Genomic DNA, 288,358 nt, shown 5'->3' with positions numbered 1-288,358 from the left:
GCCTTGCTTTTGTTGTAAATATGGTTAAAACATTTTGCATGTATATGTTGTAACATTTCACACAATATTTAACCATCAAATATTGTGGCAGTTGTGGGTTTGTTTTTAACTGCACAACTGTGAAAGTTGAGAAATATTACTGAGCTGTGTGGTCATCATGAATATATTTCAACCCACTTTCAACCCAATTTGTCAAAATGACCCTCATTCCACTTTTCTTCCCCATTTTAATTAGTTGTAGCCAGTACTAGACACATTATACACCAAGGTTAGTCATAATACCTGTACATGTATTACATGCACCTAAGAAGAAATGTGAGATATTTATATCTGTGGATTAAGTGAGAATTACACAAATAATTAGCTCCATGTTTGATCAGTGTGTGCCTTTGCTGAAGTTTGGTAAAACCCTGGAGGCCACGTTAACCAACACAGCAGAGTAAACATGAGCAGCAGGTTTTAAAAGCTTGCTAAAGGTGTGGACTCGGAGACAAAACTGGAGAGACACTATCTGACATTGTGATCACATGATGAGAATTTGCAAGTCACTTTGAATGTTCAGATCATTTCCTGATTTACTTCATCTTTTGAACTATGTGTGTGTATACAGTACTGTGCAAAAGTATTGGGCCACCTTTAGAGTTGTTGTTTTAGCAATGCTAATGATCATGCAGGGAATACAGGAAGCATGTATGCATTTTTAAACAACAGAATTGAAAGATAAACAGCTTACCTACCCCTTACACCGAAACAATAGCATCACCCTGACTCTCTTAAAACTGGAGTGGAACCATAATTAATGATGTTGTGTTTGTCCTTCTATTTCATGTGGCAAAATATCTGCTGTGAAAAGGGTCTACTACACCAGCTTTATTCAAGACGTGCATACTGTATTAGTTAAACTTAAACTGGTGCTGCCCTGAGACTTTTGCACAGTAATATACAGTGCTTAACAATTTTATTAGACCACATGTCATAACAACAACAACATATAGAACAGAAATATTGTTTAAAACTTGTTTAAAACTAAAAAGGTTTGTGTTATTTATCTGGCAAATAACAAACTGAATTCACCTTTTTATTAAAATTATAAATTTGAGCCGGCTCACTGGGCTTCTTCTCTGAGAAGTCAGAAATGAATCAAGCATGACACATTTTTTCTGTTTAGGAGTGCAAGCAAATATAATTTGAAATATTAATCAAAAAACAATAATGTACTTTACTATTTTTTCTGGTTTTTTTTTCCTACAACAGTACATTTGAACATTCATGCATTAAAAGTATAATTATTATTAACCTTTTGGTTAAAGAGCTTCTACGTATTGGTGTATTAACCATTACAGAAACATAAAAACAACATCTTTATAATTACCAATGCTGGTAATTTAGGGCAGCTGTAGCTTTGGGTGGTGGTCTAATAAATGTATTAAGCACTGTATGATGTCTTCAACCACTGGGTCAACTCATTTCACTTTCAAGCATTTTAAGTGCAACTTGTTCTGAGCATTTATTTAGGTTTTGCTTAAATAAATAAAGAAAGCAATTATTTCATGAAAAAAGAAATTGGTGTTTCCCAAAGCTAAAAATTATCCAAAGAATATATTATATGTATTAAGTTTTACTGTTGTAGAGGAACAAAGAAACAAGATAACTTATTACTTTAAAAACAGACTCAAACAAATGTATTAATTTAAAAAAAAGTTAATTCATTATTGCAACCCTACTAACAATAGCTGTATTTTTTTTTTTTGACTGTGTGATAAGTTACCTCATTGTTTCATTCACATAAAGGTTATTTCTGCTCCCCTCTGGACAACTGAAGTGCTGGAGGAGCTTTTGTTCTGCACTGTTTGTTTGTTTGCTTCTGAATTGTTATCACATACAATGTAAATGTAAAAAAATAAATAAAAAACAAGACAAGTGAAATATGTTTTCCCAGGCTGAGAGCCATTTCTTTCTGGGATTGTCCTGTTAGTGTTTAGTGTTAGGGAAGCTGATGGCACAGATACAGCAAAGGTGCCTGGGGAACTATAAACACAAAATAAGCAGAAATCCTCTTTACCCTCATTGCTCTGGACCAACCAGGTGACAGCAAAGCATCTTTCCCACAACAAACTGCCTGTAACAGAAAACAAACCGCATCAGATGCGAAGATCCTCACTGCCACTAGCACGACAATTTCTGAGATCTCATAAAAAAGAATTCGAATTCTTCATGGTAACATAAGAGTGTTGGATTCTGGACTTTGGACACAGGTGATTTCTTACACACTGCACAATGCTTCAAGGAGTCTCAGAGATTGCTGCAGTGGTCGTCGGGCTGGTCGGGCTGATTGGAGCTGCGGCTACAACAGGGCTGCCCATGTGGAAGGTGACCGCTTTCATCGGAGAGAACATCATAGTGATGGAAACCCGCTGGGAAGGCCTCTGGATGAACTGCTACCGGCAGGCAAACATCAGGATGCAGTGTAAGGTGTACGACTCACTGCTCTACCTGCCCTCGGAGTTACAGGCGGCTAGGGGTCTGATGTGCTGTTCTGTGGCCTTGTCTGGACTGGGGCTCCTTGTGTCTCTGGCGGGAATGCGGTGCATTTCCTGGATTCAGGGTAATGAATGGGCTAAGACCATTATTCTGATGGTTGCAGGTGTTATGCAGTTTCTTGCGAGCATTTGTGTCTTCATCCCTGTGTCATGGACTGGCCATGTCATCATTAGAGATTTTTACAATCCATTGCTCATCGACGCCCAGAGGAGAGAGCTGGGAGAAGCACTCTACATCGGTTGGGTGACCGGCGCCATCCTTTTCGCCTCGGCCATGTTGTTCCTCTGCCGCCGCTTGCCATCAGACAAAGGCTCATTTGACGTGTACCACCCAGCTAACTTACTCAGTTACAAACCAAGACCAAGCAAGCAAAATATGATTGGGTATAATCCTATCTCAACTCTTTCAAGCCTCAAATCAACTCAGTACAATGGCTCAGTTGGACCACAACATGCAATGCCACTTCAAACTGTGCCTCAGATAATGACGAATGATGGCACGTTCATCCACCCTGCGGCCGTTGCCTATAACCCGGGTTTGCCAGAAAATGCCTCGCTGTTGTATCAAGGTAGCATGGCTCGTCATCCCTCCATGCAGAGTTCCAACCACGTGGGAAGCATGTATACTCCAGGAAACTCCTTGTACATCAGCCAAAACGCCACACCATATTCACTGTCAGCCAATCCCACTGCGTCCTACCAATCCAGCTTTTATCCGGTTCCACAAACTCCGATTTTCATTGGATATAAAAGATCAGTAGTTGGACCACAGTCTTACAGTGGGAGCAGTACTGTCGGTGGTGGTGTATACATCTGAAGTGGAATTTTGTGGATGATGAAATTTTGATAATGGATTAGTCAGTTTTTTTAGAGCTTTTCTTAAATTAATTGTAACAAGTTCTCTGATTTTTCAGCTTCTTATTTGTGACTATGTTCTGGTTCTCTGCTGCTCCATATGACAAAGAAATCATTAAAACTCAACCATTATCTGAAATGTTATGGTCCAAAGAATTAATCAAGAAAATAATCCACAGATTGAAGGCCTGATGCTTTTTATACTTTTATACGTATAACAGCATTTCTGAGTGAATTTAAACTTCTGTACATTAGTTAATGGGAAAAAAATGTAACATTCAATTATTTCTGCTGCTACTTCTTCCTAATATTTAAATTTTAATTGTGCAATGAATATATTTGTCACAGTGTCATGTAATTTGTAAGTGAAGTGCACTTACTTTCTGTTTCGAACATTGTAGCCTATTTTGTGTCTTTGTAACCGATTTAAATGAAGATATGTGGTCATTGTTGCTTATTTATTTTTATTGCTTATTGATTGTTGTTGCTTGATCATTAAAAAGGAAATTTGAGTAACTGTTTGTTACCAACAGGATCAGTTTGTAAGTTAACTCAGCAACTTTGGGATTGTGCGGTGAGATTCAGGTACTGTGGTGTTACTGTAATAGAGAAAGAACATCCAGAATTAGGTTTGAAAATATACTGATCTGCCTCATTATAAAAAAAAGTAAGTAATTATGTGTGTTGATTAGTAGTTTTTCAATTTTGTGGAGACATGAATGAGTAAAATAAATAAACAAAACTGATAATTTTCAAATGGAAATCACAATTTGATTTAATTAGCAATTTTTCATTGTTCTATAATCTATGCAAAACAAATTCTAATATATTCATGTTGGAATAGATACATTTAAGTTCTCCACCTACTGGTCCACCACAACTCAATATAAATCATCTTAAAATAGTATATCACACAAATAAACGTAACTATGTCAAAGAAATTATGGCGTGATAATTTTCCACAAATTGTTTAAACTTTCCATGGGGAAAAATTTAAAGTTAAAGGTAGAATTTAGCAATATTTATTGGTGAAATTTGGTGAAACCTCACCCTTGTATCTCTATAGCTTTCAGTTAGCATCAGAACTCAGACCACAAGTTTCCATTGTGGGCTAGTGATTGTACACAGGTTAAAAAATGAAGTATAGAATTTTATCTTCAATTTCTGTTAAATTAAAATATTCTTACCTAAGTTTTGAAGCGATGGGCCTTTAAAGCACGATGTAAATGACATGACACTACTATTGTATGGTTGTGAAACACATGACATGCCAAATCAGTAAAAATCAATTACCTGCGCTGTTTGTGGCCAATCAGTATATTTATCCATACAGAAATTCTAACTTTTGCCTGTGTGTGACAAACTCAGTCATGTCCTGGCAGCTTGAATTTCAAAGCAATGCTCACCCCAGCGATGGCCTGAACCAGTTGTCACTATCCACCACTAGATGACACCAGAGAACATGATGAGTGGCCCAAATCCTGGTGCAAACTTCCCTCCTCGCACAGCAGGCATCAGAGGAATAAATCCCTCCTTCCTTTCTTCCTTCCACTGCATTTAATTAGCTCAAGCTTTAATTAGAGAACATCCCAAATAGAGAATGAGTCCAAAATATGGAAATCTCATTTAACTACAATATATATGAAAACAAATTTTCATATAATTGAGTTTTCTGTAATCCATCCACACTTTTAAACAACATAATGGAAAATCTGTTTTTTTAACATAATCATAGTTTTATAAAATGTGTTTGATGTCAAATGGAAGGAAAGACAATCATCAGGCTAATGTATAGTTTTTTATAGCTAAAAAGTTGTGTTTCTGCAGATAATATTAATTCATTTGGCATAAAGTAAGTCAGAATTTTAATTAAGATTTGTTGGATTTTTGAATTTTTAAAGATTGAATCGTTTTCTGTGGGTGCTTCTTTGTGTGTTGTTGAGATCTAAACACCACTATACTGAGAATCGTGTGGAGCTGATACAGAGCTGCTGAATTAGCATTGGGTGAACTCATATGACAATGGTTTGAATACAATGGTCATTTGTTTTTTATACTAATCTCATAGGCAACACACCCATGCTGTGTCTGCTTGGTTAGGAAAAGCGGTTTGGAGCATTTTTAACTTATCAGTCACTGATCAGTGCAACAAAAGTTCGTTTTTTTTCATCCCCAACCACTGTTTCAAGGAAATCAGCAAAGTAGATTATGGTGATAATGTGAACACATTTCATTTTAATGTGTCATATACACACTTTGAGGTATAGTTAATCTTCAAGGGAGCATCAGTGACCAGTTTGAAGATTAGATTCGCGTTTCCATCAGGACCGCAGCAAAGATTTAATCATTCCTCGGTGTACAAAAGCAAAGACGTTGTCGAGGTCGAATGTTGCCAGATTTGAAGTTAATCTTCAGGACGTATCCATGTTTGCGGATCAGCAGCTTGGCTGTGCCCTCAATTGAGTGCCTGCATGGGAGGGATGCTCGTGAAGTGTCAAGTCGGCCAAAGGCAGCAAGAGAAAGGCCAGAAAAAGGTTTGATTTCATAATAAAAGCTTTTGTTTATGTGCCAGTAAATGAGTTTGAGTGTGCAGAAGTACACATAGTCTAGTTCCGCTGCCTCTTTTACAGTTTGTGTAACTGTGACCTAACCTTGACCCCCAACCTTAAAACCCATAATCACACGATACTGATCTGTTTGTAATCATTTATTTTGCCGACTTCTCGTTTGGTTTTATGTGATTTGGACAACATGAAGTTTTGCATGTGGTTACAGTCCACTAGACGTTACAGCACCAACGTCTAGTTCTGCCCCCTCTCTTGTAGATGGCTATTACTGAAAAAATGTGTGCCTTTATATAAATTACCATGATGAGGGTATGAGAATCATAAATTAGACATGGTAAGTTGAATATGGGAATTAGCTTTTTCCATTTAAGAAAAATATGCAGATCCTTTTTTCCAATTGATGCCAAATGGACTCTGAATGTTGCTTTTATTTTGAAAGATGCAACCAGAAATGCAGTTTTCATACTCTCGCCCGCTTGACAGCAGGAGCAGAGCGCACCATCCTCCTCCTCCTCCTCCTCTTCTTTCTCAGATGTAGCCTTCAATTTAAGTGTGCACTGAGAGAAAAAAACACGCAAAGAGTGATGTGTGGAGAGTGAATATGGGAGGCAAAACCTTACAGGCACATGGAGGATTTTTAATGGGAGGACTGGAGTTGCTTTGATGAGTGACAACTACAAGTGGAGTGTGTGTGTGTTCTTGGTTGGTTTGTATTGTTTTTTTCCTCATCACCATGTGTGAAGGATGGATGTGGGTCGGATGCCAATTTATTGTTCTTATGGATACGAGAACTGGCAAATTATCAGCATGAATTGAGAACCGAGGACAGAACAACTGATATCAATGTTAAATTTGACTCTGGAGGGAGGACCATGGCGAAGAAGAAGGGACTTTTATTCTCACTGCTGTACTTTATGGCAGAGTTTTGGCTCACTTCACAGCAAGTCCTGAGAATCGGTAAGAATTTCCTCAGATCACTCTGTTGTCAGCTCAGCTGCATGTTCACGTTTACAGTTTATTGTTATTAACCCTTCGATTAAGGTCATTTCCCATCTGGATTAATCACTCTTAATTCTCTCTGGTCCATTATCTGAAAGAAATAATCTGAATATTTGTGTGGCATTTCCGTGACATTTGATGTTTTAATCTTTAATTGTGCCGACTGAGCATTTCAATCCATTTAAAAGCCGAACAAATAACAATTCTACTTCATCACAGGCAGCCAGGATAATAAATGCAGAGATTATAGATATGGATGTCTTTTTATAGCAAAAGTGCAGCTCAGTTGCTGTAGGTACTGTACGTTTGAAGAGCCAGGATTTCCTGGCAGTATTAAATATAACTTACTATTTAATCACAGAGCATCTGGGGTAACGTGTTTATACACGTTAAAGTTTTATCTGATGTTTATTCAGACTGTAACTAATGATTATTCTCATAATCGAGGAATCTGTTGACTTTTTCCTCCATTAATTGATTAATTATTGTGTCCCTAAAATGCAGAAAATAGTGGAAAAGCACTAAATATTTTATTCATTCATTCATATTCAAGTACTAATGTGGTGTCACTATACACTATAAACTTAATTTATTAACTTGTAAGTTATTTTGAACTAACAAGGTATATGAAATTGTGTACATAAAACTTGTTAAGTTTAACTTGAATGATACTAATTCATGTGGCTGTTGCTAATTAAAATATTTTAATTTATTTGGTCTTCAGAGGTAAATATTGTCCTGATTGTCAGTTTCCACTGCTTTTATTTGCAGAGATCTTACTTTTATTGTTGTCCTCTTTTTCATGAGGCAGAGTCTGTCGTCTATGGTGTTTGCTCCACAAAATGTTGTTAAAAAGTGTTGTTCTGTTTTTCCCTAATTTAAATGTTTTAATGTTTTTTTTGTTGTTGTTTAGTAGAGCAAAGAAACCAGAAAAACAGTCAGATTTAAGAGGCTAAGAAAACAAAGAGTGTCTTTCAGTTATTAACAAAAACACTTAAACCGATTTAATCGATTATCAGATCAGTTGACGATTAATTTAGTGATGGATTAATGGATTAATGGTCGCAGGCCTACAATTTGTCCACAACTGTTTTGCATCAGAATCAGTTTGTGTTGACGATGCCAGCCTTTCTCTCTGTTGTTGACAGCTCAGGTCAGCTGCAGGTGATCTGATGATGAAGTTGGTCTACTGCTACATCTAAAGCTCACGCTGTGGGCACGACGACGTCTTTGGCACAGACAAATGAGAAATGGACACAGAGCAAAACGATGCAGAGTGGGGCTTTGTTATATCTGGCTGCTCACACTCAAAATGTATAATTGGTGTTAATTGGAGTTGTTGCATGTGTACGCTGATAGCCAATAACATCTATGAGCACAAAGTTCTCAGTGAAGCCTCCGAGAATTGACGAAACTCTTTCAACTTCACGCCACGGTTGAAATTACTGCCCTTCCTCTAATTTCTGATGTAACTTTGCAACAATGAGCCTGTGTTTGCTGACAAATTAATGATCTCTACTCGTCTCTTCTCTCTGTGGTTATCTCCCATTCCTTTCATGGTTTAGAAGATTGCATCACGAAGAAAGACTTTTTCATTATAATGCCCCAGGACGCCCTGCTCTGCTCAAAGCTCAGGGCCACTGTAATTTTCCAAATGTGCTCCACTTCTGCAGACTTAGACAATCAGACTTGTGGCGTTGCATAACTTTACAGACTAATAGGCTGGTGCCACCTCCCTGTTCTGACAATACCAATCTACACTGTTAATCTTCCTCAATCATCTATCAATCTCTAAGGCCGTCTAATCTTCCATGACCCCGCACACGTCGTAATCCTGCCCATATGGTGTGTGGCTTGGTACAATTAACATTTTCTCCGGCCTGGCAAGTGTTGGATTCAGATTGTATTCAGCTTTCACTTCTCATCCGTGTGTCGGTCATAATGGTAAATCTTCTACTGCAGTGTTTGTCAAACTTTTTATACCACCTGGACCACCTGAGAGAATTTTTTGTTATTTTCTACACACTACGGCCAAATTTCCTCAGCTCCATTCTGATCAAATACCATGATATATACAGTAGAACAATTTCTGAATTTCCTCCAAGCACCACCAGAGGAAGCTCATGTACCAGTGGTGCTACACATACCACACTTTGAGAACCATGGGTCTACACAGTATTTTTAACATGTAGAAGAGTATTTCTGAAGTACCACCAGAGGAAGCTGCCCCAGTTTGAGAACCATGGTTCCACTGCAAGCCTTTAAACAACTAACACTAATCTTCTACGTGCAGAAAGTCTCTTCCCAAAATGTGGGACTTGGGCAGCGACCAAATCTCATCATTTGGGAGAGCACAGATCTCGCAGTTTGTGGCTCGGCCTCTGCTTTATGCTGCTGTGTGTTAAGATTCCCGTTTCCCTCCCGTTCAACTGTTTTGGTGGAACCTGATTTTGTTTATTCATGACCGTGTGGTTTCCCAAAATTTCCAGATAACACCGGCTCTGATTAATGAGTCTAAATGTTTTGGTGGTGGCTCACATGCAGCAACTCTCCAAACAGAGAGCGCTCAGTGCTCCACATCAAACGGAGATAGTAGACTGGTTAGGACCTTCTTTATTCATTCACAGTCTGGCACGAGCCCAGGTTGGAGTGTTGCTAGCTGGTGGTGTTGTTGCGTTGTGGTGGGTTGTGGGGTCTCTCACTGGGAACCGAACCAGAGTGGGGAAAGGAGAGACGGCAAAACACTACGTCATTGTGTGCCTGCGCTTTAAAAGAGTTCCCTTCATGTGATAATTGCAGAGTCACAAAATCTGGATCTTAAAGATCGGCTTCTTCATGTTCACTTACTTACTTACTTATCCAGCTACATAAACCTTCATTTCTTTCTTCCTGTATGCACTGAAGAGGAGCAGCGGAAGTCTATAAAGAGCATAGCCAAAGGGTTTATCAGAAATTGCTTGCAGCACCAGCAGAAGCTTTTGTTTTTGTGACCTCGCAGCATGCATCACCCCACAGCATTGTCTGGCCTATTAAAGATTAGATGGAAGCTCAGTGATCCTGAAAATTATATTTGAAAGTAATTAATGGCAACTAACGCAACATATTTCTTATCCTTTGTCTATAGACTGCATTCATCGAAATTCTGTGATAAAAAAAAAGGGAAAAAAAGAAACACAGTGGAAAAACAAAATAAAAGGGAGGAAGCTTATTTCAATTTTTAATTGTGAGAATGGGATACGGATGGTTGAATATTTGGGTAGCTGCAGTGCAAAATAAGTGGACGACAACAAAAGCTTGTCTGTGGTTTCTGTTCTAACTCAACAGTTAGCCGCTTGCTAATAGACTGTTGAGTGAGTGCACTGATCCATGTGTCCTCAAACTATCGTATCTGCACTGTCGTATCTGCATGACTATCAGCATCAGTAGAAAAACAAATCATGTTTACAGTGTTTACCGTGGGAAAATGCTTTCAAGATGCACGGACTGAACCATGACCAATTTTTTGGAAATACTCGCAAAAATAGCAAAGACATTGTCCAAAATAAATGTTATCACTACAGTTACTGTGACATGATTCTCAGTCACAGTCTGAATGTGCTTCAGAAACAGAGCACTTTGACCCGTTACTGGTCATTGTAGGCATTGCAAGTGTGAAAATGATTTGATTTGCCATAATATAATATGACAGACACTAAAAATAAATTTGATAAAATATGTGATATCTAATAAACAACGTACAGGGCGTCTCACTTCAATTGTTTTTAATCAAAACAGATTATTTATGTTCCTTCATTGGCAAAAGAGACAAAATATTTTGATTTCAGTATCAACCGTTTCTTCAAATATTGTACTGTCGTCTTGCTAATGCACACATAATATGAGCATTGGCCTCTGAAATGGCACCTTTAAATGGGGCTAAAAAACACTGTAGTTTTGAAAGCTCTACCCTAAAGAAAGTGAGGACCTAGGGCTACAAATATGTCCAAAAATTATAATTTTGCTTTTAAGGTTAAAGGAATAATTCACTGATTTGCATTTAGCTTTGTACTACTAGGGAAACAACACAACCTCAGTTTCCCCTGAGTCGAGAAATATCTTCATTCTTTTTTTGTTACGTGCCCACCAGTGACACTTGGTCTGAGCCTTGGTCTGAGGAACAGCAACGCTAATTCCACACTTTTTAGACCCACTCAAAGAGGAACAGGACCTCATTCCCAGAATGTAAACAGTGGCCGCCATCTTTGCTAACCGTTACTCTAACAGAACCAAGTGTCACTGGTGGGAACATAACATAGAAAAGAATGAAGATATTTCTCAACTCAGGGAAAACTGAGGTTGGGAAGCCCACTTTTTCAAAAATACTCTCCCTATTCTGTAATACAAAGCTAAATGCAAATTGGTGAAGTATTCCTTTAATGCTACATCAGGAATTTAGTCATCAATTTTGAGTCAAAATCACTGCAAATTCAAGTAATATGTGACCTCAAATAGTTTTAAGAGCAACCAAAAAAATTGTTATTTAACTGTATAAATGCTTTTGCCATTTTATCCCCATAATTACTTCATTAGGATCTGCATAAATCTGGTTCTTACTATGTATATATTAAAAAATTATATAAAGCCAATATTACATAATGCAGACAGGTCTACATCATTAAAGTACAATGTTTTTTAAACGTTTTTAATATTGTACTACACTGTGATGAAAGTGGCTTACTTCCCACATATCAGAGACAATTCGGGGATTGTTTGTTGTGAAATTTGCTTTGACAATAGAATGGAAATCGGCCAATATTGCTCGGGACATCAATGTTGATCCAGTCTAATTGGGCCATGACTGTTGGAGCTTCGAGTTGAGACAAACTTAATTATTTTCCTGGCTTTTATGTGCATCACAGTGATTGGTGAGGTCTGTTAATTGAAAACGCGTGCGGAGATAAGACAATGATTTCCCTTCCTCAGTGTTCAACCACATGAATATACTATATAAATTAATTTGAAATAAATGTCACAGAAATTAAGTGGTGTGTTGCGGTTTCACTCCAGAAGTCTGGATGGTTCATGATGGTCACGAACGTGACATTAAGAGGAAAAAAAAGTTTTGGAAAACTAACCTTTTCCATTTCCAGAGCCGATTGATAGAACGAAACACCTTAAACAACAGGTGTCCACAACTCAACTCTCCAGAAACAGAGAAACTAATTTTACCTTTTAAAAAAAACAAGATCTAAAGTGGAAGTGAGAGAAATGTGGGCTTTCTTTCAGTGTGAGCTGTGCATGTCAAGTCCAATGCTGATTTTTTTTTCTGATATACAAGCTTGAACAAATAAACCTTTGTTTCTGCACCAGGGGTCACACTGAGATGTAAAAAGGATTTTTTATGTACTTTTATTAAGTTGCATTTATGAAATGGAACTGTGCTGTAATGAGTAATATCAGACTGAATTTAAAGCTACTGACAATTTATGGTTTATTTATTTATTACTCACATTACACAGATTGATCATCCAATAGGTCATGTTCAACCTTTTTTTCAATTCATATTATATAACAAATGTGCAAATGTGCACACATAAAATGCAGAGACAGAAGAAGTATTGTTATTGTTTTATTGTTTGTTCTTATGTCTATTTGGTCTTATGTTTTTTATATTTTATTTGTTTACTTATCTCTGATGTACAGCACTTTGTTTCAGCTGTTGTTGTTTTTAAAAGTGCTTTATAAATAAAGTTGGATTGGACTGGATTGTTCAGTAAATGCAAATTAACTGTTTGTTTGGGCTTCAACAAACAATTGTTTTCAAAATCAATTAATCCGTTGATTATTTTCTTGAATTACTGATTAGCTGTTTGGTCCATAAAACGTCAGGAAATCTTAAAAGATCTTTAAACTGTTCAGTTTTAATGATTTATTGTTGTATGGAGCAAAGCAACCAGAAAATATTCACATATGAGAAGTGGAAAAATCTGAGAACTGAATTGTTTTAATTATTTAAAAAACAATTAAACCTATTAAACTATAATATAAAAGTGGAAAATCAGCCAAATCAACATCATGTTTCGCTCATCAGTTGCACCGATTTCCCACGGATCAGCAGAATTGGCCGTAGAAAAAACCCCATATCTGTCAACCTCTAGTTAATTTGCTGGATTCTTATGAATACACCTTGTAGGCTTGTGCAGCACACGTGGCTTCATCAGAAACCCATTATGATGCTAGTGTGATTCGAGGTCAACTGCAAAAAAATGTAAATCAGATAATGTAAAGTAGCTGCAGCTATTTTTTGCCTCTTGCACAAATTGGACCGTCTCATTTTCCCCCGTCTTGTGCAAGAGAAACAAAATCCCAGATTGGAAACACTGCCATTATCCTGCCTTTTGAATTATTTTGCTGCTGAATCCTTAATTAAGCCTTTGACATTTGCACTTGAAGCAAATAAAAATGAAAAATCAAGAGAAGCCGCGCAGAGCTCGTGTTCATTTTTCTGTCTCATATGAAAAACTTTTTTGAGAGCGAGTCACATCAGAGACGCCGCAATGGAACAAATGACCTTAGTACATTTGAAAGAGGGTTGTTTTTGTTTTGCTGGTTGGTTTATTTCCGTGTGAATATTTCATATTCAGGTGGGCAGAAATGAGGACTTTAACAGGAACACAGCAGCTGCTATAGCTGAGGCTCGGTGACCATAATTAGGATTGGCACTTTCAAGCATGCTTTTAGTGACCAGGGAGTCCAGACAAAGCTCTCTCAGTTTCAGGGGTTTGAGGCTAAGCTACACCAAAGAAAAAGGTCATTCACAATCAAGGTCTCAGGAGAGGGGGGGGTTGGGGGGTTTAAAGACCTTTTCTCTCTTTAAATCAATCACAATTTTCTCTGGCAATTCTTTACAGACTTTTAGACAGTGTAATTACCTATTGTCCTGTATTAGCCTCAGTCCTGAGGTGAGGTCACTCGCAAATTATTACAACACTGAAAGTGTGTCTTAATGATTAGTGCTCATAGATGATACTGATATCAATTGATAATGATGAAAATTAGCTTAATTCCACTTTATTCTTGTTTGATACATTCGTCAATTCAATAAAGTTGGTTTTACATAAAATGTAAAAAAAATGCTTTTTATCCAAGGCGCTTGAGGAGTTTTACTTCTGTTGCGCCTGATGTTACTAGGCAACCAAAAGTGCAGAGAGGATTGACGTTGCACATTCAAATAAGAAAAACATAGAAAATGCTACCACTTTTCATTTACCTGAGCTTTGCTGTTCTACAAGGGAAACAAATACATGCTATTCTTTACATACTGAGTCAGAAACTTCATCTGATGATGGGAGGTAAACATTTATTTCAGCGTGGACAGAGACCACTTTGACCTACTTCTTTGGTCCGACTCTCAAAGAGCTCACTGCATTTCAAAGAGTTGATATATTTCTGTCTCAGTGTGACGTGGACTTGCACGTCACACTGGATGGCTCCCGCGCTCATTCGTGTACACAAATTGCCTCCAATTTGCCTTTCCATTGAAAATGATGAATTTGTGCAAACAAAACATGCTGAATGTGAACGCACCCTTAAACTACCAAACTCTTAAAACACATTTGTGCTGATGCATGTAACACCAAGCCATGACCAGCCATTTAAAAAAACATAACAAAAAGTACAATCAAAATTCAGCTTCTATAATGAGTAAATAAACCGACCATATTGTATCATCTCTGCTCATCTCTACTGAGCTTTTAAAGCATCTTTTGCTGTCTTGTTCAAGAAAATTGTATTTTACTCAAATCTTACATTTGTTTTTGGATAAACTAACTTTCAACAAACTGCTCAGAAGCGTCGCTTCCTGTCTGTCTCTTCTAGATGGCGGCTCGGGCTGCGTTTTTCTGTCCAAACCTGACTGAACACGTCTCAAACCCAACAATACGCGTCCTGTTTTGGTTTTTATTCAAGCCCTATAAACACCTAACACAGTTAGCAGAAAGTAACTACTAGCCCCATGAAGAAGTACAGATACACACAAGTCAAACACTATATGAGTTATCACCTTACGCTTATGAGTAGGAATGGGATGGGAATTGTTATAAATTGGTCTAAAATGACTGCATCGCACTGGTATCGATATTGGTAGATCCTCAAGTTTGTGATGATAGTATCAGCCACAAAAAATCGTCCCCATTACGACTTATGAGTATAATAAAATTTCAAACTCACCATTAACAACAATCCGTTGTTCTTTTTTTAGTATCTATTAGTATATTAGTATTTGTATCTATTAGCATAATCTAAACATTGTGGTTTATTTTGTGGAGGAAGAGGATAACATCTACTGTGGGTGGCTTCAACAGTCTGTGTATATAGCATAGAATAGAAGTTTTTTTTGTCATTGTACCATGTAGGTACAACGAAATTGAGGGCGCTCCTGCAGAACAATCACTAATCAGCTCCTAGTTATATTATCTATTTAAGCAAAGCAATAAAAAAAAACACAGCATTTGAATTCACCCTATTTTACTCTAACTTTCACTACAAGAACTAAAAAATGACCATATCCATTGACCGAACCTGACCTGTGCCCGAAACGAATCACTTCTGGATTTTTTGGGGCGGGTATCCACACTTTCGTCTGCTCTCGTGAATATCAATGTAGTGAGAATGGACACGTCCACCCTGAATGCATTATTGCAGAAATCCCATCACTGTGAGCTCAGCTGTTTTAAATGAGTGAAACCAACATGCAGAGGCATTTAACAGCAGGGACAAAGACACTGGATCTCACACGAGTCTGCAAACCCTTTGTGCAGGTGGTGACAATCCGATGACGGCGCAGTGTTTTTCTAGCCTTAATCCCAGTGTGTGTGGTTTTGTTTTGTAACATGCTAAGCTTTATGTAACTCAAATGTAAAACACTGTATGCACCAGCGCTCATGTCTCATAAACGGCCATGTTGTCAACCATGGCATGTTAGACCTAGAGCAGCGTAGTGGATTAAGAGCTGGATTGTTTTCAGAATGAGAACTGCCCTCCTCCTCTATGTGGCATTGACACACATCCATCTGAGAAATGTACAGTGTGGTCTCAATTCATTTTGAAAGCAACGGTCACAGTTTATCTCCCCTTCTTGCGTAGTTGGGAAATGATATGTTGGCTTATACGTCTGTCATTCCACTGTCAATCAAGGTTTATCCTTAGTATAACTATTTTCGATTTATCTCATAATTGTGGTGCGTTCAAGTTGTAGTTGGAAGTCATGGCCGCCACTCGCCTACATAACAAAAATAACTCTCTTTTACTGTTAATGCATAGAAATACTGCTGTACTCTTTATTGTTTTTGGTGGCTCTGTGTGTCTGTCTGTTTGCTTGTGTTTCTGCACTTGCCAATTTGACCAGCAGAGGCCGCCAGAGGCTTGCTGCGTGAATGGGGTGAAGTCTCTGATTGCCTTGTTGTGATTGGAGTGAAGCTGAGGAATTTTGACCAGAGTGTGTAGAAAATGAAAGCAATAACAATTAGAGTCACCTTATCTCTCGCTCCATCTTAATTCGAATGTCACTATCCCAGTGTGTGAAGTATACGTGAGGAAGAGGAGGATGATGAGAGAGCAAATGATCTTATTGGGAACAAATCTGCCTCCCGTGAAAAGTCCGTAGCTCTTTGCTCGGCCTTTTTACACCACTTCAAGAGCTCCATGTTTTACTTGGCATAAAACGTTTGAGAACCACCGGTGTATCGAGTATGGACTGGTATTGTTAGCAATGTTTTTGACCAACTCTGAGGTGACAACATAATTAGCATAATCACTTCGTTTATTGACCGCTGAAGCAATTAGTGATGAATATCAACATGCAAGTGATATTCATTTACTTGGGCTCTGGTGAAAAAACTGAGTTGAAAATTAAAAACTTGATTTATCATGGAAAATGATTAGGAGCTGTGGCCCTAAATGTGTAAACTTGGTTTTGTTATGCAAACACGATCCATTGGGCCACTTTCAGGTACTTGTTGCTACTTAAAATAATTATGAGGAGGCGGACATGATGAAGAAAGCCCCCTTGGCATGGCTGTTGATTATGTAAATGGAAAAAATGACGCTCAGTCTTATAATACACGTGAAAACCGTGCTTCTGTTTTTAAGTCCAGTGCAGCATCACATACGGACTCCTGTCGTGTAATACGAGGGCACAGCGGGGCACCGTCTATAAACAGGGGCGCGCCAGAGGTGACCGAAGCGCGCTTTGCATTTCAATTGTGGTTTTTATGACATTTACATACACGAGTTCATGTCACAAAAATAAGTGTCTTTGGTCACATTGCAAGAATCAACACGGCCAAGTCACAAAAAAAAAGGTCAGGCCTGAAATTATTATCCAACAGAATGTAGGTGGATAATGAGAGAGTGGTGCACTGAAAGACAGACACACTTAGTCCTTAACCTCTTTACCGTAAATTGCATACTGTTTGGGGGGCTTGTCTGTGTGATGCTATAAATTATGAGCTGGTGGGTAAACATTTAGGCACAATTTCATCAAAGGTGAATCGATGGAGCCATTTATCTGCTGAACCGGAGTGAAATACTGTTTTGTGCATTAGTGTAGTGAACACAATGTGGAACATGTTTTCTAACAGCACATTGATTCATACTTTTATAAAACCCTGCTCTGTCCGTTTTTCAGATTTATAACATGTAAATAAATTGAAGCTAAAGGTAAAGGTCGAGCTTCTCTCAGAGGGAGATTAAGTCATGTCTTATACACAGAAAACTGCATGGTAACCTAGAAACTACTACTACTCACCATTGTCTTTCTCCCCTCCTCTTCCTGCAGGTGGCATCTTTGAGACACTTGAAAATGAGCCCATAAGTGTTGAAGAGCTGGCCTTTAAATTTGCTGTAACAAACATAAACAGGAACCGGACCTTAATGCCAAACACCACATTGACCTATGACATCCAGAGAATAAACCTCTTTGACAGCTTCGAGGCCTCGAGAAGAGGTAAGAACCAAGTTGTGTGATTAATGGACTGATAAAAAGAGATTGTTCCCGTTGTGTTCACTTCTCTCCCCATTTCATGACTGCAGCCTGTGACCAGTTGGCGCTTGGCGTCGGGGCCGTCTTTGGTCCGTCTCACAGCTCGTCCGTCAGTGCGGTCCAGTCCATTTGCAACGCCCTGGAAGTCCCTCACATCCAGACACGCTGGAAACACCCGTCGGTGGACAACAGAGACAGCTTCTACATCAACCTCTACCCAGAGTATGCCTCCATAAGCCGCGCCGTGTTGGACATAGTGCAGTTCTACAAGTGGAAGACAGTCACTGTGGTCTACGAGGACGCAACTGGTGAGTGAGGATGAGGACGGGGTGATAGGAGACATATTACAAAGCATGAAAATACAAATAAATTGAATGCTGGCAAAGAAATGTTTACTCAACTGGAAAGACAAAACAAACCCCGGCTTCGCCTAAAAGATCACTGCACGCTTGAAAGACTCATTTCCACATCATCTGGTCTCTCTTCCTGAAATGAATTCAGAGCTGATTCCTCTTTGCTCCAGTGTTTCTGTTTCTTCTGTTTTCAATTTAGTTTCCTCTCAAAGCAATAAAACATTTCGGCTCAGTGTTGTTTATCAAAACTGCTCCCCGTCTACTCAAATGCCGTCTTTCCTGGACTGCGATTTGTCTTGTAATGTGTTCATTTTGTGTTTAATTAATTCATAAAAACTAAAGGAAATACATCAGTAGTGTTGGTGTGATGTGGTACTGAACGATTTGGAGACATTTATAAAAGGTCCAGTGGGTAACATGGGGGAGAACTTACTCACAGAAATGTAATATACTTCTCATAATTAGATGGACAGACAGACTTTATTAATCCCATACTGGGAAATTGCTAACATTTTGTATACAAAGTATGATTGTAAAAGAGTATACTCCTGTTAGATTAACACTTTACTGGTTTTCATAGACTTAATGAGAAGTTGGAACTGCTGAGTTCCAGGTCAACTCTTTCTTGCATGTTTTTGTATGAATTCAATTCAATTAAGAACCAAATCACAACATACAAAGCACGGTACATAGACAACATTATAGAGAGCAGAGAAACCCAACAATTCACGCAATGAGCAAGCACTAGGCATGAGTGGAGAATCTTTTTTCTCTGAAATCTCTGAGAGAAACAGATTCAAAGATGTGCAGCATCTGCCTAGACAGGTTGGGGTGAAAGGGAAAGGAGGGGAAAGAAAGGATAAGAGGGAGGTGAGGTAGAGACAGAAGAGAGAGACCAGGAGCAGATATAAGACGTTACTGAATCAGTGATGACGTGTTTATAGAACTGGTCAGAAGTTTAAACTGGAACTCCCTCCTCGAGTCAGATTTCCCAACACTGAAAGTCGGACATCCACTTACTGTCTTTGTTTTACACTGAGACAGTACTGTTCAATTTTAACTGCGAGCAGAATACTGTGTAGACAGTATTATTATCGACAGGTATTGCTAACACCGTTGAGCCAAAGTTACATTTGTGGTCGTGCTTTTTTCCCCCGATCTTTCGACTGGAATGCTGTCAACTCACATGTAAAGTCAGTCCTAGTTCAAAAAATCAGACTTCCAGTGTAAATGGAACGCGCCATGATCCTTTTGTATGTATTTTAGACAAGGTGCATGCTTTAAGGAGGCCACCATCTTGTATAGTAACATACTTTCTGGTATGTGAAGGCCACCATAGTTAAGGACGGGGTAGCAATCTGCAGTAATTCTAATACGGTGGACTATCAAAAATGATGAAACATTGACATGAAATAACATCACATTACCAGCTATTCTTAACACAACAATGAGAGCCTCGTGGTATTAACTGCTTCCAACATAAATGCATAAAAGCAGAACAAGCGTATTGCACTTTTGCAATCTGCTAATTGCACCATTTCAATCACCAGATTGTAATTTTGACTTGAAACTGATCAACTGCTGTAATCTGAATCCAGCAGAAGGTAAACTGGCACGTGAAATGGTATTAACTGATGCATGAGGAGAAAGCGAGCAGCCAACAACTACATCTCCCATGAGGCTTTGGCATAAGCTGCCCTACATAAAATAAAACCCCCACCACGCTGAACACCATGCATGAACGTCTGAATTAGGGATGTCTTGATATTGCTGCTTTGATACAGTGTGGCTCACGACGACAGTGAACTTGTCTATCTGGAGTTCTTGCCTGAGTTTACTGAACTATTTACAAGTTTGTGAATTAAAGGCGGTATCAACGTTTATTTTTTATTTATACAACAACCCATCCAGTTATTTCGGACAGTACCGCATGGATACAGAGGATCACATTACCTCAACATTAGTGTAAAAAAAACTATATGTAGGACTATGTCTTCAAATACATGGCAGGACCATAAAAGTACAGCACATAACAAGGTGTCTATAGTGTGTGCATCATGTTTCTGGGAGTTTCATGAAAGAAAAACAAGTGCATGATTTTATCAATTGAGTACTTTGTTGGTCCGTGAAATGTCATAAAATGTTGATCGCTGATTTACCAAAATTTACCAAAATTATTCAGATTTAATGATTTCTTTGTGATATGGAGCAAAGAAACCTGAAAATATTCACATTTAAGAAGCATAAAACTCAAACCAATTAATCGATGATCAAAATAGTTGACTTTTAATTTACTAATCGATACCTACTAAAGACTAAACAGCTGCAAAGACACCTGAACTGGCCATCATCCCCAACAACACGCAGGAGAAACCATGGTAACCACTGAACACCAGGATATGACGACCCCTTCACGCAGCAATTAGAACCTGTGTTATGTCTAGAATCTCTGCTTCATGTCTGTAAACCTTATCAGACATGAGTAAAATAAGGGATGAAGTTCACATGTCTTACTTTTGGATGAGGTTCTTCAGTTTGAAAAATCCAGTAACCTGCTCACACTCAAACAGACACATAACTGTCCTCATATCCGATGATAGAGCATCTTCTTATATTCTCAGTCTGGTTATGAGTTATATAATGTGATGGACAACTATAATCCCGTTGCTGAACATGTTTGGTCCACTGCAGCGTTCGATCTTTAACCGTTGTTTAACAGTCACTCACTCGCACCGCAAACCTCACAGAATATTTAACAAACTCCACGTACGGATTCCGCGTCATAAACTGTGACAATCCAACTGCAACCACGAAAGACAACTTCTGCACCTGCTCCGTGCACAATAATCCTTGCTAATCAACACGCTAGCTTAATACGAGTTTTTATTTTGAAAGAACTTACCGGAAATCGTGTTAGGTTGTAATGATGCTAACCTGGTGAGTTTGCGATTGCAGTGTTCCTTCATGACCGCTAGAGGGCAGTAAACTCAAAAGACAGGTAGATGAAACGTGTTTAAATATCAAATAAATAAACAAATAAACGTTGATTTAGTTTGTATTAAGATATCGTGCAGATTTGTATACTTTTAGCTGACCAACCGCACGCTATTTCTGTAATGTAGGCCACAACGGAATTAGACATTTAGCATGTTTGTTAATGATGCTAGCTACCGCAATCGTGACTTCCTTTGAAAAGTGACTGTCAGATAGTAGTTAATAATGTGTTTACTGCCCTCTAGCGGTCACATATGAGAACTGGTAAATTAATTAGTCAAGTTTGCGTTGTTGACAAGATATTAACTTAGCTTATTTCTGGTTTATATTTTCAAAATGCAATAAGCAAACAAAAATATATTAATAACAAACGGACTACTCTAAAAAAATCATAATCAAAAACGATCACATTTATTAAAAAATAAGTTAAGTCTGATTTTACGCATGACAGAAACAATTTGCATCACATTGCAAATCCTGCATTGAGCACAATTCTACACTATGTATAAATGCAACACTCATTTTTTTGCAAAAAATATGCCATTGAAACCGATTCCAACTGTAATTTTTGCTTTTGCCTTTGATATGGAACTATAGTTCTTATTTTCCTCCACCAGAGGAAGCTTGCCAACCACTGGTAGTACATGTACCACAGCTTGGGAACCATTACTCTAGACTATATACACCAGAATTATATATACACCCTAGTCTTGCATTACTGACATTTATCAGAGTGAGTTTTTCTTCTTCTAATTACGCTCTGACAGCAGTGAAACACTGACATTTTGGAAGTTGGGTGAACAGAATGATGAATGGGTTATTATAACTTTTGCTCTTTTGTTGACCCAAACAAAGTTTGTTTTTGTCAAAAACTTTAGAAATCTTTCAGCTACTGAGACAATACTGGATGCATTTTTGAAAACAGAGCATCTTAACATGCTCACAAATACGGTTCGAATGTGTTTATGTTGTGCGATTAATGCTGATCTTGTTCTTTTCACTGAAGGTCTGATTCGTTTGCAAGAGTTGATCAAAGCTCCGTCCAGGTACAGCATCAAAATCAAGATCCGGCAGCTGCCAACAGGAAGCAAAGACGCCCGTCCTCTTTTGAAAGAGATGAAGAAGGGGAAGGAGTTCTACGTCATCTTTGACTGCTCGTACCAAACATCAGCTGATGTTCTCAAGCAGGTGAATAACACCAGAGGTCACCATAGGTCAGGGGACAGGGGGAATATACACTAACTCTCTTTGGTTTTTTTAATACTTACTGCATGTGAAGACTTTTCCCTCCATTTCTTCACTGGTTTAATTTTCAAGATTAGTCAAATTCTATCCGCTTCTGAAAGCCTGTGTTCACTTCCAAATCCAAGCAGAGTCTGTTTCTGTGCCAGACACATTCTCATTTATAACCACAAGCTGCACAGAGAGAGTTTAATAGCGCACTGCACTAACATGGGCAAATTACCAAATCAGCACCAGATTTCACAAAATTGATGCACGGATGTGAAGTTAATTAAATGCAATAAGGAGCCCTGACATGTAAGTATAAATGTGGTTTGAGTGGCATTAGTGGGCGAGATCTTTTTTTTTCCTTCAAATGAAGAGGAACATTGTAAATCTCTACTCTTCCCTGTCTTGTCTGTTGATAGATCTTATCAATGGGGATGATGACCGAATATTACCACTTCTTCTTCACCACACTGGTAAGAAAAATCCTCCCTTCAGAATCTGTCGATGACATAATATGTGACATATAGTATTTGCACTGACACTTCTTCTTTGAAATGGACGGATGCTTAGTTTAGATCTCTGTGTGTGCACATAGTGATTATTACACAGATGAATTCAGATCATTTGTGTGTTTTTATTTTAATTATTATTATCATTATTCTTGTTATTATTATTATTATTATTATTATTATTATTAATAAAATACTGGCAGGTGTCTCCAGGGCCCTTGGCTTAATTCCATTTTGTTACATTCACTCCACAGTTTAAATCATGTCTCTCTTTACCCTTACTAAATGAGTCACATCTACTTTATGGGCCTGTTTAACTCTGTACTGATATTCTTTTTTTTTCTTTTCTCTTGTCTTTACAGGACCTGTTTTCCCTCGACCTGGAGCCGTACCGCTACAGTGGGGTCAACATGACGGGGTTCAGACTCCTCAACATCGGCAGCCCTCAGGTGGCCTCAGTGGTGGAGAGGTGGGCCATGGAGCGACTGCAGGCTCCCGCTAAAGCAGAGACAGGAATGATGGAGGGAATGATGACGGTGAGTTTACTTTTACCTTCCCACACGTATTCTTCATGTATATAGCTGCAGAGGCAGAATGTGACATGACTACAGCCAGGTCAACAAGTTACAGAGAGGCCATTACAGCTGTGACATCAGTGCTGTTGTCTTTTTGACCAACTTCCTGTTTGTTGCTGCCATTTCCTGCCCCTCCCTCCTCCTCTCACGTCAGTGTCAGTTTCTGCCCGTCCAAACTAATACGAAGCCCTAAACGCCAGGAAGTCTGGACGGTGGGAAAATCTGGAGTAGTTTCTGTAATTTCACAAAAAAACAAGTTATGTGTATGTCATTTGACATTAATGGCAGACACACATGGAGGCCTCAACTGAATCGCTGCTCATTCACTTTGAATGGGGCAGCATCATGTGTTGCTTCTCGCTACACTTGTTACATGCAGGAGACGTTGAAATGTTCCCCATTGCATGATGTTTTTGTTAGCGAGCCGAGTCCATACTAAACTCTGACGTCAACAGAGTGCCGCCCACTGATTGGTCAGAGAGACAGAGTCTGTGCTCCGGTCATGCACGAAGTACTGAACAAATCTTTTCAATGAACTGATTCTAATGATTCAGTTACACTGAAAATAACCATTTCATCCGTCACTAGTCACAACGTCACAGCAGTTTTGTGCAGCCGTGCTATGACGACCCCGCCTACGTTTATGAGATATTATGAAGTAAAGGAAAACGATGTGCGTCATACCCAGGCTAGAGTCGAGCTGTGCCAAGCCAAGTTGTGCTAGAACTCTATAGTGGAAAAGCACACCCAAACATTTCTCAACTCTCAACTCCTGCTTCCTGCAAAAATCCCAAAATGTAGATTATTCAGTCATTCATCTCTAAAACAAGTCAAAATCCATGGAAAATAATTCAAACTGATCGCAGATGCCACATTTTATTAACATATATTTGGCCAAACAAAGTCACTCACCAGCTACAAACATAATCACCAAGGCAGTTTACATTCAAATGTTTGAACCAGTGGCCTGATTTGGAGAAGCTGGAGAGGACCTTTAGATTTAATCACTCACATTTAAGTACAGCACACATCAATCCACCGAGGCACTTTCTGATTGTACACACAATCAAAAAGGTACTTTGTATAAAATTGCTCACAAATTTGTGCAGCACGGCTGATTGTGGTCGCCCCTTTGATTGTTCTCCATTTGGTTTCTAAAAGTAGAGCTATATGCTCTTATGGCGGCCTTTTGGAAACCATATGGCGCCGTTGCTGTACATGAACAGGCCTGATGTGATGTGGCGTGACATGTGATCCCCGGCTGATGGATGTTTCTCTTTCAGACCGAGGCGGCTCTGATGTACGACGCCGTCTACATGGTGGCTGCTGCCTCCCAACGCGCCTCCCAGATCACCGTCAGCTCCCTGCAGTGCCACAGACACAAACCCTGGCGCTTTGGATCACGCTTCATGAACATGCTCAAAGACGTGAGTTCAGTCTGTGAATGTGCGGCGCCCGCCCCTTGTCCTCCATCATTCCACATGTTTCTCAGTCTGCTGCCTCCATTTCATTTGCCTGAGTGCATAAGAAGAAACAACAGAGGATGAGGTCACCACTTTTGTGATGGTCGTCATATTGAAAATATTTTTTTCCTGCTGGAGGGTTCTTAGATAAGTGGATTGTCAAGTGGCTACTAATGACAGCTGAGATCTGCAGCTGTTCAAGGTCCAGTGTGTAGAATTTAGGTGAAATTATTGTTATTAAGCAGAAACTTAAGATGAAATAATTATGTTTACTTTTTATACAACCATCAGCTCTTCAGACCACCATGTTGTTACAGTAGCCCACAATGGACAAACTACATATCTTTTGAGTTACTTGAGTAAAAGTACAAGTACCTTACCAGAAAATGACTTTGTAGAAGTTACTTTTTTTTTATATACTATTATTAAGTAAAAAGTCTTAAAGTATATGACATTTACTGCACTTAAGAATCAAAGGAAATATTCTTATACAAAATGTACTTAAGTTTTAGAAGTAAAAGTAATAAAAAAACTGGTGGCTCAGTGGTATGGTGAGTTGTCTTTCAACCGGAAAGGCTGTGGGTTCAATTCCTGGCTCTGCAAGTCTGTATGTGTCCTTGAACAAGACACTTAACCCCATTTTTAAAGCATGTGAATGGGTGAATGTCAAAAACTATAGTATAAAGCAGCTCATCAAGACTTGGTAGTAATGAGTAACAAAGATAGTTAGAGTTAGGAAATCTGGTGGAGTAAACGTAAAAATTGCTAGAAATACAAATAAAGTAAAGTACATATAAGTCAATTTTGTACTTATGTACAGTAACAACATATTTATACTTGGTTACATTACAACACAATCACTGTGTATTCCAGTGTACCGCAGCCTTGGTTTTCTTTTAGAAGAGCTCAGCGTGATGTTGTGGTTGTTGTTGTTGTTGTTGTGCCGTGAGGGAATTTTAAATGTCCATTGGTAATAAGGGAGGTGTGTTAATCCCACAAAAGCTTGAATTTAATGTTTCCTCTTCAGTGTTCTTAACAGAAACAGAATTTCTGACGTTTGATGTTTGTGAGGATCGCAGGTGAAGATGAATTTGATGCCGCACAGAAAGCAGCTGTTGCCTGTTTGGTGGGAAATACATAAAAAACATAAACACAAGAGCAGCAGCACATGGTGCAAATAATTTACGTTAAATGGGTAAAAACATGGGAAAGAACTGATCAGACTCAAAACTAACCATTATTATCTGCAGTGCCCATGAGGTTGACATTGAATCCAAGGTTGATTGTCAGTTGTTCAGCCTGCGCTTGTTCTGGAGGTCATTGGAAAAAAATCCTCGGCAGTGAATCATCACTGTTTTTATAAATGTTCTCAGTTCCTTCCATATGTCTGCTGACATATGGAAGGAACTGAGGATTCATAAATCTCATTCTTATCCTTCATATCGTCTGGATTCTCCAATCTGAGGATATCCATGTCATCACTGTGTGGACAGTAATGAAACCAACACATGGTCGCGACAGAGACACTTTTGATTGGTGGGGATTTAAAAAAAAAAAAAAGAGAGAGAGACTTAGTGATGGGAATTAAATCTGGATTTAAGGGTCAAGCGGGTCTCACAGATGTGTGCAACACAACTGTGTGAAGCATTCTCTAGTCCAAGGTCAACTTCAACAACTGATTCCCAACAACGATTGTGGAGATTGTTTCATTAGAAAGTAAACAATCTTTAACTCCGGCTGATGTCGGTGTGAAAGTGAATATTGTGTTTGTGCATGTCAATGTTTCTGAGTATCCTTCAGAAACAATCCCTTTAATGAAAGTTGGTAAATCAAGGCAGAATTTTTACAGTGTTGTGTAAGTAACAATGGTGCAAGACAACATATGTTAAGTATGTCCTTAATCTAGTTTACTGATTGGGATTAGTCAACTTGACGGTAGGGTGACCTGCGAGTGGTAGCTCAGTGGTAGAAAGGGTTGTCTTTTTTGTCAAGGGTTTGATTCCCAGTTCCACTTGTCAACAGGTTGATGGGTATAAAAGCAGGTGAATGGGTATAAAAGAAAAAATGGGTGAATGGGTTTGAATTGGTGACTGGCAAAACTCTTGGATAAAGCAACTTTGGGTAGAAAAGTTTGTTATGAAGCTGAAAGATTATGAAAAAATAAAGTGTCTTTGAATACATGTGTAATTCATTTTTAACAAATGGAATTTCAGAGAAAATCGAGTTTGGAGTATTTGTGAAAGCCATCTCATCATGTGGCACGCAACTAAATAATTTATCCAATGCCAACCATTTTCTTTGATTTTCAAAGGGAAAAAGGTTAAACATGTCAAATTAATATAAATGGCAATGTAGTTTAATAACTGTTTTCTGATTTCTGAAGGTTGGGTGAAATGTCAGGATTTTTCTTGCATGTTCAAGCCCACCAAAAGATGATCATTTAGGGGCCTAATAATGTAATACAGGCTCCAGGAAACAAAATGAAAGTCACACAGGACACAAGTATTGACAACACTGAAGAGCAAAGTAAAAAACACACGAGAACATGAGTGAAAAAGGCTGGAAATGTTTGCAGGAAACAGACAAGACACTCTAAAGAGATACAGGTGTAACTTATCTACACACAGACAAACAAGCCACAATAGAAGGTAAGACTTACTGAAACAAGACACAAGCACAAATACAAAATAAAACAGGAAGTATGTTCAACAGAACAAAAATAACACACACAAATAAAAAGTCCAAATAAGTCTAGTAGTCAGTGACCAAAGGTAATTACATTAGGAACATGAAACACAGGTCTCTGCACAGCATTTCGGCATCTCTACTCTGAAAGAAACACCTCCTGTCCCGACACTCCACCACTTTTACTGCTACACATAATTGTCTGCAAGTTTCCCTTTGAGCTACTTTCTCCTAAAGGCCGCCAGCCAACTGTTATTTTTAAGAAGGACTATGCAGTTCATAACACAGATTACCATAAGTAACCCAGTTTTTCACTGATCATATGTTAATTATTGAGCGGCAGCTTTTGCTTTTGTTTACACAGCTGAGGTCTTTTCCTCAGCGTGTGATTAGATTAGATTTCGTTTGAATGTAATGAGGGAAGAGCGGAGGGAATTCTGGCATAACTCCACCCGCCTCCAATTAGTGCATATGTATAGGATGGCACAGCAGGAAAGTGCCAGACATTTGAGGTCCTGGATCTATAAACTCTGTTCGTAAGTTTCCCCTTTAACTACACTTTCAGGGCACTTTCGCAGCAATCATGCAATGAGCTTAATGTGTTTAATTAATCAATCAAAAATCAATCTTTCAAGTAAGGGTGCCAGATAGCTCAGTTGGGAGGAGGCTCCAAAAAATATCTTCTCAACTTTCTGCTGAGCTCACTTAATTATCAACTGCTTTCAAATCTCCCTCTGCTGCCAAACCACTGCTCTCCTCTCACACAGAGGTCATGCCTGTCTGCTATATTTACAGTATCATCCACTATGATGTTATACACTCAGAGACACTTAATACTTTCATTAAGAATATAGTCAAAAAAAAAGAAAGAATCTATTAGGATGCTCTTAGCGTTTGTCATTTTTGTTATTTTGTTCTGTTCTCCTTGACTTTGCGTTTATACAGTATGTGGTATTCAATGTTTTTTTTGTTTTCTGGTCTCTTTTTTACCACAGGCACAGTGGAACGGCTTGACCGGGCAAATAATTATAAATAAGACAGACGGCCTGCGGAAGGAGTTCGATTTAGATGTCATCAGTCTGAAGGAGGACGGCTTGGAGAAGGTGAACTATCTGACCCGTATCTATACAAGCTGTTAGAGTAAACACTGAAGTGGAGCTATGACAGGCAAACAAGGTCACTGCTATCAACTGTTGTTTGTTTTGGTTTATTCTATGGAAAATAACTTTGTGACATTGTTTTGAAAGTGCTATACAAAAACAGTGGTAATTGGGGTTTAAGGAATCTTTGGAACTGTTTGATCTTGGCGGAACTTGTATTGATTTTGAAGCTCACACGTTCATGAATGATACTTTTAAGGTCCAGTGAATAATGTTGAAGTGGGTAACCAGGAAAACAAACAAACAAAAAAAGTCACAGAGAGGCTGGCGTCCAGACTGAGTGACTTTAGAACATGTGTAGCACCCCCTTGCCACTTTGGGTATAAGTAGAGGTGACTACCTTGGGTTCTTTAAAGAAAGTGTTATCTCTCTCCACTGTGAGCAATAGCCAATAGAACAGTAAAACACATTTAGATTATGATCAATAAACCTCCATACACGTTCCCAGATAACCAACAGATGTAATCACCATAAGATACGAAAATGAATATTCACACTTGACTTAGAAGAATAACTAATTACTCATATTCATATTTAAATCAGATAGTCAAATAATCAAATCAATATTCTTCAGTTGTAAATGGTCAAATTAAAAGAAAACAGTGCTGTTCACTTGGGTTCCAAACATCTTGTTGGATTAACCAACAACAAACAAAAACACACTTCAAGTGCACGTTAAATTCCAAACTCAAAAAATGGTTAATTAAAACCTCATTAAATGAAAATAAACCCTATAGCCGGCAACATATTTATAAATACCAGTGTAGTTCGTAGCATGCCTGATGTGCAGCTTGCATACGTAGTAGCTAACCCAAAAGGCAGCTGCTTCACTCTCCTGAGTTAGAAGGCGGCAAAAAACGATGGCAACTCAGTTACCTGAGCAGAAAGTGCCAACAAAGCTCCTCTCTCCCGAATCACGTGCAGTGCCCCCTCACAGCAGATCTCCATGGTGCTCCAGCTTCATCTAGGTCACTCCGATGTGTCGCACTCCCCCAGCGAACAAACATCCCTTAGCATCCCAGAGTGCTAGCTTCTTGCTCGCCGTAGAGCTAGGCTAACGCAGGTGGCTAACTGTCTGGACTCCTCGTCGGATGACATTGTTCACAACAGTCCCTCCAGTGAACAGACATAGTTCCCGTTTTGTGTACTCCGATAATACAGTATGCAACTTGTATGAAACGTGTGGGTTACGTATTTCCATAGATAACTTGTATTATCTCGCTGTGTAAGCTGTGTCACGTCGAACTCTTTACTTGCTTGCGCTCTCTTGACACATGACCTCCAACTCGCTACTCATTGGCTCAGAAAATAAACAAATATAAATGTGAATTTCTTTCTCAGAATAATTCCCACGAACCCAGTTTGGTGACCAGGGGCACGGGAAAAATCGCAAAAGTGAAACAATTCAAAAATGTAAAAAGTTTAATATAAAAGAAAATAAATATAAATTTTAAATCCAGTAACACAATACAAGAAATTCAAAACATTTGAGTAGTTTTAATACTAAAGTAGTACCTTTTTAAACTCCTATTTTGTCAACTAGATTTTCCACAGGGCTACTCACTGAGATCAAAATTTCACCCCACTCTCCAAAAAAAACTAACGTAAACAAGTGCAGGTTTATCACAAATCAATGTCTCCAGATGGCCTACTTCTTTCAGCCCTTTGTTATCAACAGTAAACAAATAACACATAATTACAATTATTACTACAGATTTATTGTCAGAAATTTAATTGACCAATAGTAATTATGTTTGTATAAGTGTAGAATCTATTTAAAATTAGCCAGGGATTTCAGAGATGGGTCTTGCTTTACACACGCCACCGTCTCGCGTTGCCATGTTTCTACAGCAACCTGAATGGACAAACAAGTAAGTGTGTTTTTTGAAGCAGAAGCTCACTAACAAACAAAATGTTTTCTCTTCATTATTTCTGCAAGACAATCGCTGGCAACAACCGCCTGAATAAAGTGTGGAAAAAGGTCTGTACTTCAGCTGCTCTGGCAGACTAAAGGACTAATGATATGTAGTAGTTTTCATAAGAATGTACCCTGATTCTCTCTGATGTCTACCCTTTGTGATTAATACATTTTAGGTTCTGGTGGGAAAAAATAAATACTATTTCATAAGATATTGTGTTGTTTCCCTTGCCCTGCTGGAGAACAAAGGTGTGAGACCTTTGTTCTTCATTTGTATTTATTACTTTGGTTTCTTGTCCTTGTGTTGGTTCCCTTCTTTCCATGATTATTTACCCCTGACGATGTGAGGGTAACTCTGATTACTCTTATACAACTGCTTATTTAGTGTATGTTATTCGTTACAGATCGGCGTGTGGAACTCTCAAACAGGCCTTAATTTAACAGAAAACAACAAGGACTCATCCACAAATGTGACTGACTCGATGGCCAACAGAACCCTTATTGTCACAACTATTCTGGTATAAACTAAAACAAAATCATTATGAGAAAGTGTCCGTAATGCCTTGATAAAAATAATACAAATGTCTTTGTGTTTGCCCCCAGGAAAATCCTTATGTCATGTATAAGAAATCTGATAAACCGCTGTATGGAAATGATCGCTTTGAGGGCTACTGCCTGGACCTGCTCAAAGAGCTGTCCAACATTTTGGGCTTCTCCTACGAGGTTAAGCTGGTCTCAGACGGCAAATATGGAGCTCAGAATGACAAGGGGGAGTGGAACGGCATGGTGCGAGAACTCATTGATCATGTGAGTACAGATCAATCGATCTTACTGTGAGGAGAAAAAAGCAATTCCAGCCAGACTTTGACTTTGATATTTTTGCTCGGTGCCAGGTGGCTGACCTCGCTGTGGCTCCGCTCACCATCACGTATGTGAGGGAAAAGGTGATAGACTTCTCCAAGCCCTTTATGACACTGGGCATCAGCATCCTCTACCACAAACCCAACGGCACCAATCCAGGAGTGTTCTCCTTCCTCAACCCACTCTCTCCTGATATCTGGATGTATGTGTTGCTGGCCTGCCTCGGTGTCAGCTGTGTGCTGTTTGTCATTGCCAGGTAAAAAGACACACAGGGAAAAATGGAAGATTGTGGCTCAAAAATGTGAAGTGTTATGCCGAAAAGAGATGGTTTTCAGAATATCTTGATTGTAATGAGTGGCTACTTGAGATATTTTTGTCCAGGGACAGCTGCACCCTGGATATTTTTTCTTTTATAAAAAAAATCCCTGTAAATCTTAGAGATGGTTTCCAGTTTCTGAATTACTCAACAGCCATCCTCACTCTGTTTGAGCTTCAGCTGATTGTATTGCCCAATGCCCATGTCTAAGAGCACTGATTTGCTGCCATGTGATTGGCTGATTAGATACTTGCATTACCAAGCAGTTACCAGGTGTACCTAATAAAGTGGCATGTGAGTGTGACAATGTAATTTTAATCCGTATAGTTTTCTGACTGTGTCATTAGCTGATAATAAGTTTATTGTTCATCAAGATGCATATGTCAACCTTAAACTTTAGGAAAAAATGTAACAGTCCATGCATTGGCATTAAATCATGGCAAATTTGATACATATAAATTGCTTAATTTAACAATTTTTAGATTGAAACATTATATTCAAATTCAAAGTCAGATTCTCTCAGTTTATGTATAGAAGTTACATTTCAGTTTAAATGATCCAGGATGTAAACGTTTAGTTGGATTTATGAACCGTATTTGATTTGAATGAAATCCCACTGATTTTTTTCGTGTTTATATTATATTAAATATAATTAGAAAGATAATATATATGTACTTATCTTAACCATTTTTAATTGTGATTGTTGAATTCTTCACTATCAGGTTCACTCCCTATGAGTGGTACAATCCACACCCCTGCAATCCAGACTCGGACGTAGTGGAAAACAACTTCACGCTAATAAACAGTGTCTGGTTTGGAGTTGGAGCACTTATGCAGCAAGGTATGGCTTCTTTTATTCTAGAAAGATATGGATTACTACTATATTTATTATAGTTTTATTTTGGAAATCTTACAGACGTTTCCTTTTAATAGAGTCCAGTCATCTGTCTCCATGCTTGTGTGTTTATTGTGTTGATGTGCCCTTTGTTACTATGTTATAGGATCTGAACTGATGCCTAAGGCCCTCTCTACCAGGATAGTTGGTGGAATATGGTGGTTCTTTACGCTGATAATAATCTCCTCATACACTGCCAACCTGGCTGCCTTCCTCACTGTGGAGAGAATGGACTCGCCTATTGACTCTGCCGATGACTTGGCAAAGCAAACCAAAATAGAGTATGGTGCTGTAAGAGACGGCTCCACCATGACCTTTTTCAAGGTAACCTTGTAATCCCACTGTACAGTAAATGAAAGCGTAATTGTGCAACAATAGGGGAAGAGCTTTTGAGCCCAGTTTGCCTTAGATGTTTTCCCCTCGGGTAATTAGTCCTCAGTCATCACAGGAGAATGATGGCTTTGGTGAATGTGCTGTCTGAGTAGGGTTGAAAGGTTAGTAGTAATTGATGTGCAGCTTGTTGTTTTGTTTTATTTGCAGCACTTCATCTAACCCTAACCCACTTTTACCTCTTTACCACTTCTCTAAGCATACGCCACATGCGTGAAGGCCGTGTGTCTTCCACATTGTTGAAACGTTATGTTTTTAGATAAGATAGGTAATTGCATCACAATGTGTTAATAGCAGCTAATAGCAGGGGTAAACAAAAAAAGATTGAATCAGACTGACATGGGGAGCAGAAGATATCAAAGGTTGTGATCTCGGTATGAGTTTTGTATAACTTTGTTGACTGTTTTAAACTTCCATAAACCCTTGTCCTGATTTACCCCGTAAAATTGAAAAACTGTAAAATACTTCTGTACAATCATTTTGTACAACTGTGCCGTCATGCTGCTTTACCATGGCCAAAGGTGTATATTGTATATTACATAAATATACTGATAATATTTTCTCTAACAGCTTTATAGCCTTTTATATTTTTTTTATTTGCAGATTTAATATATTTCTTTTTTTATTGCTTGATCTATTATTTTTTCGTTGTATTTTGTCATTGGAACCTCTGACCCTTTTGCTGCTGAACCAAGTAAATTTCCCCAGGGTGGGATCAATAAATTCAAAGTTAGTGGAGACTGTAAACCAGCAAAGCACAAAACGGCATAAGGACTGTCTTCTCTCTCGGTTAAAGGTCCTCAGATTTAACATACCCTCCCATCTGAAACAAAGACGAGATTAACTCATTTCAAAATATTCAATACTAAAGCAGAAAAATAGGCAAACAGATACTAAAGTTATGTTTCATACAGCAGAGTTGTTATGTTATGTTCAGCTTTTCTTTTTGTATTTGTGTGCTACCTGTCTACATCAGGTTCACTGTTAGTTACTCTATGTCTGCTTTACTCTTATTTGGGTGTCCATTATGTAGTGATGTATTATTAACCTCACTTCCCAAAACCCTAACCAGGGAGACAGACTTCAAATTAACCATGGTTAGAAGTCCTATATACACTGAATCGGTTACAATTTAATGTGTACTTGTATTATTACTGTCAAACTAATTGATAAATCTAATTCAATCTAATTCGACAGAAATCAAAAATCTCGACCTATGAGAAAATGTGGGCCTTCATGAGCAGCAGGAAAAACACGGCCTTGGTGAAAAACAACCGGGAAGGGATTCAGAGGGTCCTCACCACAGACTACGCTCTTCTGATGGAGTCGACCAGCATCGAGTACATCAGCCAGCGCAACTGTAACCTCACACAGATCGGGGGCCTGATCGACTCGAAGGGCTACGGTGTAGGAACTCCAATCGGTAAGAGACATGAATAACATGAACTATGACCCCTACAGAACAACAAACCCACAGGTTACGTGGCTTGTAATGGCTGGGTTTTCTCCACTGTAGGCTCTCCGTACAGAGACAAGGTCACCATCGCCATCTTGCAGCTTCAGGAGGAAGGAAAGCTGCACATGATGAAGGAGAAGTGGTGGAGGGGGAACGGCTGCCCAGAGGAGGACAGCAAAGAGGCCAGCGCCCTGGGCGTGGAGAACATCGGTGGAATCTTTATCGTGCTCGCAGCCGGATTGGTCCTCTCCGTTTTTGTGGCAATTGGAGAATTCATTTACAAGTCCAGAAAAAACCTGGACATTGAGGAGGTGAGTGTCGGCCAGTGCGAATGGCACAACAAGTACTGACACGATTCAGTCTGAAACTGCTATGAACTGAATACACATTTGTGTTGTTGACGTCGTCATGGGACTACAGTGACCTGCTGGACCAGCGGTTAAGTTTCAAGTCTGAATGTGTCCAACTGCATTGTTACAATCAAAACAAATAACTTTTGAATGCGGAGTTTAGTATTTTCAGTAGTTTTGATGTAGAGCACAAAAAAGCGCATTTGAAATCCTTTTTATGACGATGGGTGGTTGTCGACTTCTGACATCATGGCACGTGACCATCTTGGCCTTTCTGTTTTTCGCAAAAAAAATATATGTATAACACTGTAACATTGTATTGTGTGGGGAAAAAAATGCCATCATGGCAAGATATTGTGGGAAAAGACAGTAAGTATGTTTTAAGTTTTACGATTTTCATATTTATAACGCACACAAACTGACAGCATTACTTCTTACCACTTTTGTTTGTACTCATTATTATTTCAACGCATCATTTGACAGTTTGTGTCTGGTTTGTTGATGAATGAGTTCTCCCTCTAAATTTTCATGTTTGATTCATTCTTTTTTTTTTCTTTTTTAAATGAAAACGTTCATGAACATGCGTGTATAAGTTGTGTCATGTTGAATCTGTTTCCGAATGATAAAGTTACATGGGAACATTACATTGTCTTCATTCCCTTTAATTCTGGTTTGCTGTTGGTTTAAATGCTGGCTTTTTTCTGCACACACAGCCTTTTTCTTGACTGCATCTTTGTGTATTTGCAAAAATATCTTTGCCCACATTTGTTCGTCACTGGTGTAAAGCAGTGTATCACTATTGGGGTCAACTAAAGCACAGAATGTAAAGCAATCAGTCGCTGAGCGGCGGATATTAAGAGATAGTCTCTGGACTCATTGTTAAGGACGTGGTCACTTAGGTCATCATCACACTGCAGCTGATGACATGTTCCGCAGGCTCAGCTGTAGCTTTGAGCTTCACTGAGTCATTTGTCTCTCTGCTTGTTTTCAGCTCTGATGAAGCTGCGCTCAGGCTTTGGCTTGTAAATAACATCTTCATTAGGCAGCGGATTATAAATACACATTACACGACTCGAATCCCGCAGATGTAATGAAAGTCGTCTTGTTTTGTTCTCCGCATTAAGGGGATTGTGTCACACACAAGGTGGCATGGCAGCATCGGCTCTAATATGATTATTGTTCATGTTCAGTTTATAGTCACAGTTTTGACAGTTTGCCTGTTGAGAATCACTTAGAAAATGGAAAAAAAAGGTGATTATGAGATTATGATTTTTGGGATACAATCGTGTGATTTGGTGCATCACACAAGCAGCATTGCTTCACAACACAAGCAAGGCTAATATGAGCTGCGGCAGTACAAACATTTACTTAGTGTTGCATTCAGTGTAAACACAGCACCACCAGGATATGCGTGCAAAACTTAAGCTTTAATTGATCCTAGCCACGATTTGAATGTGATAATTAAATTCAAACTGGTTGATCAAGTGTGACTGCACGCCAACAACATAAGGAGAGGAATTTACTAACAAATTCAAGGGTTTTATTGGCGTTCTTGCGTCAAATCAATCATAACTACATCAAATCAATAGGAAGCGATAGCCTATATCCATTTTTAGACTCCAGACAACATTACATTGCCCTACATTAATTTCCTGGACACTTACTCTAACCTTAACCCTAACCCTATCCTAAACCTAACCCTAACCATTTATGTCTTAATTTTAAAATGTAATAATTCACATTATGGGGACTTGCTTTTTGTCCCCATACGGAAGACAAATCCCCGTAATGTGACTGTGTTTAAACAGATGTAGGGTCCAGATGTAAGGTTTTTGCCTGACAAATCTAGGTATCTGCCCACTTTGACAAATCTGAGAAATATTTTCAAATTGAGATCAGTTTATAGTGTAGTGTCCCCCCCTCTATAGTTTTATTTTACCTAATACATAGTCTATGCTAGTGAGAAAGTTCAGGCTAAAAAAAGGGCAGGAAAACATAGGTTTTTCTATCATACAAAACAAAACCCAAGACAAATTATTAGAGTAAAAATTAAGGACATACACAAATCAATAAATCAATAAAACCACTAAGTTCAAATAGAATCTGATGAAAATTATATAAAATTAGGGTCAACAATCTACAACAGCATACATCAAACACATAAATAACCCAGTTAGTGACTTAGTTAATGTGCACTACTCAGTTGAGAAGAAAAGAGAGAATACACAGCACTGCACAGGGGCAGTCACCATTGACCATGACAGACACCATTCATCCAGAAATTGTCAATATTTTTTTTCTCTAGAGTAAAAAATTAAACAATTTCTGTCGCAATCTGTCACAGCATGACTGATTTGACAGATGTTGTCTTGACGTTTCCTTGTGCCTCTATAGTGTTACAAATGCATCACAAGGACTGCTCAGGCAAGGAAAACAAACAAAGTGTGAATGTAATCTGTCACTGTACAAACAGCTGTCAGACAATTTGACAGTTGCAGGCCAGGGTGCGAGCTATCGCTTGGTTCGACGTGTCCCCTGTGTTCTCTCATTTCTCTGGGAGATTACAGTATTATGGCCCTGATTTATATAATCCTGTCAATGGGATACAGCCCCTCTCTCACTGCACTGAACCCACCAACTCCCCCTAAATGAGGTCCATAGTGACTGCAGCATGTAATCAGTTACAGTAGCTCAACAGCTTATAAGACTTATGCTTCGTTGCAAGAAGGTCGTGGACCATATGCTGATATTGATTATGCAGAGCAAGTATTTTGCCTTTCTCTAGGATTTTGATCCTAGCTGAGAAAACTCCAGCACGATGCCCACTTCATAGTCATGGGGCGTTCAGGAGCACTGAACAGCGGCCACCGCGGTGCTGCTATTTTAACATAACATAAGGTACATGCATCATGCTGTGTTTACTGCAGTGTAAACCAACATTATCATGTTACAGATATTCATTTATGTTGTTGTGATGTATATCATGATGTTGCTGCCTGAGTGTCGTCCTAGAGTTTGTACATTTTATTAGCATAATATAAATATATGTGTATATATATGTTCCTCAAATGTATCAATTTTTCTCTAGCGAGCTAACTTCCAGATGTTTTCTAATCCCTGTTTTTCTGCCGCGCCTCCTGTTTCCTAATCCTCACTACCTAAATACTGTGGAGTCTGTCTGTGAAAGGATAATGCCTGGCATCATTAGAAAAGTAGGTAAAAGAGACATGAATATACTCTTTATATATAAAAAAAAACAACAAAAAAACAGCAACACATGTTGTGTAATAAAGAATCAAAATGCACTGGTGATTATATTGACAATAATCTGAGCCAATTCTTGTTGGTTAAGTTTTTAAGAGGATGTAAAAAGTATTTTTCAATCAGAGAAGAGAGATGTGGAGCAAAATTATAGAATTTTTGTTTTTGGGGGGGGTGAAATGAAAAATAGACTCTGACACTGAGGATATATCAAGACAGAGACAGAGTTCAAGGGGGCTTTGCATTAATCTCACGTTGTAATGACAGTTGAAGGTTTTGGTATTCTGATGAATTCTGATGAATTCCAGGATTGGGCTTAAACTGCTTTCATTTTGTTTGCTGGCCTTTAATCTTCTAACCCTGAATTCTTAATGAGAACTCTGAGCAGGTTTTTAATCTTGCATGAATGAGGCCGCGGATTACGGGCCTCCGACCTTGCCATGCCGCACAGCTGCTTCCTCCTCAAATCAAGTCTCTCGCCCTGTGTAGCTCGCAAAAGAGGATAATCTTACTTTTTGAGCCACAATGAGTCCAAAATCTCAACTGTGCATAAAAGACACAAACACTGGGGGAGACTCCTAATTTATTTTGGGAGGGGACTTCAGAAATGGGACGGATGTGTCACAAACCACATTGCCAGATCTGAATGATTAAAAAACTCACAAAGCGTTTATTAAATATTCTCAGCTCTGAGATGCTGGGGGCGTGTTCTCTGGAGGAGCTGAACCATAGCAACTGCCTTAACATCAGGGTTTGTATAGAATTTAAACATAAACACTTCCGTATTAAAATACTCAACTAACTGACATAATGAGCATTTTCACCATTTTGGTCACAGTTTGATAACATACTGTACAAAAACACAGAGCTAGTTTAGCTACAGTCCTGCCCTCGCTCTCCCCCTCTTTCTCCGTCAAAGTTATTGAATTCTGCCAGCATCACAACTAAATGCCTAACCCTTACCCTAAACCCAGGTATTAACCTTGAAAAAGCTCTTTAAAGATGTGAGGACCAGCCAAAATCTGTTTGGTTTATACGGTTTTTGGTTCTCACAAAGCCACAAATACAAGAACACACAGACACTACTACTACAGTGGGTACCAAAGCAGCTGAACATATATCACTGAGTTTGAATTTATTTATAATTCCAAATTCACAAAGCATCAGTCTAGATCGATCTTTGTTTTTCCTTTACATTTGTTAAACTGCAAGAATGTTGCAGCTTCTCCCTTCAATAATGTGTCTTAGAGTCATCTGATTTTTGCTTTTACTTCCTCTCTAATTTTAGTACAATTTTAAATTGACTTAATGATTATTAGTAGAATAATAAAAGTAGTAATAATAAAAAAATTATGAATCTACCCATTTAAACCTAATTCAGTGGCAGACATGGTATCTTTGGCTGCTTATCTGCTTCAAAGTTTGATGTAAGTTACAGTTGCTTTTTATCATTTCAAAATAGTCTGGACATTCTCTTCTGTCCTCTTGCATCAATAAGGCATTTTTCTCAGAGAACTGCCACTAACTGGATATTTTCTCATTTTGGACCAACCTCTGAAAACCCTTGGGATGGCCGTGCGTGAAAATCGTGGTAGCTCAGCAGTTACTAGCAGAAATACTAAGACTAGCCCAGCTGGCACAACAACCATGTCACGTTCAAAATCACATCTTGATGCTCAGTTTCAACTTCAGCAGGTTGAGTTGCCTGATTAGATATTTGCATTAGCAGACAGTTGAACAGATGTACCCAATAAAGTTGCTCATGAGTGCAGATGATTTAGTATGATAAAGTATCATAGTTCTATAACCCAACTCATTTTCTTTATAGAAACCTGAGTAGTTCTCAAACAGCTTCCTCTTTCAGCCCACTTTCTAACTTACTTTCAAATAAATCTTTTTAATGACTATAATAATTCTGTATTGTTGATTATATTATGGCCACAAAGGCTGACTGAACAGTCACATTTCACTTCACACAATTTCAAGCATTACTCTCACATTATGTGCCACAGAAATAGTCCACGCTGAGCTGCTGAGGTAAATAGAGATGGACTACCATCTACTGGCCAAACTGTTGTACTACACATCACAGCATAAAACATCGCTGCTTGGGAGCAGAATTCACACATTTACATGTTAACAAATGCTGTTTATTTAAAAGTGTAACCAGTGAAAGCACTTAATAATATCAACATGCACACAGACCGAAAGAGAAGAGAGTGATATCAGAATGAGCTCTTGGTTAATGTGCAACAGTGTTGGAGACAATATACAAAGACTGCCTTTATCTTTCTCTGTTTGTACTATATTACTGCATAAGGCACATTTTGCATCAAATACCACAATTAATCAAAATGTAACCATTATACAAATACTGAGGGAAGCACAGAAGTTATTTGTTCAAACTATACCTGTGTTAAGAGCTGTAACAATCCCTTTAACTCTGTTATAAAAAAAGTTCTCTTAGTGTTGTGCATATTTCCAAGTGGAATAAAACAGGATGTTTCAAAAATGATGTAGATGGACTACTAAAAGCAGAATGAAACATTCGTAATTTAATTTTGTAAGTTGGTGTGTACAGAGGAGAGTTAGGTGGGTATGCAAAGAGAATGAATTAAGCCATCAAAACATGGTCAGGTTATGTGTGTCCCTGAGAAAAATCAAACTTAAGTGTAATGAAATGTAATAATTTATAAATGGAAACATTTGGGATTTACCTGAAAGCTGTCTGCACCTTTATGAAAATGATGACAAATGCTGGATATTGTGTTAAGTACAGAGAAATGCATATTAAAAATATATACAGCACTGCCACAGGAGAATAAAACATAACTGAGCTGTTTCTTGTTATAACGACAAAGGTTTCTCATTATAACAGTTTTAACCTTAAATTTGGCTTATCTGATTGATTGTTTGCGGCACATCGGGGGAGTTGGAGCGTGAAGGTGGAGAGGCTGTGTATGCTCTGACTTATGCTCACTGCATATGTTTACAGTTTAATCGGATAACTTTGTAGCAGGGATAATTCAGACTACATCTGCCTGCTGAAGATGCCGACAACATGTCAACATGATTTATACTAGAGACGTGTATGAGTGTGTGTGACAAACCTGTGATTTATTAATATAATAACGGATAAAATGTTCTTTCAAAAATCATTAATATTCATTGCTGTTGTCATAAGGAATATAGTAAATGGTTTGTATTTAGACCACTCAAAGCTGCTTTACACTGCAGTTTCTTAAAGACGACTCGCTCGACCACTCACCTACCATCACCATATACACATATATACAGAATGCAGAACAATTATTTGTGAGTGAAAGGGAGATTAGGGGAATAACTTGGTAGAGACAGACAATTGCTTTTTAACAATTTATTCCTAATGATCCATTATCTGTCTTGACAGAATTGCCTGAACTTGTTAAAATGTTATTGTAAATGCACCCTTACCACCTGACCTGCAGGCTGTGGGTTTAACCTGCGCATCACATTCAGACTCCCTCCCTGCCTGATGTAAACATCCCAATGTCAGGGTCTAAGGATAGACAGTGTCACTAGCCGTACAGATTGTAAAGCTAGAGGCAAATAGTGTTGGTGATGTTGGGCTACATACTTAAAATTGTCTCGACAACAATCAATCAATTAATTAATTAAGCTTTTATAGTCAAAATGTATCTCATTATGACGAGAAAGCCAGAGAAAAATCGTGTTATAATGAAAAAACAATCTTGTCATAATGAAAACGTACGTTGTTATAACGAGAAATTATCTTGTTATCACGAGAAACAGATCCTTACACGTGTAGAAACACAACAAATTAAAATCTAATATTTCAATGTTACATTAATGGTTCAGTAGGTAATATTTAGGACAGTTTATTGGCAGAAACTGCATTAACTACCCATAAGTATGTCTGTATAAATGTGCAATATATTACATACACTTCCACAAAGGGTTGTACTTTCTGGAGGCGGCCATCTTGCACCATCATGTTTCTACGGCAGCCTGAAAGGACAAACCACTCAGAGTGTGCATTTCGCGTTTTGAAGTGGAAACCAACAATGCAAGTAAGCATGACATTCCTGTACTTTCTGTTATGTGAAGACGACTGTACTTCCATGACAGTGTAAAAGAGAGGAGGCTGAGTAGAGAAGTCATCCATTTGTTACAATCTGTGGTTTCATCATTACATGTCACACAGTCTTACACGCTGGACATCTATGGAACCTCTATTTGGCAGGAAATACACAGGAAAGCATGTCTATCCCAACAAGGGATTACAGTATATACCTAAAGGTTCACCCCCTGCATGTAGCTTTGTATTTAGAAATATCAAAGCAATTTCAGTCAAATTATTATAAGTTGCTGTTCATGTCCACACAAGTGTTGAGCAGAGATGCAGGAACAGGGCAATTTTGTGGAGAATGAGTCTGCTCTGTTTGTGCACCAGCCTCTGGCTCAGTGATCTGAACAGAGTCTGCAGGAGGCCCGCTCGGCGCACACTCTGAGGACCTACTTACCATTTCGATAGTGATCTGCGACTCCTCATGTTTAATGAGGGAAGAGGGAAAGTCGGGTGAAGAGGAGATCTTGGTAAGAAGCTGCAACTGGTCCTGATCAGACTCGATGCTAACACTCTTACATAACCCGCACAGACTCTCACGAATCTCCTCTAGGTTTTCCTCCAGCTCTGTTTGCTCCTGCAGCAGCCGCTCTTTCTCATTTTTCTGTGGAGAATGCCACAGTAAAGTACAGTCACTTCATGGAATCCTTATTAGTGAATAAGCCTTTTGTTTTCATGCAGTGAATAATGACCAAGGTTCAGTCCATGAAGATTAACAAAATACCTCATTTACCACAAACACAGATTTTATGTAGATAAAATGCATTATGGTATTTTAAAAGAAATACACAGTCAACTTCAGTTCTGTTGAAGAGCATGTCGTGAGTTTAACAAGAGCACATCTGTGCATAATCATCATCATTTTTCAATTTTTACTGCCATTTCTGCAACAGCTAACATTATTATGAATAGACAAACCAGACATTTCTAACAAATGTATGTTTGATAAATTAATTATTTAACATGCCTTTATTTTTTGTAAGTTATTAAATAAATCTTAAGTAAAACATAAGGAAAAAGGGTATCTGCATGGAAACTGTACTTCAATTACAGAGTAAATTGACACTTCTTTTTATGTTATATGTTCAAGAGTGAGACTGAGTCAAAAACTTGATTGAGCGTACAGGTCAGTAGAAGTTACAATGTACTATTTCAAAAAGTAATGTATGTATTTTAAGGCAACTTACTAATTTTTTGATTTCAAACTCGAGATGTTGTATCCCATCTAGTTTCCTCTTTCGGCAACGTTGTGCAGCCACCCGGTTTTTACTTCGTCGACGAACATCGTGGACAAACTCCAGCTGATCTTGAGTCAGGTGATGGTTTCTCAGAAGCTGCTGGAAGGCACTTCGGCTCAGTGCAGAGATTTGATCCACTGCGAACGGCAGCTGAATCTGTAGAGTAGAGAGTTTAGGAGTTATATTAGTTTTACTTCACATATTCAACTATCAAGAGTTAAACATCAGCTGTGTTTGACATTGACCTCTGCTGCTCTTCTGTTGTTAGCCTCAGTATCTCCATCTGTGTCCAGGTCTGAATCGTCAGCAGAGTTGAACGTGGAGGACATGCAGGGGCTCTTCTCCATCTGTGACAGACTGTTGGTGCGTTGAGTTAGGTCATCACCTGTACCAAGGTCCCGGAGGAAAGGGCAGTCTCCTACACTGGAGCTCAAGTCCAGCTGCTTTAGCCAATGAAAGTCAGCCGCTTTTGCTAAACTGTTTTGGTCCACGGGATCCAAGGGGAGTGGTTGACCCTGAGATGGACACAGGTCAGACCAAAATCCTTTGGCCAGATGTTCAGCCACCTCCCTCTCCACACTGCTCCTCTCCCCAAATCCCTCTTGATGGCTTAAAGCAGTAAGTGCAGAGTCTGAGATATCACCTGTCATTCTCTGTTCGAGGCCATCGTCCGTCTGCTCTAATAAATCACTACAATTTTCTGCCACAGTACTGTTGATTGGACATAAAGCAGGGTTGCCGTTGGATTCAGCACCAAGCGTCTCCACAGCCTGTTTAACATCTCTGCCTGCTGGCTCAATGAGTCCTGTAGGATTCATATCCCCTGGGGTTGACAGCTCGCAGGGTAAGCCACAGCTAAACACATCTCCTATCTCTAAAATGTCTTTTTCACAAAACCGAGATGGATGATCTGCTTTGTCAGTGTCTGGACATGGCAAAGACAACATGGGGCAAACTCCATTTGCTGTTAACTCCAGAGATAAGGGGGCCATTTGAGGCCCGCAGTTCTCCAAACAGAAGTGTTCTTCCTCACTTCTCTTCTGACCCTGTGCACTCTGAGGAGACTGTGTTGGGAAGTCTGTGTGCTCATCACCCTCTGAAGGCACTGAGCTGTGAGACTCAAATGATTTTGGTTGGCTGCTCTCTTCCCTGGAGATAAAACTAGTTGCAGGATCCCGACTCTGACAACAAGCTCCTCCACGCCTGACCTCCTGTGGTTTTTTGCCTTCAGCATACTTTGGCAGGAGGAAATCAAAGCAGGCTGACTCCAAATCACGAAATCCTAAAAACTCAGCACTGCTGTGAATGGCATGGATGTTTTCTTTGGTGAAGAGCAGCTTTGATGTGTAGGCAAACTGAAGCAAAGGTTCAAACCCCTCCACAGTCACCTGTATGGATGAAAAATATACAGGGAACTTTTGAGCCATTAAATAAACGCATGCAAGTACAAAATACTACTACACCAGTATCTTGTGCACATAACCAGGTCTCAAAATTAACACAGCTGTATTAATACTGCATTATTCAGTCAACATTTCGGTTAAACATGCTTCCTTATACTTTGCTTAATTAGCATGGTAATTTTATGTCTTAATATGACAAATTTCTTAAAGCACCTTTAACATGAAAGCCATTTTGTAGTCATTGCATTACTGTCAAAGGACTTCAGTCTAAATATTTCATGCTGACGAATGTTGAACAGTGCTTCCTTATTTCTTACTCAACAAATACTGAATTCAGCAGATATGTGTGCGACTGTAACCATCAACACATTCATGCATCAAAATCCTTCATCTTAAAAGCACGTCACTGACCTCTTCAGGCAAGGTGATGATGGGATTCTGTCCAGTGACACTGGTGACCCTGCTGTGAAAGTATTCACTGCAGGAGACCAAGACAGAGCAATGTGCCCGAAACATTCTGTCCTCCACCACCACTGTTACGTCACAGAGGACATCCTGCTGCCTTTGCTCATTCAGACACTGGAGAACATGGTCGCTGTGCACAGCAGACTGAAACGTGAACACTGACGTGCGAGGACCTTGGTGCGACATGGTTCTTATAAGCTCAGCCTGGTATGGGATGGAGAATCAAAATAGGCATATAAACACACATGTCATAATATACCACATTGTGGATTATAGTTATAATGATTAGTCACTGTTCAATTAGCCTACTGACGGAAAATAATCCTCATGATCCCTGTGTTCCTCCTGTTTATATATAAAGACTATGTTTTGATTACTCCAATATGATAGTAAACACTATCCTCAGGCTTTAGAAATTGAAAAGGTCACCTTGGACTTCTGATTTTGTACACCCAATGATTAATCAATATCAAAAACCTGAGATGAATCGATGATGCATTAATGTGTTTGTTGCTGCCCCATTGGTCCGCTTTGCAGTGTGAATGAACATTTCATTAGTGAAAAAACTTAAAACAAACAATAAAAAATTGCAACCTCTGCAAAGGAGGTTATGTTTTGTCCACATTTGTCTGTCTAAGAGCAGCATAACAACACTAACAAAAAAAGACTGAATATGATGAATTTTCTGGGGAAGTGGTTTACAGTCCTAAAATGAAATCTAAAAGGATTTAATGGTGAACTGAAAGCAGGATTGTATTATAACAAACATTGAAAGATGGGGAAGTTTGACATTTACCGCAAATAACTGCTACAAATGTAAAAATTGCTAACATATGTAACAGTGCCTTGAAATAAGTATTTTGTTACAGTATAGATTTTGAAATTGAAATACTGTAGAAAACTGAGCAGCTGGAGCTTAGTGCTTTTTAAGTTCTAATTTTCTTTAAAAAAACTTCACTTATATATGAAAAACACTCGTCTCCAAAAAACTTTGTGGACCAAGTGTTTGGAGGGGAGATGACGAGCACTATAATGTGTCAGCAGTGTGAAACGGTAAGCGTTGCTGTCAAAACATGAACATAACCTGCCACTGTCACATCACTGTGAGACTTACTGGTTCCTACTTTGTACTTTCTGTCTGTAGGTTTCTGTCGTCACAGAAATGTTTTTGGATCTCTTCCTGTTTCTAATGAGATAAGGTACTTAACCATTTCATTCGGTTACTTATTTGCATGATATATGACCTAATTGCATGTGCCCTCTTATGCCTACTTCGTACAGACATATAGAAAGAAGAACCAGAAAAAAGTAGTCCAGAAAACTAGCGGCATTATATATCAATGTTAATGTTCTGTGCACAGAGAGGCAACACATAAATCTGCTTTTGTTGTCTTAAAGAATTGTTCAGCAACTTTGTGACACATATCATAACATTAACCATTTCTGGCTATATCATTCAGCCTTATAATAACTGTTACTTATTGACTAGTAATTACAACTGAGCCTCATCAAACAAGGATATTAAGGTAAAGCCATATAAATACAAATATATATATATATTAATCAATAAAATTATTCTAATTGCACTTAACAAAACAGCTCATAAATCATTCATAGCATAAACATGTAATAGACAAAACGGCAATTTGAGGAGGTCATCTTTCTTCTGTCTTGTTGACGCACAGTTTAAACAAATAGCCTGACAAACAACCTAATTTAAGTAAACATATTCTTTACAAGTTTTAAACACATTGACATGTTATTACTAGTGACCAATTGCTATACCAGTCATATAACGTATGTGTGCGGAAGTAAAGCACAACAATGTGAGTTAAATGAGTGGCAGTTTAGTGACAAACATCGATTAATTAGTAATACGTAGGGGATAGATTAGTTACGGCAGCCCGGATGGATTAAACTTTTACTCAGCAAGTTTAAGAAAAATGCTGACTCATACTTCGCCAGCTTACCCAGCTTAGCTTGGTGGAAAAGCGTAACGAACAATATCAGAAGTTATAAAGGAAAACAGTAACGTTAACGAGTAATTACACTTACATTAATACATTAATGTTACATTTGAGCATTTTAGCACTAGCTCGGCCGCCTGGCCGTTAGCTGAACGACAGCAAGCTAGCTTCCCGTTACGGGTTACGCACAAATATTCACCAACCCCTACCTTTCGGACGGTAACGGTTTGATAAAAATGCCAAACGTGTACTGACCTGCCATGTTAGCTGAAAACTGAGTTAATTTATTTGCATACAGATGACTCAGGCCATCCGGAGACACACTTTTTCTCCTTGTCATGTGATAAGTAGGACCAGGAAAAGCTGTCAGCGTTAACTGCGCATGCTCAGAGCCAAAAGCGTCAGAAAAACACATCAGCAGAACAGGGTCTTTTGGGAGCATTCCCGTCTTTATTGTGTTAAAAAGCAACATATAAATATATTATTGAATAACTCAATTTCGATGTATATTCTGAAATTGGTAAATCAATTATCACAATATCTTCAATGTCAATCTCGACTTCCAGGCCCCACCTTGAGTGATAGACAAATACATCTGTTCTGTGTGGGACCTAAAATACTTATATAATAAAATTGTCAACATTGTCCAATGTTCCTTGTCCAAAATCAGTTTAAAGGTTCAGCGTGTAACACACAGGAGGGTGTAATTGCATAAATGCAATAAAATAATAATAAGTATATTTGTAAACAAAACATTTATTGAGGGGGTTTCTTAAAATAAGCCTTTCACATGTACTTTTGCGGAGGGCCTTGTTTAATAGAGGCTTCCATTTTGTTTCTATGGCAACCCAAACCATTATAATTAATAATAACAATAATAATAATAATGCAATAACAAACCATTATTGCCATGAAAATAAAAAAAAGAAAATCCTTTCCAATATGTGAAGGTCCACCATGATTCCCTGACACATGGAAAAGAGGAGTCTTCTGTTAGGTTAAAAGATGTAGTCACGTCTAATTCTTATACACTGGGCCTTCAATACCCCACCTTGTCCTATTACTACAAGTGTGAGATACATACAGCTGTTCTGTTTGGGACCTGGAAAACCATCAAACACAAAAGTGATGAAAATGTCAGCGTTGTCAAATGTTCATTGTGTATAATCAGTTTAATGTCATCACAGCCCAGTTTCAGTCACTGATAAAACAGGCGGTTGGTCGACATCCATGGAAGCTGAGGCAGCAGCGGGAGAGGGTTGGCTTGTTAAGATTTCCTGAGTAGTGAGGTATATTTTTATTAGAGGATCCTTTCATAGAAGAGGAGGTAGGCTTGACAACTCTGGACTTTGCTCTCGCTCACAGGCGTAACGCTGGTGTCGCTGATATGAAACCAGGATCCACTGGATGGATCTCTTCCTGCAGGCAAGTTATGAGTTAGTGGAGTCGTGTGAGGTATTAACACATGGAGGTCACCAAATACGTCAATGATTACATGAACCAGTGTGGGATCTGGACACTTGTTCTCACTGAAAACATGGTTGCCAGCAGGGACAGAAGAAAAAACACATTTTAGCCACTTAATAAAACACTCACGTCATACAATCTATGGTTGCTGAAGTCTTTAATAACCTCAGAATATGTTCTCCACTTTTTATCTAATTTACACATCCCGTTCAGAGTTACCATTCATTCACCACACTAAAATCAATTGAGAAAATCAAGTACTTTACATCAAGGCACACAGGAGTTGTTCATCTATGGCTGCATCCTGCATTAAGTCCTTATGTCTTATTTTGTGCCTTTGTTGTTTGAAATTCTTTGTTCAGATTTACCCAACAGACACAAATTTACCAAGAGAGGCAGCAGCAAGCCTGTCTTATGACAAGATAAAGCAGCAAACATATTGTTATATCTTAGACTTACGCATGTGTAGATTATATCAACCTGATCCTTTTAAACTGCTCTAAGTGGTTTTGTTGAGTGTATTTTTCTTCTGTCATAGTGGGCAGCCATGTTATCAGTGACAGCAGGTGTCTGGTTCCCAGACTGGTTCACAGAAATGGGAGCAAAGCTGGCAAAGTCAGTGTTGTGTCTATGCCCCATAAAACCATAACTCAAAATAACTTCCACTATCACCAAATAAGCAGTTATCCAAATGGTCTTCACATGAGTAGACCTACCTTCTACTGAAAGCCCATTGGTTGTGGATTTGGGGCACTCAGGTCGAACTTTCACGTAGGCTGTGTAGTGACCGGACCTCATTGTTCCACTGTGCTCCACAATACCATACAGACTGTACACAATCTGAGAGTCTCCTTCTGTCATGTTCTGTAAAGGTTGAAATGTTTTGTTAATGTTCAGACTAAAAAAATGGTATCCAAAATGATACATTTAGCCTTGTAAGAATGCTAGATAATAAAAGCTGATATTTACCTTGCATTTAACTCCACAAAAAGGAGCGAGATCCAGTATCAGGGGGAATTGGACATGTCTGTTCACCTTACAAATACTGTACCCAATCTATAAGAAACCGACAAGAAAATTAAATGCCATGGTTGCCACTTAATTGTCAGCAAAGATCAACGTTGTAATATACTGTAGAATATAACTCCTGTTACCTGTTGAAATCTCTTTAAATGAAGGGTAAGCACTGGTGGAGGAGAGGAGATCAACATTTGCTTCAAGGCATCTGTGTAGACGTTCTTCTTGGATCCTTAACAAAGCACAATTAAAGATGTCAAACTGTATTTATCCATAAAAGGCAAGTGAGTGAGGTTTCATATATAGTATATTATTAGCATATTAACAGTAGGGGAAATATGTACATGGAGAGCAATTGTACATACCTGCAGCTTTGTCTTTGTTCCCTTGTCGTTTAGTGCAGGTGACACACAGCAGGCTGTTGGTCTGTGTGAGTGTTTCCACCTCTGTGAACTGAAATAGACATGACTGTACTGAACACTCCTGTTTCTCTGGGGATGTTCTTGTGGCCAGAGCTTGGAAGGCCAATTCTGGATCCTGGTTTACTACAGTGTACTCTTTACTCTCCAGTGGCTCATCGTCAGTTTCCTCACTCTGTTCCACAGAGTCGGAATCCTCTATGAAGGCATTGTCAAGAGTTACTTTCTCCATCTCATTCACCAGCTGCGCCTCATCTTCTCCCTCCTGCTCCATGTCATTGTTTAAGAGGCTGTCCTTTGAGTCCTGCTCATTTGATAAGACTGTGAAACGGTTGTTGACGGTTTCTGAATTGACATCCTCCTCAATTTCTTTCTCACCCTGGTCAGTGTCCAGGTTCTGTGCACCCTGATTAGCAGCAACACTTGGTGAAGAGTTTCCTTCACTCGATAAGACTCCCTCATTCGTCTCACTTTCACCATTTTTCTCTACATCTGCATCTGCATCTGCATCTGCAGAAGGATCGGTCTGTTCATCCTCTGCATTGCTCGGAGATGCAAGAGTGTCCAGAGTGACCCTGCCCTCAAACTTCTGCTGCCTCTTTTGATGCTGCAAAAAGGAGAGGGATACTATTTAGTTTATTCCGCACATTTATTCAACACCCCTGCAAAACAGAGACAAGTGAATTCACTTTGAGTATATTCACTGAAATACCTTTGCTTGCTTCTTTGCCTGCTTCTTGGCTTTCTTCTGCTGGTACTTGCTACCTCCTCCAACAGGAGCGTCCTCATGTCCATTGGTCAGAGGGCTGTTTCTCCCATCCTGGCTTGACTCGCTAGTTTTCTGGACTACTTTTTTCTGGTTCTTCTTTCTATATGTCTGTCCGAAGTAGGCATAAGAGGGCACATGCAATTAGGTCATATATCATGCAAATAAGTAACCGAATGAAATGGTTAAGTACCTTACCTCATCAGAAACAGGAAGAGAGAGATCCAAAAACATTTCTGTGACGACAGAAACCTGTAAGTACAAAGTAGGAACCAGTAAGTCTCACACTGGTGTGACACTGGCAGGTTATGTTCATGTTTTGACAGCCACGCTTACCGTTTCACACTGCTGACACATTATAGTGCTTGTCATCTCCCCTCCAAACACTTGGTCCACAAAGTTTTTTGGAGACGAGTGTTTTTCATACTCTGAAATCAGAACTTTTAATCAGAAATCAACAAAACTTTCTTAACCTTACTACAACGGGTTTGATTCATACCTCAGCTACTCACCCTTAACTAATGTTTTCAGCTCTTCTCCCTCTGTGCTTTTCCTTGACTGTTTCAATGCCTCCATGATCCCTGAGCTCACTCTCTGAAGAGATAAACGCAATCTTTAGAGATGTGAAGAATACACATGAACTGTTTGACAAACATTTGCATCGAGGATGTTAGTGTTAATAACTATGCTCTTATAAAGCTTGTGGGGCTGACAGAAAATTACTCTTTAAAGAGTTTTCGTGTTTTAGTTCACTTTTTACCATATATTTACTGTCAAAGAACTTGAAATATCATACGTCTTACTAAGCATATATTTCTTGTGATGTTTTATTGATGTTACATATATATATTTTTTATCTGTTGCTGAAATTGTATTAATTTAATTCCTTATTTTCCATTTAAATTCTGAATGAGCAAAAGTAAAGTATCCAATTTCCCTCTGGAGACCAACAAAATATTTTGATTCTGATATAAAACATTTTCTGTACATTAATGACTTCAGCCTCGTTACACTAATCGACTTCAATCTGATAAATTATGAGCGTAGCTTTGCAAGAAAAAGGTAAATCTTTATGGGTTCTGAATAAGAAATAAATGTTAACGTTTGGGAATAAATTAGAGCATGAAAAACCTGTAGCCAGTGATTCTGAATAAGAAATCTTTATGTACAGCGCAAGGTATTTGCTGCTGTGCTATTCCACAGTTCAGATAATGAACTTCATAACCTGCAAAAAAACAACAACTGCATACACTGCTACATTATACATTTTAAGAGTAAATCCTTTATCAATGTGATTGATAGAGAATTTTTTTAAACTGACTTTGATCTCTTCGGCACGCATCCCATCCAGAAGGTAGCGCAGCAGCTCTTGGCTGTCTTGCTGCTGGAACCCTTTGAATCTGGCAGCTCTGTAGAAACGGAAATGAATGAATGACACTTAATGTAGTGATGAGAGTAGTGATGTTTTCCAAGTTACGCTCCCAATAGGAAGCCGTGCTTACTTTTTACAGACTTGTGTAAACAACTCCCGAGGTGTTACCACACCCTTCTTTGTTTCCTGGATCTCATTGAGTAGTTGACACATAGCCACAGTCAGAGATCCAGGGTGTTCTAAATGCACTACAACAGGCTCCTGCAATCAAAATTAAAATCCATGAGTAACAATTGTTGCATAACTGCATATTAGATACAATTATTTACTTTTTTTCAGTAAAGTATAAAAGCAACACACCAAATTTGAGGAGGCACCAGGATTAATGTCAATTTTCATGTTCTCTCCTGTCACTTTGTTGAGAGTTTGCCTTAGGAGCTGTGTTTGAGAGAGATTCTGAAAAAGACAATGGGAACAATGATATTAACTCAATATTATCTTTTAATACATTTTTACTAAAAAAAATAGTCACATATAAAAGGTCTAGTCCTACCTGAATGACTGCATTAAAGAAACATGTGTTTCCCAGGTTACTCAGCCCTTTTACTGAAACGCCATTTTTGTCTTCAGTTTTGCTGGAACTCTGTGATTTCCCGACACTCTCCTTCTTGGTGTTTTTCTTATGGTCGTTCTTGATTTCTTTGTTCTCCTTGTCCTCACTTTCATCTGCATTTACAGTCGCCATCTTTTGCTCAACTTCCATTGAGACGTCTTCCTCTTTCACTCCTAATAAAACATTTAAAAGGTAGACGTGTTATAGAAGTGTAATTCCCAACATTATATTTTCAATTTCAAAATTGTATACCTACTTTTCTGTGGTCTCTTAATAGAATCTGCAGTGGTCTGCTTTTTTAAATTGGTCACCAGCTGAGCCAAATGTCCAGTTTTGGAGTACTGGACTTCCTCATCACATATGTAGCACCTGCAGGGTTGATGATACATCAAAGCAAAGCAAACATATTTCTATTAAGACACAATGTGCACCGGTATCAGGAACTTGTCCGACCACAAGATCAAGTTATATGACATCTGGAATCTCGCTGTAGACCGATATGATAGAATGTGGCACAGAATAGACCAGGACAGGGGTTTAAAAAAAAAAAACACATGAAAAAAAACGACCTGTGAACTAACCAGGGAATAAGGGTTTGGGTCAGGGAGGTGAAAGAAAACCAAAAAGAAACTCCTATGGAACTTAAAAAGTCCTCTGCAGTGATTGTAGAGTCTGTTGGAAGTACAACCATCTCGGCAGCACTTACATAAATCAGACCTTCAGGGTAGAGTGTCTAGACACAGACCACTTAAAAAGCATATGGCAGTCCAGCTTGCCGTATGCCAAATTGCATTTTAAGCACTTTGAAAGCGTGAGGAAGAATATCCTCTAGGCTGATGAGAAACAAAAGTTAACCATGTGGGCAGAACTCCAAGCAATATACCTGGTGAACACCAGGCAGTGCTCACCTCATCACCTGGCTAAACCATCCCTACAGTGAAGCCTGGCAGTGACAGCAGTGTGATATGGAGGCACTTTTCATCAGTAATAACTAGGAGATAAGTCGGAATTGAAGGATAGACTAATGTAGTCAAATATAGTGAGATTATGTTTCAGAGTGCACCTTTTAACTTTTATCTTATCTATGACCTGAAGCGAAGAACATCTCCCTGGCTGTCTTTGAGAACTAAAGCCCAGTCAAAACCCTGACTTCTAAAGACTTGGACTCTTTTCAAGCCTAGTATCAACATCCACCCCGAGAGATCCAACCACAAAAAGGATAGCGTTAAGTACGACTGTTCACATCAGGCATTAAAATGAGTGACCACATGGGATTGGAGCACACATGCATAGGCTGTATGCAAAAACACATGGCATAATGTCTAATGAAGAGAACATATCATGTTTTTAACAAGTCTGATTGTACAGATGCATCTGATATCAATGTGTTTTTATGCATTTGTCTCCAAAGCATATCCAAATGTAGTTTTCATAACCCTGTTCAGACCTGATATTAATTAATTAACATTCATTCTCTGTGATCTGATCCTAGCCAGATAAAAGACCTAAGCAGCCCCAATGACTCCTCTGATCTGGACACAAAAACTACATTGGGAGGTGGTTTGAGGACGCATTCGTCCAAGTTACTGAGCTGTATGAATGCAATCCACCCTCAGGACAGGTAAAGGACCGCCTACTCAGCTGACGTGATTTGATTACCAGTTGTTTCACAGCATTATATCTCTAATCAGCACTCATACATAAATTCATTTATTTGCAGCCTCCGCCATAATATTAACACTGATTGCCATATAATTTTCTTTTTCTAATGGTTAAAACTTTTTTCAGCAGAAGAGATTTGATTCTCTCAGCTCCTCTCGTCTCTTTTTTCTCCAACTACATCACTTAGACACACACACAACCACACTGACGTACAATTCATGGTTGTTTTGATCTTGTCAACAGTCATGACGTCAGTGTGCCGTGTATTTAAATAAAGGGTGGGGAAGCCCAGATATGATGTTACGTGGTCAAAGGAGACATATTCCGGACACATTTTAATGCCAGGTGCAAACAGTTGTACTTAGTGTGACCCAGTTGTGATGGACTGATGTGACTACCAGGTCTGAACAGGGTATAATCATTCAGGAAAATCTGAGAAAATATGTTAATTCAGGCAAAATAGACCTGAATTAATACTTGAATACTTAAGTAAATAGGAGATGGTATTTTTTTAGTTTTTGTAATGATCTTGCAAAACCTCTGATAAGTTTTCCCTGTGTCCATTTGAAAAATTTACAAATAAATAAATATTAATATAAAATAAATATAATAACACAAGAGAGTTTGCAGGTAGTAGGTGACTACCATCATATGCTCCCACGTTGAAGGCATTTCATCAACACACTCACCATACACTCCAGTTGTCCATGCTAACCACCAGGCAATGTGGATCTGACCGCGGAGTCTCATAATGTTTGATCGCATGCTGATTCTCACTGTGTCTCCCACATCCCTAGTAGAGGACATTATTTAGTAAAAATGTCACTTAACACGTTCCTCTGAATAATAAACAGCAGAGCTGCACAATTAGCCACAAATGAATAAAAATCATGATATAACCATATTATATGTTACATGAAAAATATACAATGTGTGTCATAACAGCATTATTTTGAAATTCTGCAGTACTGCAAGAATTCACTAGCCCAAATGTCCCACTCTTAAGATGAGAAAACATGTTTTGCTTATTGACAGACTACAAACACATATCACAAAAATAATAAAATGATTAGCATTACCAATTTCTTTCTTTTTTTAACCATATTGTGCAGCTCTTATAAACAATTTGGAATAAACTCACCCTGTGGCCACATTTCAAGCACATCCATACGGTTGCTGTTTCGTATTCCTTCTCAGAGTCTTGTGGCAGGCTGTTGCTATCATTTTCTTCATGCTTACAGTCCTGGCAGCTAACCAATTCAATATTCCCACTGAGTTTCTTTAGAAGAGTTTGGTCTGTCCCCTTCTTTATATGCCTACAGGACGGACCTAACAAGATTTAAAAGGATAATATTAAAATAGAGAAAGTCTCCCACATGCCTTTCACAACTTGAATGAATTAGAATGATTATTTGCATAATTTACCTGTCAGGTCAAAGTCATCGTCCCCTGTGCTGCTCTTATCTTTCCCTCTTTTCTTTCCCATGTTCACCTGAAGCACAATTCAGGATAAATTGATTTGAGACACAGTAGACATTTGAGGTAATGTTAGCACTGGCTAATAGCTAAATCCGAATATAATGCTGCATGACACATTTAGGCACCAGGTCACCCAGTGTAAGACAAAATTAACGAGTTAATGTTGCGTTAAAAGAACGAAACTGACATCAGCTCACTCAACTTACTGTCACAAAAGAAAAAACAAAAACAAAAACCTTCGCGATGCTCAATACCGCTAACTTTGATAGGTTACATATTCTATGCCGGACATTCTTTACTTTATTTGTTGACTACACGAGTTAAATAAAAGTGTATAAAAATCGGGTTAATAACACGCAAAAAAAAACATCACAGCGATGACACATGCAGCCAACAGAGCAGAGGAACAAATCTGTGACGGACGGTGCCACTGTTTCTAGCGCTCGGTGCATCCGTTTCCTGTCTGGTCGCGTAAACCAGTCCGTGCTGAAACAATCATCGATTGCTTGGTTAACGTGGATGTGTGTGTCATTTGTTCTGCGGAAACGACACTTTTTAGACTTTGGACCGAAAATGTGTTTAAAGACTATTTCTTAAATGTGTAACACTAGTCGCACATTTTAAGAGTGACGCGCTACTGCCAGCATGTCTTACTTGGAATGGGCTGAGTCTCAGCTTGCAGAGATCGAGCTGTTGAGCAGCATGTTTCCCACCCGGGACGAGCTGGAGCTCACAGACCAGCTGGCTGTGGCCGAGCTTAGGGACTACGTTGAGGGCATAGCTTCAGCAGACAGCCCCCCTCCTCTCAGACCCCAGTTTCTCATCAAACAGAAATTGGACACCGCCACTGTTGGCATGGTAACATAACGAGACTGTCCTTGTATGATTTCTGTATAATTATTTCCCCCGACTTTATTTATGTATGTATGTATTTTCAGATGGACGTCATTCTGTCCTGTGCTTATCCATCTGAATATCCCAGTGTGTTACCAGAGATCACAGTCCGGTAAGCCTCTAAATCTATCCACATTATGATCATTATGAAAATAATATAGCAATTTCTCAAAACACAAGTTTAGAAATTGCTTTCACATCAATGCTTTCACATCAATATATATATATATATATATATATATATATATATATATATATATATATATATATATATATATACACATATATATAATTGGGTGTTATATCTGTGATATTACACCTCACAGTTTAATTTGGCTCTTTTGTTTAGTGGTGCAAATGTTAGCTTGGTGCTTCCTCATTTAGAAGTGTTTGATCTCAGCATGAGAACTTCTCTGAATTCCTCTTCTAGCTTTTCTTCTTTGTGCCATAGGTGTGCTGCTCTCAGCAGGGCCCAGCAGACACAGCTCCACACGGCTCTGAATGCCCACCTTACTGAAAACTGCCAGGGGGATGTGTGTGTGCTCTCTGCTGTGGACTGGGTGAAAGACAACCTGCAGCTCTTCATTAGCAAGAGTTCATCAGCAGCACCAGCTCTTAAGAAAGAGTCTAGTCCGCAGCTGGAAGAAGTGTTCAGTCGACTGTGGATCTATAGTCATCACATCTACAACAAGACAAAGAGGAAGAACATCTTGGAGTGGTCCAAGGAGCTGGGCCTGTCAGGATTCAGCATGCCAGGGAAACCTGGTGTTGTGTGTGTGGAGGGTCCTCAATCTGCCTGCGAAGAGTTCTGGTCCAGGTATCTTCTTCAAGTGTTTTTCACTTATAATAGCAAATAGGGCTGTGACGATTAATCGATAATTGTTCGATGACTAAATTAGTTGCTAACTGTTATGATAAAGTGTTTTTTTTAATAATTAAAACAAGCTCTCTGATGTTTTTTTCCTGCTCCACATAACAAAGAAATCAGTAAAACTAAATGATTTTGGTTTGTGGATAAAACAAGACATTTGAAAACATTATCGGATAACTGCAAACATGCCAAGATCCCTGAGCGCACTAATGACTAAAATAGTTGTATGAAGAACATTTAGCCTGGTGGATAACTTCTCTAAACTTTTCTTCCCATTTCACAGAGTGAAGGTGCTGACTTGGAAGAAGATCATGATTCGACACAGGGAGGATATTCCCCTTGACCGTCACCGTGACGACGACAGGACTGTGGACAGTATCGAGTCCCTGCGTAAATTCACAGGATTTGAAGAAGCCATGTTTGACCCCCACGGTAACCGAGGTAATCACATGGACCTTGGGCAGCTCTACCAGTTCTTAAATGAGAAAGGCTGCTGTGATGTCTTTCAGTTATATTTTGGCATTGAAGGGAGGTAGTGGGCAAGTAAATATGACATATTTCACCTTGTGCCTGGAAAAACTGTCTGATGTGTTCATTGCTCTTTTAGTTTGTTTTTATTTTTGTCCAACTCACAAACTGAAATACTTTAACAACCTGTTTGTGGAAGTATCTCTGCTGTAAACTGGGACCTCAAAATATAAAAGACAGACATTTCTATGATACCACACACTGATCTCTTTAGTTAATAGGCTTATTTTACCAAAAAAAGATGTTTATCTGAGCATTTTCTCAAGGACATCAGCTAAATTTGCAATTTTCAGACTGGATGAGCCACAGATCACATCTTGCTCTAGGTGCTTCTCTCCTCAAATGGCACCCCTGCGTATTACAGCCAGGCTATTAGAGGATTTTCAGGTCTGATACCACATTAATATTTGGACAACATAGTTGACAACATATGTTGAATATCTCTATATGGCATCTGTTGGTTTTCTCCTCATGAATGATGGATAACGCCATCATGAAAAAGAATTTTTCCAATTTTCTTGGAACTGTTATATTGTGAATAAAATGTGTATTTCAGTCAGCCAATTAAAACATGTGGTTATTGAACATGAATCCTATTTTTTATCCCCTTAAGACTGAGATGGAAATAAAAACTAAATCCACAGAGACTGTTATGTGCTTTTTTCCCCTCAGTGAGAGGTGTTATATTGAATATTCAATATATATGGAATTTATTGGCATTTCATATGTAATTGTACAGACACTAGGCCGACACTAAGGATCTTTACATTATACATTTACAGTATACTGTATATTTAAATGCTGTGGAAAAAGACAGTGCTTAAATGTAATATTTTAAAATACGGCTGATCTATGTACTGTAAATCTTCCTTATTCATATTTCTTTTTCAGTTAATACATAATTGTTTTAGCCATTTAGTAATTTCTATCAACATTTCCAGTTTTATATTAATTTTTATTCATTTTCTACAATGGGTACTTTACAAATCGGTAGAGAGAAACCTATCATTTCATTGTTTCTTTGTGCATTAATCAGACAATAACACTTTGGTTTCCTCATTTGCAACTCAAACTAAATTAAACAAGGGACATATTTGTTTATGTTTTTATCTGTGAGAAGTTACCGATTTAATATAACACTGGAAGTATTCCATTGAACAGTTCCCAGTTAGTTTGCTCGTGCTCCATATGTATGTATATTTATTTTTAATTGCGTCATTGGTGATGAAACAGTAGTCACATTGTGACACAAAATCTACAGCATGCAAAATGATTGTAAAGCTAATCCTCACAAGTTACAGGTATTGGACTGAATTTACATACAGACCTGTTTGGTGTGCATTCACCAGCAGAGGGCAGCATTAATCCAAGTGGGAAAATTAATTTATTATTTATTTGGGTCCTCCTTACACCGCTAAGAAGCAGCTACTCTTCTTTGGTTCCACTCAGAAACCCCATGAAGTATGTATGTATATGTATGTATATATATATATATATATATATATATATATATATATATATAAATATGTACATATATGTACATATACATATACTAGAAAGATACCATGTCTGTGATTAATTAACTAAAGGGATTCAAATGGTTTGCATCTGTGGCCTTGCATGTTTCACAACAGAAATAAACTGGCAACTTTTTTTTCTCCCCATTGATTTTAAATCAAATTTAGTTTAGTTTAGTTTAGATTTCAAGTGTTTATACCAGAGCTGAATAGACATCTGACCAAGTACTGAACATGTGGAGGGTTGCTAATTCTGTTTTGTGTTTGTTGTGAGTTCTTTTGTCCCTTCTGATGTGAAGTGTTTACCAAGGTTTCTCCACATGTTCCATTACACTTAACATGACTTGAGGATTAGAGGAAACATCATAGGACTTTTCTGTTTGTTTTATCCAGGGGAGCTCAACTCTCAGGTGTATCCAAAATCCTGTCCATCCCCAAGGACATAATACTGCAATTCAGAATGATCATCTCAATACATTCCCCTGTTCTCCATCTCTAAAGCTGAAAAACATTTGAATCCTATATAACGCAGGTCATATTTCAAGATTTCTTTACATATAATATGTGTTATATATCCTGATAACTGGATGAAACATCCATGATGTCAAAGATGTATTAAGGTCATAAAATGACCATGATGTGTCAACGGATATTAATTAAAAACATGTTAAATTCAAACACTGCCTTCTGTGGAAACAGTGTTACCTCCATTTCTTCACAGTGTTTATGTAATTTGCCGCCCACAGATGCTGTTTATGTTTTGAATGTATGTTTTGGCCTGCTGCGCCACCTACAGTCTACACTTCAGTAACCCTTCCAGTAACATTTTTGTCTCCTTAGATGCCAGTGGAGTTGTTTGAAAAGCGTGTAGTTATGGGTCGGAAATGTCGAATGTTATGTGACCTAAAAGGCCTCACTGTTGCTCTCAAAAAAGGCTTTGAGTGGGGGAAGAAGAAGGAAAAAATAAACGAGGGTCTGCTTTAAAGATGCTTTTGGAGGCGGCTGAAAGTGGAGATGAATCTTGAGATACGTGAAGATACTGATGTGGATCATTTTCTCTTTCTTTCTCTATGTCTCTCTCATACTATATTATTGCCTCACTGTGATAATTCACACATTCAATTTTAATAAACACCCGAGATTAACCGCATAAGTTTGATGTTAAAAATAAAGAGATGGTGAGAGTTATGTACTGTTAGTGTAAAAGTAAGCACAGCTCCTTATGTCTGTCTTTTGGAAACTGTCTGGCGGGGAAACCATGCCGCAAACCCCATTTATTCTACACCCAAACAAATTGTGTTTATTTCCTGTCAAAACAATTTGGAAATTATATAAAGTTATATTTTGCTTTAGTAGTTAAATTAGGGGTTACAGTTAGGGTGTCTTCCTTTGTTGTACGGTGGGCGGCAAACACAACTGTTGCAGAAGAAAGAGGAAGTAGCCGCGCTTTTGCACATGCAGAAAACAAATCTGCTTTCCAGTATGGATCAGGTAATGAAACTCAGGCTTCAATAATAATCACTCCATGTGTGGTTGAGATCATCAGGAAGTCAGTCAACGTGCCTCTTATTGAGCTGGTATACTCATACAGAGCCCCTCCCACCCCTGAAGTTAAACACCCCCTTCTATTCATTTCACATAACAACTTTGCGTCATTTCATAATTGCTTTATCAGAGCCATTCAGTGATTTATGAAAGGCCATATTCAAATGAATGTAAAGGCTAAACTGTAAAGGCCTTTTCAGTGTCAGCCAAATCGCAATTACTCCATGTATTTAAAAAAATGTGCACAGATTATTTTAAAGCTTCACTGAGTCATACAGTACATGTATATAGCAACTCAAATTAAAGGGTTTGAAACATGTCTCACTGCAAAACAATGTAGTCCTCTTTCTCTGTACTGTTGGACATCATAAACGTGCTCTCCCAACATCATCTGATTGGTGAGTTGCACTCATACTGTATATATTCTTTATTTAACCACGTTAAGGAGACTTGGCCAAAGAGCAAGCAGCAAAACAAATTCTAAAATGACAAACAAAGACAAATATCACACACTGTAAGTAAAATAAAGAAAACCAGAGAAAAGAATGAAAGAGGGTGAAATATCAGAGAACGATCATAAAGAACATTTGTATTGACCAGCTGTGCTTTTTTCCTCTGTCCTTTCCCCAAAGGGATCAATTGTGAAAATGTAAGTTTATGTATATTATTCAAAAAAAGAGAGAAAGAAACAGGGGCAGCATCATTCCAAGTTTACTTCTGACTCTAATGACCAGCAGTTGTATTGATATACTTGATCATTTTGGTTTCTTCACATATGGTGATGGAGAAAGCCAAGTGGCAACTTTTTAGCATAACTCATTTAGAGCGAGCTGCTCTCTCCAGAGATGCATTGCTCATATCCCTGGCAGTAAGTATATGGAGCTCTGGACGTCAAGCGACCGGGTTTGTTTACTCCGCCATGTTGGCAGAAACAGCTTCTACAAAACTGACCGGCGTCAGTGGTAGTTGACAAACTTGGGAGAATTATTATATCTTACAAAGCCCCAGCATAGCTTATGGAAGCAGCCAGAGCTGACATTATATACATTATGGGCATTATATAATGTATATTGGACATTATATACTGTTTGCTTGTCTCAGACTATTTTGGCATCCTGGCACACAACAGATGTCCACAATTTTCACTTCTTATGAATGTTGCCTGTTATAAAATAAAATGTTATAAAATGTGGATTTGCACAGTAGCAGCAGCTTCCTGCTAAAATGATTGTGGTTCCAAGTGTTGCATGACTGGATTATATGATGTTGTCAACTACCAGAGCTCTATAGAAACGCATGTTTCAGGTAGGTTCAATTGAGATCTGAAGTGAGGGAGTGTCGTTGACTGCAGCTACAGCGACAAATAATTACCGCAGCATCACGGATCAGGGACACCATAACGGGTCAAGTTTATTGTCACCATTGTTATTGCAAGTGACACACAGCGTCTGCATTCACCATTCTGACAAAGAGTGCAGCCGACGACAGCAGAACACAACAGAGAACCGTTTTTACTGTTTTATTTCCTTTGAACTCCAGCACTTCGTATTTGAAAGGCAATAATGGCTACAAGGTTAAAGTGGCAACTCTCGCTGCTTTTAATTTGATGTTATTTACATCTACATCAGATGAGCAGATATTTGTAGAGGACAAAAGTTAGAAAGCAATTAAAATGAACTTTGCATGCATGTACATATATATATATACATATATATGTATATATATATATATATATATATGTATATACATATATATATAAACTGTGTTGAATTCTTTGTATTCAAAAGTGTGTGAAGTCTATAATATGTGGACATCATCTTTCCCTAGTGAAGCTCTGAAGGAGCTGTACTGCAGTCAACCTCCCTGTCTGTCTGTTTTCCGCTAATATAGATGGTAATGCTCTTCAAGCTGAGAGTCACTGCTGAGTCATTATTTCATTTTGCAGTGGAGACCAAAAATGATGCGAATTGTCACCAACACTGTCCTTCAGCCTCGCTCGTAAATTTTTGTATTCAAGTGCGACGATTATCCTGCCCACTTGGACTTGCACCGCATCAATGTTGATGGCTCAGCAAATTGAGGTTCTGTTTGGGAGTATTTTAAAATTTTTTTGGTAATTTCCCCTTTCTCTCAACTGTTTCACAGCATTTAATTGTTTTATGACATATTAAGATGAACTGAAGATGGAAAAAGGAAGTGCCGATGATGTCCTTCACTAATTGTTGTTTGAAATGTTTGAAAATAGTGACTAAGAACATGTGAAAAAATAACAATTGTGGAGCAAAGAATTCTTGAGTAAAGAAACTGTTTTGATGAAGCACTGGAGCCATAGTTAGCGCAACTCATGCTTAACCCTTAGATGCACCCATCGTAAATTGCTATGGGAATAATACACAACCTTATATGGACATCTTGGGGCTGTGTGTTTATCACTTATTCAGGCAGAAGTCACAAAAAAGACTGATTATTATTTTACTTTTGTTCATAAAAACAAGCCAAGTGAACTTTGAACTGTGACATATTTCCAAGTTTGACAAATTCAATCTGATTTTAAACATTTTGAGTACGTTTTGCTCAGGTGTGTTTATATAGTTGGTAGAAATAGTAGCCATTTTTTTTGTCAGATTACATAGGTTGTGCTTAAAAAAGGATATAAGACACTCTATATTGCACATTCTTATAGACTCTGTATATACTGTACATTTTAGTAATGGAAAAAAGCACCCAAAATGCTCTGTGTTCTAAGGGTTAAATGCTGTAAAGTGCTGTAGATGTCTTTGTCCTGAAAATGTGTCTAATCTTGATGCAAAAACACACAGAAAATCTCTGACACTTTATTTTATAACTCCTTAAAGCAATCTTAATTGGCCAGATTTCAGTCTGGATTTCTTCTCAGGATTAAAACATTGCACATTGGTTGCAAAGTTCGCCTTCATCATCACATCATGTCAGATTTGAAAATCCTTTCAGGCTGGGGGCAGGTTTGAGATGAGGAAATGAAGTAAAGACGAGCAGACTCCTGCTGTGAGGCTGCAGTACCGATAGAGAAGGATGGAGACAGAGAGCAGGACTGTAGCCAAACCACCTCTGTGTTTATGTAGTTTATCGTAAGTCAGAGGAGAGGGAGAGAGGGTGAGATTCTTCATGGCTTTACTTTGATAGCTACTTTTGAGGGTGACTCTGCGGAGCTTAATCACAACATGACTGACATATCACACCATCAGCTTTTCTGCCCGAACATTTCTACCCACTGAAAACATTTATGGAATCTCCTGGTTCTCATTATGAAGCTCATCGTGCATATTGACTTTCCGTAGACGGATTAACAACCCACGTTTAATGCGATGGGGTATCGATCATGACCCAAATGTGAAGCCATGAATTAATGAGCCAGACTATACTGTATGATAATCAAAAACACACTGTTTTATTTGGAATATGTCTTCCTCGAGAGCAGTGCATGGTGTGTGGTTATTATCACTAAAGGCAGTTATAGATGCAAGCTCCTGGAATGGGTTCCACTTCAAAGAAAAATAAGAACTTATTCTGCTGTTTTTTGGTTGTTTGCCCTACTTGGCCCTGATTCACTATATTATCTCAGCACGATGGGAAAACCTTGAAAGACTCAAAGTAAACAGGATCCTCGGTTGATGCAGAGTAAACAGCTTAGTAAATGTCCACAAAAATAATGTGTTGTCCCTTGTTCTTGAAGCACATTTTGGAAACTCCTCCTGGGAATCATTTTTACATTAAAATTCATTCACACACAATTTACTGGTATTTTTTCTCTCTCATCATTTTAGACAATAACTCAATTCTGTAGGTCTCTCGGACTGGTGATGCATATAATTGAATTAGTTTTGAACGTCATGGTGAGGTATTTCCACAGAGGGATTTTCATCATGTTCTTATAGCGAGCACTCTGTCACAGAGCCAAGCTAATATAAACTGTATTGTTTTGAATTACTCGAAGCTGCAAACATTTAACACAAGGTTTTGGAGAGTATTACGGCGAGGAGTCGTAAAACTTGTGCTTGGAAATCTTCACAGTTGTGAGGGAAAGATGCACACCACAACGGCTACACATTTCTCTCTTACTAACTTTGACAACATTGGCCTAATAGAGAACAGAATTGTAGAACTAATCCACAATTCAAACTGTAGACAATTGTCTTGGATGAGTGTTCCTCCTCTGCAATTGGATTGGAAAAGTTTGGAGTTTAAATCTAGACTAAAAACATTTTTGTTTGAAATACTTATAACTAACTATAATTAAACAATTAACAGAAAGAGGGATAAAAGAGTGTCTGTACCCTATATCTCCTCCCTGGGTTCATCAGAACATATTGAGGATACAACACATGGGTGCAATCGGCTAAGATGATCCTTGCCTGTCGAATCGTAGCCAGCTCAAAGAAGCTCTTGCAGGTTAAAGAGGAGCCGGAGTTCTGGATATCTGTGCTTTTTTTTTGACAGTGAGATAACGAACCCAACTGGTGATGCCATAACTGAGAATTTATTCCATTGTTGCCCTGACATTTTCACAGACACCGACCACCCTGAGTCTGCGCAGAAAGTGTAGACGTTGATGGATTCTGGAGCAAACGCTGGCCACCTGTGTGCGCCATCTCAAATCGCTGCCCATGTGGGCCCCCAGATATTTCAAGGATTCCACCTGGCATTCATCACCCACAGGCTCTAACAGCATTTCAACAGTCTTACTTGTGTTGAGATAGATGTGCATCACACCAGTCCACAAAGTCATCTACAGCAGCTGGATGAATCTTTAGCCCTCCCCCTGAGCAGCGGCATCACGTTGTATATTATTTGATTTCTTTTTTTTAATTATAATTATTAACTATTTGAAGACTTTAACCCTTTAACACCTTACCCTCAAAATGTCCGGACTTTGTTGTTGTTGTTGTTGTTTATTTTAACCATAAAACAACCAGAAAATGTCCTTTGAGTAAGTGCTTTTGCCAATTTTTACAGAATAATTTTCAATATCTGGCAGTTATTAACAATTTACTGCATGCTAAAATACTGTTTTTAACAATTTAAAATGAAGAAAACCAAAAAGCTTTATTTAGAAACCCCCCCACTGTACTTGTACACGGACACCAAATATAAAATTTGAACAGTATAAACCATATTTAAAATAATGTTTGCTTGAGTCTTTGCTCTAAATTTGGCCCCCTCTCTGGTGACAAAGACGCTGATTCGCCGGCTTTCTGCAACAGTACTTGTGAAATTACCATAATAACCACATGTTGGCTTTGACGTGCAACTTCTCAGCTTTCAGAAACCGCTGTGGAATTGCACTAATTCAAAAGTGCGGTTGCGCAAACGTGTCATCATGTTTTCTGTACAGCACCATAACTATATATGAGAAGTACGTCATAAAGAAAACTGCTTTAGGGTTAAGAGGTCTGTTTAAATTCACATGAGCAAATGCATTCAAAATGCATTTAACACGTTTACAATTTACTGTTTAAAAATTCCATTAGCATCTTTACAAAGAAAAAAAAAACAACTGATAAAATAATTTGTTGAATGCGCCTCTGGGCTTCACACTCACCTTTATCTCCTATTTTCTGATTGGTGAGTTGAGACAATGCCGAATGTAATCAGGAAGCAGTGTTGTTGTGAGCCTGCTAAATGTGGATAACAGTAAAGTGCTGCTGAATAAAGATATCCGTCTCCACTCTGCTGTTTATTTTCATGCAGAGTGATTCAGCCGCCACACGTTGAACCCTCACGTTGCAGAATGTGACCTAACACAGCTCGCCGTGCACACATTCTTTGTATTGTATTTTGTAAGATGCTATCTAAACACCATAAAACATGCACATGGGCATATCAAATTTTAAATGCATTAATGCAGTGGATTGAATATATATGATGAGTGTGTTGAGTTCAGCTTTAATTTTGATGGTAAATCTATTAAAATGTCTAGACTTTGGCGACAGAACTTGGTTTCCAAGCATATTATCTAGGTCATTTGGTATGTATATCTTGATTATCAAAGCAATTAAACACACAGTAAGTCATGTTATGTGGGAACTTGGCCCGGCAGCTCTTTGGGATTCTGGCCCTCCTCTCCCTATGACCCCTCAAGGTGAACTGTTGTATGGCTGTACATTCTATGAATACTAAACATGGCTGAATTAAACATTTTCTCTCTTCTCACTACTATTTAATCAGTTGTCTTACTGAGCTGTCTGTCTGGGGTAATCCCTGAGGCTCACTATCACACTGACTGCAAAGACAACTAACACGCTGCCCTGGAAGTATTCACGCCTTAGCTTTTCCACTGGTCCTTCCCCTCTTTTTTTATTCATTGTTTTGCAACTCCAAGGTTTGTTTTAAAATCAATTATTTTTTAATTCAAGCCATGAAGGTTATGAAAAATGGCCATGATGGGTCACAAGAGATTGAGGACACACGGTTAAGTGTAAACTGTATTCATAAAATAAGATTTCTTTTGTGTGCTGGAATCTCTGTTGATGTTTTGGTCTGTTGTGCCACCCACTGCCAAGCACCCACTGTTGCCTCTTTACCACTGTAGCGCGGCACAGCTCGGCACGGAACAGCACAGCACGGCTTGACTTGTTTACTCGTTTTGTTTTTTTAGCAATAGTACCTGGTGCTTTTTAGTACCTGCTCTAGTGAGGTTCCAAGTGAGCTGAGCTGATACTAAATGGGACCAATGACAGACTGCCGGCCACTGATTGGTCATAAGAGCGACGTCCGCCAAAGGAATTAAACCGAACAATGCCGAACTGTAGATCAGTTTAAAAGACATAAAATCATGTGTTAATCTCCATCTTTTAGCAAAGAAATCCGCCGACCGTGCGCCGATTCACGACCTGTTCAACCATGATTTCAAATCATTGTGATTTTACAGAGGTAAATGCCGTAAAAACTCAACACGAAAATAGTGTAAAACAATAAATATATTGTGCACTGAGGTGAAGTGGTTTAAAATCACTGTCTTGAGCTTTTCAGGTTTAGTGAGAGAGAGTCAATGCTTAAGAAATCCATTGTGCTGTTTGCTGCACAACAGCTAAAGGCAGATTTCTTTCCAGCTTAGAATAAACCTGTGAGTCATGAAGCGTAGAAGACAATTAGTAGAGCGAGATCGGCAGTGGACTGTGGTCCAGGTCAGCAGCGACAGATGGAATCATATCTAGAGGGGTGGATGTCCAATAACAAATTTATGTCAGAAAAGACCGAAACGACTGTGTTTTACACAGAATGCATCTGCAAGTGTCACAGGGATCTGTGTTAAGAAACACCAGGTCTATGCATTACATCACTATAAGATTGAAAAAGACAGTTTCACCTTTACCTTTCGTACAATTAATAAAGACAGTCTTTTTCTGCATCCCTGCAGTTTTGTGATGGACATTTGAAATATAATACTTAGATTTAAAGCATATACAGTATATATACACTCAAAGTTGGTGCAGATATGGTGCAGATGGAACACCAACTTTGCTGTCTGGCAGCCTGGAATCCAGAAACTCGCTCGCACAGATAACGGCTGCCTGCAGGGACGGAGGGGAAAAACTGATTTTAGCCAATCAACAAACGGCTCACCTTATAAAAATATATACCTGCTTCAATTTATGATATCTTAATAATAGGTTTGCAACTTTTTCCTTCCCTGTTTGACTGCCCTTACTGACTGGAAACTGAAAACTAAAAAACTGAACTGCTGACTTCCTCCAGCCCCAAAGTCCAAAGAGAAAATCTATGATTTTAAACCACAGCACACAGAAGTCGTTGATCCAGCACTCCTTTGTCCCCATGATGGACTTTGGTGTGGAGAAGACTCTCTAACAACAAGATGAAGCATTATTCTTAAGATATTGTAGAATTAAGCAGATGTCGATTTTATTAGATGACCCATTGGATAAGTGGCTAAATTCTGTTTTTCCTTCTGTCCCTGCTGGCAGCCACGTTTCCAGCGCCTGGGTCCAGACTCGTTCTTTGGAAATAGCAACGTATTTGGCAGCGCACTTGGCAAAGTCGGTGTTGATAATGTGTCGATATCTCAAGACTGCTACACTAAATCTTGATGAGCTTGAACTATACAGTTTCTAAATTTCATACAAAACAGTCTGAAGGTCTTCGCATTGGATATTTTCAGCTTTGATATCATGGAATCCTTCTGGAAGGAAATAACAACAAGCAAATGGATCAAACCCCATATGAAGTAGTGTCCAAAAGTGTCGTCATTAATGGAGTTACTCTCTTCACCAGTGATTTCAGCGTTTCTGTGAAACAGGGAAGTTTGAATAGTGTAATTCATAGGACAGGGGGTTATGGTACAAGCACTATTAATAGGTGTGGGTCCTGATACACATCATTAGGTAAAATGGCCTGCAGCAAATAAGGTTAATTATTAAAAGCTAGGCAAGATGGACAGATATATCTCAGTTATTATATTTGACACGAGCAGGTGAGGAATCTGTGGTTTTATACTCTGTAAAATGTACTCTCGCAGGAATTTGTTGCATCTGACTGTTAGGGGGTGAATTAATCAAATAACTAAATAAACTATAACTGGATATACCTTCCACACATTTGTCTCTGAGTTGCCTGAATGTAGATCAATGGCATTTGGTCTCCAGAAGGCTTTGTTTTCCTGCTTGTGGTTAGATATTTACCACACATAATGCCTTGTAAAATATTGATGTTATTGATATATCAGATGTATTCAAATCAGAGATTTATTTACGCATGTATGTCCATTATATATATATGAAAAAATAGAAGAAGTATTTTCCTGTGTAATTTGTTTTTATGGACTGTTGGTCATACAAATTGTGTTTTATTGTGTATCCTAATAGACAGTTTGAAATGAATCATGTAAACCATCTGGTGCAGGTCAGCTGTACTGCTGCGCTACACTCCCACACGAAGCATTGCCGCATTTTCTTGACTGACAACATTGTTTTGGCTTAAGATTACTGTGTTTTAAAACAATCTCACTTTTGAACTTCATTTAAAATAATTCAAATCAGATCATCTGAGCACATATCATTCAAATTAGCTGACTTATAATGCGCTTGTGTAACATTAAGAAATAATAGGGCTTATCATGATCAACAAACACAAAGAGAGTTTTTTTTAAAAGGAAGGTGATCACTGAGGTATAAAAGTATAGTGAGCGCAAACAACAGGCATGCAGCACGTCGAGCATGTGCATATGTTGCTGGTGCTATTTTAAACCAGGGGTAATTAAAGCTGTGCCATTCTCTGCCTTTATCATAGATACTGAAAAAAAAGAAAAAAAAAACTGCACTCAGAAGGAGAGGACTTCGATGATAATGAGGCTGATGCCGACACCTGATGTCCACCCACATCCTCACATCTGGCTTCCTGCAGGGACGGCAGTTTTGATATGAAGCTTTAGGCTTATAGCGTTTCTCTTTGCATTGAAGTGGGTCCTGTTTGAAGAGGACACGTCTCCAATAGGAGATATTGGAAAAAAATAATGTTATAATAATGGTTATTATATCCATTATATAAAGTTACCTCAAGCGGTGGGAGGGTGGGCTATGGACAATCCCATTAACATTTGCAGCAGATCCAAGTAAACGGTGGGTTAGGGTTATATTTATTCCTGTGACGTGCAATATTTCTCTGTCCATTGTATATAATGTCCATAACTTTTTCTTTACATAATGCACATAGACCTTTCTTTAATCCCTTGCTTCTTTTTGTGTTGTCTAATTTTGCTCTCTGCACACATCTGTCTTAAGTGTTTTTTTTTGCTGCTATAACAAGTGAAATTCCCCTTTATAGGATAAATAAATGGGATAATAAAAATGTTTTTTTGTTTTTTTTTGGACTTTTGCACATTTTGTATCTAAATACAATGGAGGTTGAATTGTGTTTCAGTGTTGTTGTTGTTTTGTTATTAGTAGATTTGTTTGTTTATTATCATTCAATTAATTTGGTTTTGTGGTATTGTTGATATTCTGAGTTATTCAATGAATGAATTGTGTGTGTGTTTGTTTTGTACAGCATACATAATTTCCAGTGTTGCCAGTAGATATGCACATCAGCTGGAAACAGAAGTCGTCTCTATACATTGGGGAAGTTTGGTTTTAAGGCTTCCTGCCAAAAGTCCTTTTGCATGTGGTGGTTCATATTGATGATGAAAATGATTTAAAAAAAAAGCGCCTTTTTGTTGCCTAATCAAATCAAAAAGTGAAGCCAGGACGCTCCTGTGCCAGTATCTTGTCAGAAGAGCCCAGAAGATAAACTTCTCCCCACAGTGTCCTCCCCACTAGCATAAAAGGAAACTAGCAATTAAAAGGCTCACAGAACTTTAATAGACACAGCGGCTACAAAAACACAATTGAACGGGGGAAAAGTAAGATTGTCACATGACAATCTCAAAGGATAAACACTAATAAAAGGCAGCACTGTCTTTTCACTCTAAATAAAATTTAATCACTGTCATCAAACTCATACTATGATTTCGTATAGCCGTCATTTTATTGGAGAAACATCAGTCTCCCACTCACTAATATTCCAACTTTAATTAAGTCTCTAGTGAGTTCCTTGGAAGAATCTCAAGTGCTCGGATCCGAACAGATGGCATGATATTTACAGCATACCTTATGCCACAGGTACTAGCTTTTCCCCCCAAATGACTTCCCAAGACAAGGCTCCCCTTTATGTATTCTCCTGGGTCTGCACGATTCAAAATTCAGCCAAACAATACGGCAAAGTTTGTTTTAATTAGATCTAAAAATACAATACGGAATAAATCAAGTGGCAGACAGATAATCCCAGGGCGGGCTATTTAAAGATGAACCGCAGAGAATGTGATTCAGGGTGGATGAACGAGTTTAAAATACAGTGGGAAGCCCGGTTTTAGTCATCAATCCACGGGCCTGCATGTGGCCTGATTTTGAACGGCGATGCCACCGCCTCACAAGGCGGGAGCCCTCATGCAGCAAACAAGGGAATTGTATCTGACTGTACACATTCATCCAGACTAATGGCATGGTGATGCATCCAGGGGGATACACAAGCTCATGTGCTTTGTTCCACATCATTTGACTCGTCCTAACTTCGACTCAGCCCTGTCGCGGGTGTAAGTGTGAGTGATCTGTTTAATCTGATCAAATACAATTAGGCAGAACACATCTCAGGATAACATCAACTTCAGCTTCCTGATTCAGCTCCGATACAGATGGGGCGTGAACGTCGCAGATGGAAGTCAAAAAGGTGCGACACAAAACACAGCAGTGGTCCCGCAGAGACATTTCTGGTCCAGATGATGTTACTGTAACTGTTTAACCCATTCACCAGGATCACATGTTGCATCATCTTCCTGGAAACCACTGGTTCTGTTTTTTTGTCCAAGCACACAGAGTAAGCTGAAGTGTATACTGACTGTTAACGTTACATCAGGAAGCAATAACTCCTAGCCCCATGAACACACACACAAGTCACACACCTTCAGTTATCACCAACACTTATGAGTATAATGAAACTTCAGACTTGCCATTCTTTATTAACTCTTGTTTACCAGAAACACTAGTCCTTTCTTTACTATATATATATACACATCTATTGATTAAATGTTTACACCATATTTTCAATGCCACAATAAAAAAGGGTTATTATTTAAATCTAACTTACTTTACTCTACTAAAGGAACTTGAAATGACCATGTCAGTTGAAGTGACCAAACCCGACCTGAGCCCGAGAATCAACGCTCATGTGTGAGCTCACACGTTATATTGACAGCATCTTAAAAATGCACACTCAAAAACCATGCATCTTCCATTTTGTGTGAGTGTAACTGAAAATTAGAGAGACTTTAATCACTGTCACAGAAATGTTTTGTCGTCATTATTTCACAAGTGAAGTCATTTTAACCCTTAGAACACAGTCTGCTTGTTAGGAACGGTGAATACACTGCTTGGACACAAATGCACGAGACAGGAGGCACGATGAAAGATTCAAGGGTCTTTATTGTCCTCTTGAACAGACAAACACAATTTAAAAAATCACTTTTTCCTAGAAGCTGAATTCACAAAACAATACTTGGCACTAGAGCTACTAAGCAAAAACCAAAACAGACTTGAACACTGACGTTATCTCTGGAAGCATAAACAGCACACTGGCACATGAAAAAGGAACTGGGGAACTATATAGGGAAGAGGGAATCAAGGGCAGGTGCGAGTGATTACTTAAGGATCACCAGGTGAAGTGCATTAGGGGAGATGTGTCAAGACAAATGAAGAAACCGTGCAAACACCAAAAATGACATGAACTTAACGTGATTTTAAACCTAAACTAACACAAGAACTGAACTAAGCAAGACAAATTCACTAACAGATCTGACGCTTTGTGACACTGCTTTTACACTGCTGTGAAAATGTACAGTATATACAGAGGCTATAAGAATGTGCAATATAGAGTGTCTATATCCTTTTTTCAGCACAACCTAGGCAATCTGATGAAAAAGGGATTTCATTTTCACCAACTATATAAACACACCTGAGCAAAAAGTACTAAAAATGTTTAGAATTGGATTGAATGTGTGAAATTTGGAAATACGCCACAGTTCAAGTTCACTTGGCTCATTTCTATGAAGAAAACAAAAGACTTTGTGATTTCTGCACAGTTATTGCTACTTTATATCACTACTAAAAATATGATCTGAATCAGAAATTTGCAAATAATGACAAGCATAATTGTGATTAAAACAGCCTGAATATATGTAATTTCATGTTGAGTGTAATACATTTAATATAGCAATGATTACAACCGAATGTCTTATTTCTATTATAAAAATATTGCCGGCAAATACATTTAGTCTTATATTCTGTTATTCCATCACCTCCCACAGTGGTGGGCGGGCTGGGGGGCCACATGTAATCAATTGGAGGGCCACATGTGGCCCCCGAGCCACCAGTTTGACACAGACAATGGAAAGGAAGGTAGCAGTGATCTGTTTCTCCATGCAACGATTTGATGACAGTGGACCAAGTACACTAAAGGTGACTATTTTAAAAAAAGTCATGTCATAATCTCTGAGTGAGGCCAGCAGGGGTTGAAAGTAGTGTGTTAGTCAGTTTTCATCCATCCATTTTCTTCCGCTTTATCCTTCACATGAGGGTGTGCCAATCTTAGCTGATGTAGGGCGATAGTTAAGGTACAAACTGTTCAGGGTGCACCTCGCCTATTGCCCATCATCCATCACACAGGGACACATATAGAGACAAATAACCATTCACTCTTACTCTCACACCTACAGTCAATTTTGAGCATCCAATTTACCTAATCCCCATTATTGCATGTTTTTGGACTGTGGGAGAACCCAGTGCCTGACCTTTTCACCACAAATGCCACCATGCTCTCCATAGAAGAAGGAGAATATCAATGTGAAGAATATTGGAGTTTTAAGTGGAAAATCTCCCTTTAAACCGTTGTCCAATGGACAGACGTGTATTAGTTGTGGGTGAATAACAAAATATGTAAGTGTAAGCCAATTAACTACTTCACTGGGCAGCTGAAAACTGTTATAGGTATTGTGGAAGACAGTGGACTGATAGAAATCATCCAATAGCATCGGGAAACACATCTTACACATCTTGTCATGAATAACCACACACAATGATTGTGTTCGACATACACTTAATAGCCTTGATCGCTCTTTAATGTGGCCTGATAAATGCATTTACACTCAGAACAGAAGTTAAATCAGAGAATCTGCAACTAAACATAAAGATATTACGATTAAACTGCAGTATCTGAAATCAAACAATAATTCTACAATAATTCTGTGATTTCTACGTGTGAACATCAGTTATGACAAGCTTCGGTGGTAAGATGAAAATATGCTATTAGAGCAAATCATGCGATTAATTTGTTAATTTTTTTCTTGACAGCTCACGTTGATTTGTATGGAACAGTTTCCCCAAAAATGTCACATTCAAACATGTGAATGTGTTTACAAGGAAAGTCATACAAAGGTTTCATGGTTTGCAGAAAAGTACACTCACAGGAGACCAGACTGGAATGTAAGAACACACTGAGCTAATGGGTATTTTGACAAAAATTCAGGAGTGTATCTGCAGTAGTAGTTGGCCCTCACTGTGATATTTTGTCCTGCAATGGTTTCTTTTTCGATGGAACAGCAGTGTTGAAAAATATGTTGTTATTATTTGGCCCGATTCTCCATTAGAATGAGCTGTCAATCAAAGACTAAAAGCTATTAACACAAACAGCGCAACCTCATGGCTTCTGAGGGCAACAATAACACACTCCAAACATAAAGTTCTGAAAATGAAAAGGAGGATATATATGAAAATAGTGAATTTCATCTTCCACTGTCTGCTCTTTGCACTTCATCTTTGGGCGCAGAGCGGTGACAACAAGTCAACTCTTCCAAAAAAAATATTTATCCTGGCTGGGAGGCAATATGAGAGATGACACAATATTATTGTGACCCAAACATGTGGATTTCATTTCACCACCTGTGGATATTGGTGCTTATTGTTGTCAGTGTCACTGATATCCTATTCAAATTGTAATTACAATTACAGTTACAATCGAGAGAGGCCAAACATCTCTTCATCACTTATCTTAAACAGACGCCATCCGCTTTGCAATCCCTCTCCATTTTAGAAATCCTTTTACATCCTCGGCAAATCGCCCAGTGAATTACACAGGGCAATTTATATGCTTGGATAGTGAAAATAAGTGGAATTACAGTTATTTCTGCATAACACACCATGCTGTTAATCCAAAAGAGCACCGCTATTTGTGTCAGGGTTGGAGGGCTTTTCATGCACAGTCTGGCTAAGGCTCCTCCAGTTGTCACTAATCTACAGCAGAACTGTGGGATGAAAGAAGAGGGGAGAGAAAAAAAGAAGCAGACTATGTTGACAACACTTGGGTCCAAATTTAAGAACTTTTTTCTGTCTGGGTTTATTTTTGAGACGAGAAAAAAAAGAGGCAAAGCATCACGCTGAGGTGTATTTAAAACGATATTACCTAACCAACGTCTGTTACATTGTCAGATGAGTTCACACAATGCTGATTAAGCCTATGAATCAGCTCCATGTGACTCTGTGTTTCTCAGTAGAAGGCTCCGGGCACCATGTGACGCCACTGTGGTTTTTGACCCGTCAGAGCTCATTGTACACAGAGATTGAGCAATATATCACAAAACTGAATATATCTGACCCTTATGATGCCACTGGGTGCTTTACCCAAGTATGGAAGTAGCCCGGCATCTTCAAATCTCTGATAAACGCTCTCTCTCTTCATACCTGATATGAAGTGATCGCTAAACAAGCCGTTGCCTGTGGATTCCATCACTCTGTCTTCTAGAAACTCATCTTTGACTCTCATTTTATGGCAGTGATCGACCTCTGCAGTTTCTCAGGATCCTCAAAGGTTTTGGTATTCTGTATCTACCATCTTCACATTTTTATGAAAAACAACCTGTTGCCTGAGTTGCCTGACACGTTGCCTGGTGTAGACACGCCTGCTAAAATTGTGTTGTTTTATGTTGATGATTGTAGCATGATGTCAGCTACTGGAGCTCTACAGGAAGTAGTCAGACAGAGGCGACAACAACATTGCACTAGTAAGGCAACTGGAGTGAGAATGAAAATACGAAGGGGCTCCCAAATCAATTCTACTGCTCAAAAATGATGACATCTGATGGGATAAAAGTATCATGTCCCCGTCTGCCCCCCGCGCTGCTGCAGCTTTAAACATACAAACGATCCATCAGCCAGGTCTGATAGTTTTGCTTTTCAGATGAAGGATGTAGCATACAAATAATGTGACCACAATAATCTTGATAAAAATCCTAAAAACAATGACAAAAATTACAAAAAAATTGCACACTGTAACTTTAATTGTTCAGACGTGGAAGTACAACTTCAAGGACTCTTAGCTCATCACTGTAAAATCAGCATTGTGCTATAAACCTAGCGTGTAAAAATGTAATGATTATTTTTAAAGATATCCATTTGTCCCCTGCAGGTTTTTGTCAGAAACTTCTGTTCTGCTATGATAAGAGCTTATTGTGAGCTGGAGGACTGATATGGACGCTGCCTACAGGCTACAGTGGGGGATCAGTTTCTTCACTTTAGTAAGACTTACTTACAAGGCCTCCTCAGAGGTCACGCTGCGGTTGTTACATTGCCCACGGTGCAGTTCTCACATTTCTGGGGTAAAGAGAAAATCTATTTTCCAACTCTCCGTCTTACGACTGCACATGAATGTCCCCTCCGCCCGTCCTCAATATCCAATTACCAAATTATGATGGATTCTTAGCATTATTTTCTGCCAGGCATTATTCAAGACAGTCTATCTCAATTTACATAGCCTAACGAAGCACTGAGCTTTTAATAACACGAAAGGAAAGGAGTGTGATAGTGGGAGCTGATGTTTATTTGAACTGGCTGCGCTTCTTGGTGGTAATGGTGATGAAGTGAGCGTCTGGAGCCGTCCGTGTGAGTGAAGAGGAAGAGGAAAAGGGAGGAACCGTGCGAAGGAGGCAGGTGGTTGTGCCGGACAGCGCGCTGATAATGGCGACATTAGTCTGCTGGGAAGCGACGTTATGCTCAAGGTCAATGGCAGCTGAAGAATGGAGGATCATAATGATTCCAGGCCTCGTGTCCTGGAACCAGATCTCCCTTCAAGGATGCTGAGATATTTAATATACGCTCAGTAATCTGTCGAGGGCTGTTATAGCCATCCTCACATTTTCCAGAAGTTCATCTGCGTCACTGAAGCGGATAATGGGCCATAAAAGATTATTATTATTATTATTGTTATTATTATTTTGTTTCTCTGAATTGGTAGGGTTAATTCTCCAGATCACTACTGCATACACGATACTGCAATATACATTTAATTAAATGCAGGTTTAATAGGGTTTAGTGATTGTAATGCTAATGCTAATTCGCAGGCCATTACACTTCATGTGTGTGCATTTGGCCTTAGACAGCTAATAGCCTATAATAAACATTTGGACTCCGTGTCATAGTTTCTGATACATTCACAGTATTTTCATGCCACAAATTGATTTTACACAGAATATCCCATTGTAATGATCATCTATAAGAAACTAGACAATTAGGTTTCTGGAAAGTGTTTATCTTGCTGGTGTATTCTACAGTGAAGAAAAGTGTGTTGTTGACTCAACTGTCCTGTTGAAATATGTGGCCGTACAGGGACATAAATGTGCTTTACTCCAGTGTCAGTGTAAAGAAAACAAGATGTCAGAAAAAAACAATGTGGGTGTGATATGTAAAACTCACTTTTTAAAAAAAGGCAAACTATCCTGACCCAACTATCAATATAAATCATTTGAAACATGTAAACAGAAATATTAACTATAAGCTTCTGCAAAATTTGTTTGGGGACCCCAACAAACTCTTTCATGACCCGTCTGTGGCTCACGACCCAGTCTTTGGGCATCAGTGAAAGACTGATTGAGCTATTAATTCTCCACTTCATGTTTTCCCCAACATTAAAAATACTTTATTTTAGCTATTTTTAGGACTTTGGTGTCCTTGTTGTTGTTTTTTTTTTTGACTTGTGCTAAAACAATATATTCTTAAATGCTTCACCACTTTTATTGCGAGCTGCAGTAATAAAGCTGGATATTGGATGTGAAGACTTTAATGATGACGACTGCCTCCAGGAGCTGCACATCTGTTTGCATCCATGCAGCGTGTCAGGTGTTTGGTAGAACGATGCAAGTTCTGACTTTGACTATGATCTTTCTAATAGACAATGCAGCATATATTGATTATATAAAGAATAACAACCAGTAGCTATGTCTACTAGTGCAATTTTTCTTCAAACTGAATAAAATCAGTCTGATGGACATACAAGTAAGTAAAACCACCATGATGTGGTAGCAAGCATTTAATCAGAATGAATCATTTTGACACATCTGATTGTCCGGAAGTCGTAGAACAATAAGAAGCCTCACTTCCACCTATTTTTTAAACCAACACCATTTTTTATCCCCATCGTGTTGTTCAAACAAAACTTTAGTTTCTTATGCTCTCTGTAATAAAGCGACAGGCTCAGCAGTTCATATTTCTCCTGTGCTCCATAAACAGTTGGCGAGGGCAGGAGGACATTTACATAAAACCCAAGCACATTTCATTTACTGCCCCCACAATCTTTTAAAGTCTCTCATAAGAAATCTGTGTCGGCTCCAGACCAGGTTTTTGCTCCTGCCATGTTTCTATTGCTCTCAGAATGTACAGTATTGTAAGACTGGTAAGTATTTTTATTCCAATCATAATTCAGACAGAAAAGTGTCAAAATAACAATTCCAATTCCTTTAAACTCATTGCATCATTTTTGACATGACCCTAACCCAATTTTCTTTCTCTATTGTGCACATACGGTTGCTGGTGTTTGTTCTGTTGTCCCAAAGTGCTGAAAACCAATAAACAAATGTTTAAACAAAGTGATGAGTTATTTAAACGTGCGTGTGTACCTTTTAATCCGACGTGTGGCATTCAGCATAACTGATATGTGAAAAGAAGATTAATTCTCCCTGACATTATTTGTTTTATCTGTTTTGTGTGCACTCTGGACTCTGAATCCATTACTATGAGAAGGTGTGGAAGTGCATGTATGGATTTCATGGTTCATCAAATACGTAGCATGAAGTATTTTGTCTCCGCCTTTACATTGTAAATCATTGTAACTCCTTCCCCCACATTTTGCAACAATACAAATGCGTCATCTGCATCTTTTCAATAACCACTTTACTCTTTTCTCAATTTATTGCCCCTTTTATTACATGCACGCCAATGAATGCATCCCATTTGAATTTTTCCTTGTTAGATGCTCTTACTATTTTCTTTTTGTTCCTATTACCTAAGCTCCCCACAGGGAATACTAAAAGTTTTATCTCCCAATTAAAACAATCAGCCGCATCTCCACCATCCTTCAACATGTGGCACAAAGTGCTTCGCCTCCAGTATTTCTCACCTGATGTCCGTCCTCTGTCTCGTTTGATAGAATGGGGCACCAGCAGCCTGCTGTGCTCACATCTGTGGGTAGTATTTTTTATGAAGCCACTTCAAGCATATTGAACTGAGCTCCAGTGAGACAGGAGACATTCAGAGAGACATGATTCTTCCCTTTGTCACTCTGTATTAATGCACATATTATGAACAGGGGGTAAAGCGCCTCAGGCAGTCCTCTTAAGGAGCTCTGTGACTCTTTTTTAATCATTCTACCCGTTAGTTAGCATGTATTATTAATACTAAAGAGTGGAAAATAGTCATCGTTTCATGGTATAACAGATACAGTGCAGTGTTCGTTGTGTTGCCCATCAAGAGGAGGCTTCTAAACAAGTTTATGTGGACTTATAGCACATTGAGACATTATAGAAACGGCGACCCACTTTTAATTCTTTTTAAACATAATTCAATTTGTTTGGTACTTTTTATGTGTAACAATGCCAATAATTATATTTCAAAATGTATGATTTCACAAAATGTATGTTGTAAAAATGTATTTTTGCATATTATTTTTACTTTCTCTTGTCATATGTAATTATTTAACTATTTAATTATTATTAAATTATTTAACTCTCAACCAGAGTATGTATTTTGGCTTGTGTGACCTCAGTGACCTCAGCAGTTACATATGTTCCAGCAAACATTGACCCTCACATGGCATAGGCTTTACAAAATGCATTTTTGGTCTCCTTATGTGTTGTCAAGGCAAAGATATGAATCATATTATATCACATTTTTAGTAGTGATATAAAGTAGCAATAATTGTGCAGAAGTCACAAAATTAGACCGTTTTTCTTTTCTTTTTGTTCGTAAAAAACAGCCAAGCGAACATTGAATTGGGACGTATTTCCAAATTTCACAATTTTTTTTCATAAGATTGCCTCAGTTGTGCTGAAAAAAGGCTATAAGACACTCTTGCACATTCTTATAGCCTCTGTATATACTGTTTAAACGTAGTCATGGAAGCTATGTCTACCACATGTGAGCACAAACCCGATCATGACAAAAAGCTCATTTTCAAGTTGTTCATATTTTAATCTGTACTTTTTTCTTCTCTCTTTTTCTTTTTTGTACAGTGGCATAGTTGAAAATTGAATACTCAATACTGAGGGGAAAAAAAAGCAAAACCTCACACATCCCCCATAAAAAGCAAATTAATTACAGCGATTAAAACTTTGTACAAAATGAGTTATTTATATAGCATCATATTGAACAAACAAAATAACATGTATGAGCATTGGCAATGAGGTTCAATGTCTTTGATACAGTGGCTATTTACAGTGAGGGGATGTCTGATTCACCAATGCCTCAACATGTCATTAGTACTGTTTGCAGCAAACTCAAAGGCCATAATGGTGATCCTTATATTGTTTTTTTATGACAGGTTTGAGAATTAAAAAAAAAGTTAATGTCAGACAACTACTTCAGTAATAACAGCAATAATATCAATCAATATAGCATTATATAATAAATGTCAATCAATCATAATAACAAATACATATATTCTGACCAGATTTTTTTCAGTTTTTTTCGTCTTTTTTTCCACTTTTCAGCAATTAAGCAATGAGAATCCCTGTTTGAAAAGAAATGCGTTAAAAGTGCGAAAACAACTTCATCAAAGTGACCGTAACTGACGTGATGTTGTGAAATTAAAACGCTATAATCAGTGTCTTTTCCTTTTTCATGAATTAAATTGAATACTTACACAATATTTACATACCTTATGGCAAAAAACACCTCTTGTTAGATTCATGGGGAACAGAAATAAGACCTGTGGATTATTCCAACTACTGTATATGCTAATATACAAATTGTTATGTGCCAGGGATCCAAAGATTCAACAATATTGGTCACCAGTATTCACGTTGGCAAAGTATTTTACAGCAATATCCACACATTGAGCATAGTTGTTCAATAAAAGTCAACATAAATAAGGTTCCACTCAGTCATTTTGGATCTTATACTGTATCAAACCCCCCCACCCCAAGAAAAAAAAATAAATCAAATTTTCCGAACCAAAGACGATAACTGAACTCTTACAGCGTAGTGAAATCTTCATCGTGTGTCTGACACCATCTCTCCATCTAGACTCGTAATTGAATCCTGAGACAGTTGATGTGTTTTACCCTCGGTTAGTCCTCAGACTTTGTGCTTTAATTTTCTGACTCGTTCTCCCCGTTGGTTCAAATGAACAGCATGGGTTAAAAAACTGGAGAAAGTAAATCTATGCGGGCATATACAGACGGGCGCTAAAAGGGACGTGGATTCCACCTCGAGACAATCACAACGATTGTGCTTCTACGTACTGTCTGCTTTGTGATACTGTTAACAATAGTATGGCTGTCGTCGGGGGGGTAAACTCCATGGCAACATTCAAAACCATCCAGTACATACAAAATACTTTATAATGTTTGATAAATCCGTCTCCACCTACATTCACCTCTCCCTTTCCCAACCACATGAGGGGACTATGGTGGCCATTAAATATCAGAAAGGATGTTGCTCTTACTTCTTTGTGTAGTAACCTTCAATTTTAAAACATGAAACTCCATCTGCTTTGTCTGTCCATCAGCACAAGGTGGAAATCCTCTGAAAAGCGAGACCCTTGCTATAACTACACATACAAAAGGTTTATTTTAAGGCTCTGAAAACCAAGCAATCTCAGTTTGAAAGCAATTATACCCTTAAACATAGTTAGGCCTGTTCAATTTGTTCAAATAAACCTCCAAAATGTCACACACCGGACCTCAGATACAGGTGGCTCTTATAGTGGAACAGTTTGAGAAGCGAAGCACTTTTTTTTTTTTTTTTTGAATGAATGAATGAATGAAACAAAATCCGAAGAAAGTTGAGTATAGCGATAAAGGAAAGCAGGAAAAAAAGTAAAAGCAAAATGGACAAAATCCAGTCGCATCATGGGACACACGTGATTACAAAAGGAGAAGGCTAACTCTTCAGCAAATGCTTTGATAAACAAGCTTTAACTGAGCATGAACTTTCTGTAGCAGACCGAATTATGTAACGTGAATATTAAGTAAAACGTGTGATGCAGTGAGGCAGTTGAAAATTGCATGTCTGCTGTCGTTCGAAAACACAAAACGAGAAGGGCCCAGAAGTCTAAATGAAGTACTCTTTCTTTTCCTCTGCGTGCACGTGGTTTCCCTCGGCGTTGATGATGGCTGTGTCTGCGTCCGGGGCGTCCTCTGCTCCTTTGGCCTCATGCGTTAGATATGTGCCTGTGGACACACAGTGAGCCACAGCAAGTGAGCTATGACACAGACATAAACTGTACAAACCCCAATGCAAGAACATTCAGGACACTTTCTTACACAGTTTCCATATAATACCCGAGGGCTTGATGTCCCCACACATTCAGCAGCGGAGATTTACTCGACTCCGAGACACTGTCTTTGAGCTGACTGACAATTCTCATAAAGTTTTTTGGCACAAAACGGTGAGCCACGACTTATCCTTGCTTGCAAACACAAAGCCTTCCTTTGGTGGATGTTTTTTTAATAGCTACATTTTATACTCGCAAATGTTACCACTCCATGTGGAAATGGTGAAACTTTTCAAAACAGAATTACTTGTGTCAGGACGCAATCACACCAGGATAGTCCAGAAATTCACACCTTCATTTGTTTGGTTCAATTTCACACTGCACTGTTGTAAGTGGACCAAACCGTTGTTACAACAGCTATTTGTTTGGGGCCGTATTTCCTGAAATCCAGCACTGATCCTTCAAATCGCCGGCTCGTTCACCACAAAATCAAATAATGGAGCGACACCAAATTCGTGCAGTCTTTCTGTTTCTACTTTGGTGTTCAAACCTTAATGGTTTTTCACAAGAAGCTGCCCAGCTTTGGTTCACTTCCTCTCTTTGCTTCACTGGATCAGTCCGTTTTGTAAGCGAACGGCACCAGGCTTCCCTTGCAATCGAATCGAGACCCGCACCAGAGTTCGGATGAGCTTTCACACCTGCCCAAACGAAGCGGACCATCTGAGGAAACAAGCTCTGGTGCGGACCAAACAGCTCTGGTGTGAAAGCGCCCTGAATTTGATTCAAGAACCTACATTATTGCATTTTGAGAAAGCAGCCTCAACTTTCCTGCAAATGGGGTTTGTACATTCTCTGCAGGCAAGTACATCATTCATCGACCTCTTTTACCTTTATGTCTGGCCAGATATCTCCCAAGAACGATTATCAAGCACAAGGTGATGAACACCACGACGGCAACGACGCCGCCGATTAAAGCGTGGTCAGGTCCGTGTTGTCCCAGAGCATTTGGATCTGAAATGAGCCAGAGAGGGACGGAGGGGGAAACGAGGAGGGATAACATCAACACCTGCAGTCTCATGCAGCTGTACACACTTATTAAGCAGCCATGGAAATATTTTTGTTTCTGCAATTATCCCTGGAAAAAGAAAATTCCAGATGCCACGTTTACATGTGTGAACAAAGCACAACAACCCCAAATGAGTCTCTGCCATATTTAGTACAACCTAAAATGGCTGCTTTGATGTGCTGTAATTGATGTATAAAAGAAGTAATCATAGGAAATACCGCAAATCTCTGTGCGGTTCAAAAATGTGTTGCTGGCAACAGCAAAAGTGAAGTCTAGGCTCTGAGGAATATTTTTTCCTCTTTTTTTTGCCAGTCCCTCTCTCTCTCTCTCTCTCTCGATACACATGCACACACACACACACACACCATGTTGTGTTTTCTCATCGCCACATTCTGTTTTTTTTTGTCTTTTTAGAATAACAGTTATTTAACATGAGGCGTCCGGGCAGGGAGAGCAAGCTGAAGGTTCCCCAGGCAGGAGCATGCCTTTGTGTCAGTTGTGTAATAACCCCTTAAGTGGCTGTGTCTTTACTGTGCTCTCATTATCTCAAGCTGATGAATGGCCATGGCTTGTGCTCAGTTTTGCAAAGTGACCCTGGGAAAATGACGACGGGGATGTTCCTGCAAACCTCGTTATGCTGCTCTCTTAACAGAATGCAACCCGCATTTTCAGTAACCCACAGGGACGGACGGTAAAAATGAAAAAGAAAAAAAAGGGGGGGATGGATTGAGAAACATGCAGCTTAAATCCATGCAGAATGGAACCACAACTGTTTTATCGGGGATTCGCAGGCAGGCGCTTTCTAACTTCGAAGCTAATAACCATTACAACAACTGCAGTCACTCGACTTTGGTTCATGTGTCGATGGATATAATGATTTTTACAGGTGTTCCGCAGTCAACGGGAGCATAATTTTCACATCACACTTGGCACGACAAGCTGAACAGCTTGTGAGTAAATGGCCATTAAGTATTTGTACTTTCTGAGCGTTAATTTACATGTAAATATATCGACCGTTCACAAGTCAATCCTGGAACAAACTGAGAGGCAACATTTAAAATCAATATGGTGGTAAATATATATAAAAAAACTAAGGTGACACTTGAGATACTTTGTCCTAAAAGGAAACTTTTAGAAGACATTTTAGCAGCACACAGGAAACTCAATGACTCAGTTTGCCACATTTAACCTGATCTAGTGTTTAGTTACATTACTGAGGCAACATGAACCGACTCCAAGTACAAATTTAAGAAACATGATCACAACAACACACGCACACAGGTCTACTAAGGACACTGCATTGACTTCCATTCATTTGGACAACTTTACCAGTTCCTTATAAATGAGGTTCTGCCTCATTAGGACCAGGTTTTGGTCTCCATGAGTCCTGACAAGCTCACAAAGCTTGGGGATAAACACACACACACACACGTACCTCAAAATAGTACCAGACAATTCAGTGTTTTCAAATTGGAAACCCAGTGTGAAACAATATACTAAATAATTATCTACTTATTGAAGGAACAGTTTTTAGAGGGTGTTTATATGAGGTATTGACTTATTATCAACACTGAGAGACATTATTTAATTTGGTAAATAAATCAAAACTTAACAGTTACCAATTTAAGTAAATACATCAAGAAGTTTGTAAATGTTTGCCGCACCAAATAGAGAAACTGTGTGTTGCTGAGGTACATCCAAACAAAGGATTTTAAGCACTCAAAAACACAACAGAATATGATATTTTAACCGTAGTAAAAAAGTAGTTGAACTCAAATTTCTCTATGGACCTCGGTGAGGTTGAGAGAGCAGATTATAAGCTTAATTTTTCTGCTGTAAACGTTGTCTCGTGGTGAGGGAAAGAGTGCAGAAGATATTATTCAAATATTCTTGACCTAAGCAGGCATATTTATTGATTACTCATACAAGTGCACGTCATGTACATGTAGTAATGCTCCACCACCGTTTTAAATCTACAGCACAATGAATACTAAACTGAAAATGGTCAAACAAAATCCAATCACAATCACTAATCTGTTCAGCCCTGCCTTGAAAAAACATTTTTTTCAATAACTGTGTGATCAGAAATTTGACAGACTCGACTCCCCACTGAGATGTTTGCTTGTTCCCTTCCATTTCTGTTGCACTCGCATGATCTAAAAATCAAATGTTTACACACTGGCACAAACACAATCTCCAGCCCAGCATCACTCGGATCGCACAATGAAATAGATGTTCGGAAACAAAAAGAAGCAAAAAAAAAAACAAAAAAAACAAAACATACTGTGTGATAACGTATGCAGCCTTTGACATGGCTAGAGTGGGAAACAACAGGCGGCTGGCGTCAGTAGAGTGAGCGTCCATGCATAGTGACGGCTTGGCTCATGCTGGGCAGAGGCCGGGGTGGTGTCTTGACCCAGATCCAGATCCAGCATCACACACTGTGAATCTGGCTTGCAATGATCATCTAGTGGGATATTTACCTGTCGTTGGCCCTGGAAAGTCTTTGGCTGTTGCCATGGTTGCAGACAGTGACAGCAGTAAAGGAAGACGAGGGGACAACACCATGTGATAAAAAAAATATGACCACAAGGTTCAAAAGGAAACATGTGAAATTAGCGTGGTTTGTTGGTGATCAAATAACCTCAAACTTTAGCCTGTGGAGGGCAGCATTACACCCCACAGTGCACACAGCCTGCCAAAAAATATTAGCAGAAGAAGGAGAAGAAGAAGGAGCATGGTTTGTTGTTTTTCTGGCTTTTTACTTTTGCAGTACATTTTGCAGAAGTAATGCAAAAGTGAAAGCTCATCGCCAAACACGGAGACCGGGAGAGGAACACAAGCAAGGACAAGGACAACATGAACTTCCTGCACATACTAAATGGGTCGGTGCACTAAAAGTCATGGCATATTTTACTTGTACCACTATTGGCACAAATACTGTACTTGTGTTATTCCATTATACATTGTCCTTTACAAGATGGAATCATAGACCTTAAAGACCTAAAAATAAAAATGATCTACACATCTAGGACACTAAAGGAAAAATGAGAAAATGTGTTTTGGGATTTTGTGTGGAAAGAACCCTTGAGAGCACTTTTAAAACCTATCAAGTAGAATTATCATTATTATTATTATTATTATTGTTATTGTTATTATTAATAAACCTGCATTTGTGTGTTCAGTCCATGATGAAAGATAACTACAAAAATACTGCCAAATAACAAAATTGGCTTTGAAAAGTCATAATTATTGTATTATTTTGAATGACCCCAGTGAAAGCCCCCTGTGCATTATGGGTGAAGTCCTACTTTGTAGTGACATAAAGATCTACACGAGAGTGAACATGGAAGTAAACAACACACAGCTGTAGAAACACTGACACAAAGTCAGCTTTGCAAATATTTCACAAGGAAGGAAAAGCATAGAACGCGACCAACTCTGGTGATAAAACCCCCAAATGAACTTGTACTTCATTTTTGTTTGTTTGTGAGAAAACACTGCGAGGGCTGATTATCAGAACCAAATGCATCCATCAACCAAAGCAGCATCGATGTTTTCTAACAGAGCATCAAAGCTATTTTGGCCGTTAAAGCCAGCCACTTAGCATATTTTACCTGCAGAGTGCTCTTGTGGCTCAGTATGACAAAGTCATACAAAAACACAACAACACTGTGGAGAGTAAACCCATGACACAGTGCTATTCTGCTATTTTCGCTTTCTGCTCCTGCAAAGATTCATACAGATACTGAAGATATATATATATATTTTATTTTTATTTTTTTCAAAAATGCATTAACCTCATGTGGTCACTTAATCTGCAATGTCTATTTATTGTCATTTTCCAAAAATAACTCAAATCGGCAAGAGTAACACAATGCTGGTAGTGAAGTGGTGCAGTGGATAAAAATGGAAACAGGCAGAGTGTTGAATTCATCCAGAAATCGATGTTATTTTCTGTTTCAAAGCCTGAGCTGTTCGCTCATCAATCATCAAGTGTGTGTTCAGTGTCATGTCGGTGAGTGCATGGAGCACTGAGGCGAGAGCATGGGGGAAAGGGATGCGAGCGTACCTGCGAACAGAGCCGTGACTGCCTAAGCCCGATGTGGGAATGTTAGCAGACTGGAAGAATGGAGGTGGGGGAGCTGTAGGATGGAGGCGGTATAAGGTGATGACGTCTGCGAAATGAAAACAGGAACAGCAAGCAGCAAAAACAAAGAGGTATCCATGGGGGACAGGCTCAATGTGAAGAAAAACTTATAGAAAAATCTAAAGGCATAAATGAATGGTGGCGTGTGGCTGCCGCAGCTGGTTAAATCCGCTCTTTAAGCTCAGTGACTCGAAAAAAAAGATATGCACAGATGATAAAACACAAAAGTTGCACTGATGACTCAAGCTCTGAAAGAGGGAAATGTCTCCCTGAAATATCTGTGGGCAAACGATGAGTCATACATGGAGGACTCACATTCTTCACATCTGTTAAATGTTCATGCAGCTGATGAACGGCGGGCAAATGGGCCGCACACAGACAGTCTAACGCCTTATCCACATGAAAACACGACTTTTCCTGGATGATCTTTTACGTTCTTAAAAAAAAAAAACGTTTCTGTAAACATGGAAAAAAAAAGATAGTGATAGCGAACGCAAGAGGTGGGACTATGACGTCATTGTTTTCCAGAAAGGGTGACATATGGAGATTTACTCAACCGTTTTCCACAAAAATAGCATTGCAGAACTCGCAAAATGCCGATTACATTCATTTTTTGACATTCTTCCTATGGGGAACCAGAGTAAGGGTAGAGTGCGGGTGGAGCTAGACCCAGAACAGTCAAGGGAGCGACAGATAATCGCCACTCCCTTCAACACCTGCAGTCTATTCTCATACAAAGTTTGATGTCTTGTTGAGACAAACAGCCACAAACCGAGCAGAAAAAAAGACGTCACGTCTGATGTCGTTTGTTGTCGGGACGCCGGTACGACGCCACGCTATGTAGCTCCCCGACACGGCCATCGGGCACACTGCACACCAAAGGTAAAAGGTACTGTTCTTAGTCAAAAAGCAAAGCGGACCGTACGATGATGGAAACACAGCTCATGTGTCATGCTTTTTGAGGTGAAGATGTACAATAAAAGGTTAAAAATGAGGTTAAAATGTAAGAAACAGGCCTCCGGAATCAGACGCAGACATTTCTCAGCAGCTGTGTTTAACCAAACTACTATCTGTTACCATCTCACCATCGTCTTCCGACAGAGTAATTATCATGTATGGTGTTCTCTCGCTTTATTTAATACAGTGCATCATGGAGAATAATTTGGAGGAGCTGATAAATTGCGGTGGGGCGATAACATTTATTGCTTCGCAGCTCTCCTGTCATTAGCAAATTAGGCTAAGAGGCTGAAATGATGCAAAGAGACCCGGTAAGTATTTCTGCCACAGACGCAGACATAATGGCGCTGAAGAACAACTGTCATCATCAGGGAGACGAGCTTGTCTCTCACATCTCCTACCTGCTCCTCTCAATCTTTCATCCTCACCTGCTAACCAGGATCTTGGTGTTTGCCGAGTGTAATCTGTTTCGCTATTTCTCTCCTTAATCTCACAAAGTGGGGGATATGGTGCATTTCCGACAGGCCAGGTTCAACAAATTTGAATTATATATCATGTTAAATAATGCAGAAATCCTCCTGGCTGTAAAGTGAGAGGGAAATACGGCACATGGCACAGAGATATGACATGTGACACTCTTTAGTACAGCTACAGCTTTATTTTTATCTTTCATTCAGTAATATAGTTTGGGGGGAAATAGTTGAACTATAACCAAATAAGAGGAATATTCCTGAGCACTTCAATAGTTATTTTAAAGCCATTCTTATTCAACTCAACCTTAAGATTTAGCATGCACATAATATTACATACTGTATTTTTTTGTAACTATTATGGTTTTGAATCGAGGCATATTATCTTTTGTATTATTCAGTTAAATCTCATATTTGGGAATTTCTGCCTCTTCCTATCTACGTTTTTTTAGAGCTTTGTCATTTTTTTGTGTGTGTATTTTATTGTGCAAAATAAATCACATCAAAAATGATATGGACTATAGGCTGACATGGCTGCCTCACCCTGTTCACGGAGCATACTGTAAGAAACGACAAAGATAACAAACGCTGAAAGGACGAATGTGTCATCCTCCATTTCTCTCCATTTTCTCCTATGAAAGGTCCCCCCCCCCACGAAAGCCTCCTGCCTTTAAATCTGAACAAAATTGCTGCTGTGCATCGCGTAACTGCTTGTAAGCTCAAACTGTGATAAGTCACTCCCCTACCAAACCGCACTCTCGTGTGGGACTGTTTAATAAGCAGAACAATGGAAACATATTCATATTTTTCTCTCCTTGTTCTGTACTTTCACTTGGTCGTGTTTGATAGACATTACAAACATGCACTGTGAAGTCCTTAATGATGCGTTTCCTGCAACATACTGTCTTTATTCCCTCCACAGATTAACTTATCTCTCCTTCAGGCCGTGTACTTGGAAGCCGACTTCTGCCTCCTTGACACTTTTCCCCCTGTTTCCTCACAGGGAGACTCCAAAGGCTAAAAAGTAATATATACAGTACTATAATGTGTAAAACAGCGACGTTATCTTTCTCAGTGACAAAGCACAGTTGGAAAATGAAAACAACACAAGGCTTATGCTATTCAACTGTGAGCTGTACTCTATTTAACTACTAATGACTATTTATTTTCTTTGTATTCACATACTATTACATTTAAGTTTGAATTAGATGTATTTTCACCATGTTTCCACTTATTGAAGCCACCTTTAACTCTATTTTTTTTATTTACTATATTCTTTTTTGCTGATCGTAAGCAAATACAGAGAAACAGCATATCCAGATGACATTATATTAAAATAAGTATCATTATTGTGTATTTACATGTTTTATCACAAAAAACATATATTGAAGGAAAAGTAGATTTACCACATGACGTTGAATTTTAAAGCTCTTTATCCTCACACTTTGCATTACATTCAAAGTAACAGTAAGTCAATAACCTTGTAATATGAAAAGGTAATATCGTGTTAATGTCATCTTATTCCCAGTGCAATTTCCCACTTTGTAATATTAAGGCTAACAGTGTGGAAATGAGCAGATACGTATGTAATATGCAGGCAATGAGAATTACTACTGTGTAAAAGCTGGTCATGGAAATGAACGAGTAATTATCATAATATAAAATTGAAATCCATCCTCCTTTATGTGCACATTTTCATTATTATTAACAAGCTATTACTTGGTGATTACTAATGAGTTGTATTATGACAATATTACTACCATAGGCATTTCTATCGTGTGTTGTCAAGCTCGGTTGGTTAACATTCATTCCACTGCAGTATGTGTGGTAAACTCAGGGTCCCAAACTCACGGCCATATATATATATATATATACACATACATACATATATACATATACATATATATATATATATATATATACATATATATATATATATATATATATATATATATATATATATATTTATATATACACACATATATATATTCATATTCCTTTCAAATGATGTGCAATATCATCCTAAATATTTCATCATGATGAATTATCAAGATAGAATTTTAATTTGTAATTACTAAGCAGTTCATTTTTCCTGAACTGTTGGACTTTTTTCACTTGACCGACCCCCGGCCCCCCCGCTGACCAGACAAGTTAAGTGCACTGGCCCCTGTGTTAAACTATTAAACAGTGTTGACTTACCTCAGTGGTCCATCAACATGGAAACCATGCTCCTCTACATTATTTATTATTTTAAGTGTTACAGAACTGTGGTGGACATGCAGAGAGCTGTCAAATCAACTTGCTCTTAAGTGGCACTGTTACACCGTTACATAATATATGTATGTATATAGATATATATCTATATATATATACATACACACACACACATACATACATATATATATATATATATATATATATATATATATATATATATATATATATATATATATATATATATGTATGTATATAGATATATATAGATATATATGTGTGTATATGTATATATACACACATATATATATCAAATACATCTCTAAATTCAATTCCTCGTCCTGAAAAATGAAGTCTGTGTGATATATGTGTATGTGTGTATATATATATATATATATATATATCTATATACATACATACATATATATATATATATATATATATATATATATATATATATATATATATATATATATACACACATACACATATCACACAGACTTCATTTTTCAGGACGAGGAATTGAATTTAGAGATGTATTTGAAAGAATGGAAACATATGCCTGCTGTGAATTGAAACACACACATTTAAAATGCCCAACAAGTTTTTAAAAATTGACATTTAGTGAAGGGGTTCAACGTTGCAAAACGCAACAGGCAGCATCTTTTATGTGTTTATCCAAATTGAACTGATGCAGGTCTTTAAACAAAAAAAACAGGGATATCAGGGATATATGTCATTCAGGAAATCTAATTAAATTTTTGGTTTTATCCACTTAAATGTTATCCATCTGTGCTTGTTTATCCCTCACAGGGATGAGGGTGAAACTAATAAATGAATCACAAGTGGACAACTTGAATGATTGGATTCACTCAGTCTACAGTCTGCAGTCTACCTGGTTATTAAGAGCTTGAAATTAAACACATCTTTGGACAGACAGATTGTAATTCTAATTGTTTATATGTATGCTGTATTAAAATAAATAGGATCTGTTATTTTGCATTATGACACAATTTTTTTTTTCTAAATACAGATGTATTTTGTGTCTTTGTAAATAACATGAGCCATCTTCTAGTTAAAACACAACACAGAAGTGCACTAACTCCTACTGAGTTATACCCACCATATACAAACAGTACATATTCAGCACTGCTCGTCCCCAGGGGGTTGCTCGCCTCGCAGCGATATGTGCCGTTGTCTGTTTTGTTTAGCGTGGTGATGGTTAACTCTCTGCCCTCCACGATCATGCGCTCAATGTCAGGCAGCTCTCCTCCGTCTTTAGACCACATCACCGGTTCAGGTCTAGGACAAAGCAATGAAAATATTAACTTTTTTGTGTTAAAGCTGCTTATACTGTCTTATGTTAACAATAAAGTTGTGTGTCACTCCCTTTGAGGACAAATCTAGGTAGGCGGCTTCAATATGATTCAGGGAAAGTATAGTTTTAACATTATGTGATGATATAGGGTAATACAATTAGGGTAATACAATTTTTTGTTTAATAGTGCAGTGTGTAATTTCTGGTGATTTTTGTTATTATTGTGCCTCAGCTTGGACTTAATGGAAACATAACATTATTTGTACACTGTGGCCTTAATCTGAAAACTGGTTTTGGCCTTTTTAAGCTACAGTTGAGGCCAAAATTATTAGCCCCCCAGGAATTATGGAACATTTTCCTAAAATTCTTCCCAATGTTTGCAGCATTGATAAAACTTGATATAATCAAACATTCACCAGTGCCATTTAGTAGCTTTTGGTACATTTTGGATATAAAATAAATTTCTTTGGCTTGCTTTATATCAAATATAGTGAAAAATGGGTGGTCAAAAATATTAGCCCCCATATGAATTTTTATTTTCAAAACAAACCTAATTAAACAATCAGGTTTCAAACCACACCTGTGCAGTCAATTGGCTTCCTGACAACACCTGAGCATTAAATCAGCATAAAAGGAATCCAAGGAACAGGGCACATGTGCACATTGAGAGGGATTACTTTTACTCATCATGCCAAAGACAAAGGAAATCAGTTTTGAGCTCAGAAAGAGGATAGTGGAGGCTCAGGAGAAGGGGGAAGGTTATACTGCCATTTCCAAGCGTTTCACAGTGTCTAGAACCGCTGTACATTGCATCATTGCCAAGTACAAGGAGACAAATTCAGTAAGAAACAAACCTGGGCGTGGTCGTAAGCACAAGATTTCAAGAACTCAGGAGAGAAAAACTCTGGAAAATCGTCAGAGATGTCAGCAAGAACCCCCAGACATCTGCCAAGATGATTGTTGCTGACATGGCATCTTCTGGAGTTGATGTTTCAAGGAACACAGTTGTGAGGGCTCTTCATCATGGCGGGCTTCACGGCCATCATCCAAGAGGAACCCCTTTACTCAAAGAGCGGCACATCAAAGCAAGACTGAAGTTTGCCCGTGTACATTTGAAAGGTAAAGATGAGTTTTGGAAGTCTGTTCTTTGGTCTGATGAGACTAAACTGGAACTGTTTGGGCACATGGATATGGCGCATGTTTGGCAAAGAAAGGGAGAGACCTTCAACCCAAAGAACACAGTTCCCATGGTGGTGGGAGCATCATGCTGTGGGGCTGTTTTGCATCCTTGGGCACAGGGAGCCTTGTTCGGGTGCATGACATCAGGAAAAAATAAATTATGTTGAAATTTTGAGGAATAATATGCAGAAATCTGCTCGTAGTCTATCCATAGGTGGTCACTGGGTCTTCCAACAAGACAATGACCCGAAGCACACATCGAAATTGGTTCAACAGTTCATTAAGGATACCAAAACCAAGGTCCTGGAATGACCTGCACAGAGCCCAGACCTCAATCCTATTGAGAATCTGTAGCGGGTGCTCAAGGTGAATGTCCATGCTCGGAAACCACACAATTTGGACCAGCTGGAACAATTTGCAATGGAAGAATAGGCCAAAATCCCCCAGAAGACCTGTGCCAACCTAGTGAAGATCTACTTTAAGAGGTTGTTGTCAGCTGTGGCTCAGAAATGGTACACTATTGACTATTAATGGCCAGGGGGCTAATAATTTTGGATGTCTCATTTTTGCCTTTTCTTGTTTCAATTCAGTGTATCAATAAAATATTCTAATCAAACTTAGTGGACATTTTGTCTTTGTTATTTTGGAAACAAATGCAATACAAGCATTTGTTGTTAATGGTCATTTCCAGAGATAAATAAAGAGTTTTGTCTAATTTCACAAGGGGGGCTAATAATTTTGGCCTCAACTGTATTTCAAAGACACAATTCTGCAACTCTGTTATAAATATTGTGCTCCCAAGGCACAGAAATGAACATCCCACAACATCACAAAGCTAAAATGCTTTTGCTGAATCTTATTTACAATTATTTACAGTCTGTACATATAGAGACGCATGTGATATATAGGATTTTTGATTGGATTCGGATTTTACATCTGTATCTGGTTCATATCTGATCCTGTGATTGGTATGGGACTGGACTGTGTGTTATATCGGCTCATCCCTATTCATGAGATGAATACACAGGCCATCCATCAGTTCAATAAGAATTAGCAATTTTTCTGCCCTTCCCGGGATTGTATTGTATTATTACACTATATTTGTATTGTTATAAGAATTGTTCAACAGTTTTACCCTTTGTCAATAAATAAAACCTACAAACACAAATACACTGGAGAATTACAATTACTGTTGACGTCCATGCAAAGTTTACAACTCACTTTGGGTTGCCTATGGAAACACATTCCAATTTGAAGTACTGCCCTTCCTGTGGAATTATCAAAGAATGTATAATCTCCAGCTGCGGAGCATCTGTGGAAGAGAGACAAAAGATTTAAAAAAAAAAAACACACAATGCCACGACAGCAATATGTGATAAAGGGTTTATCTTTACCACCAACAAAGTACAACAGCAGTTAACTCTTAGCCCGTTGGGCAACTATTAGCTCTATAGCCCATATCCCTGTTCGGCTTTGGTACTAATCCCTTACCTGCAAACTAATCCTACACTAATCCTGCAGCAAATGCAAAACTTAAACCTGCGGACATAAATGTAATCTACAATCCCTGTATTTCTTCTTCTCAATGCTAATCTTATACATAATCTGTGTGTGTGTGTGAGTGAGAGAGAGAGATGGCACTCACAGTGGACCTCCAGAACCTCTGTGGTCATGTAGGGGTTGGACAGGGACACATGCTCCACACTACACGTGTAGGCGATGCCGTCGTCTCGTCTGTCCACCTGGAACTGGAGGCTGCTCCTCACTGTGAAGGATTTGCCTGTGGCATTTATCTCTTTTGTACCTATGAAGTCAGATCATGAACAAGAGCGGAATGTATGTGTTCATTACAAATATCTCAGGACAACAGTTCTGGATGTTATGGAAGTTATTCATTGAAAAAAAAGAGGCTTATTAACATATTTTTTCATAAAGTCAATTTTGTAAATGATGAACCCATTTAGAGGAAAATAGACTGACATCTGATATTTGTAACTAAAACTGTCATGGTGCCTGTCAGATTGCAAATCTCAAGGCTTCAAAACAGGAGTGTGTATGTCTCTGTCTAGAATCTCTTGCATGCGAGACCCAGATTTGGTCAATGCAATGTTTCCTTTAGTGAGCGAGTTCCCAACACATGAACTGAATTTGTAATATATGAATTTTATTGTAGACCAGTCGGCAGTTTGAAAATGTGACTATGCAAATGAGGACTTTGTGGAATTCACCTTGGACTATGAACAAGATTGCAGAGTACAGTACTCGCATGGAAAAAAAAAAAAAAGGTTAGTGCAGAGAAAAGCAGAAATTTGCTCATATGTTAAATAAAACCCAGAGAAACATGAAATTTTGCTTTTCACAGAGCTGCAGTGTTGCTGCTGTTGCTGTTGTTTTCCTCGGCATCTCCTTTGAGGGATAGAATGCTTGGCCTTTGAAAGTCAAGTCAAAGTAGTGTGAATAGAAAGCGGGAGAGCAGTATGAGAGTTGACTCGGTTGGTTGGGCGTGTTTGCTCCTTCAGGACCGTCTATCAAACATCCCAGCCAACACAAACAGGCAACACACTCCCCCAACAGCATGAGGTGGGTTTCCATAGTTGTAGTCACACCTTGCCTTTTTCATGACTTTGTCTTAGTTCCCAAACAAAAACACACACCTAAATGTAATGTAATGCAATTCCATCTACATTAGACACTATTGAATTTGAAATTGCACATATTTCATATACTACTTGATTAAACTTCTGCTAAAATATAAGCCAGTGCCTTAATTTCAGGTCCTTAAGAGGAAACTTTTGAAGGAGATTCAACAAAATCCAGTTTGTAACATTTAGCATGGTTTATTTGCAGACATTAAATAACTACCCACATGTACAGTATGCTTGTTGAAGTGGGATCTTACGGCACAAATAATAGAGAACAGCTTTGCCAAAAATAAAGCTGGTGCATAAACCAACAAAGAAGACAGGAAACAGCAGAGAGTGAGTGTTTACATGCTTTTTGGGATGCTAAGGCCACCGTAGTCCTCTGACATGCTTGGGAAAGGAAGGGCTTAGTGTTTAGATAGATAGATACTTTATTCATCTCACAGAGAAATTCACAGTTTCAGCAGCTCCAGAATATGTTACACGATAGAAACATAAGAGGCATGCAAGTCTATGTACTGTCTAAATCTAAACATATGTAAGTGTTTAGTCACTAATGCCACTAACTCTCTCCCAGACTAAGATTTCACATCTTCATTTGGTTTGGTTCACATTCACACAACTCTTTTGTAAGCAGACCAAACCGCCTGGACCACGTCACGGCTCCTTTGGGGAGGTATTACTCCAAATGAGAAGTGAGAAAAAAGAATGAGACAAAAACTCAGTTCATGGATTGGCCAGGACTGAAAATAAAAATCCATCCCCTTCAGCTGGAGTGACACCAAATGTATGCACTCTTGGAGTTTCTGTTTTTACTTTGGTGTTCAAACCTAATTGTTTTTTCACAAGAAGCTGCCCAGTATAAGAGCAAGCTATCCTCACTTCCTCTCTTTGGTTCAGCAGCAGGGTTCACTTGCAAGCAAACTGAGGTCATTTTCACACCTAATAGTCTTTGTACACTGTTCTTAAAACATCAAGACTGATTTAACTTCACAGTTAATGAAATCAAGAACCCAAAAACTAACTCAAATAATCTGACAAAGGAGATGTTTTCAAATAAAACCTAAATAAAACAATACACTTTAAACACGAGGAGCTGGGAAAAAAACTGGCTCCAGAGACCAGAACTCATGCAACATTAGGAACTAACAGGGTGAAGTGAACAGAACGAACTGACAAAAACACTGGGGAGCACAGAGACTAAATACACTAGGGAGGGCGGGGCTAATCAACCACAGGTGACCCTAATAAGACACAGGTGAATCACATTAGGGCAGAGCAGACAATTAGGAGGAAAGACAGGACAAACAGAAAACCAGAAACAATTGACTAAAAAAAAACCATGGGTAAGAAAAAGAAAAAAAACACCACCACAACAAACAAGTCTAAACAGAATATTGTCCAACAGAAAGCGCCTGGAAAAACCCAGGGGTCATGACAACAAGATGTAACAACACAGAGAGGGAAAGTCAACTGTGAAGCAGACAAGTTTGCGGCAGTGACACAGAGGAAGAAAAAGAACCGGGGAACATTGCCAACAACAACAGAAGAGATTCAGAGAAGCAAGGCATTCCCCAATGTTCTGCTTGTTAATAACGAAGAAACATTTCCTAAAACAAGAGGTATCATGTGCCATACATTTCAGATCCTGTACTTGCTTACTTTTCACTTTAGTAGTTGAAGCTGTACTCCTGGTTTTATCTGCCTTCGTTTACACATATATCTGCAGCTTTACTTAAATAAATAATGTCACTAATGTTATAACCTCAAAGGAAAACAGCCAACATGAGGCAAACACCACCAAGAAAGGCAAAAAATATCTCTGTCATCCAGTGTAAACCAGAATCAGTTAATACATTCACATGCACTCGCTCTATTCCTTCACCCAACACATGCATCACATGAATTGTTCTATCACTCATTCGGTTAAATACTAAAAGCCTCTCCGCAATGAAACCCCGATGACCCATATCAACACCACCATCATCATTTTGGGCCAATATATTCCATTTGTTCCACTCAACTGAATCTCTTTGAGTCTGTCTTGTACAGGAAGATTAACATTTCATTGCACTCTGTAGTAAGTCCACTTCATCTTCTATTACTGCTACTTCTACTACACAGGCTCTTCTTTTTTTGTCAGGAGGGCAGATTTAATAGCTTTGTCTTTCTTGTGTTACCATAAAATAAATCCAAACAAAAAAAGGACGTAATTTAGTCCTACTTTGGGAAAACGACATTGTCACAGCATCTTCCTTCGCTTGTGTTTGGAGATAGTTTGGCAGTGTTGCCAACTACTGAAGATGGAAAGTAAAGTAGTAAAGTAGACATCACTAGAACACGTCTTGCCATCAGCAAGTTCAGACGCGGGACTAAATATAGCTAAATGAAGCTCCCTCGTGTGGCAGAACTGGCTATTTCCTTCTCGAAAGGTAGTTAGGGATTTGCCAGAAAGTCGCTACAATTGTCACATGTCGTTTATAATCCCTTAATTTCCCCTTGACTTTGCTCATTCTGTGTCTGTTACTGTGATTATGTACATTGTAATATGTATAATGTCTTCTTCTTCTCCATTTTTGGTCTAGCAGCGTTACAGCGCCACTTAAAGGACTGGCATATGTACTACAGCGTTTCAAATCGTTTTGGGGACTTCTTTGTCACCTTTTCAAAACAACGAAGAAAAAGATTGTTCTGTTTCCGTGTGGATAAGACCTTATTTTAATTTAGTTTTAAAAGCTTCTGCATTTCCATTCTGGTTTTACATTATGTTCAATACAATCCATATTGTTACTCTTATTGCAGATTTAATTAAAGATATAAAAGGTTTATAGCACAAAATACATTAAATACAGACAATTTATAAAGAAAAGGGAAGTTAGAAAACATCAGCATCCTTCTCTTTGCTCCTGACCAAACTAAACTCAGGTTAATAGACCTTTTTTCCCCTGAAGCGATCAAACAGCCCATAAGACTATAGATGAAATTTCTTACAATGACAAACCGGGTCACACACAATTACACCCTTACAAACATTTAACTAGCACTGCACCATGTTTGTAGTTAAAGAAACAATCGCATGCCATCTTTATAGGCCACATTAAGTCTCTGCCTGCTACCCTTTTCCATTAGAGCACCACAGATGGGCAGTATATAGCAGGGTAACAATGCTTTAAATAAAGCTACGTCACATCAACAGAGCACATGCTAACTTCACTAACAAGCATATAAACCTGAACATACAAGGTTACATTAATCAATGGAGTCGTTTGTTTGCATGAGAGAGAAAATAAACTACATCCAACCTCACAGGAAATGCCACTCACGTCAACTAATGCATTTGAAATGAGGAACTTTGAGGGGTAAAAAACACCCAACTTCAAACATCACCTATCTTCTGAGCAAACTGGAAAGTCAGAGGTCTTGCGTTTTGCCCTGCAGGACGTAAGGAGGGATAGGAAGTGTCTCTGTGGCATCAAACCAAATGTCTCCAGCTTTCCTCTCATTTGCCAAGTTGCCTGCAGCATGAGAGCAACCACAGTGAGGCTTGCGAGTCTTTAAAGGCAGTCGCTAGCATCGCCAGAGAGCATGCAGAGGCAGCTTTCTCGAGGAACGGGAATATGCCCATGGTGCACCTGCTTTGAACCAGATCCCCAAGAAATAAGCGGATCAGCATTCACACAGCTGGAGGGGGCCACTTCTGGAATCAGCTCCTTAGTGTGTGTGTGTGTGTTTTAACAAGCAAGAGACTCAGTAGCAGCATAGGATTTTCTTTAAAGATCTAGATAGTGTAATATTACAGCAGCTCAGGCGTAATAAATATAGAGCGTTGTTAATGTTAATGTTAATTAGGTCAAATTGTCTTTAAAATAACAAAGTGCACACTCATTTCAGACTTATTAATTATATAAAGGCAACCAATGTGTTTTGCAACGACTGAATTTTATTATGGAGCAGAAATGTACTTCCTACTGTCTGCCACCATGTTTTTGAGTCTGTTTTGGTATAAAGTCACATTTATGACAACAATGTTTGTCCCTCATTGAACAGTTTGCAATGAATCTTAGGCCTAGTTCCAATGTAGGTTCTGATAAAACATCTTTGTCCTCATGAAAACATAGAAAAAGCTAACTAATCAGGAGTGACATAGACAAAAAACTCAAGAACAAGAACAAACTGCATGTAAATAGTGATTTTTATAATCGAAACCCTGGCATGAGTTTTCAAAAAAAAAAGTGTTTTGAGAGAACTAACCCCACAGCTTAAATGTGTGTGAAATGCACTACATTTTCAAAAACCTGCCTGTGTGTGGACTGGGACTTTTTTGTATGTTTTATTTTCTTACAATTCCACTAACCTTCCTGTCACTTCAGATCCTGCTTTCCACACAATCAACTTATTGTCCTCACCTGATGTTCCCTCCCCCCCTTCTCCTCACCTGCTGCTCATCCACTCATTAGTTCCACAAACAACTGTGCAGTTTCCAAGCTCTCCAGTATTCACAGTTCAGTTTCATTCTACCTGATCTGACCTTTCATCCTGTTTTTTCAAACACTGAATTGTTGACCTTGCTTTAAAACTTTCTTTCAACTGAATCCTGAGTCAGTTCTTCTGTGCCAAGAGTATGTGGCATGTAAAGTTTTTTTAATGATAAAATGGCATTTAATACCCTTAATGAACAGTTTTTTACTTTTAGTAGTTTAGTGCCTTGTATAAAGAGGCCTAATGAACATAACAAGATGTTCAGCTGCTCAGTGAGATGAATCCTGGTTGAATTTCTGGTCGACAACAATGTGGGCACACAATCCTGAACATATATATACACACACAGCTCTATATATAAATAGAGCTCTTAAATAATAACAGGTGCTTTTAATCCAGTTATTGACCTCAGGTATGCATTCTTTTACACCGTCCTGTTTTACTTTACCTGTTCAGGGCCATCATTTCCTGATATGGCTGCTGTGCAAAGACCATTAGTTTATTGTTTGTTGAAATCCATTAAGGTTTGATTGCATATTTATAAAAAACGAAGTCACAATATTTTAACTTACATGCGATTCATGCATTTTCACATATTGGTCTTTTGATCCAAAACTTAAGAGCAAACAAATAGGCTGAGTTGTGTGGTAATGATTCCACACGCACAATAAAAATCAGAGCAAAAATGTGTGTGTTATGAGCTCAGGTGTCTCTCAGCTCATAATGTACAAACACAATATGTTTGTAGTTTGGGAAATTAATTCAATGGAACAAGGACTCACACCGTTTTATTAGGTTTTTAATTTGATTTGACAATAAAAAATAAAGGGCTTCATTTTGATATCTTGATTTGTAAAAGTGTAAAGAAAAACAAGCAGAAGCTGAAGACCATCGGTCATCTTAAACCCAATATCTCCCCCCTTGCCTTTGGGGCAAAATTGGGGCTCAATTTTAATGTTTGAATGCTTTTAATTATCTTTAACTAAATTTTAAAGAGGCAAACAGATTAGTTTGCCGTAAAGATGGGAACGTGAGGGTCCATGCGTAGCTCTAAACTACCATGTTAGGGCATAAATGTGAGAAAAACACATGCTGCCATGTTATTCCTGTCATGTGACACATATGTAAAATTGTCTGCTCTTGTCTTAATGAATATAGCACCTGTCTGTAAAAAAAAAACCCACAAGAGCCTGGGAGTTGTTGTTTTTAAGAGTTAGTAAACAGATGTTACACAGATGAAAATAGTATAAATTTAAATGGTGCCACATGTTCATTCCAGGTATTAAACACATCACACATGTTATTGCACTTTAATGATGCCCTGTGTGACTAGGACCCTTTTTTTTCCAATTTAAGTTAATGGCAGCGATGATTATGTTAATGTTCAACATGAGGAATTGAAGTCAAATAAGACAATCAAAGAAATGCCATTTGTCTTTTTACATTCAAAGGAGCTGACAGTTAATGTAAATGAGTCCCGGTGTGAAGGATTTCTTTTATGACATCAGCAGCGTGTCCCTCACTCTCTGCTGTCACCGAACAACAAAGCTCGGCAGCTGTACATAGTATCACATCATTAATATCGCATAATGCAAATGTAAATAACATGTAAATGCTGCAAGTTTTCAAATTCAACCGAGTTAAATCTGTTTATCCAATAAGCGTATTCCTCGGTCATTAATCTCTTTGTTTGGCACCTTTTCTCTTCAAAAGCCAATCTGTCACACGTGTGCAATGAATCCAGAGATGGATGCGCCTAAGGAGGATTCCACTCTGAGCCTTTCTTGCTCAGGGATGAAGGCGCACGTTTGTCAGCGGCTTTTGAAGGAGCTTTAGAAATGGGATGGCACAGTCAGACGGAGACACATCTGTGGGAATCTGATTTGATTTACATTTTCAAAACCACCTTCAAATGTGGCTTCAATCTGATTTCTGAATTAAATATGGACGTTGAAAAAAAAGGGATCTTTTTCTGGCAGTCTGGACAAGGTCATATCATTTCACCTTTGCCCTCCTTCCTCCTTCTACACCTGCCATGCTTCATTAGCTCTGACCTGTGTCTCCTCCCATCCTTGCACCTGCAGCTCATGAAGTCGTTTGTATTTAATGCTCTACATGCACACTAAAAATGCATTAACTCTGTATATCAGATCATTATAAATCTTTACATGAGAGAAGCTCAAAGTAGCAAGTGGTTGTGATGTCCCCCATAAGAATCTGCATCCACTTTTTGGACCCAAAACTAGTGATTGAGACCATTAAATCCTCAAGTAAAATGTTTACTTGTTGTCATGTTTTATTTTTCTTCATAGTTATCAAACCTTGCTTTATTTTGAAATTCTCCCTACATTCTCTCATCGCAGACACACTTCCAGTTCTTGCTCAGGTCCTGTCCCGCCCCCCCCACCTGTGATTGACAGACACACCCTAACTACTCACACCTGCTGCTTGTTAACTCACCTCCTCAGTTGTATATAAGCCCAGTTCAGAGTCCACTCTCTGGCAGCTTGTCCTGTCAGTTTATTGCGACCCTTTCAGCAATTTCCTAGTGTCATAGTGCTCATGTGTATGAACATTGTTTTGGGTTTAAGACTCTGTAGCCTTGTCCTGTTGCCATGTTTGGCCTTGTGTGTCTCATGTCCTGCATCTGTCCGTCATTATTATACTGACGTTATAAATCAAGTGAGAAGTAGGTTCATTTTTTGATAGACTGCAATTCAAATGGAGCTCAGTATTTTCTTATTTCCTGGTTTCAGAAGGGTCCGTGTTACAAACACAAACCAGTGGGACCAAATTATTTTTAGTTTTTTTTGTGGTAAATTTGTTTCAATGTTTTGTTTTCCCAATGATCGGGGGGATATAGCAGTCTAAATGTTGTTGTTGTGCTGGATTAAGGAAGTTATGTTCATGCCTAATTTAATAATAAAAAAAAAACTTTTTGTCTGCTCCTTTTCAAACATGCACTATGTAGTATTTAATTTGTTATCTGAATATGGTGTAAGTTGAAGAAATGCATTTATTAAGAATCTGTCTGACTGTGGCAGCATGACTCAAAAAGTAAATGGCAGATTTTTATGAACTTTTCCTGATATGTAGGTCATGGCCCAAGGGAGAAATGATTACATGTTGGTGGTGATCCAGATTTTCTTTTTTTTTTTAAATCAATCAGTTACCTTGAAAGATGGGGAGTGATTGATGCTGTGGAAAAACTGAGCGACCTTGGCAGAGGTTTGTGCTCTCTGTGTACTTTCTCTAGTTTCTAAATTAGCCAGGATTTATGTCTATGTAGATCTCATGTAGTACTGCCATGAACATCTGATATTTAAATGTTTATTTTTGCCTATTTTTTTACACATTTTTGGTGAGCAACATTTTTTTCCCTTAGTCAAAATCTATGTGACTCCTCCAGCCTCCTGGCTATGTCCCTGATAAATATATAAGCCAGTTTATATTTGCAGCGAGAGTGCATGGATTTCTTTTCCTTCCATAGATTACAATTTGAATCCTTGCTGTCATTCAGTGACACAAGTCATTTGTATGGCTCTATACGGCGCAGACAAATTGTTTGACACTGGATGACAGTTGCATTTTCAGGTTTGTAATGCTGTGTGCTTCTAATATAAATTGTTGGAAAACAAATCATCAGAGCATAAAACAAATATGACATGTTTTCGCTATAACACCTGCTGTCGTCTCGGAGCTTTGTAGACCGGTCCCCCAATGGGGATAGATTTGATTGACAGCAGACACTGGCGGCAATGATCCACCGCACAGGAACCCATGGCAAAACATGCTGCTCGCAGCACATTCTCTCTCAACAGAAAGCTTTAAAAGCGGTACCAACAAAAGACGTGGATCCCGAGCACTGATTGACATCCCTCCTATTTGGAACTTTGACATTGAAATGAGGATTTTTTTTTAAGTCAAGCCTTCCAGTCTCCGCTTTGTTCTTCATCTCTCTTTGACTTGGAGACGCATCACACCACGTCTGTTCACCCACGCGTCTTAATAAAACCCACTGGAAAAAACTAATAAAAGAATATCTGAATACAAGACACCAGATATGGTGTACATGATCTTTCGTCTAGAGATGTGTAATTCTCCCCTGCCACATATCAGTCATTTCATACATCTATAAATGCACGGAACGCCTTGTCTAACTCATAATTGCACAACTATCCAACAAGTCGCTTCAAACTTGGCAGGTGACTCGCTTATTTGGATACGAAATACAAGACACATAATTGTAGGGAATCTTTCTTTTTTTTTTTAGATTTTTATGTTATGTGTTTGCCGAGTTGGAAATGGAATATTGGTGATAGAATTTTATTGCTATTATATTTATATATAAATAATAATATATATTATTATTGATATAGTCACAAAATGGAAGTTGGGAACTTGTTTTCATCACCTTGAACTTCATTTAATTATATTGTTTTGGCTTCAAGGTCCAGTGTGTCACATTTAGATGGGGTTCATTGGCTGAAAATGAATATACTTCTCATAAATACTTAAAAAGTAATTCTTTTGTAACCTTAGAATAAGCCTTTATGTGTACTTTAGACAATGGCCTTGCTTTATGAATATTCAGAGTGTGGCCACAAGGTTGGTGTAGTGGTTAGCACTCTTGCCTTTGCAGCAAGATGTCATGATCTGTCACTTCCGTTAAGTGTCTTGTTTTGTTTCTCCCTTCATGTTCCATGTCTTGTCTTCCTGTTTTATTTTGAAATCACTCACCCTTGTCTCTGTTTCAGGTTCCTGTCTACCCCGCCCCCTTCCTTGACTGCGTGCACCTGATCCCTGATTGTGTCTACTACACCTGCATCCTATCACTCCCTAATCAAGAACTGCTTATATTCCCCTCTGTGTCTTGTCTCGTAGCTCAAGTTCTAGCACTCTTTTTCACAGCCATAGTCTTGCCCTCTTGTGTTTTTGAACCTTGCCTGCCTTTTTTGACCTTGCCTTTTTGCCTGGCGCTTTTGTGCCTGGAATTAAACTCTGTTACTGACTGATTTGTGTTCTGAGTCCTGCATTTGAGTCCCTTGTTCTGCTCAGCCGTAGTTCATGACAGAAGAAGACCAGGGTTTGAGGCCCGGTTGGAACAAGGGTCTTTCTGCATGGAGTTTGCATGTTCTCCTCACGTGTGTGGCTTTTCTCCGGCTTCCTCCCACAGTCCAAAAACATGCAATATGGGGACAAGATAATTTGGACACTCTAAATTGACCTTAGGTGTGAGAGTGAATGGTTGTTTGTCTCTATATGTGGCCTACAACTTCTGGAGCTTTTTAAATGCGCACGTCCCCATATGTTAAAGTTACCAAATTCTGAGCTCTTAAGTTCTATTTTAAAATCCGTCGAAATTCTCGAGGCAGAAAAATTGATAAACTCGGAGCCTCTCGAGATGGACGGCAAGTGTGGTTGTGATGCCGCGTGTCATCTATCCACTGGCCTTTCAGGAATCTACGTGCATGTCATTTCAACAGGAAAACTTCATATCGCAGCCCCTCGCCCATCAATCATCATGCCATGTCTGGCAGACACAGACAGAACCACCAAGAAAAAGCTCCCTGGTGCAAATCTTCAATAAAGAGGAACTGTCACACCGAGTCTTCGCAGCAGCATCCATTACATTAAAGAGCTCCCCACAATTTACCATTGCCATCAAACTCAGGAAAAACATCCTCTTCCTATATATATATATATATATATATATATATATATATATATATATATATATATATATATACACACTGTATGTGTGTGTATACATTTTTAATTGTTGCCTTTTTTGTAAAAGCAGAAATAAGATGGTAATAAAAGCTATAAAAATATGAAGTGCAGACCTTTGGATGGTTTTTAAAAAAGAAAAAAGACATAAGGATGGTGGGAGCTTGTGTGGAAAACAGTGAGAAATAAACTGCCGCTTCTGTGTGTTCCACACATGTTTCATTGCACCGTCTGCTGCCTAATGCCTTCTTTCTATCTATAATTTTTATCAATCTCTGTGAAGTTAAGCGTGAGGCCTTCCTGAGTTTGTATTCCTGGGGTTACTTGTATCCTCCTTGGCTCGTGTGATGGATCTAACCGTTGCTCTACGGCAACAAAAAAAATAAATAAATGAAGCACTCAGTTAGATCCACCCTGAGACTGATGGTTACATGGCTGACAAGAACGAATGGGAAGCCCGGCGAGACCATTTTGTCACATGAAAACAGCACCAAGGTCTGTGTAGGATTTCTATATAAATGAAAAATGGCTTCTTACCAAAATATAGATTTCCCATTCTGACACACACCGCATTTAATCGGTTTGATATTGAGTCAATTACACGAAATGTTTAATCAATGCAAGTTTTTAAACATTTTCTTTATAATCCTCAAAATTATTTCATTTTGACTTATGGTTTTAGTTTTGTAATTCAACATCTTTTCGACTGTTAATTAAAGTAAATTAAATTTGACATTCAATTTTTTTTGGGACAACCATCTTTAGCTTTGAAGACAGAAAGCAGTAGTTGGTACATTTTCAAACATAAGAGGGACGTGGTATAAATAAGAACTGTATTGTACTGTTGTTCACTTACAGCATAAATGTGCCCAGCCATGGAAAAAAAACAGGAACAAGTCTCTCGAGGGGCATCTTGAGTTATTTACAGATTCTGAAAGTGTGATTTCTAAGCTTTCCAACAAGGTCGGACACATGGAAATGGAAATATATGAAAATATTTACACCTTCTGGGGAACAAAGTGACCGTATCATCACTTTTACATAGTCCAACCCCCTCCTGGTCTATAGCTGTCAGTGACATCCAATATCTGTTAGCCACAGGATAGAAATCATTGCAGTAATTTGAACCATGGAATATGAATATAAAGTTCATAAAAATGAAACACAAGAAAGGTAATATACTTAAGGGTTAGAAGGATCAAAGATAGATAAATATTTAAAATATCAAATAAAATATTTCATGTGTTGATGTTTGGGAACATCACAAAATAGCATTACAATAAAGCAGAGTTATACACTTAGACAAATATATCTAAGTTTAGTTTTTAAACACTTAAATGTACCTTTTATTATGTTTTTTTTCTTTCCTATAAATTGCATTTTTCTTATGTTCCTAATAATCTATAACTAAACAATATATCCTTTATCATAGCGTCAAGCAATGAGAGGCACTCGTGAAATGTGGGTGGGCCGTGGCACAGTCCAGTGATATTTTGAACAGCTTCCAGCAACAGCAGCAACGTTGGCCAGACAAACCATGGCACCGTTAGAGCCTGGCCGGTGGAACAATGCTCGAGTACGGGCTCAAAGGAACACAGAGACTGAATGATTTGACACTAATGATGTCTCCAATAGGGTGCAAGTGGTAACCGAGGACACAGAGCTCTGTGAAATCCACGCCACACACTTACCGTGGACCTCCTTGTCATTTCGGAACCACCGGATGATGGCAGCTGGTTTGCTGCCTGACGTGGTGCACGTCAGCGTGATCACGTCCCCCTCCATGGCCGGCTTGGTGAATCCTGTGATCTCCGGCCGTCCTGGCACTCCTGCGGCGCATGGAATGGCAATAACAAACGAGACAAGTGAATCTACATAATCATGCACGGGAATTGAGAAATTACCAAGTGACTGACACATCCTCTGTGTTCCCCCGACGATGAATAGAGATTCCCTGATTGACAGAATTCACTTTGAGAAAGCCGTGCCTTCTTATCTCAGTGACATGAAACAATAAACATATGCTGCATATTTCTTTTTTTTCCAGGTGAGAGAAAACTAATTGGAAGACAATCATCAGAAACCCTAACAACACAGGAAGGCTACAAAGATGACACTGGCTTAAAATGAACAAGGAAAAAAAAAGACATGTTTCAGTCTGTGGTAGTGAGTAACTTATAACTAGATATAGAGTTCACAGGATGCTGATTAAGACTACATCAGCCACACACGGATATATGTGCTGAGATCTTGTATCTTGTGACTGATTAGATTTACGTCAAGACAGATGGAGGCAACGGCAAACATTGCTCAAATATAGATGACTGCAAACAGGTTGGAGTAGAATTGAAAACAGGAAAAAAAAAAAAAAGCACCAATAAAAAGTTTCAGAATTAAATGAATTCTACTGCTCAATATCCAAGTCTTTCAGCAGCTTGATCTTGTCCTCCTGCCATCTCCGGTCTGAGAACTTTGCATGACAAAGCCTGTTTTCTGGGACGAAACATAAAAATGTTCCTTGTTTCTGTTTAGAAGACCAAACAGAGGCACACAACAGATCACTGAAGGTTGTAACCCATAATGTCTTAACATTGATGAAGGTCATTATTATTTATTGTAGCACAATATTGTGCATGTACGAAAAGTATAAATAAATGTCAGAGAAACAAATATAGTGTAATCTATTATTCTAGAAGAGGAAAAAAAGGTATAGTACAAGTATAATACAAAAATGTTGTTTTCCTACAAACTAAGAATTGCCTGGCAACCAATAGGCAACAGACCACTGTATAATTCAAACATGCAGGTATTTCATGCTGTCAGAATGTGACGAATTAGCCACCAGTAATTGGCCTGTGGAGACTGGGCCAAAATGGACCTACTCACCCAGAACAGTGAGAAAGGCCTTGGTGGTCTTGACAGGCATGGTGAAGAGCGAGCAGGTGTACTGGCCCTCATCTGACAGGCTGACGTCACCGATTCTGATGGTGAGCTCCTGCCACGAGGCTCGCACCAGCTCGATTCTGTGGTCTCTCAGAGCTGCGGAAGAGAAGGAACAGGGGCACAGAGAATCACATAAAGCACTGCACACAAATAGGACAAGGGATTCATTAATGGGTAAATTCAGTGTTGGCAGTTTATTTGCAGCAGGGTCCATGTGTAATCCAGACGACCTTTACCAGAACAAGGCCAAATACACTGTACTTTCATTTACTTCAAATTGTTGTCAAACGCAGCAAACACCATATCTGAGGCCAATGGTGTGAAGCGCCTTTCCTTAAATTTGCATTCTGCGCTGACAGTCTTATTTACAGTCAGTGAGAATACAGAAGGTATCAGGCAGGTGCACCAGAGCGTGGCAGCACAAAAAAGCTTAACGTCCAAGATTACAATATTTATTAAGGTACATTTCACATTTCAGGCACTGATTTAAATTCACTAACAGTTTTAGCAAATGGCTGAGCCTGTGACATTTCTCACCTTGAACACTGATACCACATAGATGTAGCAATAATAACACTTTTATTCATCGGCACCCTTTAGAACATCCAAGGTCTCCTTGGAAGGCAGAGCTAACTATATAGATTAGAGCAATGAAACAATATATTACACAAATGAACAACTTGACAATGGTCAAAGTGATTATGTCAGTTTGAAGATGTGTTGTGATGCAAGATTTCAAAGTTATGTTTTCATAATTTATGATTTGAGGCGAACATGACAATAAAGATATGTTTCATAAACACGCAGCACACTTTGCTGTATATTGAACCTTGATTATATTTGTTAGATGTGGATTTGTCAAAGAGTAACACTGGGATAATTAATCCAAGAGTACAATGGCAATAGTTGACTTACAAATGCCAAATAACAGTAACATTAAGTTCTATCAGCAATAATCAAAATAAAGAGCCTCCCATGTTATTGCAAATGATCAAATCCATGTTATTCAGATCCTGAATATGTGTGGTTTCCAGTACTTTTGCATTTCTGTATGAGCTCTGGTTTTCTTTCACCTGTATTTTGATTTTTAAGAGGATTATTTTATTGTCGAGTTCATAGTATTCCACAAAATCTAGCCTTTGTAATTAGTGTCATGTCGTGCTGAGCCCGTCTTTTTGCTTTGTGCGTTTTTGTTTTTTTCATGTAATTCAGTCATCTTCCTTAATCTTATGCTTGTAATGTTACACGGAATTGTGGATTTATTGTATCGTTTAAGCCTGAGGTGTAAAGCTGCTGCTGGTCCTACTAAACCTAAACCAAAACCAAAAACTAAACATTAAACTAAACTAAACCCAGGTTTACAGCCCTCATGCAAAGTAGTTCTACCCGTAATGAAACAGAAGCTGCTACAGCTTCACTACAAATTAACCACTATTACTCATTGAGCTTAGAATTATAATTTCTAATTGCTCATTCAGATGTGACGCTCACTCACAAGTCTGGGAGAAGAAAAAAAATCATCTGTCATCTCTTATACCATTTTAAATTCAGAATCACCTGTTCTTACAAGCAGCCGATCAAAGAGGGCTGGAAGTAAAGTCTTCATCGAGCAAATTAAACTTTCTTAATATAGTCCCTTTAGGCCTGGCCTACTCTCTCCCTGGACACTCTTTCATATCAGGTAATTTGAACTGTATTGGATTGTACCACCAAGGCAAAAATGCAGCTGAAGTAGGTGCATATGAGTATTTAATTAACTCGGTCAATGTAAAGTGCTGTCCAATCAGATAAAGAGGACATCTCTAAGAAAACCGTTAATCACTGGCTCTATTTCCATTTGATTTTAAAGATAAACATACACCGCTGACACATGTGATACACAATTAAATTAGATTTGCTGAAATGGTTATTAGATTTACACAGATGGAGGTCATTATAAGAAATGCTGTTCTTCGGCTTCAATTAAACCGTAACATTTGATCATTATCGTATAATAACACACATGCTAAAAAGGGGTTGAAAAAAACATAGAGATTGGCTCTAAAGATATCGATGGCCCCAAGAAGTTTCTTATTTGAGACTCTCTTTTTTTTTAATTTAAGTGTAGTGTAAATAAAAAACAAACAAAAACCATTACATTTTAATAACAAGCTGTGCCAGCTTATTATGTGCTATGGGGCTTAATACAAACATTCAATAGTCCTCCTGTAGCAAGGCACATCCTGAAACAAAGCTGTCTGATGTTCTTTGTAGTTAAGCATCCTCACTACAGAGCCTGAAAATGCCCAGAGGCTCAGGCAGAAAACTGCAAACGCTTTGGTGGATGGATGCGTTGGAGAGGTGATGAGGTCTAAGCAAACACTGTACAGGAACTCACAAGATATTAAAGTGCGGGCTGAGAGGATTAAAGCTTTGGACAAGATGATACACTGTACTTCCTCTGGCCCACATTCCTCTATCTCTGCAGACGGACAAAGACAGGAAGAAACAGGCTTTTCTTCTTCTTAACCCCTGATTCCTCGAAGCACAAACACCTCTGAGATTCTGTTAAATGCCGTGACTGTTTATTAAAAAGGAGTCTTTTAAAGCCTTATCCGCATGGAAACACAACTTTCTATACACAATCTTTTTTTGTTTTGTTCCTAAAGTTTTCCATAAACACTTCATTGTTTCAAGAAATGGCTTCATACAAACGGAATCCCCCCAAACCACTGTATTGTACTTGCTGTAGTATATATTATAGGTCTATATGAGGTGCTGTAACTCTGCCACAGAATATACCAAAAACAGACGTGCAGCATGTGCATAAATCCAGTATTTGTTCCAGGGTGTGACATCTAATGGCGGCAAATTGTAACAGAGTTCTCTTAAGCTCACCCCTCCCTTTACCATGTGCTTCAGTAAAAAAACACTCACTGTCATTTTATTCAAACTAAATTCATACAGGTAATCCCATTGGGAAACCAGAGACCTGATATAACAACATTTGCAGGTAGACTTAATACAGTACATCCAGTCAAAGTGCTGATTAAAAGCAATCTGATCAATCTAATTTAAGATAGAACACGTTCAACCCAGTTGCAGTTGAACTGTGTTGACTGTTGCAGTTGCCGAAATGCCACAGCAACAGTGTTTCATGAAAATAAACAATTGTATCACTGGCATAAAAATGAAAAGATGCATCAGAACTATTCTGACCCACATTGTTAACATGCATTGTAAAGGGAATGGGCCCGAAAACTGAGCCTTGTTGCACACCTTTGGTAACATTTAAGTAGCTGGATGAGAGTCCACTGAGCTGCACCCATTGCTAACAACTGGAAGGATAATCCAAACCAGCCTGATGATAGCCTGGTACAAAAAGTCTATGCCTTCGTTTAACTGATAAGTCAAGTTTATGTGGGCACTTCTTTAATTTCTCCCTAACATTCTGTGCATGATATACCCATGTCAGAGCACAGATGTGGTTCACTGGCCTCCAACCAAGAAAAACACCAAGATGGCACTGACCAAATTGTAAAACTAGAGCGACAGTTCACCCAGCAGCAGGTATCATGGTGGTGGGTTGCTACTTACATCCATGTTGTCAGAGTTTGTCAAAGACAGACAATACAGTAGATAAATGTTGCCGAGAGCCTTTTTTTTTCTTGGCTGCAAACTTGTGCAAGAGTCTATTGAAACTAAGTTGAAATGAAACTGAAGACAGCTGCTGAAAATACCAACTTCAAAAGGCCTTTTAGCACTGTCTGATTCTCAATTGATGTAGAGTATCACTTTAATTACCAAACGGTGGCCAAATACAATACAGTGCGCTGAGAAGTTCAAGTGACATTTTAAGTACCCAATTGTCTGCGCCACATTTTATCTGTTGAATAATATCTTATTAGTATCAGAACGCAGCTAAATCTAAATGTCAGTAACTGAAATAATGATTCCAATATTTTTTTTGAAGTATAGGCTGAGAAACGACTTCCAGTTACACAAAAGAACAACCTGAATGATGTCGTTTTGGTAGACAGCCAGTTGTGCTAGAAAGTGTGTGGGTCAATGACATATTGATGGAATGAGATGTACAAAGGTTTGAATAACCCAAAGACAAGTGTTATCTATTACTCAAACAGCACATGGCCAGAAAACCATACTACTAGAATCCAATCCAACCCAGAGGCCCAGAGTGTGGGCAGATCCGTCACAATCAGACCAAAATGCCAGTGGCTGACAAAGCTTTTTTCCAGGTGCTTTAGGAAATCAATGTGATGAAAAGGTTCATTTCCCCTAAACCCTAGATAGGTCCTGCGCTGTTCATTCTGCTTAGGAGGAAGCATAAATCTGCACAGTGACCTTGTGCATGCTACAGCCTTGCAGCATGGCAGCTTAATGTGCAGTACATCTCATGTGATGGAGGCCTTACCAAGGCTGTCTCAAATCAGTAAAACTGACACCCAGTTCCCCCTCAGGGCAAAGGATACTGTTGCTACAGACCTTTGATGCAAAGTAATGTTTGCTTTGTTTCCCCGTCAGTCTTTTGCTCTACTGACCATGTCAGTGCAAGACCAAGTTGAGGTCTCCTGAGAAAACTCTTGTTTGTGAGAGTCAGTTTTAACAACCCGGGTCAATTTTGCTGAAAGTTATCCGAATGCACTGTGTCCAGAACTCTGCAGTTTCATAAAAGTAGTTTAAATCACATATACTGAGTGGAAAAACGGACCAAAACACACAAAAATGATCAACAGACGTGTCTGCATTTCACTGCACTGCTAATAGCAGAAATGGTAGACTAGAGCAGTTGTGTGTGGACCGCTGAGGGAGCCACAGCACACTTTGTCTTAGTGCTAAAAGCAACGATTACGACAATAATAGATGGGAAGCAGCGATGCAACACTTTTTCATCACACTTTTTTATCTGGCTTGATGCTTTTTATTTACACTGCATGTCATACATTCTCCTCCTTTTGTGGTCACATGGAATATCACACCGCCTACATTTTATCTCACCGATCCAACTCGTGGTATTTGCTTTCGTTACATTTTTCATACAAATGAATGGTAACCCAATTTATGACATGGTGCATTGTTCTGTTTTAATCGAGTTACCATCTGCAATATCAATGACCTCAGACTCATCACTTCCTCACATGTAACCAGAATTTGTAATCCAAAAGCATCAAATATCCCCTGACAGTCCAGCTAGAGGAGGAGATTTTTACATCATTCCATTAGTTTTGGAAACAAGCCGATGGCTCCTGGGTTCAGCCAAATTGTGTTACATCCGTAATACTGAGTGTCACAATTTGGCCATTTTGTATGGCCTGTACCACTTTGAGCCAGTCCTGGAATGTGAAAGCACTAGCTGTCCTTCAGCGAGAACACAGGCCCCCACACTCTCCAGCCAGGGGCTCCACTCTTTGCAATTAGAGTGTGTTTGCTGCTGGCTGTGCTCGCTCAGCGACTGTGTGGGCAATTCTGGACACATTCCAGGGCTAGTGGTGCAGGCAGGGGGCTCTTTCCCACCACACATGTGGCCGCAATTAAGAGAAGGAAAGGGCCTTGTTCCAAAGGGCCATTGTTGCTGCCTGCACTCTTAGAGATCCCACAGAGCAGATGCTCCTCAAATTGGACTCGTTTTCAGTGCTTGAAGGAGGACAGGAGAGAAGAAGGAATTCTCCCAGCAGCTATGCTATGTCCTCTTTTCATGTGGTAAATAATGAGACTGAATATATTTTTGTCCATCCATTTTTCAGCCCACTGACATGAGCCTGGTTGTACACTGTGGGGACTCTTTTTTTTTTTTTCCTTTGAGTCGTCGTTTTTCTACGTGAATTCTCTCAATATATTTATTTTTTCTTTGTTAATAACTAAAGCCAGTGCTGTTGGGGTTACATAATTCTCTTTGGCTTGCACTTTGCCTGCCAGGATTTGTAAGGATACTGTATTTTACAGTACAACACAAATGCTCTTTCGACAGTTCGACGCGGGTGGGTGTCAAATATGAACCGAAATGTCCTTCTTTATTCATGGAGAGCTAATGCATGTGTAGCACAGAGTTTAGTTCAGGATAAGAACAACTGAAGATGAAGGTAACGCAGTACACTCAAAACACAATTAGTCCTCAAAGAGAGATATTAACTATGGCCATAAGACTAGATGGATAGATATAAACATAATATTTTTATTGTTCTTTTGTTGTTGTTTTCTTTTTATCTTACATCTTCAATCAATAATAATTAATGAGTAAACCAAACTAAATTTGCTGATATTTCCCAAGATTTGTATGTGGAAAAGCAGCCCCTGTCACATCATTTAATTAAATATTTATATACAGTAGACTACATGCATTTTCATATTGTTTTATTTCAAATATTTTCTCCTGTGGCATATTATGCATATATGCATGTACATACTGTATAATACTACCATTGCCACTAATAATAGCAAGTGTCCATTACACCCTCTTAAAAAAGACCCAGCATCCGCTGTTGTGTGTTTACTAGAATGGATGTTGAAATGTGCTTCGGCAGTGCTCACTTCAGTAATTGCATCCTTTGTAATTATCCTTCATTCTCTCGAGCTAATGAATGTTTTAATGCTTGCATTAGAGCATTCATTTGGCCCATAACAGCATTTTGATTACTACAAGCCACTTTAGATCAATTTCGCTTTGTGACCTTTCTGATCCAGGCTGAATGCCCCAATTAAATGTCATGAATGATGAACCACGGACTTGTGAGAGATGAAATCGAGACGAAGAAAAATGAAAGACTATAATTTGCCACAGTATGTATGTATGTCTATACCAGGTCCAGGTAGCCCCCACCCCCTCGCTGCTGTGAGCACATACTGCTGATCAAATGAGCAATTTGTTATCTGTCTCCGACATGCAACTTGCAGTAGTTCCCCATTAACTGCATTATTCATATTCACCATATCTGACAAAAGATTCAGCTTCGATCCTGCAATGCCTCCAGAAATGTCATTACCATTCTCCACAGCATCCCCACTCAGGTGTTATCCTTTTTTTTTTTCCCCAACAGAAACTTAAAGTGAAGCAAATCATAATGAAGACAGCAAAGGACGGCTCTGCTCTCATTTGTCTTGCTCTGTAAAGATAATTTATAACACCAGCAACTTATAAAAAGGGATAATTCTACAGGAGACATATGGTCTAAATTGATTTCTTCATCATGATAGCCCACCACAGAGGTACTCACTCCAGCGGTATACCTGTTAATTGGCCTCATGTATGAATTATGTGTTGGCCTGACTATTAAGGCGATCTATCTCTGTAGTCGGCAGCTCTGTGGCAGCCATTCATATAGGTACACGCATGTGGCCATAGTGTGGTATGAATCCTCTGAGGTCAGTGGCAACAATCAACCATGACTGAGATATACATAATGGATGAGAAGGAGCGCACCATAGAGCCAGCTGGCTTGATGTAAGAGGAAGGCTGTATTTAGCTGTAGACAAATGTGCAAAGACAGTTCAACCCCATATGGATGTGGCAAGGTTAACGCTCTCTTTGAGCTCCATGAGGTTTGACTAAGCATGCGATGGCAGGGGAAGAGATAGAGGTCCTTTGTATTGTTTACATTATCACCAATGATACATTGAGCTACTGAGCTGTGACCACTCTGTTCCAACCACAGCACTTGTCACCCTTTCATGACTGTGAAGCTGCATTCAAAAACTGAATGGGTCACAGTTTGCAGCAATGCAGTGCCAGAGAATGTTGTACCTGAGTAGGGCTACTGACTAATTATGTACACTACCGTTCAAAAGTTTGGGGTCACCCAAACAATTTTGTGTTTTCCATGAAAAGTCACACTTATTCACCACCATATGTTGTGAAATGAATAGAAAATAGAGTCAAGACATTGACAAGGTTAGAAATAATGATTTGTATTTGAAATACGATTTTTTTCCCATCAAACTTTGCTTTCGTCAAAGAATCCTCCATATGCAGCAATTACAGCATTGCAGACCTTTGGCATTCTAGCTGTTAATTTGTTGAGGTAATCTGGAGAAATTGCACCCCACGCTTCCAGAAGCAGCTCCCACAAGTTGGATTGGTTGGATGGGCACTTCTTGCGTACCATACGGTCAAGCTGCTCCCACAACAGCTCAATGGGGTTCAGATCTGGTGACTGCGCTGGCCACTCCATTACCGATAGAATACCAGCTGCCTGCTTCTGCTCTAAATAGTTCTTGCACAATTTGGAGGTGTGTTTAGGGTCATTGTCCTGTTGTAGGATGAAATTGGCTCCAATAAAGCGCTGTCCACTGGGTATGGCATGGCGTTGCAAAATGGAGTGATAGCCTTACTTATTCAGAATCCCTTTTACCCTGTACAAATCTCCCACCTTACCAGCACCAAAGCAACCCCAGACCATCACATTACCTCCACCATGCTTAACAGATGGTGTCAGGCATTCTTTCAGCATCTTTTCATTTGTTCTGCGTCTCACAAACATTCTTCTTTGTGATCCAAACACCTCAAACTTGGATTCATCTGTCCACAACACTTTTTTCCAGTCTTCCTCTATCCAATGTCTGTGTTCTTTTGCCCATCTTAATCTTTTTCTTTTATTGGCCAGTCTCAGATATGGCTTTTTCTTTGCCACTCTGCCCTGAAGCCCAGAATCCCGCAGCCGCCTCTTCACTGTAGATGTTGACACTGGTGTTTTGCGGGTACTATTTAATGAAGATGCCAGTTGGGGACCTGTGAGGCGTCTGTTTCTCAAACTAGAGACTCTAATGTACTTATTCTTCTTGCTCAGTTGTGCAATGCGGCCTCCCACTTCTTTTTCTACTCTGGTTAGAGCCTGTTTGTGCTGTCCTCTGAAGGGAGTAGTACACATCGTTGTAGGAAATCTTCAATTTCTTAGCAATTTCTCGCATGGAATAGCCTTCATTTCTAAGAACAACAACAGACTGTCGAGTTTCAGACGGAAGTTCTCTTTTTCTGGCCATTTTGAGCGTTTAATTGACCCCACAAATGTGATGCTCCAGAAACTCAATCTGCTCAAAGGAAGGTCAGTTTTGTAGCTTCTGTAACAAGCTAAACTGTTTTCAGATGTCCGAACATGATTGCACAAGGGTTTTCTAATCATCAATTAGCCTTCTAAGCCAATGAGCAAACACATTGTACCATTAGAACACTGGAGTGATAGTTGCTGGAAATGGGCCTCTATACACCTATGTAGATATTGCACCAAAAAACAGACATTTGCAGCTGGAATAGTCATTTACCACATTAGCAATGTAAAGAGTGTATTTCTTTAAAGTTAAGACTACTTTAAAGTTATCTTCATTGAAAAGTACAGTGCTTTTCCTTCAAAAATAAGGACATTTCAATGTGACCCCAAACTTTTGAACGGTAGTGTATGTGTCCAATATTTTTAATAATATGTTACTTTATTATTTATATATTATATTTATTATAAATATAATTATATTCAATAATATAATTATATTTATTTTTTTATCTGATTATATTCCATTTTGAAATTGACTGCTGTCCACCTTTGACTGCTGTTATTACAAGCACATTTCCCTAGTGTGGGATCAATAAAATCTAATCTAATCATCTGCTTCATGTTGAATTTAGATTACTAGGTCATTTACGGAAACTGTCCTCAATCGAAAATTGCAATAATGTTTGTATAAGGTATTTCACTGAATCATGATTTTTTTTTTTAAATCCGGAGTCACTTAATCTTATACCAAAACTTAGCCAGACTTTTGCCACCGTCATTTAAAGACTATACTCATTAAATAGTCTTAACATTTCTTTTCTCACAGTTTTAGATCAATGGTCATCATTTATTCATTAATTGCTTTATCTTCTACATGAGGGTAGCAGGGTTGCTGGAGCCACCTGACCCAGGGCGAAAGTCCATCGCAGGGCCACATAGGAAGAATATACATAGTTTCTACACCACCATGTGGCCCTTAGTGTCTTTGGAATTCTGGATAGACACAGAAATCCCTTTTCTCCATGGTTGTAATGGACATGTCTTTGGGGTGTTATTCCTATTCGGAGACCTGAATTAAAATGAAAGAAATTACAGTTGGAGCAAAGATCAGATTTTTCGTCTTTCTTTATCCCGCAGCTGTCAAACTGAATTGATATAATACAGAACTTTGCTTCTGTGTGCTTTTTTTTTTAAGACGTTCCTTTTCACGGCACAGTAGCTGCTCAGAAGGATTTAAAAGGTCATTTCAATATTCTTTTTCCTCTCACGCTATTTAATATCAAACTCCAAACACATCCAGACAAATGTTCTTATCTTTAATACAAAGCTTGAGGAAAAGGGCGAGAGTGAATTTCAAAAAGTGTATCACAAGAGTGTTTTTGTCTAATTTAAGACAGACGAGCAGATGTATTTTTATCAGCATTGCTTATGTGTCAAGCGTCTGGAATCACACATAAAAGCTGTAAAAAGCTGAATTTCCTTGGGCTCACATGAGCACAATGACAAATTACCTTTATGGAGAGACAGTGGGGATGTGGAGGGCATGCATGTGCATCAAATCCTAACATATGGCCATGTTTTTACATTCACCCAAGGGGGTTATCGTGAGCACAAGAAGCACAGGTCAAGTACAGAAAAAAAAAGTTCTCTTAGAATATAGGTGGTGATTGCACTAAGACAGCAAGGGACTCTCAGCTTCCACTAAAATATTGTCAAATATTTTCTGTGTTGTATTTAAATTTCAATACTAAACGTGAGCTAGAACGCGATTAGAACGTGTCACTAGTTTATTTTCATGGCGGTGAGCTTGACGGTGATTGGACAAAAACGTCACTACCAGGGAAGCTGGGCTTCTGAAGGGAAGTGTCTGAAAGGCGGAGCCAGTTTTGGATTGACAGCGTTGCAGAAACAAACATGACAGTGGAGCCTTTTCTGCCTCAGTCCTGTGTGGATTTTGTGAGGGAAGTCTGTAGACCAATAGCTGGTCGCATTTTAGTTTTATATAATTATTGCGTTTCCTTGTTCTAGTTGTTCGTTTGAAGATTTTATGTATAAATAACTGGGTCTGAAATGAGCCTCCCCTGCACCACTGATGCATCTATGCTTTAGAGATTGAGGGAACATGTTAAGATAAAATACAGTGGTGGCTGTCTTTGTAAAGCAAGGGAGGAGTTGGCAAATTCGGTGTCTATTCGATATATTATTATTTCCGCATTGGCATGTTGAGTATGTTCACTCTTTATACGCATGTTTCGGAATTTTTAGCAACCACGCCATGTTCCATATTGAATTGGCCCTGCAGTAGCGCATATTTTACACATATCACCAAGAACATGTTTGAAAAAGCAAGATGGCTGCATGTATCAACATTTCCCACTGACAGTCTGAGACAATTTTTTTTCCTCAGAGGTAGAGGACAGCCTGCCTCAAGCTCGGCTTGCCTGCAGTTAGTTGTTGGACTGAGAGGTAGCATAAGGTTGAATCGAACATTTTTCATTGGCGCCTACTAGAAGGCACAACAAACCGGAGAGGGAGGACAGTTGCAACCCTCTGCCAAGCAATTAACTGGTGATTTGGCACAGCCGAGATTTCTTCCCAGGTGTCCCACCCTCTTCCTCGCATGAAGCTTGTGTTGCTCCACGCCTCCCGTTTCTCCTGATGGCCTCACAGGCATCGTATTAGTTGTGCCAATGAAGCTTTTCATTTGGCTGTTTAAAAGGAGATGGAGAGGAAGTGTTCCCACACTTAGCCCTGGCAACCTCTGCTGAGTGGACTACATTCATTTTGTCATCAGCGTTGCTCGGGAAAAGGATTCTGACATGCAATATAAATGGCTGCCTAAGACGGGCAAAGTGGCTCGTGCGTATTGTGCACGTTACCACTCACATTCTATATTTACAGTTGGACGCCGATAATCGTGGGGAATAAGAAATGTGCAGGAAATGAACTGCAATGAGTTAAATGATTCATCATGTGTTCCGTCCTTTCAGAGCACAGAGGAGTGAAGGTGAGCTTTTTTTTCTCCAGCGAAATCGGTTGACATTCAATAAATTGGCTCTGCAAAGTCAAATATTAAAACAATACATCTCTTGTACACCAGAGAGTGCAGAAAAACAGTCTAACAAGAACGGTTTTGCCTCAGTGACTTTTGCTTGAATTTAAATCCTTGGGGGACACTCGCACAAGTCACACAAGAGTATCTGTTTAAGATTCAGTTAACTTTTGTTTAATTGTATTTGGAGGTAATTCCATCTCATAAAACACCTTAGACCTCATTACAAAATCCAATCACTTGTGAGGGATAAAGTATTTCTTCGAACCAGACTGTGTCGCTCATTTTGCTCGTTCTCTCTGGCGTCTCCCTCCCTCACATCAATTGTTATTCACAAGGAAAGTTCATCTTCAATCACTGAAGCAATGGGTATTGCATTAGCAGTTACAGCATAAATGAAATGGGTAATATGCTGTGAGAAACACTGAAAGATGAACGCCCCCTCCAACCCTTACAAGACCAGTCCACTGTTATACTCCCTTTCACCCCAATTCCAATTTATCAACTCCAGACTTTGTCACCTTTAAATTGGATTTGGCTGGTGTGCGCACACGTTATAATTCATTCTGGCTCGGGCCTTGTCTTTACGAGGTTGCAACAATGCGCCTCCTCTTCAGAGTCACAAACCGCTACATGTGAATGTAGGGCAGCTAAAACGCTAATTAAGCCCAATCAGCTCACAATCCACAGGCGTTAGTTTCTGTGTTGTAAACAGCACTGTCAGTGTTGTGAAATCACAGAAGTTCAGCTCATAAATATATCTTTTTCTGTTTAGTTTGTGCCCTGGGACACGATTGGAGACGTGCATTCATTAAAAATCCCGCTTCAACACTGTGGAAGAAAGCATTTCCTGCTGTCTTTCCTCTATATTCAGTTTGTCACACATCACAATTTAATGAAGAAAGCTCCTGCAAGTAATAAAATCTCCCTCTGACATCTTTATCTCATCTCATCATTTTGTCATTACGGCCATTATCCTACAGGAATATTACTCACCTTTCTTGTCCCCGAAGAACAGGGTCTGTTGTGCGGGGTTTGACCACTGGAGGGAAGTGTTATCATTGTAATCCACACGGCAGGTCATGTTGGCTGTGCCCCCCTCCACCACCGTCACATTCTGAGTTATGGGGAACTGACCTTGGCTACCTGCAGAGATTGTGAGACAGAGTTTAAGGTCACGGCTCTTGTGGCGTGAACAAAGTGCTGTTTTCAATGGGGTTTCAGCAGTTCTTTTCATTGATTCACTTTAAAGCACCATTCACACTTGATACCTTTGTCAAAGTTAATGTCCTGTCATCATTACCACCCAATTACCTTAACGTCTTCATGACATCACAGTAAACCAAAGATAGCTTAATGGGAGCCTGGGTGACATGCTCTCCAGCCGTTAGCATCTGCTAGGTCCAGAAAACTGTGGGTTGTTTTTTTTTGTTTTACTCTCCCAGAGTGGCCTCCTCGCTGCCTTAATGCTGAGCCCTAATTGGTAGCATGGCCTAATTAGAGGTAGTCATGTTCTGCTGTAGAGTCTAGAGCTGCAGCTGGGTGGTAAATTGACACATAATCCTAGACACTGTGGGCCTTCGATCCGAGCGACTGCCTCGCCCCAAAAACAGCCACTCGTCACAGTGTGCAGAAGACATCCAAATGAGGCCTAATCACCCAGCCATGCTGGATTTTACCTTCTTATTCCACATTTGTACTTGTCGGCTCAGCAAAGTCTCCTAATTACATGGCAGGAGTGTTTCTACCTTGCCCGTATTTTACTCAGCTTCAAAAACAGATGTCTGAAAGCCATCGTCTTTTGTGAGAAAACAAGGTGTAGGCTAATACGAGCCTGAGCCGACTGGCTCTTTGGAGGATGACACAGTTCTGCGTTACAGTTCACGCATGAATGCACCATTTTTGACTGCACTGAAACAAATTTCAAGGTAGTTGAACTGAGGAATAAAAGTTCACCTGCTGCCTTAAAAAATGCAAGAAAAGTCAACTTGACTTTATATAAACTTGTTATGCAAGCATACACCACCACGTTAATTTAATAGGCAATTTAAATTTATATTTATACACTTCATGTAATGTCATAATAGCAGGTGAAGTTGACAATTGTTTTTAAATGAATTACATTTCCCTTACCTGTTGTGTTAATTAGTTTGCCTTAAAATCTTATTGAGTAGAAAAGATAAATGTAATTTTCTTTGTGTCAGTATCATTACATTTTGAACTAATTATACTGGCACATCACTCTTTCCATAATTAGTTTATACATCTGTTCTTGTTACCTCAAACCTGGGTCTTGATGTGAACAAACAAAATATAGCATCCACAAGTATGTTCTCAATAAGTATCAATTACTTATGTGTAATTGTTTTTTTAATTGTCATAAAAAGAGGTGTTAAAATCCATTTTTAACACAAGGTAAAAATTGAATATGCAACAAAAACCCTTAAAATGAAATGAAAAAAAAAAAAAAATGTTATAGATCTTGCTGTATGTACTTTTTGTTCTACTAATACTTATGTTCCGGGTAACGGTCAGTTTAATTTTGGTCGCCCTTTAATGACCTCATGCACATTGTTCCATTTCATTGTGTGTATTTGAGGCAAATTGATCATCACTCGTTTGCTGTGGGTTCTGTCGCCAAAGCACAGGAGAACCAAGTGAGACAAACAAGCCAACAATACCCATGATCCCACGCTGATTCCTGGGGGGTATCATATTTTATCGTGTGGGAGTCTATCACTGTCCACATGCTAATTCCCATGTTTGTTTCTACTTGTAATGTGCCTGCATGTGAAGGTGACATTGTCTCTGCATCTCTCCAAGGTAGTTCACCCACCGAGACATTTCAGCTCAGGGAGCAGCTGTCTGCCTCATTACTCCAGCTCTCATAGGGAGAAGCAGAGGAGGCTGGGACTGCCAAAAGGTCTGTGGACCTTCCTTGACCTCCATTGTCCTGATGGAGGCCATTGTCAGTGGTGGAGGTGAAGGTGAGGTTGACAATAAATAGCAAAGGGGAAATGATTCAAACAGTGCACATTACTTATCCGCTCGTTGCAGTCAATCAGACAGCGTCGCATCAATGTACAATGAATGTCACCATTTTATCATATCATCATTACAGTAATTTAGATGCAGCTGGCTGGGTGTCAGCAAGGCAGTCCAAGAAAACAAGCTACAGTATGTATGTCATTATATTAAAATAGGAAATGGATGATTGTGTGTGTGTGTGGGGGGCACCATGTGGAGGTGTTATTGTCAGTCCCTGCAAGTTTCAACTTTCATCTACCCCAACCATCTCTCCAGCATTGCTATCTGTCTCCAGTGTATACTGTTCACTATTCCCAGAAATGCTATAAGGGAAAAAATGTAAAATCCAAACAGTAATGGATTTAACACTTGGGTAACACCATGTTGGAGGTATGTACAATTGCTTTGGCAAAAACCTGTTGCTGACATTTTCTTTTAATTATACCTGCGAGGCCAATAAAGTCCGTATAATCAGATGCCCGGCCATGTTGTAGGTGTTGTTTTCATCGAAGTGTGAGAGCAGGTTTTGGGTGCACTGCAGCCAACTGGGCTTCGCCTAATACATTCATGAAATTCCACTGCTTTGACATTCTGTAGCAGTGTGGAGTGAGGCAAATGCTGTCCTTTCTGAGGAAACATAATCCCCACTGCCAAATACATGGCGTTTTTTTTGAGATGGTGATTGGAAGGCAGCTGGGTTTACTTATACAGAACAATGGCAAAAACAATATTCTGGGAAGTCACTGAACCACATGCACGTCAGCTCCAAGAAAGCCGCTGTGCAGTGAATGACCCTGCAAGCTGACCTTGCTTCACAGAAGCATATCTTCAGAGAAGTGTGTACGAGCGAATATAACTCAAAGGTCCAATGTGTAATATTTGGAAGGGTTTATTGGTAGACGTTGAAAATGCTACCCATAATTATGTGAATGGGGTCTGTATGGCAAGCAACTTTTAGTCTTAATGGACAACAAGATAAGATCAAATGATCCTTTATTAGTTTCACAATGGAATGGGTAAAGGTAATCAATCAGAAACATGCATTTTCACTTTGATAAATGTACATTATAGAAAGATATAGAACTATGATGAGTGTATAGAATATAAAGCATTTTGACCTTGAAGACAAGAGTAACCATGGATGCTTGCTTGAGGTTATGTCAGGAGGTCAACTAGTCCACCCACCTCTGTAAAACTCAGCTCTCAAAGAACACAAGGACATACCAAAGAGGGCAAACTCCTGGTGAGAAATTGCTGCAACTGGAATGAAATGTGATATCAATTATGTATGCATCGAATGCTAGACTAATGCAGTTCCTCTCATATTAAACCGGGATCCACAAATGGAACTCGTGCAGACATGCAAAGCAGCAATTTCTGTGAGGGTCTAACCTCCACTGATTCCCGAGTCTTAGATACAGGTTATGTACATGTGAAATTGTGAAAGTGAGTAATACTCATAGAAGAAAGGATTTACAAGGACACAGATATACACAGATAATCTGCCAATTGAGTTATGATAAGTCACAATTGAAATAAGCGCAAATAACAAAATAAATGATGAGTTCCCTTTAGTTGTATCACTGTGAAAGATAAGGTCATTGGTGTTCCCTGTAGATTTCCTGCCACGACAAGTCACACTTGGTCTGATTAAATAACTTAACACTGTTTTCATTTTTTTAAAATTGTATTAAGAAGAACAAAATGCTAATTTGGTGTGAAAAAGCTTCAAACTAAGCTTAAGATGTTTGATTCAATTAAGGGAGAAGACATTTGGGGGCGCATGGCAGCAGGGTCTTTAGCAATTTGCTAATCCATCACAGAGTGAAATCACTACTTTACAGGGTTCCCATGGGCCCTCGAAATCCTTGAAAGCTTATGAATTGTAAAAAGGCTCTTGAAAGTTTTGGAAAATTGCCCAAAATAGATTTGGGTCATTGAAAGTGCTTGGATTTTGTGCAAGAAAGAAGTGAAGTTGATCCATCAACTGTTTCATGCGCCTTGCATTGCAAGTACGTAGACGAGGCTGTGGTGGGCTGACAATATCAAGTGTTTCTTTTTATTTTTATTATTATTATTTTTATTTTTTTTTCATAATCAAAGTAATGTGTGTCTGAACATGTCTGAATTCAAGAAATTTTTCAGTATGTTTTGATTATAGTTGGTTATTTTTTGTGAAGCTGAGCTGGATTTTCCATAATGTCTTTAAACGCATCATAGCTCCTTCGACCTGTTCTAGTAGTATTGCTGGCCTTTCGTTGAAGCTGCCATTTCCTATTTGGTTATAACTTTGACTGACATTTGAAAATTTGATGCATAGTGACAGAACGCCCCAGGCCCAGCGACGTGTCTGGTGCTAGCCCCCGCTGTTGTCATCAACAACGTTTGAACCTTTGGCGGGTTTTGAAGTAAGCTACGGCCACTGCATTAACACCACCGATCTATCATGTTTCTGATCTCCTTCATGTGCACTTTTCACGGCGATCGTTAGGAGAAAAGAAGGAAATGATTTCAAGAGGAAGACCTACACTGGTAGTTTGAGTGTTAATGACAAATTTATTACATTTTTTAAAAGTGGTGAGGACAAAACTGTTGACGTTTTGTTGACATAAGCATAGGCGTAGCTGACGCCTATGCTTATGTGGAAGCTCGTTTTTGTGTCATATAGTGGCTTGTGAAATTGCGGTTGCTGAGTGACATCACGGAAGATGTGGTGGTAATGATGCAGTAGCCTATAGATGCGCAGTGGTGTGCGTGTGCGCTATGGTTGTTGCAGATCAACTGTCTCGTGAATATAGTGCATAATAGAGTGTTTTGTATGTGGTTGTGTTTGTGCGAGTTTTTTTACTGAAGGTCCTGACTGAAACCCCGCGGTACGCTACTGAGACTAGGTATATGCAGAACAGTCAGTACGCTGTCTCTCTTCGGCGTTGACGTGAGATTCCAGAACAAGAGGAAATGGAGATTCTCACCAAAGAAAATTACAAAGACTGACTTGAACCAAGATCCCAATGACAATCACTTGTCCAGATAAAAGTGGACGCCATGGGCGAAGTGCCTTTTACAAGTTGCCCTCCCATCTAAAGCTGTGTCATGTGAAAGTCAACACATTCAGTCCTTGGATTTAAGGAAATTTGTCACATGCCTTAAAAATGTTGATGTTGAAGTGTTGCCTTACTCCAACATAAATAATCCAACACAACATTGCACAACTACAGCGAAGGAAATACAAAGTCAAAGCTTTGATGCACAGGAAAGTTAAAGTTCATTATGTTTAGCCACAGCTGTGTTGTCACATAAAAGCAAATGCAGTGAACTTCAGAGAGAAGTAATAAGAGGCGTGAAGGTTGTCTGCTCTACGAATGATCCAAGACGACTCAGTAAAGTGCAGTGATGAAATGAAGAAATAAACCTACATTTTTGCAATATGCTTTAGGGGAGCACAGGCCGTGCCTTTACACACAAAGTATATCAGCCGTGCAGGCTAAAGAACTTCAACACCGGGTCTTGCTGTACAATTTTGCAGCACTTAGATGCATTATACTGAGTGAGAGTGCACTACTTATTCTCAGTCAAGGCCACCAGCATGTCGACTGCTGGCACATATTTACAGTAGCCAGCATGCAACCTGCCTGCCGCAGCAGTGAATAGGTGAGGTGAGAATTGAACGACCCGAGATATCGTGATGAAAACCACCAGAACCTTCAAAAACATGAATACCATCAATGCTTTTTTCCAAGAATATCTTCAAGTGATATAATAAAAGAAAGAAAAAAAATCAATATGTGATAAGTCATGTTGGAATTTCTCTCTCTCTACCTCCCACTCTTTCCAATATGGCCCCTACAGCTTCTCAGGGAGAAGGAGCTGATGCATGAGCTGAAACTTTTAACATTAAAATTTGAACTTGAATCAAAATTGGAATCAACTTTTTTCGTTTGTTTTGTTTTGTTTGCGGGTATATGTGCTTTTCTCTTGTTTTTATAATTACCTTCACTAAGCCAGGAAAGCTTCACCAAAAATGTTTTCACAAGAAGTTCCTGACCAAGACGTCCAGAAGCAAATTCAGAAACTTGAAATTAAATATAAATCTTAGAGCTGCAGGGCGTAACCTCTGGTTACTTTTTTGTAGTTGCTGTTATTATTTTTGCTTCTGTTTGGTCTTATGTTGCCTGCCTCATCTCAAAATGGGCTCAGTCATTCAAAACTATATCAGGCCTGACTGAGGGAGCTTTTGTGTGTATACAGCAGCAGTGCAGGGCCGTGTGCAGAAAGCCGAATAGAATTAACTTCTGATAACATTTGTGTTGTTGCTTCTTTGTGTTTTCAGTCATTTGCCGTTGTAAGTGTTGCTGTTGCCTCCATCTGTCTTGACATAAAATCAATCATTTCCTGTGTGCAGCACGGAAAGGCCGCCAGGCGACAAATACCAAGAGAGTCATGTGGAGCTGACGCAGTTGATTAGCATGATGCTAACTCATTTGAAAAGTGTTTGAATGTAAAAGTGTTTATATGCACTACTTCTAAAAAGAAGTTTAAAAATGTTTAATTTGGATGAATAAACACCACACAATGATCAACATTAGGGTGATCTGACAGGGTGTGAATCAGTAACAGCCAGATCATTTTAATCAAAACATTTCCAACACTGCTCATGGTCCCACCTCCTACAGCCATAATTGGTCTCTTGGGTGTGATTTCTTCTTTCACAATATTTTTTATGACAGTCACACAGATCTCAGAGCTGCTCTTAAAAGAGAAAAAAAAATGGCACTATCTCCCAGAGCTGGGAGAATACGCTGCACATTCAGGTGGGCCGGCAGAACACTGATCATCAGTCACAATGTCAGCACACCCGAGATTAGTCAAGTTGTTGCAGACACACCTCTCTGCTGTGACATTAACTTTCATACAGAATCAGGTGACATGGATCAAATGTTCACCTGCACAGCTGAAATGAGGCAGATGAATGTCAGCAAGAAACACTCCAGGACTCTGGACGTAGTCGTCCGCCCTTCGCCTCCGCTCACATCTGAGCGATCTGGGACTGATCTGGGCAACAGGTGCGGTGTGGAAATATGAATACAGATGTTCGGAATGGGCGGCTGCTGAGTGCGCATTAACGATAAATGACTTAATTTAATCTCAGCCAGCCTCTTCTCATCATGCTCTTGCTGGAGTGCAGCTCAGAAAAAAAACAACAACCTTGTTGAGGTTTGGGCAATATTCGAAGCCAAGAATGCAATATTTAGGTTATTGATTTTGCAAGTCGTGCAGGTTGGATGGGCATCTAGAAAATGTGATAAGGAGGAAAACTGTCTGTCTGTACTTTAAGGGAGGATTAAGAGACTTAGCAGCTGAGTGTAAATGGAGTGCTTCATCATTACTGATAAAGATGTGGAAATGCTTTCACTCAGTTTTTTATTTTTAATTTTTTTTTGATAAGACGCACAGCACACCGGGAAACCAGGTCCGAACGCTGGATCATTACAGAGCCGCGTTGCTCATGTAAATTCACTGACTCGTCTAATGACCACTGATCACGGGTGTGAAGGCGAACAATTGGAGGTACATCTCTGTTGAGGAGGAAAGAGGGGGTTTAGTAGAGGAAGAATGAGCCACACCACCCAAAAAGCCTTTCTCAGTTTCAGCTGACTGCACCAAATAATGGAAAGCAGTGCCTTGATGAATGGCTGGAGAGCAGTGAAGCACACACGGCTGCAGCATGAACTGTAAACTGCAGGCGGGATATAAAGAAAACAAATAACTCAGAAAATAGCTTAAGAAATAAACGATGCCTCCATTCATTACGGAATAATAACGATTATTAATTTTCATATGTAATGATTTCCAGGCAGCCTGTCAAACCACAAGTTCACCTCTGGGCTTCTTTGCAATTAGAGATGTTGGAGGTGCGGAGCTCCCTCAGCATGCTAATGAGCAGAGGCAACTCTATATAATACAGTGCATGATAAATGAACTACAAATCACAAACTGTATGCATCCGTACTGGAAACTATGTTTCAGACAATTTGTTGAAAAGTTGAAAAGTACAAATGTGCATGTTTTTTTGCTTGTTTTTCTTTTAATTACTCTCAAGATATTTCATTACTTATATATTATGATCAAGAAAGAATTGTTGGTGAAGTGAGATTAAAACACTGAATGATCTGCATGTTTTGTGCAAATTGTGCAAAGTTACTCTGCGTAAACAAAGACACAACGTGTGGATTTACATAAATCACTCTAATACATGTCCATCTGTTTTTAGGGAAATTAAAAGTTTACCTTGAATTCAGAACAGCGATTATTTAAACGTGGAATGATTTCCTTGGCTGTCTCTAAATCACTGGCTTACAGACAGATAAGAATTTAAAAAAAACAGGTCCGTCCTCAAAAGTTTTATATAAGAAAATGCTGTAAATCTAAAAAAAAAAAAAAGGGGAATGTTTCCAAAAGAAAATTAAAAATGTGTTGAACGAATCCCCACGTGGTGTTCGAACAGACAATATTCTCCCGAGATCACAATTAATCACTGCAATTACTGTGACTTGACAAATTAGTAATTAAATGGCGTATACTCTCGTAAACTGTGTGGCCTGTTTGCCAAGCAAGAACGGGGAAGTTGAACGTCTACAGTGTATAAATATTTAGTTTAATTAAAACCTAAGGCCTCTTGTGGTAAGTGAATGCAGCCCTTAGGAGAAATGACATTAGATGTATGCTCTTAGTCCAACTTAAGGCCTGATCATACTGCTCAGGACATTTCATACTCCACGAGAAACTCAAGTGCAGAACTCCTGGGAAGTCCTCATAGGGAATGACAACATTTCAACATTAAACATGCCCAATCACAGAATTGTTGTCATATACCACACAAGAAAAAAAATTCCGGCCCAGACGATGTGTCAAGAACAAGCTGCAAGGACTCCCAAACGAGGGCTGCAAGAAAATAACGACGCCATTCTTTTTTTCTCACTGCCCTGGGAGAGAGAACACATTTCTCTCTTCTGTACAGGCCTTTAAACTCAACTTTTAACATACAGTACATTCAGTTGGACTCCAGCAAATCGGGACTGAGCTCTGAAATAACAGCACAAGTCGGTATGTTACTACCACGTCTTGTTTTGATGGGAAGTTGCCTGTTTCAACAAAACGTAGCCGCACTTCCCGCACATGTATGACAAAAGCAAGAAAATATGTGGCCAAATTCACGCTGTTTTGTTTTTTTGGATGATGGCTCTCCTAATAAGGCAGTCTATGCTCTTTTATCTTCTATCTTCTCTAATCTAATATTTTTAAGTTCATGGACGGTGCAGAGACAGGGACAAAGACATTAATCCAACTGAACGGCATCGTCCGTATACCGACTGTGAGAATAAAGACGTACATTTCGGTCTTAGTGCCGTGTTCCATTGTCAGGTTCACTGCTGTTGCTTTGACACGAGCAGTAATAAACTGTCATCTCTCCAGTCACTCACTTTCCCCTACAAGAGCTGATAGACATTTGATCATATTTGACACACACACAGAGGTAAATCTTCACACAGGTTACAACGCCACTGGTATAAATATCTCTGGCACTAATGGTTTTGTCACACGGTTTTATAAACGTACACTTTCTCACTAAACCGAACCTTTTAAACTCATTGTGTTTTAATAAAAGTCACTTCAGTTGCTCGGCTTAATGCCGGAATCCTTCCGCTTGCCCTTAAAGCTGGCAGATTTGAAAATGTTCAGGAGACATAAAGGTTGTGTGAAGTGGGTGAAACTGAGAAAGAGTCACTTTCCTTCTCTATTGCCCTCATTATGATGAATTAAGAATACCAATACTGGATGTAATGTTCTAGTGCACTGACAAAATGTGCGTCTGAAGCCTCGTAATAATTGACACAGACAGTTTGTTTGTTTGTATTTGTTATATAGTAATATTTGTAATTGAAAAATGTAAAGACTCTACCATACAATACATACTTTTAAAATGATTTCACATGAGATTAAAGGTGGAATATCAGTCTTGTTTAAAGATAAAAAGTCCCAAGTTGTGAGTATATACTTCTTTGGGTGAAAGTTTGGGGTTGAGGGAAAGTTTTTTTTCCCCCACATAATTTAAACATTAATTTAGACATTAAAAGTAAATATTCAAACTACATGTCATGTGTTTTTTACATGTTTTTCTTTTCTTTTTTTTACTTCTATTTGAAACACCTCTTCTGCAGTTCACCTCAAATTTCCAGCATCTTTGATTTAATACTATCCAGTGCTGCTCTTAGCCTTTAATGCAAAATTTAAATGTTGGAGGACTTTCCAAATGTTCTGTCCAGTCATTTTTATTCTAATCAGGGAAACCTGTCAGGGTCACACATGTTTTCTTCTTGCCTTCTTCTAACCCGCTCTTGAAAACAAGCAGACATGTACTTTATTACAATCCAGCATTTTGACCAGGATTGTGTGAGAGAGCCATATTACCCCCACTTTGGAAAACAACTTTTTTTTTTTTTATTTCCTCAGGTGTCAGGATTTTGTTGATAACCGTTATGACTTGTCAAGGACTTGCCTACAGAAATGTCTGTGACCTTTTGACCCTTCATGAGTCAAGAGTGCAGCTTCGCTACCACAGGCGGGGCTCTAGGCATTCGCTAAGTCGAAGCTCAAGATGACATATAACTGGATTTCACTGCCAGGACACATGGACTGTCAAGTGTCCTGGCCGACCAGCTCACACCACTATCACAGTATCATCCTTCAAAATCGCCCCTAAAATCCCCTCCAAGCAAAAAGCCTCCTTCAAATTGCTTTTTTTCGATAGGAACCTTTTTATGGTTCCTAGCCCGTCTGTCAGCAGCGATGGTAACAGCAACTGATTATCAGCTAATATAAAATAATAGGTATAGATTATGGGAAATTATAGCTGAAGCTCAACTGCGTAATAGCAGATATTGTATGTTAAGGACGTGTTTGGATTTTTTATACATATACATAGGCAATATGAGAGAAAGGTGCTGAATGAAAAAAGCTGATGTGAAGTTGATGTGAAAATTAGCAACTTTCTTTGCCGAATTTCTCAAACTCTAAAGCATAATCTGATGAACCATTTCACACTTTGCTGCTTTTATTGGTATTTTTATTGCATTACTGTTTGTAAATTGTTCTGCATGTATTTTTTTTTTCATGATTTATGTTCATATATTAAAAAAAAGCCAATTTATGGACAGGCATTTCAAAATAGCTCAAGCACAAACACTGTGATGTGTGGTATTAGGTCACATTATACTCAAAAATGTTTCCTATACAAATAACCATTTTTTTTTTTACGCAGCCTGATGAACATATTTTAACAGCAGAATAAAAAGTGTTTTATCCGTGTAACAGCCGTGTTTCTCTGTTAAGAAAACACCTGGACACTTTACAAGTGCTGCTGCCCTCAAAACATGTTTACAATACATTCCTTGTAATATCACTTATACATTTATAGTGCAGAGTGGCGATGGTGGCCCAGTTTCAGTGTTGCCTTGTATGCACTGCAAACGCAGTTATGAGTAAATATAGCAATATTGTTTTCCCATATGGATTTATGCCTTCACTGCATGTGTTTTAGTGTCTGAAATACATAAAGCCAGTGCATCCAGGGATTGTGTTGCTGTCACACAAAACCAGGTTAACAACCTGTATATATCAAAGCACACAGTACATATGGACTTGATGAGTGTATTCTGCTCTACAACGCCACACAGTTACTCACTCATATAAACAAATTGAAACCCACTGAGCCCTTCACTCTAAATAAGCCTATAAATTAACATAATTAACCGAGTATTGTCTTATTTTGTGTCGCGACTCGTGCTAGATTAAAGAATAACTGTCACAATTGAATAAACTTCAATCTTAAATATGACTTGTTCTTTTTTTTTTTTTTTGCTGCTTTTGATTAATATCAATCATAATTTGCTATTTGTGCAGTTTCCTCTGGGGACCTGCTTTTTTCAGGAAGTAACAAATATGCAAATGCATACATCGAAGGAAACAATTACAAATTGATTCAGGCACAGATTAAAAGTGAACACTCTTTCAAATTCAAATTGGAAGCAGCTGCTCAGAAAGACCTGTAATCAGGACCTGAGAGAAGTGTCCATCTCAGCAAATGGCTGCCTGTCACAGGATCCTCCACAGTCATATTAATATTAGTAGTATAGCATTTAGTCATCCTGCCAAAGGTAGTACCCTTTACCCTTAAAGAAAGTGGATTAATGCAGACATGTTATTCCTTTAACAGCTAAGCCTCAAAATATCCGTCTGAACTTTTTTGCTTATTTTAAGCATACAAAGTGTGCTTTTGTCCATTTTTTCCAGAAAAACTTGCAATATCTGGCAGTTATTTACAATTTGCTGCACGTTAAAATAGTGGATTAACAATTTAAAATGAAGAAAAACAAAATGTTTTATTTAGAAAAACACTGTACTTGTACACAAACACTAGATTTTGTGTGTTCAATTCGAAATATGAACAGTATAAAACATACATGTCCAAAAAAATGGAAATTATGTACAGGCTGTGTTATGTTCTCCGCTTTCAGAATCAGCCAGAATTTTTCACACAGCACAAACCACCGCGTACTTGCGGTGATGCAATGTGCGCTTGCGAAAACGCGTCGTCTGCGATGCGCTCGGCATTAAAAGGTTAACCTGTGCATGTCCTTGTGTTCACTATTCACCCAATATCATGTTTATGACCCTAAATCTCCAGATTCTCCATATTTTTGTGTAACTCGGCATCATAATGACTGTTTAAACAGCAGCTCCCGCTAATAATGGCAGCTCTGCCTCTGATGTACGGTATGTGTGAAGATAAGAAACACACAAGCAAGACTGTGAATTTCTCTGCACATTAATATTCCATACTGTACTCAACTGGAGTGCAGCAGCACTCTTTGAAGCACATCATGTAAACAGCGTGTTCCAGTCTGTGGAATACAAATAAAAGCACTGATGGAAAATCCTGGTAAAAGTAGTTGCCAGCTTTAGCCTGAATCCTAGCACATGAGAAAGTGACCCTTGTGCAGTTAAGACGCACAGGAAGCTTTGTTAGCGACTGGTGACATCATGATAGCACAGGGTTTTTAGGATAAAAAGGAAGGGAAGGAGATAAGTGGGAAAACTGTGGATGACTCTCTACTTGTTTTTATTTCTCTTTTGGGTGTATTTTGACATGTGGTGTTCAGATCTTTTTTTTATTTGTTTTTGTGATTTTGCCAGCATGTTTTCTTGTTTCTATTCAGTTTTGTCTTTCAAAGCACCTTGAAAAGTCGTGTTCCTGTAAGTGCCAGATGAATTAAATCAAATTATTATATGGTGATATTATGGTAATACCATGTTGTTATTACATAGCTTGGTAATAACAATGGGACATGTTCCATGTGACATTATAACAGCCTGTACACAGCTAATACCTGGCTGTTACTTTGGAAATAACATGTTATTAATGTAATAGTATCTCCTTATTAACACAAACTTATTATTTTCATTGTCAAGCCGGAAAATGCATTACAAATTAAAATGGTGTTACCATAATAATAATTGCTGTTATTATGCTGTTATTGTATTGTGATGTAAAGTGATACCAATTATATATATTGATTTTTCATTTGGATGATTTAGTCAGGCAGAGAGGAGGAGCTACTGATGTCACATGTGGGGGGTGTGGCTTTGAAACTTTTGAAATGCCACTTTGGGACTGTCAGGCAAAGACATTTTGGAGCCAGATTTTCAAATCCAACTTGATTTTAAAACCATGGGCGACCACCGACACAACAGAATTTGTAACTGATTTTCAATGTTTTAATCCCGAGAAAGCACAGATTAGACGACCCAGTGTGTGCGATGATTGTGGATGAAATTATGTTCTGAGAAGACGGTATCAACTTGGCTCGTACAAGTTATGGTTCTAAACAAAAGTATGCAACATCCATTTCCCCGCCCCATCAACTTGGTAATCATTGGTTATTGCTGGGTTGTGCTCACGCTCCAATCGCTTTCAGTCATTAAATATTTTACTTTAAATATTTAATATTTAAATATTAACTGAACTTTAGTGGCTAGAGAGAGAAAGATATTTTGAAACCTGGCTGTTGGGGAGTCCAAAGTGAAAATCACCAAGGACAAATAAGGTCAGAATGACAGAATGATAGTCAGAATGCATTTTATCAGCGATACAACATTCAAAATATTGCAAATTGTTACATTTATTTGGATTATTATGGACAACTTACATACATACTGTTGTTTAGCAGCATGTTAAACATAAATTCTCTCCTACAGATAGTCTTCACCTATACACGCTATATGCTTTCATATACATTAACAGAATAACAAGGCCAGGACAAAGTAAAGAGCCTTAATGGCTGTTTCGTTTGTTCCTATTGAATAAAGGAGCATCATTTCTACTTATATGTGCCAGTCGACTGCTTTACTCAGGCACTTACAATAAAAAGCTGTTGTGATGTATGTGTTAATCACAGTTGTGATTTAAGGTGTTGGTGGGCTGTAAACAATTTTCAGGATTTACATTGGCTCACAGCATATGCTTGTGAATGACTGGGATAGAGAGACAGCAGTGATCCTATACATTATGCATTCCGGCACATTTAAAAGGTAGGAAAGAGGTGAGGAAAAAACATGATAAACCTGACATTATTTTATTAATGTCTAAATATAATATATCTGCTCCCTGATTCATTACCTGCCTTCAACTGTAAGTGCTGATAAAGGAAATGATTGGAAAGTGAACGGTACGAGAGCAGATAAGACGGACTGCTTTTATCAACCGGTCCCTGGAGTAACCCCTTCATATCTGATTATTTTCACCTACACTGACCTTTACTGAACAGACGTAATGGGCCAAAAAAAAACATATTTCACGTAATTTATTTCTTTAATGACTTAAAGGTTAAACCTGTCACTGGAAACAATCGCTTACAGTGACAGTGTAATTTAAGCCGCAGTGGTTCAGAATAGCTTCTCGTGTTTGTGGCAAACCTGCTGATTTGAGGCACTCGATGCTCTGTGCCATTTTAAAAGCCATCAGCCTGGTTGATTGGGGGGAGATTTAAGCAACTATTTAAGGGCAGCAAGTAATTAGCACTAAATCTAGATCTGATCCATTAACTGAAGCTAATCTGTAAATTACCTGTCCAAAGTGATGCATGTTCGAAGAAGTGTACGCGGACTATAGTTCGAACAAAGTTAGCTTCGGATAATGTCGCAATTTACAATCGGCCGGGGATATTTAAGTTATTTTTTTGTACAGGCTTTCACTCATTCAGTCATAGAAAATCCATATGTAATTAGGGAGGAAGTAAAGGGTGTTATTATTTTTGCACCAGATTAGTAGTGTACTCCATGTCACACTCTTTCCCACACCATTTGCATTCAGCAAAGGGGAAATGTAAAGAGGATAGACAATACTGAATGAAGAAATAACTGAAAGGTCATCCATAACAAAAAAGAGAAAATCCTTTCAGTTTCAATCTGATTCCTGTTGCTATATCTCGCTTGCTGTTTTACCCACAGATGCAAATGGCTCCTGGATGTTTTCTGCAAAAATCCAACATGAATCACTCACACATCAAATGTGTTTTTGTGGAATGTTATTCAGACACATTTTGACTGTATCCGTCCTTCATCTGCACTAGGATTTATAGCGGCGCTTTAATCGGCTGTAAACAAAAGGAGTTTACGGCGGATGACACGTGCCGCAGTGCACGTGTTGCAATAACCCACCGCCACACAGCGAGCGGCGTATCAGCTCTGCATTGTGTTTGTGCTCGGGCGCTGATAGTGTGAGATCTTAAAATGTTGCAGTCAGTTGATTGAGCTGTTACAGAGGTCGATGAAGCCTGGTACAAAAGGAAATAACCAAGACCGAGTGAGCTGTCAGTCAACTTTATCCTCCATCAAAAAGGACATTTGGTGCCTGTTACTCAGTAGCACCTGAGCAATGGTGAAACTCACTTGACTCCGAGGTCGTACTGAGTGATTTTCCTGTGATTTTCCACAGTTGGGGAAGGCGGTGGAGAAGCAAGGGGAAGGTAGGGGGTGGACAATCCAAAGAACTAGCAATAAATGTCCCTGCAGGGGGAAACTCTTAGCAGTGTTTTTTTTTGCTGTGCGGGGGGAAAAAAAGAGGAAAGTAAGTGCTGATGGCAATATATCAGCTGCAGAAAGTGGGTCAGAAATATTGTACAGTCTCCAGGTAAAATTGGAATTATGTTCAAGTCTACAAGACTGTACTGTATGTGTGATGTGCCACAAATTAACTGGGATTATGTCAAATCCCAGGGCCTGTAAGCAGTCTGCAACATTTAAAGGGCATTGCACTAGACAGGTTTTTCTTTGTGTAATTTCTTGTGCGTGTTAATATATTTTTAAAACCTGTCTCCTGTCAATGAAAGCTTTGATATCAGCGGTGGAAGTTTGCTGCAGCTCTTATATTTTCAGAACAAGGTTGACACAGCCACCATATTAGAATTGTTAATGAAAGACTAGTTCAGACAGAGGAAAAAATGGCAAAAGGTGGCTAAACAGGTGCTGTGGGCTTTTATGTAGGGTGGCCATACATCCATATTTAGGCCGTACTGTCCAGAATTTAAATACCCTGTCTCAGTTGTCCTCCTTTTTGGAGTTGCACATAACTTCCAATGCCCTAATATCTATGGTCTAACAAATAATTTACACTATAAGTCACGCGCAACAAATATTGCTGGTTTTTTTTTTACATACCATCGCTGTCAATTCACTGGGCATACACTTGTTTTATTTTTTCCATTCACGACAGTCTGTTAGCAACACTCAAGCTAACTCACTGTGTTAGCTGGTGGTGACACCAGCCTAGCAGTTAGCTTAGCAGTGAAAAGTAACTGTGAAAGTGATCGTTATTAAACACACCACAGCCTCTGTTACACAATTTTGCACATTGAAATGTGGGAATCTTAAAAAGACGCGTGACGCGTGACACTGCACACCGCGCTGTTAAGCCACTCTCAATAACTGGCTTACTCCTTACAAACCAACGGGAACTTTTTCAACTCTTTTTCAAATCCTGAAGCAGTTTAGCGTTTAAGCTCCTGAACCAAGAACACTGTCCTCTATTCTTCATTATTGACTGTACCCATGTATTTCTTTTCTTCTAATTTTACATTTTTGTAAATTGTTATGAGGAGTAATTGTGTGTTGAAGTCGACCTCCAAATGTTGTGCTATTTTATTTTAAAATGTCACCACCAATATGCAAAGGCCTTAAAGCAAACAAACAAACAAAAAAGATTTTACAATTTAGTTAGTGACAATGAGAAAATAAAGACAAAAAGCGCTCCTGAGAATGATCAACTGAAATCTATAGAGGAGTGATTAACACTTTAATTACACAAAATTAATTGGAACGCAGTTGATTGTGAATTATGTGGCGCATTTTCTCAGTAAACTTGAGAATGGATTTCCGTTAAAAAGTTAAGGCACCGTGAGGTGGGAACAAATAAGAAGTTATAATCTAATGCTCTTAAAACACACTAACACTGCTCTGTGATTCTGTGTAACCCCAAAACTGCTACAAAAATTGGATTTAATGTCACAGCAGGCTGGTGATAAATCTTGATCACTCCTGTCCTGTAGAAATTATACTGCTGCAAAATGTATGTGCAACAGCAAACCTCTTTTGGAGGCAAACATATTACTTCATTCATTCATTCATTCATTCATTCATTCATTCAGCCAATATTACTAATTTACAACAAAACACATTTCCTCTAGCAGTTAAATTGTATAGGTGTGTAATTTTAAAGAGACACTGCTCACATTCATCTTAAAAATGAAACATTTGGTCAGTACGTTTTTGCTCCTTTTTTAGATTTTTAAAACTTAACCCTCAACAACCCTATGAACAGACAAAACATTTGCATTAAGTGCTGTTCATGTTCAAACCTGCCTGAATAAGCTTTTGGAAACACAACTGTAACAAGAAATAACAAGTTCTTTTAGCTTCTTTTTTCCCCGTTTGCTGTGGTTGCTGTATTTTTACTGAAAATTCACTGTATGCCTTCATGCCTTGCCTATTTCAGCTGAAAAGTTAATTTGCGATAGCCACAAAATGCTTTGTTATGAAGCAATTTTCCCTCAATTTACTGACTTTATAGATGTAAACAATGTAATAAGAGATTCTCAGTATATTCAGTGGAGTCCTCGGAGGGCAAATAAATCTCTTTGTATGGTCTCCGTTAAATGAATCCAGAGGCATGTTTTCCATTATAATGACCACTGCCAAGAAGATTTTATTCATAAATAGATTATTTTAATCCTGTTTCCTGGGCCTCATTTTTTTATTTTTTTTATTCTACACCTTACTTAGTAATAGGAAAACTGACAAAGTCCATTAATCAATATCCAAGACTGATACATGTGGTTATTATAGTCATTATCCTTATCATTATTAATAAAGGTTATTAACTGTAATTAGTCGTGAAAGTGCAGCTGAAAAAGAGGCTTCCTAATGTTAAACAAGAATCCAGAGGTACAGCTGCTGAATGTGTATCTTCTGTTAATTAAAAACTATCCCCCTAATTACTTTTGTAATTAGAAAACACTGCATTTTTAAAAAGGAGGGGGAAAAAAAAACTAAGCTTTTACACACGAACATTAATCAGTGGTTTTGGTTCAAGTCCAAAAAAGTGAACAACACAACAAAAGATGAAAAACACTATATAACTATATAGTGACGGCATAGTGAAGAAGCAAGATTTCACCGTGCAGCGCAGGAGCAGCATAAGGCTGCTCAAATTTCATTGGGTGACAGTCGAACAACAGTGACATCAAGACATCGAGCGTCATCCACTATCAAAATGACCTCCCATTTTGAAGCCTTGATATTTGTGAACTGACTGGCCACATGTTCGACTTTGCCACTGGAAATTCACCTGCAACCAGGAAACCAAGCAGTCAACTACTCTGGTACCCACTCATATTTACCATCATCTATTTTCCTCTACAGTGACATATCATTTAGACAAAGAAGAGCTGAAACTATAGCAATTGAGACCATTAACTCCTCAGGAAAATGTTTACTGTTATTACTTTGGTCAGGAACATTCTTGTCATGAGAGTGGCATTAGACTTGATGGCTTCATTCTGTAGGTAATCCCTGGATTGGCCAAGCTTAATGCTATGCTATTTAAGCTTAATTTAGCTTGATTTCGAAAGGTGTAGGCTGGGGGTACGTGGTGACAAAGCGTCGCGGAGTCGTGTTATGGCTGAGACTGGAGCACGGCTAATGGACTAGGGTCAGCTATCAGCTGATTGCAGCTGGTGCTTATGACCACCATGTCCAGCAATGCAAAGTGCCATAAATCAAGTGAGATTTAGGCTAATTTCCCCACAGACATCCATTGAAAAGCATCCAGTGGAGTTGTCCCCTCGCATACTTCAGGGCTTCAAACCGGATGAAATGGCACTTTTTATATACAGTCTATTGTATTGTTATTGATGCTGGAGCAGTGTTACAAGCAATAAAAGAAAACGTATACCAATATAAAAGGAAGATTTTTCAATGATTAAATATGTTTGGGGAGTTTTTTGTCAGTGGAAGAAGTCATTTGTGGGAGCGCAGACAGACAAATAAATACACTCTGTGGGCTGAATTTCTCAGCTCAGTGCCTAACAAATCAGAAAATGACAATTTATTTAGTAATAAATAAGAATCAGTGGCAATGGAGTGAATATCTCTACCACAAAAAAAAAGTCAGGACAAAGCATTAGCGACTGAAGGTTGGCAGGAATATAAAGAGCACGAGGAGCGGGCTTGTGACCAGAAGGTCTCCGGTTTTAATATGAAAAAATCGAGGGAAAGCAAATGGGGAGCGCTCACCGCTTCTCTCCTCGCACACCACTGAGGTGTCCTTGAACCAGGAGCAACCTCCCCCTCCAGCTGCTCCAGTGGAGCTGCAGAGTGGTCAAATAGAGGCAAAGGCATGACTGGGTGAAGCGAGCAGCTCCCTGGTGTGAACGTGTGCATCTATACATATGTGAGGCAGGTTGAGAGAGAGCAAGCGTGTTCCGGAAAACCTCTCCTTGAGAAGTGAAGATTAAATAAATGACCAGCATACTGTGCAACAAGCGACGTATGTTAATGTTTCCTGGGCTCTTGGGGGAGATAAAAGGCCGATCCCAACGTTGTTTATTGGGAAATGTGTGCAACATAAATCATGCAGCAAGAAAATGGAGGCAATAACTCACCTTTCCCTTTGCTTTTTGTCCCAGCCACTGAAAGCATGGAGGAGCAAAAGTGAGAAAACCGGTGGTTAGATAAACAGTGCGAGGAGCATTAACGATAATGGTGAGTGTTTGCTGTATCCATGGCGACAGCAATTATAAAAATGAAATGTGATATATGAGAAGTATGCATGAGGTATCAATAAGGCTGTCACGACATGACAGATAATAGACTCAATACACCTCATTAAAGGAGACGAAAACATACAACAAGCGTCATGTTATTCGCACAACATTCAACATCTATACGTGAAGCTTGTCGTCAAAATAGTACGGCAGTTATTCACACACAGCTTAGTGATCATGCTCACCACTAAACAGCACAGACAACAACAGCTCTGCAATTTAGTGCACAACTTAAATGGAAAATCAGAGTATATAGTATGTATATTTTATAAGATACATATATATATATACAAATATAATGTATAATATTTTACTTTGGACCCTTAAACTAAATCAAGTTTCCATTGTACTGACAATAACATAACACTAACATTTGAACATAAGTGGTATTTGGTCATTTGTGGTTGAAAATGATTGGTTTATTATTATTATTATTATTATTTATTTATTTATTTATTTTCCAAGGGATAGTGTTTAATGATTTTGAAATGACTGTTACCACAGTAGTCGGATTATATGGGGCTAGAACTGTGCCCATAGTGACCTGTTTCCCTGTCTTCTGACCGTCAGCTGTAACAAATCAAACTTTTCATTCTCAGTTTTGTTCACTGTGCGTTCTAAACATAAGCCTATATGCACTCTGCTATACAGGAATAACAGACCATGAATACATATATAATCCTTAACAGCCTTTCCTTTCCATTTCCATTTCAGGACTCATTGACTTCAGTGTCAACACAATTGAACATAGTGGAGAAAACCTGTCCGTCTACTTTCGTCTACATTAAAAAGTGAAGTATAACTACTGTCAGATAAAAGACAACAAGGAAACAGCCTCTTTATCTGCAGCTCGTACGATTACCCAGTCACGGCTAATTATGTTGAATTTGGTTCATTACATCACCAAGTTTATATTTGTATTTATATTGTAAGTGAAAGGATCATGGGATGTAGCAACTAATCAACACAATTAATTGCTGTAAAACTGCTAATCACAACACAAGATATTTTCTCCATTGGGACTAATCTGTCTGCCGGTGAGCTGAGAGGAAGTCATATCAACAAGTTAAACTTTCACCTGTGGTGAAAATAACACGCTACTCAGAGTGACAAAGTAGATTGGTAAACAATTTCCTTTCATCATCGCTCGAGAGAGAGAGAGAGAGAGAGAGACGCTTTTGTTTGTCTCCGGTGGTTACACAAGGGAAGGTGCTTACAATGGCTGTCTTCACGTGGAAGCACTTAGTTCGGTGTAATGAGGACAGAGCATGGCTACATGGGATTCAGAGTGAAGCAGATTAACACTAGATTTGCCAGCAAAGTACAGATTCTTTTGAAAGGGACTCTTTCCATTAACTGGGAAACCAGCACTGAAAGCTAATTGCCTCTTGAACCGATGTGTCCAAATAAGACAAAGCACCAAACAGCAGAGAAAAAAGGCCCAGACCCAGACATGTCACCACCCTCCAAACTAATGGACTGCGCGGCATCTGAGGTGAATGCTGAAAGCACTGTAGAGGAACAGTGGTGTTGTAGCGCAGAACCTTCTCAAAACAGCATAAATACACTTTTGTTTTTTGTTTTTTTTTGTTTTGTTTCTGGTATCTGGCTTCTTTTTTTTTTTACATTTTTAAGGAATAAATGACATTCAGGAAAACATCCATGTTGTTCAGGTAGCCTATGTTTACATGCAGACCACAAGTAAAAGGACAAGAGTAGTAATTTTACAAGAGTATTTAGAAGCTATTACGGAATAAACAGACACAGATCTCTTTGCACATACACAGACAAATGTATAGTTGAAGAGATGTGTTTGTTTTTTGTTTTATTTCCCTTTTACTTTATATTCCGGTACCATCATTTTTGATGTGAGGGGCACAATGGGAAAAAAGGGAAAGCTTCTTGGCTTCAAGTAAGCCAAGTAGAATAAATGTTTTTTTTTTTTTCCACTACATTTCTTCTGTTCACAAAACATGACACTTCCAACGTACACAAAGCAGAGCTGGAGTTTTTTTGTGTCTGTGTCACGACTAAATCTTCTCTGACTGGAGGTCAGTGTGCCGTTAGCTGAGGAGGCCGAGGCTGACTGACAAGAACACTTCTTAGCTCCTCGAGAAATAAGCCCTTCTTGTCGTATTCGCCTCTCCTCCACCTCTGGTCCGTTCATGCATTGTGTGCTGACACATCTTGTCAATTATAGATAAAGATCTAACAGCGAACAGGCCACCGTTCCCTTCAGCTGGAGTCACCGGAGCCATTGTTCCCAGTACACACGTCTCATTTATTCCTGTTGTTAAAATATTTTTTTGGGCTTCTTACCGTCCCTCTGCTGCTCAAAGTGTGCTCTGTATTCAAAATGGTTAAACGCACCCATCGTAAAATGAATGACATGTTTGCTGAGAAGGCTGTTGGAGAGGTATGGCTCCCAGTGTTGAGACTAAAACAATTCTCTCTCTATGATACCAATCAGACCAGTTTTGTAAATAATAACATGACACCGAGTCAAATATTGAATAAACCAACATAAAAAAGTGCCCATTTTGCTGATTACGATACCTACAGCTGGGGATTTGGGAATAAAGCTTTGTGGGGGGAATAAAAGTACAATCTCTAACTCAAAAATGGGACAGAGTTAATCTGAAGTCTGCAGAAAGGACAAAATGTTTATCTATAAAATGGGTAATTTCTTACTTAGCCTTGAATACGCTCTTATCTGATGATGAGGGGGGACTGGGATGACCGTGCAAGTAACATATGCCATTCCACAATCTAATGGAAAATTCATTGTTTTTGACAGTCATTAATCTTTCTGTAAGCTCCCACGCCTGCACCGCCACCTATTTTCTCCTCGTGTGGAAGTTATTAATCTCCGACTCCCTCTAAATTTAATACTGTTGACAAAGTCAGACACCATGATAAGATTCTCCTTGCCGTGAACTGGAAATGTTTACAAGCGCATGGCGAGCATATCAATAAATTCCATCTGAAAAAGTATAACGCTGACATTCCTGAGAGGACTTGCACGGAGAATCAATAGCGGGGCACGCAGCAACACACATCACTGTGGGAATGTCAATGTGTTTAACACACTTATCGCATGGCTAAATGTGTGAGCGCCTTTAGTTAATCCAGCACCATGTATGTAGACATACTGCACACACGTTCTATTGCTGCATCAGTATTTTACAGTCCCTATTGTACAATGTGTTAGAATTCATGCAATGTATGCAAATAAAATGACTTTGCATACATTTTTCGTTGCATTTCAGTGCAATATCTGCTTAGGAAACTCAATGAAACTGAGTCTGAACTCTAAAGATGTACACACACCTAAAAGACATGTCTCACACGACTTATTTTCATTGCATTTTCCCTTTAAATCAAGCTGGATTTAGTAATTTTGCAGGAGGAATGGGTGAGTTTATCGAGCTCAGTCTCACGATACATCAGGTTTTGTCTGTAATATTGTCCAGAAAAAGGTCTACAGTCTAAACAAGAGGTGCCACATGTGGCCCCCCAATCAATTATATGTGGCCCACGACTTAATATCACGTTGTAATGAAAATTACCCTGCAACCTCCACTTCTTTTAAACACGTGGCACAGCTCCCAGAATATAATTCTAATCATAAATATATTTGGTAGCAATATTTTATATTAGTAATTACAGTTGTCCATGTTAGTGTCTACTTCATTTTACATTTATGTCTCTGTTTTTCATCAATTACATATGTTTTTCTTGTGACGTATACATCATTCCAACACGTTTACTTTGGAGTTCTGTGAAATATCATCCTGGTCATTTGAGTTTGACACTCCCTGGTGTAAACCTTACTATGTAAGAGATGTACGTTGTAATGTGGCACTAAAAATACACACAAAACTAAATAGCAGGATAAATAGTGGAATAGGATCCCCGACTCAGACAGAAAACAATAAGTGATGACACAAAGTGATGAAAAATTAAATAATAATAATACATTAAATGGATGACAGGATGTCAATGACTGTGAGAAAAAAAGGGGAGCAATAAGAAAAGGAGGAGCACAATGAGACAGAGAGATGGGACGTTGGCCAGTTTAGCCATGAGAGGTATAAATTTGGAGCAGTCGACCTGCTTGTTAGCTCATTTCGCATTGTGTGAGGCTCAAAGTGCAAAGGATTGAAGCACATTCATTTATCTTTCAGACTTATTTCTGAAGTGGCGATGTAGGCCTGTAACGAAAGTCTCCTCCGCTGGTCCCCGCGGTGATTAGTTTAACTGACCACTGGGATGTTTGTCCTCTAACACACAGAGAGAGTTGACCTCTGTCACTCAGCTGGCCGTTGCCGGGGTCACTGCTCTCCCTCTGCCAGTGTCAGACAACAAACTCTCCCGGGACCGTGTGGCTGTAAGTAAACCTTTGACAGGGAAGCACTTCATCATATTCAGCTCACACAAACACATAATCACAAGTGGAAGCAAGACACAGTTTTAATAGGTGCGGTGGACAGCCGGGCATGTCAGTGTCCCTCAGTAGCTTCAGTGGTAACTCAAGTTCATCATCATTAATCTGTTTTTCCTGTATATAGAGCAAGTTTCCCAGTATCGTTACATCATTATGTTGATTTTCAAGCATCTGACAGCACAAGCACACACTTTCATATGTTTGCTGACATAACCCATCAAGTAGAGTAGTATGTCATCTGTATACAAAGACATCTGAGACTCCATGTTTACCTGGTAATATCTTGTGAATGTGGTGAGACAGACGGACAGACCAGAAAAATGAATCTTAACTGAAAAAAATAGCTTTAAATTAATGAACCTCTCTCTACATCCAAGAAAAGTACTACATGGGTGTAAGTAGAGCAGGATTTGTACACATATATATATATATAAATATATAAAACAGCTGCTACATATTTTAGAATGTATGTCTCTCTGGTGAAGTCATTGTCATTAATTATTAATTATTGAAAGTAAAAAATACTTTTGCCAGTATTTCAGCATCAATATTGGGACACTTTTCTGTAAATTGGATTTTGAATGTTGTAGGATTCTGTGTAAACGAAGGAATTCTTTTACTGTTTTCACCCAAAGTGGTGATTAATTAGTCGTGTCTGATTTGATAGACCATATCAATTATTCACATGCTTATATTATTAAAGTGCAGAAACACGTCAGTGGTCAGTAATGATGTATAGAGTCTCCAGCGTGAGTTGGAAGCTGATGGACAACCAAATTAGGTCAAGTAATAAAGGGAATGACCTGATATACACAGTGTTATTGAGGTTTTCACTGAAACAAATCCCTATTCCATAAATCTAATTGATGAAAGAGACTGGCAGGAGAGTAACACTGTATTTTACAGGCGACAATCTTGCATTGTGCAGTTATTGATTGAGAAACAAACTATGCTTTTTTTGAGCGTTTGGTGATTTGCTGGATGCCAGTATAACAGTAGATCAAGATAAAGGTGTGAGTGGACAGGCAGGCAGGCGGACACGCAGGAAACTCTGTGCAAGTGCAATCTACTGAACATGAGGTGACACAGCTGGTGGAGTTTAACAGCTGTAATATCCTCTCACTTGTGTCCAGAGTTTTGGGAATTATTTAGAGTTTTATTGGATTATTGATGAGGTTGAGCTGTAAAAAAAAATGTTCCGTGCCTCCAGCTTTTTACAGCGATAACACTGAATGAATTACCTGATTAAAAAAAAAAAAGCCAACTCCCCCATAAACAGCAGTGCCTTCCTGCCTTCTCCTGGCAGCAGACGCTGCTGCAGAGATGCAAGCCTCTGCAGCAGCCAGTCCAGTAAAAACACAACAATTTAAACACACTTTTGGAGAGCCGTTCAAGGTGTAGCATTAGAGGCACATACAGTACTGTAGCGTCTGATGACGCATCAAACCAATTCTTTCTTCAATTTTCCCATCGTGTCTCTACTGCGTTTCAATCAGAGCACTTCATGTAAGGAAAACCTGAGTGTCCTTCCAGTTGGAGCAACACAAACATGGGAAGGTGATCCGGAGTAATTGAAAAAGCTGGATTTCACACAGCTGTGTCATGTCACGGGTATAGCCACTGTGGGATGAATAACAACCAACTCATCCTTCATGTCTATATATAAAAATATATAAATGCAACATACAATCCCTGCACACTGTGATGGAGGATGTCAGTAAAACGTAAACTGCACAGGGTTCCATAAAAAAAACACAGACACTTTTTGTAGTTTTCTTCAAATCATTTCATGGCCACGGAGCAGTGCAATTTTAGAGCAATAACTGGGAGAAGTCACCGATTTGTCCTCTAAATAAATAAATAAATGAATCCACTTCCCATGTTTACAGTTTCTGGGTCATATTTACAAACCTGAATGAGACATGTAACTGCAACTGCAATCGCCATCGTGGTAAAAGTAAGATTTTAGGCGAGGTTTAAACGCTGCTCTTTGTTTAATTCATTCATTCATATTTCATTCGAGCATTGTTTTGTATGCAGCTTTTTATCACGTCGGTAAAATCATGATATTAAAGGTGGAGACAGATTTATGCCTTGATCAAGCTGGAGACTTTACCTTGCATGAGATGATGAGGTGTATTGTAATGTCTATTGCCTCGCTTTTTTTCTATTGTTTTCTTCAACCATTGTGTCCATGACACTTGTATCAAACCTTTTTTTTTTTTTTGCTTCAAGCAAAACCTTTTATGATTCACCATTTCAATGGTACATTCTTCACAAAATTGCCTTGTTGACAGAGGCTGTAATAAGATGTTTTCAATACAGCACAGCGAACGACTCAAACCTGCAATTTGACATGAAAAGACACAAGGATTCTTCTGTTGACTTCTGCGTGTATTCACCAAACAAACCGTGGCAAGTGACAGAAGTCTACTGATAGACCAAACACGCTTTACAATAAAAACCCGTGCCAAAGGCGCTCAAGTTACCAAAAGCACACAATAACGACGATGACCACAGCGCCCGCAGTTCTTCTGTCACTCAGAATTACTTTGTAGATAGCTTTTGATGTGCACGCCATGGGGTGCATGACACCATGAGGATACACTTCAGTCCAGCTGAGCTGCATTCAATATAAACTGAGATGTTTCAAAGTGATTTTGAAGCGTCCATCTCTGCGTCTGCTCTACTAGAAATCACATTTCCTTGTGTTACAGAAAATCGCTTGCCAGTATGTGGCTGCACCATTGTCTTGAAGAAGCCCCACGCAGGTGAGGGCCCCCACATAAGGATATATTGTATAAAAGAAAAAAAAAATCACAATGACGCATTAGCAGAGATTGAGGAAACCAGGTTAACCACAACTTGAATTTAATCATCTTATGTTTGGTGTGGTGTTTTGAGCCACTGCAACCCACCCAATCACGCAGCTACTAGGACTTTGACACCTGGGTTTCCAGAAGGGTTAGTCAAACAGAAAGCTGCAAATACAAAGGCCTTGCTACCCCTCTCAAAAATGTCTCAACAAATTGAGACTAATTTTCTCATGGGCAGATTGGGCTTCAGCCACTCTCCACAGCCACACTCTCTCTCTCTGTAACATTATCAGAATGTATATAATGTTTTTGCAGTCCATTATTGGCTCCTTGTTGTTTGGCTTCTCCTCTCATTATATTGATAAATCTCCCTGCTACTCAGAGCAAATACACTTTTACTCTCAATTTCTGCCAGTTGCTGACACACAAAGATTACCCAAGTAGATTCCATGGGCATGACAGTGTAACACAGGTATACATGCACCTCCCTGTTTTAGTAGTAATGCTCTCCATGTGTATTGTGAACACAGGACCTGTTTAAAACGTTAAGGTCCACATATTTTACAAATTCCCTTTAAGACCTCCTGAGTCTTTCTCTGTCAACCACCTGGATAATAATAATACGTCCACATCCCACACTTGCTGGTTTCAATTTTGCGTGATGGTGACATCATCAGACTCCATATCTTCATACAGCACGCAAGGGAAATATCTAATTCCAAATTCCAATTTTCCAAACAATGTTGAACAGTAATGTCCAAAAAAGGGTTTATCGCAACTTAAAATGAGGAAAAACACAGAAGGTATGCTGACATTTTCTCCATTTGATGCAATAAAAATGATAATAAATGATAGTAGTAAAACCATTTCTGCAATGAGAAGTTTATTTATTTCTTTTTTTTTAAACCTTCTCAACACTAAGAACCCATTTCATACCTTGACATAAAGCTGTGAAAATTGAGATGCAGAGGTTTAATGCAATAGCAGTTGGGTCATATTTGCTGGATGACTGATGACTCCCATGAGCACATTCAGGCAAAAACTGTGGGGTGTCAGGGATTGGTTCCGCAGGAGACTATTTATATTCAAAAACCAACTTGGTGTTTAGGAAAACAATCTTAAGAGAGATGTGATGAACAGCAGGAGGGAGTAACAAAAAATAAACTGCATTTTACAATGTCACTTCACGTTTCAAAAGAAGAATACAAACATAACAGAGTGTACAGTTGTCTTGATGTGACGGGATGTCAGGTTTTGATTTTTCTACATTTGTACATGAAGTAAAAACTTTTTATGATGCTTCATATTTATCCCAGGGCCCATTTCCAGGTTTTTGAGATTGCTTGCCCTGTAATGTGTTGTTATGGAACGTCTTTAAAAAGGTAAAACAGAGCCTCTGTCCTTGTCTTGTGCAAGGCGGATTTCAAGCTGTGAAGCACTGATAAGGCTGTTCACTTGGAGCAAACACATGTCACATTTGCAGAATTAAGGGGGTTCTTGCAAAGTGGAATGAAGTTTTGACACCATTTATGAGATTCCTGCATGTGGGTGGGTGAAGTAAAATGAATGGACTGCTGGGCTAAGCTTCTTCACTCTGATTTGACACCGGCATGTCATGTCAGGGATGCATTCACCATGCCCCCAAGGCGGGAATACAGATAGAAATGGAGGATAAGAAGCAGGTGATGTTCTCAAGGTCATTACATGTGGGAAAATGGAAAAAAAAAAAAAAAAAAGAGCAGAATGTCATGGGTGACAAATCTTGAAACCACATGTAATTCATACAAATGTTCCATGGCAAAACTGTGGATAGTGCCGTCATACTCAGCTACATGTCAGATGCGCCCTGTATCAGTGTCTTATCTTTCAAAAACACATTCAGTGGTGTGTTCCTATGTCTCAGTGATGGAATTCTAAAGAAGGTCAGCCTCTGGAGAGTATTTTACGCAGCAAAGATAATCCACTTTGATGAATCTGTTCACATTCCCAATGTGTCGACTTCCACCTTGATATGAAATAGATACTTCATAAATCACCCGCAGCTTGCAAACACAGTTTTGCTCTGCAACACATCAATCTGAATTGAAAAGTTGTTGAGAATGACAGTGTTGGAGATGTTAAAGTGACGGGAGCTTTATACTGTCACTGTGTCAAGACCACAATAACAGTACTGCGGTCTAATTGTGACAGTGTTGTTTGACCTTGACAATAAGATTGTGGCACAAAACAATGGAACAGTGGCACTTAAATCTGAGGCTGAAAGACAAATCACACTCATGACAATTGCATCTGTAATTTGTTTGCTTTCTCAGCGCGCACTTCCAATGTTTATTTCATTTTGATTAATTTTATTCAAATAACCGTCTTGCTTCTGCCAATTTTCTTTATTATGTTCTCATGTCATTGTTACCAGACTGACTGTATTTTAGGGCTGTGTGAACACAGTAATCCACTTGTGAAGTCTCTTTCACACTGAAATTAGCAGGTACAAGAGATTTCTTAAAAACCTGGGTGAAGCTGTTAAATCTTCAAATCAAGTGTTTCAATGATCCGATTGATGAAATAAATGTAACTGAGTGCTGTCCAAATGTCTCTAGAGGTAAGGATTGCTACAAACAGTCAGGCTAATGGCCACACTAATGGGCAAGAGACTAATGCACATTGTAGCATTGTGCTGGAAATGGCACGTTGCTGGCAAAAATAGAACCGACAAAGACAAAATTAACATATTCACTCAGGTCTTATGTCCCCACTGATGCCAATCGCAGCTGAAGCTCATAAAAACCCATACGCACATTCCTACTGGTGGAAAAACATGGGATTAAATGGGTTTTTGTCCAGTGGGTTTAACTGGATGACTACTACTGAGCACTGGTTGTATTCTTGATGTCTCTTTTAAGGGAGAATCATGGAGCTATCCCATGCTTCTGGGTGAGGAAGATGCAAAAATACTGGCACCATGTCATTCATGTTATGCTGCCTGCGGCAAGAGGAGTGATTCTGATACATGCTCTTGGACAAACTCCATCAAGGAATGTCCTAGAACTTTCCCAGTGAGAGTGTGGGAGGTGGGGTCCACTCATCAGGAACCAGGCCTAAGTTTTTCTTCTGGTTTTTACTGAGGTATGCTATTTTTTTTCAAATACAGGCTATCAAGGGCAGAATTCACTTCTCATTGGGAATTGTGGTATCTATACGCTTCTTCAAAAGGTGCTTGGTGTTAACCTTTCAAAGCTGCATTTCCTCTGTAAGGGAGTTAAGCAAAACATTTGGTTTCCTGGCCAGTGCAGGAAGCACCAGGGAGATGCTTGAAGCACGAGGGAGTACAAAGAAGTTACCAAGAGCAGTTTCTCTGAGTTGCTGCATTAAGCACTTCTTCGCACCCCATTGTCCCTTTAAGGACCAGGCATCACCAGAACAGAACAATTCACCTATATTTGTTTTATTTTACAAGTAAAATAAAATTCAAGCTGAAGTAAATGTCAGGTTGTAGAGTCATTTATTATCCATGCTCTTTCCTCAAAGATCATTGCTCCCCATGTCCAGAGTTTGTGCAAATGATATATAAATGTTGTATGTGTGGTCAAAGACGGCGGATAAAATGTGTCAGGTTCAATAAAACATCTTCATAAAAAATCTGTTATATTAAAGTCCAACTTCAACAGACGCTATAAGAATGGAAAGAACATAACTGTAGACTATTACATTGACTGAAGTGGCACTTTGCTCAAATGCATACAAAACCACATGCTGACAGCCAATGTCTTTGGGATTTTTAAGACCTTTTCTACCGCTTTATCGTGGACAGGTCCCTCTGCTTTATGTCGTGGAAAAATATTTTGCTCACTGTTTTTATTGGTTTAAAAAAAATCCAAGAAATTCAAGTTTCCAAGTATGGTATAAATAAACTATCCTCCCGTCGGTGGGATGGTGACAGGCAGGCCAGAGGCTAAACAAACCAAACATCCAAGCCTCTGCTCAAGCTCATCATAAGCACAAGGGAATTTTATTACTCAATTGAAGCTTCATTTTTTTTAGGAAAATTTCAGTTATTGTCAAGTGTGTTCTATGAAAAAGTGCAACTTCACTTCGCCTCACTTTCTTTGATGGTTGAGACAGTTGGAGATTTGGCACCACAGCTCTTGGCAAATGGTCCATCTCATGCCTGCTTGGAGTCCCTCTGCACGGCTCTCAAACGCTGCTGCTTGAGGAAATGAAGAGGCTAGTTGGAGCCACAGCACCTGTTACCTAGTCTCACCTGGCTGCAAAAAACATTCACATACAGCTGGACCAGAAGCTGCCCCGAGGAATGTGGCAGTCGAAACAGAGAGACGGTCCAAGCTGGTGGTTATCTGTCGCTCCCTCTGAGCAACGACGGCGGAAGTCAGATCAAGAAAGAAGCAACCGACAAATCTCCCCATCAAATATGTGTTATAGATCTGGGTACGAGGACATTTTTTTTACAACTGCAGTACGTGGAAGTCAGTGGCATCTATCAGTGAAGCAGCAGTTTGCAGAGGTAAAAGAAGAGCCAGTGTTTGGTTTGTATGTAGAAACTTGGTGGATTTAACAATCAAACACTTAGGTGGTTGTTGATCTATATCCTAATATCTGTTTTCTTTCAAAAGCACAACTTGAAAAGTTAACAAGGTTATGGCCCAAGGAACAAAGAGATACATTAGATTCTGGCGGTGATCCAGATGTGGATCCTGATTCAGGATTTTCTGAAGACAGTTGTTGACCTTGGTGAAGGTTCACACTCTCTGAGGGCCCTGACACACCAGACCTACAATGCAGCACATACTGCATCACAGCTTTATATACTGTATAATACAACTTGGAAAAGAAAAGACATTCATTTACCTGGTTTAAGACCACGCTATACTTTGAGCAGAAGACCGAGATTCTCACTACAATCTTATTTATGTAGCATTTTTGAAAGTTTAAGTACTTAGACTGGAGCAGGACTGCCACAGTTATGGGTCAGAAATCTCCTTTTCTCAATTCCAGATTAAATGAAAAGTTCAAGAGTCCAATAACCTAATGGTTTGATTTTGATGTCAGTGCCCTATTGTCTGATTTCATTTCATTTCCAAAGCCAAATACTTTTTCACAGTGTACTATTTCCCTTTCACTTCATACTGCTAATGTGTTTGTGGAGGTCATCCCAAGATTCTCCACAGCTTACAATGCAGGGCTACTATCAAAAGGAGTACAAATACACAATTGGATGGATATGGATCTGAAATAAGGGTGGTGTGGCATTGGAGCATTTTTTATTTATTTTGTTTGCCTTTGTTTGACCTTTAAGCATGGAACAGGAAGTAAAATTGGTTGAACATTGAACATGTGGTCCAACTAAGACGTTGAGAGCCAAGAGAGTTTTCCAGTGTCTTTCTACAATTTCTTTTTTTCCATAAACTGTCAATATCTATGCCACGGCAATAAAAGCATTGCGAGCAAAACCACCCTCTGCTGCGCCCAACATTGAGAAAGTTAAGATAAATAAGGACGCTGGTAATGTTTCAATCATTTACCACTGACTTTAAGAGAATCAAACTCAGTGTCTTTTACTGTCGTGTTTTTCACGAAAATAATTAATCCGAAGCTTTGTTCACACCCTGACCTGAAATTTTGGATTCATATCTGAATATTCCCTGCTGGGGGCTTTTATGGATGTGTAATCAATAACTGAAAAAAGGAAATCAGCATGACCAAACTGTGCTTTTATTTTCCCTCCCCTCTCATGGCAGGATTCAGTCAGTGCTCAGTGCCAGCTTGGTCACATTCCCTCCGCGCTGCGCTGAAAAGAGCATTAATGTGATTTGGGCATTCAGCAGCCTTTTCGAGTCTTTAGTGGGAGTGTAAAATCAATTTTAGCCAGTTAGTATGAAGCCCTTTTGTTATTATTGTGGTTGATTTTTTAATGTCCCTTTTTTCCTTTTGATTTTCTTTCCTTTGCCGTCATTGCCGTTCTTCCTATTTAATGACTACAAATGAGCAGGTTGTAAAATATTAAGTATTATTTGGAAATGTGTGAAAAACAATCATGAAACACAAACTAATGGCTGGTATTTAAACAACACAGCAATTATAAAGTAAAAGGGAATATAATTTACATAATTTGTCTGAAGCAGATGTAGAGGCAAATTTAAAACACCAACAAAAAAACAATTTGTACAAGAAATTGAAGCTTTTATTGCATTGATTTTCCCCCCAGTGTCACTGTAAATGTGATTGTTTCATTTGTTCATTTTCGACCACTTTATCCTTCACACAAGGGTTGCAGGGGGGAGCAGGAGCCAGTCCCAGATGACATGGGGCAAAGGGCACGGTACGCCCTGGACGGGTCGCCAGTCCATCACAGGGCAAACAACCATTCACTCTCATACCCACACCTTCTGTTCATTTAGAAAGTCCAATTACCCTTTTTTGGACCGTGGGTAGAAGCTGGAGAACCCAAATGCACATGGGGAGCACATTCAAACTCCACAAGGCGAGGCCCTGAGCTGAAATGGGATCCACGCCGCTGACCTTCTTGCTGTGAGGCAACAATGTTAGCCACTGCACTACCATCTGGCCCAATGTGACTGTTCAAAACTATCTGGCACATCACCCAGCAGTGCGATTCATAATTGAGTGGGACGACAACGCGCCACTCTTTTGATAACGTACTGAGCAAATGTGATCTGTCCTCATTTTCCGAGTCATCATGTCCCCGTCTCACTGATACAGTCAAGTCAGTCCAGACTGTGGAATGAGGGGAGTGCGGAGGAGAGGAAGCAGTGACCATCACGACCAGTGACACACCCCGCTGCTGATGAGATGAAGTGTCTGCTGGCGGCGAGCCAGCAGAGTGTAGTCACCACACTGGTTCAGAGGCAGGGAACGTGGGAATTCACTTTCCTCTGACAGCATGCAAACTCCCGGTTGCGGCAAAAGCAGCAGCCACTTGGCCGACACTGGAAAAGCGAAGAAAACTGCTCACCTTGCAAACATCCCCTTCAGCAGGGTCATTCCCAGGAGCTCAGCTCCAGTGTCATAATTTACTTACAGCAGGTTCACACTGGACGCCTGCGTAGTGTGCGACGCCAGCAGCTCTGATTGGCTGCATCTGGTGCAGCTCTATATTTGTTCTCACTCTATATGTGTATCTGCTTTTTATACTATATTTTGCACAGGGTTTGCCTTTGAAAATCATCGAAAAATACTTTTATACAGACCATTGTACTCTACTGTGCCTGGTGTCCACAGTATGAAGCTTCAAATCCTTTCGTCCTGCAGATATTTAACAATCAAAGCCATGTAGAAAGATGTGATATTTTAGTTAAAATGATGATACAAGATCATTTCCACTGTCTAAAGAAAGATGTGTATCTCTCATGGACAATATGGCTGCTCTACTCAGCCAACATGTGTTCTTCACAACCTGTCCTCCAACTGAAACGTACATATAGGTCGTTTTTTCAACCCCTGAAAACGTGCATAAAGGGCGTTCTCTGAAAACGTGACTGTGGGTCGTTTTTTTCAAACCCCTGAATGCGACGTAAAGGTATGTTTTTACTAGTATTTTCCAACTCGAATATGAACACAATGTTACTGGTCTGGTTCTTCAATGAAAAATGAGATGTTCGAGACATGTGTCCAGTGTGGACTTGGACATATAATATAATATAATATAATAAGGAGACAGTCTTGGAGAGATACATGAATTTAAATATGATGAAATTAAAAATATTGAGCACTATCCCAGAGTTTTTTGAGGGCCTGTACAGACGTGAATCACTTTAGAAGAACCCACAAAAGTTATCGGCTTTTTATCCTCCCAGAACCCACATTTTGGGAGCTTACTTTTATCTTACCTTCTTCAATGCCGACGGCCGGAAGATGAATGCGTGTACTATCGTGACACTGGAATTTGCACCAGTGCCAAAAACGAAGCAGACGAGGAAGAAATCCGCACGCTCGCAGTCTCAGGGTCTCCCAGATACGAGAGTGAATGCCAATTAAACACATCCCCACTCATTGGAAACCTGTTTAAACCTGAGATTAAATGTTTGTTTATTTGTTTCTTTTACCAGTGGGAATGGCATTATAATTCATGTAAGACTCCCTAACTCGTAAAAAAAAAAAAGCCATAATATCTAAGCAGAGTCACAAGAGAGACAAAAAGCCTATTCCTTGCGTTTAGCATTAGCACGTCTTTCATGCTTGTTACTGGATTTACTGCGATAAAGGAGACAGTGGGTGAGAGGGAAAAAGAGAGAGAGATTGTTTGGGTTCAAACGAGGTAATGCTTATCCACATTTATCCCTATGGATGTGGTTATTCATGACACTTCCACTGTGTAATTGTCAAAGCAGATTTTCAAAGTGACAAAAGCACAAAGTGGGGCATGTACATGCGTTAGCAGATGTCTTCACTCAGATGTGCTAAATCTCCCACCGCGCCTCTCTCCGCACCTTCCTAAGTTAGCATTTAAGGTGAGGACAGAGTTTCCTTTTTTTAAGCTCCTTTCAAATAGATCCTACAGGGAAAGAGACATCATTGTCTTATACCGCTATTACAAATATTCGTGCAACAAAGGGTTGTATTCACCAACGTTTGCCGAGGTTTGGAACGTGATTAGTTTCTTCTCATCCCCATTGAAGCCCTCAGAGCAAACCACATGGTTTCCAATTAATTCAATGGACACGGTTGCAATTAATTCCTAATATTTAAACCAATAAAATTATACTCCAAAAAAAAAGTGCCTTTCTAGAAATACAGCCTCATATGATGAGAACATGATGCTAACAGAAATCCCTGCTATTGATAACTCAAAGGCCAAGTCTCTGTGTAGTAAGATAACAGAAGTAAAAACACGTGTATCCATGATTTAAATGAAGTGACCCTCTGTAACAAAGAGGTCTGCGAGTGAGTTCATCAGTTTTATGAACTGTTTTTAAGGACTTCTTATCTCCGGCTTTACTGCGTTTCGCTGCCTGTGAGGCATTGTCCTCTGAGCTCTGCCACATATTCTAATTAGTGAGTACACAGGCTGAGGGGGCTGTTTAAAAATAGTTTCCCTGCAGGTTTGCCAGAAGACGTAGAGAGTAAGTACAGTTAAGGTGGAAGAATACGGGAAGCTAAAAGGTCGACTCGGGACACTCGGGAAGTTTTTGTAGGGCAAGAGAAAGTGAAATTTATTTCATTTGCCGCTGTCTTTTTCACGACGTCTATACAATGAAGGCGAAATAATTCCCTGAAATTCTACTGCGATGCTGCAAAGAGATTATATAACACCGAGCCTACTTTCTCATCCCATCACTGGCATCGCTGATTGTGTGTGGGCGTGTGAAGTAAATGTTGTTATTAGAAAATCTGTTTTCTCTTTATGTCAACAAAGCAGACAGACAGATGAATCTGCTGAAGCCTGATAGCCTGTAAAGAATCTTCTAAACAATGTTTTCACCCCCCCACGCTCCCTATGCAGCAGCGCTATCTACCCAGTGTCCAACTGATAAAGTTGTCCTTTAAGTCGGAATACTTTCCCTTCACTTCAATTCAGAAGCATGTCTTAAAATGATATAGTGTTCTTATTTTCGTGGAGGTAACATTTGCATATAAATATCAATTGGCCCTGTATTTACTACACTGGCACAGACGGAAGTGAAAAGACGGCATCAATCAAAGCCTGGCTTCAAGGAAGGGAAGTATTCAGGACAAGATAAGGAGACTGTGACGGAGACACTAGAAGGATTTTGAGTGAGAGAAGAAGATGATGGAGATGAGAGCTGGTATGCAGCAAAAAAAAGAGAAGAAGAATCTATGTAAGAAGGAATATCTTAAATCAAGATATAGCCTTCATATTTGTCTGTCTCGATATTTGCTCTTAAGGAGAAATCCACTAGTTTCAAGCTAACTTTTTAATCATTGGCGTCTCACGAGTCTGCAAACTCAACAGAGACAGAAAATTTTTATTTTTAGACCATGTCGCTTAGTGTTTTGTTGCTGTATAAATGTAAAGGTCAGGTGCCTTTAAAAAGTCAGTGTTAAGCACTGATAAAAAAAAAAAAAAAAGCACTTGTGTTTTGAATGAAGGCAACAAAAAACCCTCAATATAGATATCACTCAAAAAAAGGAGACGAACGACGGCTTTCACGGGTGACCTGAGATGCCCTTAAGGAGTAGACGTCTCCTCATCTGTGACAAAACTTGAGTGTGCTGCAATTTACGGGATCAGAGTTCTGTGCATGGGCAACAGATGGGGGTCGAGCTGTACCTCTCATTATTGAGCCTCCAAGCCCTCCTCTCTCCACGCCGCCACCTGTCCAGCAGGTCTAATGTTATTCTCGCACCTGGGCAGGCCATCACAAGCTATCATCAAAGTTGTACTCTGAGGGCATCCAGTCTTTTTGCAACATGTCGCACGGAACAGAGAAAACAAACGACACACATTCACCTTCAGACTCCGCCGTCCACACTTCACGCGGACGGAGAGGCCTTTGGAAAGAGATTGTAAAACACCTCGGCAACGAGGTGCTACGTTTGAACGAACCACAGGGACTATACAAGATCATAAATGGACATGTCCCTTCGCTGACTGCGAGGGCAGATCACTGTTTATTTCGCTGATTTATCTGAATATTCACGCGTTCACTCGTCTCGTGTCTACATGGGAGTTTAACTGCCACAATATGACAAATTCAAAGTGTTCCAGCTCATCTCCAAACAGGAAACTGAACATGTTTGCCAGGTCTTTCTCATTCCTGGTCCTCTGGGACGCGTGCCCTGCATGTTGCCCTGCTCCAACACGCCTGATTCAAATGAATGGCTCGTTATCAGGCTTCTGCTGAGCTTGATGGCGAGCTCACATTTAGAAATCCCTTGGAGGCAGAAACATACGACTGTAGATGTTTTGCCTAAATGCAAATTATTGATTTCTGTTGAATAGTTTGCTGATTTCTTTAATCTTCTTAGCAAAAGAGATTTTTAATGTCAATTAGATTTTAATTCCTGCTTAAATAAAGGTTGTAATCATCCAGTCATAATAATTATTCCTCAATTTTGTAGCTAGATAGCAAAAACATATATAATGTATTGATGAAAAGATTGCTATCCTCGTACAGCTATATTACTTATTATTCATTATAATGTTTACTACCTAGATTGACAGTCTTAACCCTTTAACACCGAGCATATCGCTGGCAACGCGTTTGCACAACCAAACTTTGCATCCCCGCGATTAAGCAGCGGTTTGTGCCATCGGAAAAAATTCCAGTACTTTCTGAAAGTGGGGAAATTGCAAGTCAAACCAACATGTGGTTATTATGGTAATTTCATTTGTGCTGTTGCAGGAAACCAGCAAATCAGAGTCTTTGTCACCAGAGAGTTGGAAAAACGCCTGTGCGTACTGTAAGTTCAAACTGTAAGCCTGTTTTTGGAATATTGAGACCAAAACTCAAGCAAATGTTATTTTAAATATGTTGTTGTACTGTTCAAATTTGAAATTTAACACGCACAGTCGGGTGTTCGTGTACAACTGCAGTGTTTTGTTTTGTTTTAAATAAAACATATTGTTTTTCTTCATCTTAAATTGTTAAAACACTACTTTAATACTCAGTACATTGTGAATAACTGCCAGATATTGAAAGTTATTCTGGAACAAGGGGCAAAAGCACTTGCTCACAGGATAATTTGCTGGTTGAAATAAGCAAAAGGGTGAGGTGTTAAAGAGTTAAGTGAAAAATAACAGAAACAAGAAAGTCTACTATTTTACTATCTGTCAGGATTCTGTTTCTCTGCTGATTACTCAGCAGCTGCAGGTGTGAGGCAACGTGTGAAGCTCTGGAACCTGATTTACACACCTGCATGCAATCATCTCATCATCTTCACCTGGTCACCACAGTATAAAAACCCTCAGCTCCTCACAACGCCTCCTTCAGCTACTCTGTGTTGAGCCAAAGCTTTGACTTTGTTTTACGTTGTGTTTGTGTTGGGATGGGTTTTGCTCATGTGTGTAGCTTAAATTTTTTCCACCTGTGCTTCAAACTATGAATCCCTCATGGTGTTAGGTCTGCTTAGGTTCCTAACGGATGAATTAAGAAGTCCTTCTAAAATGGGGAAAGTGCTAATTTATAGTTCTGGAGCAGGTCAGGTGACTTTTATTGCACCCACAGGTATATTTGTTTTGCCGCAGTAAAACGGAGCAAGGCGTCCATATTGACAAAAGTATTTATCATGGCAACAGACAGCAGACAGACACACAGGGAGGGCAGGAAATGGTACTACTCACAAGTGAAAGAGTAAAATAGGGCAATTAAATTAACACGAGCATCTGGATGAAAATCACAGTTTTCACAATAAAATGAAATGAAAATTAAAAATAATAAAAAAAAAAACATTATGCCAGGAGTTACTTGGGCAGATTTAAAAGAACAATTGCAGTTGTGATAATTTGTTCCAGCAGCTGTTTGTTGTGACAGAAGAGTAAAATTGCTAAAAAAATTAAAAAGAGACAAAACGTTATTAAACAGCTTTTCTTGGACTAAAATGAAATAAAGTTTGCTGCACTTAGCAGTGTTGAATGATATTTTGTCTTTTTTTATACCTATATTTTACATAGTTTGCCCTTGGCATTATCTTATTTTATGCATTATTCCTGTGTGGTAGTGTTGTGGCATCGCTATAATAATAATAATAAAGGTACATTCAGCGTGTTATGGTTTTTCATTATGTCACTCCGTGATAAGAGATTTACTGAAGCCTTGAAAAATGGGTGTCACCGTCCTACTTATTACACTTCTTTAGAGGCTGCACTAAAAGTGGCAGTCAACACTGTTCATCCATCATGTGTAATCTGTTGTTTTTTGCCTAGATTGCCACAGATATCTTCAGCTAACAACAAACACCTCATCTGTCATTGGGGCCGTGTTGCAGCTTTTCAGTGTGCCCACCTCCGATGACGCCTGTGATGGGGCTGAATCTGAGCCAAGGTTACAAAGGGAGACATAAGTTGTTTGGATGATAGCTTTTCTAAATGGCTTTTCACAACGTGGTGAAAAGTCAGCGCTCGCCTGTACAAACATGAAGTGTGTGCTTCTCTGTTGCTTTCATTAACATATCTTTTTAAAGCTACTCCTCAACAAAAGGTCTAAGGAGTTGATTAAAGGCATGTTCGCTCAGAGGCAGGAAGAACAAAGGTTCCACAGCGCTGTGCAGGGAGCACAGTATCCGCGCGACTGCCATTAAAAAACTGTAATATCGGTTTGGCCTCCTGGAACCCTGCCATCAATAAGAAGGTCTTCCTGACTGACAAAGGCAAACAGGCAAACAGCAAACAGCTCACAGGCACACTTCCACCTGATAAGGCCCATAACCCCATCCACTCTTCACTGGAGGAGTTAATCGAGTCAGGCTGACATCATGAACTGAGATAATGCCAATAAATACCATTTTCTCAACACTATGTTCGATAATTACAGCTCTCTAATCCGACAGTTGCCTGGGTCTAAAGGTGAAGACGCTGCTTCAAGATAAAGAGGGCTATGTTCATCATTGCAATCACATGAAAGCTGTTGTTTTTTTCTCTGCTACAGGATTTGATCCATTGGAAATTAACGGCAACTGTTTTGCTCTCGGAGCAGTTTATGTTTCAACCGGTTCTTATTCCCCCGTGCGGCAACAATGAGGAGAAAAGAGAGATTATTTTTCTTTGTTTTAGGGCAAACGGCTAATACTCATGGATCTTGCAGAGGTTGTTGCTTGTACTGAACTATTCCCCCTTTGCTCAATTATGTATTCATGGCTTTGCTCTTTACTCCGGAGGAAATAAGAAAGACATAACTATTGACTGCCTCCTCACATTCTCAATACAGCAACTTCAGCATGTTGAGATCTCAGCCATTTGTCCAAACAAGTGTATCCTTCACTCGCTTCCCTGCCTCCTGTGCAATGTGTAATTTTGCACTGTCATAACTGATATCTGTGACAGTCTCGCCGATAGTTCCTTCATAGACTAACAATCATCAGATTTGCTCATGTCTCCGTGTTGACAGAAAAACAAGAGCTTCAATTTTATTAGCATTGTCACTTCAGCAGTCATCCCGGCCAAGCCACATTGAACGCCCTTGACTAGGAAACGCTCCTCTGGGCAGACGGTTATTCATGCTTTTGTTTAATACGCACCACAAAAAAAAAAAAGGGCACGCCGCGCTGTTTACCCCACTTTTTATTAGATCACCCTCCGAGCAACATCTCTGCAATTAAAATAAAATCACCTTGGACTAATGTGTCTGGATTGCTATGTGTCTGCGGTGATGGATGAGTGGTGTGGAAAGGGGCCGTTCACACATGATCGCTGAGGTATCATTTCAGCCCCTAGAGAGAGGGCAGAGCTGGGGTGGGGCATTAGCTAAGCGATGTCCCCGACTGAGCCCTCCATCACACTCCTCACAAAACGGACGGAGAGAATACGCTTCCTCTGCAGAGATTGATTGCCCCTTGTTGGCTGCGTGGAGAGATTAACCTTGCGAGCGCGGGCACGTAAAGTTCTGTGTGCGTCCCAGGAAAGTTTTAGAATACAGGAACATTTTGATATGTTAGATCATAAAGGATACTGTACTTGTGTGGTGTGGTGTTGTCGTATGCAAGGCCCAGTGTTAGTGAAATATAATGGTGAGACTCCTACGCTCACCTTTCTCCTTAAGTGCTACAGCACACTATGCTGACCTTCCTCTACCACAAAGGACGTAAACGCTCTTTAATATCTCGCTCCTCTGCAATCAACCACTCACTCTCTTGTTTCCTCCTTCTTTGTTACTCCACCACACGGAGCGGGAGTGAAGTAATGTTTTTAGTGGCTCTGTGTGTCTGTTTGTGTGTCCGCATTTGACAATATGACCAACAGAGGCCGACAGAGGCTTGTTTTGCGTGACTGGGGTGAAGTCTGCCATCTCTGATTGCCTTGTTGGTGTATTCATTGAGTTTTGTATGGGGGTATGGAGGCTTTCATTTGTTTTGCAGGTGAGAAACGCATGCGAAAAACAAATGCTGCCCTATCGGGCCCAAAAGATTCTGCCACGTTCACGCGCAAAATTGCTATATGGCTTCCTCTTTGCGTAACATAGTTTCAGGTTGCATTCCTGCAAACTGTGTTAAGTGACAATGATTTTCCAATGCACCGCGTGGTACCTTGGAGACCGTGATAGACAAGCCCATGTGGCTGTGTCTATCACGGTAGCATGATTGTTTCTCATGTACCTGAGGGCTCGACGTTCATGCATATTCAGCAGCAGTTTCCATCATTGGGCTTTACGCACCCAAGATTTCCCCGGACTCCCAAAAACCTTTTCACGGAATTATGTACCGAGGTTGATGTCGGAAAACAAAATTGACCTATTGTCCCGTCTTGTGCGACATTAGATGAGAAGCATTAAAAAACTGACCGTCACTTCTTTCATGGAGTTTGGTACAAAACGGTGAGCCACAGTCCATCAGCAAATAATAATATGTGGTGGATTCACAGTATGATCAACATTTAACTGTTTTCACCTGTTTATTTTGCTTTAAGGTCCCATTCAGGGCTTCAGCAAGACAATCACTGTCATTGTTGTTCAACCATCACGGACAAAGAAGACAGATTTAAGACGGACTTAGTCAGTTACTGAATACTCCACATTAAAATAATGTCAGAATAATTCCATACATTGCAAAAAAAATGAAGTCCTAGTTAAAATCCATTGAGCTGTAAATTGAAACAAGGACGTTTAAATCCAAAGCACATTGGCAAATTATAAAGATGACTCTTATCTTGGGCCATTATGTTTTTTGACAGATTATTGTAGAATTTTTAAATTAAGATGAGATTACGCAGTAATGGTGCATTAAATTATCTGCAATAGACGAGTTTGTATAAATTCTTCCTTGCATTAAATCCTCCTCAGAGGCTGCGGCTTATCTGGACTGTGACTGGACTGGACCGGACTCCCTAACCCTTGTGACAACATCGACTGTCCCTAACCTCTGTGCTTATCTTAACACAGTCTGTAGCTTCTGCACAGCTAACTGGGCAAGCTATAAGATTAGTTGCTGGGGGGGAAAAAGAAAGAAAACATGATACACGTGATATGAGCACGTGGTGAGACGAGTTCATGTGCCTTAAAGCTATTAAAGGGAGTATGGTGACAACTCTCCGCTGATTTAACAGCACTGTCTGTCAGATTACATTCAGTCATTTGATTCAGTGTTTATATTAAAAGACTAATAGTCAGAAGACAAAATACATCAAGAGTATTGAGCTAGATGTCCACACTGAATTTAACATTCATACAAGTGGACGGCATCTGTTCACATTTGGCATTAAAATATGTCCTGGTTTTTAGCAAGAATGACTGCACAGATGTGTCTATGTGAGTGACGGGTAGAGTGAGAACAAGGGAGGGAGAAAGGAGCTAAGTGAATCAAAGCACTACTCATATGGGCTTTGAGAAGTGTAAAAAACTACTGTGAAACTGCAGCGGGTCAGGGAACGTCAGCTGAGGAGACGAGCTCTGATCTGATTCTCAAACCACCATTGAATGTAGTTTGTGTGAGTGAATCTGAGGACACATTCAGAACATAGTGGAAAGCGAGACGTGTACGTCCTGCTGTCTGCATGTGATCGGTTCTGTTGCGACCCCAGGGTCGTACTTTCCTTGTACCTGTGTCTGTCTCTCTGCGTGTCTGTGTTAGCGCGTGATGGGCTGCAGGTGTGTGTGGTTGATTAAATAACAGGCATCTGTTTTGGCTGATCGTGGGAGCTGCGCAAAAGGTTCCAGAGAAAGAGAACTGACTCTCCCAGGTGTGGTAGACTTTCTTTACATGCTTGACTGCCAGGAGACATCTTGCTTGTTTTTCATCAGAAACCTTTAAAACTTGTGGTTGCTGGGGATGTTATGGAAGTTGATGGAAGGGTTGTTGTGCCCTGGTTTTCCCTTAGGCCTGGATGAAACAGATCACTGACTTTTAACATGAGTCGTGCTTATTCTGTTGTACAGAGTGTGGTTGCTGCATGCATTGGGAGAAATGTGCGAAAAGACACTGTTACTGCATTAGATGACCACGTAACGTATGTTTGCGTGTACTTTTGCCGATGCACTGTGTGTGCTGATGATTTCTGTCACATCCTGGTACAACATTGTTGAAATAGTTAAACCTAATGGTGGAGAAAATGTTGTACGTAGATGTTTGAACATTGCTGAACTTCATATGGGTTTTAACAGTGGTGAATAAAATAAATTAACTCAATGACTCTCGTTCTTCCTTACCTAAACCAGGTCTGATAAGATGGAAGACTCTTGGCACAGCTCACTTGCACACTGCCACTTTAAATACAATGGAAGCATCTACATTTTATAATACAAGGCCCTTCCTTATTCAGTACATAAAAGGATCAGGGTTGCTATTATCTGTTGGAGAGTGTCTTAAAGCACATCATATCACAATGTCACAAACAGCATGTGACAATGAATATCATATAGAAATTCTATATGATATTAAAGGCATTACCAGAAAAAAAATTCTTTACAACAATATAAGTAAATCTCCTGAATAAATAAATTCATGTCCTGGCAAACTATTACCTGGAAGGGCAACAATGATACAATGGCACATCAGGGTTTTGTTATTTTCTCCCTTTTTTTTGGTGGAATTGAATCATCAACACGTTTTAGTCATAGACATTATCCCTGATGAAGTTCAGCATGACTTACAAGGCCACGGTTTACAGACTATATTACTAGCAGCTCCAGTATCTGGGCCACATTACTGACGCATCTGTTGTGAGATGAATATCCCATAACAGAGCCGCAAAGAGAGATTGCTCTGGTTTACAGGGCGGCAGATACTGGAGTGCAGATTGCAGCCCAAATAACATTTTACACACGACTAACAGTAAAACTGGAAGCTGGAATAGCATCAGAACCATTAAAAAAATGGACCAAAGGTTAACACTGTTGTGTTGACACGGTGGACAGAACATCAGTTTATGTGGACACATGTGGTCACAGGTGCAATGAAGCTCGATAAAGGTGTGAAGATGAGACTGGATTTGTCACAAATCTTCTCTGCCTCTGTTTTCTAACCGCTAATTCTATGATTTTCTGTGTTCGGGGGTTCACCTGACAGAGTTTGGAAATATCACACCAAGCAAGGTCAGCGAGCATTAAGTGTCTCATACGTCACTGTAAAGCCTGGATGTGTTTATTTTGTGCCTTTGGGGAATAATATTTAACTTTGATATTCCATGCATGCATTTACACCTGTCACTGACGTGACGTGAACAATGTCCAATTAGGTCAGACCAAAATAGCAGAGCAAATAAATCATGTTCTTTGCTCCTGAGAAAAGGAATGCACATCACAGAGTGTCAGGTGTGCAAACCAAATTACACATCCCATGGGAACCACGGACTATGTACTTCATTATTCCTCTTTTGGGATGGAAGAAAATGCATGCATCGCACTTTCCTTACCCGGCAACTACAGTACCATTATTTCTGACACCAGCAGCCTGGCCTGACAGAACTACTATAGCATAAGCATCTGGGCCAGCATCCACACTGAAAAAGGAAACTAATGAGTGTCTCACTTATACCATAGGTATAGACTACTGGACTGGGGAAACACCAGATCAGTAAACAGGGTCAAACCGGGTGACAGCGTAAGAATCAACAGCCACGTTTGGATAATACCATTTGTCTGTTGTGTTTTTTTTTCTGTTTGCAAGTTAAAAGATGTAACTCACAGTGAAGCTGCAGAATCACTTAGGCAACCTGATGTTCTTTCATGAATAGTAACAAATTACTCTGTTTTTACAAGCATTCAGCGTATTCAATTTCCCTGCCACACATGAAGGATCCAGACTGAACAGGCTTCACATCTTCACAAAGGAACCAATGACTCATGACAGAAGGACAGTACCACATTTTGGAGAGAAAGTGCATGAAAAAAAGAAAAAGAGGCAAAGAGTTCCAGTAGACAGTATCATGTGCTCAGCATGAATGTCTGCGTTCACTGGGAGCCAGAATTGCCGCACACTCAAACCCCCTTCTCCATGGACATGGAAAGGTTTGTTCTTTTTCCTAAAACTTCCATAAATACAACTGCTTCAACTACAAGTGGAGGAGAAACTATCAACGAGAAACCCTAGCAGTTGAAAGATTATTCATGTATACCTCTAAAATTACTCACAATTTAAAAGACAACTCAGCTTTGGTAGAAACGTACACAATTGTGTGGAATCTGATGTTAAGTCTGCGGATTCTTCCACTCATCCTTCCCTTTCCTTAGTGCGTAAGGAAACCAGGGTGGCCTTTGCATACCAAATAGGATGTCGGCAGTTTTCAGCTGATGAGGCTCCTGTTTTTTGACTTTGATCTTTTTGTGATTTACACATCAGGTGTGTGTTCTTCTTCATTTGTAGATTAAGCTTCAGTGAAAATGTGAAAAAATAACTAGCTGCTTTGTCCTTTGTGCACAATTCTTGCCTGAAGTGAAAGGCTGATTGCTGAAACTACAAAAACCAACAACTTTTATTTTGTGTAGTTTAGGTAGTTTATTCAATGCTGGATGAGGTTCAAGAGATCTTTGTAGAAACACTGATTTCCAATGACCACTGTCATTATTTGAAGAGCATGGTTGCCAATGACAAATAAACAATGCCAATATCATGTTTTTAATTGCAATATATAAAATACAATTAAGTCAATATACGTGACGGGGCACATTTGCTATTCACCTGTTTTTGAATTGTTTAACTTGAACATGACAATTTCATCAACACTTTTAACCACTTGATGTGGTGCTGAATATTTTAATTACTAGCAATGCATCATCTGTTCCAATGGGATCATATACCTTAAGCATACAGTTGTGCTTAGTACTTACTGTTACAAAACTTAAATAAGATATACACTTCCCTCTTAAGTATATATTTAAGTGCTGTTTTAAATACGGTTATAATGCAATATACAGTTTAAATTGAATGGAAAGATAAGGATAGAGCTTTGGCAACCGCACATCCAGAAATCAGTCAATGCTGCACTCCTCTGGTCGTTAGCAATACACATTCCAAATGTGAAGTTGGTTGAAGTTCAGATTGTCAGGAAAATTGAAGAATGGACAGACAAAAATTCTCTGTTCATTAGTATGATACAGTACACAAGACCTGTTAAAAGCAGGAGTGGGAAACATTCAAAAGTTTAACACGAGAGGATTTTTGAAGTGGCGTTTCAGGATTTGACAAACCTCAATGCTTCAGCAAGTTGTCCCAAAGCCTAATGGAAAACGTCTGCTGCCCCTTCACAGACAAATCAGTGTATGGATTTATTGAACAAAATACAACAGGGAGCTACTAAATCTACACCAGACGTATACGTTTTGCAGCATTTGAAAAACCGCAGAATGTCCTGTCAATGAACTTTGTGTCGACGGATCGATGTGCATTAGGACGGTTACAGCTTGTGACTCCACTTCAACACCTCCTGTCACAGGCTGCATTAAAAAAAATATCTACGCACTCCCCTTTTCTATTGTATGAGGGTAAGAAGCCACACACTTAAATTAACTGATCTACTGAAGCATTCAGGGATAAGCTGACACTCTCAAGAATTATCATCATTATAACACTCTGTCAGAAATGGGTATCAGATTATCAGTGATGAGAGTGAATACTAACCAATCTCCCTCTAGCCAAGTAGCTTGAACTTAGTGGGGTGGCAGCTGTTGCCCTATAAATTTGATCATGTTTCTGCTCCCGTGAGGAGCCCACAAGGCTTCCAGAAAGAGCAACAAGAGCTGCCCAATATTTGGGGTTTTGGGTGTGAGTGTTCAGCTGCACCAGATTCACAACTCCTCCTTCTCTTTGACCTTAGATTGACAAAGCCCAACGCACCTATTCACTACGATCACAGGTACATTATCAGTGATTAAGGGCACTTTCACACCAGGATAGTCCGAGGGACTCGGTTTGATTGGGCAGGGAATGCCAACAAAATGTCACACCTTCATTTGGTTTGGTTCACTTTCACACTGCACTTTTGTAAACGGACCGTTTTGGACCATATTGCCTGAAACGACCACTCACCAGCAAAAACATGAGGAAAGAAAAACCTGACTCATCGATTGGCCAGGACCGAAAATCCACCCATTCAGCCGACCACAAAAACAAACAATGGAGCGACACAAAATTTATGCACTTTCTGTTTTTACTTTGGTGTTGAAACCTAATTATTTTTTCACAAGAAGCTCCCCAGTATGAGCAGCAGGCGAGGGAGTAAGCTATCCTCACTTCCTCTCTTTGGTTCTCTGGATAGTCTGTTTGCATTTCCCACCTTAAGCAAACCGCACCAGGGTTTACTTGCAAGTGAACTGAGACCCACGTTTTCAGGCGGACCAGAGTGCACTTGTTTCACACCTACCCAAATGAAGCAGACGATCCAAGGAAACAATTTGGTCCGTTTATGCCCTGGTATGCCTACTGAATACTGGCTTAAGGCCCACAGACTCAGTCGTTTTTGAGTTTGTGTTTTGGTCCATTATGCCACCCACCCACACAATAATAACTTCAGCAAACAGGATGCCAGAGGAGAGAGTTAAATTCACCAAGATGCAAATAATATGGGTTGGAATTAAACATGACTAAACCATAAAGACCTCACTACCCCTCTCAAAAACATCTTGACCAGAGGAAAAGCAGAACAAGAATTAACACAAATTAAACTGCAGACGGCCGAAAGTGGAGACTTTCTAACTTAGACAGTGTCAAAGTTAGATATCACTTAGATATCTGACATATGTAATGTTTTGTTCTGTCCTTGTTGCTCATCTCCTATCATAAATCTCCTATGACTCTGCTGCTGTTTGGAGCAGAAACACTTTCAGTCTCTACCTATAGCTTACAGACTGTGGTACAATTATGTATATGTAGACTTCCTTGTGTCTGATGCTGTCCTATTTTTGTAATACACTTTTTACATGTAACCCTTTTTATGACAAATAAAAGGAGAGCTGCAGTGCAACATCAATGACTTTACCCATGTCATTATTAATGAATTGTACACAAGATGTCTTGCAGCATTTGTCTGGTGTTATATGTAAGTTCATAGCGGAAATGAGAGCCACCTCTTACACTAACCTGTGTATAATCCCCCAGAGCTCTTAGTGATGTGTCCATCAGACATAATTGTCACTCTTTCTACTCTCTGATCATATAGGCAAGGAGTTGGTCCCCAGGCTGGGAAGACAGACTGTAAATACTACCTGGAAATGACCTAAATACATTGAACATAGTGCCTGCTGTCATTACCGTTAGGAAAAAAAAAAAGACTTGAAATGTGCTCTGATCCATTCTGGCTTTCATCACAGTCCTGCAAACACACAATTTGGTATCAAAGAAACTGTAAAGAGCCCACATACTTAAAAAGACATCGTTAAAGCAACAGTCTGCACTGTGAGATGCTAAAGGCTATACTACAGAAAGCCACATATTTCCACTCATTTTGAATTATGTACAATACATCACTGACACAGTGCCCATGAAAGAAAAATAGCTCGTTTGTCTGTGCAGCACATCCTCGGGGTAAACACTAAATCACATCAGAACCAGTGGTCATTCAGTAATAATGTCCACTGCCCAGTGGTGGTCGGTGGAGCCATGGGGTCTGAACAATGTGATGCGAGGCTCCATGACAAAGTGCTAACAGCCAAGGGCATTATTTCACGCTGTTCCACAGGCCAATAGCCCGACACTTCTTTTCTTGTGTGTATCCAACCCAGGGGATGATGTTCAGTTTAATTATAGATACATACGACATCAGTCAACGTTAATGTTGCTCCTGTTTTACAAAGCCATACAAGCTGCTTCTGCCACACCCAAGAACATCCCAGGATCTTAGCAGCAAGAAATCAAGCAAAGACGGCAGGTGAATCTTTGAATAATTGATCACGTCTAATTTTCAAACCGGAGTGTGTCTCTCCAGCTGCTGTCATCTAATCATCATTTCACTGTGAAGTCATCAGAGGTTTGACACAGGTTTATCAGTGGGATTTTTCTATGCTTCTACTTCTACTTGGCTAAAATCTCTCAGCTGGTGCGGGGACAGGAGCCATGACAAATACTGCACCCAGCCCTCCACTCCTGACAGGTGGCCTCCAGGCAACACTCACCCTCCCCTGGTAGTGCTGCAGGCAATATGGCCATTACCTTCAGCTCGTGGAGCCACACACTTGGACATGCGTACGAGGGCTCTGATTTATGGCAAGAACTTTCAAAAATATGCCTGGTGCCTCCCACTTGGGAAAGTATCTGCCGTCCTCATTGTGTGTGGGGATGTGAGCAGATACTCGGAGCCAATGTGCAGGTACTGCTCCGACCCTGAGCTTTTCTGAGATTACTTCTAATTACTATTACTTATAAAATGTCCACATGTTAGGGAATTATAGGGTTGCAATGGCACAACCAGTTTATTCAAAATATGGAGTATTCTGATACCTAGGTCAGATTAAACGAGCTGCAGCTCTTGGTCAGACGTGTAAAATGTTCCTGAACACTAAAGGCCTCACCACCACTCTCAAAAATGTCTCAACCAGAGAAGAAAACCAAAGGTATGCACTGAAAATGCATTTGAAAAATGTAGACAGCTGAAGGTGGAGAGGAATTTTCAAGACAGCTGCAGATGTGCATAGTTTTCTCTGGACAGGTAAGAAATTGAGCTTCAGCTAATCTTAGCTAACCCCCTCTCTCGCTCGCTCTCTCTCTCTCATACAGTATAATGTTAAATATATCATAACAAATAAAACAGACAGTGGGACATTTACATGTTTATGTACATGAACACAGTGCCACTCCTTGTTTCTATCTTTCGGGGAAAATTCCTGGCAACCCATGAGAGCTTTAAATCTGGAGGGACGACACTTTCCGATATTTTGAATTGGGGTTGCAGTATACATTCTAAGTTCTTATGACCACAGTTTTACATATTTTGCATGCAGCCTCCTTTAATGTTGCTCCACCACCTCGTCGAGCAGAGTATATTTATTTATCATGTGACTCAAAATTCCTTTGTGAAATAACAAGCAGTGCAGATTAACTGCAGCAGCTCCTGCCACAGAACAGAAGCAATTTCTCCAGGAATATGCTACTAATGACTGGGTGTCACCCTCCGTCTCTGCATCCTCTATATATATGTGCCTGAGAGAGTGTGTGTGTGTATGTGTGTGTGCCAGATTGTAGCAAGCCAGTCTGACAGTATGGAAGAACGGGGAGATACACAGATGGCAGAAGGTCATTACTTGATTGATTTGCGTTGTGATTGTAATTCAAATGTAACCATTACACTGAGTTTGTAGAACAATAAGGAGAGAACGCTTTCTCTGAGTGGAGTCCATGACTATACCTTTTTATCCCTGCGCTGACATATTTCCCCAATTACCTCTATGATTTCCAGACGGATGATGAAGACTGTCAGGAGTGAAAATGCAAAGTAAGTCCAACATCGAGACCAACACATGTTCTCCACTGCTGGAGCCAGAGACTCTTGGCTCAGCGTAAGAGCGTCCTAGCCAGCTCTTCTTGGCACAACTGGCTCTCTGTCCTGGGCATACTGATTCTCATATCAGAGTTCATTTACATAATCCTGCCTACATTTGGCCTCAGTTTAATGAAGGGTGGTAATGTACTTCTATAACAATGCCCCAAAGATGCCAATATAAACAGAACAGTGTGATGACATCTGATGAAGTATCCACTGACCGTACAATCAATACGAGGGAGAACTAGTCATCGTTCAGCAGTGACAGTGCTGTAGCACTTTCCCAAACAAAAGAGCTGTCAAACTTTTCTTTCTGGATTCGTGTTGCTGGCCTCCTGTGTGACAAGTGAGTGGATCCAACACGCAGTGATGGCAACCAACAAAAATGCCATCTTCCGCCGTATCTATGCTGCGACGATTATCCAAGCAATGCTGCGGATGGGAACTGCAGCCCACTCTCTAAGCCTCTTGCATATTGTGGATTAGAATGAAGTAAACAGTTGTTTTGTGTCTCAAAACCATCACAATACCCATCAGAAAGGCAGCAACAAAGGCAATTTTAGATCTGAATTATTAAGAAAGTCCAGAGATATATATTTAACGAGGAATGATTTTTACATGAAAGATGGACTCGAATTACCACCCAGCAGCTGTATACCTCCACTGACCCATGCAGTCTCAGTCTACACAACGTTCTTTACATAACGTTCACCACCTTGACCTTTAGCGACCAAATTCTAATGGAGCTGATTCCCGAGTCCGAGTGAATATTTGTGCTGCAAACATTGACATTTCATATGTTTGCCCTCAGCATATCATTATTCCTGTGCTCTGTGCTCTCAATGCGATCCAGTAATCAAATGAAGATTAAGGACAGGAATGTGGAATACCAGTAATGCTGAGAGTAAAAATTGTGATCCATCTCCAATAAACCATTGACCCTAAATATCACATCAGTGCCTCTCTAAGCACTGACAACATGTGAGACAGTATAGGAGTGAGCGTTATGTTGACTAGATGCTAAATGCATCAGCACAAATGTTTCATTTGCAGCTAAGTTGTTTAGTTCAGTATCAGCATCACAGGTTGTGGATATTAGTTTTAGTATCGGACACGACAAAAGTGTTGTTGAGTCGTCCCTAATTAGGGACACCTTTAAGATATTACGTCAACTTTGAGAGCCAGTGACTTAGTTTCCAAGGCATTCGGCTACAAATGAACCCCAGTTACGGTGTCACACCATAACAGATGGCACTTTCTGTTGACTCTGTGACCTCCTGATGGGTAGTTAGGATCACACCTCCAACTTCCCAGTGCTGGGTTTCTTCTCAACAATGCAGCCATGGTAAGGAGATTAAGTAGACTGCCACAGGAATGCATGACGCTTCATTAGGCCTAGCAAGGAGGGATGTGTGTGTGCCCACAGCAATCAGGGATCCAGCGAAATGTCGAAGGAGCTCAAATGCAATCCTCCGTGCTACTCATTAGTGCCCACTGTATTGACTGTATTTAAGGAGGGCTAGAATGATTATTCAAAGGACCAATCAATTTTTCACATAATGGCTCCAGCTAAGATATAATCATGATATGCTTAATGTATTTACTGCTGCTAAGGCCGAGTACAAAAGACACGTATGTGAAGGTGGTGATATAAATCATTTGTGACATCAAAAAAATACAAAAAATTTGATAACCAGTGGAGCTGTGCTGCAAAAAAAAAACAGAAAAAAACCATAATCTCACCAAGAAACTTTTCAGTTTCTTGTTATTTTCGAGTAACAGCTACTGTGGCAGCAAAAGTAATTTATGTAGGTAAGGGTTCATTTCTTTAGAAAATCTCTTGTAAAACATCGGAAATTAGCAAGAAAATATGAAAAAAATTAAATTCTTTGCTAACAAATGTGTGTTTGTGTCTGTATTTATCAGATCTTGTCACCAAACATTCTCCTCTCCTGTTGTTAATCAGTTATGGTGATGTTAAATATTTGCGAAAAGAAATTTATGAGGAGGATAAAGGTGTTTCCCATGTCCCCTCATCCAGGTGAACAATTCTCATGCAAGTTTTGATTAACCAGTGGCTTGAGCTTTGGATTTGTTTGGCCTCTATCAGCACTCCGTCAGTCATTTTCAAACAGCCTCGAGCAAAGCAGATTAGCCTGGCGATGCAGCGCGGACACTGTTGACTCATTTGACTCACAGATTAATACAAAATGATCTCTAATTCCTTCAGAACGGAGCAAATAAGGGAGACGGCGTCAAGCATGAGGCTGGATGAAAAGGTGTTGTTCCAGGACTGCTCACCTCTGCTTGTAGGACATGAAGGTCACAGCACGGGAGGGTTGATGTGGGCCACCTCTCAGCAGCCACGCAGGTTGCAGGGGCTGAGCTCTATCTCCAGGAGGACAACAGAGTGCTACTGTCATTGGGAGTATATACCCTCCCTGCCACAGAGAGCGGTCAAGTGGAAGGGGCCAGAAGGGGCCAGCCCTCGAGCTGGCACGCTCATCTAAGTGTGTGTGTGTGTATGTGTGTATGTATGCAGAGAGAGCAATCTGGCGTGTGCTGGAGGCTATGGCCTCTTTGACGTGATAGATTCCCTTTGCAGGCTGCAATGGCAAAAGGGAGGCAGTCAACATCCTGCCACATGTCCCGCTGTTTGTCTTCCAAAATCTAGCGGCGCGTCGTGTCGCCTGGGCGCTCCCTCCTCTCACCGTAATCACCATAAGTTATGGAGACATAAATGGCCGCGCACTTTCAAACCTTTCAAAGATTGAGATACCCCCCCCCGACTGATTCACTGTAGAGACAAGAATATGTAACCTGCGAGTAGCATTTATACGGGTATGCAAATGTTTCACCGTGCTTAAAACGGATTCGATCTGAATCGGACGTCCTCGGAAAAATAAGGTAGATAGCTCAAAGCTCTATGATCATAGCCTCTTATTGAAGAGTGAGAGAGAGCTGGAAGTGAGGGGAAAAAAATTCAATTCCAAATCTGCTGCTTCAAAAGAGGATGGAGGCTGAATGCAAATAAAGTTCTGTTCCTCTGTGTTGTGATTTATCACTGTGCTGAAGCAGTGGTGCCGGGGCAGGTGGTGTATTGAACGGAATAGCTCTCCGCACATATTGGAAAAGCAAGTCGACAACAAAGCCCAGGAAAAATAGAGCCAGACAGATGGATGACCTTCAGTCCTCCTTGGTGGGGATAGGTAGAGGAATTAGTTTAGAGAGCTAATCGTTCACTCCACTAAAATAATTGTCTGAAATCCCCATCTGCACCTCAAAAAAAACAAAAAACTGTTGGACATGAATTACTTCTGTACAGCTAAATAAAGCGAGCGGATGAAAGTAATGAATGAGGGACCATAAAAAAATAAATGAAGCAAGAAATATTGTCATACACTATCTTATAAACTGTGTCAGTGCAGAATGATTATGCTTTAATCTTTCATGAAAAACTTAAATGAATGAAACAAGCGCGACAAACTCGGTGTCAGTCTGAGGACGAGAATACAAATGCCTTTCTTATCGAGAGCAACATAATGAATGCACCAGGACCAAATATTTGCACAGGGTTTGACATTACTCTGTGGCTAAATGACATTGCAGCACCACCCATGCTCGCTGGTAAACAAGTCTGTTGTGGGCAGAAACTGTGTATTCAAAATTCCTTTGCAGCCAAACTGCCAAATATCTGCTGAAAAGGCAAAAACAAGAGACCCTGTCGCTTGTTTTTCTCCATCTACGGCATCATCCAAGTGGGGTTTACTCATCCGTCGTGGGCCAAACAGCAAGAACGAGGAGGGAGGAATTTGCAGTTGTTTGTCGAAGCCATTATTTTTACTAGTTTGTTTGTGAACCGCTGGGATGCCGCACATCAAGCAGCATTCAGCTAAATAAACTGACTATCCAACACATGGCAGTGCGGCAAATGAAACGCACGTTGACTCCAGGCTTTCCCCGTTTTACTGTACTCTGGTCTCCCCCATTTGGCGCTCATTCTGGATTTCCAATAAACAAGATTGATTGAACAGAAGCCTTGTTTTCCATCTCCTTTCTCTCTGCATAATTCTCCAGTGATGAGTCATGTCACCATTGCTCTGCCATGGGTGAGTCTCAATCTCTGTGCCCAATGACTGCACCACAGAGCAATCCTTCAACGCAGCCCTGGCATCAATCTTGCTTGGAAGCACTTGGCGATGAACCTGGACTGCCTTGAAAAGTTCTCTGGCTGACAGCTTCCATGATCAGCCGTCACAGCTGGCTGTCTGATTCATACCTGAACGCCAAATAAGAAGAAAGATGGAGGGAGACAGAGAGAGAGACAGAGAGAGAGAGAGAGAGAGAGGTCACCCTTCTGCTCTGCTTCCAACAATAACGACATTCTCATTCCCCATTTGAAATTCAAGTTTGAATAAAATGAAGAACGGAGGAACTGTTCAGTCGAGGGAAAGACTCGGAACAAACGCTGGAGAATAATGAGGCCTCTCGTTTTTATATATTCACCCTAAATAGCTGAGAGGATGTCCTGATGGTAACCATTTCATTCTCATTTATTTTTAATCCCTGGGGTAGAAAATGAATGAACTCTGGTCAGTCCTGTTATGACCATGTAGTCATAATAAATGCCTTGTAAAAGGATTATTGCAAACACAAATGTGACAACATGCACAAAATATTCCTTCATGTGGAATACATCATGGCTCCGGCTGAATTTTTCTCTCTCCAAACCCAATTGAGTGTGAGAGAAAACTTGCTGAATCCAACCCAAATCTTTTTTCCTCTCTCCTTTTTTTTAAAAAAAAACCTGGCCAAAGCACTCACATTCTTCATCATTCAATAGGCTAAAGGAATCTACTTTTGTAGTTCATTCATTCATCTTCTACCGCTTTATTCTCCACATGAGGTTCGGGCGGGGGGGCGCTGGTGATTATATTGGGCAAAAGGCGGGACAGATCGCCAGTCCATCATACGCCCACATAGAGACAACCATCTACACTCACACCTACGGTCAATTTAGAGTGTTTAATTTACCTAATCCCCAAATCTGCATGTTTTTAGATTGCGGGAGGAAAACCGGAGAACCAGGAGAAAACCCACACACGAGGAGAAAGGCCCTCGTTCCAACCCGGGTCGCGAACTCCGGTCATCTTTACACCAACCGTGTGGCCTACTGTCCGAAATGTAACAAATAGTTTTGTATTGCACTCAGGCAACGTTCATGTGTATAATACACCTCTGGATTTAATAGAACAGGTCCAGTGTGTAAGGATTAGTGACATCTAATGGTGTGATTGCAGACTGCAATGTGCCTCACTTAACCAAGAACTATGGTGGCCTAGTAGAGCTGAAATAAGGCGTCTGAAAAAAAACACATGTAACAGGCTTATTCTAAGGCTAACGATTTCCAATTTAAAATGATTGTATACTTATGCAGTACTTTATTTCAGTCAATAAACCCCTCTAAACCCTTTAAAGCACAATGACCAGAAGGCTAACTCAGTCAACTTAACCAAACCTGTTCTAACACATACAGTATGCCTGACGATTTAAAAACAAATGATCCAAACCTGTAAGGTACCATCAGGTCCTGATAGACTCGGGTTCCATTGCCTCATGTGGACTGCCCACTTGGACAAACTGCATGTAAACACTGTCCAGCATTGCACTGTTAGCCACAGATTACAATTCTGTTTACAATGGCCTGCGCTTGGCTCTGAAAGCTCAGTCTATTATCATGCTCAGCTCTGTTTTTATAACTTCACTGTCAAGAATATACGTTCTGCACAAATATAAATGCGTACAGACACCTGCCAGAGTGAGACACTGAAAGACACGAGGAAGAGAACAGAAAATTAACATCAAAGCAAACGACAACAAGCCTGTAAATTGGCTTCCTGGATTCCTTGCACAGAATAAATGTAAATTATATAAATAAAGCACTTTAAACAACCCAATTAGCCTCGGCTAAATCACTTTAAACTGATTGACCCTCATTAAATTTGCAGAGAAACAAGATGTTTACGTCGCCATTTACATACAAAAACAATGAGAACATCCCCACAATGTCAGTGCATGGTTGGTGTGAATTGGATGAACTAAGCCTTTAACGTTGCATTATTTATGCACCGGGTTCACAGAGGCTGAACAAACATCTGCTAGTTGGAGCTCACAGAAGCCACATTATATATCACGTTTCGATAACGGAGATTTGTTAGGCGTGTGATTAAAAAAATAAGGAGAAATTCTTACACAAATGTTACGAGAAGAGCGAGGGAGACCAGACTGTAAGCGAAGGAATTGATACGAGACCCTGCAGATATTCAGTATTAAGGCCATTGTGTGCCAGGGGAGGGTAAAAATAGTACTTATTGCACCTTTAGTATTCTAAAAAAAGGGGTGGAAACGGAACAAAACGAATGTCCTTGGCTGTACTATTGTTTCATCTCCTGTTATTTAGCTCACCACTGCTGGTCCTCGCTGAATAATCATGGAGGAAGTTTGTCATTCACTCCGCAAACTCTCGTCCAGACGTGCTCCAATTTCTCTTTATTTGGTGCAGTATATAATAATCCAACACATACCTTATTATTATTATTTCTATTTCATATTTCTAAAAGTATTTAGGTGAGTACATGAGAAGCATATTCAATTAGTAAAACAGTTTTTTATAATAATTAGAGAGGCTGTGAGACGCTGACTCAAACATTGCTGGTGGAATAAAATGTCAGGATTTACAGTTTAGATTATGTTATACTTGCTCTATATATCATTTAAAAAAAAATAATATAGATGGAAGCCAAAGAAAATATGAAGCTCAGAAATACTTTACGGTATCTATGTAGCGATGAAAACTTAAATCTAATCTCGAGTCGGAGTAATCATTCAAATTGAAATGAGGACATTTAAGTTATTTTATGCAAAATGAATATTTAAAATTCTTTCAATTAAAAGTCTGCATGGGCATCGTGGAGTGCAAGTAATGTAATATAATATAATATTTATTTTATAAAAGGACACCAATCTGTTGTTGATTTATAGTTCATTATTATGTTTAGCACCATCTTTATTACATTTTAATCCTTGAATCACTGCAATATCTAATGTATTATTAAGAAAATGTCTATTATTGCATGAAGTGATCAGGGTTTTTATTACAAAATGCCATGGATTATTGCACAATGTGGTGTTTTTACATATAAGTTACATTTATAACATTATTGTATAACGCAGCTTCACGCAGACAACAAAATGCGAATAATTATTTAATCTGGCGATCAACTCGCTTGGATAATTAAAAATGTTCTCGTTCCTAATGCAAAGTGCAGCGAGAATGCTTTTGAAAGCGTAGACAGCCGCATGATAATAAATTATTCTTTGGACGACTTCCATCCCATGGTTTGGTGTTTGAGGAGCCAACATTTGGCAAATATATACATGACCAATAATCATTATTCCCATGCAGCACACTCCTGCTGGCCACTTCCCAGAGGGAAGAAGGGAAAAAATCCATGCTTTCGCTCATATTTCAACACTACATTTCCATTCATATAAATGCCACAGAGCGAGAGATAGAGAGAGAGAGAGAAACATATTTAAAAAGTGTTATTAAATAATTATTCTTGCCCAAAACGCAAAGTTATAAAGTTTCCACAGCAGCCCTCTGGTACTCGATGTGGGTAACACATTACCACCGCATGAACCAGTATTGTTTGCTTGTAAATGATAGCACTAATTTTCTGCAGACAAAATAGATTGAGGACTTTGAGTCGAAAGAAAGAAATGAAAACCATGACAAGCTTATAAAGTGGTTTTCTTGTGTCTTCCAGCTATTCTGCATTCTTTTGCCAGCACTGCAGAGGGGAGTTGCGCTCTAATTAAACTCACCTCCAAATATCCTTGCAGACACCTCCAGAATACTCAGAAGCTTTTAAAATGTGGCTGAGATGGGAATTTGTTATGCATGTAAGCGGCGGCGCTAATAAATTCCCCTGTTTAGACTTCAGCCAAGATTAGCGTTGCAACCTGCAGAACACATCTCCAGTGTGCCGCCGAGTCACAGAGGTCACCATTCAGATTCTTTGACACATGAAAGCCTCCTGTGATTGAACCAGTCCTCAGAGGTAACGCCAGCTGCTGGCGCGGGAATCTGTGAACTGTTAACTACTACTGATTGCCGCTGAAAAACATCTGTGCGGATGTAAAGCTTTGCTGTGATTCGGCGTCATCAAAGCTCGCAAAATAAAGCTTGAGCGGTGAAGCAGAATTCAATCCAAAAGTGGCAAAGAGTGAGAAAAAAACAAACAACAAAAAAACCAAAAACACACCGCAGCAGAGTTTTCTGAGTTCTCATTGTGACTGTTGGGAAAACAAACGTCTGACTAAATAGAACAGATCTTAAAGCTGCAGTGCATAACTTATAGTTGTTATTTTTCTGCCTCTGTTTGGTGTTTTTGAACAGAAAAAAATGGATGATTATTTATGTTATAACCCCTATCTTGACCCTTAGAACCTTAGGTACACCCATGGTAAATGATCACGGGAATAATACACAGCTCCTTATATGGACATCCTGTGTGTGTGTGTGTTTATAGGCCACATATTCAGGCTTTAAAAAATGTGGGGTTTTTTCGTCTTCTTTTGTGTTAAGTGAAAGTTATATCACATGTTTAGTAGTGATATAAAGCAGCAATAATTGTGCATAAGTCACAAAATAAACTGTTTATTTGTTGTTTTTGTTCATAAAAACGAGCCAAGTGAACTTTGAACTGTGACGTATTTCCAAATTTCATCAGATTGTTTATAGGTTGTGCTGAAAAATAGGATATGAGACACTCTATGTTGCACATTCATATAGCCTCTGTATGTCTAAACAGTAATGGGAAAAAAAAGCAGCCGAAATGCTCTGTGCTGAAACAGGCTCTGTCTGAGGGAGCGTTTGTGTGTATACAGCGGTAGGGGCGAGTGGGGCTGATAAGACTTAATCAACACTATGTGAAGTCATTTGACATCGCCCTTCATTTACGTGTGAAATTCTAACCAGAAAATGAATTGTTTACTTTAGGCTACGGCGACCAAAACATACAGAGCCAAAAAACAACGACGACTGTAATCTGAACAGATAAACACCACACGCCGTTGCACTAGCTGTATAAGCACACAAAGCATTAGCACCAATCCAACACAAGCAGAGATTATGATCGGATGAGCCCGCCCACACGTCCACTCTCACCCAACACAAACACACACACAAGCTACTTTCCATGAAAAAGAAAAATATGTATGTGATGGTCAAACAGTCCTGCGAGACACAAATAACACATTTATAAACAAGTCATAAACAATATATCCTATGGTAGTCATCAGTGAAGTTTACAACTAAAGTAAAAAGATGTATATTTATATATATATATGTATATATATATATATATTATTTTATTTTTCTTGTTGGGCACCCTTCCAGTAGATGGCACCCCAGGCGGCCGCCTATATGGCCTATGCCTAGACCTCGCTAATCTGGGTTTAGGCCAGATTAGGACTGAACAATTAATTGAAAGTGAAATTGAATCAAAATCACAATCAAGCCTACTGCATTTTGACCTGAACACATCTCGTTCTACAGACTGAAGGGAACATCTGTGTTTTCTCACAGATCTGCACAAACATCTCATAAAGTAAACATTTGAAATGTGTTTTTTTTTTTTTCATGAAAATGAGAATAATGATGTAAAAATGCTCATTCCCTCTGATATCATGAAACATATCGCAATCGCAATTAGATATTTATTCAAAATCACTCAGCCCTGTTGGCCAGATGGTATAGCATGTTGCTCAGTCACAGACAAAAATAAGTCTGATGGTATGGAGCGTGATCCTGCAATGAGTTTTGCAATGAGGGAATTGTTGTTGTGGAAAAGGTATTATTAGAAATCAACAAGGCCTTTATCACAATCAGTTTGTCTAATTTTAAGGCTCAATCAACCGGGATTATTTGTACATTGTTGCTTCTTCGAAGAGGCTTTTAACAGGCGGGGCCGTTTGGATGGGTGTTAAATCGTTGACTGAACACACTCCCATCTGTGGGTAAAGCAGGGTGTTCATTAGCGGCACCATCCTCGCACAAAGAGAGGAACAAACCTCGTCTCTGATAAAAGCTTATTAGCTACCTGTGAGGATTAAATCCGATCACTCTGGGCTGTCGCGGCAACAGTAAATAGATGTTTTTACTTCCCTTTTCCACTTTGTAAATCGCGTGCATTTTCATTCCAATTTTAGCCCACAAAATCTCTGCCTGGCGCCGGTTTTTATGCCTCGTGAAAAACGACATTGGCTTCACCTTTAGAGATGCACCTTCAAACACGAGTGCTAATCTAGTGCCTGCGTTGAATGCTTGGGGGAAAAGGGTGAGTTATTAAGATTGAGAGAAAAGACATCCTAAACGATTAAACACGTAATTAACAGCTAGTGCATAACGGGCATGACTTGTCAAATCTCAAGGGATTCCTGATCAGCCAGCGCGAATCTCCAATGACGTCACCTTAGACACGATAAACTAATCCGCTGCGCCCGAAGCCAGCGGAAAACTTCCTCAATCTTTGAGAAGAGATTTGAAATTATACCGGCTAAACATTCCCACAATCCAACATGAATTAATCTTCCTGCATTTGCCTTCCAAGACGTTTTAAAACACAAGGTCTTTTCTGTGACAGCCAAACAAACAAGCGCCGTGCCAGTGGAGAAAAAAAAAAACCCAAATAAATCTACGTCCTGCATTTTCCCCGCTCACCAAAACAAGTGCGACAATTACATCTCTTTGAGGGGAGATAATTATTCACCAATGTGCCAAATGAGCAATTTTGTTTGTCTGACAACAAAGTATAAACCACAAGTCTTGTGTGACAATCCAGAAAATCAAGCTGAGCCTTGGCCGGTGCCCCAGAACAAGCATCTGTCAAAACAAAATGGATCTTGTTCTCAAGATAAATAAATAAATAAATGAGTAAAAACAACTTATGATCCGTGGCTTAAGACAAAAAAAAAAGGAGCAGTGACTGTGACAGAACTGTACGTGTGACACTTTTACTTTCATGCAAATTCTTCAAAAGTGTTTGACAATGCAAGATTTTTTTATTTTTTATTTTTTTAAATAACCAGACAATTTGTGACCAAACAACTGGCAGCTGTGCTTCAGTGGTTGAGTAGGTTATCCTCTTACTGGGTTCAATTCCCAATTCCGACTCGTGTCTTTGGGCGAGACACTTAACCTCAAGTTGCTCCTGGCAGTGTGATAACATATACAGTACGTTCACGTGCTTTATCTGCTCATCAAGACTAGAAAAGTGCTATAAATAAAGCAAATTTTACTATTAATTTTGTTCCAAAAATAACAACCTTTTATAAAGATGTACTTAATATGCCATGCATGATTATTCAAAGGGGATTTTATGTCAGATACGATAGAAATATGAGAATTACTATTTGGAATAAAATATTGAACTGAAATAAATGGTCTGTAGAAATGACCCTGATCAATGTCAGGGCTGAAACTCTGCTCTGCTCGGCGACAAGGATCAGGCGTGATGTCACATGCCTTTGTCTTGTTCTCTGGCTTAGCAGTGAGATGTTTCATTTTACACTACTGGCAGATTTTGGGCACAGTATCCAACAGTTTGAAGTAAATGACACAGGACGGACAAAAACCCCATGTAAATGTAATAAGACGTCAACTTTGGCTGATGGGATTAAAAAGAAGAGCCCCCCCCCCGCCCCCCTCCGTCATTCACTGCGAGGGCGATGCATCACGGGCACAATGTGCGCTGTAGTCTACGGCACGGGGCTGATTCAATCAAATGAGAAAATGGACAATATAAAATAAATAATTCATTCACCCCCTTCTTGTTATTCAGGGTCACAGAGACAATCCGGGAGCACACTGAGTAGAAGGCGGGCAAACAGGACGGATGGCTCAACAGTTAATCATTGCACTACAACAGACAATCAGTCACACTTACATTTATGCCTAAGGGCAATGAATGTGACTTGCATGTGCTTTCAGAATGGGAATGCCACAATATGATATCACCCTTTCTGTATCTGGCTATATAGAATACGACTGGTATGTTTTCATCACTGCATTAATCATGATAACAAACAATCTGACTGAAGTCTTTACTAAACCGGCTACAGAAATCCTCGTCATTTTCACTTTGCTACAGTATCGCCCGTCTTATTTACTGCACCAAAAACTTTATTATCATCATCTCTGGCTCCCGTTCTGATATTACAAATGAACTGAGCGGCGGACAACAAAAGCAAGCCACGGGGACACAATAAAACCGAGTCACAATGGCCACTCCATCTGGAAATGACACCTCGAATGTCTCCGCACAAAATGTAACCGCCAGTTAAACACAGTTCATTCATAACGAACGCCGAGACCCGCTGAAGCGATGTCAATGGTTGGTCATTAGATGAGTGTAAAGATGTGCAATTCCCACAATGCCCCACGCTCATAAATGAGACTAATAACCACTGTCAATCAGTAGTAATGTGTGTGCTATACGTGTTAAATGGCTGAACATGGTCATGCAAGTTTACATCTTTAGTGTACAAAAAGAAACAAACCAGAATATTAGATTCTTCAGAGTAGCCACTTTTTTCCCTTAGTCAGATTCCTGAGGTTATCAACTGGAATATAATCTGAATATATTATATGGAATAATGTTTAGCACTTTTTTTTGTTGACTACATAAATCCCTCCACAATGGGAGGAGGAGGAGGAGAGGGAAGAGGAGGAGCACTAAGGCACTGAAGCTAAGCCTTTGTGTTTGTAACAAGCAGAGTAAATATAAGCATGAACATTTTTGTACAGCTGACTTCAGACCAGGTTAAGGTAGCAAAGTGCCAACACAGCTAGAAGCTAACATGCAGGACAGGGGTCCCTCAAGGACCATGATTGGGAAACACTGTTCTACAATATTCTAAAATAATGTCCCTTTCACTTCATTTGTGTTTTTCTTGCATATTCTTATATATATATGCTCTTTTTTCTTCTCCATGGAGCTTGATTTTCTATGTTATATCCTCCAACAACACTCCAGGGATGTTTTTTTTTTAATTTCCACGTAATTCAATGAGTGTTATAAAGGGTTAAAACAAACACACCCACGGGCGCACTGATGGGTACAAGTGCAATTTCTACCTAGACAACGCGGGCTCTAGGCGAGGAAATGACAACTGTGTCGGCTGGAAACTAACACACACTAGCGCCGCGTGCCGCTTTGCACCAGGTGCAAGATAGAGCCCTACGTGGAAAAATAATACACGCACAATTTCTCCCCTGTGATGTTTTCCTCAGTGAAGACGGGGACTATCTCGCAGTGCTGCGACCCTCGTGTATATATATGGAATATTTTCATGCTGCCGAATTGGTATTAGCAATAAAGTCAGAGACAGCGAACAACAAACGTTAGGATGCAATAAAAGTGAGTCACAATGGCCGCTTCATCTGGAAATGACACCTGTAATGTCGCCGCCATTTCCCAAGTTAAACACAATTCATTCATAACGAACGGTGACGCTCCGCGAGGTGATGTCAAACAGAGGCCGTGAGTGCTTGTTATGTGAGTATAAAGACTCCCGCAATGCCCCGCGCTCATAAATGAGACTGAAAACCACTGTCAGTCAGTAACACAGACAGTGTGTGATCCCACTTTAATGGCGACAGACTTCACGTGCAGACTTCCTCCTCCTCGCGCTTTATTTTTCCTTTGTGTTCGTTCAAGACGCGGCGCGCATACGCAGTTTACAGTAATGAAGGAGCGGCTTTTCGAAACAGACTGAATGTTCGGTAAATAAATGAGAATTGAATTGAATCTCGAGAAACAAATGATCCATGTTGCTCAGCCAGATGAGCAGTTCCCCATGATGACACCCACAGGGGCTTAAGAAGCTTTAAGGAGCAAAAAAAAAAAAAGAAAAGAAATCACTAACTCTAAGTTAATGAAGGTTAACTGAGCAGGTTATCACCTCGTCTGCAGTCTGACTCCATTCAAATTTATCTGAGCATTAAGGGAAGGAGCCTTTTATCATCAACTGTCACTCAGTTTGTCAAAAGAAAATGATCATGAAAGTAATTATGACTGAGTATTCCGGCAATTTTCGGTCCGATTGGTTTGTCACTGTGCAGCTAATAATTACACTTAATAAAAAACTACAACTTATTATTTTTTTCCACACTGCATGTTATGTCCTGTATTATGAAGCTAATTAGGTCATTTGCTCCTTTGAAGACACTGTTGGGAGATTAAGTTGCTCTGACCCATCTGTCTAATGGCCTCGCAGGGTCTCAACTCCTATTAAAACATCTGCCACCGAGGACAAAGGAAGATATTAAATCCTATTATTGTCCTTATCGAATTATAAAACATCTTTTTCCTGTAGCCCATGTCTGACAACTCGGTCATAATTGACAATCCAAAGGGATTTTTTTTTGTTAAACACTCACAGACTGTTCATTCGTTCATTTATTTATTTCATTTATTCGAAATAGCTTGTTATAAGAACATAATGTAATGTATGCTGCAATCAAGCCTATCAATAGTGAATATGTATATATATATATATATATATATATATATATACATTATATTTTTCTATCTATCTATATCTATATCTATCTATCTATATATATATATATATATATATATATATATATATATTATGTTATCTAAATAATGCTTTTAAAAGAACAAGTTGAGGAAACACAAAAACCATTAAAACACAACGCCACAAAATTGAGTATATAACATAAAAGCAAAAAAAAAAACAAAAGAAATGAGACCCTGAAGACAATGTCACACAAGAGCAAGCAAGTGTGACTAAAGCAATTAAAACATAGGAAAATAAAAGTACGAAAAGCAAAGAAGACACAGGGTAAAACAAGACGACGATCATTTTCTTTATCTTTTCATCATCAGCATGAACATGAAGTGAATTACAGAAAACATTGATTCAAGCACCGACTCACCCCAACAATTCTTCATCTCAAAACGGTGACATCACGTCCTAATGATCCAAAGTCAAAAAGTAATTAGGAAGATAACAGTTATAACACATAGCTAATGGGATGCTTCACAAGTTCCTACCCATCTGCCATTTTATCGACCACTGGTTGGCGTAATCTTTGGCATATGACTCACATCCATCTGTCTCGGCTGAAAAGGACTGCAGTGATACCCGGGCCAGCTCTAGTGCCCTTGTAACTAAACTGTCAGCCACTGGCACCAAACTGAAAATGGCCCAGGCAGATGCTATCTCTGGCTAGTGTTGAACACACTGGCAAAATATAGATAACGCAGATAAAACTGATAATAAACCTTTTTATAGAGCAGAGCCTTACAGGCTGAACTCGCAGCCTTGCTTATGTCAGCTTGTCAATGTTGGGTAACTCAATTCCGACTATAAAGTGGTCGTCTGTGCCGTGATGTCATTGCACATTGTCTTTTCTTTATCACTGCGCTGACAGAAAACTTAAATCCAGTCCACTGTGATGAAAACAGACTTATTTTTCTAGTTTACACAAGGTTTAATACAAGATTCATGAGGCTTCACGTTCAATTCAAACAACAATAGGCTTCTTTTTTTTTCACTGTGTTTTCCAAAAAAGTCTAGTATGGTGTGTTCTTATTTTATCATCCATTACTCTTTACAACACCATTTCTCACTGAAAATATTATCTGTTCCTCAAATCATTTCTGAATATTTGACATGTCGGTTTGCGTATTTAGTTTTCATTTATTTTGATTTACAAGACGCAAGTACACTGCAGTGCAGATACAAAAACGCAGATTAGAGAGACATAAACATGACAATTACTCCTTCAGAACATAAAGCTTCAGCACCATCACTGCTTAGGATGAAGCTCTGACCAGTCAACCAGTCTATCACAACCTGGTCCCAGGCTGGACAAACACAGGAAGACAGTGCAGCTAAGAATTGGTTTATTATAAAGAAATGTGAAGGAAAACTAGAAATCAAACCAGATGCTGTGGATACCACAAGATACCACTTGTTTGTTTTGACTGCTACCGGCTTATATACATGCAGCCAGACAAGGTGAGGTGAGTTTTCCTGATGATCCGACTCCTCCCATCAAATTCCCGCATAGGCTGGGTCTCAATTGAGCGTCCACGGCCTTCGTTGGCTGCATTTGAAGGCCGGCAGGTGTCAAAATGCGTCACGGCTGTCTTCCGTTTCCGTGGTTTCTCCAGATGTGGCAGACTAATGCCGCGATGTGAAGGCTACAACAGGTGGAATCTTCACAGCTCTACATATCCCTCATAGCATGCTGCTAATGGTGCCTAAGGTAAAGGCAGTAACAGCTGGTGGAACCATTTCCATAAACACAGTCCAGACTGTTCCTTTTAACAACACTGTGACTTCTGGTCAGCTATAATCAGAGGCTGCAGCCGCTGTATACCATGTTGGCAGACACAAACACACACACACACACTCTGCGGTGTGTAAGAACTCAACAAGGCTGCAGCCCCAGTAGACGGCGATCCCTTTCTCCCCACGCACTAATATCCAGATGTTATAAACTAGCAGGCTGGAAAGTGGGACAGATGACATCTCTTAAAATGAGACCGGTTTGGCAGTAACCTGATCCAGAAAATGAAATCAAGGTTGTAGGCTGGCTCACATATAACCAGTCAACAAGAGCAAAGTTACACAGGATGTGTGTTAACGTGCAGGAAAACAGTGCTGTAGACTATTACTGACATTAGCACTGTGGCAAAGAGTTGGTCTGTAGCCTACAGGTCAATGGTTCCCAAACTTTTCACAGTCCCGTACTCCTGTACTTCCGACATTTGACCTCCAACCTCTTGAAACAGAACAGGACACATGAAATAAAATCTCAAGGTCAATTATTTGTCACTAAATAAATAAATTGAGCAACACCAGTTCACTTTTTTGAGGAAATCTACTGCAATATTTGGTTGAATTGGTCTTGTCATGTCTAATTATTATGTAAAACGTAATCAGGTTGTTTTGAAAATGATGTTGTTTTTGTTCCTTGAGAATCACTGGCCTCGGTGAATCCAGCCGAGTTTCCCTGCAATTTCATTTCGCTCAGCAGACAAGGACGCCGTTTTGGCAAACTACAGAATCCTCCTAAAAAAGGGGAACCGATCACGAACCTCTGGTGCAGTCGAGTCGGCCTTAACACGACGACACATACAGTAAATCCAACATGATGGCCGCCAAAAAGCAGATGTCTTTCATTTATGCCACTTGTTCCATGACGCTCCCTCAGATAAAAGCTGTTTACCAGATAGCCATGGTGACTGACTGGTGGATTACATACTTTATATCCTTTTAAGTAAATTATCAACAGTCTCTCACTCTGTTATCTCCTTGTCATTAAGTCTTTGGTATTGATTGGAGATTGAAAGAAAGTGGGGGGAAATCTGATTTTAGCAGAATTCTGCGACACAAAGTGAGAGGATTGGACCTGTATGTGTGTATGTATATATGTATGTATCTATATATAAACATATATTTGGCACGTAGTGTAAGTACACCAATTAATTTTACAAATGCTGTTAACAAAACATAGAGCAAACAAATTCACTTGATTGCCAAAGGATTTTCACACAGAAGAAATGGCTGCAAATATACAGAAAATTACAATAATGTAGTACACATTTCTCCAGAGATACAATCTAAAAAAAAAAACCAATACCCTGCTGCCAAAATTTCAGGGCTAACTATGTAAACAATTCAGACTAAAATAAATTATGGGTAGTGGTTTGCAGGCCGTAATGTCCATTAGTATTACACCGCAATTTGTGTTTTAAATGAGAATGAGGAAAAACTCTGCACCTCCTGAGTTGCAGAGCAGCCTGAGCCTCATTTAAATTGCATAAGGAGTTATGCAGAGTTTTCTGAGAGCCCTCCAAGTGTGATTTTTGGTTTTTCAGGTCAAACTATCCACTCTGTGGGCCACAGCTTCAAGCTCTAACACAAATCTAAAATGTTGTCACTGAATATAATGGAGTTTTTTTTTATATAATCCTCCCACATTTGGGTTCTCTGGGTTATAATTTAATCATCCACAATCATTTCAACACTAATGACTATACTGGGTTTTCTATGAAGAACATGATCACTTAAAGACAGTCCACAGGCAGTTTTACTTATGTAATAGATGTGTCAGTGTCTAAATGACTCTAATGACTGTTGACACTGGCATTATAGTGATCTGAATAACGTTAGGGCGGTTACACTTCAACGTGACAAGCGACAAACCGTGAGAACATCAGTGACTGACAAAGCCAAATCTATTTAAAGTACAGGTCAACCGTCATTTTCATCATACATTTGTTTGTAATAGCCTCCTTTGCTTCTGCGAGCCTTTCATTTTCGTGACAAAATGATTATGTTCCACAAAGACTGAGAGCTGAGTGGTCATGATGCTTGTGGCTAAAAACCTGGCATCCAGAGAATTAACTTAATTTACTCAGCACAACATCCTTGAAATGGGACATGAAGGCCCACTCTCTGCCAACTCTTCTGTCTCAATTATGAGGGCTAATATCTTTTCAAAAACACCAAACATGACCATAAGCGGTGCTTAAGTCAAGCAACAGGAAGCGTCGCCAAGGGCAATGTGACTGCTGATAAAGCTACGAGTCAACAGCAGATTTAATCTCTGCATCCCACTTGGCACATAATGGGAGTTCAGGCAGATTTATCTTTGCACTTATGTTCCTTCTATTTTTTATCTCATCAAGTGGATGTGGCATTGAAGGAAGTACGACTTGTGTTATTTCCAGTGGGTGGCCATGACAAGTCATCCCCGGGTCCCAACGCAGCAAACAAACTTAATTAGAAAAGAAGGAAGCGGTGCAGAGTAGCCTGTGTTATACCTGCAGAAATCAGACTTTAGTGTAGTGCAGTAAACGACACTATGCTCCTTAGAAAATGTTTATATTAGATGCTTAAACCCCTTTAAGCAGAATGCTTGCTACAGCAAAACAAAAGGGACAAAAGTTAGTGTGTGCATAATGATATTGACAAAAAAAAAATGAAGGTGGCAAGTTGACTGGATAATTAAGTGGTGGTCCAGTGAACATAAAAGCAAATCGATAAACCCAAGTATCGAAAGTAAAGTGATCTGACAACACATATTTACACAAAGTGGTCATTTGGGTCAGACTTAAGCAAAAACAGGCTACATAACGAGGTACATTCTAGTGGGTGTTAGGATCCATTGATCTGGATCACTGTATTGATTCAGTAAGAGATGACGTAATGTATTGACGGCAGAATGAAGTTAAAGGCCAGGACTAACCTCATCTCTGTACCCCCTTATGTTTCATTTTCAGTATTTTACAGTACGAAATAACAGTATTACTAAAATAAAAACACCTTGATCGACCCGTTCTCTTTAATCAGTGACTAAATAAGTCTGACTGCACATGTATATACAGTATCTGTATAGCCCTGACTAAATCCTCCTGCAGGGTTTTGTCTGAAATCTCCTCCATCTTAGCCTTATAAGCCTCGTAAGCCTTTAAATTAGTATGTTTACATTTCGCAAGAATAAAAAAGTAGAATTGTTGTGTTAGTCTGACTAAAATTGGACTTTTGAAATGCATGTAAATTGATAGTCTGGCTAAAACTGGACTTTTGAAATAGTGTACATGTAAACCTGTTAGTCTGACTAACTGTACTAATTGTATTAAATAGTCAGACTAAGACACCCAGATAAAGCAGTTGAGAGATGAATTACAGTTGCATGTACTTGTTCAACTGAACCCAAACTAGACATTCTGTGCATTGTTGTACAGACGAGGAAACTGAATTTATACTCTGGCACCTCAAATAACAAATATTTTGAAGTTAATGGCTGGTGAAAAGACAGTGAATGACGCTCTACATAACAACTAGCCGACAGCAAGAGTTGTGTCGCTCTGCGAGGCAATAGGTCAACCGGAAAACACCTAATACTAACAAGCTGAGAGGGGCCCTATCGCCAACTAGTGTAGTGGAGTAAGAAACACTTGAAGCAATAAATTGATTCCTGTGAGTGCTTGTATAGTCGGTCAAGGACAATATAATCCATTTCAATGGCGTATAGTCACTCAGCGGTCTCTGGAAACTTTGTTGCAAGACACCCAGAACTTCCACAGGAAAGGACAAAGAGTGATTAACTCTTCAAATTAAAGAATTATCGAATTAAATTTGTGTTGTTTTTTATGCAATTATATTGTCAAGTCAACAATGTCATGGCAGATTTTCATATTGAATTAATGTCCAAAGAAGCAATTCCGTATTATATCACAATAAAACCGTTGATGTCCATACAGTACACATTCCAGTCCTCTGGTCATCGTCCTCACACCTGACCCTTGGTCTCTGTTTGCTTAAGCATGCTGTGCTGAGGTTTACACTGAGTGAGCTGGAGGTAGCTGTGGGAAAACACAAGCTGATAATATCTAAACCTCTGTGTGATGGACACATTTGTCTTCCCACCCAGTGTCCAACAGCTGAAGTTAGACTGCAGGCAGCTACACTGCAAAAACACACGCGGCTTCATCGCCACTTAAACCGACGACGCTTCATGTCAGGGAAAAAAAAGCAAAAAAAACATCACAAGATTTAAATTCACTTGTGAATAATGCAAATAAAGGTTCAAAACGTCGAATTTTGTTGTGAAATATACCGTTAAAGATTCATTCCCTCGACTTCAAGGTCAAACACAGTTCCTCGTGTCATTGTGCCGGAGCCTGCTGGCCTTTGGCTGTAAATCCTGGCGAATCAGGAGAGACTCATTAGATTCATCACAGTGTGAGCTGTAGAAATGAGAGGGATGTCTCACTGTGGCCGCGCGTTTTTGATCACACATCATTATCACAAAGGTGGCGGGGGGAAAAAAAGAAGTGTTCAGGTGTTGAAGGAAGATTGCTTTGATTGAACATCTTGTGTCTTTGTGTGTGGTGTATGGTTTGCTATATAGGCAGCGTCACAGTGACCAGGTGTTTGCTTATCAATCCGGCAGAAATGTTGCATGTTCCGTATGAAATGACGCCGGAGCCCAACACCAGGTATAAATGAGAAGCAGACGCTGCAGCTGGATTTTTTTCCTGCAAACACTAACGTTTGCTAACGATCTATAAACCTTATTATAAACGCTTGTCTTGTGAATGCAACACCGGCTTCGGCTCATGCCGAGTGGACCTCGTCATCACTGAAGATAAAGACGGAAACAAATGTGAGAGTCTTGTGCCATATTCTGTGGTTGCTGTGTGGATGATTTCCCTGCTCCCACTGCAGCGTTTGTGTGGAAGTACTAATTCAAGTGAGCTAACTCCCACTTTACACAGAGAGCCACAGTGAAATCTGTGCACACGCACCGTCTTTGCTATGCACCACATCTGGCTGCCATTTCCTCTAGAACCAGTTCACCTCCGAGGAATCGCCGCCTTGCGAAACTCACATTATGCAAAACAGTCGAATAAATCGGGGCGGATCCATGTACTGTATGTGCAACCACCAGCTGTTGTTGCACAGATCACGCTTCTTTTTCATATTTATACTCAGTGTTTGTTTACCTGCTGAAGGCGCCAGGTGCCAAGTTACTCTTGTATTGTGTACTCGTCTTTGGTGCAGATGTTTCACTTGCATACAAATTTAAGAATTTCCTGATTTCCTACCACAAATATGTGGACTGGATCCCGTAACTATTAAATGTGAGGAAATATCTGTTCTATTTAAACAAATGTGAAATGATCAGCTATACACGCACGACTCTCTCTGTTTCTAACTCCAATCCATCCTGATTGCCTCCTCAATTAGAGAAAACGCATTTGGCGGTGGTTTAAGGACTCGTGTCTCCACATTCCTGGACATGCATGGACACAATCTGTCCTCAGTATGTGTCAGAGACAACCTCCTCAGCTGATCTTGTCCCCGATCGCTATAAAAGTTATTTTTTGAGACAGTAATCCATGCCTTCATTACGTCCCGCATGGACTACTGCAATGCACTTTATGTTTCAGTCAGTCAGACGTCCCTCTCACGTCTCCAAAATGCTGCTGTGCGTCTTTTAACTGGAGCGCATAAGAGGGAACACATAACACCTATTTTAGCCTCACTCCGCTGGCTGCCCATGCACTTTAGAGTTAATTTTATCCTTAAATGGTCTTGCTCCGCGTTAATGAAGATAGAGAGCGGAGTTGCTTCATCCTTACACTCCTGCCCGGTCTCTGAGGTCAGCTGATCAGCTGCTCATACAGTTACCTAAATCTAAGCAAGCTCAGAGAGGACAGAGCTTTTTTCTGTCGCTGTGCCCAATCTTCCACAGCATGTGAGACACGCCCCCTTTACTGTCCACTTTTAAAACGCATCTTAAAACCCATTTTTAATCTTTAACCCATTATGAGATGTTGGTTTTATCGTTTTATTGTTTGTTCTTGGGTCTATTAGATTGATATTTTATTGTTTTATTTATCACTGATGTACAGCGCTTCAGCTGTCGTTGTTTTGAAAGTGCTTTATAAATAAAGTTGGATTGGATTTTTTTTGTTAACAGTTATTTTAACAGAGTTAAAGTGAAGGATTCGGCAGACAAATAATGTGTCTGTACATGAAAAACACAGGCAGGAAAAAGAAGAAAAATCACCAAGAGTTACACACTGGAGCTTTAAGTGTCTTGGAATGATTAACAGGTGTATTAAAATATTCCATTTCACTGCCTTTGTCATTTATTAGTCCCTGTAACCTTCAAAAGCACCTCAGAAGATTTTCCTGGAAAGTGAAGTGAATGGTTTGTTTTTTGTTTTTTTTTCTTCGTGCTGAGACTCCATCTGATCACGTAAAGCAGACGGGTCTCTTCTTCCCTCTCGCGTGTTTCGACTGTAAACTTGTGGGTAAAAACACACTCTGATGAGTTTCACCCGTTCACGTCTGTGTCTGTTGTGTGTAATTACATCTGTCGAGGACGACTGCTGTCATATTGTAAATGCAGACACTGACAACACAAACGTTGTGCGTATATTTTGTGCTGACGTTGACGGGTGTTGTAATCCTGGAGTTGTAATAATCAAGCAGGTTGTCAAGCGTTTAGATTAAGTGTGTACAGTTTTCACGTCTAATGTCTGTTTTGCATCTGTTAGGACTAGTGTTGAAAAGTCGTGTGTTCACAGCACAGTCGGAGGTTGTATCTTCTTAGCACTCCTGTCTGAATGGTTCACTACGTGTGAGCTGTGGCAGAGCTGCACTTCCATTACATCGAGCAAAGGCTGCGAAGGAACTCAATAAATCACATTTCTAAATGTTTTAGATAGCCACTGAACTCTTTTCATTTCCGGATATTGTCATTTTTGAACACCAATCAACCAAATGTATCGTAGATGACACGTTTACACTTTGTATGACATTACATTACATTACGTGTCATTTAGCAGATGCTTTTATCCAAAGCGACTTACAATAAGTGCATTTAAACATTTGGGTACAAATAAGAGCTTCTGTGTCTTTGTCACTAGAGCAGAGAGACTCAACCAAATGTTACAATTTAAAATGTAAAATGCAGTATCTGGTGTTCATACTTTACTTTTGTTTTTTCTTCATTTTAATTGTTAATACACACATTATAACATACTGTAATTTGTAAATAACTGAAAGATGAGCAAAAGCACTTAACAATAAGCAAAAAAGGCCAGACAGACATTTTGAGGCTTACATGTTAAAGGGTGAAAACCGATTAAGATCCAGCGAATAATCAACCTGATTTATTATAAAATGAATTCCCTATTTCTGAGATTGCAGCCTATAAACATTGTGGTAAGTGCAAACATTATTTTCCATTTTCCATGTTTTCCAAGCTGTTTTGCACAGGATGTGGCCCGAGAAGAAGGGGGTGAAATAAAAAGGGAACGGTTTAATGTCTTCTTATTATGAGGCCACTGTTGTAAAAATGTTCCAGTAGAGTCTGGTACAGATGCAGGTAATTTGCCTCAGATATGGTGTGGTGCCATAATAAGGACCCATGCCAAAATGCAACACCATTGTGTAAATGCATGTGTTCTCACAAAGAGGGGGTGTTTCCAGGCAGGGCTGCTTATTACCGTATAACACCTGCTCCTGTAGAAGTTGTCAACACCACTTTGGAGATAACAGAAGAGACGGAATATGGAGAGGAAGTTTTAACAATGCACCAGATGTGCAATGCATAGTAATATCGCAGCGTGCACGTTGAGTGAAGTCAGTGCAAATTAGGAGTCTGCATTTCTCCCAAAAAAAACACACTTGTTGTACTTGTTGCCAAGAGTATAATATCCAAGCTTAGAAAGGAACTGATATGATGGTGTGGTTTTCCATTATCATCAGACTTTGCAGTTGGTTTTAACATAATAATGACAAGTTTAAGCTAAATAAATATGATTTTATTTTATCTCTTAAAGGGCTGCTGCTCTAATGCAGGCTTTGCCGACAGTCACTCTCGGGCCCGAGCAAATGAAAAAGGGGAAACGCGGTCTGTTAAGCTTACCCGGTTTAAACGTGATGGCAAAACATGCAGCGTGATATGACAGGACACCAACGTCAACGCTGAGGGAGCACATTCCAAATGAGGTGCACAACAACACACAGTGCTCCAACCAGAGGCCGAGCGATATTCAGTCGCCGCTCCAGGGACGCAGGGGGAAAGAGAATATTGACAAGCAAGCGGCACCGGAGCGTGTCGGAGCAAACTGAGCAGCCCATAATATAATAACAATTATCGCTGCAGCTTTGCCATCATCAAGCAGCAGAGGAAAAAACATTTTAGGGTTGGACTGATTTCACTTAACAAACTTGAAGTGCTTTGTGAACAAACTCTGTGAACACACGCACACACACATAGAAACACAGACTTAACCAAACCACAATTCAAATCTGAGGCTTAACTTAACCCATTCTGAGGACTGCGCTACGGGTTCTATACAGCAAAGGAACTAAATGATTGTGTTAACACAATTATTCGATTTACAGAAAACAAATCAGCTACTCACTTTATGTATGAAGCACAAATGCCAAACTTGGGTTGAACTTCTCAAATGTGAAAAAATGTAAATGTCACAGTAAATCTAATATCTCTGTCTGACACATGGCATTTAATGCTATCACCTCAAGTAGGAATACACAAATATTTTTGCAATACACTTAGAAAAGCACTTCATTACAGGACAATGGTTAAAATAAGCAAAAAAAGAGTCCAGGTTAAGTATCGTGTATCCAAAAATGATCACCGTTAAACAAGAACCTCCCTGGGTCCTCTGCAAAACACAAAACACCAAAACTGATATGCTGTTCTTTCTTTTTTTCTGTCTTTCTTACAGATAAAGAAGCTTTTGTTTGTTGTTGATGTTCATTAATGTGTAATGACCTTTTCCAAACATTTAAAAACACTTTGGAGTTAATCAGCTGATATGACATAATAACGCACACTTGGTATACGTTTTTAATTGTGTCCCTGTACGGGATAAAAGTTTAAATATCTATGTATACAACATTAATGTGTTGCGTGTGTGTGTACAGTTCATAAACTTTAAGCTCCAGCACACTTTCCCTATCAATACCATTAGCACGAAGAACAGTAACAACCTTCCTTTTTTCTCATGAAGCTCCATGTTTTCGCCGTTGTACGCCGTCACCTTAAAACAAATTGGGGTGATGGTTCTTTAAAGGCCAGTATTGCACTTTTGTTGTTTCCTGATTCCTCCACCTGCAATTCAGCAGAGTCTTTGTGAGAAGTAGTGCTCCCATGCTCTTTCCAGGCCATGGGCTGTACAGTAATCAATGTTGATGAATGAGTAGGAAGGCTCTCTTTATTCCAGCCCTCGCTGAATAGAAAGTTTCCATTATCTCTCACAATGTATTCACTCTATCAAAGTGACAGGGTTGAGGCAAGCCACACTCCATTGCCCTCACTGTGCCCATACCTACCTTCATCCGTCTACTCCCCCAATAAAAGGGGGGGTGGCGGGGGTAAAGTCGGAAGAGACTACTAAAATAACACTGCACAAACCTACAAAATCTATAAGACTTTAACTCTCGGGTCTCATCCATCAAAGCTGTAAGGACACAATTACGTGCATGCGTTGTGCAAAAATATCAACAATAACGGGGGGATAATTCAACGGAGGACGGAGGCTGGCATTTTCTCTGCAAGCACCATTTGACAAAAAGTCACTTCAGTACATTTTTAAAGAAAAATGGCAAAAAAGAACAATTTACTCGCCCATTGTTTGAGTAATCTTTCATTTCGCTACGGCAGATATTTCTCAGCACACTTTTGTACCTATTCTTACTCGGCTCGCCATCAACCTCTGACACTGTTTGTCGGCTGTCGAGCGCTTTTCAGCGAGACTCTGTAATGGAAAGGATTCAAAGCTTTCTCCCTCTACTGTGGCTAATACGCCCGCTAATGGTACTTAATTGATGTCTAACTTGGAGATAATATACTGTATATATCTTTCTCTGTGACTGGGTATTCCACAATTGTTAATCAGCCATTTTCTTCATCATGTTGTTGTTATAAACAAACCCCTTTAAAATCAGAATGATATACTGTGCCTCTGACCTCTAACCATGAAATCGTTTTCTGCTGCTGCAAGATAGCAACGCGCTGACAATGTGCCTGACGACACCACATTTCAGGACCAACACACCCACAGGCGCTAGGTGAATTTGTTTTTGGGTTTTTTTTTGTAGGACATGGACGGCAGGCAAGAAAACAAGTGTGTCTCAAACTCGCAAAGACACTCGTGTCACGTCCGGTGCCGCGTGTGTGGCAGGTGTGAGATGGAGCCTAAGAAAAAGCAGTGAACGGGGGGGCAAACCTCACATTAGTCCATCTGGGTTTTATATTGTCCTCTCTTGTGTTCTCATCCAGGCTGTGACACCTGAGCAGCAGCAGCAGCACATTATTTAGCAAAACTCTCTCAACTGAGCCAAACTGCAGGGTAAAAAAAACTGTTGACATTACCTCTACATCGTCAGAGCAAATGAGACCGCCGCTGATTCCCTGACTCAACAACTATCATTAGTTTGTCAAACGACTTCACTTTGAACATAACGAAAATCAATCGGCTGCATCGGGGACAAAATGGATCAGAGCGGAATGATCACTTTTCGATTGTTACTCACCACACAGCTGATAACTTCAGCTGGAGTCCCCCGAGTGAATCCGAGGACATAATATCATATCACCGGGTACATCTGCTAGTCATTCGCACATTTCGCAGTCCTTTTAATGAAGAGCTGGAGTGCGATGCATAGCAGCAGCAGCAGCGGGCAGCTAATATTCACATTGAGCCGTGCCTCCTGTACTATCTCTGCTGTGGTTGCCTTTTTAGAGTGTGATCTCATTATTTTTTCATGTGCTTGATCTTGGGACTTAACTGTCCCCTGGAAACAGGGTCATGCTCTTCTTCACTAGTTCCGTTAAATGCCCTGCACCTTTTATTTCTGCAACACGACAAGACAAAACAAGCGAGTAAATTAGTGACAGAGACCAAACAATTATCCTTCTTGTGTGGTTTCTGGGCCTGTAATGGCATTGTCAGTTTGATGATATTGTGAGAGCAAGTATCTAAATAGCTTTGTGGTCTTGTGACAGTGTGAATCAGTTGGTATTCTGGGCAAAAACAAAGACGCATAGTTTAGTTTCACCTGGAGTGGTGCAGAGCTCTACAAGTGGCAATGGAGAGTAAAGCCTGGATTTAGGAGAGAGAGAAAAACAAAGATTCTGAAATTGTGGATACTCTGGGGGCTTTTAAATCTGACGTGTAGAAGCATTTCGGTTGTCGTGTCAAGAAAGGAAAAACAGTGACAGGAAAAACAATATGCAAAAGAATATACAGACACCACCAGGCTACGGTGACTTACACAAGACGGAATTCAAGTAGTATGGAAATTCATATGGCAAATCGTCACACACATAAAAATGTTTGAGATGATATAGGGGAAAAATAAAAATGCCACAAGACTCTTAAAGAATCATCTTCCACAAAATAGCCTCAGAGCTGAGGATATCACAATATATTGTCATAACCAAGAAAGCTGGTTGTATTTCCTGTTTTATTTTGAAATTTCTCTCTCCTCTCGTTTCAGGTAACTTGCCCCTTCCCCTTGTGTTTTCCCGCCACTCTTGATTGTCTTCCCCGCCCTGATTGTTTCCACCTGTTCCCCATTACCGCGTGTGTATATATGGTCTCTGTCTGTTGCCAGTTCCTCTTGTGATGTGACTCATACCGAGTGTAGCCTCTGTGTCATTGTCTCGTCAAGGTTTTTCAGCAATTGTTCCATGCCTCTTGTCTTGTTGGGTTTTGTACTTTTGTGTTAGCTTTAGCTTTTGTTTTAGCAAGTATTTTTTCTCTTGAAAGGGTGTTTTTTGTTTGTTAGCTTTCCTCTAAACGGTGGTTTTGTTTATTAGCTTTAGCCTTTGTTTTTGCTAGCAGTTTTTTCCTCGAAAGAGTGTTTTTTGGTTTGTTAGCTTTCTTCGACAGAGTGGTTTAGCTTTGTTTCGTTTGTTAGCTTTAGCCGTTTTTGTTATTACTTTTCCTCTCATGAGTGGTTTTTCCGTTGCACTTTCATAATAAAAGATTGTTTATTTTTTACTCCGTCTCCTGAGTCGTGCAATTGGGTCCAAGTCCTTGTTCAGCTGTGATATAAAATTGTTGAATGTATAGCCAGAGACCGATGGCAATTTTATGTAGTGGACAACACAGGATTCAGACATGGAGCCGGTGTTTTGCAATCTCTCTACAAACAGAGAAAAGCTTAAGTTACACAGAGCCTCAAGCAGTCAAAGCACATCTCACTATGGATGGGTGGTCTTCACCAGCTACTCACAGCTATATTGCCATCACAATATCACAACAAATGCCACACCGAGGGGCTCGTCACCATGACCTTATCCTAAGTTTTGTTTTTTTGCTATCTTAACTGTTGTCTTTGTCTTACACGTCATGTCGTTTGTTTTGTTGTTGCAGCTTGTTCCAGTGATTGTTCTGAGAACACAGTGATTTGATGTCTGTTATGAGAGATTCTCGCCCTGTGATAACATTAAACACGACAGTAGCAGGGCCCGCGGACTATACTGATTAATAACGCTGGATACGTTTGTAGTGAAAGAAACAATCACGAATGCAGGAAAACATCTATAATTAAGACCTTTTAAGTTGAGAAATCAATCAAATGTCTCTTGTCTGCGCACAAGCTGACTGTAAATACCACTAAATGGAATCTGCAGTCAGTCTTGTAAGTACCTAAACAGGATACTTCAATAAATATAATTACCAGACTTTGACTTTGGTAGAAGTTGAAGTCACTTTTATAATAATAGAATTAAGTAATAAAAGTAAGGATTGCGCAATGGAGTTGTCGGTTGAGTGTTCAAGTCCTGGCTCTGCTAGTCTATACTGTATGTGTCCTTGAGCGAGACACTTATCCCCATACTGAAGCATGTGAATGTCAAAAACTATAGTATGAAGCAGCTCATCAAGACTAGAAAAGCTCTAGATAAATACAGACCATTATCAACTCTTCTTCTTCTGATTTGATTTGGTAGTAATGAGTAACAAAGATAGTGAGAGGACATGGAGTGGAGTAGAAATTGTTAGAATAAAAAAAACAAAGTATATATACATGCATTGACGTGATTTCCTTTGCCTCAAATATACACCTCAAATATTCATCATCACATCAGACTCAGGAGAGTTTTGTGTAAACTAATTTCAGAAGGCTATTATTTTCTCCTGGAATGTTCCACCGTTGCCGAAAAGTAAGCCGCTCATTGTTTCCGCTGAAGCACGAGCAGATGGTTTCGCTGGCCGTCTCAAAATTGAGAAGCAGTGGAAGTAAACACATTGAAGACGCTCAGCCTGAATGGATGAAAACGCTATCACAGGGATCTTTAGGCTTGATGGGAAAATTCACTGTAGTGCATAAAACCCTCCAAAAAATGTCCTGCGGATTCAAATTCCACACATGGAATAGATTTCTAATAAAACTAAGAAATAAGATGAAGACGTGTTCTGACATTTGAGATTTTAATTATTGTTCCCCTCCGTCAATGGTAAAGGGTCTTAACATTTTGTCCTTTGGACACATGGCGATTGCTTATTAGCATTTTCATTTCTAAATTAATAAAATTTAAATGCACCTATATTTAGTTTGGTCGAGTCCGATCCCTGTACATGAGATGACTTTGCTTGAAAGTCCATCTGCGACATTGAGCTTGATTTTATGCAAAGGTGTTGAATTAACTACCAATAGGTTGGATTATATAAGTGTAAAATTGCTTTAAAATAAATAAATCATTTGTTTTTTGCCTCTGAAAAGGCCTTTTATGTAAATAAAGAAGCTGCTGTCTTCGCCCACCAAGTTTCTAACAAGGCTAGAATGGACAAACCATCCAAGGTCGGCATTTCAAATTTTGAAGCAAATGACATGGAAGAATGACGTCTTTTTTTTTCTTATCATTGTAAACATAAAGGTACAAAACACATCTCTGCTAATTTCCAAACCAGCAGATTGCATTTCTATTCTCAAACTAATTAACCCCAATAAAAGCATTCGAGAAATGTGAAAAGCTCCTTTGACCAGCAATCTGTATTTGGATCTAATCTACAGACAGAGACAGATGCAACAGGAATGAAAAGAGACATGTGTCAATATCTGACAGAGACCAATTCCTTCTGAACTGTGGTTCACCATTGCAACAACTTTCATCACTGATTCTCAAGAGCCCCGATTTCCATTTGCCAAGAATATTTATGTCACCTAGAACGAACCCAATTTCTTACGCGGCTATCAGTGTCATCGGCTTACCGGGATATAAACACTCCTCGCGGTGGCAGTGGTTTTGTGCCCAGGTGGACGCCTGAGCGAGATGACAAACTGTTATTGTGATGCGACAGCTCTTTGGCATTAAGCTCATAAGGCTGCAGGGATCATCGCTGCATGCTAATGGTCCTGATGGGGAGGACCGGAGCACTTCCAAGGTGACTGAAAAGCCTTGTGTGATGTCAAATTAAAATGTAATTTGTTGAAGGAGACCGAGATGCATCAACAAGCTAATCATTTACACGATTTGCCCCCCGTCCCCCTCCACGCAGTCGGGTTATTGCCGGGCAGGCCATAATGTCTCATTCGCATAAGTGCTGTTCCCTTCATCAGTGAGTGGCTTTTTAAATCTCACTTTAACGAAACATCATATAAAAAAAAAAAGTTCTCATCAAACTACATCTAGAAGTATTCAAGTGTCCATGCACCTTGAATAAAAAAAGTACAAGCTCAACCTTTTTTCTCCCTATAATACAACAGAATAATCTTTGTTAGTCAGAATGGTGCAAGGTTGAGAGGCCCTTTTTTCCTGTTTTTCAGCAGACTTGCACCCAGTTCCACCAACATCAGCATATAAAGGTATTTTTACAACAGTTCTTTAACCTTTCACACAGCAAGTGAGTTTGTCGTTCAGCTGTAACAAGTAAAATGAATCTGTTGAGTCTCATGTCAGGGTTGAAGCTTCCATGTGAGGCTCTTTTTTGAGCTCTATTGTCGTCGTGAAAATAGACTTTCACCCCCACACGGCACATTTACAAAAAGACGCAACATGATTTAAACTCGGACTCATCGCGCAAAGGAAGCTGCTATTGCTTCCTAGGGCCACTAGGTGGTGTCAGATAAAAGCTAAGACTTATCATACGTGTGAATGTTAGCTCGTAGATGTCTTTAGAGCAGGGCACTAAATGTAGATGCCATGTTAGATGCAAATTTAAAGTTAAGCCCCGCCCCACACTAGAGGATAATTAAAGGATAATTGGCCAGAATTCCGTCCTGATCCAGCCCTTCCGACAACCGTGAGTGCGTTAAGATTGTAGGCTAATTTGAACAGATAATCTGGCCAAATTATCCTGTAATTTGAGGGGATAACAGATAAGAATTTAATGTCATCTGACACATCAGAGTCTATTAAACATGTTTGATATTTACTTCTATATTAACAGCGATTAGGGGCGTGAGCAGAATCCCACAATAACCAATGAGAGCGAGTTGATCATGATGTTGCGTACTTTTGTTTAGAACCATAACTTGTCTACTCAGCTATGACTTCATCCACTTTTTTTTGCGTTTCTCAGCACAAAACATCGCACACACAACAATCTGAATCTTTCAATAACTTTAATGTCTTAACAAAGCAGAGACCAAATGTTTAAGTTGATTCCATCAAATCTGTAGAAGGAGTTCGTACAAGTACAACCATCAAGGTCATTGGCCTTTGGAAGCTCATACATGAATGATGCTTTATTAAAATCCTCTAGGGGGCGCTAGTGAGATATTTTGCTGCACCCATCACATACTAGCATGTAGGTGTTGATATGCCAGATATGTGATGTTTGGACCCCATAAAGCGCTGCAAAATAAAAAGGATTCTCAAAGGAAAATGCAGGAGATTGTTAAGAAGCTTTTATTGTGCCCAAAATAATATATAAAAAAAAAAAACATGAGTACAACCAGGATGTACTGAAAAATGGGTCTGTGCTGTCCTACTTATGTGCCAGCATTCGATGGACACGTCCACCTACTTTGTTCCTACAAAGCCACCGTGACAGTGTTGTTCCTCCAAACACTTTAGTGTCAACTCACTACGAGTTTTGGGGATTTTCCTTCTATACGATGATGGAGCAAAATTAAACTTAGAAACCACACATTGAGTCGGAAGTGTTTCCCCAACTTTCTATACGGGAGACCTACTTTTAAAGACGGCAAACTTCCGTGACCCAAATCACAATCACAATCTAAATCACAAGCACAGGAGCTAATTTACAGCCACATTTGTAACACCTGATGCCACTGAACGTCATTTTATGCATGATATTCAAAACATATAGACATAAATCTTAAATAAAAGGTTGGAAGAAAATCTGCAAAAAAGAAAATCTCCCGCCCATCTGTGGGTCCCGACCCAGTCTATATATCTATAGATTGAACAAGTTTCACACAGGTTATGCATGTGCTCTTCGTTTTCCATTGCACTTCTACCAACAATTATATCACTGCTGATCTGTGCTGGAGCTAATTATTACCTTTGACTCCGGCGGAGTAATTTGACCCGAGAATGAATGCCAATTGTGTGCTTTCACACTGCGGACAAAAGCCGCACGTAAGTGATTTATTATGCTATTGATAGGCAAGCAAAGCATCTCTGCCTCTGTACTGTAAGCCACTAAAGCCTCAAAAGCATCCAAGTCTAACACAGACAACAATACTCCCATATTTGTTGAGCTAACGCGGCATTTTTTTAAGTCTCGGCTCACATTGTTACCGGCCACCTCTGCGGTGTTTGTGCTGAAATCATTGCACCTGATGCACGAGTTCCTGTAGAAAGACCTTGTGAAGCTGAATGTTGCATATAACACCTTTAAAGTCATTAAAACAGGGCATCTGACCATTTTCTGCACCATCTTTTCAATATTGCCAATGTCCTCATACGAGTGCTGTGGTCACAGGAGGGCGATGGGGTTATGAAAGCCTGTTATTTTAGCACAGAGGACAGATCTCACAGTCGGGCGGTCATTTTAGATGAAGCTGCATATCCAAATAAATCAAACTCGAACAGCAGGAGAGGCCAAATGACCTTATCTTATCGCAAATTGCAGTTTAACGCCCAGTGTTTGCCAGATTCCGAGCCAATTCACCGGCTCCTTAAAAAATAAACTCACTGAGAAAACCAGACACTTACAAATCAGCAGCCTAATCGCATCTCGGCAGCAAAACACGAGGAAGGAAAAAGCAAACACAAAGTCTAATGGAGCAGACTGAGAACAAAAACCCCAAAATAATTAGGCAATTAAAGGTGTGAAGCAAAAAAAAAAAGAGAGGAAGCGGCATGACCAAAGTCTCAAGGTCAAACGCATTTAAATGCAAATTCAAATCACCTATCAGCTCAGAGTTAAACGACCACATACATATGACACCATCTGCCTCCGTAGAGCTGCAGCTGATAAATAGTTTACAAGAATGCACTGTGCAGTATGTACGTTAGCAAAATGCTCTCGATGATCTCACTGTGCAATTACCATAAATCAGGAATTGATAATCATGTGAAGGGGGGGGGCAACGAAAATCCATTTAAATAATAAATAAATAAACTAATAAAAATCCAATTTAGACTTAAAGAGAGGGGAAAAGTGCTGTTTTGCCGCTTTGCTGCGTCCCACATGTTTGCTGACTGTTAAAATGCGCTAACACACAGTTGTTGGTGTGTGGTTTTTTTTCTTTCTTTTTATTGATAAGTGATTTTTCAGGCCAGACACGGTGCGGCAGCAGGCAGGATAAGACAAAGTGGAGGAAAACCACATCTGAAATGCCGAGGGTGTAGAAACATGGATAACAGAATCGATACAAGTAAAACCAGGCAACACTATTTCTTTGTGTCGGACTTGGCTGCTTTTTTTTTTTTGTTTTCGTTTTTATTATCATCATTTATTTATTTATTTATTTATCTTGCTGCTAAGAAAATATGTAAAGAACATTATTCCACAGCGGAGGAACCGAAATAGCCCTAAACTTCTGATCGTCTTATCGAGATCAGACTCCAAATCTGCTCCTCACATCAACAACATTTACTCTCACCAGAGGAAAACATGATCGTTGATGATATTTTTTCGCTGGAGTGTATCACCCAAAATGTTCCGGCTGCCTTCTCCTCCTCCTCCTCCTCTGTGAGAAAATCCAGTGCGCACACACGCACACACACTTGCGCAGCACACACACACACACGTACACACACGCACACAGTCTGCACTCAAGTGTGAATTCCTCAGATTTAATTAGAAGCTAATTTTGAGCCACGCTACTGCAAACAATATGGAAATGAGCTCACAGGCTCCTGACACTTCAGCTGACTTTCACCAGGAAGACGAACTGAAGTTATGTCTTTTATTTATTTATTACTAACCACAGTCATCTGTGTATGAATCACACACATGTGGACGATTGTGCTTCTGGTAAAACGTGTATCATTATTATTATTATTATTATTATTATTATTATTATTGTTATAATTATTATTATTGTAATCGAAGCGTATATGTTGCCACTGATGCATACATCACCTGAGTTTGACTGGAAGTGCAACATTTTCCGACAGCCTCACAGTGATATATTCAAATATGTTTGTGGTTATTTTGCAAACTCTTTGCCGCGAGGGTTTGTTTCATTTGAAAGTGTTGAAAACTCCCAATCCTCACCTCTGTTTAATATTAAAGAGGATTGTGAAAAGTTTGCTAGAAAAAAAAAAAAAATGTAAAAAAGAGAAGGAGAAGAAGAAGTTAACACTAGCTGCGAGCACATTATACCTTCCTGAAAAAGTTTGCGTAATCACAAACATGTCGGTGCACTTTCTTCCCACTGCGTGGCACACAACTTTGAAATTCCTCCTGGACCAGGATTGCGTCGCACACAATCTCGGCTGAAACTTTAAAATAAAAAAAATAGGGAAGGAAGGGAGGAAGGAGGAGGCGGAGGAGGTGTGATGGAGCTACTTGACATGCATCCAGAGAAACACATCATTCAATATTTCATTTCTTTATACACTATGTTTTATTTTATGTTTCTCTATTTGTTTAATATCATTTTCAAACCACCGTAAAATATTGTAATGTTTTTTTTTTATTTCCTGCAGAATGAGAACCAAAACAAATATATATATATATATATATATATACACACAAAGAAACACCTAAGATTATGTTTTTATTTTTTCCATTTAGTTTGTCGTCAATTTGTCACAACAATTTGTTCAACAGCTTTGAAATGAAAAAGATAATCTCTAATAAGCACATGGACACACTTTTCTCATTCTCCTATTCCAGTGTTCACATTAAACTGTATTTTTAAGTCGTTCATTTCAGAAAATGTGATTGTTTCTTCACTTTACATCACACCCTGACATTTAAATGTCTTATTACGGCGCGATACCAGTGTGTATTTAGAGAAATACAAACCTTTTTTTAATAACCCAGCGCTAACATTCATTGTCAGCACTTAGGTAAAGTTGTTTTGATTGTGTTATAATATCTGTAATGCACAGGAAGCAGTAGGAATAATTCCATTTACATTAAATCAAAATGCTAATGAGATCTTATTGCACAGCAGTTTGTTTTAGGCATAAATGCATTACTAAGAGCTCACAGACTTTCCAGCGCAGACTAGTAATGCTTTGCTTTGCAGATCATTTTATTAAAAACAAAAAAAAACTTGTGAAACAATTAGAGGAGATATTAAGTAAGATTAGGATATCAACCATTTTTTAAATTAAAAAGAAACACTCGTATGCTGTAATCAGAAAACTCACACCCTGATACTGATGACGGTTAATGTTGAACAAAAGTCGCACCTTCTGTTCGACGACAAGAAATAACAATCGGCATATTTTAAGCGACGCTTCATAACTCAAAGCCTTTGGCAGCACAAATAGAAAAATGTAGTATTTCTTCTTCCACTCCTGACATCTGATCCGGGCTTTTATGGGCTGTGTATCGACTGTACTGTGTGTGTGTGTGTGTGTGTGGCATCTGATTTAATGTTCAGTTCATAATCTGTAACTGAATTTGCGAGTGCATTTGCACTCACAGAATAATTCACTTTTTAATATTTGATGATAATGTCCATTTCATTGTGCAGCCCTGGTTGAAATGCTATTTATTTCCAGCGTGAGGTGTAATTTATATTGACTGTCACTGCGCTCGTGGCATGAGACGATCCCACGATGCAGTTTTCTATAATCCTACTGGGACAACAACAACAACAACAACAAAAAACATCCTGTCAATAGTTCCAGCACCAACTGTCATTTGGGGGCTTTCACACACAAAAGTACAAGCTTGACATCACACAGAGAAAAGACCATTATTTTCAACGGAAACTGAACTTTCACCCCCCCCCAAACACACAACATCAACAACACACATCTAATGAGATTCTGGCACGGAGAGAAGCTAAAGCCGTGATGGCAGCGGCGATTTCACAGCGGAAAAATAATGACATGTACTTTAATTTGGTGCATTTCGGAATGTCTGCTCTCCCACTGTCCAAAAACATGCAGATTTGGGGATTAAGCAAATTGGACACTCTGAATTGACCGTAGGTGTGGGAGTGGACGGTTGTTTGTGTCTATGTTGCCCAGTGATGCTGTGACGACCTGTCCAGGGGGGTACCCCGCCTTTCGCCCCGTGTCAGCTGAGATCGGCACCAGTGAGCGTGCAGTTTAAGAGATTTAAACGTCCTGTGTGAAAGAATCTGTGACACCTACACTGGTGAGACGACGTCGGTCTCATCCACGTCACATCATAACAGACAGAACGTCAGTCGTCTTTGTTTCACTTCATGAAACACACACTGGGGGTGAGTTTAATAGGGAATTAGATTTGTGTCAATATTTTTGAAACAACCACTTTATGAACCGAGCAAACAAAAATGAACCACAAAATCAAAACGCACAAATTGCAAAAAAAAAACATACCCGTTTAATCATTCAAAATAATTGTATTTCATTTGTTTGAAAATACACTTTTTGTTTGCAATGATCAGAATGTCGATTGTTTTTTTTGTTTGCGATTCTGTCCGTGGGCACAAATTATACAATTTGTGTGTGTTGATTTTGTGGTTCATTCTTGTTTCCTCAATTCATTAAGTGTTGTTTAGTTTGTCTGTTACGGCTGCATCAGAAACATGACGCCCAAAGGTTGCGTCCTCTGTAAAGCAAGGCCTTAGCATATCATAGTATATAAAAAAGGCTTATTTAAAGGCTGCAGAAAATAAAATAAGTATTTATGTATATACATATATATATATATATATATATATATATATACTGTATGTATATATATATACAGTATTGTCCTGACGTAATGACTTGGAGCGGCACCGCGACAGAAGTTTCAGCTGCTTCGCGGGATTACGAGTGAGGTTTTTTTTCCAATTTTCACCTTTCGTCAAACCTCAACCGTTCAGTCTGGAAACACATTGTCTGACACCAATGTTCCCGCTCTTTTACACTATCAACTACTTTTGAACATTTCCTCCAGACATTTGAGCTTTTCCATGTTACATTTTTCAGCTTCAAGTGCTACAAAACCAGCTCAAAGTGCCTTTGACGCCTTTTTTTTTTTTGTAGTCAAGTCAACGTCAAACTTCACTTCCTAAATAATGCAGTATCATCCAGTGTTCATTGAACTTTTACGATGTGATATGGCCAGTGTTTTTTTTAGCAACTTCTCTATCCACCTAAAAATGTAGTGTGCCAAATATGTGACAGCAAGAAACGGAGTCATCTTTATGTCTGGTTTCTTTATTGATACAGAATAGAGACAGTAACATCACAATAAGGTTGGGCTGTGCTGTTAACTGCCCAGTTATTAAAACATTTATCTTATCAGTCATTTAACTTACTGTAAAATCTCGATTCATGTAATTTAATGTATCCTTTGTGATAGAAGACAAAAATAAGAACAAAGTGACAAGTTAATTGATTAACTGATTAATCATTGCAGTCCTAATTAACCCCTTAACACCTAAGCCTCCCAATGTTCGTCTTTTCAACCACCATTTTAGCCATATAAGGGCCTTTTTTTTCAGATTAACTTTCAACATCTGGCATTTCTGGTTATTTAGAGACTTAGACTTCCTTTTGTTGTCATTGCACAGAAAACACAGCAGTGAAACTGGCAACGAAATGTCGTTATACACAATTGACTGCCTGTTAAAATATTGTATTAATGTGTTAAATTTGAAATTTGAACAGTATGAAACAACTTGTTTTAAACTCAGTGTACAAAAATAGGCCAAAAAATGGAAACTATGTTTTCCAGCTCTCTCCTTTCTGGTGACAAAGACGCGTATTCCTGCAACAGCGCAAGTGAAATGACTGTAATAACCAAACGTCACAGTCAAACGTGTCATCTGCGATGCGCTCGGCGTTAAAGGGTTAAAAATATAAGTGGAATAAAATGAAGGAATCATTGCAACACAGGAGAGAGAGTTGGGACTCAGTGAAACCCATTACAGGTCACACTTTCCTAAATCTTGAAGCCTTATTTACACTTAAGAGTTAAATCAGGCCTCATATGTTTGATGTCGAGATTTTGGGTTCAGACTAATTGTTGCTCAAAATAATACATAATTACCTGCCTAATGTGTTGAGAAAACTGTCCTTCGCTTTGAAATAAAGGCGAGCACTTTCCTCGAGCAACCTTCAGCACTTTTCTGTGCAGACAGAACTCGCAGTGTGTGCAGCATAATGGAGACAAACTCGCTGCCGAACAAAGGCGGTGATTTGTCTGAGTTTGAAGCCATCAAGCTTTTTAACCTTGCAAGGGTAAGTATGTTTAGACGAGCGCTGAACTCGTTGAAGGAGCATAAAGAGTAGTTAGTTTCTCAAGTGCGACAAATTGTCCTTTAATCCTAATGTATGAACTCCCCGCTTGATTGTCACACGCCGAGCCGATCGCAGGTTCCCCGCAGCAGCTGCGATGTTCCTAATTACTGAAAATGTCACATTTGAACAGATAATCATGAAAGCCTCTACAGCCAGACTGGCAAAAGAATCATTATCTCCCTGGATTTAAGTGATTCTTACAAGAGCGCGCTACACACATACAACATATTTCTGTAATGACCGAGTGGCTACATGGTTAATCCTCTGTCCTTTTATCAGAGTAGGAGGTTTTTCTGCAACACAGAGATCAAATATTGATCCAATGTTTACAAATGTTGCTGCTTATCTTGATTTAGTTAAAACAATATCTGTGTCCTCTAATTATTAAAGGATTATTATTGATATCCTAACTTAATTCAGCTTGTGTTTTAGTTTAAGCTTAAATATTGCTGCAATACATATAATATATTCACTGTTTTCTAATCCACCTATTTTTAGATAATCAAATCAAAGCCAGAGAGAAACAACACAATACAGAAACAATTGGAAAGACAAAGACTGTCTGTAATTTAAAACCATGTAATCTGTCATGTCATAATATTACCTGTCGCTTATTTTCTTGTGTCATAAATCATGTATTTGACAATTAAGTAGTGTTTTTTTCTTATACAAACACACCTGCCAAATCAAGACGAGGAGCTCAAACCTCAAAGACGGGATCTAAAAAAGGTCAGACAAGGACCCATAAAAGTGCATGCTGGGAAATCATGCAGCAGACGCGTCTACAACAGAGTCTAAACCGCCAGTGACCTCTTTAACTATTTAAAAAAAAGAAATCATATCAATCAGCACAGAGTAGGTCGAGCGCTCCAAACTACAAAGTCAGACGTTGCTTAAGGCTTCTGTCCACCGCACACACACACACAAACACACACACACACACCACATGTCCAAGAATCTAAGGCCGGAGAAAAGAACAGCTGCAACTTAACTTAAAGACTTAAGTCGGTCACAATTTACACGCTTGACCAAACTTTAATGCTAATTAGAAAGGACTGTTTTCCGTGAGGACACGAGCTGGATGCTACCACCTGAGGAAGTTTGATGACGATGATGGTCAACATCAGAAACACCGGTCGCAAGAGAGTTCCGGTTTTCTGTCGCCCGATCAGCTGACTCTCGCGGGTCTAGCTCTACTGGTACCGTACCATACCATTACTCTGGTACCCCAAAGGGAAGGGTACCCTCTCATGACGAGTGTTAGCTGTTGTCACCGGTTCAGCCATTCCACCAACCTGTGTATTTGCACCAAACCTTCTTCAAACTCTCCCTCTGACTCGAAGTTCCATTTCTGGGTCCAAAAAACAAACTTTTTGCCCAAACACAACAATTAGTTTTGCAAATAATTGGTCGTAAAAAAAAAACGTGTTGTCATCACTCAGCCTTAGCTGTTTGTTCCTTAAAATCCACAGGATGCCACCCTGAAGGCACCAAGAACCAAGGAACAGCACTCACATCACAACATTTAAAGCAAATAGTCATCACAGATAGCTTTTAAAATATTCATTCTCCTTGTTAATCTCCATGATGAGGTAAAGCAAGCGTAATCCTTTAGGTAAAAAAAAAAATTAAAAAGAAAAAAAGAACTCTCCAGCAGAAGCCGTAAATGAATGCAGATTTAGGTTCAGAAGGTCACTGGTTTTAATCCATGTATCATTTGGGAAAATCTGTTTAATGATTACCTCAAAGCTGCCCTTAAGCAAGGCACGTAACCTTCAGCTGCTCTGCAATCAGTAGGATAAGACTTCAGTTGTAGTGGGCAGCTCCCATGTGAGGCTTGTGTTTTGAATGTGAGGTGTGAAGCGACTGGAGGTGAGCATCTGTGGCCAGCAATCCTTCCCTGAATAAATTTGGATGAGGGAAAGCTGGTCTGCTCGCAGCCACCACATCAGCACTACTGTACCAAAGCTAATAGGCAATTTAAAGAGATAGCTGATGTCAGCACATTGACGTCAGACAGATACTCTCTCGGCACTTCAATGCAAACGTTCGCAAAGTTAGCAGATTCCATTTCCAGCGGTATCCTCACGCGGCCCTCGGCTCTGCAGCACTGGATGCTTTCATTGTCCTCGGTGGAATCTTCGGTGAAGCGTTCCAGCACGTCACACAAAGGCCTGCTTGTTTTCACATTCAATGAAAGTCGCGAACAGTAAAAAGTGGTAATCCATAACAATTATACATGAATGCATTCATGTTTTACCACCATTCAATGCAGATGAACTCTTTTCCATTTACTGTTCTGAAGAATCGTTGTCAAGTATAGGTTTTTTTGGGTCGGTTTTCTTTTCAGGTATCCTCTGGGATGGAGGATGTTATGCTTTCCATTTATGATCACGAGAAGAGCTGCATGTCGGCCTCTGAACTGATGGAGTCTAATAAAATCAGAAATAGCGTGCGATGCTGTTAAAGGAAAAGTTAAGAGTAAAATTAGAGCCTGCAGCAGTGATATCGGCCTCCTAAGGTTCACAATAAGAGGGGAAAAGTTGAGAGGTCGATGGAGGCAGAGTTTTAGCATTTGTTCAGATGTGTTGTTTGACTTGCAGTGATTCACAGACCTCTTTCATATTTATGTTTTTTTTTTTGCATCCAAAAGGCTACAAGAGCTGCAAACACTGTAACTTAGACAACAAAGTACTTTTTTGTCTTGTAAAAAAGGTTGAAAGAAATCAAAATATCTAATATATATTTTTTTCTGAATTTTGACACCTGTAAACATTAGTTAATTCAACTATTTTTAGTAGAATTTTTACGAAACAATAAACTGCTAAAATGTTATTATCATGTAAGATATTGTTTTTGACCTGTGATGATGGAACACAAAGTCTAGAGAGGACCCACGCTGTCCTAAAATGTCTCTATTATTAAAAATTTAAACTTAAAAACAATACTGTGTAAACTAAATAAAATACAGGACCATACTGTGGTCCGTAGAGAACATGTAGCTCTATGGTAGAGTGAAAAATATTTGGCCAATTCTTTCTTTTCTCCATTTACCAGCCAACAGTGCAGATAAAAGCGTTCATTGGAATCTACCTGATGTAGTGCATTATATACACACAGCACTGACTTCCATTTAGTGCCTAACCCAAACCTGAACCTCACCACATTTAAAAAATGTTGCCCTAAATGTCCTCAAAAACCACTTTCTGCCTCATAAGAACCAGGTTTTGGTCTCCATGAGGACTACTGGTCGTGACAAGGTCAGCGTTTGTCAAAGAAGGTCCTAAAGAGGTCACAAATACAAACACACACACACACACACACATACGGACAATTATTCAATCACTATTTACGTTCCCAGCTCCGGCTTAGGTGCAAATACCTTTCCAAAGTACTTATTAAATGCTGATCAGTAAGATCTGTTCATCATTTAAGACCCGCAGTCAGAAACTTGGCTCTCTGGTAGAGGCCCAGGTGGCAGCAGGAGATAGGCGTTTCAATTTTTTAAAGTTTGAAGGCCCTCATTACCTGTTATCTCACACGATGTCAGGAAACAACATATTTCTCAGACCCGGAATATTTCCTCTCAGTTCCTCTGGCGGGAGTGGAGGTGGTGTGTCCGGCTTTTTTTTTTTAACCGAACTGGAAGCACGCGGCTGCTGTCTGGAATGCAATCTGCTCCGGCCATTTAACGACGGGGACGTGAAGTGAAGAATGAGGGATGTTTATTACTTGTTAAAGCCGAATGTTGAAATAGTGACCAGAATCACAATAGAACAGCATTAAACTGCAATAATGCTTATCACGATTTCCAGTTATTATCATTTACGAGTGCTTTCTTTCATTTATTCTGTCTCTTAAAGTGCATTTCATCCTCTGGCATAAATCAACTGATTGAGTTTCCTCCCCAGGACATTAAATTTGGACAAGAATGATTTAATAACACATGCATAACATGGAGTTATGATTCATTTATCAATGCTACTGAACATTTTTTAGAAATCCCTGATAAATGGCAGTAAAAACATGATATTATGCAGAATGTTGTTGTTGTTGTTTTTAGAAGTTGTGTCACCCTTAAATTTGAGTAATGACAAAAACTAGTTTAAATCTGCAGAGCATAATATTTGTCTATATTACTGTTGTGAAACTCTGTGTGTATGCCGCATCTGTCACGTGAAAATGGGCTGTGTCAAGCAATACTATCAGCCCTGACTGTGGTGTAAAGCGTATGGCGTCTGGCAGTGCAGAGTCTGTCGATTTATCCTGTTAAATTGATGAACAACTGGATTTGTTGTTAGCTGAACAATAGAATTCATCCATCCATCCATGTTCTACCACTTTATCCTTCACATGAGTGTCATGGGGGGGTCAGCTGAGGACAGGTCAGAGACAAACAAACACTCACGGTCAATTACGAGTGTCCAATTTGCCTAATCCCCAAATCCGCTCGTCTTTGGACTGTGGGAGGAAACCGGAGAACCCGGAGAACCCCACACACACACACACACACACACACACACACACAGGGAGAACATGCAGAAAGGCCAAACCCGGGACTTATTATTTTCATTTTCAGTCATACTCATAGATGTTTGTGGAGAGCTGATAGACTTTATCAGCGCTGAATGATCTCATTTAGCAAACAAAAAGGACATTTGCTACACACTCCAGTTTTTACATCGTGGTTATCTGAGGTGCACAAAAACATGCCACACGCACACACTCAATTTCCTGACTGAACACCGAGATTGATTGTAAGCAACGCGCTCCACCGTGAGCTTATTTCATCTCGGCTCCAAGCTGCCACGTCTCTGCCAGGCGCTTTTAATTGCACAGAGTGTCAGAGGGGATGGGACGTGCCTTCGCAGTAGATATCTATAGACAGATGGACTGTGGATCTGCATTGATATCCTGACGGCAACAGGCAATGATACCTCACACTATGTTGGCCTGACAATAAAGGAGCTTTCTGCAGTGCAATAATCTGACGCTCTGCCCAACAAGCTGTTACTGAGTCGTTCCGACTGCAACTCAGTGTTTCGAGCATGACATTCGGAGCTGAAACAATTAACCAACAAACCTCCTGGCACAACATAAAGTTGAGGGAAACAAAAACAGAATGACAAAATCTCGACGGAAGCCTTGGTCATTTTGGGTCTGTCTCTCACCTTATGAGTCCGGGCTATATTTACATGCAAGGTGTGCCAAGGTCTTGGATCCACAACCTTAAAGGTATGGCAGTTAGTCGATGCAAAATACTGAATAATTTATGGGAGGACAAATAAATTCCAGGCAACAACACAACACCAGACTCTGGGGCCGATTGGTTATTACCGCGAAGTTGGTCAAGAAACTTTGGGCAGTTAAAAAGGGCAATCGCTGAATATCTTACTCGAGGAATTAGTATGGGGCCTGTACGTGCATTCAGGAGCCGAATCAATGTGTGGCAGGCAATTTAAGCAGCGGTGAGAAGTAAAATACAAATATTATGAATGTCAGGATGCTATTTGACATTTCATTTATGTTAGTTGTCGAGCGTCAATCGCGAGTAAGGGTTGCCACTGCACTGACAGGCATTAAATCTGACATTTCTTCAAAAGTCCGGACCCTGTGAACTTTGCACATCAGCGTCATTTATCAGCGTCATTTAACCCCTTTCGCGCGCCTGCGAGGTGACGACCTGCACACGGGTGGTTTCAGCGGTTAAGACGCCTTTAAGAAAATCAGTCAAACTCCTCCTCTAAACGTTAAAGGTTTATTCAAGTGCGTTTGAAGTTGAGAGGAAAGTAAATCGACCTCTGATCATCTATGTGCCGTAAGCTGTGGCTGTATTAGCAGTCATCGTTTAATTGCACCAGAACACGGGAAACATTGCAGAGGCAAAAAAAAACCAGTAGGAAAAAAGAGATGTTATATTCAAAACAGTTTTAGTTTCTTGGTCTATCGCTGCAAAAATCACGTTCAAACTCATATTACGTGACACATTATTCCTTTGATGATATTTGGTTTCCTCCTCTGATGAACCAAGAGAGCTGTATATTTTGAATTTGAACTGGTTAGGCTCCCAAAGTCCAAATAAATATCCACATTTTGCATAAACAGTGAAAGGCCTGCTCCGACTAAAATTTCATGTAGATTTGTTTTGCTGCAAATTGACACTCCCTCCATGTTTGGCTGTTGTATTGATACTTTCCCGACAGTATTATTTCAAATCCAAATTGTTTCGAGAAGTAATATTAGCCTCACCCTTGTACCTTTGTAGTACAAACACCCAATTATCCATAATGTGTTAAAAGAAAACGTGTTTTTATGTGTGTTTCCATCCGCTGTTCATCAAGAGAAACAGTAGATGGTGCAAAGAAGGTAACTGGAAATGGAGAAGAAGGCGCAACCTCATGGCGTAAATAAAGGGAGCCATAAAGGTTGTGATCAAAAAGTGTATAATGATAAATAACTAAGTTCAATCAGTAGACGTAATGAACAAAATAATTCTTTTTCATGTGCCGTGAAATGTAAAATGTGGAGTCATGTTTCAATCATGGTTTCTGCACTAACTGTGTGAATAAACTTGAGCGGTTCAGGCGGTTTCGGCATGAATGTGTGTGTCAGGGCCGGATCATTTGGGAACTATATTCTTAAATCAAACTACGAAACAACACTTTCTTGCCAGAGACATATGTCAGAGCTCCTGCAAACACCAGCAACTTGTGCTCATCTTCAAAAACAATTAACAGATGCCTTCAAGTACTTCCACTTGAGGCATGTCCCTGCCATCTGCTACATCATGGCATTGACATCAGCACCTACTGTGAGAACACTGAACCAGCACGTACAAAGCTTTTCACTCATAGCGGTGACACAAATTAATTTTACCTCACGAAACACTGTAACCTTTAAAAAGCTCCATATCCAGCGCTGTGTAAAATTAGAAACACTCCAGCTTCTCTCGGGTCAGCCGACATCATTTAATACTTTTGACCAATGTGAGATGAATTTAAAACAGCGTGTGGTGTTCCGGCGTAGAACGGTGACACCTCTGGTATTTAATAAATTGCATATTAACACTGACAATTTCATCCTGTAAAAGTCTTTACTGCTGCGACCTACGGGGAAAAAAAAAATTCTCAATTCGAATAACTGGTGATGCAGAAAATGTTTCCTCTGTGATAAGCCCAGAAATCGTCAGTATGGACCGTCCCTGCAGGCTCTCAACGCACACACACACACACACACAGGTTTGCACAGATATTCTTCTTAGGACATGCGTCAACAAAACATTATCCCTAACCTTAACCAAAACCAGTTCCTATACCAAACCTTAACCAAATCTTTATGCCAGAAAAAGGTCCAGATATAGTCCAAATACAACACCAGCAGCACCAGCACCAGCAGTTATCCAATACTGAAGACACTGATGATCCACAATTACTGAAAGTCACATGAGGCAATTGTGGTAAAATAGAAACACAATGTCACACAATGAAATTAACACGTTTAAAAACAGGAAGGTCTGTGTTGTGTCGAGGCATCTTCAGTGTCACCAGGTGTTCAGAATCCATTTTTGGACAGACGTGGAAAGTATTCAGTGTTGTTAAGGAGTAAGCTCTAATGTGTATATATTGAGGACCGCATCTACAAACATCTTGATGCATTTTTTTAAAGGGAAAATTTCAAGAAAAAAGGTCCTTTCTTGAAAAATCGTAAAAGGTGAAATATCACACAAAGGCAACGCTGATTTAAATGATTGACTGAACCTGCTAGGCTTATTTCCTCAGGTCTGCCGACCCTCAAAGATCTCAGACTAAGGCTACATATGTGCATATATATACACATAATTTTAGTTTTTATTTCATTTTGACTTTGTGTTGGAGAGGGTTTGTACGTTTTTATTAGTTTCTGCTTTTAATATGGAGTATTTGCCAGGTGCAAGATTCAAAAGGGTCATAATAAGTAGTGTGTCATGAAAACCCAACAAAAGATACCATTTTAACTCCGTAAACTTCCGTGCACATGCTGCGCTCACCGACGCGCGGGTCCTGTTGTGCGTCGCATATTTTAAAAGATCGAAGTGCGATCTGGTTCGTATGGTGTCGACTTTTCTGCCGTGTCATCTGGGGTCAGACTCATACCAGCTTTGCTAAAATAAAACTCTAAAACACACAGGAAGGGAGTGGAGGGGAAGCCAGTAATTGGGGGCGATGTGATGTTGTTTCGTGCAGCGAAGCAAAATGAACTAAATAAAATAAATAAAACGAGCGGCAACACTGATAAAAACCAACGAAAACCATTAAAAACCATAAAGAAAACTCAGGCCAGTTGGATAAAAACAGTTAAACGACAAGGTTGTTAGGCTATTCCGGTATATGCACATACCCACACATATATGTATATGTATATATATACATGTATATAATATATATATACTGGGTGTTGGAAGTTTTTAGCAATTTTGAAAGGACAAGGAATAACTGCCAAGGTCCACAGATGCAATAATGAGCCCGGAGCACCAACAACCACATCTGAATGTTGAAATGAATATGGAAGTGCCTTAAGAAGCAGCTCTCTGATGGCTGCTCGACGCTGGCACTGAATAAAACTGGTTTGAAATGAATGGGAAAACTTCCAGACTCTGTGCCGAAAAACAAAGTCAACTGTTTTTGTTTGTTTTCTCGCAGAAGTAACTCTCGGAATAACTAATGTGTCCATTTCTGTTCAGAGGAACTTAGATTATAAAGAAGTGTATGGTCGGGGTTTGTTTTGCTCCTCTAAATACCTTTAAACAACTTGATCACTGGTTTTATCAAGAAGAAAAAATATAGAAACTGCAGATATACAAACTGTAGAAATACCATTATATTGTTTTTTTTCATGCATATTTATCAGGTCAAACAGATTTGTGTGTATGTATTTTTTGTGATTGATTGTGTGTGTGTGTGTGTGTGTCTTTGATTGATATACATGATTTGATATACTGTCGATTATATGATTATAAAAATGTGTCCTTGGAAGAGATTTACTGACAAAAAGAAGTGTGAGTTGTCGCTCAAAATCCCATTCATGTCGAATTCTATGCATTTTCCTGACATGTATTCAGTACATGTTAAATCCACAGACCACAGAAGTGTCCACTCAAAGACAGTCTTTGACACTTTATTAAGAAGACAAAGATTACATTGATGTCGTTTGCCATAAATATCCTAATAGACTTGCACTTAATGACAGTTTGAGTCGTATTCATTTGGACTTCCAAACGATCACAGTTTGAGGTTCATAATAACTTTTCTAATTATCTGTATAATCATTCTAAATTTATAACTGCTGCTTTTTTCCCCCGTACCAGTGTTGTTGAATTGAATGTCCTTGTTTTATTACTAATTATGCTAAGTTGAGTTGGCGCTGGCGCTGAGAATTTAATTTCCAGTAATTAAATTACATGAAGTATAAGACAATAAAGAATCTTGGATCCAGAATCTTGCATCAAAACACATTAAATATAATGCCGTCATAACATGGGGGTTTATTATCAGGCTGATACAACAGACACGCACACATCATTTGCAACAACAACATAAACCGAGGAATTAATACATTTAAATATTTGGACTTACAACAATTTGGGGAGCTATGACTTTAAAACTTAAATGTAAAGAGATCAATCGTTTTATGTAGGTGTTGCTAAATCAAAATGTGCATATTTTAATAGTTAACCTGCAGTTTAGTTTACCTTCTTTTTTTTATTTATGAAAAATAACAAACCACAACTAAAACAGAGGGAAAACTGCAAATGTGTCTGAATAAGAGAAGCTGGAATACTGTATTGTGCTTATATTATGGGTCATTTGAGGACTGAGCTCACATGTGTCACCAACCGGGGTCCATGTGTCTGGAAAAACACCGGCTTATTTGAATACGCGCTCGCCCAACTCTCCTCGCATGCACTCACTCTGCTCAATTTTTCGAGCAACAATCACACACTTGTGGGGCTGCACAGAGGACGAGACATGCAGCCGCCGCACCCCCGCGACTCCCCCGCCCGCCCCCGCGCTCAGCTCCGCGGTAAACATCTCAACACATCACGGTCACCCGTTTTTGCTTTGCCAAAGAGAGTCTGGAAATGTGTCTGAGAGCTCACTCAGGTGTATCAGAGGGCCCAGCAGCGCCTCGATGCAAATCACCTCTGCACACTCGGCAGCTCTTTTGTTGTTATCTCCTCTGATACAGTGCGTCAAGTTCATTTACAGATCTCATAGAAGTCTGGCCAGAGACTATTTACATTCCAGGATCTTGAAAGCGCCGTAGCAGGCGTCGACTGCTCGCGGCCAAGTTTTGCCTTTTGAGTATTAGCCGGTGATTTGTGAACTTTAAAAACCAGCTCCTGTCCCATTTAATGATCAAATATTTATAAAAAAAAAAAAGAAGAAAGAAATAAAAATCCCGCGTACACCCCGTTCTCTTGTGAGCCTCCAGACGCGATCCAAGTGGCTCTGTCATCGCCAGCGCAGTGGAGACAAATCGAGAGGCGGAATTTGATGAGCACAAAAACAAAAGGCTTCTCCATAAGCGGCATAAAGGAAAACATGATTCACAAGCATGCGAGCCCACTTTCAAAATCTTCGATTAAGTTTCACTTTGAACCCGTAATACAAAAGGGTCAATTACATAGAGATAATCCATAACTAATTTACTTGATTGATGGTCTAATTATGTCTGTTTGTGTCATGCTTGATAATTCACTCTTTGATAAGCATAAGAACGCTCCTGAAACTCAGAGCAGTGGAAATAATGAGCACGCAAACATGAGTATGGCTTAGAGCTAAGAGGTTTAGATCATGATATTGGCCTCAAAATGACAGTTTTACTCTTTTTTCTTTACTGGAAGCTGCAAATCACAGGAGACAGTACATTTTTTACCTTCTTTGCAGAGAAGAGAAAGGTTTGGATTTCACGTTTTCTCACAAAATGGTTCATGCTTGTGATTTCAATATTCAAGTGAGTAAAGTTGGGGTCAAACTACACAACTTCAGCCATGTTTGCTTGCGTCCTGAGAGTACCTTTACTTGTAGGCGCTGTGTCCGATAGCCGTCTGCACGCATCTCTGTGACGTGAGATGCGCGGCCTGACGTTCGCCCGACAACGAACGACATCCGGTGCGACGCAATAGACAACAACGTAACGGACAACAGGCTGTTTCTCTCAAGACGTCAAGCGCTTCGTGGAAGAAACAACAGTTAGGGCTTTTCTGTCGCCCAGTCAGCTTATCATTACTCTGAGTACAGAAAAATTAAACCATTGGAGCGGGTTATTTTGGTACTACTACTAATGGAAACACCAAAAAATATGTAGTACATACCAAACGACTGGTTTCAGCAGATTTTTTTATGAGGATCACACATTTAACGAGGTTCACACGGTGATGTAGGGGTTAGCACTCTCGCCTTGCAGCGAGAAGACCCGGGTTCGAGCCCCGGTTGGAACAAGGGCCTTTCTGCATGGAGTTTGCATGTTCTCCCCGTGTGTGCGTGGGTTCTCTCCGGGTTCTCTGGCTTCCTCCCACAGTCCAAAAACATGCAATGTGGGGATTAGGTAAATTGGACACTCTAAATTGACCATAGGAGTGAGTGTGAGAGTGAATGGTTGTTTGTCTCTAGTTGTGTGTGGCCCTGCGATGGACTGGCGAACTGTCCAGGGTGTACCCCGCCTATCGCCCGATGTAGCTGAGATTGGCACGGCACCCCCCGCGACCCTCTGGTTGAGGATAAAGCGGTTAGATGATGACTGACACATTTAACGACAGCGTCTGAGGAGGGATCACAGACTGAATGCGTCAAACTCTCGCGAGAGCGACAGTTTACAGGACGAACCAACATCTCCATTGTGTCCTCTTTTGATACTCCCTCTACTTCCTGTCGTCTTTGTCTTCTGTGGCCCACCTGCTCTTTGTCATTGGCAGTCGGCAGCATGTGGGGTCGCAGTTGGGGTCGGTAATCGGCACACGCGACCCGAGCGCGTCCACAGTCGGCTCAAAAACTGCAAACATGTTTAACTGACTGCGACTGAGGTCAGGTAGGGTCTGTTACCCTCGCACACGAACACATTCCTGTGCCAACTCGCCATGCCGAATGTCCCCGACGATAGTGCTGACTGGTGCAGACTCTGCCCAACTGTGAATCGTGTCCCCAGCTTTTTGTGCACAACAAACATTTGGGACAGAATTCATGTGTGGAATGTCTTTCAAGAGGCAGAGACAACGGTTCCGGGTCAAATGTTGGCTGCGTGGTAACTACTTCACCGATAGCACGAGTCTGACTCTCTTTACGCTTGGTCTTTACCTAACACATGTTGTATGAGTTCTTTGAGCTTGTGGCGACAACAGAATTTGATCCACAAGACTTTTGCACCATACTGTACAACGTGTGTACTCTGTATTTAAAGTTCTCTCATTAATTCGGCTCAGATGACCGAGCGAGTAATGTCATAATGTGTCTTTTTCTCAGTCTCAGATACTGATATGTAACTGGATTATCATTGTCTGCAGGGATAAGTTACTCTCTCTGTGTACCGCATTAAATGTTATTATGATTATTGCTATTTTCCAAACCCAACGTACATTTTTGAAGAAGCCTGGCTGAAAACCCCGAGCAACAGGCACCCCACTATAATCTCCTGTGAATGCAAGCCAGTTACGTAACAGCTCAACACAGACAAGTGGATAAGGCTGCTACTGTGCAGCTCCTCGCACAGAGCAGGTCAGAGCATAAAGCACGTCAGTGCTCAGGCTTGAGGCGTGATGTCAACATTTTCTGAAAGTTAACCATCCCCATTTCTGGAATCTGTTTAGCACCACGAATAACAAAAGAGTCTGTTTTTTTCCCTCGGTTTTCTCTCTTTTAACTGGAAGCTACTGTCCAAAACAAGCCAATGAAAAACCCCAAGATTTCCCTCAAGCAAAGGAAGGTCAGAGCAAAGGAATGGAGAGAAAGAAGCGAGCAAGGATCAGGAAGTTACTGCTGCAAACTCAACCAAAATATTCAGTCATCAGCACTTGCGGATGTGCTACTTTCGCACTCCTGTCGTCCAATTTCCTCATTTCCCATTTCTGAAAATGTCCTTGCTGTTTTTAATGTTCCACAGTCGAGTGGAAAAAAAATCCCCCTCACGGTGACTGATGTATGAGATGAATGTGCAAGACGGCGGAAAGTGCATTATTACAAATGTGCTTTAAAAACGTGGGGGCGATTCCTGGTAAACCAGTTTAGCTTTAAATTTTCTGATGGAGGAGAAACGGATGGAAAGATGTAATGCGATCACATCGTCAAATATCAAATCATCATCAAATGAATCCTTGCTGCCAGCATCCTTAAGGATTCAGCGAGGGAAATTGCCGCTTGATTTGATTCCAATGCAACATGAAGGAGAATCCGAACAGTCCACAATGCAGGAGCCTGTTCCTCTCACCGTGTAGGTGTTATCCTGGTGCAGCGGAGAAAAGGAGAGGATTATTGAGCCTAAGTGCAAATCAATTCGAAAATGTTCTTTTAGTTTTGATGTAATATAATGACAGGGGCTATTTTCTGCTGCTTTCATAGCTGAGAAAAGATTCATTGGCTGTTGAAACTGGTGCAAGATCCAGCAAAGGCCTGAAACCAGCCCTCAAATTACCTTGCTTTAGAGAGAAAAGTCACTTTGGCTCCAATACTGAGAAAAATACTGCCGCTAATGGCGTTCATGTAGACACATCGCGGATGCCTCAACATTTCGCAATAAGCTTCCAGTACAGAAAACATTTTGTGTGAAATGATAAGAGCAACTGCTCGACTCCACTCGGTTTGGTATCAGGCACACGTACTGTAGTACCTCCTCAATGTGGGCGGGGTCTTTTACGATGTTACGCCGCTTTATAGGCGACACAAGCGAGTGAAATCATTTGTTTTCAGTGTAACTGAATCATTAGAATCAGTTAATTAAAAGGATTTGCTTCCATATGATACAGCAGTGACAGTGCAGCTGTTGCTAAATACACCTCTGACTCCTCCTCCTAAATATTGAGATTTTAGATTTCCTTTGCTACATGTTGGAGATTAACGCATGTTTTCAGGATTTTTAAGTATTTTAAACTGATCCAAAATTTGGTTTGATTCTTGATTCTTGAGTATGTATATATATATTTATATACATATATATATATATGTATATATATATATATATATATATATATATATATACACACATAGTGAAGTTGTTGTCGTTTATCTTGTTTCTACATAGTCTCCTAACTTATACCTTTTTGTGATTGTTGGCTTCTGTGACACTTGGGATGAATAAAGGATTATCTTATCTTATCTTTAATGGAAAAGCAGAAGAACTTAAGTTTTAAGATTTAGACAGAATTGATATAATATAATATATATAATATAATAAATGAATGACATGAATATGCATTGACCCATTCTCATATTGATATTGTTTATTATATCATGATATACTTGTTGCCCAGCCCTCACTGTGAAGAGGTTCCTTCCCTCTTTGGTTTCCACCTGCTCATCCTCTCTCTCCAGAGCGATCAGGCTCAGTGAAGACACCTGTGGATGATTAGCTGAGCTCAGAGTCTGGCTGATTAAAGGTGTTTGTGATTTAACACTAAAACAGACACGAGAATTGTGTTTTTCCTTAACAGTTCATGTTTATTTTCATAGTATAATTAATCATTAAGATAGTTTATTTTATATGATTAAGGTTATTGTGTTTTTGTCTGTTTTAGTTCACCCATGTTTACCCTCACGCAATGGTTCAGTCCATTTAGGGTGTGGCTATGAGGGCTATAAGAGGCCACTTGGCCATTGTGTGGAGGGGAGAGTGACTGTGGCATCATGTTGTGGGGCTGTTTTGAGTGTTTTTTCTTTTTCTTTTTTTTGGGAAGTTGTTAATAGTTGTGTTTCGTTTTCATGGGTTTTTGTTCAATAAAACCACAGCTTTGTTTCCTGAGCCCTTTTTCAAGCAGCCTCTTAATTATCTCCTGTGTTGAAAGCCACACTCACTGCTGTGAATATCGTGTCTGTGCAGTGACTTTTAATGTAAATTTGTCACGTGATAAATGTGCGTCGCGTCCATTACTTTTCCATTACGTGGAAAAGTAATGCCAAATAGGGCTGTGCGATACTGCAAAATTTGGTATTGATCCAATACCAAGTAAATACAGGGCCAGTATTGCCAATACCGATACCAATACCGATACTTTTTACTACTATCATCTACTTTTGTGTAGGGGAGAGTAATGTATTATAATTTATTAATTGAATGCATCATAAATATGCAAATGTGACTGAAAACTTGAATTATTTTGTAAATTTTCCTTTAATCATGTTTATGATGTTAATAAAACACAGGACAACGTTTTAGGCAAATAAAAATAATATTGTTAAGTAATTCAGAAATGTTTATAGAAAACTTAAATTTCCCTTTTGAGGTGGTAATCTGCATTTGCAATTAACAACATCGCAAACATCGCAGGTTGCAGTGGTTTGATTTACAGCTGTAAGAAACAGTGAAGAATTGATCTCATCACACAAGTATCGATCAATACCCAATACCAACGTTAGTATCAATACTATCGATATTTTAGATCGATCCGCCCAGCCCTAATGCCAAATACAGCGATCAATCATCACCAAATTCTCGGATAGGCATCTTTAGTTATGTCCACTTCAAATGTCAATTCCCAATATTCCGGACGCTGTCTACGTTAAGTATATGTGGATAATTGTGATGATTGATCACTTGTTTCGGGACATGAAGCTACACTAAAAGCCTTTTTACGTCACTTAATAAGTTTCACGTCTCCCACAGATTTTGAACGACGCTCTAAATCTGAATGTGAGAGTGAATGTTTGTTCGCCTCTATAGGTTGAGATGTCTAGATGTCTGCTGCTACACTTAAATGTAAAGACCACAATGTAGCAACAACTGTATTTACATGAGATGCATTAATATTTGTACAGACTTTGTCGACTTGACGGGCTAATAAACGAAACGGCAAGATGAAAGTGTTGTTTGTTTGTTTCATGTCATCTGTGCTGTCTTCAGAATGGTGTAGAATCCCATAAATATGAAATAATACATAAACCATTCGACTTTGGCCCACTCCGTCACTTTCTTTATGTTAGACATACAATAATATGAAAGGGTGTTTTCTGAGCGACCTTCCGCAATTCACTGCAACTCTGCTTTTTTGGATATCAGATATTTGCATTTAGTTTATGCTGCATATGCAAGAGAGCCACACAAAAGTAAAGCTCATTTTAATGCAAATTAGCCGTCTAACCAGTCTTTACAGCATATTCCCAATTACTTCAGAGTTTGTGCACAACATTATTGTACATATATATACTGTGTATATACATATATATATATATACTGTATATATATATATATATATGTATATATATATACATATATGTATGTGTGTATATATATATATACATACGTGTGTACATACAGTATTCATTAAAGCAGTGATTGGAGCAGGATGGTAAGGACATGATGTCAGAATAACACAAGTGGATAATTCCTGTATGTGTATTTTTCCAGCACAAATGTGCTCTTCTCTCCTCTCTGTGAAAACACTCGAGCCAATTATTGGAAACGTTAAGAGTTGGACTCTTTGACTTTGACGACAAATCACAGGAGGCTGTTTCCATGGTTTCGTTTAAATTAATAGGGATAATGCATCGTATTAAAGCACTTGTGTGTATGTGTTAAGCACATGCTATTACAGTGTTATTATTCTCACACATCTAATTGTGAACTGATTTTCTGAATCATCTGACAATATTTTGACTAAAATGAGTCCCGTTTTCCACTGCAGGAATTGTTCTCATTTACCCACAAAACTTTCCCTCGACCCCAAACTTTCACCCAAAGATGCGCGACAGGAATTCTAGATTAACAGGAATTCGAGACGGCACATTGTCCAGAATGTTGAGGTGCGGTGGAAATGTGAACCATACTGATAAACAAGATCCTGGAAATGTTGATGGAAAAGGAGGTTAATGCATCTATTTGCCACTTTTTTTTTTTTATCTTTGAAGTTCAGTCAACCACAGCAACCCCAACATCACATAAAACATGTAATGCAATCCCATGATCCGCGCTGAACCGTGTGCACTTGATGAAATGTGCACCAGCCTTACAACAGTTTCCGTGTTAACCCTCCTCTGGCTGCCTATAACTGACAGTGACTTGAAGGTTGAGTGTGAAAATTCCCACTGGCACCTGCCAATCTGGGATAAATTCGACAAAGTCTCTGCAAAGCTAAGAACACCTTGAGAACCCATATTTCCCATTACTGCTCCAGGAAGTGTTGCCATTGGCAAAAGGTTAAGTAAGTCAGCAGTGTTGGAGACGAATATCTAAAAATATCACATCTTGTGTTTCACTGATTGTGTTTTTGAAAGCGAGAAGCACAGTCGTCAAGTCAGACACGATTCTAAGTATCCTGTGTTACACCTGCACAGTGCACATCGTCACTTTTCTCGCTGCTGTTGCTCGTGAGATACGGTAAAAACACGCGGCCCAATGAAAACAGCCATCGTGCTTTCATCCTGAAATGCTCTGATTATCGTCACCAGATTAAAGAGGAACTAACTCCGCCCAATGCCTGATTTTGAAAATCTACCTCAGGGGGCGGGATGTTCGAGTGACAGCATGCGCAAATTGTGACAGCGGCAGCTTGCTCTGGAATTTCCGGTGGCAGCAGCTGAGCTGCATTCAGCGTGAGAAAAGTTGGACCTGGATCAATGAATAATATTACGAGATAACCATATACGCTAGTTTTAACCTAAATGAAGTTGTTTAGGGGTTTAGTTACTCTTTAAAGAAGCAACTTGTGCAAAATTATAAAAGAATGATCATAATACAGCTACGACTAACAGTTAGTTGATCCAATCGCTCTTTGGTCAGAACTTACAAATGTTCTCAAATGTCTTGTTTTGTCTTAATAGTTTCTTACAAAGAAAGCAGAACACCTTTTATTAAAATGCTCGACAATTAATTTAGTAATCAATTTTCTACATAATAATAATAAATAGCTCGGCCTACATGATATGTAAATCCCAAAGTGGCCTTCAGAAAATATGAATTTGCATTATTCATTTGCATTCATAATTTACATTATTACTTATTCATGCTTTTGTCGACCATATTTATTTATAGATTGTACTGAATAGAATATATTGTGTCCTCAAGAGTCAAAAATAATACAAACTGCAGTCCTTACACTGTCCTCGTTGCACAATATAGCACAATTTAAAATATGATAATATAATCAATTTGTTATTTTCTTGTTTACATTTTTTTTAGGGCTCCTCTGGACCCTTGAATTTCCCCCTGGGGACAAATAAAGTTTTTTTTTTTTAAATGAGTGGTCATAGCTATAAGAAAACAAGTATATAATAAATAAACACAAACTTAAACAACTCCTTGTGATGTCTTATTGCTTGAGGTAGAAAACAAAGCGCATATGTTTGTGTTGTGACTCTACATTTCCTTGTTTATGTTACATAATAACTGCTTCTTTGTAAATGTCCCTGTTGGGGGAACTAACAAACTTAACAATAAATCTTAAAACTCACACAGGCCCGTGAGGAGAAAACATGACTCAGAGAAAACACATCCACACACTCGGGTCAGGAGTTAAGTCGTTGCATCCAGGTTCCACGAGAAAACACCAATAATGTGAGCCTGACGACCAGATGTTTGTCGACGTTATTCACACATGAACACAAGCAACAACAAATCAAACACTAAAAGGCTTTCGCTGTGGCAGCTGTGGCAGCTCACACCGGCTGTACTCTTTTGTTGCACACGTGCACAAAAGGGGAAGAAGAGAATATGTTTGGTGTAAATATGGTGGTAAATGTACTATGATAAGACATAATTAACCCTTTACCCACGGTAAATTGCAATGGGAATAATACCCAACTCCTTATATGGACATCCTGGGGGGGGGGTGTTTATAGGTCACATATTCAAGCTTTTAAGAAATGCAGTGTTTTTTCGTCTTCTTACGTGTTGAAGAAAAGCCAATGACAAATAATTGTTGAATAGCCAGAAAGTCACGTCCATTTTCAAGCATATTTGACCAAAATTGGCTCTATAGCGCCCCCTATGTGGTTTACACTCAGGTCATCACATGGAATTTGGCACAAATGTTAAATAACGTGCACCTTCAGGACGAATCTCCTGTCGTAGGTAGACGTGTACTTCACTGATCCAAGAGCAATAATAAATAGAAACGTATACAAATAATAATAAGTGATAAGTTTTAAGCTTGTAAAATGAAAGAGAAATTCAGCATTTCTCTGTTGCACGCTGACCCTGAACTTGCTCACAGAGAGGCACTTAATCACTGACAGGCTTTTTTTTTTTGTCAAAGCTACAAATTCAGTCGCTTTTCTGTATCTAACCATATGATTTTATTCCAGTAGAGACCTACGCTGAAAAGCTGCATTATACTTTTGGAGACATCTGCCCTATGACCGGTGTAACCGAACCACAGCTTCTACAAAACACTATCCTTGTGAACCTGGGAAAATAACATTTGAGTCTTTTTTTTTTTTTTTTACTCCTCTCCCTTTTTTCCACCGCACAAAAGCCTCCTACAAGAGTGCGTCCATTTGAAAAGTGACTGCCGGCAGCTTTTTCACCCGCGAGTCCATATGGTCCCTGTATTTCTGGGGTGATGAGGCCTGCTCCTGGGGTTCAGAGTGGTCATTATCTGGGGGATGCTACAGCTCCAGTAGTTAAGGTCACTTGGTTCACCCGGATGTCCCTACACTCCAGCGGTACTAGAGGATACTAAATGTGTAATCATCTCTGAGCTCACAAAAGGCAGGGTCTGTCCAGACTGGCCATTATAAGAGCTTATTGTAGGGTCCATCCAGGCTTTATATCCTGCTATTTCAGCAGCACAAGCACAAAAATACTACATCTTTCGGCTGGCAGCAGATAAAACACAGAGAGTCCAACTCGGCTCAAAATTGGTTCCTGCTCCCACTGTTTCCACCGTCTCCCATTTATGATATTAACGTGTATCTAATGCATTTTGTCTGCTTTACAGGTCAATTTAAGCCATGAGTAAATGTCACAATATTACACAGTATTTATTAGTTGTGTTGTGAAGAGAAAATCTGCTAAATGTACAAAAGAAAAACCCCAAGAATCAATTAGTCGTGTGAACCACAGGTAATTGGGAAATATTTAGATGACGTCGCGTTCACTTCCTAATCATTCTCTGGTTCTACGTGGTGATAATTTGCCGTTTCTCTACTCTTTATCGTAGCAAAGTAAAACTGCCTTTGCGATGAGCATTGTTTCATTACTTTTTGTCAATTATGAAAACAAACAATTAATTGAAAAACATCATCTGCACATGAGGTGATAATGAAAATAACTCGTCACGAATAGATGTCACCTAGGAAGGAGCTGAAAATTAAAACACTGCCATGGCGTTGTTGGTGTTACCCACAGTTCATCTCCGCCATCAGCTGTTTGTACTTCAAGACTTCCTGTGCACGTTTGTGCGGGAATGTGAAGCCGAGAGAGCGGAGGCTGACGTGTGTCAGAATTAGACTTTTAATTAATGGAAAGGCAGGTGGGTTTTTTTTAGCTGCATTGTGAGGTTTTTCTATCATTTTCTTGTACAAACGTACAGTTTTTTCTCTATTACTATTGTTATCCTGCTGTTTTCTTGGATTCACTCTAACTTTATAACATTCTCAGTAAATTAAAGTCAGTTGGATGTGGAAAACACGAATACTTGCTCCATGTGGCCCCTGAACTAAAATGAGTTTGACAGCCCAGGGCTAGAGCTACAACTATCAATTATCTTCAACTGTCGATTATTTTCTTGATTAATTGAGTATTTATTGGTCCATAAAACATTGAAATTGTTGGAAATGATGATGTTCTTGAAAGCCACCAGAGGGCGACTCTCCTGATTACAAAATAATAACTCAATTTTAATGGAAGTCTATAGGAAAATAACCTCCAACGAGACATCCAACGTGATTTACAACTCAGCAAACATTTTAAAGAGGAGTTAAAAGTCCCAGGTTCTAGTTTCAGGTCTGAATCAATACAACATGATGTTAATTTTGTAAATGATGCTCCCGTTTAGAGAAAAATAAGATGATACAGTGACAGCTAGTATTATCTAATTGTAGGTGAAAACACTGTTCCGGTTAAATCGTGACTCTAAAGGATCTAACTATTGGTCAACGCCAGCTGTTCATCACACTGGTGTCCCCTCATAAGTGTCTTACTTTATAGTTTTCCTCAATAAATGTAGAAAATTGACATCCAACTCTGACTTGACTGAAGGTGAAAAGTCCTTTTTCCAACTGTAAAACTTTAAATGTTCTGACGAACGAGGTCAGCAACCTCATTTTAAATTCCCCACCGTGTGACATGGTGGCGATAATTCATATAATAAAGCGTCATCACGGTGTTTACAGCACTTACTGAGCGTGTACGTTCCACCGCAGTGTCCAGTTTTTGTGAAATACACGCATCTGCACCCTCCTTTCTTTATATTTGTGCGCATAAAATCAATGCATCATTATGCACAGGCTACTGCACAAGGACTCCCGAGTTTTCCATCATTTCAAGTGAAACCATAATAACCGTGCTCAAATCCTCCAGCCCTCTATTTTAGGAAATCTAGATCAATAAAATCTAAATGAGTGAAAAGTATATCAAGTCTCCAAGGATTCCCCCTGAAGTCCTGCAGGTTATTTTTTACCCTGTGTGTATAGTTACAACATCTTTAGTACATTTCTTCTTCTTCTTCTTGAATCACATTTGTCCTCTATATGTTTAACGCCCTTGTAGAATATGTTATGTTGTTCAGAAAAAGTCATCCCTATAGTTGAAGACTGATTCTATTTCCAGTGCCTGTGTGGACACAATCAGAGTCACTTCACAGTTCTGCTGCAGTGAACTTTTGGGGGTTCACTGCCGTCGCTCTCCTGTAGATGTTGTCATATTACAAACAGACTCCAATTGATTTTAACTTTTTTTCCAGCTCTTTTGAGATCAACATCTCAGTCAAGCCACTACCTTTTGCCTCATGTGTAGCGCTTACATTCATCAAAATGAAATATGACATAATACTGTACGAGTGAATAGATGTTGTCTGTCCACTTTTCATAACTCTGTACACGGAAACAATGAGCCAATACTTGTAATTAAAATAACAGCTTTGTGAATATTTGATACAGAGTACAAGGTTTCTTTGTTGTTGTGGTTGTTGTTGTTTTAAAGCCTTTGCCACGACCACTGTCTCTTTGACTCAATTCAATCACAACAAAGTGTGACTTTTTTTAAAGGTGACATAGAATGCTTGTATCACACATATATGTTAGTTATGGAGGTCTACTTACATATATTAACTTGTTTTCATGGTTAAAAACCTCCTAATCGCTGCAAATGAGCCGATCAAAATATCTCCTCACTGACGCTCTCGTCCGCCGCGCTGTTTCAGACCAAAACCACACCCCTAGAACGTGGACTGTGTTGTGATTGGCCAGCCAACGAGAGCTTTCCCACTGTCCTGTGATTGGCCAGGTACCTGGAAGTGACGTAATAGATAGGCCAGCTCTCAGATACACAGCTCCCCCTCTGGCACGGTGGATGCTCTGCATCTCAGCAGCTACAACGAGAGTAGTTCTTCTTCTCCTCCTTCGGTTGAATGTACGCAACCGGATGTGCCCGGACTAGTGCCCGCACCAGGAGGCGCTACGGTGGTGAGAGGAGTGGTGAGGATTTCTGATGACGACATCAAATTAAGGAAGTGCCGATCCGCTTCGCAGAGCCCAGGAAAACAATACAACACTATATTTCTCAGCAGTGGCTGAACTGTTTGTTCTGAAACTTTAGGGTTTCATAAACGAGGTAATGACGCAGATACACACACAAACGCAGCGTTAATTGGAGCTTCCGGTCTATGTGGGCTTTAAACCTTTTTTAAACTGTCAATCAATGTGGCGGACCATCTACTGGTTTTGCATTCATCATTCTGACAATCGTAGACAACAGACATAAGTCTACTCCCCCTCTAGGGGTCGCCACAGTAGATCATCTGCTTCTCCAGTGATATTTGATTTTTATGGCTGGGGTCAAATATAGTGACCAATTAACCCATTCAATGGGGAGCAAAAAGAAGATACTGAGCTCTCAGTGACACCATTATCACCGAAATTACAACACAGTGATGTATATAGGCGGCGCAAAGACACGGAGGCAGATTTATTCCCAGCAAGATCTCTCATCATCCTCCTCTTCCTCACATATACTTCACACACTGGTATAGTGACATTAGATTAAGATGGAGCAAGAGATAAGGTGACCCTAATAATTATTAAGTAGTATTATTATTATAATTATTAAGTACCACCAGAGGAAGCTCGTGTACCACCGGTGGTACACAGTTTGAGAACCATGGCACTGACCTCAAAATTCACCTCATTTAAATGTTTTCAGATGAATATTGTGGAGGATTTGAGGTCTCAATGCAACATTTCTACTTCAGGAATGTTGTAAAATGGGTCAGATAATTAGACCAAACACTGACGGGGGGTTTACACACCTTCACTGACGAAACAAGACGCCTTATTAGACTCTTATCCAACCATTTATTCGATTAGAAGACTTTAATCTCAGTATCCATAGCTCTAATAAACATTGACGCCTGTATCAGCAAAACATCATCACGTTTGCCAAAAAAAAAAAAAAGCCTGTGACTGTCAACGAGGTGAAAGTCAGCCGCTGTGCGGCCAATAAATAAGTTAGTTACTGTGCTGTTCCTTGTCTGGAGGCAACAATATGAAGCTTGTACACAGTAGATTCAGACTCTCATCTTTTCCGACTGTTTGGGAAGACACAAACTGTGTCACGGCAGTCCTGACACATAATGAGAAGTAACGAGAGGGGAAAAGTGAAAGATCCGCTGCTCTACTTGCACACACCTGAATATGAGAGAGGCACAGTTCATTCCTGCCAAAATAAATACGACTGAAATAATAATGACGCCTGAGGGTTGGAATAAACTTTTTTTTTCCCCAAACAGGATGGGTGGAAACGCATCCCTCAGACTGTCACGCTCCTGCAGCAGTCGGCAGGTGGTGAAACATTTCCCACCATGGCGACACCTAATGTGATGTGTTGTCTCTGAAGACGAGGTCATCCGTCTTTACTAATTGCGGCGCTTCGATGAACGCGCGGGGAAGTCGGATTTATGTGCCATTTCCTCACCAATCCTCACCTTTCTTTCCTCAAATGAATCCGTAAAAGAAAACATCGTCCTCGGTGAAAATGTGCAACACTGCCACGTGAAAAGTTTCAACCCTTGTGTTAAAAAGCACATTTTCTCTCACATTCCTAAGGCGTCGCAGGTGAAGGAAAGGGCAGATCTTACTTTACACTACGAAAAATGTCTCTGCAGTTTGTGTGCCTTCCTGTTTCACACCTCCTCTTCCCCTGTCTTTCTCTCAGCTTGGCAGTTTTATTCAATTTTTTTTTTCTTTTTCAGAATAGCACACGCTCTCTGGCTCCGAGCACCAGCATCTCATGCATCGGTATGCTCCTCCGGTTCACACAGCTGATCCCCCTTTATGAGGACAAGAGTTTCAATGCTTTTATCCCCCACCTTCACCCGCCAATATGGCCACGTTAAGTATCTACACTTGGGCTTTATAGACCCTCGGGAAGCCTTTAAAGAGGGAGTCAATGAAACGGCATAAACATGCATGAGCTTAAGTTTGTGCTTTTTATGTCTTCACTCTAAAGTCAGGTTTGCAGCATGGCATTTGGGCTCAAGCAGGACTGGAGAGCAAAAGAGAACGTCCTGTTGTCACAGTGAAGTGGCAGCCGAATTTCAAATATCTCTGCACTTATGCAGAATTTCTTCACTATAGTTCTGCAGCAAAAATGTTTTGGTGTTTTTTTTCCAACGGATAAACTGGTTCTGTTTGGCTGATACATTGTGAATTTTTTATGTAATTTCAGTTTAAAACAGCAGCCCTCTATACACCGCCACTGAACAACTCAATATGAATGATAGCGTTGAAGAAAATCAAGTGTATTTCCATTCGTCAGTGTGTTTGTTTTTGTATTGTGTATTATGAAGAAATAATGACATTTGCGAGGTTCATTGAATGCAACTTTAAGTTCAACAATCTTACTCACTCTCACGTCAATGCTCTGCATCTTTTTTGCCTCATGAAGTCCTGAAACAGTTGTTTTTGTTATTATTTGTCAGGAAAGAAATCACATATATAGTGTGTATACATCTTCAAATCTATCTTTGAATATTACTATATGGTATTTGACACATTGTTTAAAAAAGTAGAAACCACCAAAACTAACATGTATTTATTTGTATAAGAACAGCTGCTAAAATGTAGAATAACCTTATTTTTATTTGACATTACATCCCTGAAACAGCCATAAATTGTTTTGACAGGAAGTATCCTATTTCTACAGGAAGTAGCCACAATTTTGTGGTATATCTGTGTTTCTACATCACTCATGCCACTGGTCACCTCAATGTCAATAGGTGTTAGAGTGAATTTATCAGCTAAAGTGATTAGTTGGTGGAAATCTAGCTGAATCCAAGTAACCAACTAATAATGAAATGTAAACATTTTATTTTATTTGAACATATATATTTCCTGTCATTAGCCTGGCATTATTGTATGTCTTGTGTTCATTTTCTATATTAAAAATGAATATTAGTAATGTTAACTGCCTGTTTACATCAACTCAACACCTTAGTCTTGTGACAAATTAGCATTGGTATAAACATTTGTAGATGTAATTAACATAAAAAAAACAAAACTTTTGTAATCCATATGATATGGATGTGTTATGTTACTGAAATATTACTGGCTCCAGTCCAGCCACACGCGCTAAAACGTGTGCGGCTGCCAAAGAAACGGTACCAATCATAGTTCAGTGCGACACATTATTCGCGGATGACGAAGTGAACTTTTCGAGCAGAAAAAAAACAAAACTGTCAGGAGTTAACGCGACTCAGAAGATCCAGAGGCTCAGCTGCTCAGCGTTGTGCCGCATTCACACAGCGACTGCGGTGGGAATTAGTCCACTGATATCTAAAAGGCGGTTTGTGCAAAGTGAAAAATTGTAATTGCTCTAAGAAAATAAGCATGTTGAACTTTTAACAATTTTCTCCCTCAGAATGCTCTCAGGCACGCGAACAGTCACGATGCTTATATTTCAGTGATAACAACACAGGCGAGACGAGGAAAACAGAAAAAGCACATGGGAAAAACATCTTGAAATGCTCTGAAATTCTGCCAGACTTGAAGACATTTTTTAATTAGCTCTGTCTTTGTTATGTTTTTCAAAGTGTGCTCCTGCAGTTGACATGTTTTCCCCGTTGTTCCGTTGGGTTTCCTCACAAATTTAGAGACGTAAAAAACCCCGCAGTGGCCCCATGACCCCATCTCTTCAGTTTTTCCCCTTTTTGTTGTTGTTGTTGTTTTCGTCTCCTTTAACTTTGTAGTCTCCACATACTATATTTCAACATATAGACATGAAATACAAAACCTTACCCTGGAATGAAAAAAAAAAAAGAAAAGAAACTAGATTTGCCACGAGTCAATAAAAATGCAGGACTTAATCCAGCAGGCTATCAAATTTCCAGAGATAACAACAGAGTCGTCTGTTATCTGGAGCTCAGATGTCCGGCCTTTACGAGCGCAGCAGAAAAATCCCAGTGATGCAAAATCCTGTTGACTGTGTGACACTGATGGAATGTCTGCGTCGAGACATAAAAATGGGGGACATTTAAAACCACAAAGTGGAGTGGACACGCTCGTTTCAAATGCACTTACATTCGAAATGCTGTGGCTTCGGAAAGTATGCGCTGACCTCAACCTTTGTTGGCGCATTTGTCCATTGATCTTCTTTCTATGGCAATCACCAAGTTGGTAAAAAACAATGAAACATGTGTGAGGGACGTTCAACAGAGAGGATTTCAACTTCATAACGAGGTCATTTTCCCATTACCCAGCTATTACTTTGAAAATAACATGGTAATACTGTCATATTATCGCCTGGAAACTGTCAAACGTCAGTAATTAACAGAAGTTTTCTTTGTAGACGCTTCTTTTGCCAGCGTTTGCAACTCCAAAACTTCTTGAACAAGCCTCTGAAATCTCTGCACTGGTGCATGTGCGTACAGGCAGGTTCTCCTGAGCTTCATCAGACTGGGAGATGGAAGCAGATGTGATCTGCCATCTTCAGGTCTCTTCGCAGATGTTCTATGGCAGTCATTCCCACAAACTGAGTCAAGACCCACAGATGGGTCACAGGAGAGTTTTCTTTAAGGGGGTTCACTGAATAAATTTGCAGAACTCTTTCCAGCTTCTTTTACTTAGGATTTATGAACTAATACATGCGGAGGATGAAGTGGTGATGAGTTGGGACGGAACGTCTGGTTTACTTCATCAAAAAGTCATTAGCTGTGAGGAAAACAGTGGGAAATATAATCGAGAAATGTTCTTGTCGTGATTTATTTTGTGACTTGATTCGTCGCAGTTTGTGATCTTTATTAGCTCGCCATTTAAAAAGGTCCTGAATTGTCCTCTGCAGACAAATAAAACTTTTTTAATTGAATTAAATAGTTACTCTAAACACTGTTCTATGTGGTTTCAGTTTGAAAATGAAGCTTGGCCAGTCGCTGAGGCTGAATTATGCTTTGAATACTTGCAAAAATGTCGTTGTTGTTGTGATTATGGGTTATTAGGTGTTGACTGACGGGCAAGATGATAAGTTTTCCCCACTGACAATTAAATCTGCGAATAAATAAAAGAGTGCAAAATGTGCAGATGTCTGGATACTTCAACCCTCGTAAGTACAGCCCAATAAAAGTGGAAGAGGTTCAAATAAACAAACAAATGATAAACAAGAAAAGGTTAATAACACTCTGCCGTCTCATCGATCTATTCCCTAACTGTGGTCAAATGTGTGTCAGTCTTTGACAAGTGACACGGTATCCAGAAGTCTGCGTATTTTAACTCCAGGTGACCACACACCAGCACTAGTTTTAATTTGAACCTTGTGTGACTGGTTATTATCGTATGTCACATGGTTTTGACATACCGCTGAAATATACCAACCTGTTCAACAAAAGAAATCTAAAAAAAAATACTCACTGACCCATTTCTTTAGGCTGCACTGAGCACTGAAAAAAAAGGCGGAATTCTGATTTTAATCTCTTAATTCTGACCTTTTTTCTTCGATTAAAGAAAAAGTCAGAATTTCTCAGAATTCATGGTGATTTTGTTTGTTTTTTTACATGTGGCCCTAATACTCTTCCATACTTAGGCAATCATGATGAGTATAAAGAACATCCATCGCCTGAAGCTTTTTAAAAACAAAACAAAAAAAAGAACTACTCTCGTTGTAGCTGCTGAGATGCAGAGCATCCACCGTGCCAGAGGGGGAGCTGTGTATCTGAGAGCTGGCCTATCTATTACGTCACTTCCAGGTACCTGGCCAATCACAGGACAGTGGGAAAGCTCTCGTTGGCTGGCCAATCACAACACAGTCCACGTTCTGGGGGTGTGGTTTTGGTCTGACACAGCGCGGCTGACGAGAGCGTCAGTGAGGAGATATTTTGATCGGCTCGTTTGCAGCGATTAGGAGGTTTTTAACCATGAAAACAAGTTCATATATGTAAGTAGACCTCCATAACTAACATATATGTGTGATACAAGCATTCTATGTCGCCTTTAAAACGTATCAATCACTAAATCTAAAAACATGAATTTGTTTTTTGCTGAAATCTAACTCGGTCACTCTGGGCCAGTTGGCTGCCAGGTGTTTTTTTTTGGAAGGCCCCCAAACATGCACAGCAGACGCAGAGAGAATATTCTTGGCAGTGACACAGCGACGTTCCCAGTATGTCACAGCTAATACTGTGCACTCAGCATCTCTCTCACTGGCATTAATGCATTTACGTATGTCCTCAGCAGACTGAGCACGACAGTATATTCAAAATGAAACTGTCCTCGGCCTCTAAAGCTTTTAAACAGAAGACACAAGTTTAAGAGGTGATGCAACATATATACTCCGGCGGGTAAAAAAGGGAGCGACGGAAACAGATTGCATTCCCGTCGGGTCATGAACTGGTGGACGGCTGTCATACCAGAACACAAAATTATTAACTTTGTTCATGTCGACTCCAGCAGGAGGAGAAAAGGGAGATCATCACACGGGGCTAAATGAGATTCAGAGGCTCATCCATAGTCGTGCACAAAGCCCACTTCAACAGAGATGAGGGCCAAGAGAGATTGGTAAAGGTCAGCGCTGCAAACAGGCATAAAATGAAGTATAGGCTTCATTTTCGGGCGCACTGCTGAAATGTAGGGGGGAGAGGAGAAGCATAAAGCTCTCACAGAGCAGACGCCGAACACCTTTCCAACAACACAGCTGAATCTCATTCATCACAAACTCAATGAGAAGTGCTCTTCAGTCTGTCCTCTGCAGGATCCCTTCTGCTTTGAGTCGACGCTTTAATTCCGCCTTGTTTTTATGTCCGTGAACCAACGTGTTGCATCCACTCCATGGTATTTATACGGTTTTATTACATTCAGCTGGTTTTTACCAGCAGTTTTAAATCAGCTTTTATTAAACCGAGCCGAGTAAACAAGTCGTACATTCCAGGAAATTCACTTAATGTTGCACCAAAAGACTAAGTACAGTTAATAAAGTCCAGATTATGTCACGACCCCAATTTACACAGAGTGCTTTGATGTATTTGGACTTTTAGTTTTCATTTTGTATCGCATTGCAGTTCATGACGATTTAGATCTGTTTATATTTGTGTTCCATTCAGTTTATTTAGTCCCTCTGTAAGACGCTGTGTTCACACCAGACGCAACTTTACATACATACTCTGTAATTTTTCAGTTCCTCCAATCATCATGCAGAAGCCCAGCGTCCGCGTCGGCCCACACACCCCTGCCCATCCACTCTCGTGGAAGCTGAGCTTCCGTGAAAGTGACGTTTGTGCTGTATTTTCCAGTCACCGCGGTGAAATACAGCTTGAAAGTGACGCTTCAAGTGGTTTTAACTGCTACGGGAATACGGAAATCACGTAAGACGGTCTGTCGTGCGCGATAAACGGCTGATTCTGAACAAACTCGTTCTAATCACGTTTAGTATTAAAATGTAAATACTGTAATAATATTGTATCATCAGACCATCGTTATTGTGGACATCATTCTATTGCAGTGTAGTCGTGTGTCGTCATTTCTGATAAGTAACTGTCACGCTTTTGCATACCTTTTATTTTTCATTCATGTAATAACGTCTGCAAGCTCGTTCAGGGAGTCACCTCAAGCTGCGCCACATACACGAAGTATCACTCACCATTATACATTCTATGCACACCCTCCAAATTTGAAATCTGACCGTCTATTTCAACTGCAACACTCCCAGCACCTGTAGTCTGTATTTGCTCATCATCCTCTCATATCTCATGTAATTTAATCAGCGGGCAGTGATTGGAACACAGTCTACGAGTGCAAAACTCACATCTGTTTTTCTGCTGCACGACACATTTTGAACACGAGTTGTCTGACTGAGCCGCCATTAATCTGAAAAAAAATCCAGTGTCCTGAATTGTGAGCGTATTGATTAATGGCTGCATGAATTCATTAATATGTTTGCAGGTTTAACAGAGAGTAAATCTTTGTCATTTATAACCGAGTGCCAAGTTTAAAGAAGAGTCCGCCGCGCCACGGCAAACAAATTAAATGCGTAGCTGCTGCTACTGCTAATTTACCCAAGCAGGTACGAGTATACAAGTATATAATGTTTAGTGGAAACCAATACATCATGTTGTCATTGCTTAATACTGTTTATTCATCATTATAAAGTAATGCATATTATTTTAGAAAACAATCAGCGGATAGGGCTGATTTATTAACTGTATTCCATTAGGTTCTATTCGATTTCCTGTTGTTTTTTTTCAAACGTCTGAGCTGCGGTTCACTACAAATGCAACACATGAGGAGACTCTGCTGCAGAAATATGCCCCCTGCATTACAAATCTGCACTTATTTTACTCTAACAATCAGCCTCCACTCCCCGAGGCTTCGGATCAATATGGTTGCAAACGACAATATAAAATCCAACCCCAACTATGACTTCAGTCTCCTGCAGGTATCAGACTCAACACCAAGCAGCCTGCAGCTCTCCCTCTGCTGTAAGTATAGCGGCGCTGCTGCCGCTGTTGCTGCTTCATGACATGACAAATGAAATACTTACTTCTCCTGGCTTCGGCTTTTCGCCGTGAGCCTCTTTATGTTTACAGAGATTCACTCAACTGTCTCAAATCCTGGGCCATGCTCAGACCTGGCATTTCTACGTCCACGCGTTGAGCTCAGTGTGACTCGTTGCAATATTGGCATTTGAAATGTGTCACGGGATGCGTCTCCTTTGACCGCATGTGATCAAATGTGTGTGTGCACGTGTGTGTGTGGATGACGTGATGTTTGTGCACGTGTGTCTTCTCATGTGTGCAAGTGAGAGAGAAAGACGAAAGAATACTTGCACTACAGTACATTACTGTATATTCTACATATATACAGTAAATCAAGCCCACCACGCTCATATTGTACATACTGTATATTTACTATACACCTGCTCTTCCTGTGTGTATTATACTTGTTCTCTTATTGCTTAAATGCACCTCTGGTTAGATGCAATCTGCAATCCGTCGCCTCATATCTGTGACACGTGCGCTGACAATGAAGTTGAATCTAATCTAATCTAATCTGAATCTAACGTTAATCTCTACTCACACTGCTGCATTATGAAATCGAAATTTCATCCATGAAATCTTGTGACGAACAAAAACAGACGCGAGTGGGAAAATGCCGCTCAGCCGCAGGTGGTTTGTAGATGGCGTCAGCTGAAGAGACCGATGACGGACTTGACTGTGGGCGCAGAAATGTGACCACGTGGCTTCAAACCACATGACCAAAGTGGGAGGGTTCACACCTGTACGTGATCGGATGTGAGGGATACAGTTCTGATTTGGCGGTTTTAAAAATACCTTTCTCTCCCCAGCGACGTGCTATTTCTACTGGCTTGGAGAAGAGAAGCAGCCAACTGCGGTTGCCAGTTTACCTTCAAACGGTATCGGAGGACGTGTTTATCTGCAGTTCAGGTTTTTTTGAAAATGTTTTCAGTTTCATTTTTTTTCGGCGTGTAATTTTGAAGGCTCACGTTTGTGCTGTGTCCTGTTTTGGGAGTCTCTATTCATTCTGGCCAAGCGTTTTATTTATCTTTCTTTATTTTCTTACACACTTCATGAACAGTGTGTAGGCAAAGCTAAAAAAAAAAAAACACTTTATCTTCTACTTGGCCTGATATGATGTATTTTATCATTTGAAGGGGCAGCAAAGGGTTACTGTCACGAGAGATGTATCATTAAATTAAAAAGTAAAAATCACGATTACTGATACTATTAAATCACACATGTATCCAACTCCAAGTGTTGTGCTACAATCAAATCATGGCAAATCCTCTGTTAAATGCTGAGATTTTAGACACATTTTGTTGCTAAATGTTGGAGATTGCTGCATTTTTTCAGGATATTTTTAGTCTTTTTAACTGATTAACTGAGTTTGGCATTGTTCATTTTGATTCTTGTGTCATGACTCATCTAGAGCTGCAACTAACAATTATTTTCATAATCGATTCATCTGTCGGGTATTTCCTCGATGAATTGAGTCATCGCTTGGTCCATAAAATGTCAGAAAATGTAGATCAGTTTTTTTTTTTAAAACCTGGAAATGAAGATGTTCTCCACTGTCTTTTTTTTGTCCACAAACCAAAATGATTCCGTTTTAATTTCTTTGATTATTACATTCACATTTAAGAAGCTGAAACAATCAAACATCTTGTTTTAATAATGAAAAAACCATATAGTGAAGAAAAATAATGAGTAATTGTTTCAGGCCGAGACACATGCAGTGACGACACTCTCTGACCAATCAGTGACCGCCAGTCTGTCGACGTCACGCGTTGTATCGCCTCAGCTCGCTTGGAACCTCGCAAGAGCAGGTGCTAAACAAAGTACCAGCTAATGGAAAACCAAAAAGAAACCGAGTGCCGAGTCGCGCCATGCCAAGTTGAGCCGTGCCGGGACTTGGAAGTGGAAACGCCATTAGATTGATGCGTAAACGCTGCTTTAACCACTTTCCAGTGTGAGCACTGAACTTATCCCGAGTATCTTGAGACTCTCTTTAACCTCTTATGCTCGAAAATATGGGTCAAAATAATCTTTAGTGGTGTAATTGCAAAACGCTTCATTGCTGAGTTCATACACACTCACAGTGGGCACAGTGAGTAAAAGTGCCATGACAAAGAGCATCTCAAAGAGGGACTGACAGCATGCGACGTAGCCGGGGCAGCAAGCAGCTAATCTTTAAGCCCATTCCCCACTTGTCTGTGCACATTTGCCTCTGGCTTGAAGCTTATCCCTACAGATGTATATCTGTTAACAAAATGCAGGCATGGCAGCAGTGGCTCTTTTGGAACACATTTTTTTTGTGTCCCCTTTACTGGATTATTCATTTGCAGTAGCACACAGCAGCACAGCTCCACAGCCAGCACTTGGCAGCTGGGAGAGACGTTCTGCAGGGATAAGCTAACCCTCAGCAGAGGGGAATGGGTATCCTTGAGTGTAAACCACCTTCCTGCCATACCTTGCCTTCGGCTAAGCCAGCTTACTCCTCATGCCTGATTATTCCAACCCACAGGAGACGCGTCCATGCATACATCGCACAGCCTCCACGTGTCACACCACGTGTGACATTTCGGGAGGTTGACTCTCACGCCAGTTTCATACCGATACATTTCTTGTATTGGGAGGGTGTTTTTATTTTAGGACAAAACCGAATGGAGTTGAAACAGAAACTCCGTTATCGCACAAAAGGTGCTGCGAAGCGCTGCACCAAACTGCCCGACACTCAAGATGATAAATCGACTCTGCAGGTGAGACAGTGATTCACAATGATGTCCACTACCTAGGTTTTGGGGACGGCTGCAGCCAGAATGGGGGGTTTTAACGGCAGAGATGTGAAGCTGCTCTTATCAGTGAAATCTAATAAAAATGTGTAATCTTTGCTCCAAACGACACAAAATCAAACACTGATACTCATCCTCTAATATAATTTTGCATATTAAATTAGTTTTTATTTATGTGTATATATATATACATATACATATGTATATATATACATATATAATAGTGATTGATTATTGCACCCAGACTACAATTAAATTCAAATATTTGTTATTTCCATGCTGATTTATGGAAATGAAAACACTGAATTGATTCCAAGCATTTTATGTGCATTCATCTACATGCATGTAGTTTACATCACATTACTTTGAAAGAGTTTGTCATTAACATACTGTACATGTTCCACATGTCAGCTTGTCTTGCAAACCAGATGCAAATAATCAAACGCTCTAATGCTGTATGAATAATACGCTTATTTTTGTTCTGAACTGAACTGAATGCTGTTGCAGCTGGATCCGTTTTATTTTTAGGAACTCCAAGGTCACGGGGGTCAAATAAAGTGTGAGAGGATAAAAGCAGGATCTTCTCCTAAGCCAATGTTTGAAGGAAATATCAAACACTGCGCACGGCACTCGTGCATTTTTAATGACATATTCATTCCCCTATGAGGCAGGAAATATTTCATTTGCATTATGAGGGGAATTACTCATCCTCATCATTCTTGTCCTTTTGTTACTAGTGACGTGTGTGGTTACCTCATTAAAGTCCAGGGGGGGGAAAAGAAAGAAACAGAGAGTGAGAGAGAGAGACTTTGATTTATTCTCCACTTTGCCCTCATTACTGCCCCCCACGCGTTTATGGTCAAACACACACCAGTGCTTTTGTCACCTGCAGGTTGTACTTGCCAAAAAATGTCTGACATGATCAGAAATGATGAAAGGCTCCACAGTCAGACCAAAAAAAAAAAAAGAAAAGTTCCCCCGGTCTGGCAGTGCGGAGAGTGGCCAACGTGCAGATCATAACACCTGCACTCCTCTCATGCAAGCAGCCTGCAGATCTGCAAAGCGACTAAGTATAGCCACGCCACATGGCTAATTAGCATTACTAGCCCACCTGTCCCCTCAGCTGTCAAGTGGCTCCGACAAGTCTGTCAGGTGTCTGCGCCGGCGCTGCGTTTGGTGAGATTATGTAGTGACGACTCTGGCGTGGTGATGTCCCAACGTGTCTGTCTCACGGTGACATAAATCTCCCACTGGTGCACATATGGTGCACGAGGGCCGCACACAAAACAGAGTGCTACGAGGAATAAAACACTCGCGGGCCACTCTGTTAGCGACACCAGTTCGACTGCCTGTCAACACAATTATCTAACCAGTGTGGATGAGTCCACATGATGTGGAAAAAAAAAAAGGAAAATCTATACTTTCAAAGAAAGTAAATGCTTCACTTGTCACAGACTGTAAAAGTGTGGCGTGTTCATTTCTTATTTCTAGAAGCAGAATGCTTGTGACGCAGTTGTTGTTTAGAAATTGCTTGGTGGTAAATCTTCAGATCAAGTTATTCAAATTTGACAAGAAGGCCTCTGTGCAGCACATTGCAAACAAATGATGGACATTATATATCACTCATGACACCATGTAGACAATGGAAATAGGGATTAAAACATGAAATGAGTTATCATACATGGCAGAAATATGGCAGAAAAAAAGGATTTGGAGAATCGTGACACCCCTCGTATTTTATACATGTGCAATGGTATGGTTTTTATTCTCTTATTAGTCAGTACAAATTTTGCATATTTATTTTTTCTTATTCACATAAGTTCCTCAAGTCTTTATTAAGCGAAAGACGCACAAAATGTCATTGTACCTGTGTGTAATGACAATAAAGTCAACATGGCAACAACTCAATGCATTTAGGCATGAAGACATGGTGAAGACATGGTAGCCGACACTTAAACTGAGCATCGCTACGAGGAGTAAAGGTGATTTAAGTGGTTGTTGGTGCTCGACGTGCTGGCTGGTCTAGAAACTGCTGATCTGCTGGGATTTTCATACACAGCATCTCAGACAATCGGTCCAAAGACAGAGAGCGTCAGTTCTCCGGGTGAAAATGACTGTTGACGGTTCAAAATGATCGACGCTACCTCCTTGACAACTATGCATTATGAATATTTGTATTGTTTATTTAGTGAGTATGAAATACATTGTGTTAATCTCACCCGCGACTTCGACAAAAAGTCCATTATCATGCATCCTTCCTTATGACCAAAGTGTGAAGGAGATCACCTCTGAATATTCAACACATTGAACCGTGCAGTTGATGAGATACAGCAGCAGAAGACGTCCTGTGTATCTGATATTAAAATAGCTGGCGAGAGTTCAGCAACCACATAAGAATTCATCTATTACAGTATTCCAGCTGCTACTGGGGAGAAAGTGTTGCACTCCATAGGCTCCAGCTGCAGACGACAGTCTCTGCATTTAAGCAAAATGACTTTAATACAGTTGTTCTAAAGAAGAATAAGCCGGCATGAAATGACTCCCAGCACTTTGTTGAATGACCAAAGCTTTTAGGCTGAAACCTTGTCTACATTGTGACGGCGAAGTGCGACGTGGCACACTGCAATTTAACTGTCGATTAAGCTGTGATCACACAGAAGTAGCATTACCTACTGGGGAGTTTATGTTCTTCAGGTGTCTTGCTGTGCTTGTTAGTCTGTTAGTCTCGCCGCCCGTGCGCACATGTTGATGAGATCTGTGAAAAGGTTAAGCCGTGGCTTAGTGCAAAAACATCTACATGCGCACCGGAATTTCATTAAAAAATGGCAGGGAATTCTTCAACAACTATTCTGCACATGCGACCGTGCCCGAGATTGAACGACAAAAAGGTCTGCATCCATTAATCAAGCCAGCCCCCGCAGCACGCCTTGATCCCAGCACAGATTAAAAACAAAAAAAAAATCTGACTGGATTGGGCAGATCCTGGAGATGTGTGTGTACTCCGGGTGCATTCTAGTTTTATTTGTTTCATTTATTCTTAAACCGCTCACGTAGCCGACAAAGTAAGTGCTTTCATTTCTTGAACATATAGACTTTTGGGGCCACTGCCGCGGTCGCCGCTACTTCACGCGTTTTGACGTTAGGCCACACGGCATAAATATTTAAAGTAGTAGCCGCCGAAGTCGGCAATATCTCCGCAGAGCTTTCGGACGAGATGCCAAAAGTCTTTGTGCTCTGTTGTCTCTTGCAGAATGTTGTGGACCCAAATCTGTTGGGGCTCGCTTGCTGCTGCTGTCCATTTATTCTTAACACTGTTATCACTATTTATTCCTGGGCATGACTTGGGATAGTACCAAGATCCGGATATGGACTTTTTTTTGATGAAGTGTTTGTATTAAAACTTGCCAAAGTTTTCTCGCTTTTGAAACCAGCCCACTTTCATGTGCTGATGACAAGTAACTTTAAGACCTTTTGCTAACCTAAAGTTAGCCATGTCGATACTCCGAAGACAAGATACTTGCTTTTAAAGGTTCATCAGTCCTTATTATAACGTTTCTGTGGCATAAATCCGTTATATTTTTGACTTGACACATTTTTTTTGCAGTACTAATAATCCGTCCAAATCAATGTGAAAACTGGCAAAAACACATAATACATGCAGTACTGCATTTCTGTCAGTTGTTGATGACTCGCCGACGCTGATGCAAACATTTAAATATGCAGTATATTGCACTGACGACCAAGACATGAAGACGTGTCTGCATTGGAATTCAATACCACTGTATATATAAATATAGATATAGATCCAACTTCATTTGCCTCTGTAAAAGGTCTAGACTCATACAGCGCAGTATACAGTTTTGCCAGTTTTTACAGCTGCCAGGTCTCAGGCAGCAATTTCCTGAAAATCAGTGGGTTTCACAAACACTGAAAGTAAAAAATTGAATTACCTTAAATAACTGGTTTCTGATTCGGATTGATTTTTGAACCCTTAATGCACCAAAGACTCTTTACTTTGCTCATAATGCACAACATATGGCTTATCTTATTTAATGCTGTGCTAATTATGTTACAATGTTCTACTCTGAGTGGGCACCACAAAGTACTTAATTTGCTATTTTTTATGATTCATTTTATTTGAATGTATTTATTCACCTTATACTGTATAATGTTCCATGTTTGCATATTTTATTTAAGTTGTCAGATTGTGTATCTTTCTTTCAGATGCATTTGTACATTTGTATACCCTTATCATAACCATATAAGGTCATGTGTTTTTAGTAATCAGTGAATTTCCCAGGGACTCATCTAAAAGATCACCCTTGAGTCCTGGGACACATTACACTGAAAACCGAGCAAAATCACTGCAGTCAAAGGATATTAAAGCATAAGAAGTCTATGTCTCACTGTGTAAACATCCTCATTAGTGTTCATAAGTGCAATGTCAACAGCCTTCCAGGATTCAGGACAGTTTGAGAGGATAAAAATGGCCGTTTTCGCTAACGTCAACTCAGCTCAACTGACGCTGCAAATATTTACGCAATGTTTACTGAATAACGAACGCTTCATCAGCGCCGGGAGCGCGCGGCGTGTCGGCGAAGCCGTCAACGCGGCCGACGTCTTTGTTGATGAGCACAAACGACAAGTGTGAGCTCTGCAAACAGCTACTTTGCACATCGCAGCTAAAACGGCCGGCGCGGCGTGTCAAACACGAACTGCGAGTAGATGTGTCTTTGTTGAGACTTTAAGTGCAAAATAAAGCAGTTAGCATGTGTCAACATGATTGGTCAATTATTAATCAAATTATTCAACAAAATAAAATAATGATTTTCTTTCTGCCTGCAGCAAAAAAACAGCAATTCCCTTAGCAATAAAGCCCTAAAATAGTCTCCATTGTGAGCAGAAACATATCTAGACCTGCAAATTAACTCTGACATTTAAGATTTATTTTTATTATTAGTTATGAGTACTTAAATTTAGGTCTATATATAAAAATGATAGAACCGTGCGCGTGTGGCAATGCTTGGAAAACTCATCCTTCTGTGTTAATACATAAATGATTGCCAATAATATTCAAGCTCCGGCCAAGCACATTCACACAATACTGATGAAGCCTGTCAGTGGCACATAAGTTTTAAATTTGTTGCCCGCGGCGACACTTCCACACCGCACACCATTAGTGATGCATTTAATGTCAACAAGCCGTGATTGGTTTTGCCAGATCTTAAGCGGAGGAACAAGTGCAGACGGAGTGAGTCCGCGAAAAGTTTCTGATGCTCAAAATAAAAAAGAAGAAAAGTTGGCGCGGAGGCAAAAGATTACAGTTTATAAAAGAAAAGTGATGGATGGCGAGAGAGGAGGTGAGAGAAGGATGCGGGTGGATGTGTCATCAGGTCACAGATGGATGTACACCACTTGATGGCATGTCGGCTCAGTGAGATGTGTGGGGAGGAAACTTACCGAAGTGAAAGACAGCAACACACAAAAAGAAGCAGCAGACGTCGAGGCAAAATAAAATGTCTGGTAACTTCCGTGTCAGTCTATCTATAAATGCAAGGAACGTCTGTCTGTCTGTCTGTATCTGTCTGTCTGTCTGCTAATCTCATAACTATCCAACGATTGACTTGACAGCCTTCAAACTTGACAGACTGAGGACACCAGTGTACGGTGCTGACTTTGGTGGTGGTGGTGTTTGGATGAGAAAGGCAAAGGGATATATCGCTAAAAGAGCCGCTTCGGTACCGCGGCTCCTATCCGATCAGCACGTACCCGAATGAATGACAATGCAAAGTTTCGCCAGCTTCACTGAGCAGCTATGTGTGTTCCCATATCTGGTTTAATACAATCTGTGCTAAGATGAAGCTCTATCTCTTAGGGTTCACAGTACCTCACTCACTCACTCATCTTTATCTTCCACATGGGGGTCGCAGGGGGGCGCTGATGCCAATCCCAGCAGGCCGGGCCAAAGGTGGGGTCACATCTTGGACAGGTCGCCAGTCGATCATGGAGGAAAACCACCATTCACTCTCAAAGTCACGCCTACGGTCAATTAACCCTTCTGTTACCATGCGTGCTTCTCATTACCATAACTCCAAGCCCATTCTTGGTCTTGGAGTTATGATCCTCATGTGGAGGATAAAGTTGTAGAAGGTGGATGGATACTGGAAAAGCGTCCATATACTTGTCACTACAGTGACCCTCAGGACTTTACATGGAACGTGAAAGTCATCTTGGAAAAAGAGGCAGCAGCTCTCTCTTTTTTTTTGACAATTCTACACTCCGTTAATCCAGACGGTCATAAGCAAGGGTTAAGAAAGTCCAATTTGCCTCATCCCCAAATCTGCATGTTTTTGGATTGTGGGAGGAAATCGGAGAACCTGCAGAAAACCCACGCACTCACAGAACCTGTGTGGTTTTTTTTTTTCCTCCCTTTGTTTTCTCCCCCTCCTTCTTCCTATTATATTGTTGTCTATTGTTTTGTCTCCCCCGTCTGTTTACATGTTGTCAGTATTCAGTCTGGGCGTGGCCGAGCCTTTTCCGGCACACACCTGGTGGTGACCATGCGTCACTCACCAGTATTCACTAGTTTGTATTTGACACTAACTACGTAACTCTGAAACCTCTTTCTTTTTTAAAACCCTCACCTGCCCTGCCCTGCCGTGCCCCGCCCAGCTCCCTGGATTCCCTCTATGGCAGCTCAGGATTCAGTCCATGTATTGATTATTTATAAATGATTGAACGTAACTCTGCCTCGACTGCGTCTGCACTGTGGTTCCAAGTTGTGTAAACCCAACACCGTCTGCCCTCCGAGGATTCTGTGGGGGCAATCCCTCTTTGGATCAGTCATCGCTCAGTCGTTGTCCGAAAATGCAGCCGCTCGCCTTTTAACAGCAAAGCAATGCCATGAACACATCACTCATGCGCCGGCCCTCAATCTTTGGAACAATCTGCCTTTCCTGCATGTGAGAGCTGCTCAGACCCTGGAACAATTTAGAAAAAGAGCTCAGATCATGTTTTCTAAGGCTATTTTAGCAAATATTATTTGCTCATATTTGTGTAGCTCGTACAGAACTTTGGTCGAGTGAAGATGTTTTTTAAAAGTTCTTCGACTGGGTGGTAATACGTTACCATGTAAAACAAATTATTTGATAATAAAGCACCAGTATCCATTAATAACACCACTGTCCAGGAAAGTCCAAACGATACCCAGCCCTTATTCAGTGACATGTTATGGATGTGGTCGAACCTGAGACTGAGAGCTGATATTTGATGTGACAATGCAAAGTGAACACAACACACCAGCAGCACAGACAGAGACAGACTGACTCTCAGTGGTGGTCAATCCTAATTATCTTTATAGTAGTAAAGACTGTGTTAGGACACCACTGTTGTCTCCTGCACCACACTGCACTGAATCAGCAGAGTCTAAAAATACATCCCTCCTGATGTCTTCTGGGATAACATTTTATGATAAGGGCGCTTTTATTATTATGTTATTATATTATTATTATTATTATTATGATTATATTTCCAGCCCCCACACTATCATCCTCCTTCCTGGCTGTGAGCGGTTATGTATCAGCGCACTGGTCGCCTATAGGGCGGTGGCTGCGCAGCAGGCATGTTGTCCAAGAGCGGGACGGTCTGAGGGGAGTTGAGGTGTGTAGTTGTCATGATGAGGAGACACTGCGAGGCATCACGCGCTGAAGCCTCAGCACAACTTTCAATGAGCCGCTGTCATGCGTGGGGGTGGCTCCCATGTAGGGTCAGCAGCCTAATGCTTGCCGCGAGCCTCATGGAGAGTGTCCACACACACACACACACACAACTACAGTGGCCGTGCAGCTGGAGACAAAAAAGCTCAACTCAGTGCAGCCATTGTCATCACCAGTTCTCCAAGTCACCTCTGCGGAATCACTGATTTAAAGTCACGCGTAAAAGAGGATAAGGATGCGTTCAATGACATAAACAAATGAAGGCGCACGCCGCCGCTGAGAGCGGCTGCTGCGGCTGAAACCTTCCCGTGCGTCAGCTTCGTTCACGGACACACACACACACACACACACACAAGTTTCTGACGCCTCATCAGTCACCTGCATCATCCAAGTTGTCCGAGATGCCAAAAAAAATAAAAATAAGTTGTGCAGCCGCATTCTGCCTCTGCACAATTCAACTTCCACGCATTCCAGCACAGTGGGGCTGTGACAGCAGACAGCGACGGGCTGCCTGTACTGCCTTCATCACCATCCTCACCCTCACCCTCATCCTCATCCTCACACTCATCACTGCAAAGCAAAATCATTGCAAAGAACTCACGAGTGACACGATCGCATGCGTTTTAACGCACACATCACATCTCCATACGCACGCACACGCGCGCGCACACACACACACACACACACACACCACGCCCGTCTATAACAGCAACATCCAGCTCTCCTCTTACCTTTGAAGACGTTTGCACAGAGGCTGTAAAGGATGAAGATCAGATGCTGCTTGACAATCATATTCTTCTCTTTTGTTTCCCCCCTCACAATTTCGCGTCGACACTCCACTGGGCTTGTCTTCTTCTTCTTTTTCTTCTTCTTCTTCTTCTTCTTCTTCTTTCTTCTTCTTCTTTCTCGTGCTCTCTTGTGTCACTCTCTCTCTTCTCGTCGGGATGGACTTATCCAGGTAAACGGCGCAGCTTCGGACTGACCGGAGTTACATTGATGAACTCTGCCTTTCCCAGTGAAGTCCCCGTGTATTTTCGCAGATCCGAGAGGAAGGAGGGAGGAGGAGGAGGAGGAGGGGGCAGTGATTACTGTAGTGAAGCAGGACGGCAGAGATGCTCGTCGGCAAAGTGCAGCTCCTGCCTCCCTTTATTGCCTTTCTCTTTGACTCGCTGCGGAGAGCGAGAGTCCCGCCCTCGCTCTTTGACTAATGAAGACGCCTCGCCAATGGAAAACACCTAGAAATAGTTCAGATCTCCCGGTAAACTGTCCAAACCACGTCCTGCGAGTGTGACTTAAGACGTCCCCTTTGACTATATTGGCCTCTGTCTGCCGTGACATTTCAGGACCATTACAGTGGTGATCAGTGAGGTCATGTGGGGCCAATATTGAGGCACCACGGAGCCATTTCTGTGAGGACGTGACAGCAGGATGATGGCACAGTGTCCTTCTGTCTGTCGATAGTTCTCCACGGGGACTTGCATCTTCATTGGTCCCATGATTCACTTTGATTATGATGATCATGTCAGTGACTCAAGTCGATATGTTTTCACAAGCATCACAATCCATTTGGAGCCCAACTGGTGGCTCGCGGGCCACAGGCGGCCCTCCCAAATCCATTAAAGAGGCCCCCCACTTATGGGGTTTTTCTACACGGTTTGGTTCGTTTCCCATGACTTCATAGAACCTCCTCAATGTGGGCGGAGTCATCATGGCACAAAACTGCTGTGACATTGCGTTATAAGTGACACAAACACACAAACGAGTGACTTGTACAGCAGTTGTTTTTTGGATTATTGAATCATTAGACTCAGTTGACAGTTCTCAGAATCGTTCATTACATCCTCCATGACCAGATGTCCGACTGACACAGTCACTGAACTGAAATACGGCTGAACGGGTTGTGATTCGACATTTCCTTTGCTAAATGTTGGAGATTAACGCATGTTTTCAGGATTTTTAAGTCTTTTTTAACTGATCTACAATTAGGCATTGTTTGGTTTGATTCTTGTCTCTGACCAATCAGTGTCCGGCATACTGTCGACGTCACTTACAGTATTGCCCCAGCTTGCCAATACCTTCTCTGTCTTCTACATTATTATTACGGGCTTCCCATTGGTCCATGAAACCCTTGAAAGTTTGTAAATTTGAAATAAATAAAACTTTGAAGGCCCTTGTTTGTTGCGACACCACCTACTGTTTCATGCCCTGCATTGCTTGATGCAGGACAAATGAGTCATAATTGTTGAACACCGTCCACTGTCTTTCTCTCCACCGTTGACGTGAGGTTCCCTGCAGAACAATGAGCGAGTAATGTTAAGCGAGAGGGAGCAAATGACAGTGTTTGTGTTTGTGTTTGTGAAAGGAAATCACAAACACTGACTTTGACCAAGATCCCAAGGACAATCACTTGTCCAGATGCAGAGTGTGCTGCAAATCAATAAAAAGTGGACGCCATCATCTTAAGCCATGTTCAATACATTCGGTCCTTGAATTTGAGCGAACAGGTCCTGGAAAGTAATTGAATTTGATTTCAACCAATTGATTCCATATCTAAACTAGTACTTTTACTTTGAAATTTTGTGAAATAGCATCATGATTATCTTTATTTTAATATCATAATTGATACATCTCGGCATTTCTCTTAAGGTCATGCTTTTTGTTTCTTTCCTTCATGTTTCCTGTTTTATTGTGAAACTTACCTCTCTTCTCGTTTCAGACCGCTTCACTTCCTGTGTGTGTTTTCCCTCCAGTTTTGATTGGCTGCCCCGCCCTCATTAGATGCACCTGTGTCCCCTTCCCCCTCTCTCTCTCTCCTTGTACCTCAGTGTCTAACGTTCCAGCTCTCGAGTTATTCCTTGTGATCTGTTTTCCTGTTTTTTTTGGATTATTTCCTGTTTGGCGGCTTCTGCCTTTGCCTTGCCTTGGATTTGTTTGCCTGGACTGACTGATCGTTGTGTACCGCACCAGCCTTTGTGACAAGTAAAGTGAGTTTTGAATTGAAATCTGAACTGTTTTTGGAGTACCAGTCTTAACAATAATGACATATTGTGTTATAATTGTCACCTGCTACTGAAGTGTTATTTTTTCCGGCCCCTTCTTGACCGGACTAGACACTTGTTGGACCCAAAGTAATTTAAAGCTGTCGTTGTGTAACTTAGTCATCGTTGTTATTATTCAGCCTCGGTTTAGTCTTGTGTATTATTTGTATGCTGTGTCCTTGATTTGAAAACAGGTTCTGTCTGAGTGAGGGAGCATTTGTGTGTATACAGCGGCAGTGCAGGGGTGGGCGGGGACAAGAAGCATTTATCCTCTCAAATTGCTGAACAACTGCCGTAGAACTTACAGTAGACCTGAAACAATTGTGGGTGCTTCTGTGTGTTTTCAGTCATACTCCAACCTGTTTGCAGCCGTCACACTTTACTAGATCAATGTTGCTGTTGCCTCTGTCTCTGTTGACATAAAACAAATCACTTTCTGTCGCCGGGCAACACAAGATCTAAACACTGAGATACACAGAGAGAGAGTCACGTAGAGCTGATAGGTTTAATCAAAACTGTGTCAACTCATTCGACAACGGTTTGAGCGTATAATAGACATTTGTTGATATGACAAAGTTGCACAGCGCAGTTTTAATTATTTCCTTACTAATGAAATTCAAATGTTTTTAATTTGTCCAAACGAAAACTGAGGCCGCCAGGTTCAATGGAGAAATCCACCGTCTCATATTTCTGTTGCGGTAACCCAGGCCTTTCATTTTGTGCCGTCTATTGCTCTCATTGAACAAATTCCCAATAACAAGTCTGGTTGAGAAAGAAAAGGGTAAACAAATTGAGTATACTCCCCATAAGTATGTTTGTATACTGTGTATGTGTATGTGTGTGTATGTATATGTATATGTATATATGTGTATATATATATATACTTTGACAAATCCTTGCTTTACTGAGGGTTTCTACAGCAGCCTGAATTTAACAAAAAAAAAAAAAAAAAACAGCCAAAGCATCTTTTTTTTCTTTTTTGAGGTGGAAACTTACTTCACAAACAAAGAAGAACAGCATTCTTTCTAATCCGCGAAGGCCACCGTGATTCAATGACACACCTGGGAAAGGGATGGGTGAGCAGAGGAGTCTGCAGTCTCGCCATTAAATATCACAAACTCTCACACACTGGACATTTTCAAATGTCCATGCCAGCAGTGATTTAATGTTTTACTTCTTGATTAACTGATTATTTTTTTTGGAGGAAAGGAAAATGTGGATTGGTGTTTCACCAAAAACTTAAACATGTCTTGATACTCATGACGTTTCAGTTTCCTGAAATGAAAGCACTGTTTTTTTCTCTGCAAGAAAAACATCCAAATAGAGCAATTAATCCTAAAAATGGCAATTAATTCAAATTCCGACAAAATCAATCATTATCATAGGGGAAATTATACAATACAGATTAACTGCATTGCTTGTAATCTTGGTTGGAAATGCAATAAATTGCCAATATAGGCGATAATGTTGGAGACCTGAGCATGCTGTGTGAAAAGGTGGTTGTGACCTGGTGTCTGGGTGTGTGCCAGGATTCGGTTCACAGGAACAGGGGAGAGTAATGGCCTCACAGACATCCCTCTTCCTTCAAACGTTGCTTCAAGTGCTGCTGCACGGAAATGAGTGTGACCGTCCCTGAAGACAGAAGCTGGGGAGCGGGGGGGGAAAAAAAGAAAAAGCATTGGCATCAGCGGGGGATCGTTTTCTGAGCCCATGGTGAGGATTTTACACATGGTTTAACATGCTGCTGGGCGAATTTGGTTCAATTCCGCACAGTGGCCTTCCACGCCACTCCCACTTCAAATCAAATTGCTGACCTGGCCAAACCACCTGAGAAAAGAGCTGCAGTGCTAACAATGTTTCCCTGCATGGCTTTTTCGAATCACTGGCTTTTCTCTCTCCGTGGGATTAAATGTAAATGGCGTGCAAAGCCCCCGCAATTCATTATCTAAACAAGCTATAAGTCGGGTCACTAATTTTATTGTCAAACAAGAAATTAATGCAGCATTATTTTTTTTCTTATGTCGCGTAATCAGCACAAGTTACCTTTTACCAAGACGTGTGCTCCCTCTGTTTTGGATGCTGATGCTGCGTTTTTTTGCTCTTTAACCATGCACATCTCTAATCCCCGTGGAACCATTGTTGCCTTTCTGAACTGTAAACCTTGAAGGACTAAGCACTCTTGTGTGACATACATTCTCTATACGACTCACTTATAATTCAGAGCAGAGCGATACAAACCTAATTACCATGAGGATGGTGGTAAAGAATCAATCCCATGTGTCCTGAAGGTCAATTCCCAGTCATTTCATTAGATCTCTGAGAGGCAAATTCTACTCATGTGCCTTTTTAAACGGCGAGAATTTATCGATCAAGTGGGTTCAGCGGAAAAGCGTATATGTGCTGACATAGATCTGTAATGCGGAGGAGCATTATACACTTTTTCATGTACCTCTGGGGCTCTGCAAGCACACACCACCACTGTGCTTTGTATCATTCAAAATGCCCGACTGTGTGCTTTGCCAGACTTAAACAAGGTCACCGGCTCCCCTTGAGAACGCCATCCGTCTGGACACAACGCGGCATTAAACAACAAGGGGAGTTTCGTATCTGTGAGCCTTAACTTTCATTGATAATGCTGAGCCGCCATTAAAGTGAGGCTCGGCGCTTATGTCCTGGAAGAGCGCGTCAAAACAAAGCGGAAGACAAAAGCTAAATTAGGCTAAGCTGAAAAAAGCATTAATATGCATTAACCTGTCACTGATAGTATTTAATCCTCCTTGCTGATCGAAAACCAACTAATCCAGACACACTTGGTGCACAATCCATTTCAGCATGGGCCTGAGTGACAGCGGTCGTGACAGCTGAATGCTTTATATGGTCCATTTCGGCAGATGAAGTGCTGCTCAAAGGATCACGGTGTCGGCTGTATCAATCTTTTTACCACTCAAGCAATAAATACTAAACCACACTATGTAGTGGTCTGATATTTTCTTTTTTTAATAGTAAACATTTTGGTTGAGCTAACATGTAATCGTTGACAGTTATAAAGGCTTTTTACAAACTTTGAAAACTTTTGAGCTGGAGTTTTGTTTCAGCTTGGATTGTGAAATGTACTAAAGGTCTGACTGATAATCAGCTTATCACACACGTGTGTGATCAAGAACATCAACCATGTTGATTTGAAGTTTGCAGCAAGAAGACTTGGGTTCAAGACCCGGTTGGAACAAGTGTGCGTGGGTTTTCTCCCGGGTCTCCAGCTTCCTCCTACAGTCCAAAAACATGCAATATGGGGATTAGGTAAATTGGACCCCATCTATCCCCCTATGTTAACTGAGATTGGCAAACCCACAACACTCACGTGGAGGATAAAGCAGTAGAAGATGGATGGATGTGTGGATTTAAAGATATCTGAGGTATAAAACAGTGTTGTAGGCTGTGAAATATAGGGGTATGGCAGGTCCTGCAGCACCCCCTGTCAGATACTAGAGCAATCTGCCATTTCACAGTACAACATACATATAGGAAAATTTTTGGTTATGTTACTGTCAGATTATACTCTGGTTTTAGAATGGGATTCAAATTCTCTCTAATTTCTCTCAAAGTGATCTGTTTCGGCTGGAAATCAAGCCGACGTCAACTTCAGCTCCAGGTGTTGGGAGACGTCTTCAAAGAAACTGCTCCATACGGGACAGTACGTGAATGTGGCCTCAGATTGATCAAAACTACAACCTCAAACGGGTGGGACACACAACTGAAACCCCCGCACGTGCCTTCCCATCTCTGTTGCATCTTCAGAGAGATGTTCCTCTGCGCTCAGATGCCTTAAAACCCAGTGTAGTGACGCATGTGTCCCAGCACAGAATATTCCATGTACTTTAAAGCTCATCCGTTCATGCAAACATGGAGAGGCAGCTCCTACCTCCTGTGAATGTTGTGTTATAGTATATCTGTCTTTAAACATAGTGTTTTTCGTCCAGACTTCATTTATGAAGCTTGGAGCTGCGTGGTGCAGGGAACAGCAGCAGCTATGGTTTAGGGAGCACTTGATTTGCTTTGCATTGTCTAGGAGGAGAATACATTTTCATTATTGGACGCTCTCAAGATTAAGATATGACTGTGGAGTCCTGCTGAATGGCCAGGTTTATTTTTAGCAGAACAATCCACTTCTGAAACTTTTTCATGGGCTCTTATTGATGTTATCGCCACAGTCATATACAGTGTAAGGCTGTCTTACTTTAGTCCTGCTCTGCGCTTCCACCACCTCTCCCGCTCAGTCGTGACATAAAATGCGTCACTCTTTTGTGCAGTGTGGGGAAAATGTGACCACAGACATGAAAACAAGACCCTGAGATACTGAGAGACAGTCACACAGAGTTGTGTGGAGCTGATTGGATGAATCAGCATTTTTGTTTTATGATTAGATGCCCATGCTTTTTCCCTCTGGTTGAGACTCTTTGTCAAAAATATACTTAAATATCTTTCATAGGAGCCAGTGCAAGTTGCAGTGAGGCACAAAGACTGGGTTGGGACCCACAGATGGGTCACAAGAGAACTTTTTGGGTCCCCATATAAATGTATTTTCATTAATTTTGTCAAACATGTCTTTGAAATGACTTATTCACCCATGCAGATTCTGGTATTAGGCTTTAAATTTGCTCTGATCTCAATTTATGTTGTGATTCTTGTGAGGAAATTTCCATTTCCTTTCCATTTTGGGTCACTATAGTTTGCCGAAGTTTGGGAAACAATGGCGTAACCTCAGCTTGACTAACACCAGTCAACATTTAATATGGCCTGCTTGATTATTGATTGGCCCAACATGCTTTTGTGAGTAATGCTGTGTTGACATAGGGCGAGTTTACATACAGAATTCAATGCACAGACACAAGTAGACATGAATTTCATGTAGGCCAGGTGCGTCATTCGCTCCAAAGAAATGTAATTTGCGATGACGTTGCACGAAAACGCTGTGATCCCGTGTGGCGAAACGACGCGACTCGAAAATTTGCAGTTGCCGCGTTCGCTGTCTGTCGGTTTATTGTATAAGTTAGGAATGGACAAAGCAAACATCAGCTCTATAGAGATTTCACTCTCCTGAATAAATACTAGTATAAGCCTTAAATACAGTGTAGCTTGACTCTAAAATCTATTAATTGTTGTTCCAGTGTCAGGTGCCACAAAACGGTTTCATTCAAAGACGATAACTCAGAGCTACACATGAAACGTTTGCTTAGCATTGGATGAGCTGAGCCTGTCACTCTGAATTTGCCTGCTTTGAAGAAGAAGTATAAAAGTCTGAGAAAGTCTTTTGCACATCATTTGAAATGATTGTATTAAACTATCTGCTCTCACTCTGCGGAGCTGCGCGTTGTCACGACTTGGAAATATCTCGACAAGGCACCGAGAATAAAGTGTTCACTTTCCATGCTAATGAGCTCCCAGAACGCGGGAAAAGAAAATGATTAATTATTTCATGAGATTTCAATTAAAAGTATCAGTCACAAAGCATTCCAGTTGGGGTTCTTACCTTGAGGGAGTATCACACACACACACACACACGCACAGTGTTACACATTACACATTCTGTTTTACACTAAGAACACAAAGGCGATAACTGAGCCAACAACTCACCATTCCCAAAGCCAAGCCGAGCCGAGCCGAGCCGAGCCGAGCCTCAATCCCTGTGTATTTAATAAATAATGCACATTGTCTCCGTGATTACAATATTTACTCTTATTTCTCGTCACATCACATCTTGACTCCCTTCTATGGAATTTTATTTTGAAAGGTCCATACAAACCGTAAAATATTCATGTTTTGGATCGCGTGGCAGATACTTTCAGATCCCATGTGAAGTGAACAATAATAATAGTAATGATTCTGACCATAAACTAAACAAAGTAAACTATTTTTATAGCATCCACAATAGAAAGTGCTTCACATTATCAACATCATATAACATAACTGGTTTTATTTTGTACATTAATCCAAAAAAAATAAAAAAAATATAACACAGAGGTCGAAAAAATCGTAGCAATAAAATATTGTCTCAAGAAGGAACGTATAAAAAAAAAAAAAAGAAAAGGAAAAAGATGTCACTACTTAAAGATGACCCCATTCTGCTGAATAAACACTGAATCTCAGCCGTCGTGTCGCCGTCTCTTAAATAATATTTGAAGGTCAACGCTTGCCCGGGAAAACACTCAGTTATTGGTTTTATTGAATGCAAAAGCGTCCAGTTGGACTCACAGTAACACTCATCACGAGGGAAACGCAGCCAGTTTCTGGATTATTCCATGTATGAAACATACGTGTGTTTGGGGAAATTACGCCGGCTCTGTGAAGCTTTGTCAAGCTTGAAGACCTTTTGCTGTTGATGGCTGATGGGAATACCGTTCCATCTCTTTATTGACTTATTGATGAACACTGGGAACATGTATTCAATCACGTTTTATTTCCAGCGCCGGGTGGACATCGTTCTATGCGACAAAAATGAGAAGTAGTCACTGAAATGTGGAGATGTAAATATCTCACCGCCATTTCCCCAAAGTGACAATCAAATGTGATGCTTTTTTATGTTTGTGTTAAAAGATGAATGACACGGCAAATGGTCTGTATATGTAAAGCGCTTTTCTAGTCTGATGATCACTGAAAGCTTTACACTACAGAGGTCTCCAACAATCAATTCCATGCGGCCCGCCACGTTCTACAAGTTATAACCAGTTATTTCTGTATGTTCTTTAAAACTGAGCGTATACGCGACGGTTTGTGCTATCGGAAGAATTCCAACAGTTTCTGAAAGCAGTGACATGTGGTTATTACGGTAATTTCACTCGTGCTGTTGCAGGAAGCTGGAGAATCATCATCTGGGAAAATGCCTTTTTTGGTCTTTTATTGGACATTGAGACAAAAACATTAACAAATGTTATTTTAAATATGTTGTACACTGTTACAAGTTTCAAATTTCAAATTTATCACACAAAATCTGGCGTTCATGCACAACCACAGTGGGGTTTTTGAATAAAACTTTGTTTTTCCTTCATTTTACATCGTTAATACACCATTTTCATATGCAGTAAATTGTAAATGACTGCTAGATATTGAAGGTTATTCTGGAAAAACGTACTCGCATGACATTTCTGGCCCTTTCAGTCTCACTCTCATACAGCACATCAACTGTGTGTGTGTAGTGCATTTACTCTATCGTCCTTGAAGAACCATGGGAGCCTTTTTTTTAATAACTTAATACCTTACAAACACATCAACAGGGTCTGTGGCTCTGCAAATGTCGTGTAATATATTATAGTATAATGTAGTTATTAATTAATTCAAAGACACTTCATATTACCTTCTCCAGTAAACTGTATTTAAATCCAATAAGTGAATTATAGAATATGTGGGTGTGTTTGCATGTCTACATAGGTTAAGTAGTACGGATTGCGATAATGTTGTGTTTGAACATCTTTATGAACTAAAATATAGACTTCTGGTTAATATAAGAATATAATTAAAGCTGTTGCTTGTGTGAAAACATAAGGGGGAAAAAAATGCATGTTTATTTTATAATATAACAGCTATTATTGGCCAGCTGTTTCAGGTTTATGGATTATTCCAGCGGTCCCCAACCGTGAAAAACAATATTATGCGGTATAGAAACAACTTAAAAAAGTCTCTAATTACTAACAATCTTTTGACATTTCACATTTTCTTAGGGTGATATTGATGGTGGTGGATTTTCGCCTTGTATTTTGTAATGAAACCCCATTAAAAGCTCCCTTTACACAAGAGGGGTATAGTCTGGCCTTGGCCAAGCAGCCTAGGTCATAATATACCCGGGGTATAATCTAGCATATGCCGTTTTAACCCTGGGTTTATTCTGGACGGGATATACTATGGCCTGTTACAACAGTACCAAATGACCAGTCCGTGGCCCAGTGTTTGGGGACCTCTGGATTACACAATGTGACTAAATCCCAAATTATCATTAGAAATGGATCCACCGCTCAAAAGGTAATTCATGGAGTTGAGTTTTAAACATTATTCTTCGTCTACGACTTTAAATCTTCACAACGTTTAAGCTCATCACTGACCTGTGTTAAATTCCCAGTAAAAAAAAAAACAACTTTTCAGCAGGAGTCGGCCAGGGATAGAAATGAGAACCAGGCCAGTGGTGGTGAAGACTAAAACACGATAATGCTCTTGAACAACTCCCACACATCTGAAATCAAAGTAGCTTTGTGGGGTTAGTAAGTTGAAACAGGCCCCAGGACAACCAGCATTCTTCCTTTTTAAACTATTTAACCCACCGTCCACTCTGCCACTCAAGATCATTGAGAAGCAAAACTCCCAATAAAAAGCCTTCAACTCTGTTTTAATATATAATGAAAGATGGACTTTATCTCGGCGCGTGATATTCCCTAAAAGCACTATTATCCAACACCTTTGCCTCCACATTTCAAGGATCCTGACACATTGTTTTGTTTGAGTAAAACATTTCAGCACCATTTTTATGGCACAGCCGAGCGCACTTGCGCCGGATCATTAATACAGATGTTAAATAAACATGGTGACACCACAGAAACCGTCCACCTGAGACTACTATTGAAGGATGAGTCATCTTTGGGCTGTAGGAGGTGAACGCGGTGATCACTGTATCATTACCGCACAGCTCCAGGAGCATGGAGCTGTAATAATTTAATCAATACTGGCCTTTTGTCTTAACTGTACACACACACACAGTGCCCGGAAACACATTTAAGCAGATTTTCCGTCTTTCCAGATACAAACAGGTGCTCGTGCCCCAGTTATGGAGAGTAAAGCACCGCGTGTAAGACGCTCGCATCCACGATGGCCCACAGCAGCTGGTCTTCTCACAGGCCACTGCATGGAAAATGGGCTGATTTCTGGATTTAGTTGCCCATGGTGGATTTCTCGCTCACTGTGCTCATCGCGGCCAGAGTCGCTTTGATGTGGACTTGCGAAAGATTAACGGCCGGATTTGGAGTCTTCTCGCACGTACGGAGCCGAACAATGAATCGAATCGAAATTTGCAATTTTGAACAAAGCCGCTCACGAATCCTAAAGGCGGCAACAAGCCAGTGTTTGTGTGTGACTGTGAGTGGTTTTAATCTCTGTCAAAATGACATATTTTTATTGGAATTCTTTTATTTTGTATTATTATTTTGAGTACAGTCATAGCTTTTGGGGAATTGATCTATTGTGCTTTTATTTATGTTTCTGTAGATCATTTTGGTAACGTTGCCAAAGGGAAACTGTAGAGTAACTAATAGGTGTGAAAACTAAGTCTTCTGTCGTTGCCGTTTTTGAATGATGACATCACTTCCTGTTAAAGCCTATTTGTGGTGATGTCACTTCCTGTTTGATCTGGTGAAACATCATAGACGAAATGTTAGATGTGATAATAATGAAATGCTCTTATGTCTAAGTTTGCTTATTATGATATATCATGACATCATGAAGTAAATGGTCCGACTTACTCATTCTTCATTGGCTAAGGTCAGAGTTCATACAATATTTATGACGAAATGTCACATACTGATCCTCCATCACGTCACACAGTGAATACTGAATTAAAGCTTGACTTAAAATCACATCACAAATCAAATTGCTAAATCATCGCCTTATTACACGCTGTTCAGAGTTGTTGGTGTTGCCCAAATTAGCACAAAGCTAATTTAAAGGGGCTGTAAGTAAAATATGCAGCTACAGTTTAAAGCAGGTACTGCAATCCAGATTAAAAATAATGGTGCACTTTTGTGCCCTCACCAGGGTTTACGTTAGACAGTATTATGCTGGCTTTTGGTCTTTGTCACGTGAATTTGGCCTTTATTATTTTCATCATTTATTTCAAAGTTATTCATATGGCATTCATTGTTTATTAATCATTTAGTTTTATAATAATTAGATTTTAGCCTGCTCAGTTTACAGTTTGTCGAATGTTTAAAAAAAATGTTAAATCTTAGATTGTGTGCAGAGTTTAGTGTGTGTGTGTGTGTGTGTATTATTTAAGAATACTCTATGTCCGGCATTGAATATGTGTGGCCCCCACCACTTATTCCCCATGCAGGGACTTGTGTTGCTATAATTTGTGGATCTAGTCTCACACAAACCAAAACAAGGAGCTACACTTTAAGGCTGTAAATTGAATTTTAAATTGTGATCATAGCGGCCGTATCATAAAGCTAGTATGTCTTCTTAATCTCTTTTGTCGTATCCTGGTCATTTTATGACTTGCATATAGCACCTTTAATATCCACATCTGATGTGCAAACTCCAGCTCTGATGCGTTTTCATGGACGCCTCTTTTTGTTTCCAGTCACAACTCTGACAACTTTTGCCTCCCCCGTCTGTCTGTCTGTCTGTCTGTCTGTACGTGAAATTAATCATTTCATCAAACGTACAATGTTTTATTGTAGTGCACTGACCTTCAGGGCCGCCCGTACAAAAGAGTGCCGAGACAAAAGGAGCCAGAGACAATGAGACACATGTCATTTCAAGTATCAAGGTTTCTGCATGTGCACAGTCACATTTGTCAGAAGCGGAAGAGAAGATTCTCCATCAGCGATTCTGACATGTTTTGTTTTTGTTTTATTCACATATTGTCCGCGTGTGACTCAATCAAAAGGTCACGCCGTGAATGAGGCGGTGAGGGGGAACAGGAAAGTTCTGATTTCTTTTGCAATGTGACACCAAAAGTTCTTGATACTTGGAAGCGCCGTGTTGTACGCAGAATTATGATGCCAGTGTCTCACAGCTCATCAGCACTCTCTGCACCTCCTTTGCTTATCTTTGCATAACTACACATCCTGGTCATGTTTCCTTTCTCCTCCTGACCATCTGTTCCCTGCTGCCAATCTTCTGAGCGTGCCAGCTTCTGCCTCTACACCCTGTCCCTACTGAGTCAATCTTGGTATTGATATGGTATTCTCCCTCTCTCCTCCTCTCTCTGTCTCTGTCAGATTTCCCCTCTTTCACATGCACGCGGCGGCCTGACGAACAATAGAGCCGGAAAAACAGACGCTGTGATAACTATGGCATTGCAGAGTGTAAAGTTTTTGATCAGTGTCACACATCTTAAACTTTTAGAACTTGACATCTGGCTGTGTACCATCCTTACCAAAATACTGACTCTTTTAGTCGTTGGTAATTAGTATGTTAAATGTTTAGGTTGAGTTATTGTACAGGCTCATAGACTATACAGTGCAACAGAGGAGGTAGACGAAGAAGATGGAATAATCAATCCTAACTTGTATTTAGGAGCAAAAGCAAACAATATTAGGTGTGGATGTGTGAGTTAGTCAGTTGTGGATACAGTGAGAAATGTGAGGTGCGGGTTGGAAGGTGGAAACAATACAATAACAAAAGGAATCACATGGCGCTGGAGTGGCTGGCAGGATGTTGCGCCGGTGCACACATTACAGTGAGGAGGGTTTTTAACCCTTTAACACCTAAGCCTCTAAATGTACGTCTGTGAGTACGTTTTTCCCAGAATAACTTTCAACATCTGGCAGTTATTTACAACTGACTGCATGTTAAAATAGTGTATTAACAATTTAAAATGAAGAAAAACAAAAGGTTTTATTTAGAGAAAACGCTGTAGTTGTACACAAACAACAGGATCGCTGTTTATTTTCTTAATGCTCAATCGGTTTTAACCCTTTAACACCAAAGCCTCAAAATGTCCGTCAGGTTCACTCGCAAATGTTAAAGAACAATGGCGCACATTAGGTTTGTTAAAGGGAATAAAATCTGGTTTCTATACTGTCCTCCTAGATTTAAAATCACTATTTTGGGTCTTGGACTGTTCAGAGAGAACTTGATTCTTGTTTCACCTTGAGTTAGAATCATTTGTTCACCTACACTTGCTGTAAATGGTCTGTTTCTCGATTGGACTGACCACTGCTCATCTGATCGGCTTCTACTTTTGCAGGTGTATACGAAAGAACCCCAGGAAGTGAAGTGTTGAGTTCAAGTAGTAGTTGAGAACATTTTAAACAGAGGAGAAAAACATGTATTAAAAACCTACAAAAGCAATAAGGGCTCTATGACAACACACAGAGTTCCCATGGGTCCTTGAAATCCTTGAAAGTTTGTGAATTTGGAAAAAAAAATGTCTTCAATGCCCTTGAAAGATTAAGAAAATTGCTCTAAATAGACACGGGTCATTGAAAGTGCTTGGATTTTGTGCAAGAAATTAAGTTAAGTTGATATTTAGGTAAATGTCTCTGTCTCACCAAAGAGAATGACAAAGACTGATTTTGACCAAGATCCGAAGGACAATCACTTGTCCCGGTGCAGAGCCTGCTGCAGATCAATAAAAGTGGACGCCATGGGCAAAGCCACTCTTACAAGTTGCCCTGTGTCAACACATTCGGTCCTTGAATTTTGGGGAAATCTGTCCTATAGAAAGTCCTTGAAAAGTCATTGAATTTAATTTCAACCAGGTGTGGCCACCCTGCATAGAAGATTGAATGGCTCATTGTGAGATATCGCTGTAATAATGTCATGTAATCTGTAACATATTGCGTAACATCAACACTTTGTCAATCAGCCACATTTGAAAACTAGATCACACTAATGCTAGCTCTAGTTTTGTTTGTTGTTGTTTGGCAATTTTCACATGATGTATACTACAGACTATGTCCACCAAAATGCTTTTTTTTTAGTTGTTTTTTATTTACAACATCAAATGGCATCTCCTGATCCTTATCCTACGTGGTGACCTGTGTTGTAGCCAATGTTTATAACGGCAAAACAACTCCCAGTATTCGTTTAACAGCATAGGATTGAAAACTTAAAATTTGCGACACAAAGTTATATATCCACATATATCCAGAAAGAAAAAAAGGACAAGAAATTGTGGAAGCCATGAATTGTACACCTTTTATCTGAGCTTATGTGCAGTCACTGGAAAAGAAATAAAAAAGTCTGAAATATAAAAAAGTACGTGGCGGTGCAGTTTGTCTAGACAGAGAGAGTAATCTGCAAAGTATGAATCTCTCTCTTGGAAAGTATTGTGCCACGGAGCAGTCTAATGGAGAGGGAGGAAATTATAGTTCCAGGAAGTGCTGCCTCCCATTGTTGTGTTGTGTTGTTGTTGTTCTTTTGCCATAACTATAACTTCACCATGTTTCTCATAACTGGACTCGGGTCAGGGAAGAGCATTTGAGAATAGATATGTAAGTAAACTGATTCAATTGAGGCCGAATATTGACGTATGTGCCAAAGATAGTTGTACGGTAATTAAAAAAACAACTTTATTTCCTCCACACAGAAGATTATACTTCTATACCTGTACCTCGACAGACCTCTGCACTCATCACATCCTCCTGGAGCAAGAGTCGGGCATCCACGGTGTATTAAGGACTCTACTGCATGCCTCAGGCTTTTAAAGTAATGACTAATACACTTCTATGCGAAACCACTGAAAGGCTGCTGTAAAACATCTCAACCTAAACAGAGTGATGCATGCGGGTGCAGTAATACACAGTGGTCAACACATCTAACAGAGAGCTCTCCTGATACCGCGGCTGTTTGTCTCTGGCTCGGCGAGGAACGCGCGTCTTAATGGACGCTAACGGCGAGATAAATTGGAAAAAATGACTTTCAAAAGTTTTGTTTTGGAGTAAAAAAAAAAATATAAAAAATTTCCGTCAGTGCATTATGCATAACGGATGCATAATTCATACGCGGATGAAAATTTCATCAAGGAAACATGGTGACTGAGGTACACGCAATTACAAGCTTTGCCCACATCAAAGTGAAATAAACTGATATGAATAAGTGATGGTATATAAGGGAACATGCATCGCGGGGTAATCTCCGAGAATCTCGAGTTTTACTTATATAATGGTGTTTTTTCTCTTCACAGCAGCACAAAGGTTGCTTCTCTATATATCTTCTGAGGTGCATTTCCACTTGAGGTTTGACGTTTCCTGAAAGGTTTGTTGAAGTGTTTTGGACGCTCGTTTATCGTAACGTGATGTTTCTTCTCGAGGTGGAAATCGTACGGCGATACATCGCGATGTCTGTGTCGCTGAATAAAACAAAACGTGAAAAAATGGATCTATTTCTTCACAACGTAGAGAACAAAGTGCATAAAGTGTACGTAATGAAAGAGGATGGAGCATCTCTTAAAGTAGCTTTCTCCACCATTTCTCCCTCTTCTTTGGCCAGGTAACTTCTGCCCAAGTTTCCCTTATTCATTAGGAGTCATACCAAACTAACCAGCCCCAACCATTCCATTCTTTGGCACCCGTCCCTTGGCATACCAGAGTAAAATGGTACAGACCGGCTCTGTACCATGATGGATGCACAGCATTCCCTTGCATCTTTTCATACTTGGGCTACAAAAAAGTAGGTCAAATTGTTCTTTTGGTCCACTCTGAAATAAGTGTTGAACCTCCATCACCTGAATCAAGAAGATTCCATTTTCTGGATCATTGTTAACTGTATTGCCTAAAATCCTCTCCCCACCCTGATTGTAACCAAGTAATTAATGATGCATCGATCAAACGGCCATCTGCGAGTGAACATCAGTGCTTCGTTTGAATGGTGGCGAGAACAGAGAGCCCAGAAGGGGCTGCAAAGTGATGCCGTGGCGGCAACAACTGTTTCTACTGGACTGGTAGTTTCACGTTATGTTGTTGTAATTTGGTGAGAGTATTTGTTGTTGTCTTTTGGCATCACGTTGTCATTTGAACAGGTTTTCAGAACGTAGCCTGCTCCAACATCTTTTCCAGGATCTCCAATCCTACTTCTAAGAAAACACACCCTGGGAAAAACATGCTCACTAATAACCTAAACAACATCCACTGAAATTTGAGACACAGTCTCCTCTTTAAATGTGTGTTTTCTTAAGAGGCAAGTGCAGGAGGCGTGGCCTCAATCAGTCGAAGAAGGATGGGGTTAGTTTGTTCCATGGAAAGCAGCCATGCTGATCCACTGCCCTTGCTTTGATTTCTTTTTTCTTCTTTAATGCGTTAATTCATTCCGTGCAGCTGCAGCAGCTTCAGTCCTCACAGCATCGCCCAGGTTTTGAGCAACAGTCATGTGATCACAACATTTCTCCTTTACGTGTGCATAATATTTTAGCCTTACATTTAGTGGAATATTTATCATTTATGGCATGAACTTATCTGGTTGCTTTATCACGGACTATGGATTTGCATTGACAGCACTCGCAATCAGAATTTGGAAAGTGCCCTCACGTTTGGAACTTCTTCCGTCGCGGCGTCTCACAAACAGCTTGTCAGTCCACTGCAGGGTGATTAGAGTCTGTTGTTGTGCTGTGTGCTAACCGTGGCTCTGTTTGCAGAGCTGACAGGTGCCACGCCAGATCCATTAGGAGGCATTTGCACCTCTCCCCAAAAGACACTATTTCAATATGTCCTTTTCGGTCAAAACAAAGCCGATAGGGCGGCAAAGCCAGAGCCCAGAGGAAAAGAGAAGAGACTCCAACAGTCGAAGAAATACTCTGGATTTCACGTACTCAACTTTTACACCATCCTCCAACTGTATGTCCTCTGTAAAGTTATTAACCTTCGTGATGTTCTGGTATATTACGTCGACTCAAACATGGAATATTTCACAGTTGTTGCACATTTACTTTGGTCCAATCAACACATTTTCACTCTCTCTCTCTCCAAGCACTTCTGTGTTCCATTTACATTTTTTACTTTTTTCACTTTCACAAAGACATCTGGTTTAGAGGTGAATTAGCCTTTTCAGTTAATGGCTAATTCACCTCTAGAGTCTATTAGTGGCGTGCACTACCTGCTGTTTTTCAAACTGCGCTGCTAATTTTAGATGACTCTCCAGTCACTGTACATGTAAAACAAGGTGAACCCCAAAAACAAAGGCGCGCTTAACACAGAGGTTTTATAATGTCACATACAGCCAATCAAAATAGATTTGGCAATTTGTGTTTTTTTTTTTTTTATACATTTTTTATTTATTTTTTCCTCCTCCCACATTAAAAAGAACCACAAAACAAAAGTACCCTTGCAGATGAAAGTAATTTCCCCAGAGTATTACCTCTCGCTAACGGAGCAAGGAAAAAAAAAATCTTGATTGGTTCTCCTGTGAATTTGTGCCGGGCTCTGATATATCTCATTTACTTGATAAATATTCCAAAAGCCATCGCCGTAAAAGTTTGGATTTCTGTTGTTTTCATTTGACTCATTTCCGTGAGCCAGTTCCGCTGATTTGAAATGTCAACATGTCATGGATCAAACTCGTTTCCCAATCTTCCCATTGTTGCCTTTTAAGACATTTGGAAGGGAATTCATCTGACCAAAAGGAATGAATTTCTGTCTTGATGGTGAGGCAATACATCAAAATGCTGCAATTCTTTCACCAGACAGTGAGCAAACAGTGATGTTCCTTTCGGCGTGCGCGACATTTCATTTCACCAAGGACTCTGTCAATTATCTCAACCCACTTCCCCTGTCTGTGCATACAGGGTGAGATTCATGGTCTCGCTCTATCATGAGCCAGAAATCTGTTGTTTTCTGTGAGATACATAGCAATGAGCCCGTTTCCAACTGTGCTTAAGTTTTTCCGATTTAGCCCGAGGAAATGAAATGCACCCCGCGTCACTCTGAATCCGTCTCGTTTGAAATGATGAATACTTCAGGTGCTGTAAACTATAATAAATCTAATAGTCTCATGCAGCATTGTGGCAGGGAGGAGGTAAGGAGGTGATTACGGCGGCTAAATCCGCTGCTTCTTCCACCCAATCAATTAGATCTGTGAAATCTAGTTCTCTTTGCATGTTTGCTCTTGTTTGCAATAATTACAACCTCCACCCCAAACAGGCACGATAAACACCCCCTGATTTAGAAGTGTTTGTTCAGATCGGAGGGACCTGCTGCTTGTCTTGCTGTTTATAAACCGTGGAAATCTACAGGGATTACACGGGCTCATCACCATCTGTGGCATTACTCCAAATCAGGCCTGCACATAGATGAGCCCCACCAGTGTGCTGAGAGGAGGGGAGGCAAAGTCAGACTGACATATAATGGGGCTGCTCTCACCTCATCTGCAGAACAATGTCATCACATTGGAAGAGACTCGCACGCAAACCCACTCTCTTGTGTTTACGGGATTTTTTTTTATATATATAATAAATGCCCTGGTGTGCTTGTCTGTGCTAATAACGTCCAGGTACTATTAGCATCATTTTAGCACAGTCAACTGACGTCATGTCAATCAAAATGTCTCATTTTCTTGTCTGTTCGAGCAGGATTTAACTTCTGCACCTCAGTCCCACTTGCCACACGGTGGTGTAGTGGTTAGCACTCTCGCCTTGCAGCGAGAAGACCCAGGTTCGAGCCCCGGTTGGAACAAGGGCCTTTCTGCATGGAGTTTGCATGTTCTCTCGGTGTGTGCATGGGTTCTCTCCGGGTTCTCCGGCTTCCTCCCACAGTCCAAAAACATGCAATTTGGGGATTAGGTGAATTGGACACTCTAAATTGACCATAGGAGTGAGTGTGAGAGTGAATGGTTGTTTGTCTCTAGTTGTGTGTGGCCCTGCGATGGACTGGCAAACTGTCCAGGGTGTACCCCGCCTATCGCCCGATGTAGCTGAGATTGGCACAGCACCCCCCGCGACCCTCTGGTGGAGGATAAAGCGGTTAGATGATGACTGACTGACTGACTGACCTCTGTCCCACTTGTAAAGTGGACTGGCTGCTGTCTGAATTTCATTATAACGCCAAATTAAAGTGAAATAAAATATGGTATGTGTTTGCTAACACATTAGCTATAATCTTACCTTTTATCTTTATTTTTTCTCAAATGTTCTGTGTGGCTCAGAAAACACCTGCTATTTTCATATTCCCACCTGCTTCTGAAGTCTGCATGGTCACGTAATGTGGAAGTACTCACATGGATCTATTATAACTTTAATGTCACAATGGCCAGAAAGTATGTGTTGAATGAAATCATGTTGATAAAAATACACAATTAGCTAAGTGGTGATATGTGCTGTGTCATTATACGTAGCGCATTGCCACTGCTTAAACTTACTTTTGAGTCATTTCACAGATATAGACTCAAACACTCTCGACGTCCTGTCGAGTGTCCGTTCCTCCTTTTATCGAGTAAAAAGTCCAATAGGATAAACAGAGATTTGTTTTGATTCGATGATTCCTCGTGACCTTTGGTCTAAGTATCTCTGAACCAAAGCACATTTGTTATCTGAATACAAAGCAGCTGTGCGTTTCACTGCCTCACTTCACCTCCACCCACTGTCACATTTCTTATTTTTAGCTCTACCTCTGTGAATATATTCTCAGAGGTCTTTATGACACTTCCCAGCACTAGGACTATTGAGGCCTAAAAAAAAAAAAACCACACACACAAAGAGAATACTCCTAGGTATTTTTTTTGCCCTCTCCAGCCTCGGAGGAAAAATTGTTGCCGCCAAGGACAAAGATGGGACAACCATACAAACCTGAACTTGGGACTTGGGACGTGTAGATAATCGTGTGTCAGTCTTTGTAATGGACCTCTTTTGAGAGAGCAAAGCAGATTTGAATGGTAGGATGAAGCCACAGAAGGAGGTCCCTTTAGTGTGAGGGTATGAGATGAACGCAAATGGAAGGTTATTAAACTGTCTTTCATGGCAAAATGAAAGACTTGTCATGATCCTGGCGTCCTGCTGAGAGAAATAAACCTTAGACTTAACCACTCACACAGCTGAGGGCTCACTGTTATCTCATCAAATGTTGAAAGTGTGAAATAGTAAATCCTAAGCAGAGCTTTTACAAATTAAACTGATATTTGCCCCACCCCATCTCGGAAGACCTTATAAAGTCAAGCTTATCATATATTGCCTCATTTCCACCAAGCGGTACAGGGCAGAATGGTACAAGCTGATTTCACCGCGGGGCACCTGAGCCGGATACGTAAATTACACACAAAGTGTCACGTCACACACACACACATACCAGCGCAACACAGTGTATCTCACCATTTGAGTCCACAAAGAAGAAGAACACGACATGGAGGCCATCCGGCATTCGGGGTTGTTTTTCTTGGCATGTGGTTGCTTATTACAAGAAGACAAGCTTTTGTTTTTGTGAGATTGCTGCAGGCTGCACAAAAAAAGATTGTCTTTTCCCTACTGTTGACTCTCTGTCGACCAGTCAATGGCCTTCACTGTTTCTAGCTCCCCCAGACCACTGTGGTTATAGTACCCCTACGGAAAGGGTGCCAGAATTGCCAGGATTGGCGTGTTTCCACCGCTTCAGTACGGCACGATACATATTTTGCTGCATTTCCATCAGGAATAGCACCAAAATAACCCCAACAGTTGAATTTTTCTGTACCTTTCCCTTGGGGTCGTAGGGTAACGGTACAGGCAGCTGATTGAGCGACAGAAAAGCATCACTCCCCTGTGACCGGTGTTTCTTCAAAGCCTGCAGTCTATTCTCATACAAACGTGACGCCTTGTTGAGATTAAAAGCCACAAACCCGAGCCTGTACCACGATGAAGAACACGGCTTACTGTGTGGATCGATTACTTTGGTCCTCTTCTCAACCTTTCAATCAAGTGGGGCTTATGATTGACCATTAGATATTAGATGCAAAATCCTTTCTCTGACCACTGTGACTCTTTCTGTGGCTTTAAATTCTCTCTTGCCCAAGAATCTCTCTTTTCATCCCACAGTTTACAGAAATACCAGACGTCATATGTATATTTCTTAAAGTTATAATAACAAGGTTCAGCTCAACAAAATACAGTTTATTTCAAAGGCTCAGTGTGGTACTGACATCCAGGTCCTCCTAAAATAACAAATTACCTTCTCTTAACAGGAAATGTTGGTGAATGCTTGGTGTTAATCCTTTTAGACCTCAGTGACGCTTTTGATACTGCGATCATGCATTTTTAATTGATGCCTCGAGCTCTGTTTGGAGATAAAGCGCAGTGCTGGCTCAGCTACCACTTTTCCCACAGAAGCTTCCTTGTCACTGTAGGCAGTCTATCATCCCCCCCGCCTCACAACGAAGAATTTGTGGTGTCCCACAGGGTTCAATATTAGGTCCTCTATCTTTTACTTGTACATGTTCCCACTCGGTTGTATCATCTGTACACATAAGCATCTCCTGTTTAATATCTTTCCTTGTATCTGCAAGGGTTTCCTTTTTAAATGTTCTCACACATTATTATGTGTTATATTAAAATGTGTCGCTGCACGATTAAGAAAATACTGGTTTATCTGCTCTCTCTGATTTGAAATGGCAGTTAGTGAATGGTGGATTTGTGAACAATTTGAGATTTTTTTTCAGTTGAGAATTTCAGTCAGACGGGTCAAACGGGTACAAAAGTAGCGCAGTGATGACTAATTCTGTGAACAATGACTACTTATTAGAAAACCTTTTAACAAAATCAGCTCACTCAACTTTTTCTTTCATTCTTTCTTCATGTATTACTCTTGACATGCACTTGTATACCAGCAACTGTCACAATAGTGCCGACTAAAACATCCCTTAATCTCTCTGCACTCAAGTGATTTTTGCGCAAAAGTTCAACTGTTGTTTAATGTGACACTCACTGACGGAACGCCCAGTCATAATCATGTGTTTTAATGTGCTGTTTTTTGTCATGTTTTAGTGAGATGCATGTGTTATTATTGTATACTCATGTACCAAAATAGGACATTCTGATCATATCTATACACTCTACCTCTACAATCAGCTTCACCCTTTCCCTGAGTTCAAGAAAGCAGAGAGCGTATAAATAATTAACGTGTGGTCATTCAACACAGTCTATGATACAACAATGTGGGGAATATGTTATGTACTGGATTTAGTACTAAAAAAGGAAACTGAAGCCCACCAATCCACCTGAAGCAACAGAATATATGCAATAAATGCATATTAATGTCACAGAAAAGCACATTATTATGACAAGAAGTCAAACCAGGTCACTCTGCTTTACTGAATATCAAAGGCGTGGACAAAATTTACAACTTCCTGTTATGTGTCTACAGCCATAGTCAGTTTCCATAAAAGCCATTATGAATTATGTATATGGAAAGCTTTGCAACACAAAAGCTATTATTATCTTTAAAGCTAATACACTATGTATAGCCTATACAGTACGAGTACTTCCTTCAGTGTGGGCGTGGCCCACTGGTGGGGCCTCGGTGTTATTGCAGGTCGGCATCAGACAGGAATATAAAATATTTTATTGATCGAATTCATCTAAACATATATATTCTCTTTTTTTATAAAGAAAAAAACATCTAAATTAATTAAAATATAATTGATAAAATTGTGAATGTGAATTAAACAGGAACACATGGGGCAGTGTAGTGGTTAGCGCTGTTGCCTTGCAGCAAAAAGACCCACGTTCACGACCCTTGTTCTAGAGTGGCCTTTACTTCATGAAGACTGCATGTTCTCGCCACGTGTGCGTGGGTTTTCTTCGGGTTCTCCACTTTCCTCCCACAGTCCAATAACATGCAGCGGTTAAATAAGCACTCTTAAACTGCCCGTCGGTGTGAATGTGAGAGTGAATGATTGTTTGTCTCCGCGTGTTCCCCCGCGATGGACTGGTCACCTGTCCAAGCTGTTTACCCGTCTTTCACCCTGCGTCAGCTGGGATTGGCTCCAGTGACCCGTGACCCTCATGTGGAGGATGAAGCCGCAGACAACGGATGGATGGATGGATGTTTTAAATGTTGTGGTGGGAGGATTGATCCGCAGAAACTGAACACACTACTACGCATACTTATGTTTGTACGGCGTATAATTGCTTTCCAACAAAAACCATTTGGTTTTGTAGCCTTTGAGCAAACCTTTTAAATATGCTCTGTCGGCGAGAGCCATTCCTTTTCATTGGCCTCCATTTTGTGCAGACATATTTCTACAACAGTCCAAACAGACGTGTGTGTGTGTGTTGCTTTTTATAGCAGAAGCATGTTTTGCAAACAAAACAGAAAGACTACTACTAGCGAGAGGAAATGGCAGAAAGTTGTAATAGTGTGTTTACAGGGGCTACAGTAGCTCATTCGTAGACCTTTCAACTTGAAGGTCTACATGTGCTCCACTAGTCTACATGTGTCCTTGGGCAAGACATTAACCCCCACGTTGCTCCTGACGGCTGAAAGATGAGATGAGATATGCTGTATGGTCTATGTATAAAATATGAGTGAATGGGTGAATGGCAAATCTGTAGTGCGCAGTCATCAGTGGCTGTGACAATGAGCGTAATAGTCCTTTAATGACCTTTAATGTACAAATCTTGATTTTTTTTTGATTTTTTTTTTTACATCAAATGCACGTAACAAAGTAAGCAGAAACAGATACAAATACTTCAAAACAGGCAATGTGGGTCTCAAACGTTTTATACCAAGTACCACCTGCGAAAATATCTTTCATTTTCTACACACTCTGGTCAAAATTGAGAACCATGGAGTTAAACCGTACCATGATGTTTATATCACGACGTTTCACAAGTAACATGAATCAACATCATCATAATTCAGGCGACAAACAAGAGTCAACTCATGGAAATATTTGTGCCACAACAAGGAATTGATCAACAACTTCATAAATCTGGACAGCAGCAGCAGAGCAGCTGGGTATGACATCCACAATTTGCATCGGGTTTTGTTTTTTTTACCCTTGTGGTTATCAGTGTAACTTTGAAAAGAAACCAACTTACATGACAGAACACCTGGCAGGTGCAGGGTTTGACGCATGAATGAAGGTGGAATAAGCAACAAGCAACAGGAGGAGGAGGAGTCCGATCACTTCATGTCACAGAAGTGAAATGAAATAATAAAAAATACCAGGAGCAGCAGCAGCAGCAGCAGCAGCAGCAAGAAACGAGTAAATTAATGAGAAGCTCTGAAGCAGTCTTAAGAAATAAATATCCATGGCATGGTGAGCTGAGCCCGTGTGAATAACCCCTCATTTTCAAGAGGGCTGATATAAACTGAAGTATGTCGTGAGTATAAAGGCGGTTAAAACCTCTTTTTTTTTTAGCAATTACATTAAACATATTCATCATTTTTAGTTTACTCAAGACTGGAAACAGTGTCTGTTTGTTTTCTCAGGGCTTTGCCTTGCTCGGATTTGATGCAACCTAAATAAGCCACATTATGATTCATTAGGCTGTGGATGCAAAATAATAAGCAATCACCGTTTTTTTTTCCCCTTCCCCGTAATGCATACATGTGAGTCCCAGATATCCCATTTGTGAATGATCTTTTAGCAGTTTTTTATTTAAACACCGCCGTGGTTTAAATATTGAATTTTTATGGGTCTACAATTTGCGCCTCGGAGTCTGTAATGCAGGCGTTGTTGTTTTTTTTTTATTGATGGCGCCAATAACACACCTCACAGCCGATGTGCATATCATTTCGCCACTTCACTCCGACTGCAAAGAAAGACGTGAACTTGATAAGCACGGCGTCGCGCACAAATCAGCTTAACAAATGAGTATGTGGCTTTAAACAGGTCACGAATTACTGGTGCAAATATTTGTGTCTGTGCCGGCACGAGATTAATTTGGAAATCACAAATGGGTTTTTGTTGCGTGCAAATACATCAGTAACTTCAGGAAATATTGTGTTTTTGTGATTTAAAAAAAAAGAAAAAAAGAAAGAGAGAGCGTCAGTACAGATTTGAACACCTTTAGAAATAAGGCATTCTTCATTTACACAGTAATTGAGTTTAATTATACATTCAGACCATGTGAATACCAACACTCTTTCCCCCACTGTGACAAGTGACAGGTGAAATAAAAAGGTGAAAAATGTTGCGGCATTTTAATGAAAGTAATATTTTTCCGAGTTGGAAACAGTTCCAGGTTGTGTGCTGCCGTCGTACACGTTCACGGACATGAGTGGAGTTCAATTGAGTTCAGATCTTCAAGGCATTCATGCGTCCATTGAGGCTAATGGAGAACATTATGTGCGTGTTAAGTTAATTATTTTAATGCAAATGTTCACTGGTCTGAATTCATCACTGTTTGGGCGACTTAAAGACTTGGAAAAATTAGCTTGGGGGGGGCGGGGGGAGAATTTAAATGGAAGATTGCAGTAAAACACAATTTCCAGACAAATAATGAGGATAAGGAGGATACATATTCTCACCCAGCAAAGATTAATGTGGCTCATATGACATCAAAGCATATTTTACGCTGGATATTCCTTTTGTCATGTCCTTTGTCTTTGTGAACAGCGGACTTTGGCTTAAATATAAATTAGGTAATATAAATCTTTTTGTTGTCCGCGCACAGATGAATCGCTCATTTGTTCCTTGTCCACTTTTTGGTCAGCGGTCTCTACTTCTGTCACATATTATACGATATCACATATCATTTACATCTATTCCCATCTCCCAGGAGCTCTTTGGGATTCAGCGTCTCGTCCAAGGACACTGCGGCACACGACGGAGATGGTACGGTCCACATTCTGATTAGAAGACGCCCCCGTTGGTCGTTCACGCTGAGCAAGATGTATGTGTAGTTATTTCGTCTTTGCAACAATCCTGTCACGTTGTATCGTGCGTTATTTGCATACATGTTTTCGATAATCCGCCAAATGAATTTGAGGCGTTTTTTTATTCTTTTCCAACATTTATTCTCATCGTCATGAGGGTATCTTCTTTATTTGCATATTAACTATTATATATATATTATTTCACAGTAATTTTAATATCTGTTATTATCCTTTAGAAGTTTGCAAAATGGCTTGGCAAAAAAAGAAGACAAAGCTTAAAATGCATTAAGTGACAGGAGGCTCCATCTTAAAATGGGTTGTCATTGATGGAAAATACCCTCTTGTCTCATGATCACAAAGTCATAGGACATGTTTAAGACACAGCAGGATTTTGATTGTCAAGAGCAAAATGATAAGAGCACGACAGGGGGAAAAAAAGCATCCAGCAGCTTATTTATCTGTAATTTATGGCCAAAAACAACAGTGCATTCGTCATCACATTTGCTTTCTGTAAACACCATTTCTGGGATTCTCCACCCTAAGTCAACAATACAGAGAGAAATATTTGAAATGGATCATGTAGTTTAGTTTGGCCTTCAGCCACAACATGGTAACAATGGCTCCAATATAATCCTATGCACCAGAAAATGGCTGAAGTTATTATTGCGTCCCATGCCCTTTAATGCATCGTGGGTCTGCTGCATCGCATTGCGTGTGGCAGAACTTGAGTTGGACCAAACAGTTTTTTAAAAAACTGGCATGATATACAGAGATGACCGAGAACAAACGGCAATAGAAGACAATCGCCGTCAAGCTTGCGATCAAGTCAAACAACAAATAAAATAGGCTTAGTCAGTTTCTGACCGCTTTAATCGCACATAAGCCGGGTTTGAGTTACATAGGAGCCAAGCTTACATGAAAGTAGTACAGTCATACAATGGGGGGAGTCCTTAATACATAACCATCAATAATAATTTAACTGCAACGGGAGAACCCGGAGAAAACCCACAGTCCTTCTTCCCACAGTAAATTCACCGTAAGTGTGGTTGTTTGTCTCTATATATGGCCTTGTCCATCTGTCCAGGCTGTACCCGGCCTATCGCCCTGTGTCAGCTGAGATTGGCACAGCACCTCCCTTGACCCTCATGTGGAGGATCCAGAAGTAGAAGATGGATGGATAGATGGAATTCAGTTTTCATTGCAATGCCCAGAAACATGTTTTCCAGCCAGCAGAGTAACGACAGGCTTAATGTCATATGTAGATTTTAACCACTGGGGGGCACTGCTACTTGCCACCCCCCAAACTCCACCTCCAGCCAATCAGACTACGTTATGCTAATATATAACACAGGCCGTTCAAATTACGTGATTTGTGTAGCTTAAACAGAACTCTCAGACAATGTTGTTCTCACCAACGTCCACACAGTAATGGCGGATTTGAAGAACATCACTTTAGCATCGTTAGCACTGCTCTGCTAACCGCCGATAATGACCTCCAGCACCAGGTGTCAGACCCGTGTGAGTGAACCGGTGTCGCTCCAATCTCTCTCAGTTCTCGCTTCTTCTGAATTCTCATGACACTCGAGTCTCAAGTTTGTCTCTTTATCTCAGTCTCTGTGAGAATTCAGTGACATGAGTGGTGTTCACTCATTCCGTGTGTGCGTGGGTTTTCTCTGGGTTCTCCGGACTCCTCCCAACAGTCCAAAAACATGGAAAGGTTCATTTGACATTCTAAACACTCTTGGACTGGCAACCCGTCCAAGATGTACCCCACCTTTCTGCCCTAGACGTCAGCTGGGATTGTCTCCAGCTCCCTGTGACCCTCAGGTGGAGGTTAAAGCACTAGACAAAGAATGAACGAAGACTGGGTTGTTCTTCGTAAACATACAACCCAGGTTTAAAAACCACCGAATCCCCCTTTAATACTGAGAGGCCAGTGCAATATTTTTTTCCCTGATATTATTTGACAATCATCTCCTCGTTTCTGTTAAAGAGGCCTCGACTTCTCCTCACCAAGGACCAGCTGAAACTCGGCCTCTTCACCCACATCCTCACATCCTTTGACGCCGTCCCCCGAGTCCCAGCTGCTCCATTTAAACCATTTGGCTTGTTATATTGTGAGGTCAAGTGTTAACAATTCACTTCTTCTTAAGGGGCTGACTCCTCAGCTGAATGTAATAGATGTTTTTTGGGGGGGAATGTTTTTTTTTGTGCTGAAAACTGTGCTGAATGTCCTCACCTCAACACCAACCACTAGGGAGCTGCTATGACATCATTTTAAATTATTCTCATCTACATAAAGAGATTCATGCATTGGACCTGGGGTGGAGCCTTCAGTCAGGACATGCTTGGTGTCTCTGCCTCACACATCTTGTCTCTCAAACATCATCTCAGTCTCTCTCTCTCTCTCTCTTCCTTTCTCTCCCTCCATGTCAGTTTCTAGTCCTTCCTGAAATCCCAGCTTCCCCCATCATTGTAATAGAAGGCTGCAGTGAATGTTATCACCTCTCATTAGCTTCAATCCAATTCTCCGTGGCTCCCTTTATTGCTTGATGTTAACCTTCTCACTTTGGCGGTGTTCATGGAGAAGTGGTGTCCTCCTTTTTAGAGGACCCGCTGCGTAAGAGCTGCTATATTTCACCACGCCGATCCATGACACCTAATTTGATCCCCAACAGAAGGCGGCTGTCTCTATCGAGCCGGGATCCTATTGTTATACCCAATTTAGCTTCTCATTAATTATCATACATTTCCATTTTGTGTTAAAGAGACCTGTTACAATGGGAGTGCATGAGCAGTATAATTTATACGGCTCAATTTGAGAGGGATTGGCGCAGATGAAAATGCCCTGCGAAGTGCATATTTTTAGCCCTTAATGCCTTGTAAATCACAAAAGTGTGTGAGCCTAATTGTCCAGTGAGGAATTGGGTAATATTCAGTTCCACAGACTTTGAAATCAGAAGCAATTG

At 39.8% G+C, this 288,358-nt stretch overlaps 6 protein-coding genes across 10 annotated transcripts; 3 read left to right on the top strand and 3 right to left on the bottom strand.

Annotated features, from left to right (window-relative positions):
• The first annotated feature begins 2,205 nt into the window (after positions 1 to 2,205).
• On the top strand, positions 2,206 to 3,911 carry LOC122773068 (claudin-8-like). The gene has a single exon (XM_044031450.1). It carries the CDS (start codon positions 2,278 to 2,280, stop codon positions 3,355 to 3,357), a length of 1,080 nt encoding a protein of 359 aa, XP_043887385.1. The 5' UTR covers positions 2,206 to 2,277; the 3' UTR covers positions 3,358 to 3,911.
• A 2,585-nt stretch (positions 3,912 to 6,496) lies between these two features.
• LOC122773445 (glutamate receptor ionotropic, kainate 1) lies at positions 6,497 to 35,780 on the top strand. 2 transcript variants are annotated; one of them, XM_044032148.1, is made up of 16 exons: positions 6,497 to 6,919; positions 17,778 to 17,945; positions 18,032 to 18,289; positions 22,335 to 22,516; positions 22,978 to 23,031; positions 23,430 to 23,603; positions 24,926 to 25,069; positions 28,786 to 28,893; positions 30,890 to 30,931; positions 31,273 to 31,386; positions 31,472 to 31,675; positions 31,762 to 31,985; positions 32,768 to 32,886; positions 33,047 to 33,264; positions 34,528 to 34,753; positions 34,847 to 35,780. In XM_044032148.1, the coding sequence occupies exons 1-16, from the start codon at positions 6,835 to 6,837 to the stop codon at positions 35,134 to 35,136; spliced, it is 2,610 nt and encodes an 869-aa protein (XP_043888083.1). In that variant the 5' UTR covers positions 6,497 to 6,834; the 3' UTR covers positions 35,137 to 35,780. The 2 variants fall into 2 exon arrangements, with proteins under 2 accessions (XP_043888083.1, XP_043888084.1); XM_044032149.1 differs by lacking the exon at positions 30,890 to 30,931.
• A 4,745-nt stretch (positions 35,781 to 40,525) lies between these two features.
• LOC122773756 (transcription regulator protein BACH1-like) lies at positions 40,526 to 47,956 on the bottom strand. Its single transcript, XM_044032660.1, has 5 exons — positions 47,852 to 47,956; positions 45,576 to 45,833; positions 44,007 to 45,149; positions 43,711 to 43,917; positions 40,526 to 43,127 (listed from the first exon to the last, which is right to left on the bottom strand). Exons 2-5 carry the CDS (start codon positions 45,813 to 45,815, stop codon positions 42,756 to 42,758), a joined length of 1,962 nt encoding a protein of 653 aa, XP_043888595.1. The 5' UTR covers positions 45,816 to 45,833; positions 47,852 to 47,956; the 3' UTR covers positions 40,526 to 42,755.
• A 67-nt stretch (positions 47,957 to 48,023) lies between these two features.
• On the bottom strand, positions 48,024 to 56,834 carry usp16 (ubiquitin specific peptidase 16). Of its 2 annotated transcripts, XM_044032524.1 has the most exons (18): positions 56,598 to 56,834; positions 56,338 to 56,404; positions 56,054 to 56,241; positions 55,602 to 55,705; positions 53,507 to 53,619; positions 53,191 to 53,423; positions 52,998 to 53,093; positions 52,768 to 52,898; positions 52,587 to 52,674; positions 51,778 to 51,859; positions 51,602 to 51,693; positions 51,464 to 51,517; positions 51,212 to 51,376; positions 50,446 to 51,106; positions 50,218 to 50,312; positions 50,033 to 50,119; positions 49,780 to 49,927; positions 48,024 to 49,015 (listed from the first exon to the last, which is right to left on the bottom strand). In XM_044032524.1, the coding sequence occupies exons 2-18, from the start codon at positions 56,396 to 56,398 to the stop codon at positions 48,897 to 48,899; spliced, it is 2,517 nt and encodes an 838-aa protein (XP_043888459.1). In that variant the 5' UTR covers positions 56,399 to 56,404; positions 56,598 to 56,834; the 3' UTR covers positions 48,024 to 48,896. The 2 variants fall into 2 exon arrangements, with proteins under 2 accessions (XP_043888459.1, XP_043888458.1); XM_044032523.1 differs by having other exon boundaries at positions 56,338 to 56,834.
• Positions 56,835 to 56,856: 22 nt separating this feature from the next.
• Positions 56,857 to 59,327, top strand: rwdd2b (RWD domain containing 2B). Its single transcript, XM_044032525.1, has 4 exons — positions 56,857 to 57,249; positions 57,330 to 57,397; positions 57,737 to 58,102; positions 58,440 to 59,327. Exons 1-4 carry the CDS (start codon positions 57,037 to 57,039, stop codon positions 58,690 to 58,692), a joined length of 900 nt encoding a protein of 299 aa, XP_043888460.1. The 5' UTR covers positions 56,857 to 57,036; the 3' UTR covers positions 58,693 to 59,327.
• A 22,476-nt stretch (positions 59,328 to 81,803) lies between these two features.
• Positions 81,804 to 259,001, bottom strand: cadm2b (cell adhesion molecule 2b). Of its 3 annotated transcripts, XM_044032445.1 has the most exons (11): positions 258,601 to 259,001; positions 144,559 to 144,585; positions 124,253 to 124,402; positions 111,173 to 111,325; positions 109,978 to 110,115; positions 97,081 to 97,239; positions 96,657 to 96,747; positions 94,062 to 94,240; positions 87,631 to 87,657; positions 84,970 to 85,092; positions 81,804 to 84,037 (listed from the first exon to the last, which is right to left on the bottom strand). In XM_044032445.1, exons 1-11 carry the CDS (start codon positions 258,659 to 258,661, stop codon positions 83,919 to 83,921), a joined length of 1,227 nt encoding a protein of 408 aa, XP_043888380.1. In that variant the 5' UTR covers positions 258,662 to 259,001; the 3' UTR covers positions 81,804 to 83,918. The 3 variants fall into 3 exon arrangements, with proteins under 3 accessions (XP_043888380.1, XP_043888381.1, XP_043888382.1); XM_044032446.1 differs by lacking the exon at positions 87,631 to 87,657; XM_044032447.1 differs by lacking the exon at positions 144,559 to 144,585.
• Positions 259,002 to 288,358: the final 29,357 nt, after the last annotated feature.

This window comes from Solea senegalensis, linkage group LG8 (genome assembly GCF_019176455.1).
Source record: "Solea senegalensis isolate Sse05_10M linkage group LG8, IFAPA_SoseM_1, whole genome shotgun sequence".
Classification (NCBI taxonomy): Eukaryota; Metazoa; Chordata; class Actinopteri; order Pleuronectiformes; family Soleidae; genus Solea; species Solea senegalensis.
Note: the sequence above shows the minus strand (reverse complement) of the source record. Positions and strands in the feature narration are given on the sequence as shown.

Coding starts and splice junctions, on each gene's coding strand:
- LOC122773068 (XM_044031450.1), top strand. CDS start 2,278: ATGCTTCAAGGAGTCTCAGAGATTGCTGCAGTGGTCGTCGGGCTGGTC.
- LOC122773445 (XM_044032148.1), top strand. CDS start 6,835: ATGGCGAAGAAGAAGGGACTTTTATTCTCACTGCTGTACTTTATGGCA. Junction 32,887..33,046: donor TGGAGCACTTATGCAGCAAG/GTATGGCTTCTT, acceptor ACTATGTTATAG/GATCTGAACTGATGCCTAAG. Junction 33,265..34,527: donor CCACCATGACCTTTTTCAAG/GTAACCTTGTAA, acceptor CTAATTCGACAG/AAATCAAAAATCTCGACCTA.
- usp16 (XM_044032523.1), bottom strand. CDS start 56,398: ATGGGAAAGAAAAGAGGGAAAGATAAGAGCAGCACAGGGGACGATGAC. Junction 53,094..53,190: donor TCTTTAATGCAGTCATTCAG/GTAGGACTAGAC, acceptor TGTCTTTTTCAG/AATCTCTCTCAAACACAGCT. Junction 51,107..51,211: donor AGGCAAAGAAGCAAGCAAAG/GTATTTCAGTGA, acceptor TCCTTTTTGCAG/CATCAAAAGAGGCAGCAGAA.
- LOC122773756 (XM_044032660.1), bottom strand. CDS start 45,815: ATGTCGCACCAAGGTCCTCGCACGTCAGTGTTCACGTTTCAGTCTGCT. Junction 43,918..44,006: donor ACAACAGAAGAGCAGCAGAG/GTCAATGTCAAA, acceptor TCTACTCTACAG/ATTCAGCTGCCGTTCGCAGT. Junction 43,128..43,710: donor AGTTTGAAATCAAAAAATTA/GTAAGTTGCCTT, acceptor CATTCTCCACAG/AAAAATGAGAAAGAGCGGCT.
- cadm2b (XM_044032445.1), bottom strand. CDS start 258,661: ATGATTGTCAAGCAGCATCTGATCTTCATCCTTTACAGCCTCTGTGCA. Junction 96,748..97,080: donor AGAGGTTCTGGAGGTCCACT/GTGAGTGCCATC, acceptor TCTCTTCCACAG/ATGCTCCGCAGCTGGAGATT. Junction 84,038..84,969: donor ATATCTGGCCAGACATAAAG/GTAAAAGAGGTC, acceptor GTGTGTCCACAG/GCACATATCTAACGCATGAG.
- rwdd2b (XM_044032525.1), top strand. CDS start 57,037: ATGTCTTACTTGGAATGGGCTGAGTCTCAGCTTGCAGAGATCGAGCTG. Junction 57,250..57,329: donor ACACCGCCACTGTTGGCATG/GTAACATAACGA, acceptor ATGTATTTTCAG/ATGGACGTCATTCTGTCCTG. Junction 57,398..57,736: donor TTACCAGAGATCACAGTCCG/GTAAGCCTCTAA, acceptor TTTGTGCCATAG/GTGTGCTGCTCTCAGCAGGG.